The sequence below is a fragment of the Mus musculus genome, chromosome 9 (genome assembly GCF_000001635.26).
Source record: "Mus musculus strain C57BL/6J chromosome 9, GRCm38.p6 C57BL/6J".
In the NCBI taxonomy this organism is placed as follows: Eukaryota; Metazoa; Chordata; class Mammalia; order Rodentia; family Muridae; genus Mus; species Mus musculus.
The window spans coordinates 114,039,884-114,328,241 of NC_000075.6; the positions used below are offsets into that span (position 1 = coordinate 114,039,884).

A 288,358-nucleotide genomic window follows, 5' to 3' on the forward strand; every position below is an offset into this window, starting at 1 on the left:
CAGGCGATTTCCTCTGCAGGGCTTGATTAGGCTTTGGTCAAGCGCCTGGCGGGGTCCTCAGAGCCTGCATGCTTGTGGCACTAACCGGTGTTCTGCAGCCCTTTCTAGATTCCAACTACGACTCAGCCCTAAAGTTGGGCTGCCAAATCAGATTGTACTGTGTTTTGGGGTGGGTCAGGGTCTGACAGCAGGTACTTCCCATTGGCTTGGTCATGAGAGCTTGGGGATACCTTATTTGCACGCAGGAGGGCTTGGGGTGCTGCTCCTATGTAATTGATGGCCACAGACCTCTCTACAGGGTTTGGGGAGGGGCTGTAGCTTCATGGGGGCCCAAGAGCATGGCAAACCTCCTATCATCCCTTGCTGACTACCCACTGCAGGGTCACCTGCGGGGTCACCAGGGTTTTAAGTCTGAGCTCAACCAGGGACCAGACTGCCTATCACAGCCCACCGCCCCATTCTCCATCTGTCATGGTTCCCTTTCTGGGGTGCATAGAGGTGTATTCTGTGTCTCCCAGGGAAAATCTGCCGAGAAAACAACAACCACCGAGAAAACGTGCATAGTTCTTTTTGATTCAAAATGTATTGTTGTTGTTGTTGTTGTTGTTGTGTGTGTGTGTGTGTGTGTGTGTGTGTGTGCTGAGATGTCCTCAGGGGTCAGAAGGAAGTGTTGGATCCCCTAAATTGGATTTACAGGCAGTTGGGAGCAACCTGAATGTAGGACTGGGAACTGAACATGGGTCCTGTTCAAGAGCAGTGCATGCTCTTAAGCATGGAGCTACCTCTCCAGACACACTTTTATACTTAGACAGGTATGCTTATCCTGTTATTCTTAGATGATTAAGCTAATTGTTATTGATCTGTTATCTTGGTAGTAAGTGGATTTAGACTCTGCATGAGAGAAAGGCCTGCTTTGGCTCTTTGCTCTGGAGATTTCCGTCTACCTAGGCAGGGAGGGTAGGCTAGCCCACTGCATAGCAGAATGGGGTGTGTGTGTGTGTGTGTGTGTGGCAAAGGCATTCACACCATAGCAAACCAGGAAACAGAGCACAGGGAGAAACCAGGGGCAGGTGTGACTTATAGGAACCTGTCCATCAACAGATCCTCCCAGCTACCTCCCTCCCAAAGGCCCAGAGCATCCCCAAAATAGACCCTGAGGACAAGCATTCGAACTATGAGTCAGTGTGGAGAAAGGAGGGGATATTTCAGATTCAAGCTGTAACATGTGGAATTCCAGTCTGTCCAATAGGAGGCACTCTAAATTCAGGAAAGAGCTGTGCGTGAGGGAAGAGACCTGTGGCCCCAACAGGAGAAGGAGCATGTCCTTAGAAGTCACCTCTGCCTTCACTGGCTTTGTGCAAGAGAGCCAGAAACAGCTTACAAAGGGATGATTAGCCCTTGATAAACTGGTGACGTGCACTCAAGCCTGGCCAATCTCGGACCCCTTGACAGTGTCTTCTCAAAGAAATGGGCAGGACCGTGTGCCAGAGCACACGGATTTGTTCACCTAACACGTGTCCTGGGTTCAAGTTCAGTACTTGGCCAGCAACAGGGGTGGGAGTGGGGGCCTGGAAGGGAGGGATGGAGGACCGAAGGAAGGAAAATGATAAAGGCAGGGTTTTATAAAGCCCGAGTCAGCATAGATCCTGGACGAGCGGTTTTAACGCTGCAGGGCTTTAGAGGACAGTTTACTGTGTTCCATATAACGACAACCATTCCCAAAAACAAAGATTTGGGCACGAAGACTGACAAACAGACGTATACCAATGGGCACAATAAGACCACTAATCCGTGGACTATCTGGGATCAGTCTTGAGTAAATAGCCCCTAAAAGGACTGTCCCCGTTACTGACCCTTACAGAGGGGTCAATGGAGAAGGTCGGCTTAGTTGTTTCTCAAAGCAAGGATATGTTTCACTGGTTAATTTGTGATCTCTAAAGTCCTTTAGCATTGTTGTTGTTGTTGTTGTTGTTGTTGTTGTGTGTATGTGAAGGATGGGGATTCCTGTGAGTGTCGGTCCCCACTGGAGCCAGAAGCATCAGATTCTCTGGATTTGGACCTGGAGTTAAAAGGTGGGAACTGAGCTCTGGTGCCCTGCAAAAGCTATACATACTTTTAACTGCGGAGCCATCTCTCCCGCCTGCAGGATCCTGTTTTTAAACAAACAAAGCTTCCACCTAGGCAACACTATGATGTGTGTTAGAGGAACACAACCAAGGTCCAGAAATGTTAAAGGAGGCGCCAAGGAACCCGAGTATAAATCACAAAAGCCAGAATTAACCACAGGCTTTAAATATGACATTTTACCAGAGCTGTCCCTCTCAGGACAATCTGCATTTCAACCAGAAAGGAAGAAGACCATCTGGAGCCTGCAGGGGCTTCCTGGGAGACTGGGAACTTCCCAGGGTCCCTGAAATGCCATCACAGCAGCCGCCGGGGACAAAACCCACCCAGAAGTAAGACTCCTGAGCGCGCCAGGCCTTCTCCTTGGCAGCCCTGAACTGCCTTCCTTCCAAGTCCAGACTGGTTTTGGGGTCCAGTGTTCAGCACCCCTCTCGGAGGACTCATCCCCGCTCTGCAGATTAGGCGCTAACCCTGTGCGGAAACAAAAGTCTCTCGCCATTGGCAGCCTGCAGGCTAACAGCTTCTCCCTGGATGGTTTCTTTTAGTTAATTTTTAAAAGAAGCAGGGGAGGTAAATTGAGGGTTGGGAGGCAGGGAGCTGTCTTGGCAATGACTTGGGTCCAGCTGCAAATCGGCTTCAGACCCCAGAGCAACTTGAAAGAAGCCCAGTGTCCACAATGGCTCTTCAGTGCAGCCTGTGTTTACCCGGGACCCAGCCCACAGCCTCCGGGGCCTCCAAGGCAGCCCACAAGTAAATGCCACATTGTGCTCTGGGTTTTTTCAGTGCCTTCGGTAGCTGCAGGCTGGTAGCAAGATGATTTGTAAGGCAGCAGCACATCAAACAGGTTTGAAATTCTATATTGGCTGCTATAGCATCGCTCAGGAGGCACAAGGAACCATCCTGCCACTTAGCAAAACCTAACCCAGTGTGCAAGATGTGCCCAGTCCTGCAGTAGCCACAATAGGGCCTGCCCTATAAAGCAGACACCGAGGGACGGGGGAGACGGTTCAGTGGGCAAAGTGCTAGGCAGTCAGAAGGACCCGAGTTCAAATCCCCATCACCCGTGTGAAAAGCCAGCCACTGGGACAACATGCAAGCAATTCCAGTTCTGGAGAGGTAGAAACAGGAGGATTCCTGGAGCTGGCTGGCCAGCCAGTCTAGCTAATTGATGGGCTATGGTTCAGTGAGAGACCCTGTCTCAAAATATAAGGTGGAGAGTGATTAAGAAAGACACTGGATTCACAGATATGTGTATGTGCACACACACAAAGTAAGAAAATACACATAGATAGACAAACATTTACAAATTCTGAAGCCAGAGCTATCCAGCTATACCACTCCAGAGTGTACACGTGATGGTGTCTTAGAGACCTTACTGCAGAGACCCCAGAATATCCACACTTACCATAGCACTGAGCCTAAGTTATATGATCAGCCTAGGAGCTGAACAGCAGATGAAGGGTTCACGAATGAGGAAGGCAGGGCACACACTGTGTGTTCATCACTTTTCTCATTGTTATGACCAAGTACTAGATAAAAGCAACTTAGGAGAGAAAGGTTGATTTTGGTTCATTCTGGAGGAAGAGGGCACAGTGGGCAAAGGAGAGGCAGGCAGTGGGCTGATTCGGATGCCAGTTAGGAAGTTATGAGAACTGAAAGCTGGCTTCAGTTGGCTTCCTACTGTGTGTGTGTGTGTGTGTGTGTGTGGTGTATGTGTGGTGTGTGTGCGTGCACCTATGTATGTGTGATGTGCGTGGTGTGTGTGTGTGTATGTAGTGTATGTGTGTGGTGTGTGAGTGGTGTATATGTGTGTGTGTGTTGTGTGTAGGGGTTTGGGGGTGCTGTGGGTGTGGGTGTGTGTGCCTGTGTTCGTGCTGTGTGTGAGTTGGGTGTGTATGTGTGGTATGTGTGTGTGTGTGTGTGTGCATCTTGTGTGTGTGTTGTGTGTGAGAGGGGTGTCTCTGTGTATGTGTGTAGTGTGTGTGGTGTGTGGTGTGTGGTGTGTGAGTGGGGTGTGTATGTGTGTGTGGTGTATGTGGTGTATGTATGCACACGTGTGCGTGTGCGTGTGTGTGTGTGTGTGTGAGGGGGTGGGGGGCTGTGTGTTGTTTGCGTGTGTATGTTGTCCTGTGTGCACACATGGATGCATATGAATGCTGGAAGTGGATGCTGGGTGTGTCCCTCCAGGGTCTCTCACTGAACCTCAGGTGCACCCGTTCAGTCCAACAGTGAACTCCAGAAATCTTCCTGTCTCTGTACCCAGGGATGGGATTAAAGATGGGCACCTCCACCCCTGGCTTTGTACATGGTGCTCAGCTCCTCATGGTTGCCCACCTTTTGGTCCAAGACCTCAGCCACGGAATTGTACTACCCACAGTAAGGATGGGTCTTCTCAATTAACCTAACCTAGTGATTCTCTCATGGACACATCTAGAGATTTATTTTCTAGGTCGATCTAGATTGTGTCAAGTGAACAATGGATTCACCAATTTTCACACCGGAATTTTATTCATCTACAAAGAATGATGAGGCTGGAGAGAGAACAAGAGCCACTTGATGCTCTTTTAGAGTTTAATTCCCAATGCTCAATTACAGCAGCTCAGAACCACCTGTGACTCCAGCTCTGGGGAACCTGACGCCCTCTTGTGGCCTTCTTGGGCAACTGCATGCATGTGGTACACACAAATAAAAATAAATGTATTTACATATAAAAAAAATCAAATGGTGCTGTATACTGAAAACTGGATAGAACAGGAGACCATCATAGTAAACACAGCAATCCAGGTTTAGACAAATACCATATTTCCCTCATTCATGAGTTGTAGAATTCTTTTTAGCTTTGTAAAACCATGTCTATACATCTATGTATAACTATATAGACATACACGTGCATATATGATATGAAAGTGGGAAGGGGAGGGGAAGGGAGGAGACTAACAGGGGAGGCAGAAGGGAGAAGAGAAGAAAAGGAGGGGACTGGAGGGAGGAGGTGGTCAAAGTACCTGACAGGTCAGAGAGAACGCTGCGGCGTGACCCCTTGTGATGAGAATATGCCAGTGAAAGGAAAGCCATCGCCTTGTCATGCAACTTAAACAAAGTCAAGCAACCCAGAAGGGATGTGTTCTCCGTCCTCAAGAACATTCAGAGTAGCAAGCCAGGTGAGACAGATGGATCTGTGGCCTAGATGTCCTATTCGGGAGCCAAGTTACTGAGCCCTGTGCTCCCTCATTCAGCAGACCTGCACCAGCCAGTACACACCAGGTATCAGGATAGGAGCAATGTAAACCCTCCAGACAATATGGAGATTGTAAGACCCCATCCCCACGGTATGGAATAATCGCAGTCGTCCAGCTGTGCAGGCGCAAGGGGTCCCACGTGGCTTCTTTCCATATACACTGATATGAACAGGCTGTCTGTCCTTCCTGCGGTTTAATTACCTTTTCTCTCCTTCCTCTTGTCCTTTCTCTTTCCCTTCCTCCTTGTTTAAAAATTTTTTAAATTTATTTTTGTTTGTATTTCTGCATATATGTGAGTAAATAACCACGTGTGTTTGGGTGATCATGGAGGCCAGGAAAGAATATCCGATTCCCCGGAGCTGGAGTTACAGGACGCTGTGAGCTGCCCAACCTGGGTGCTGGGAAGTGAATTCCAGTCCCTCTGGAAGAGCAACAAGTAACGCTAAGCTGCTGGGCGTCTCTCCAGCCCCCTCTCCCCTTCTGTAGCACTGGGGATTGAAAGCAGGGTCTCCTGAAACGGAAGCAGGCACTCCGCCACTGAATTACTCAGTTGGCCTGCGTCTCCTGCATGTTTGACTTACCAAGTCCCATAAGCTGGCCTCAAATTTGTAATTCTCCTGATTTACCAGTGCCTGCGTCGTTGGGTTACATGCATGCACCGCTATACCCAGTTCAAAGCACAATCTTTTGAATGTAAACAATGGGACTCGGGAACGAGCTGCTGCTGAAGTCCCTTCCCACCGCAAGCTCTAGACATCCCTGTGGTCCCAAAGTGTGGTTCCACCGAAGTCCACTCTTGGGAAACAACCAGTGAATCAGGCCTACTTACAGAGCTAGGGGTGAGGGTCACAGGCGGGAGCATAGGTGGCCTTAACAGGGCCGCAATGGAGGGTTGCACTCAGCAGATGGCTCTTCTATGGCTGTGTAGTGGAGCTCCTTCCGGCATCCTTCCCCACAGACCTCCTCTAGCCCCGCCCAGAAATCCAAGGTTGTGCGCAGAGCAGAACAGGACACAGCTGGTTGGGCAGAGTGCCTGGACACTTAAGTGAGGGTCCCATGACACTCCGTGTCCTCTCCTTCCAGGAGGGAGGGGCAACAGCTGGGATCTTGGGGGATCCGGCCCAGGGGATCCTGAAGATGGTAGCGGTTTCGCTCTGAGGATAGTCCAGTATGGCAGGGTCTGATTACTCTTTAGTTCTCATCTGTAAGTGTAACAACTTGGGATGTTTATACCTGCTGGGTGCATGCAGAGTTGTGGCGGGAAGCCAATGGGGAATAGAGCCCCAAAACGGAGGAAGAATTTGATGATGAATCTAAAGATAGGACACGGGCAAGGGGAAAATGCAGAGAGATGGTAAGCAATACAAAACAAAACACAAAACCAACCAACCAACCAACCAACAAAGGTGAATTTGGAGCCAGGAGGATGGCTTGGCAGGAAAGAAAGGCTGCTGCTTCAGTTTGGTCTCACTTTACACAAACCTGATGTCATCTCGGAAGAGGGACTCTCGACTCCTCGAGGAACTGCGTCCACCACACTGGCTGGTAGCAATGTCTTTGGGGCACTTTTTTCATTGCTGATTGATAAAGGAGGGCCCAGTCCATTGTGGGTGGTGCCATCCCTAGGCAGGGGGCGTGGCTATATAAAAAGTAAGCAGATGGAACTTCCGGGATGTAGAAGTCTTTAAGACTGCTCTAGAGGAGTTAGGTTCTGTTCTCCACACCCACAAGGAAGCTCACTCCCATCTATGACTCCATTCCCAATCTGTCGCTCTCTTCTGGCATTTTTGGGCACTGCATACATGCCAGCAAAACACTCACATACATAAAATGAAATAAAGCAAATATTAAAAGAAAAAGAAGAAAGGTAGCTGGATGTGAGCCTGGGAGCAAGCCAGCAAGCAGCATTCCCCCGATGATGTGCCCTGCAGGCTCCTGCCTTGAGCTCTTGTCCTGTCCTCCCCACGTGAGTGCGGACTTCAACCAGTCCACCCCGAGTTGCTCAAGGTCGTGGTGTTTAGCACAAAATGACAAAGCAAACTCGGACAGCAGAGGACCTGAGTTCAGCACCAAGATTCCATGAACCAAACTCAAAAGTCGTCTCTCACTTTCACTGTGAGCCCCCCTCCCTCCATGAAATACCAATAGTAGCAATGAAAAGAAGAATAAAATAAATTAAAACAGAAATAGAGCCGGGCTGTGGTGGCGCACACTTTTAATCCCAGCACTCGGGAGGCAGAGGCAGGAGGATCTCTGTGAGTTGGAGGCCAGCCTGTTTGCAAATCCAGTCTCGTGTTCCGTGCAGGTAGGCAGTGGTCACCTCGTACTGTGCGCTCCCGGTGGCTCCCGGTGGCTCCCGGTGGCTCCCGGTGGTGGGCTAGAGGCCAGGGTCAAGGCCCTGGTCCATCCTCCTGGTTTGTCTCCAGCTTCCTGCCTGTGTCTTTCTGACCTGCCTCTCAGGAATGGTGGCTTTTGGTGCTGCGGGGAGGGGCGTGAGGTTCTAAGGACTTCGGAGCCTGAGCTGACAAAGGAAACCGAGGTAGCTCAACAGGTCAAGACCTCACACTGTCCTGACCACCTGCAGGCTACTCTCAGCTACTGAGTATGGTGAATGAGGCCAGGCCTTTAGAGGCCGGCTTTGTGGTAACCGGAGGGTGGGGTGATGCCTGGTAGCACTTGACCAGGAGTGGTTGGCTTGTTTGAATAATATCCCAGGCTGGCAGAAAACTGAAGCCTGCTTTCCTGGATAAACAGGAGCCCTGCTGCTCTTCCCGGTGAGGGCGGGTATTTTGGCTGGGAAACCTCATCCTTAGAAGTACAGTGGAACAGAGCATCTGAGGAGAGGCCGCTCGGGCAGGCACGTCTGTTTCACCAGACGTCTTGATTCTGAGGAAACTATTTAAGCATTGCATCTCACATCGAGTGCGTTAAGTAGGGAGATGATGATGATGGTGGTGGTGGTGGTGGTGGTGATGGAGATGGGGATGATGATACAAAATCCACAGAGCTCTTGCTGTGACCAAGAATTCATGGAAAGTAGGTATCTGCAAAGACTCACTGGTTGGTTAAAACTGCAGTGATGGCCGGGCTCGGTGTCTCACACCTTTTATCCCAGCTGTCAGGAGGCAGAGGCAGGTGGATCTCTGTGAGTTGGAGGCCAGCCTGGTCTACAGAGGGAGTTCTAGGATAGCCAGGGCTACACAGAGGAAACCCTGCCATAAACAAACAAATCCCAAATCAACCAACCAAACAAGAAGCCTGCAGTGGTGTGGAGAGGTTGGAATATTACCAGATGGCATCCGAGGCCCAGAGCAAAGCTTCTATACCCTGACCAAGGGAACCTGTAAAAGAAACATTTCATCTGAGGCACCCAGACTCCGAGGACAGTAGAGTTCACAACCAACATGGTGGTAAGTGATCCTCCCTTCTCCAGGGTCAATGAAGGGAGCAGAGTGGGGGACTGGTGAGCCCAGTGGGGAAGACAGACTTCTCTAGGATCGGCTTCAGAGAGGCAGCTCGGCTTTATTCAGGATGAGCAATGCTTATATAACACTTTGGGGAGGGGGGAGGGATATCCAGGGTGGGCAAAGGTCATTGGGTTAAGGAGCTGAGATACGTCATCAGCATGAGGAGGGATTGCAGGAATCTCGGGGACTTGCTGAATGGGTTTCTGCAGGCAGGCAAGCAGCCAGGCAGCAGAGAAAGGGGGTGGACTTGTAATTTTTCTAAGGGCTACATGATGTTCCTCAGATCCTGGGGGTCCAGGACCCCAAAATAGAGAAGAGGAAGCTCAGGGCTTTCTGCCAGTGGAAACATGGCTGCAGGCAGGCAGGCAGGCAGGCAGGCAGGCAGGCAGGCAGGCAGGCAGGCAGGCAAATAGCAGGCATGCAGGCAGGCAGGCAGACATGGCACTGCAGCAGTAGCCAAGAGCTTACATATGATCTATAAACAGGAGGCAGAGAACTAACTGGGAATAGTAGTGTGGGCTTTTAGTACCTCAAAGCCACCCCCAGTGACACACCTCCTCAACAAGGCCACACCTCCTAATCCTTCCCAAACAATTCCACCAACTGAGGACCAAGCACTCAAACACATGAGCCTATGGGAGCCATTCTCATTCAAACGGTCACACCGATGAACTCTAATGCATTTTAAACTTGCCTTGATTTACGAGGTTCTTGGTTCTGTAAAACTATAGAACTGGTTCTACATTGAAACATGGAATTTGGGATAGACTAAGTCTGAGTTCCTGGGTCGTGTTCATTCAAATGGCTCCAGAACAGATTGTCTCTTGTTCCCTTTAAGGTGAGAGCTGTAGTTTGCTCCGACTTTGTGGCTGTTAAATGGGAAGCCTCAGGGTACTGCAAATAGGACACAGAGATCTGTTAAGCTCCAGAACTGTAACTCCTTCTCTGCATCACTTCTGGGACACACTTGTGAAAGACAGTGATTCACCAAGCCATCGTGGTAAACGCATTGATGGCCATAGTGAAGAAGTAATTCTGGGAACTCTCATGGCAAAAAGATGATGATGACAGACCTGCTGGTGGTGAGAGAGGGCTTAGCCTCTGTCTTAGTGAGGGTTTTACTGCTCTGAACAGACACCATGACCAAAGCAACTCTCATAAGGACAACACTTAATTGAGGCTGGCTTACAGGACCAGAGGTTCAGTCCATTATCATCAAGGCGAGAACAAGGCATCATCCAGGCAGGCATGGTGCAGGAGGACCTGAGAGTTCTACATCTTCATCTGGAGACTGCTAGTGGAAGACTGCCTTCCAGGCAGCTAAGACTAGGATAGCAAAGCCCACACTCCTTCATGTAAGTTTTAAAAACATTTGTGCTTAAAATGGAGAGCTTTCAGGGTTTGAGTGGCAGTTTGTACCATTGCCCCCCAAACACATCCCTCAGCGGCCTCATGAGCACTGGCCTGGTGGCACATGCTTTTAATCCCAGGACTCAAGAAGCAGAGGCAGGAGGATGAGGCCAGCCTGGTCTACCTACTGAGTTCCGAGCCAGCCACTGCCACATAGTGAGACCCCATCTTAAAAAAAAAAAAAAAAATCCCCGCCCCGCCCCCAGGGGGCTGGACAGATGGCTCAGCGGTTAAGAGCGCTGACTGCTCTTCTAGAGGTCCTGAATTCAATTCCCAGCAGCCACATGGTGGCTCGCAACCATCTGTAATGGAATCCAATGCCCTCTTCTGGTGTGTCTGAAGACAGTAACAGTGTACTCACATAAAATAAATAAATCTTTAAAAGAACTAATAATCCCCCCAAACTAAGCATACTAGTCTCGTAGAGCTAGGGCATTGTATTCAGGAACATGAAACAAAACAGGAAGCAGGGACCTATGGACCTGGCTTATTGGAGACACAGACAGGAGGATCCCTTGAACCCGAGAGTTTCAGAGAAGCCAGCTTCATCTTTAATAAAGAACAACAGCAAGGCTCAAAGAAATAGATCAGGAAGGGGTACTGTGTCAGAACAAAAGAAAACGGGGCTCGGGGAAGCTGATGGTGACGTAAGACGGTGACGTACACTTCGAATGCTAGCACTCAGGAGGCTGAGGCTCTGGGAACAGCAAGTGTGTGGCTCTCCTGGGTTACATGGCAAGAACTTGTCTCTTAAAACAAAGCACACAGGAAGGAGGAAACAGTACAGAAAAGGCTTCCGTGGAAACCAAGACATCCTGGAGCAAGGACTCAGCAGATGGTGGACTGCGGCTGTAGTTTCCTGAAGAGACGGACAGAAGATAGAAACCGAAGGCGGCGGCGACGGCGGGTGTTCCGGGAGACACAGCATGGTGAAGAATAGAAGCCGGGAGTTAGTCTGGATTGTGTTAATTATACCGTCCGTATTTATTTTTAAACTTTTCTATATTTTAGGGGTTTTGAAACTGTTGTTAGTTTTCGTTAAAGTCTTGCCATGACACTCTGGCTGCACTGGAATCTCTATGTAGACCAGGCTAGTCTTTAATTCACAGAGCTCCACTTGCCTCTACCTTCAGAGTGATAGAGTTACAGCTCTATACCACACCAGACGTTTTAAAATTTTAAAATTAGGTGTGTGTGTGTGTGTGCGCGCACATGGGCATTACCTGAGAATTGAACTCAGGTCATCGGGATTGGGGCAAGCACCCCTAGCTGATGAGCCATCTCACCAGCCATAGGAAGTTCCTCGGAGCAAAGAAAACATTGGCTCAATAGTAAACTGGACAGGATACTGAGAGCCTGTGCATAACTAAGAAATATGAGCCAGGACATCTGCTCCTTCTCCGCATTCCTTCCTGTTTCCCAGAGCAAAAGCCAGAAGAATTTGGGCAAGTATTAGTTACTTATATTCAGACTTGTCCAGTGTCCTATTCTGAGTGACGCTACTGTCCTGGTGTCATGGCTGAGAGAAGTCAACACACTCTCTGGTGCTCCCGGTATGGCTGTTAACCCGGTAAACAGCTCATTCCCACTTCCTCAGAAGCAGCTTGCCTCCAGCTAACATACTCACTGTCTCGTGAGTCCGCGCCTGTAGCTAGAGGCAGGTGTCAATCACACCCCGGCTGATGTCAGGGTCAATGAAAGGGGCACCCACTGCTCCAGAAATGTTTCAGAAAGGAGTTAGCAGTGAGGAACCCAGGCCGTGTGCAAGCAGCCATCTCACGATGGCTTCAGACTGTGATCCTGACACAACCTAGAATCACTTAGGAAGCGAGTCTCAGTGAGAGATTGCCTACATCAGGGAGGCTTGTCTTAAGTTAGCTGTTGTGTGGCAAGACAGTAAGCACCATTCCTCCATGCCTACACCAGCGCCTGCCTCCAGGTTCCTGACTTGTGCTCTTGCCCTGATTTCCCTGCATCGTGGACTGTATACTCTAAGATAAATAAACCCTTTCCCCCCTGTGGTGGTTTCAATGAAAATGGCCCCCACAGGCTCTTAGGGAGGCGCATTACTAGGCAGTGTGGTGTAGTCTTGTTGGAGTGGGTGTGACCTTGTTGTGTGGGTGTGGTCTTGTTGGAGTGGGAGTGGCCTTGCTGGAGGAGGTGTGTTACTGAGGGTGGACTTTGGGGTTTCAAAGCCCAAGTTAGGCCCAGTGTCATGCTATCTTCCTGCTGCCTGGGATCCAATTGTAGAACTCTCAGCTTCTCCTGCACCACGTCTGCCTGCTCACCATCATGCTTCCCACCATGATGATGGTGGACTAAACATCTGAACCTGTAAGCCAGCCCCAATTAAATGTTTTCCTTTATAAGCATTGCCATGGTCATGGTGTCAGTTCACAGCAATAAAACCCTAAGACACTCCCCAAGTCGCCTTTAGCCACGGTATTTATTACAGCAATAGGAAGCTAACTTAGACAATAGTTTAAAGCAGAGAGAAATGAGTGCATACATATTTGCTCGCTTGCTCTCCTGGCTTTCTCCTCTCGTACCTGTCAGGACCCCTGTCCATGGGTGGCACTGCCCATAGTCAGCTGGGCCCTCCCACGTCACTCATTGATCATGAAATACTCCACTGGCAGCCTGGCCATGGTGGCTTACGTCTTTAATCCCAGCACTTGGGAGGCAGAGGCAGGCGGATTTCTGAGTTTGAGGCCAGCCTGGTCTACAGAGTGAGTTCCAAGACAGCCAGGGCTACACAGAGAAGCCCTATCTCGAAAAAACAAAAAAAATACCCCACTGGCATGCCTGCAGGCCAGTGTTATGGAGGCATCTCCTCAACTGAGGTTCCTCTTACCAGATAACTGGATATTGCATCAAGTTGGTAAAGAAACAGGCAAAACCCCCAACCGGCAAAAAAAAAAAAAAAAAAAAAAAAAAAGCCACAACCAGCCCCACCCCCACCAGGGCAGTTGTAGGTGTGATGTGACCTTCTGGGTCATGTCCCTGCCACTGTGACTTGCCTCCAGGTTTCTTTCGATCAGTGTTTTATCTCACCAAAAAAGAAAAGCAAACTAGAATAGAGTCTTTCGTGAAACCTGAGAGTCCAGCGCAACTGGTGCCCAGTGCGCATGCCCAGGATCTGCCTCTCTGCCCCAACAGCGCTCGACTACAAGTGCTGAGCTCAGATGTTTTGTGGGTGCTGGGGAACTGAACCTGGGTTCTCCTGTTCACACATGCTCTTTCCCCATCAAGTAATTTCCCAGACTATGACTCTGTTTCTCGCCTGACTTGGTAACATCCCAACCTCCCGTCCCAGTCCCAGTCACTCCACCCCGAACTTCAGCATTTCTTAACCCCACCCACATCTCCGTATGTGGTCTTTTCATTAAATGTTTTTGCCCCTCAGAAAAGTAACTTCAATTTTTTATTATTGTTATGTTTATTATTTTTATTATCTTTATTGTTGCAGGGTTTCTCTGTGTAGCCCTGGCTGTCCAGAAGTTACTCTGTAGAACAAGCTGGCCTGGAACTCTAGACCAGGCTAGCCTCAACCTTAGAGATTCCTTCAAGGCATGCACCACCACCATCCAGTGTGAATTCATTATTTTTAAAGTATTTAATCAATTGCTTGTGGAATAAAACTATTCAATGAACATTGCATGCTTCAAACATATAGTACTGTGTGGGCTTTGAAAAATGTCCACACTCACCTGATCATTATGGTTCTCTGGAGAGGGGACATACTTCAGACTTGTGTTCCTGAACCTTTGGGCAACTCTGTGTGGCTGATAGTGTTGAGGCTTTCCTGGGGAGACAGGAACAGACGTCTAGTCACCCCAGATCGGACACTATCGACAGATTAAAGAAAAGGTCTGACCCAAGTCTAGCTGGGTGAGCCAGCTGAGTTTATTTGGGTTATTCTCTGGGGCATGTGTCACCCAAGCTTAGCTGTACCCTGAAAGGCCCGCCTCAGCTTGAGTGACAACCCTGAGGCTCCGGCTTAACCTGCAGGCAGCTCCACCAGGGAGTCTTCCCCCCCTTAGCAACTGCTTGCTGCTTATAGAACCTCGGAGCAAGACCCTGGAACTTTTGCAAGTTTCCCCAGTTTGTTTAAGTTTCTGAAGATTGGGGCTTCCTAAGTCCTTGAATCTTAGGATCCTTCCTCCCTCTGTAGGTGATGGAGCCATCGCAGGAAGTAGCTACTCAGTACAACAGGCCTTCATCTCTGACTTCTTTTTCCTTTAAAAAAAATGTATGTATGTATGTATGTGTGTGTGTGTGTATGCATGTATGTATGCATGCATGTATATACATATGTATGTATGTATTTTTAAAACAGCCTCCCACTATGTAGCCATGGCTATCCTAGAGCTCACTATGTAGACCAGGCTGGCTTTGAACCCCTAAGAGTTCTTCCTGTCTCTGCCTCCCAAACACCCATATTAAAGGTGAGCTACCCCATACCTGGCTGGGTTTTTTTTTTTTTTTCACTTTTTGAATCAAATTTCATTAAAATGGAATCATATGGACGAACCTTTTTGCATTTGGCTTCTTTTTCTCCATATTTGGTTTTATTTATTTATTTTGGTGTGTGTGTGTGTGTGTGTGTGTGTTTTTAAACATTGGTTTATTTGTGGATGTGTGGTGTGTTTGCCCCAATTTGAATGTGGAGGTCAGAGCACCACCAAAAGGAGTTGGCTTTCTCCTTCCCCTGTGCAGGCTGCAGAGATTGAATCAGGTCAAAGACTACTGGGCAAGTGCCTTCTACGCTTGGGACTTTTATCTATCTATCTATCTATCTATCTATCTATCTATCTATCTATCTACCTACCTACCTACCTACCTACCTACCTATCTACACCTATCTATCTATCTATCTGTCTGTCTGTCTGTCTGCCTGTCTATCTATCTATCTATCTATCTATCTATCTATCTATCTATCTATCTATCTATCTATCTATCTGTATATGGGTACACTGTAGCTGTACGGATGGTTGTGAGCCATCATGTGGTTGCTGGGAATTGAACTCAGGACCTTCGGAACAGCAGTCAGTGCTCTTAACCGCTGAGCCATCTCACCAGCCCTGTTTGAGACTTCTTGCTGGCCTGTTTTTATGATACATTTTGTAGGCTCAGGTTGCACTTGATATAGCTAAGAGTGACCTTGAACTTCTGACCCTTGAACCTCCTGCCTCAGCATCTGAAGATGCTGGGATTGAAGGCTCACACCCACACCCCACAGATGCCCACATTGAGGTTGAACCTGAGGTTTCACGTATGCTGAGTAAGTGTCCAGTCCTTTGCAACCTACCTTGATCTTCTCCTTGCCAGCTGGTATTCTATTCCACTAGAACATGTCACCATGTGTCACGCTGTTCATCCACTGATGATGCCCAAGCTGCCCCTGATTGGCACAAATGAGGGAAGTATGAGTAGTTCTGAACAAATCTTTCTGTGGATGTCCGTTTTTGTTTCTTCTGTATAGACGCCACAGTGTTTTTCCAGGACAGGAGGCAAGCATACACTCATGGGAGACAGCTGGACAGTTTTCCCCTGTGCTTGCACAAATTATACCTCTAGAACATACCATTTCCTCGGAGGAGGACAGGCCAAGACAGACCTGAGCAAAGATAATGTTTAAAATGCCATCAGGGTTAGGTAGTGAGTTGCAAAATGACTTCTATGATGTTTAGCAGGCACTGCCGTCAGATGGGTCTCCTGGTGTTCTTGCAGGCAACTTTCAGTGTCTCCTCCAGCCCAGACATGTGAGATCTCACCCCTAGGTTGTCTTGACAACTGCTAAACTGAAAGTATCTAGGTAAATTCACTTATACTTACATGGGAATGAGTCTCAGCCCTCACCCCATCAACACCCTCAAATACCTACATTTGAAATGGGAAACTTAACCACCTAAAGGGATTAATTCACGCTGGTTGCTTTGGAGGAGAGCTGCTGTCCTTTTAGTGTAATCTGAAAGTTATGTGAGGGCTAGCAAGATGGTTTGGGTTGTTAAAGGCACACACACACACACACACAATTGAAAGTTGTGTGAAGCCTTGGGCTACGTACGGTAGCACTCACTATCTGTGGGGGTGTTGGTGGGAGGGATGTGAGTGTGAGGTTAACCTGGGCTAAATAGTGAGCTCCAGATTAGCTTTGGCTCATGTAAATAATGTGAGCTGGAAAATGATGTCTGTCTTGTGCCTGATGTGGTTCAAATCCCAGACCATACTGTGAGAAGCCAGTTTCTCCCATAGCTCACTAACTGCAGACAGCTACTCATGGTTTAGCACCAAACTCCTGCTTGCCCTTCAGCATTTGGCTCACCTAAACAGGACTTTTCAAAAGGACAAACTATGGGACTGTTACATCAAACACAGGGGCAGCCATGTTAAGGGCACATGACACCCATTTACTGGCTGCGTACATTAATATGAAGGGGATTTACAAACTGCACAGAACCATTACTGTATTAATCTTAACAATGCTATTATTCTCTATTGATTGAGTAATTGAGTCGAGTCTTGCTGGCCTGGAACTGGTAGCAATTCCCCTGCCTTAGACTCCAGAATGCCAGGATTACAGGGACATTAACCACCAGGCCAGGCAAGAGAGCTGGGGTTATGTGCTCTCCAGTGAGCCGCTGCTGGAGAGGCAGGACCCTGTGAACTGGAAGGGACCTTCTGTCCCAGGTGGGACCAACCTTGGGGCTGATAAGCGTCTTAAGACACTTAAGAGTGCAGCTTCTCAGACCAACCACTCTCCAAACCTGAGAATTCTAAGCGCTCTGGAGGTCACCAAGATCTGAGTGATAATGATGTTTAGGAACTCTGAGGTGATGTAGGAAATGCCTTTGAAGGAAATATTTAAATTAGATGCACTCCCTCTAACCTCTGCCATCCTCCTAGTGTGTTGAGATTATCAGCTATTACCACCACGCCTGGTTCTCTGCGGTGCTGGAGAATAGAACTCAGGCTCCGTGCCTGCCAGGCAAGCCCTCTGCCAACTGAGTCACATCTCAGCCCCAAGATGGCCTTTCCCTAATAGGATGGAGGAGCTCGCTGTCCTGAGGACCGAGGCTAGCAAATCAGCAGCTTCCCTTCTTCATTTAAAAAACCGTTCGTTTAAAGAAGCTTCTGTCTATAAGCCTGCGCCCAGCCAACCCTGCGTGACGACGGTCCTCCCCTCGGGGGTACCCACTGCCCGCCCTCCAGGCCCCGGGTGCAGCCCCTTTTGGCACCACAGCTCCCAGGTGCCCGGCGCGAAGGCGGAGCCGGACGGCAGCCGCCTGGGTGGCGCCACCGAGACCCCCGGGAGTTCGCAGGTCCCAGCGCTCCGGCTGCGACTCCCGTAGCATCCCCGGCCGCGGTACCAGCATCCCCCGGACCTCTCTGGCCGCGCTCAGTCCGCGGACGCCTCCACCATGAGCGCGGGGCCACTATGGCCGGCGCCCGGCAGCCTGCCTGCGCTCTGCGCCGCGCTGCTCCTGCTGGCTCTGCAGCCGCCCCCCGTGCGCGCCGAGGGTGAGTGTCCGCAGCCCGGAGGCCAATCGGGCCGGAGATGTTGCCTGGGACTGGCCACCCTGAGCCCCAGCATCACCGGCCCCGGCCCTTCCCCGCGCTCCCCACCACCTCCTGCCCCCCTTCCCCGGAGAGAGCTCCAGAGTCACGTCTAGGCTGCCCTCGAACTTCCCCTACTGGGACTGATTTATCATCTTCCTCCTTTTCTCATAAGTGGGTGCCCCTCCCCGAGGCTGATGTTAGAAAATCTGCGAGTTGTCCAGGAAGATCTTGTGGGGATCAATGCCCTGGGCCAACAGGGAAGCAGGGTGTCTCGGGTAGAGGACACAGCTCCAGCTGAGGCGCTAGGGGTTTGGGGGGACACAAAACAAACAGCACGGCGGGAGCCGAGCTGCCAGGTAGGGGTGGATGCCTTGGACAGGAGATGGAAAACCAGGCAGCCAGATGATGCTGACCCACTTTGTCTTATTGAACCCGAGCTTAGCTTTAACATTTTAAAACATTTAGTATTTATTCTGTGTTTGTGCTTTACTTTGTTTTTAAAATCCGAATTCAGTTTTAATTTTACAAATTCGGGGAAGGGGTGTTTACATGCATGCTTGCCATCGTATGAGTGTGAAAGTCAGAAGACAACTTGGATTCACTCTTTCCCGGTGCACTACGCGGGTCCCTGGGATGGAATTCTGGTCATCAGGCTTGGCAGCAAGCACCCTTACCACTGAGCCATCTCGCTGGCCCTTGAATTCGGCTTTTGATACTTGCCTGAAACTGGTGGGATTAGAGCCCTGTGTCAATACAATTTCCGTTTGAAAAGCGAATTCAGCTGTGTTTAGACGTCGGAACAAAACCCCTCTGAACGGGAGGATGTGAAGGGAGCCTGCTGTCCTCAGCCTCAGAGCGTTTCTAGAAAGTCCACCCTTAGGACAACCTCGACCAATAGGGGAGAAAAGCCCTACACTGATTTAGGAAGCTTTGCGTAGATTGAAATATCGTTATTTTAATTTGGTAAAGCATAAAAGATGAAGCTGAAGGTCAGGGAAAGTAACCCCTGGTGCATGAGAAAACGGTGAGGGGACACTGTCACTCCACAGACACGACGGGGCCAGGTTTGTATGTGTCGTGCTGGCCCTGGCCATGGCTTTAAGCATTAAGAGAGAACATTTTTTAACTCTAAAGGTTGTTATGACTCCTAATTAGTTACCAATTAATTTAAGTGGCAGTGCTGTAGAAACATCCCACCACTGGGCCATAGCCTTGGCCCCAATTGTTAAAAATCTAAGTAAATAAATAAATAAAGATCGTTTTTAGAAATCTAGATATGCTTCATAAAAATTACCATTTCAAAATGTAGAACTGCGGTTTTTATTTAGTTGAACAATGTTTGCACATCTAATTCTAGAACATTCCATTACTGCCCCATGGAACCCCTTTGCAGTATGTCCATTGGTAATGCTTTGGGATTTCTGGCCTGATGTTGAGTTATGAACATTCAAATGATTTTAAAGAATGCACGTAGAAGGGTTGGGGTTAGTACTTTTGAACAATGTCTACTTTTGTTCCAATTTTAATTTCTTCAACCAGAATCTCTTTCCACGATGTTTTATCGAGTTTCACCACATTATGAACGCTTAAGCGGAATGCCACATGGATGAAGACCAAAGTTTTGTGCCTATCTGGCTTGGGGTGGGGCAGAGAAAAGAGAAGGCAGGATTGTCATCGAGCAAGGAGAGACTGAGGAGCCCAGCACGTGTTTATTCTTACTGGAAACACTTCCTTGTTCCCATCACCCCCACCCCGCCCGCCACGCCTTTCTTGTTTCCATCACCCCCCCACCCCGCCCACCATGCCTTCCTTTTTCCTCTCTCCGATCGACCTATGGAGAATTATGATCACACTTCATTTTAAGGAAACGCCACATACTAAGCCCTCCATTGTATAGCGGAGCCATGGAAGAGTCGTAAAGCATACTGTGAACAGATTCCTCCCTGGGTCCGTGCTTACTGGCCTTCCACACACCCACTTATCTGAGTCTATGCAGGGTGGACAGGGATTGACTGTTTAGCTGAGAATCGTTATTATAGATATTTGAAGAGATTTGGACAAAAAAAACCCCCTCAGTCTCTTAAAAAATTAAAATTTAGGGGCTGGAGAGATGGCTCAGTGGTTAAAGCACTGACTGCTCTTCCAGAGGTCCTGAGTTCAAATCCTGATAACTACACAGTGGCTCACAGCCATCTGTAATGGGGTCCGATGCCCTCCTCTGGTGTGTTTGAAGATAGCTACAGTGTACTCACATACATAAAATAAATTTAAAAAAATTAAAATTTAAACAAAAACATTTAGTAAATGTGTGACTATTCCAACATGTCTCACATACACAAAGTAAGGGACCACTGTATTTCTGCATTTTACTTTGTTTTCCATGTGTGTGTACAGGTTGTGCATGTACACTTCTTGTGGGGTCCAGCAGTTGGCACCAAGTGTCTTCCTTAATCCCTTCCTGTTTGGTGGTGGTGGTGGTGTGTGTGTGGGGGGGGTGTTAAATTTTAAAACATTTTTTATTTGTAATCAGTGTGTGTGTGTGTGTGTGTGTGTGTGTGTGTGTGTGTATGAGTGTAGGTGCCTTTTGAGACTGGTGATGTGGGATTCCCCAGGGTGGAGTTCCAAGGGTTGTAAGCCACCCTGTGTGGGTGCTGTGACCCAAACTCTGGTCCTCTGCAAAGGCAGTTTGTGCTCTTCGCCACTGAGCAGTTCTGGCCTCCCCACCTTGGTTTTTGAGACAGGGTCTCTCAATGAACCTGGAACCAACTTGTCATCAAGTCCTAGGCATTCATTCCCCTGTCTCCACCTCCCCAGTGCTGGGATTCCAGGCATGGGTAGCCATACTCAGAGTTTATGTTATTGGGGAGTGGGCACCTGCCACATTCACAAGTGGAAGTCAAAGACAACTTTTGGGAGTCTTTTCTTTCTACATTTACTGGGGTTCAAGGATGAAGCTCAGGTTGTCAGGTTCAGGAGGCAAGCTCCCTTACCTCCTGAGCCATTTTGCCTGCCCCTGTGGGAGCTGGGGATTGACCTTGAACCCTCAGGTTAGAGCAGCAAGTGCTTTACCCAACTGAGTTATCTCCTAAAACTTACTTTTTGAGTCTTGAAATTGGGGGAAGAAAAACCTTTGTATTAACTAAATTCAAATGAACTGTGGGTAATGAATTCAGAAGACTCATATATACAGTTCAAGTCTGCAGAGTAACTACTGCATACCAGGTAATGTCCTTGCTGACAAAGGCAGAACGATGAAGAGAAATGAGGTCTTCTATCAGGGAACCTTAAAAATGCCCAGAGGTACCCAGGCATGGTGGTGCACACCTTTAATCCCGGCACTGGGGAGGCAGAGGCAGGTGGATCTTTGAGTTTGAGGCCAGCCTGGTCTACAGAGTGAGTTCCAGGACAGCCAGGGCTACACAGAGAAACCCTGTTTGGAAAAAAAAATCAAACCAAACTAAACCAACCAACCAAATAAAGAAACAAAACACCACAGGCGAGCTGTGATCAGCTTGGTGAATGCAACGGCAGCTTCAGCCACTGAGGAGATTTAAAATAAAGATGCTGCGGAGTGGAGACACTGGGATTTGGTGGCAGGCATTGGGATCAGGGTCTGCTTCGTCCCTCATGAGTGGGAAGATGGCTTCCTTCTCTCTTGTCTAAAAGGATTTGGGGCTCTGTAAAATATGCTTTTATTTTCTTGTTTGTTTTGGTAGTGAAGTCTTTGGGTTTGAGTTTTTCTTGGGAGATTGAAAATAATTTTTTTAGAAATGTTACTACATTCTTAAGTCTTATTTTGTATGGAGGGAACGGGCAGGGGACAAAGGTGGGAGTTGGTTCTCTCTGGCGGTGACCAAGATGGGTTTAGGGGATTAGAAGTCAGGTCACTGGGGTTAGCAGCCCAGAATTGTGATCAGCCCCAACATGATTTAATGTCTTAAGGAAATAAAAGAATATTCAGAATTGGGTCAATTTTGCAAAGATTTTGGTTGTTCTTTTGGCTTTTCTTCTTTTTATTTTTTAGTTTTTATTTTGTTTGTTTATTTTTCAAGGCAGTATTTCACTATGTAGCTCTGGCTGTCCTGGAATTTGCTCTGTAGACCAGGCTGGTCTTGAACTCAGAGATCCACCTGCCTCTGCCTCCCAAGTGCTGGTATTGAAGGCCTGTGCCAACACTGCCCCCACCTTTCTTTTCAGGGATCAGGGATTTCTGTGGAAGGCAAGGCAGACAAGACTGAAGGAGTAAGCAGGGTGGGGCAGACTTCAAGGCCACAGTGTTTCCCAAACACAACAGATCAGATACTCATGAACTCACAGCAGTTCTGACCCTACGCACAGGGTCAATATAAACTCATACCAGACAAAATCTCGGATTGGAGAGAGGAGGTAGGCACAAAAGTTTCAGCCCCCTGCTGAGGGAATACTGACATTTGACTGTTGCTAGGAGAGGGAAAGCCAGTTTCTTCACGGAAGTGACACCTGGCACAGCAGCCAGGTCAGGCCCTTTGCCAGTCAGCCAATACAAACGGTACTCAGAGTGCCGAGAGACAGGAAGCTGAATGGGCAGGAGGTGGGGGAGGGTCTGGGAGGAGCTGAGAGAGGGTGGGGAAGGGGGATGGCTACTATCAATATATGTTGTATGAAAATCAAAGCATTAGTGAAAACATCATGGGGGAAAAAAAAACCCATTGCATCTAAATGAGTGTTTCTCAACCTGTCCGATGCTGCGCCCCGTTAATACAGTTCGTCCATGCTTTGGTGACCCCAACCATAAAATTATTTTCATTGCTACTTCCTAACTGTAATATTGCTACTGTTATGAATCATAATGTAAATCTCTGCGTTTTCCAATGGTCTTAGTCGACCCCTGTGAAAGAGTCATTCTGCCCCAAGGTGGTCAAGACCCGCAGTTTGAGAACCACTGATCTCAACTGTGGGGGGTGGGGTGGGGCACAACAATCTAGAACTGAATCGGGCTTCCAGGCATGCCTTTGTCCCTGGTTGGGGGGGGGGGGGGCTGCTGGCGATCATGTTTTGTTTTTTCCCCTTGAAGCTCTGCTTCCTTGCTTTCAGGCTGAGTTCCCACCTCTCCCTCCACTCATGCTCTCTCTCTCTCTCTCTCTCTCTCTCTCTCTCTCTCTCTCTCTCACACACACACACAATGTACCCCAAGCTCTTTAGTGGACACACACCCATAGACAGACAGGCTTCAGAGAGTCAGGGTGTGACAGGTGATGTCCTTGTCTTTTGCAGCAGGGCAGAAGCTAGCAGACATAAGTGATTTGGTTGTGGGGAGTCCCTGTAGTGTCCTAAAACAAGGGACCAGGAGGAGTAAAATACTCACTATGTCAGGGACAACCCAGGGCAAAGGAGGCAGAAGGGAACAGTGAGGGCACCTTAGAATTCTGGGCACCAAGACACCAGCACAAGGGACCTAGGATGCTGAGTCTTGGCACATCTGTTTTGGAGGAAGGATTAAATGAAGCATAGCCACACCCATACCCCCTCCCCCCCAGACACACCACACACATCATATACACACACATATATACAGACCACACACACAGATACAGACACATACACAACACACACAGCACAACACACACAGCACAACACACATATACATACATACACACACACACACCACACACACATACACACACTACATACACACCAGCAAGGTCTCACTGTAGACCAGGCTGACTTGTAGAACTCAGAGATCAGCCTGCCTTGGCTTCCCCAGTGCTAGGATTAAAGACATGTGTCACCACATCTGGCTAATCCAAATTCATGCCAGACCATCTGGTTCGTGTGTGTGTGTGTGTGTGTGTGTGTGTGTGTGTGTGTGTGTGTGTGTGAGAGAGAGAGAGAGAGAGAGAGAGAGAGAGAGAGAGAGAGAGAGCCTTCAAGGCTGGAATTACAAACCAACACCACACCTGGCTTAATTTTTCTGGGGTTTCTACAGATCAAATTTGGGACCCTTAATCCTTCAAGACAAACACCTAACCAACCAGTCTATCTCTGCACCCCAGTTATATTTTTGATGGTTGATTTGTTTATAGTAGACTAAAACTGGTGAGACTCGGTATCCTGCTCTTCTTCAAGACAGACGGGAAGACAAGGCAGGAGGATGATTGGAGCTCACGGGTTTGAAGCCCTCTTGGGCAACAGGTCCCAGGGCTGGTGTGCACCAGTGTCTGCCGACAACCATCACGCTTCCTTCACAGTGCCTCAGACCTCACCCACCTATCGCTCTCTCTCATCCTGCACAGGGAAGCTCTTCATGCTGGGCTCTCAGAATGGCTCTCAGGGCCTGGACCTGGAGGCAGCGAGGCTCTCCTGCAGGAGCAGGGGTGCCCACCTGGTGTCTGCTGCAGAGCTGAAGAGAGTGGTCCGGGACTGTGCCTCCGCAGTGTGCACAACAGGCTGGCTGGCGGATGGCACCCTCGGGTGAGTCTCCAACCACCTCAGCTGCCCTACCTAGGTGTATACGGGGTTCAGCAATCGGCCTGCAGGGACAGTAGGACAGGCTATGTGGAGTGGACTGTGGCTTCTAGCATGTTCAATTTATTTATTATTTATTTGTGTGTATGTGTGCATGTGCATATCAGCTTTTGATGACACACACACACATATGGAAATCAGAGGACAGCTTTTCTTTTCTTTCTTTTTTATCTTTCTTTTTTTGTTATTGTTTTGTTTTTGTTTTTCGAGACAGGGTTTCTCTCTGTATAGCCTTGGCTGTCCTGTAACTCTCTCTGTAGACCAGGGTAGCCTAAAACTCTACGTGTCTCTGCCTCGCAAGTGTTTGTACTACAGGTGTGCACCACTGCTGTCCAGCTCAGAGATCAGCTTTTCAAAGTCAGTTCTCTCCTTCCTTCAGCCTTGTCACACCAGGGTCTCTCTTGTTTCTGCTTCTCTGTGTCCTCCAGACTAGTTGATCATTCAGTTCCTGGTCAGTTCTCCGGCCTCTGCTCCCATCTTGCCTGACCCTTCCAGCATGTTCTGGCTTCTGGAGTCGTTTACCTTTGTAGCTTTATAATTACTTAGAGGTAACTATAGTTTGAATCTAAAACACCCCCATGAGCTCTTGCTTTGAATGCTTGTCTCAGACTGGAGGCACTATTTGTAGGGAGGGCTGTGTGGGGTCAAGGTGAGCAAGTGGAACACGGGGGGATGGGAGGGGCTGGCCTTTGAGGTTACTCGAACAGCCTGATTCCTGTCACCTTTTGTAGCCTGGTCTTCAGTCATGTGATCAGCCTCTGGCACCAAGACTAGGTGGTTACCACCCCACCCCCCACCTCTCCAGCTGTGTGGACTGAACTCTCTGAAACCATGGGACCAAACAAACTCCCTTGAGTTGTCTCTCTCTTAAGTGGTTTGCCTACAGCTGTGTAAAGGTACAGATACAGATGAGATGCCTACACACTGAGGAAGGCTAGGGCTTCACACAGGGCCCTTGCCAAACAGTCTAACCAGTTCTAGACAACATACAATGTTAACTGTTAGTGAAAGGACCCAGCTGCTTCTGGCCCCCAGATGTTGAGTTATCTTCAACCTATGAATCATGCCAGCTCAGGGTCTAGATCAGTGGGGTGGGCACCGGATGTGGGGAAATAAAGGGAGTGGAAGAGACCCTTGTCCTGCCAGAGCTCAGAGAGACTGGGTGGGCAGACGCAGGAGAACGCCACGCACTCTCCATGCCGCCTGAGTGGGAGCCTGGTTGTGGGAGGCCACAGAACCCAGTCCTGGGGAGGGTGGGGGTGGAGAGGGAGCAATCCGGGATCCCTGGGCCTCACGGAGTCCAGGGACAACAGGTTCTAGCTCTTGGGCATCACAGGACATCACTGGATAACTCAGAAGAGCTGAGAACGGGTGGGGGCCCTAGGGTGGCAGTGGCCCCAGGCTGAAGGAACAAAAGGGGGTTGGAGGAAGGCGCTGGGAGGTTCCCGAGAGGTCGCGAGTCCTTGGTCAAGTCTGGTGGCTGGAAACACTGGGAGGCCTTCCAGTGGGAGATTAGACGCTGCTCTTTAAGGGAAGGCCTATTCCATCACTCTAGCACAGCGGGTTTCGATGAGCAGAGATGGTCCATGGTTTTAGAGCTTTATTGTATAAAACACAGAGACAGAGAGAGAGAGAGAGAGAGAGAGAGAGAGAGAGAGAGAGAGAGAGAGAGTAGAGAAGTAGAGGGCAACCCTTTTATAGTGGGCTGGGCTGCCTTGCTGTTGCAGGGTAACTGTGGGCAGGAGCATGCCTGACTATAGCCTATGTGACTGATGGCCACAGAATGATGGAGCTGGGTCCTCATGTCAGGAGCCTATGTCTGGGAGCATGGCAAACAGGCCTTCCGTCCCTTGCGAATTACTCTGCTGGATCTCTAGGGTTTGAACCTAACTCGCCCAGAAAACAGGTTGCCTTTCATGGTCCCACATAGTGATTCTCAACTTCTGGGTCTCAACCCCTATGAAAAGGCCGTTAGACCAGAGTAAGATTATCACAACAGAAATCACAGATATTTACGTTACAATTCATAACTAGCAAAATGACAGTTACCAAGTAGCAACGAAATAATTTTATGGCTTCCTGTCACCACATCATGAAGAACTAAATTAAAGGGTTGCAGCATTAGAAAGGTTGAAAAACACTGCTCTGGACACTACAGAGCAGACGACAGGCAGCCCCACTGTGTGCTGAGTTCCTAATCCACGGAATGCTTTAGAGAAGTAAGTCTTACGATTAGCTGGGGGAAATGCCCCAATAGTGTTGGCATCTGTTCTTTAGATTTCAAAGATGATAACAGCATCTCAGGCTTCCAGGTATCTGGAAGAATCCATAAATTTTTACTTTTAAGGAAGACAGTTCCACTCTAGGCCTTGACTTATTTCAACAAACAATTTTTGTTAGCGTAGTATTTCTCACACAATATGAAAGAACCAGTCACACTAGGAGACTAAGGGTAAGTAAAATTCAGGAGACACAAAGCTAAAAGAAATTCTATGTCTCAGCATCAGTTGATAGTGACTTTCAGATGATAACCCTTGGGGCTGTAGAAATGGCACAGCCATTAAGAGCACTGGCTGCTTCTGTCGAGGACCTGGGTTTAATTCCCAGCATGAAAAAGCAGGTCACAGCCATCTGTAACTTCAGATTCCAGGTGATTCTATATGCTCTTCTGACCTCCTTTGACACCAGGCACACACAGCCTGCACAGACACATATACATACAGGCAAAACACCCATATACATAAAATGAAAAGAAATCTTTTTTTTTTTTTTAAGATGACAATCCTTAAAATTTTTCACAGATATAAAAGGCAAGGGGAAATTTAACAGCATGAGAAACTATAAAAGGAGTCAAATGGAAATATTTTATAAATTTTTTAAGAACCCTAAAGTTAATGGATCGATCTAACAGCTGATTGAAAAGAGCCAAAGAGAGAAGTAGGAAAGTGGGATCCCTCTCAGAAGGAGATATGCAGAGTAAACGAAAGAGGGAGAGAGAATAAAAACAACGTAGAGAAATTGGTGATGGAGATGAAACTATATGTCGCAATTAGAATTTTAAAAGAAAAGAAAGCAGGATTGGAGAGATGGTTTGGCACTTGAGAGGTCTCGTGTAGTGATTACCACTTCTTTAGCACCCACTCAGAGGATCTGTGGTGGAGACCACCTCCATGCAGCGTCCAGCCTGAGGGACGCTGGTTTTGTGTCTCTATACAGATGCCTGGGTGATACAGAGGGCAGACCCACTGTGAACCCTCTGTGTTCTCAGATGCTCCCATCCCACCCAGATTATGCAACCTGCCTGATCCAGATTGGTGAACTCAGTGGCCCCTCCCTAGCCACCATTTTGTTCTGGTGCCTCATACACACCAAGCACAGATTTATCAATGAGCTATACCCTTAGCTGTAGCACCTCCATCTTACAAGTTAGCTTGACATCTGGAGGGATCTGAGTAACTTGCCTAAGGATCCCAGACTACTCCCTTCTATGCTAGCTTGTCTTCTGGTGGTTCAACAATTAGCTCCATTCCCTCTCTGTGGGAGGCAGCTCAGATGCCCTTTCTCCTTGAAGTCCCACCTCAGTCTCTGTCTTACTCCAGTTTCCTCCTAGGCTCATGATTGGAGGCACCAGGGTCCCAGGTTTTGCTGTGGCTTTCTATAGACCTCTGAGACATGTCGGACAAGGTGATTTAGCAAAATGATTGCACCCTCCTCCTTCCAACCATAAGCCACTCCTCCCAGCTCTCCTCCCAGCCAGTCTTTAAGTCTTCTACACTCCTGAGTCTGAACCTAAAGCCCATAAAAGGCGTTAGAAGGAGATTACAAGCTTCAAAACTTTATCAAGGAGTAATGGCTCTTGGAGGGGCTTCCTGAATAAAAAAGAACTGTGTCCTAGTGATGTGTTTCACTCCGATGATTGCACTCTGAGCTTCCAAAGGAAGGGAAGAACCTAAGAGCAGGCATCACTTAGAAGACCCCCACACACACACTTCTCCGGAAGTCAGCTGTCCCTCCAGCAGGTGCTCAGAGAAGCAAGAGGCTGAGCAGGAGGACAGGACTGACCCTGGCTATTCAGAGAGAATCGATGCTGTCGAAGCTAAGCTTTGTGTGCCGGGGGAGTTCTGGGTGTCTTTCCAAAGATTAAGAGCTCACTGCCAAGCCTGAGGACCAGGAACCTGTGTGGTAGAGGGCGAGACCTGATCCATGCTGTCCTCTGATCTTCAGATGCACAAGCCCATGCAGTAACTACACAGAATGTAAAGAGAAACTTGAGTGATTCCTTTGAGGAATTGTTCCATAGTCCAGGAAAAAAAAAAAAAAAAAAAAAAAGAACGCGGACGGGATCAAAAGGCATTGCCTCTGAGAGCTGAACTGATGCCTTTGAGTTAACTCCAGCATCACGTCTCCCCAAAACGTGACCTTTGTCTGTGGAGAATGTTTCTTTTTGGATGCTTTTGCCCAAAGGTCGTGATTCACCCAAATATCTGCTGACTCAGCTGAAGGAAGAAAATAATTCTTTTCAACCCAAAGACGTTCTCCTAACCCAGGCTCCTCCTCTGTCTGTTTCAGGACGACCGTGTGTAGCAAAGGGAGTGGTGAACAGCCAGTCTCCAGAGCTGTGGACGTGAGAATTGACAGCCACCCAGTTCCTGGTGCTAAGTACAATGCTCTTTGTATTAAGGACGAAGGTCAGTGCCTGTAAGGGTCCTGGAGGCTGTGAGTGGCAGCTGCTATCATGGGTAGGCCATCTAGACAAACACTCTGAGGTGACACTTCTCTGAACTTGCTTTCTTGAGTCTTCCCAGGGCGGGTAGAGGGCTGTCTCAGCAGCTAAGATCACTCACTGCCCTTCCAGAGGACCTTTGGTGCCCAGCACCCATGTTGGGCAGCTGACAACCTCCTATAACATCCAATAAACTCTTCTGGATTTTGTGGGCACTAGCATTCACAGGTGCACATACACACACATAATTTTTAAAAATAAAATAAATAAGTCGGATGATGGTGGCACACATCTTTAATCCCAGCACTCAGGAAGCAGAAGCAGGCAGATATCTGTGACTTTGAGGCCAGCCTGGTCTACAGAGTGAGTTCCAGGATAGCCAGAGCTACACAGAGAAACCTGTCTTGGAATAAATAAATAAATAAATAAATAAATAAATAAATAAATAAATAAAAAAATTTAAATGAATAAATAATAAGAGTTAATAAATAAAATATAAACGTTTAGAAGGGCTCTAATTAGGAACACAGATAGGGCAGTGAGAACCTGAACAGGAGGGTGAAGGTGGCCAGGCATTGGTACATATTAAGCAGAGTTCACAGAGGTGTGGCAGAGAAGAGAACTTTGAGCCGGTGTTTCAGAGAGCCTCTGGAGATGGTGTGCATGTCCCGGTTAATGACTCATTGTTGTGACAAAAGGTGACAGAGAGAAGCAGGTGTTTACTCAGGCTCCCGGTTTGAGGGGAGAGTCCATTACGCTGCTGGCAGCAGGAGTTTAAGACTGCTGTGGGCATTGGGTCTGTACCTGGGAATCCAGGGGACGAAGGCCATTGTCCTTCAGACCCTTCTTCCCCCAGAGGTCGTGGGGTGGCACCAGCCACTCTGAGGACATGTTAAACAGCCCTTGTAAACACAGTCACACCTGGAGCTGCATCTCCTACATGATAAATCCAGCTGAGCTGATAATGAAAACTAATCGTCACAGTGCAGAATCGAGATTTTTCTGAGGGGGCAAAGGGGCCATGATAGCTGTCGATCATTGGTCAAGGGATGTGTCAGGAAACGTGACTTCTGGGATGTTGTTTGTATGAGTACAATGCCACCCTCCTACAAAGAGGTGAAGGCGCCCATCAGGAACCCCGTGCTAGAAAGGTCCAGGTTTCTAAGGAATGAGAGCAGAGCCCTGGTGTGTCTGCTACAGCTCCTCAAGGATCGATGCTTAGGCTTCTGTCTCTCTTCCTACCGAGGGCATACATAAAACAATCCCATATCCGAGCTGGAGAATTGGCTCAGAGGGCACTGGTCGCTCTCACAGAGGATTCAGCACCCACAGGAAGGCTCAAGACAAGGTGCCCATATATACATACATGCATACATACACTCAAAACACTCATACACATAGAATAATTAAATACACCTTTTAAATTTTTTCTTTCTTCTTTCTTATTTTTATATGCATTTTATTTGTGGTGTTTGACAGAATGTATGTCTCTATGTCAGATCCCCAGGAACAGGAGTTACAGACAGTTGTGAGCTGTCATGCGGGTGCTGGGAATTGAACCCAGCCCCTCCAAGCCCATAAATAAATCTTCAAAAATCCCTCTTCTGAAAAAAAGAGATGCATGGGATGTAGGATTTCTGCCTGTGGGGGAGAAAAAGTCAACTTCCTGTTGGAAAAATTGGCCAGGTGGTGCAGAGAAAATTGGTGGGAGGCTTCTCAGCAGCTGTGGGTGCTGTGGGTGCTGTGGGTACTGTGGGTGCTGTGGGTGCTGTGGGTGCTGTGGGTGCTGTGGGTGCTGTGGTGTGCTGTGGGGTACTGTGGGGTACTGTGGGGTGCTGTGGGTGCTGTGGAGTGCTGTGGGTACTGTGGGGTGCTGTGGGTGCTGTGGGTGCTGTGGAGTGCTGTGGGTACTGTGGGGTGCTGTGGGTGCTGTGGGTGCTGTGGGTGCTGTGGGTGCTGTGGGTACTGTGGGGTGCTGTGGAGTGCTGTGGGTGCTGTGGGGTACTGTGGGGTACTATGGGGTGCTGTGGGTACTGTGGGGTACTGTGGGGGTACTGTGGGGTACTGTGGGGTGCTGTGGAGTGCTGTGGGGTACTGTGGGGTACTATGGGGTGCTGTGGAGTGCTGTGGGGTGCTGTGGTGTGCTGTGGTGTGCTGTGGAGTGCTGTGGGGTGCTGTGGGGTACTGTGGGGTGCTGTGGGGTACTGTGGGGTGCTGTGGTGGGTGCTGTGGGGTACTGTGGGGTACTGTGGGGTACTGTGGGTACTGTGGGGTGCTGTGGTGGGTAGGTCTTCATTATCAGAGACACGTGCTGCTGAATGGGACTGTTCATGTGATGGAGAAAATGCCAGGCTTACTAGTCGGTCTCAGAAACAAGTTTTGCCTGGCTCCTCACTGAGAAGTGTTAAAAATACTGGCACGTGGGTGCTGGTCCTGCAGGATTTCATCTGCATACTCTGGGCACTGAGGATGTTTGTTCTGAGACAGGGTCGAGTGTAGTGCAGGCTAGACTAGAAATGACCGTGTAGCCAAGAGTGACATCTGATCCTCCTGCCTCCACCTCCCAAGTGTGGGATACAAGGGTGAGCTCCCAGGCCCCAGCACTGAGCTTTGGAAAACCTCCCTGGTGAGTTTTATATGCAGTCTAGGTTGGGAGGTACTTATGGCTTCCCAGACTTCTCTTAAAATGTTTTTTATGTGCTTGTATGTGTACACATCTGGGGACACATGTGTCACTCTGTGTGTGTGTGTGCATGTCAGAGCTCTTCTGCCATGTGGATCCTGGGTATCAAACTCAGGTCTCTGGGCTTACCAGCAAGTGTTCTTACCCACTGAGCCATCTGCCCAGCCCCAGATTTCTCCCAACATTAGAAGCACCAGACCACATTGTTAAAAGCACAAATCCTTGGGCTGCTTCTGGAAGCAGCAAATAACCTCGTCCAGGGAAGACGGCAGAAAATCAGTAAACACGAACACTGCCATGAGTGCTAGTAGATGCCTGCCGCACATTCACCAGTGGCCAGCCTGTCTTCCAGTGTGAGCTTTCTTTCTATGAAAGGGTCTCCATTGGCTGCGTTCTATGGAAAGCCATCAGAACCATCTCTCCATCGGTCCAACCAAAGAACCAAGAGATGCGGCCTTGTTTTTACAAATATCTAGAGAGAGCAAGATCTGTCTGGGTCTGCCCCTCTGTCTACCTGCCTATCTAATCTATCTATCTATCTATCTATCTATCTATCTATCTATCTATCTATCTAATTCACTCTATAAATGAATTCAAATGGCTGTTTGGATCCCAGACATTGGCAGTGTTGACCCCTGAGGGAAACAGAACAGAACCTGGCTCCTCTAGTGATCTCAAGGAATCAGGTCCTCTGTAGCTTTTATGACGTTAAGTGCCACTCCAGAGTAGAGTGACTTAGAATGACAACTTGGTAGCCCTACAATTTTTGTGGCTCCTATACCAATCCTAGCTAGACTCATTTATAAATCTACAGCCTGCTTGTGGTTTGGAGGCAGCCTTGCTCCTAGGGAGCTGCAATGGTGAGATTCAGGTTCAAAGGAAAATGAAACCTGGAGGGGGTAAGGCAAGTGGTGATGGAGTGGGGCACCTGGCATCCTCCTTAGGCCTCCACACAAGTGTGTGCGGGCATGCACACCTGCACACACAGATACCCAGAGACACACAGAGATATCCATACACACAACACTACACATACAGTACAAATAGACACTACATACACATATACATCACACATACAGACATCCTGTCACACACAGACACTACACACACCTACACACACAACACTATACACACAACACCACACACACATACACACACACACTCACTCACTAAAATAAATTACAAAGCAGAGAGTTGAAAAAACAGAGGCAGCCTAAGCAACTGTCCTAGTTTAAAATAGAAAAAGAGACTTGGTAATGAAAGGCAATCTGGGATTGTATCCTGGACTAGATAGAAATAAAACAACTCTATTTGATGGTATTTGAATGTGGCTTGTGAACTGAGCAGCATGGCACCAATGTCGGAATGCCCTGCTTTTGATCATTACTGCTGCTGTGGTAGAAGAACACCACTGCTCGTAGGAAATGCAGGGCAAAGTCTCCTAGGGTTAAAGGGTACCGTTTCTACAGCCTCCTCTCAAATGCAGGTGAGGAGAATTCACAAACGGTTGTGTGTGTCCCTCCCATGCAGTGAGTTTCTCCTAGTGAGATGTGAAGAGACATCTCACCTCAGAGAGGACCCCAATGACAGGACAAGAAACGACTCCACTCAAGTCAAGCCTAGTGGTCAGTTTATAGGCGTTACTCTCAGGTGCTTGACTGACAGGGTAGAAAGCTCACCCAACCTCAGAGTGTCTGCTGAGGAATGCTGCTATCTCCCATCGTAACCTGTCCTGCGGTCCTGCGGTCCTGCGGTCCTGCGGTCCTGCGGTCCTGCCGTCCTGCCTTAGATGGACTGTGTAAGCCTTTCCTCAGTCCTCCAAGCTTGGCGATGGAGAGGCTATTCTTCCCTTGTGGGGATTACAGCGTTGACATAGGTTACAGAGGGAAGGAACACCTCCTTGGCCAAAGCAAGCATGGGCTGGCCAGGGGGATTCCTCCATACTGTCAAGTGCTGCTCCGTGAGCTCTCCTGATGTTTCTTAGCACATGCAGTTAATAAGGCTCAGCGGAGAGGACCCAAGGGGGTGGAGGCTCAGCTCGGAGGATTTGCGGTTCCTACTCAGCATAGGTGAGGCTCAACTGGATGCCCCACAGCATACCCTCTCTCTGGGTGAGCATCACGGCCGAGTCACTGGTGCTGCGCCCTTCTGGCAAGGCCAGGAAAATGAAGGGTGCTTACTTCAAAACTGGCAGACAGGCATCTGCTAAAATGCCCAGAGAGAAGATGGGGCCTGGCTCGCATGCGCGCAGCCCCTCCCACGCTTCTTTAAAGCCGAGCTCATCCCCCGATGTGTAGATGCGGCTTTTTCCTTCGGGTGTTCTTGTTTCAGACAGTGAATTTCCAGTCCTGTGGTGATCTCACTTCGACTAATAAGTGCAGTTATTTTTAACTGACGGGATGCTGATGAAATACGCCTCTTCCACTTGGGTCGTCCCGTTCCCATCCTCCCTCTCCCATCGTTGTACCCGTGTCCCGCCTCTGCTTTGGGAGCTTCTCCATTGGGTGGGCAGCCTGGGGCTTGGAGGCTTCAGGCTTCCCTTCCACTCTGTCTGCCACACTCCAAGCCAACACTTTGCTGCTGTCTCTGCTCCTGAGACCGAGCCGGCCTCAATGTCCCTTTCTTGCAGGCATTGTCACCCCATACATGACAGTCACCTTTGCTTCCCATAAAGACAGGCAGGGACGGGCAGTTTTGTTATGCCTTCAAGAAGAGCTGGATCCTCGCTGTCCCCAAGACAAGACAGATGGGAATTTTTGAAAGGAACCAGTTTTCAGGTCTGCCTTGGAGGAGTCCCCCTGCCTCAGAAATGGCTTTGGGAAATTTCCCCAACTGAGGCATCTCTCTAGCCCCGGCTCAGCCTATCTTTTAACCTCTAACTACGTGGGTGTTTTAGAGGCTGTGGCCAGGACTGTGCTCCTTCAAGATTTTGAGTGTTCTGTGTTCAAATTTAGGCTCAAATATAGTCTAGTGACTCCATGTCCTAGAAGCAAAGGAAATAGAGGTGAGTCTTCCCCACTCTTCCTCTTTACCACGTCAAGGGCTCCCTCTTTCTCTGTGTGTGCACTGTTCCTTGTCTGCTGTGGATTTTCTAGTTTTCTGGCCTTTGTGGGTGGTGCAGTGGCCATCAACCTTCCTAACGCTGTGACCCTTTAATACCTCGTGCTGTGGTGACCCCAACCATAAAATGATTTTCGTTTGCTCTAGTTTTTATAACTGTAGTTTTGCTACTTTTATAAATTGTAGTGTAAACATCTCCACTTTCTGATGGCCTTAGGCGACCCCAGTGAAAGGGTCGTTCGTCTCTAAAGGGGTCCTGACCCATAGCTTGAGGACCACTGGTCTAGAAGACTCCGAGCTGGGTAGCCATGTTGAACAGTAGCAAGGAAGATCTTGGTGCATTTGAGAACTGTCCCCAGCAGGAGGGACAATCTGAGATAAGACTGGAGACATTGAGAAGAGTTATCTGTGGGGGAGGAAAACTGTATTGGATTTTTTAAGAGGAGATGGGACGCCATTGCCCGGCTCTTGTCTAGAATGGTTTTGAGCATCTCGTGATTGTTCTAGTCGCTGGAGGTAGAATTTAGGTGAGCACAAGCCCCCGAGCTTGCTCCCCATATGGAGACCAGTGTTAAGCTAAGAGAGAGCTGGGTGCTTAACTCGATGGTAGGCTGCTTGCCTCACCAGTGTGAGGCCCTGGTTCAGTTCCCTATAACTCAGACAAACAAACAAACAGAATAGAAAAGAAAGCAAGTTGAGAAGCCAAGAGTAACATAGGTTCTGGACTTTTCTATTGAGATAAAGTGCTCTGTCTACGGTCGTACCACCCTGAACACAACCGATCTCATCTGATTTCAGAAGCTAAGCAGGGTCGACCTGGTTAGTACTTGGATGGGAAATAAAGCACCCAGACCAAAAGCAACTCGAGGAGGAAAGGGGTTATTTTGCTTCCACTTCCGGGTCACAGGTCATCATTGAGGGAAGTCAGAGCAGGAGCTCAAGCAAGAACTGAAGCAGAAATCACGGAGGAAGGCTGCTTACTGGCTCACTCACTGGCTCTGGCTTAGCGAGCTTTCTTATATAGTCCAACCCACCTGCATAGAGATGGTACCGCCCAGAGTGGGCATCCACAGCCGTGACTGATCACAGTAATTGAGGTTCCCTCTTCCCAGATCACTCTAGGTTGAGTCAATTTGACAGTAAAATCTAATCAGGCCTGTGAGGCCAATGCCCTTATCCACATGGACAAATGCATGCACACACACACACACACACACACACACACACACACACACACAGTGAAAAGCACTTAATACTCTTATAGAGGACAGGATTCGGAGTCCCGGTGTCCACATTACATTGGGTGGTTCATGACTCTCTTAACTCCAGATCCAGGGGTGCTGACATTCTTTGTTGGGCTCCGTGGGCACTCACACCTACACACACGTGCACACACACACACATTCATACACAAATAATAAAACAAATATTTTTTTGAAAGAAATGAAAAACCACCTGGGTGTGGAGGCACTTGTCTTTAATGCCAGCACTCAGGAGACATAGTCAGGGAGGTCTCTATGAGTTCAAGCCTTGCATACTGTCTTAGTCAGGGTTTCTATTCCTGCACAAATATCATGACCAAGAAGCAAGTTGGGGAGGAAAGGGTTTACCCAGCTTACACTTCCACATTGCTGTTCATCACCAAGGAAGTCAGGACTGGAATTCCAGCAGGTCAGGAAGCAGGAGCTGATGCAGAGGCCATGGAGGGATGTTCTTTACTGGCTTGCCTCCCCTGACTTGCTCAGCCTGCTCTCTTATAGAACCAAGACTACCAGCCCAGAGATGGTCCCACCCACAAGGGGCCTTTCCCCCTTGATCACTAATTGAGAAAATGCCTTACGGTTGGATCTCATGGAGGCATTTCCTCAACTGAAGCTCCTTTCTCTGTGATAACTCCAGCTGTGTCAAGTTGACACAAAACTAGCCAGTACACATACATAATAAGTTTCAAGTCAGCCAGAGCTGCACAGTGAGACTTCCCCTGCTCCTGGGGGGTGGGGGCGGGGAAGGAGAGCCACTACAGATCTCATGGATATTAAAAGAATTGTAAACATAATATGAGTATATAACTAGGGCTGGAGCAATGGCTCAGCAGGTGAGTCAGCTGCTGCTTTGGCAGAGGACGTAGTTTCAGACCCCAGCACCTGTATCAGGTGGCCCACAAGTCTAGCAGACAGTTTGGTTCCCCAGCGCACAGGCTGGGTGGGTCCAACCAGCCGTAACTCCAGCCCTAGGGCTTCTGGTGCCCTTTCCTGTTCTCTGCACTCATGTGCACAAACCCAAACCCAGACACATAAATACATGTGATTAAATATATATATTTTAAAAGATCTAAGTAGCTGCACCCTCAGCTTTGAAACCTAGATGAAATAAATCAGTCCATTGAAAGAACAGTCTAGCATCCCTGTTAAGACAGGAGCGATCTCAATTAGCCTCTCTCTGTTAAAGAACAAAATAAATAATAACTCTAGAACAGAGAGCATCAGGCACAGATGGGCCTGGGCATTTAAGGAAGAAATTATGCTGATTCTCTATGAAATTTTCCAGAACTTAAAAGCAGAAGGAATACTTCCTAATTCATTCCATGCGGCCATTATTACCTCCAAACCAAAACCAGACAAGACATTCCAAGAAAAGAGGACTACAGACCAATTTATCTCATGAACACAGACAAGAAAACATTAGCAAATCCAATCTAACAAGCTATAAAAGAATTACACAAGCCACGTGTGGTGGCATGCCTGGAACCTCCCACTCCAGAGAGGCAGAGGCAGGGGAATCACAAATTTGAGGTCAGACTGGGCTATGTAGTGCTCCACCCCACTCCAAATTTACAGGAATTGGGAAGATGGCTTAGTGGATAGGAACACTTACTCCGAAAGTAGGAAGACCTGGGTTCAGATGCCCATCATACAAGGCAAACGCTGTACACGCCTACGGCCCCAGAACCAGGGATGGAGACAAGGTTGGGGTTGAGGGAACTTTATGACCAAGCAGTCTACTAAACTTCAGGTTAGTAAGAAACCATATCTTAAAGCTGCCGGGTGGAGAGTCACAGAGGAGGACACTTGATGTCCTGCTCTGAACTGTGCATGTGCAGACATGAGCACATGGACCCACACATTCCCATATAGACAGCATGCTTGTACACACACACACACACACACACACACACACACACTAAGTGTGCTTATCTGGTTTCACATTACATCAATGGACTACAGAAGGAATATCACATGGCTATTGAGTCAGGAGAAAGTTGGCCAGATCCAGCACCCGTGGATAATAAAATAACCCTTTCATCAATATCGAAATAGAGAGGAAGTTCCTCAAGACGCCTGAGAACATCTATTTAAAAAACCCTGCTGCCCCTGTTTCCCTGAATGGCGTGAGATCAAATCCTTCTCAGTAAGATCAGAAACAATGCACCTCTTACCCCTGATTTCCAACCTCAAGTAGAAGCTACAGCTAGAGCTGTAAGGGAAGAAACGGTGGATAGAGGGGGATGGAGAGTGCTCAGCGGCTAAAAGCCTGTACTACTCTTCCAGAGAGCCTGAGTCTGGTTTCCCACATCAGGTGGTTTATGATCACCTGTGTGTAACTCCAGCTGTAGGGAAACCAACATATACTTACACACACACACACACACACACACACACACACACACACACACACACAAGTAAACACAGTTAAAAATGATAAAAGTCAATCTCTTTAAATAAAATAAAAGGTGGACAGAGCAGTAAAGAAAAGCTAAAGTTGTCTGTCTACAGATAAAATAACTGTATAGGCGGGAAACTCCCAACAATATTATAACATTTCTTTATTCATTTGCTTAGTGGGTAATCGGGCATGCACATGCTCTGGTACATAGGAGCTCAGAGGATAACTTGTGAGACTTGGTTCTTTCCTTGGTTCTTCTACTGTGTGAGTTCTGGGGCTAGATCCCAGGTCATCAGACTTTTGGGCAAGTGCTCCTACGCACTGAGCCAACTCTCCAACCCCAAAACCTAAAACAATTGACAAAAGTGTCTTGAAATTGATCATAGCAAAGTTGCAGAATACAAATTATGACGTGTATAGAGTTGACTTTATCAATTTGACAGAACCTAGAATTGCTTGCGAAGGGAGTCAATGAGGGATTCTTAACATTGGGCTGGCTGTAGTCATGGCTGTAGAAGTTGTCTTAAATTAATTGATGTGGGAAGACACTGCCCACGGTGGGTGGCACCATTCCTAGGCAAGAGAGACCTGAATGTATAAGCGTGGAGACATTGAGCACAAGAAAGGTGAGCTAGTGAGTACCAACAAACGAGAAACGGACAGGTCTGCGGGAGACAAGGATTGCCATGGGAATCAGACAAAGAACTCTCAAAGCTCAGCAGTGACTAAAGAGTAATCTGCCTTAAAAATGGACAAAAGACCTGAGCAAATACCTCACCAAAGAAATAGACAGGCAGCAAGCAAGTGTAGGAAGAGATGTTCAATGCTGTGTGTCCTTAGGGAATTGCACATGAGAACACAGACCATCACTGGTCTGTCTTAAGTTCCGCTGCTGTGATGTATACCGTGATGAAAAGGCAAATTGGGGAGAAAGGGGGTTGTTTTAGCTCACAGTATCAGATTACAGTCTATGAACACAGGGACTTCAAATCGATACTCAGGAGCAGAGAGAGAGTGAATGCATACAGCCCACCCGCTCACTTGCTCTTCTGTGTGCATCTCACTTTCTTATACAGTTCAGAAGCCGCTGCCTAGGGAACGATACCACCCACAGTGGGCTGGGTCTTCCCACACCAATTAACTTAAGACAGTCACCACAGACATGTCCACAGGTCAACCCAATGGAGGCAGTTCCTCAACGAGGCTCTCTTTCCAGGAAAGTCTAGCTTGTGTCAAGCTGACAAAAAAATGACCATCACAACTTCATTTCTATCAAAATAGCCAAAATCCAAAACTCTGGCACCTTCAAACCCATGCAAGAGCATTAACTACAACATTCCTGTTAGCAATGAAAAATGGCTCTGCTACATTGAAAGATAGTTCGACAATCTTACTAAATTGATGTTGTTTGTGTATGGTGGTGTTGGGGGGAGTTATATGTGCAGCTTTGTGTGTGCTGGAAGACCAGGAGATAACCTCATGTGTTACTGAGATTGTTTTTGGCTCAGGGACTCTCCTTTTTTTCTGGAACTCACCAAGTGAGCTAAACTGGCTTGCTGGCCAGGGAGCCCCATCCCCCATCCTGGGTGTCTATCTGTCTCTGCCTCCCCAGAGCTGGGATTGCAAGAATGAACCACCCCACCCAGCTTTTGTAAGTGAGTTTGTAAGACTTGCACTAGGGTTCTTATTTATCTACTGAGTCATCTCCGAGACCCCATGTTGTCACTCTAGTCACATGATCCAGCGCCTGCCCATGTTGGGGAGAAAGGAAGTGGATCAAAGAGGCTTTTTTAGACCAGAAAGTTCTCTTTAGGAGACTGTGATAGAGCACACATGCATTGTAGCAATTGTCCAAACCCATAGGATGTACAGTTCCAAGAGCTAACTGTGAGGGACATAGTATAGACTTTGCGGGGGGGTGGGGTGGGGGAGGGGGCAGGTGATGTTTCTGTGTTAGGAATGTAACTATATGGTGGAATTACTGAGGAAGGACACAGCCTGAGGTGGGAGGGAAGTAGGTATATAGGAATTCAGTGTATCTTCATTTCAATTTTGTGCAAATCTAAAATACTTTTTCACAAATATAGAGTTAGCTAAAACCAAACCAAACCAAACCAAACCAAACCAAACCAAACCAAACCAAACCAGAGTTTTCAGTAATAGGCACAATTGAATCCCATTTGGGTTAAATTATACAGATGTTGGGCCAGTGAGAGGACTCAGCAGGTAAAGGAATTTGTCACCAAGCTTGACAACCTGAGTTTGATCCCTGGGACCCACAGGGCAGAAGGAGAAATATTCTGCCCCAAACTCCTCTGGTTTGCGCTCATGCTCTGTGATAAGTGCCCACTCGCATGCACATGTGTAGACACATGAAACAAATATATATAATTTCAATCTTTGAAGAAATAAGCAGATGTTTTATATGCATTTTATGTCATTTTGAATCTCGGCTCCACATATGACACAAAAACAAGTGGGATTTGTCTTTTGGGGTCTGGTTTCTTTTGCTTAGCATGATGACTTCCAGTTGTGCCTGCCATCATGAAAATGTCATGGGCTCTCTTTCCTCTATGGCTACATAAAATTTCTTTTGTGGGAAATGCCTTGGCTGCTTGCTGTATAAGCATGAGGGCCAGCATTCAAATCCCCAGGATCCACATAAATGCTGGGTGGACATGGTGGCCTGCCAAGTGGACATGGTGGCCTCCTGGGTGGACGTGGTGGCATGCCTTCAGTCCCAGCCTCAGAAGGCAGAGACGGGGAGTCGCCAGAGTGAGCTAGGTAGTGAGATAGCCAGAAGGGAGAGCAATCGATCTGCCTGAGAACCTCTGCCTCAGTGAGTAAGATGGGAGAGAGGGGCAAATGTCCTAAAAGCACACATGTGCATGCAAGCATGCATGCACACCACACGCACACGTGAAAAAATAAACAAATTAAAATTCCATCCTGCATATGTTCCACTTTTTGTCCTTCCAACTCTTGCATATATGGAACTTTGCGTATGTGCATTTATATATGTATAGAGTGAATATTTCCATCTGTATGTATTTTACATGTGTTTACATGGCTGCACTTGTGGCCATGTTACCATTAGCTATCAGACAGATGCTATACATGTATTTATGTGAGCATACATCTAACGAGCACTTCTGCGTGTAGGTAGGTCTCTTGACCACACACTGATTCCTTCATCCAAACAAGGCCAAAGGACCTGTGTGAGGCTTGTACGTGTGAGTCACCAAGGAGACCGCAGAGGGGTCTCGGTGTCTGGCAATTTTAAAATACAAACTATAACTTGGTACCACGATGAGTCACTCAATAGGTTTGTTTTTTTTTTTTGGGGGGGGGGGGAGGGCTCCTCCGTGTCAGGCATTCTACCAGGCAATGAACAAGAGAACTTGTTCCTGGGATCCTGGTGTGGGTATAGGTGACACTCGGGACAAGGTGTCGGGGTAGGTGGGTTCACTCTGCAGGGTTCTTTTCTCATAGGCTGGGAATGTTCTGTATCACTTGTGTATTCGAACTCGGCCTGATGCTGGGGTGGAATACTGGTGACAGCTTGGGAAAGGGTGGCTTTCTTTTGGCTCACCGTCTGCAGGTGCAGTCCATACATGGTGAAGATGGCTGGAGGCTCCTGCATCCCCAGTCAGCTCTCCCTCTGCTGTGTCTCTCGGTCTCTCTCTGTCTCTGTGTCTGTGTGTCTCTCTGTATCTCTCCGAGTCTCTGTGTCTCTGTCTGTCTTTCTCTAGCTCTGTCTCTGTCCTTTTCTCTCTCCTATACTCCTGACTATCTTGGAACTTGCTATGCAGACCAGACTTGCCTCAAACTCACAGAGATTCTCCTGCCTCTGCCTCCCTAGTGCTGGGATTAAAGGTGTGCACCACCATGCCCCACTAAACTCTCCTTTGTATGTAGTCCTGGACCAGAGCTCATGAAATGTGACCCTACATTAAGGTCCTTCAACCTCAGTTAACCCAGACTAGGAAACCCCACAGATATCCCGTATAGACGGGCGCAGAGATGCATTTCCATTGTGGATCCTAGTTCTGTTAGGCTGGCAAGGGAGATTAACAGACTCTGACTGTTGCTGCTTCTCCTCAGAGAGACCGTGTGGAGACCCACCGTCATTCCCACACACCATCCTCCAGGGTCGCACTGGCTTGGAGATGGGGGATGAGCTGCTGTACCTGTGTGCACCAGGGTCCGTCCCAGGCCATCGGGAAACGGCCTTTACCTTGTTGTGCAACAGCTGTGGGGAGTGGTACGGACTGGTGCAAGCCTGCGGGAAAGGTAAGTGTCACTTGTCTACCTGCAGCCCACACAGGGCATGTAGACAGCGGCCATTCCACCTCTTTCCACCTGCAGGCATCGAAAGCCTCTATACCTGGGAGTACGCGTGCTTGGGGCATTGCAAATGTGGTATGAGAACCACCGCCCTCTGCATCTGCCTGCTGGAGGTGGAAGGTTAACAAGCCCACTCTCTCGTCTCTGAGGAGAGACTTGATCTTAAGCTAAAGTGCTTTTTTTTCTTTTTTCTTTTCTTTCTTTTTTGTTTTTTATTATTGTTGTTGTTGTTATTTGTTTGTTTGTTTTGTTGTTTTTCAAGACAAGGTTTCTCTGTTTAGCCCAGGCTGTCTTGGAACTCATTCTGTAGACCAGGCTGGCCTCAAACTCAGAGATCCACCTGCCTCTGCCTCCCAAGTGCTGGGACTAAAGGTGTGCACCACCAGTGCCTGGGTCTGAGTTACTTTTGAAATAATTTGTATTATATTATTTTATGTGTTATGGGTGCTTTGACTGCACGCATATCTGTCAACCCAGAGCTTGCCAATATAAGCAGAGATAGTCTTGCTAGCCAGCTTGCTCTGTCTCCACCTTCTGGATCATAAATTAAATTAGAGACATACTGTCATACCATGTCAGCATTCACGGGCATTTCTGGGGAGCCAAACTCTGGTCCTCACCCAGTACAGGAAGCACTGTAGCCATTGAGACATCTCCTCAGCCCCGCTACAGTATTGTATTTAGGACAGTTTGTCCTCAGATGTCCTGTAGAGCATGAGGGGAGAATGACGGTGACTAGAACACTTTTTGGACCCTGCAATCCATCCACACCGTCTAAAGTTTTGTTTGTTGTATGTCTCTGCTGTTAATGACAATCCATAGTGTGATACAGCCCTGTATGCCAGGCTGCCAGAGGGGACATTTGGCTTGTTTTCATTTTGTGGCTGTCAGGAACTGTACCCATGAGCTAGCTGTCTGTCATCTGTGCCACTGGGTTCTCAGGCTGTGTCTGGTCACTGGCTCCTATGAGTGTGAACTCTGCCATGCAATGTGCCTGCGCAGTGTTAGGGGTTGTTCCCCGGGTGTTTTGTAGACCAGGCTGATCAGTTGACCCTCTGGTGTTTAGTTTTCTCATTACTGTGACCAAATCTCTGACAAGGAGCACCCTAAGGGAGTAGGTGGTGACCATGGTTCTATGGGGACTATGGGCTTTAAAGGGACACAGTCCATCTCTGTGCCGAAGGTGCAGTGTCAGAAGCAGAAGCATCAGTGACAGGCACAGCCAGGAAGCAGCAGAGTGCTCAGCTCACCTTCCCCAGCCTGCAGAGTGGCACCTCCCACATTCAGTGTGGGTCTCCCCATCCCAGTTTACCTAAGCTGGAGACTCTCTCACAGACAAGGCTGGAGGGTTGTCTCTTCTATAATTATGGACCCCGTGAAGCCGGATCGACCTCAACCCTCACACCCTCCTGCCAGAAGTGTCCGGTAGCTCATGTCCCACAGCCCCAGCAGCCTTCAGGACCGCCATCTGTGCATTCAGCCCAAATGCTCATTTCGTGAATGGTAGTGCAGTCACGACGTGTCAGTCAAGCATTAAACTTTCTGCATGTTGATTGTCTGTTGGCAGAAATGATTGGCCAGGGTTTCTAACTGCTTAGAAATGGTCATTTACAGTCAAGCAGGGTGGCGCACGCTTTTAGTCTCAGCATTTGAGAAGCCGAGCCAGGCAGATCTCTGAGTTTGAGGCCAGCCTGGTCTATATACAGAGAGGGTTCCAGGACAGCCTGGGCTACTCAAGGAAATCCTGTCTCAAACAAAAACAAGCTAACAGAAAGGAAGGAGTAAAGGAAGGAGGAAGGAAGGAAGGAAGGAAGGAAGGAAGGAAGGAAGGGAGGAAGGAAGGAAGGAAAGAAGGAAGGAAGGAAAGAAGGAGGGAGGGAGGGAAGGAAGGAGGAAGGAGGGAAGGAAGGAGGAAGGAAGGAGGAAGAAGGAAGGAGGAAGGAGGAAGGAGGAAGGAGGAAGGAGGAAGGAGGAAGGAAGGAAGACATTTACTTACATACCATTGCTTTTCTTATGGGACATTCATGGTTATTAATATGTTCTATTCTTCCCAGCTTGGGAGGTAACGCTCATTTATAAAGTGCTTGTCTGTCATGTGTGAAGCTCCGTGTTTGGTCTCTAGCAACACAAATACACACACATTAAAGCCATACTTTTGTTTTGTTTACTTTTTCATTATTATTAATGTGTATATGGAGTGCATACACACCGTGGCATGTAAGTGGAAGTCACGGGACAGCATGCAGCGCTCTTTCCCTCCACCTTGTGGGTGCTGGGCTCCGACTCTGACCTCAATGCTGTGAGCACTTTCCCCACTGAGCCATTTCCTGGCCTGGTCCCTTTTCTTTTCTTTTCTTTTCTTTTCTTTTCTTTTCTTTTCTTTTCTTTTCTTTTCTTTTCTTTTCTTTTCTTTTCCTTTCCTTTCCTTTCCTTTCCTTTCCTTTCTGCTCTGCTCTGCTCTGCTCTGCTCTGCTCTGCTCTGCTCTCTCTCTCTCTCTCTCTCTCTCTCTCTCTTTTTGAGTGGGGAAGAGCGGGCAGAGTTTCTCTGTGTAGCCCTGACTGTCCTGGAACTTATTACGTAAACCAGGCTGGCCTCAACCTCACAGGGATCCATCTGCCTTCAGAGTGCTGGGTTTAAAAGTGTGTACCTCCATGCTCAGCCCTTAATTTCTTTTTTCCTGAGACATAGTTTTGGTTCAGTCAACGGGCTTGATCAGGTTCTTTCTCCGACAGCTAAAGAATTAAAAGACAGGAGTTTATCCAGGCATAGGGATAGGACCCAGGGCCTCATGAATGCTAAGCAAGAACCCTACCAAGTGAGCTACACCCCCAGCCCTTAAACAGAACTGTTAAAAATAAGGATTCTGTCCCAGCGTGTGGCTAAATCTCGTCTCAATGCAGAGCACGCTTTGACGAGTGTGCTTTTGTTATTCTTTACATTTATTTTATAACTTTTCAGAGGGTGGTTTAGCCATAGACCACCTGCAAATTCTATGAGCTATTACAAACTTTTGGTATTAGATAGGTAGATAGATAGATATTAGATAGATAAGTAAATAAAATTAAATGAAGTGAAATAAAATGGATTTCCATTATAAATGCAATGTTTGTTAGCATAGATTTGAAAGTTGCCTGTGAAATGATTACAGACGTGCCTAGGGCCGCTCTCTCTCCTTGTTAGTTCCCAGTAACTAACGTTACAGAAGCAGACAGGTGCTGCTGTATCAACCGTCTGGCGCCCATTCTCACCCAGACTCTTAATATTTTCCAGAGGCGCTGAAGTCGCACCTTCCAGTGAGCCACACCCATCTACCAAATGGGTGGTTTACTGGCCCAGGGAGGAGGAGGAGAACTAAATGCAGGTTTTGTGTGTTTTGGAAGGTGTTTATTTTCTCACTGCAGCGAGGAGTCAGAGAGGATTCTGGTCTTCACACTTGGCTGGGTGGACAGAAGGCTACTGTTTCTCTTAAGCTAAAGACTTAGCATGTACGGTATCTGTGTCCCAGTAAGAAGCGTGTGTGTGTGTGTGTGTGTGTGTGTGTGTGTGTGTGTGTGTGGTGTCTCAGAAAACCTTCACCAAGGTCATGGTGACACATGCCTGTAACCCCAGCCCTTGGGAGCTGGGGACAAGAGGAGCAGGAGGTGAAGGCATCCTGAACGGAATAGCAAGTTCAAGGCCAGCCTAGGTCACATGAAAAGATACAGAGTAAGACTGGGGTGTCACTCAACTGGCAGTGCTGTGCTTTCCAAGCACATGTGAGGCCATGGGTTAGCTCCTCAGGGCCACACCAACTATGTGTGGTGACACACACCCATGGTCTCTGCAGGTGGGAGTCCAAGGCTGTTCTTAGGCTGCTTGGTAAATTCTGGGCTAGCCTGGGGAACATGAGATAGAAACTGTGCATGGTAGCATACATCCCCCACCCCAGCACTTGGGAGACGGAAACGAGGCTTCATCTTCAAGGTCACCTCTGCTACCCAGCAAGCTAGAGGCCAGTCTGGGCTACAAGAGAAAGTCTTTTTTTTTTTTTTTTTTTTTTTTTTTTTGAGATGGTTTCTCTGTGTAGCCCTGGCTGTCCTGGAACTCACTCTGTAGACCGGGATGGCCTCAGTCTTAAACCAAGAACTCAACACACATATGGAACTTGGGGCAGAAGTTTCCAGTGGCCTTTTGGAGTCTTAGCGCTTGCCATGGAGGTGAGGGCTAAAGGCTTTAGTTCCCAGGTTTTTTGCTTCAGCCTTTCTTGCCATCACCATCCTTTCCCCCTCTGGCCACACAGGATGTATGTATGACCTCTTCTGGAGCCAGGGGTGGGGGCCACAGGACCCCTCCATCCTAAGGACAGGTGACAACAGAGGACACAAAACAAGAATGGAGAGAGGAGGGGCTGTGAGCCATGAGAACCACAGAAACACTTTAGGAGTCATCCGGAGGTTTGTGTGACCAGGGTGGGGACCAGTCTCACTGTGCCAGTGGCAAGAAAAATGACCCAAAAGAAGGACATGGGTTTGGCATCGTCAGAACCAGACACAGCAAGGAGATCTGTGGTACCCGTGCTTACAGAGCAGAGCATCGAGGGTTTTCTGTAATTAGAGCAACGACCAGTTATAACTAGATACTGAGCACAGCAGAGAGGCACGCCAGACAAAGCTGCCAACCCAGGAACGGAAACCAACATGTGTGGATTTGGACAGGAGAATGGAAGACTGCAGAGCTAGATCCAGACCGGGCCTCTAAAGCCAATGCTACAAAACCCCAGCAACTGAGGGAGAACACAGCAGACCAGTTAGCTTGGTGGTCAGGGCTTGCAGGACCCCCACCCCCACCCCCCAGGAACACCTAAGCTAAGTCTAGGCGATAAACAGTGCTCTTTCTTTCAGGACAGCAAATGAAGACTCTGGAAGGCTGAGAGGAGTGTTCTGTCCTCAGCTCTCCTCAAGTCCTTTTGTCATTTAAATATCTTAAACAATCAATTTGTTTTTTAAATGACAAGACAGCAGAGCCCACAGTGAGTGGGGCCAGAGCAAGAGGAAGAAGAGAAGGTGGTGGGGGGCGGCAAAGAAGAAAGAAGACTTAGGGCTGGCCAGGCAGTGGTGGCTCACACCTTTAATCCCAGCACTCGGGAGGCAGAGACAGGCGGATTTCTGAGTTTGAGGCTAGCCTGGTCTACAAAGTGAGTTCCAGGACAGCCAGGGCTACACAGAAAAACCATGTCTCGAAAAAAACAACCCCCCCCCCCCAAAAAAAAAGACTTAGGGCTGATGAGATGGCTCTTGGCGTAAAACCACCAAGCCTGAGGACTGGAGTTCAATCCCCATAATCCACATGGTAGAAGGCCAGAACTGACACCCACATGTCCTCTGACCTCTACTCAAGTGCTGTCACCATCCCCTCATACACAGAAAATTAATGAATTAATTTTTTTTAATTGAGTAAGCAAAACCAGCCCTTGCCACTCCTTGGACAGCCTTCTCTGCTTGCCAGGGCCACCGTTCTGTCTTCTCTGGTTTTCATGGAGATTAAAATGTATCAATGGGGGGCACACATCTTTAATGTCAGAACTCAGGAGGCAGAGGCAGGAGGATGTCTGTGAGTGTGGGAGTCTGGGAGCGGGAAGGATGTGCCCTCGGGTCCCATCCTTACCCCCTTTGTTACCCCTTGCCTGGTACATCCCCACTCACCAAACCCACGGAATACAAGGGTCACAGCGACATCTCCTGTGAGCGTGTTTCTCAGCTTTCACTTCCTTGATTTCTACAGTCATTAAATCCACTGAGCACTTCTGTGCACATCTTCCACAAATGCCAGTTTTCTGGCTTCCCTCCTACCCCCTCATCCTCTGCTTCCCGGGCTCCATGAGGCACCCAGTGACTAGTAAATGGTTTGATTCAGTGTGTGTGTATGTGTGTGTGTGTGTACAGGTGTGTGTGTACAGATGTGTGTGTATCCGTGTGTGTACCCATGTAGGTGTGTGTACAGGTGTGTGTATCTATGTGCATTTATTTATTTATTTATTTATTTATTTATTTATTTATTTATTTATTTAGTGTGTTTATTTCCTTTGTTTAAGCTTGTTTTTTGCACTTACTGCATATTACTTGTTGATTTTGTGTGAGTGTGGGTACCATGGTACACTGTGGAGGTCAGAAGACGGCTTGCAGGAGTGGCTTGTGTCCTGCCCCCAAGTAGGACTCTCCAGGCCTGGCAGCAGAAACTGTTACCCATGAACAAGCTTGACTTTTCTCTGTCATGTTTCCCAAGGGCTTTTGTTTGTTTGGGGGATAATCTCTCCTGCTGCGCAAACTGGCCTCGAACTCATTAGGCAGCTGAGGAAGTCCTTGAACTGCAGACACCCCAGCCTGCACCTCTCACGTTCCGGGGTTCCACCATGTCTGGCTCTCTCTAGCCTTTCTTTTTAATTCCTCTGGTCTGATCAGCCATAGCCACAAGACACTCCCTCTGACTGAGTGAATAGCTGTTACCAAGCAAATATCTGTTCCAGGCCATCTCTGTACTGGGATTTATGATGATTTCTTTCTAAACCTTTGTTTAAAGCTTCGCTTACTACAACAAGACACCCATTTAAAATATAAAATTATCTGCGTTACCCAGGTGGACATATGTGTGAACACACTATCACACTCACATCACAAACCAGAACACTAAGTTTGGAGGGGCGGCTCAATGGTTAATAACATGGATCCTTCCAGAGGATCCTGGTTCAATTCCCAGCACCGACATGGAGGCTCACAACTGTCTAACTCCATCCACACAGACAAAACACTCACAAACATAAAATAAAAATATTCAAAATCAGAACAACTCCATCACCCCAACTTGGCCCTGCACCTTTCCACAAAGGGCATTTTACATATTTCACCTCATTGTGAGTGTGAATACACTAATGGCTAGCTCCAGTGTGCAGAGGGGAAAATTTGGGCCCACAAAGCTTTCTTGACTTGCTTGTGTCACATAGATAGGAGGAAAACTCACAGAGCTTGGGTTTAAAGGAGGCCTGTGACATTTCTGTGTCACCATTGAATAGGGGTACCTCTGCCAGGAACCTCAAAACTCCTAGCAGGCAGGGTCAGAAGCTAACTCCCAAACTGTCTTCTCCTTGAGTCACCCCCCCATCCCACCCCCGCTCTTACTTCGGACAGCGTTCTTTTGGTTTCTTAAATCAACCTCAGTCTCTGTTTTTCTCTTCCATTTGGGCTTCATTCTCCTCCTTGACTCAAACATGAGCCCAAAGCTGAATTTAGAATTCCCTCGTCAATATGACCATATTTGTTCAGAGGTTCATTGAGCCACTGGTTATTTCTGGCATGTCTGCATGTCTTTTTTTGTTTTTAAATGACTATTTTTAAAGGCTGTGTAAGGAGGGCAAAGAGAACCTAGGCGTAGGTTTCCCAAAAACGTGACAAGGATGGAGGGTGGTGGCAGCAGGAGAACCCTGGAGCGCTGGGTGCTTCTGGAACCCCTGACCACCTCTCCAGCAGTACTGCAGACGTGTACACAAGGTGGCTCCTGGAGCTGAGGGTGGGGTTCTGGGGAGGGAGAGAAGGAGGGTCAGAGATGCCAGCAGCATATCCTCCAGGCTAAGTAAGCCAGGGTGTTAGTTACCTGGTCTTCTGTGCTTCTCTGTGTATGCATGTATATTTGTGCGTGGATGGAGACGTGTATGCATGGGGACCAGAGGACAAGTTAGGGCGACATTCCTCATGTGCTATCTACCTTTTGAAAAAAAAAATTGTGTAGGAGTGTCTTAGTTAGGGTTTTACTGCTGTGAACAGACACCATGACCAAGGCAACTCTTGTAAGAACAACATTTAATTGGGCCTGACTTACAGGTTCGGAGGTTCAGTCCACTATCACCAAGGTGGGAACATGGTAGCATCCAGGCAGGCATGGTGCAGGAGGAGCCGAGAGTTCTCCGTCTTCATCTGAAGGCTGCTAGCAGAAGACTGGCTTCCAGGCAGCTAGAATGAGGACCAGTGTCTCCTACTCTGGTTAGTGTCAGTTCAATCATGGTTAATCTCCTGTCCCTCATGACGATGCGACTTCACTTTACAACATACTTAAGAATAAAGGATAAGGGCTGGAGAGATGGCTCAGCGGTTAAGAGCACTGACTGCTCTTCCAGAGGTCATGAGTTCCCAGCAACCAAATGGTGGCACACCATGTTATGAGATCCAGTGCCCTCTTCTGGTGTGTCTGAAAACAGTGATGGTGTACTCAAATACATAATATGAATAAATAAATCTAAAAAAATTATATAGGATAAGCCAGATATGGTGGTGCACACCTTTAATCCCAGCACTGGGGAGGCAGAGGCAGGCAGATACATCAATTTGAGGCCAGCCTGGTCTACAGGGTGATTTCTAGAAAATCCAGGGCTACACAGAGAAACCCTGTCTTGAAAAAAACATGAAAAAAACCAAAAGAATGTAGGATAAGTCACATAGAAGAAGGAGTTGAACAGTAGTTTTTCCAAGCACTGGCCCATAGACTTCAGACCAAATAAAGCTTTATAAAAACTGGCTTCTGCCTGGGTGTAATGGCTCATGACTTTGATCCCAGAGCTATGGAGGCAGAGGCAGGTGGATCTCTGAGTTTAAGGCCAGCCTGAGCTACATAATGAGGTCCAGGCCAGCCAGGGCTACATAGTAAAATCCTGCCTCAAAACACAAAATCAACAGAAAAACCCTCGGGGCCATGAGAGTGAACTTTTATTGTTTAATTAAATTACTCTGGTGCTGAGATGCCTTCTCAATATTTACATTTATATTCATCCTGACTGATGCTGCTCACAGCCTTTAGAGACACCATCTTTGTACCTGTGTGTGTACCACGTGTGTATGTGCACCACAGCATATGGGTGAAAGTCAGGGGACCACCTGTGGCAGCCACTTCCACCATGTGGACCCAAGGGGTAGAACTCAAGACATCAGGTTTAACAGCAAGAATCTGACCTGCTGAGCCATCTCCTCACCTTATTATTATTATTATTTAATTAATTAAAAGCAAATTGGACACTAAATGAAAAAAGAAAAAGAACATGACTGCTCCCTCGGTATGGTGGAGGAGGTTTATTGTAGATTATGTGGGAAAGAATAGCTAGAAGCAGGGATATCTGGGAGAGTCCAGAGTGGATATGAACAGAGCCATGTGAGGAGAGGAGTGAGGGGAAGGAAGAGCAGCGAGAGGAGAACCAGGTGCAGCATCCAGGAAGCCCAAAGATGCAGAGGGCAGTTAACCAAAATGGTTGGACTACATAGGGAAGAGCAGCCCGGCTCCCTGTCCTGGAGAGTTCAAGGTAGAGGGTGGGTCTGCCAGCCAGGAGGACCCTGTAACAGGTGCAGGGAGAAGCCAGGCAGCCAGGTCTGCTTTGATATGTTAAACAGGCATCTCAGCCATTTGTCCCAGGTTTGAAACTTAACAGACATAGAATAAAGTAACCTGTGGCGTTGTGAATCTTCTTTGCAATAAGATTTGATCTTGCTTTTTTCTGAAGAATCTGCCAGCAGTGGTCTCCTGGGAACTCTATGAAACTGACACAATGGGTGTGTGTGTGTGTGTGTGTGTGTGTGTGTGTGTGCATGCGCACCTGTATGAGTGTGCCTGTGACTCTGTATGTGTGTGTGCCTGTGTGCATTGTGAGTGTGTCTGTGACTGTGTGTGTGTGTGTGTGTGTGTGTGTGTGTGAGCGCGCACGCTCAACAATGGTGTCTTTTCAGAGGACTTGGGACAAGCCGTTCGTTCCTCATCGATTGGCAGAGGGCCAGCGCCCCCTTGTGTTTGGGGGCTGTGCTTCGGGAAATAGGTCTTCTGTTCTGAGTGGTCATGAAGCTGCTTTGGAGAGCAGTTTGGGTGTGAGCTACTTCAGACTTTTCCTCCTTCCCCATGCCAGAACAATTTACTCTTTCATTCCTTCAAAGATGCCTCTGTGAGCCAGACATGAGGATGAATATCTGTAATCCCAGCAATTTAGGAGATTATGAATTATAGACTAGCCTGGGCAACATAGCAAGACCCTGTCTCTTTAAAACAAACAAACAAACAAAAAACCAACAAAACAAAACAAAAAAATCAAGTATTTTTCAGATACTTGTGGTAGGTCTTCTTATCCTACCTTAGAGATTCAATGTCTGGATTCCTTCTTCGAGCAACCCATGGCCAGTGTTGTAGCTTTTTCTGCATAGTAAACCATCCTCTCACCCAATCCCTACTGCTTAATGCATAATCAGGGAACTCAGAGGTTAAGAGCACTGACTGCTCTTCCAGAGGACCCAGGTTCAATTCCCAGGACCTACATGGACGCTCACGACCACCTCTAACTCCAGTTCCAAAGGATCTGATGCCCTCTTTTGGCTTCTGTGAGCAGTATGCACATGATACACACACATGCATAAACAATGTAGAGCTGGCCCAGGTGTCTAATGACATAACCTCAGCACACAAGGAAGGGGTGGAGGTTAAGAGGCCCTGGAGAGAAGTTTAAGGTCAGCCTCAGCTACTTGCTAAGTTTAAGACCACCTTGGGGTATGTAGGACTGTAGGGAGTCAGAAACAGGTGGATCTCAGAGTTTAAGGCCAGCCTGGACTACAGAGTTCCAACCAGAGCTATCCTGCCTTAAAAAAAAAAAAGACAAAAGGAAGAGCAGAGAACATGTCCATCAGCAATCTTTCCATTGTGATCCATCTGTAAATGCCAATACTGGCAAACCTAACCTCTTCATTCCTGCCCAAGACTTCACCCAACATCTTTGAATATCTCTACCTGGATCCAGGACAACTGATCTGTTTCACATAACATTTACAGAAAGGTTTTGTCATCTGATCTTGTGTGTTGTGTTTTAAAGTACAGTTTAGAAATAAAACCCAGCCATTTATTCAGCAGGGTAAGACCAACTTGTAGATTTCAGGACAACTGGTTGACCTCAGTGAAGTTTACTGAGTGAAGGAGTTGGACCACAGCAGGACCCAGAATGACATGACATCCTTGGGTCATGGTCCCTTCCTTTCATGTCTCATTATTTTCATGTCCATTATTTACAACAATACATGAGACTTGCTGGTCTTTGAGCTTCTGGGGAGTCTCCTAACTGTCTCTCCCTTTGTAGAAGCACTGGAACATCACAGGCTTATGATACCCACCTGAATTTTATGTAGGCTCGGGGGATTTGAACTCATATCCTCATGCTTAAGGTGAGCGAGCACATTTGCCCACTGAACCACCCCTACCTCCTTCCACCTTTTTGTTTTGTTTTGTTTTGTTTTGTTTTGAGGCAGAGTCTCTCCCTGAATCTGGAGTCCTCTATTTTTTTAGTCTAGATGGCCAGCAAGTCTTGAGAAATCTCCCTGTCTCCAGCTCCCATTGATGAGGTTAGACATATATGGCTCTGACCCATTTTTATTTTATTTATTCAATATTTTTACATTTTATTTATAGTATGTGTGTGGGGTGAGACAGAGTTCCATATACCCCAGACTGGCCTTGAACTCCTTATATAGCTCAGGATGACCTTGAGTTTCTGATCCTCCTGCCTCCACCTCTTGAGTGTTGGGATAACGGGTGTGCATGTCTGCTTGACATGGCGCTGGGATCAAACCCAGAGCCTTGTACACTGTACCGGTTGCTGTTTGTACTTGGCTGGAATTACCTGGGAAGATGGAATTGCCTTGCAGGTTGGCCTGTGGGTCGCTGTCTTGATTGATAGCTGTCTGGGAGAGCCCAGTACACCATGGCTTTGCACTGTGTAAGAAAGTTAGCTGATCTCAGAAGACAGGGGCAGGTAAATATGAGTTTGAGGCAAGCCTGGTCTACATAGTGAGTTCCAGGTCAGCCGAGGCTGCACAGTGATACCCTGTCTCAGGAGCTGGAGTCAGGGAGATGGAGACGGAGGAGCTGGCTGAGCATGGCCTGAGAGCTCGTTGCAAGGCAGCGTTCCTTCATGGTCTCTGCTTCAGCCACTGCCTCCAGGTTCCTGCCATGATTTCCCAAAATGATGGATTGTGACCTGGAAGTGTGAGCTGACCAAGGTCACAGTATTTGTCACAGTGAACTAGGCTATGCATGCTAGCAAGCACTCTCCCAGCTGAGCTACATCCTCTGCTCCCTGACCCTCCACTTTTGAGACAGGGTCTCACTACATGGCTTAGATTCAAACTCACAGCCCTTCTGCCTCATTATCAATTGTTGGAATTACTGGCATGCACTATCATACCACATTTTTTTGTATGCTATTCTAAGTGGTAGCCTTAAAACTGTTAGTTTTCTAAAAATCTTTTTTAAAAAGTTGTTTGCTTTTCTTTTTTTAATTGGCGTTTATTGGAGTCATTTATAGGAACATGAGTGATGTAAGAGCAGCTGCACCACCATAAATCCCACCCCAGTGTGGGTGATGACTCATGAGAGGAAGTTTTTGATTTCCTGTGTCTTATAATCTCCCTTTATTCTTTTTACAATTATTATTACCTTACTTTTTTTTTTTTTTTACAGTCCAGTTGTTACCCTCCTCCTGGTCTGCTCTCCCACAGTTCCTCATCCCATTCCTCCTTCCCCCAACATCTCCAAGAGGATGCCCCCGCCACCGCCCCATCCCACGCCCCAGGCCTCCCCACTCCCTAGGGCCTCAAGTCTCTTAAGGGTTCGGCACATCTTTTCCCACTAAAGCTAGACCGCGAAGTCCTCTGCGGTATATGTGTTGGGGCCTCAGACCAGCTCATGTATGTTGCTTGGTTGGTGGAAAAAGTTGTTTTCTAGTATATAGACATATGCTTGGTTTTTCAAATATTTCAAGCTCTCATTTTAGTTATAAAGTCTGAGTGTACATTCTTCAGGGGTGACTATGATTCCCAAGTGACAGCAGTTGTTAATTCTCTTCCAGTCTCCATGGTCTGTTCCCCTTTGGGTTTTTCACACTGACTCCATGTCTTTAGGTCTAATGAAGTTTCTCCTCTTTCCCCCCAGATGAGGCCGAGGCCCACATTGACTATGAAGAAAATTTCCCTGATGACAGATCCGTGTCATTCAGGGAACTCATGGAAGACTCCCGGGCAGAGGGAGAAAAGGAAAAGGCTCAGGAAGACGCCTCTGACGAGACACCAAAACAAGATCGTCTGGTCTTCACTTCTGTCTCTAAAGAAAACATAGCCCAGGTAAAAGCCTTTGTGCCTACCACAGGCTCGCCAGGCGCTGGGGGCAGTGTGCGCACTGACTGGCCACGATCCCGCCTACACCGGAAGTACTCCCTCTGGTTTCCGGCCGAGACTTTCCACAAGCCAGAGCTGGGAAAGGATGAGGGAGATGAGACCAAAGAGCCACTTCCTGCCAGAGACAATCACAGTGAAGAGAAACCGGCCCCAGAGGAGTCTGAAACAAGGCTGGTCTATGCCACCACCTACAGCCCCTCAGAGCCATTTGTGGATAGGAATGACAGCAAGGCAGAGGACCCAGGGGTGAGCAGCAGCGACGATTCCTGGTTAGATGGCTACCCTGTGACAGATGGGGCTTGGAGGAAGGTAGAGGCTGGGCAGGAGGATGATGAGGACAAGGGGGATGGGTCAGTGGGACCGGATGAAAGTGGCCTCACGACTCCTGATAAGGAGCCGGAGAATGTCACCGTCACACCTAGTGAATCCGTGATACACAGCTCGATCAGTCCATCTCAAATGCTCGACGTAGAAGCTCTGGTTCCAGGACCCATCAATGTGTCTGAGACTGAGAGTTCCCATACCAGGGATGTTGATTCGACCAGTTCTCAATCAACCATACCCCGGAGAGTCACCACACAGCCGTCACCCAAGGTCACCTCACCCCATGAACTGGCCAGCTCCACCCAAGAGACAGTAACAACAACCCTCCAGCCGACACATAAACGTACGCCCTCGACTGATGTGGAGGCCACCCAGCCTCCAGCAGGGGTGACAGCCCCTGAGGTTCAGGATAACTTCCCTTATCTGTTGTCTGAGGACTTCTTGGGACAGGAGGGCCCTGGGCCTGGTGCAAGTGAGAAGTTTCTTCCAACCTCGGCACCGTGTGTAGGGGATGAGTGTCCCAGCTTCAGGAAAGGCCCGGTGATCGCCACTGTGGTCACCGTCCTGTGTCTACTGCTACTCCTGGTAGTCGCGGGAGCCGTGTGGGGCTACCGCCGGTGCCAGCACAAGAGCTCTGTATACAAGCTGAACGTTGGGCAGCGGCAGGCTAGACACTACCAGCAGCAGATTGAGATGGAGAAGGTGTAGCCTCTATCAGCACGGGCTCTCACAGAGCAGCTCCGAGGAAGATTAGCTGTGACTGATCACACCGATAATTCCCGGGATCTGAGTCGGATAAGGCTTCACCCTCTAGAGTTCAAATCTTTCTTCTATATGCTGAGAAGTGTCTCTGGGGGTGCCTAAAGGGTTGGTGACGTCATCACACATGTCAAGGTCTCCTCAACCAGCTGCCCTGGAATTCATTGCCCGAATCCCAGATCTCTGCTTTGACCCCATTCCAATAGAAGGCTGGGGTGTAGCTCTTTTAAAAATCACCTTTCGTTTTGTCTTTAGAGAGAGAATCACAAACTCCACACTCCAGGGCTGGCAGTGAAACCCAGTTCTTGGTTTCTCCTCTCAGGATTAACTGTTTCTCTGAACTCCAGGAAGAAGGAATGATATAGAAGCGGGGAAATGTTTGAAGAAACCCAAAGACTGCTTTATCAAAAATGGATCCTACTTGGTAGAGAGCGAATAAACATGAATATGATGTCCCTGGGCTGATCCATCCCAGCCATTGCTTATAACAGTGACCACTGAGTGGCGTCTCAACGGTGTTTCTAGACAGTCATCCAACCAGGGGCACATCACCTGGGGAGTTGTGGAAGATGTGGCTGAGCCAGCCCTGAGCTCAGTCTTCAGGTAGTTCTGATGGGTATTGATGTTAGTTGGCCTCTGTCATCTGTGGTGATCTTGGAACCCAGGAAGGCCTGGAGTCAGGGAGGAGAGAACTGTCCACGCCCTGTCTCACTTGAGATCGGCATCCCACAGCATCATGTAAAGTGTCACCTCTGGCTGACTCCAGGGTGTTAGCTCAGAAGTAAGCACACCATGGGTTTCTATCTGAATTACATTCTTGAAGGTGTGAAAGTGACAGGGCCAGCACATTTTTTTCTGAGGCACCACGGGAGTGTCTGTTTTTATATGGCACCAGAAATCCTGACCCACATTTTTGTTGGTGGTAGCTTTACAGTTGAAACACAGGTGGACGGTCTAGCAGGTATCAGGTCCTGGGGTTCAATCTCTGGGTGTGGTATGACCCTAACCCTAAAACAAAAAAGTTGGTGATGGTCTTTTACCAAAGGAAGAAAAAAGGTCTCACAATATATTTTCTGTGCTGTCACCTGCCTGATTCACGTGTTAGAAAGCAACAGGTTATTGTCAATAGCTACGGAACAGTATAATACAATACAAAATCCCATGGACCATAACTGGGTTACACGAAGGCCCAAGGGGACCAGAGAGGACACGTCTGCTCCAGAGGGAAGAGAGAGGGAAGAAAGAAGATGTTTTCTGTATGTAGCCAAAGAAGAACTCGACGGAGTAAACACAGAGACTGTACAATTTTAAATCGGATTTGAATCTCTTGTGAGATGGCATTTCTATTTTTATGACTAGTTATGTAAATAACCTTTGTCTCCATGCAGGGATGGTGTAAGTAACTAATTAAACCCAGGACACTGAATTTATACCAACACGTAAGTAGATGGTATTAATACAAATGTCTTAATAAGTTTATTATAAATTATTAACATGTGTCAATGAATCCTTCTATAGACTCGGACTGTAAAGTCAGCGCAGCGCACTAGCTCATACATTTTACCAATTTGCTGTCATCTTAATTAATATGGAAGAGCATGAGGACTGCTCGTCGGAAGGGCATACATGGGTCACTGGCTCACCAGGAACCTAAGCTGTCATTGCAAAAGCTTTCAGAATGGTAATGCTTATGAAAATGGAGAGGAGGGGGTTTCATTAATACAGAGCTTCTGATATATCTAAAATAAAGTTATTTCCCCCAACACTTGATAAATGTATTGAATTTCTACATTACTGGACCTCTTCTTAAACTTGTGAGTGCACACATGTGCTGTGTGTGCATCTGTGACTGCGTGTGGGGGTCAGAGGGCAACCTCAGGCGCTGATCCTCACCTTCCATGTCGTCTGCCACAGGGTGTCCTGTTGTCACGCCTGCATACACCAGGCTAGCTCTCCTGCCTCTGACACATATCTCTCTGTCGGAGCACTCGGGTTACAGATGTCCACTCCTGTGCCTGGCCTGATACGAGTTCTGGGGGTCAACCCCAGGTCTCACACTAAGCATCTTACACCACCTCCTGCCCCCAGCCACCTCCCCTGCACCACTAGGACTTTTAAAAAAAGTATTCACTAGTAATCCTGAAGACAATATCTTAGTGCATGTTGCGTATACACTGTGGTTCTCTCTAACCCTGACCTCAGCTTCCTTATCTCCTGCTGCAGGTTTTGTGTGTGTGGGGGGAGGGGTACAGAGCTCTCTTCCCGACCCCCTTCTCTCCTCCTTCCATCCTCATGCCAATCATAAAGGAATCTGGAGAACATGCTAGAAGTATAGAATTTGGGCCTTCTCCAGCTCTGCTGAGCCAGAACCTGCAGGGAGCATGGTGCCCTAGTAATGAGTGTGCATGATCAGGTCTGAGAGATCGCACCCAGTGATCCCTCCTCTCAGCAGTTAGACTCTCAAAGGAATAATTAAGGAGGGCTAGACAGAGCTCTGCAGATGTGCAAGCTGACAGAAGGACCAAAGGTTGGTAGGGAGCTGGCAGGGTACTTGGTGACAGCCCCAGCAATTGGGGAGCTCTGGCCTGGGGTAAGATGCAACCATGGTCCAGCCAAGACCTGGAGCAGTTGGGGATAAAGACCTGATCACCTCTCTCTGTAGTCTTTAGCACATGTGTCCTGTTGGCAACAAGAAGAGCCCAGATAGTCTATAGCATAGGTACCATAGGGATGGAGAGAGGGAGAAAGGGAGACAGGGAGACAGGGAGACAGGGAGACAGGGAGAGGGAGAGAGAGAGAAAGAAGGAGGAGGAAGAGGAAGAGAAGGAGGAGGAGGAGAAGGAGGAGGAGAAGAAGAAGAAGGAGGAGGAGGAGGAGGAAGAAGAGGAGGAGGAGGAAGAAGAAGAAGAAGAAGGAGAAGGAGAAGGAGAAGAAGAAAGAAGAAAGAAGAAAGAAAGAAGCTGTTGTCTAGCTGGGAGGGATAATGTACTCAAACAGAAACCATTAGCATCAATGTCATCTCCTTTAGTAACATCCCAACATCCCCTGATACCTCCAGGCACCAAGAGACTGTGACTCTCAAGTCTCCTGTGTTGCAGAGACACCGGGCAAGTGAAGATCTCTCAGATGCTGAAACACTAGTAAAGTACCTGGTGTACCCTCACTGATAGTGAGACCCGCCTACTCCCCCACTGGGCCGGTGCCATGGAGATCAAACAGGGCCGCCTCCCTCGCTGAAATGGGAACCATCTTGTGTAACTCATGCTCCAGGTCCCATGAGATCCAGCCACCCCTTGTCAAGCTGAGAACACATCCTTGCTCAGTCCCTCCTCACACAGGCCTGCCCACGTGCTTCAGGAATCCAGATGTAGGACTTTACCTGACACTCAAACACTCCCAGGCCACCAAGTAAGTCCAAACACAGGAACTGTAATGATACTAACCATTCTTATAGCTTATCCAACCATAGGGGAACAAAACAAAACAAACAAAAGTAGCAAAAGGGATTATTCAAGCATAGGGGTTGAACAGCACACTTGAATGACTAATAGGTCACTGAGGAAACGGAGACATAAACTGAATGCATATTATAGTAAAAGCTCTATTTTTGGTTACGGCAAAGAAAAAAATGTTTACAACTACAAATGATTCTATTTAAAAAAAAAAATCAGGGCTGGGGGCTAGAGAGACAGCCCAAAGCGGCTAAGAAGACTTGTTTGTAGAGACACAGGTTGTATTCCCTGCACCATGAGGCAGCTCACAGCTGGCTGTAACCCAGTTCAAAGGGTTCCTACACCCTCTTCTGACCTCTGTAACAGGCACTCATGTGGCTCACAGGCTGCAAGCAAAACAGTCACATATAAATAAACCTATAGAAAAATGCCTTTTAATCACAGCCGCAGAGCTATCTGAGCGGTTAAGAACAGTAGCTGCCTTTTCGGAGGGCACAGGTTCTGTTCCCAGCATGCCCAGCAGCTGACAACCTTCTGAAACTCCAATTCTAGGGGGTCTGACACCATGCTATGACCTGTACAGATATACAGGCAGAACTCATAGACATATAAAAATAATATAATTCTTTTTAAATAATTTTTTTAATTAAAGAGGAACTAAAGAAACGCTTAGCTATTGAAAGCACTCACTCTTCCTGCGGAGGACAGGAATTTGCTTGCCAGCACCCATACTGGCCCCTCACGACTCAAGACCCCCTGTGGCCTCCTCATGGATCCCCACACATAAATAAGAGTAAAAAATATTTTTTTCAAAATAAAATAAGTCCCAAATAATTTAACAATGTACCTCAATGTTTTAAAATTTTACTTATTTTTGTTGTATGTGCTTTGGTGTTTTGTCTGCAGGTATGTCTGTATGAGATGCCCTAGAACTGGAATTACATACAGGGGTGAGCTGCTATGTGGGTGTTGGGAATTGAACTCAGGTTCTCTGGAAGAGCAGGCAGTACTCTAGACCTCCCAGCCATCTTTCCAGGCCCCTGCACCTCAGTACTTTGTTAATGACTAAGCCAAACTCCAAATCAGTAGATAGACATAGTAAAGCCCAGGGCAGAAACCTATGAGACAGAGCCAGAAGAGGGATGGTGTTATTAGACGCGTTCTCACGACCGGCCAGGAAGAACACCACAGACCAGAATCTTCTGCGGCAAAGCTTTATTGCTTACATCTTCAGGAGCCAGAGTGCAAGAAGCAAGAGAGTAAGAAGCAAGAGAGAGAGAAAACGAAACCCCGTCCCTATTAAAGAGAATTCTCCTTCGCCTAGGACGTGTCACTCCCTGATTGGCTGCAGCCCATCGGCCGAGTTGACGTCACGGGGAAGGCAGAGCACATGGAGTGAAGAACCACCCTCGGCACATGCGCAGATTATTTGTTTACCACTTAGAACACAGCTGTCAGCGCCATCTTGTAACGGCGAATGTGGGCGCGGCTCCCAACATCTCCCCCTTTCCTTTTAATAAGAGCAAATAGGCCACCCATATTAATGAGAGTGGAGATAGAGGTCAAATCCCCAGTGTGTAGGTAAAGGAGCCATGTACAGGATTAGCTCTTAGGCTCACAGGCTTTTACCCAGAGCAACCCTGACCTGCTCCCGTGTCGTTTTGCCTGGGGGAAGGGAACTAGGACACTGAACCTTCATGAAAGATGACATGTCTCCCTAGAATAGGCTCATATATGCCGCAGAGCCTTTCCATTGCAGTGCTTAGCCGTGCAACTCTCTCGGGCTGCTGAAGCACACTCACTCTATCCCGTGCAATGAGACTAGCCTCGTGGGATATAAGAGCTGAGTGGCCAGCGACCTATTGCCTAAGCATAGATAACCATATATCAGGGGGAGCACTATGTTCTAGAGCTGCAAGCGCCTGGGCAATAACCACCTTGTCTCTCCTAGTTTAGGCCTTAAGCTTACAGACCAATCAAAGAAGCAACACTAATCCACAGCAAAGTGTATCTCCAAATAATATTAATCCCACCCATTTTTTAAAGAAAGAAAATGCTGAGGAGATCCAATTGGGTAATCCTTTGGTCAGGGACAGGTCCAAGCGCGTGGAGTTGACCTGAAGTCTCAATTCCCGAAGGATCTGTTCAAATTCAGCCATCCAATTCTGTAACATATACTGAAAAAGACTTTTTGACAAATTAGCTGCCCTAGTAAATTTAACATACTGAATGGAAATAACACACAATCCCGGAAACTTTTGTTCACATCCCAGCTGAGTTATTTGTCATAATACATCTAATTGTATCTGGACAAGATCTATGAGTTGATTAACCAGCATGAGACCTCTCTGTATCTTGACATTAGCTGAGGCCTGTTTATCTATGACTGTAGTCACTGAGGCTGACAAAGTGTTAATGGTGTCAGTCGTCTGGACCTGTCCAGACAGAGCCAAGGCTGTCTGAATTAAGGCTAAACCCAGTTCCTAGTTAGTGGTAAAAAAGCAGGAGAATACTTGAGCATTATACATCACCATCATTGGGAGTGGAAATGTCGACATTATCCCCCAACGCTGCTCTCTCTTTATTATTGACGCCCTGGACATCACCAAGACGAGGGACATTAGTATTCCCTTGGTCAGTCTGGATTTTTCGGGTGAGTCTTTCTGGTAACCAAAATGGGTTGTCTTCATTCTGTGGGAAAACACAGATAGCTCCCCTGGATCTTATCAAAATAGGATCCGGGCCATACCATTTATTATCAAGGACATTTTTCCATTTAACCATCTCATTGGGCCTATCTGGCTCTGTGCAATGACGTTCAGCCGCAGTATGGCCATGAGCATCAATATTTAAAAAATTGAGTGTAAAGAGTGCCATAGACACCGACACTCTTGGTGCTCGGGGTACAGTCTCCTCAAAAGTTCCCCTCTTCTGTTTTATAAGATAGGTTTTGAGGGTGCGATGCGCACGCTCAACAATACCCTGTCCTTGAGGGTTGTATGGAAGTCCAGTCAGGTGGGTCACGTCCATCTGACGGCAGAACTGTTGGAATTTTTGAGACGTATAAGCTGGTCCATTATCAGTCTTAAGGAGTCTGGGTTTCCCCCAAGCACTCCATGCCTCAAGGCAATGTTGAATCACATGTGAGGCTTTTTCTCCGGTTAATGGAGAAGCAAACATGATGCCAGAACATGTGTCAATGGACACATGGAGATATTGAAGTTTTCCAAAGGAAGAAACATGTGTAACATCCATTTGCCAGACCTGTAGAGGTCGAATACCGCGTGGGTTAATTCCCACATGAGGAACTGGCAAGAACTCACAGCAGCTTTGACATTGAGTAACAATGTCACGGGCTTCTTTTCTTGTCAAGGAGAAACGACTGCGTAATGTTTCAGCCGTCACATGAAAATTGTTATGAAAATTTTTTGCAGCCTCTACCGGGGATGATAGGGCAGCAGCCACCACTTTAGTGGCCTTATCTGCCAAATCATTTCCCAGAGCCATGGGGCCAGGTAGGCCTGAATGGGCTCTAACATGAGTAATATAAACAGGAGATCTTCTAGATAACAAAACTAATTGTATCTGCTGAAAAATATTGGCAACTCTACTGGAAGGCTTAATCACTCCAGCCACTTCTAAAAGATTTACTGCATTAACCACATAACAGGAATCTGACACAATATTAAGGGGTTCTAAAAAGGTTTTTAAAACTTCTAAGACCACTAAACATTCTACCACTTGAGGTGAATTTTCATTATATTGTTTGGATACCACTTTACCATTAGCCACATAGGCACCTATGCCAGTTTTTGATCCATCAGTATATACCACAATCCCATTTTTAAGTGGGTTTCTTACTGTTATTTGTGGAAACACAACAGATTGATTTTGGGCAAACTGTAAGATTGGATGTTTTGGATAATGGTTATCTATTTTTCCTGAAAAGGAGGTAACTAAAACTGCCCAATCATTAGATGTGGCTGCCAAGGTTTGAACCTGTGCAGCGGTATAAGGTACAATTAAAAGATATGGACTTTGCCCAAAGTGGGTGATTGCTGCTTTTAGACCTTTAAGGGCAAGCTGTGCAATTGCATCAGGATACCAATCTATTATTTTAGCTGGGGATACGTTTGGATGGATCCACAACAATGGCCCATTCTGCCACAAAACTGCAGTTGGCAATTGTGCTGTCTTAAAGACACACAAACTGAAAGGTTGCGAATCCTCAATACGTTGTAATTGTGCATTCTGTAAGGCATTTTCCACTTTTTGTAAGGCCTGGTTAGCAGCTAGAGTAAGAGTCCTAGGGGAGGAGATATGAGGATCTCCTTCTAAAATACTAAACAAAGGCCTTAACTCAGCGGAAGGAATCTTTAAAAAAGGTCTGAGCCAATTAATATCTCCCAACAGCTTTTGAAAATCATTTAAGGTATGGAGGTGATCTCTTCTTATCTCTACCTTTTGGGGCACAATCTTATCTGGGGACACCACAGAGCCCAAGAATTGTCCTGTATCAGAAATTTGGACCTTTTCTGTGGCTATCTGTAAACCCCACTGACTTAAAGTTTTAAGTAGAAAAGGATATGCCTTTTGTAGCATGGTAAGGTCTTTATGGCACAGGAGGATGTCATCCATGTAAAGGAGCAAAATTAAAGAGGGGAATTGTTCCCTCACTGGCAAAAGAGCTTCTTGCACATAAAGTTGGCACATTGTAGGACTATTGGACATTCCCTGTGGTAAGACCTTCCATTGATACCTCTTATCAGGTTCCATGTGATTAATAGAGGGGATGGTAAAGGCAAATCTGGGCCTATCTCTTGGACACAAAGGTATAGAAAAGAAACAATCTTTAATATCTATAATAATTAAATTCCAGCCACGTGGTAAGGCGGAAAGTACAGGGAGACCCCTCTGTACTGGGCCAAATAAGTTCATTTGCTCATTAATGGCTCTGAGGTCATGGAGCAGTCTCCACTTTCCTGACTTTTTCTTAATTACAAAAATTGGAGTATTCCAAGGTGAGGTAGAGGGTTCAATATGGCCTAGTTTTAATTGTTCCTCTACCAGTTGAATCACAGCTTCTAGTTTTTCAGAGGATAGGTGCCATTGAGGAACCCACACTGGGTCCCCTGTTTTCCATGGTATGGGTCGTGCTGCCCCAATGGCCGCTAAGGAAAACCCAGACCCTGTCTGTCTTGGTTTCCATTAGGTGAGATGGGCTCTATCCTTCCCTGTTCTTGATGTCCTAACCCTTTTCCTTCTTTATAACCCATCTTTGCCATGATATTTTTTGCTTTAGCTGAATACCCTCCCGATGGGGCGTTTTCATTGGACAAAATAAGGCCCAAATGCTGCATAATATCCCTTCCCCAGAGGTTAACCGGGAGTGGGAGCACATAAGGTATGAATTTCCCTTGCTGTCCTTCAGAGGATTCCCACGTCAAGGCAATGGAGCTTATAGTGGGACATGATTGATAACCTAGGCCCTGTAATGAATGAGATGACTCTGTGGTGGGCCATGCTTTGGGCCACCAATGTGTAGAGATTATACTTTTATCTGCTCCGGTATCAAGGATGCCTTCAAACTCTTTTCCATTAATCTTAAGGCGGAGCTTAGGTCTATTATTCAAAGATACAACCAAATAGGCAGAATCATTTCCTGAGGAGCCCATTTTCTTTATCTCAGGTCCTGCAGATTTTTCCCTGGTATTATCAGGGAGGAGCAGCAGCTGAGCTATCCTATCTCCTTTACTAATAGAAAAAACGCCTTTAGGGCTTGAGCACAGGACCTGTATTTCAGGGGAATGTTGACAATCCATAACTCCAGGGTGGACTACTAAGCCCTGCAAGGTGAGTGAACCCCGGCCGAGAATAAGGCCCATGGTTCCCGGGGGCAAGGATGGTATAGGCTCCACCGGCACCGGCTGAATACTCATTTGAGGCATTAGTAGGAAGTCGGAGGCGGCACGCAGGTCCACCCTTGTGGGTCTTCCTGGGTCGCCTCTCTGACTGCTTCCTGGGTCCTGACAAACCGGTTCCCATATCTTTGAGGGCCCTGGGACCGAGGGCCCGATGACCCGTTTTTTGGCACATAAGCTGATTGACTATCAGGTGGGGGAAGGACTCTGCCCTTTATATCCCTCACAGAGCGACACTGGTCAGCTCTATGATAACCCTTGCCACACTTAGAGCAAAGAGTGAGAGTCCCTCCCTGTTTATCTGGAGCTCTGCAATCTTTCTTAAAATGCCCAGGCTTTCCGCAGTTAAAACATGTCCTCTGATCATTTCTGCTCATGGAGCGGTTTTGGGATTGAAGGATGGCAGCCGCTAAACCTGCATTGCTGAGAGGTCCCCCAAGCTCTCGACAGACCCTGAGCCAGTCTTGTAAGCCTTTGTTCTTTCTTGGGGCTATGGCCGCTCGGCACTCCTTTGTGGCTTGCTCATAGATTAGCTGTTCTATCAGAGGCGCAGCTTGCTCTGACTCTCCAAAAATACGCTCTGCTGCCTCTGTCATTCTGGCCACAAAATCTGAGAAGGATTCCTGAGGTCCCTGGATTATCTTTGTTAACTGACCAGTGGTTTCACCTGCTCGAGAGAGCGCCTTCCAGGCCCTAATAGCCGTGGAAGAAATCTGGGCATAAGCTCCCCAATGGTAGTTTGTCTGATCAGCAGAATAAGCTCCCTGACCCGTTAACAAGTCAAAAGTCCAATCTCTCTGCTCTGGAGTCAAAGCAGCTGCGTTTGCTCGGGCCTGCGCTTGTGCAGCTTCGTGCCAAAGCGCTCTCCATTCCATATATTTGCCCATACTAGGGAGAGCGGCTTTTACAACCGTTTGCCAGTCAGCAGGAGTTAGTGCCATGCCGGCGAGCCTGTCTAACTGCACCAAGGTAAAATTAGCATTGGTTCCATATTTACGGACCGACTCGGCAATTTCTTTAATTTGTAAGTATTCTACCGGAGCGTGGACACGCCCACCCTCGGCTCCTTCAAAGACCGGAAATGCCTGTTGTATTTTCCTTTGTTCCTCTCTGGGAATGAATGAGTCTGCGCACTGCCTCTCTGCGCACTGCCTCTCTGCGCATTGCTGACGCACTACGCAGGGCGGGGACTCCGCATAGGGCGGACCTTGAAGCCGACTGCCCTGAGGCCAATCAGCAAACTGGCCTTCGCCAGCCGCTTTTGGCTTTTTTCTTGACCAATTAGCTGGCTGGTAATGGGCTGCTTCTTCCTCCCAGTCTGTTTCCTCAGAGGAGAATTCTTCATCTGCTTCAGAACTACTAAGAGCTGGCTTCCTGAGCTCATCTAGTGACGAGTATCTCCTAGAGACCTCCGCTAATCGATCTTTTTTCTTTTCCCTTTTTCCTCTTTTTCTTCTAATCTCTCTCCAGGTATTCCTACCTAACCTTAACTTTTCCTCGGGTTCAAGACCCTTGGAAAGGCCTGTATACTTATTTTGTGTACCATATTTCCTCTTTGTTCCTACTCTCTCTCCCCGCTTTACTTCTGATAGCTTGTCCTGAATTTCATCTAGAATCCGCCCTATCTTAACCACTTGATAACATGTGAAAAGGAACAAAAGGGCTCCTAACACCAGAAAAAATTCAAGGCCAAACATATTCCACTTTACTTCTGATAGACTGTCTTGAATTTCCTTAGAAAGTTCAAGATCAGACTTACCTCGTAAAGCTGTACTCACTGGTACTCTCGTTCCCCAGCTGAAAAGTTCTGAATTCATACAGTTGAATCCTTCTTAACAGTCTGCTTTACGGGAACCTTTATTACCGCGACCCGCAGTTCTGGTTCTGGAATGAGGGATCTTCCTTGCGCCAGTCCCGAGTTTTTTCTCGTCCCGGAATTCGGCACCAATTGTTATTAGACGCGTTCTCACGACCGGCCAGGAAGAACACCACAGACCAGAATCTTCTGCAGCAAAGCTTTATTGCTTACATCTTCAGGAGCCAGAGTGCAAGAAGCAAGAGAGTAAGAAGCAAGAGAGAGAGAAAACGAAACCCCGTCCCTATTAAAGAGAATTCTCCTTCGCCTAGGACGTGTCACTCCCTGATTGGCTGCAGCCCATCGGCCGAGTTGACGTCACGGGGAAGGCAGAGCACATGGAGTGAAGAACCACCCTCGGCACATGCGCAGATTATTTGTTTACCACTTAGAACACAGCTGTCAGCGCCATCTTGTAACGGCGAATGTGGGCGCGGCTCCCAACAGGATGGATATAAAGAACCCAAGAGTTGGCTATTTTTTGTTGTTGTTGGTTTGGGTTTTTTCTTGTTTGTTTATTTGTGGGTTTTTGTTTATTTGTGGGGTTTTGTTTTTGTTTTTGTTGAGGCCACTACCACCTGGCTGGTTATTGCAGAACATAAATGAGTTCCACAAATCCTAAGCAAAAGTTGTCAAAATAAAGAGGAACCCTGTGATGGTTTGTGTATGCTTGGTCCAGGGAGTGGCACTATTAGGAGGTGTGGCCCTGTTAGAGTAGGTGTGGCCTTGTTGGAGTAGGTGTGTCACTGTGAGTGTGGGCTTTAATAGCCTTGTCCTAGCTCCCTGGAGGACAGTATTTTGCTAGCAGCCTTCAGATGAAGATGTAGAACTCTCAGCTCCTCCTGTACCATGCCTGCCTGGATGCTGCCATGCTCCCACCTTGATGATAATGGACTGAACCTTTGAACATGTAAGTCAGTCTCAGTTAAATGTCCTTTATAAGAGTTGCCTTGGTCATGTCTGTTCACAGCAGTAAAACCCTAACTAAGATGAACCCCCAAACCAATAAACTTAAGAGATGGAACCAGGAGACTATGACAGCTCCCAGCCAAATCCAGGGGATTATTTGGGATTCTCTGGAAATCTATATTCCAAAGTGCTGAGAGATCAAGAGGAAGTGAATAAGTTCCTGGACATATGTGACCAACCAAAGTTAAATAAAATGATTCAGACAAGATTGATCTATATTGAGCAAGGAGAAAAGAGTGGTAGTAAAATGTCTCCCAGGAAAGAAAACCCAGGGCCAGACAGACTCACCTCTGAAGCCTACCAAACCTTGAAGAAGAAACTAACATGATTGTTGGTGATCACACACCTTTGATCCAGCACTTGGGAGGCAGAGGCAGATGGATCCCTGTGAATTCAAACCCAGCCTGGTCTACAAAGAGAGTCCCAGGATAGCCAGAGCTACACAGAGAAACCCTGTCTCAACAAACAAACAAACAAACAAACAAACAAACAAACAGGCTACGCAAAGAAACCCCTGTCTTGATAAAATAAATAAATAAATAAATAAATAGGTGATAGATAGATAGGTAGATAGGTAGATAGATAGGTAGGTAGGTAGATAGATAGATAGATAGATAGATAGATAGGTAGATAGATAGATAGATAGATAGATAGATAGATAGATAGATCGATCGATCGATCGATCGATAGACAGACAGACAGACAGACAGACAGACAGGTAGGTAGATAGATAGATAGATAGATAGATAGATAGGTAGGTAGGTAGATAGATAGATAGATAGATAGGTAGATAGATGATAGATAGATAGGTAGATGGATGGATGGATAGATAGATAGATAGATAGATAGATAGATAGATAGATAGATAGATAGGTAGATACATAGATAGATACATAGACTGAATGAATGCCTCCTCAAACTGTTGCATGAGATAGAAATGGAAGGAATATCGCCAAACTCACTCTAGAAACCAGTATTACAATAATACCAAAACAGGCAAGGACATAACAAGAGAAGAGAGACCAAGAGTTCGTGAATGCAGACCCCCAAATTTACCAGTAAAACAATTGCAAACTGGATTCAACAACCCATCTTTTAAAGTACATACCATTTTCAATTTGGCTTCCTTCTACGGCTGCCAGGATGGTTCCAGTGGTACAGAACATGCCAACACTGTGCACAGAACCTCAGTCGCCCTAGCAGATGTAGGGAAGGGTTTAGAATTCCTTGTAGACTTCCTTATAATTGCTTTTGTCTTGTTTTAGTTGGGTTTCACTCCCTTCAGTTGGTTTGGCTTGCCAAATAGCCCAAGGCTAGCTCAGACTCCAGCCCTCCTGGATGGCCTCCCAGTGTGCTGGCCATATGGCCATGTACCACCTTGCCAAGTGTCCCTTGTTTCAGACTGGCTAGCTCCTTATTCTTTCTGCTGGCTCCTTTTCATTCCTGTCCCCTCCCCTGCCTTTTAGTGACATGCATCCAGCAGCTGCCATCAGAACTCACACCCAAAAATGCTCTGGGTCCTTCTTTGAAATCTACTGGAAATGTTTTTCCTTCTGGGACCCTGGATCTCCTTTAGAAGTCTCCTAGGCTTCCCCCAATCCCAGCCAGCCCAGAAGTCTAGAAGCCAACTCAGCTTTGGGAGGGACCCAGGGGTCTTGCTGTGAGGATTCTGCCTTAGAAAGTGAATGTCAGAAGTCTCAGGACTTGAGAGAACAGAGTCCATTGCAGTAGCATCCTGGAATGACTGGGTGTGGCTCCGACCCCTGAGCTCCGTGAATGGAGGAGAAACAGTGGGAAATAACCAAAATAAAACACTTAAACTACCTTCAAAAAAAAAGGTTCCTTTCCCAACTATTTTCCAAGTTCTAATTTAATCCAAGACAGAGACTGAACATACCACCCTAACTCAAGGGGTAGGCAGGGCCAGAAATAACATTTCCGGCTGCTGCTCACCGTTACTGTGGGAAACAAAACTCTATTTTGCATTTACCAGCCATATTTACTAATCCCTTTCCTTTGTGTGTACATACTTGTGCTGGTAGAGGTCAGCCTTAAGTGCCATCCCTCAGGAGCCGTGGTACTTGAGACAGCGTCTTTCTCTGGGATCTAGGGAGGCCAGCTGGCCAGCCAATGAATCCCACAAACACGCCTGTTCCCACCTCCCCGGTGCCGGGAGTATAACCACACACCACTACATCTGTTGGCCTCTCACACGCTGCTGGCATCAAACTCAGGTCCAGGAGTTTACACGCCAAGCATCGTGCCAGCTGAACTGCTTCCCAGTCCTCCCTCTGTTCCTTTTGCTTCTAAGATACAATCCTGCTATTTAGCCCAGGCTGGCCTAGAACCCCCTGTGTTGGCCTTGAACTCATGTTCTTCCTTGCTCAGGCTCCTGCTTGCAGGCATGAACCACCACAACTTATGGCTACCTTCACCTTGTAAACGGAGGCACTGATATCTTGCATACTAGCTCCAAGAAGGCACTGAACCAAAGCCACCAGTGACCCAAGCCAGGAGTCTGTGGCAGATGCTCTGAGGTACTAGGAGAGAGCTGTTGACCTTACCGAGAGATTTTTCAAAAGCACTCGCACAAAAAACAAAAAGCACCCGCACAGCATTGCTGCCTGGCTGGATTTGAGTGGGTCAGCCCTCGCTGCCCTGAGTGAGTGGGTATGAGTGGGTCAGCCCACACTGCCCTGAGTGAGTGGGTATGAGTGGGTCAGCCCACGCTGCCCTGAGTGAGTGGGTATGAGTGGGTCAGCCCACGCTGCCCTGAGTGAGTGGGTATGGGTGGGTCAGCCCACGCTGCCCTGAGTGAGTGGGTATGAGTGGGTCAGCCCACGCTGCCCTGAGTGAGTGGGTATGAGTGGGTCAGCCCACGCTGCCCTGAGTGAGTGGGTATGAGTGGGTCAGCCCACGCTGCCCTGAGTGAGTGGGTATGAGTGGGTCAGCCCACGCTGCCCTGAGTGAGTGGGTATGAGTAGGTCAGCCCACACTGCCCTGAGTGAGTGGGTATGAGTGGGTCAGCCCCCACTGCCCTGAGTGGGTATGAGTTGGTCAGCTCAGGCAAGCCTGAGCTACCCTGGTGTCTGTTCTTGCAGGAACATGCTACCAAGGCAGCCGGGGACTGGTCCTGCCCCTGGCTGCAGACAGGAAGGGCAATATATAAACCTTCTGACTGGGGCTCACTTAAGTTTCTCCCCACCCCACCCCGTGTACATAGCTTCTACTCCCCCACACTAGGTCATTCAAGTCTGGAGTCACCAGAAAAAAGAAGTCGCTGTTTGGGGGATGGCAGATGATCAAGAGTTCAGACAGCTGCGATGAACGATTAGTTGTGGTTTCTTCTCACAGCCTCGCTACCAACTGTGCTGCCATCCATGTTCAAACACTATTAAGTGAGAATGTTTTCTCTGGCACCAATCCATCTTCTCCCCACAGTTTAAGTATTGATTTAAAAAAAAAAAACTGAAGTAGCTTTGGTTTGCAGCTCACATTTAAAACTTAAAAAAAAAAGTTATTTCCATAAAAGTTGGCAGAAACTGGCCACTGTTCATTCCCCCAGTGGCTATAATAAGCCCTTGCCCACTGACAATCTAACAGATCTTTTTCTGTTTGCCACTGGGTTGCGTTCAATAAAATTTTTGTGCTTAACATTCCCTTAATAAGGGCTCCTAAGAGCACCATTTCCTTCCTAGGGCAGGCTTTGTGGGTAATGTTCCCAGCAGCTCTCCTGGATTCTAGAGGTGACTGGAGCCCCAGTTAGTGGCCATTAGAATGTCTTGAACTCAGACAGATACTCAGGTACTGAACTCAGTGCTCAGTGTTTGCTTAGCATGCCCAAACCCTTGGTTCACTCCCCAATACTGCGTGTGTGCAAAACACACACACACACACACACACACACACACACACACACACCCCTTGCCTGCTGTGCATCCCAAGGTTCCCTTTATTTCAAGGGTGATGGCTCACACCTGTAACCCCAGCACTGGAGAGGTCAAAGGCAGGAGGATCAGGGGTTCAAGGTCATCTTCAGCTTGAACAAAAAGAAGAAGAAAAGAATCTGTGTGTTGGCTCACCCCTTTAATCCCTGCACTCAGCAGACAGGGCACGGGGATCTGTGTGTCTTTGAGGCCAGCCTGGTCTAAGTAGCAAGTTCTAAACTAGGCATGGCTGCACAGTGAGACCCCGTGTCAAAACAACAAGAAGTAATCTTGAACCTGATAGGCTGTTGGTCAACCTCACATGCACGTGCATACACTAACTTTTCCTTGGTATCTCTCCTCTCTGGAAGTCAAGTCTAAAGGCTGGTATGGGGTTCACACCCATCATCCCAGCACTTGGGGGACTGAAACAGGAGGACTATCTTGAGTTCAAGACCAGACCGGGCTATAAATCGAGGCTCCAGATCTCAAAATACAAAACCAGATTATAGGTTGAGTCTGAGTGGCTACAAGTGATAGATAGCCCTTAGGGTGTGACATTCAGACTTCTGGAATTTCCTAGAGTTGATCAGATGGGTCATTGTGATGGGGTCACTCACAGATAGCCCTTGCTCCATCCTGGGGGGGGGCACAAAGGATAAATAGACCATCTCAGCGCAGACTTGGAAATCCCCATAAACTTACACTGCTTGCTTTAAAGAAATCTTGTGTTTGTTTTGTTTTGTTTTGTTTTTAAAGGACAGGCCAAGCTGTTGCTGATTAAACAAACTGTAGCATTTCAAACCACAGCATTGTCAGCCTCGAACATACTGGAACACACTGCTGAGTTGGGTACCCAACTTTTAAAGGCCCCAACTCAAACAGTATCCATATTATTTACCCTAACTCTAAAGACAAGGGCCTTAAGGCAAATTCAGGAGCCAGGACGTTCTCTGGAATTCTGGGGAAGCAGCTAGCCTCAGCCCGACCACGCTCCAGTCCAGCCTCCTTCCTGCCCTGGCCACGCCCCAGCCCAGCCTCCTTCCTGCCCCGGCCACGCTCCAGGCCAGCCAGTAGGTGAAGAAGAAAATACTTGGGTCCCCGCCTCAGGCTCTGCCCTCTGATGATTCCAAATTTTATCTGCATCCTGAGCCTCTCAGACCAACCTCAGGCCACCAGCTCTGTGCCAGATCCCTTCCCCGCCCACTGGTGCCATTAGTCACTTTCCTGTGGCTGTGACCAAATACTGACAAGAAGCAGTTTAGGGGAAGAAGGGTTTATTTCAGGGTACGGTTCAGGAAGACATTCCGCTGTGGGAAGAAGCGGGGCGAGGTACCAGCTGGTCACATTCAGTCGCCTCGGGAGCAGAGAGATGAACACCCGTGCCAGCTCACTTTCTCATTTTTCAGTCCTGGGCCCCAGCCCAGGAGAGGGGCCAAGCACAGTTAGGGTAGGTCTTTCTACCTCCGTTTACCAATCGAAACTCCTTCCCTCACGGGCATGCTTAGAGGATTGTCTCCTGGGCCATTCTAAACCCTGTTTCGCTGACAGTATTAGCCTCTCACCGATGTTGGTAAATGAGATGTCATTCTTCCTATCTTTCAGGCCCACATTCTGCTGCCGTCTTTGAGACTTCTTACATTCAACACGCACGCCCCATTATCAACTCCCAGGATGGCGCTTTCAAAATCCACATAGAATCTAACCACTTAGAATGGATGCAGCCATTGCTCTGGGAGACCCTGCAGCAGCCCATCCCCAACACCCTCTGCTCAGGTTTCCTGTGGCAGGGCAGTGAGTGACTGACTGTGGGGCCTGCAGACACGCCACCGTGCAACCCGAATGCTGGCACCCTTCAGCACAACCCAAAGGCTTAACTACAGACTGTCGGGCATCTGTCTCAGGCCCACATGCCTGCCCAGCCTTCCCTCCTAGGTCCTGGGTCCATGCCTCTCCTACAGGTCTCCCTGCAGCGTCCTAGATCGACAATCGCTACACCCTGAGACTTGATGCCCCAAGGCCAATCTCACCTTATCAGTCAACCCGATCGGTTGTCAACCTCATTCCAACCCCTGCTCCTCCCTGCTTCCTCCCTGCTTGTTCTCCAGTCAGCATCCTACAACTAGGAAACCGAGGTTCCTACAAACACATGAGCATTCCTCTTCCTGCAGACTCCAAGCTGTGAGGACAGGGCGGGTGGTTAACATCAAAGGTCAACATCCAGAATCACCCAAGACTTGAGACTCCAGGCCTGAGACGGGGTTTCTAGGTTTCCTTACCTGAGGTGGGAAAGCCCACGGTAAATGCAGCTAGGCCTGTCTAGGGGCTGGACCCCAGATGGAATAGAGAGAAGTGAGCCTATCGCCAGCGTTCTACTTCCTGCCTACAGATAGATGCTCCAGCAGCCATGACCTCCCTCCATCATGAACTTAAGCTGCTGTGACTCCTGCCGCCATGACGTCCCCTCCCAAATCCACCCTGCACCACTTCTCACCATGGTGACCTCCCATCTCCGTGACCTCCCACCCCCACTGTGACATCCCACCAGTGTGAACTCCCACCATGGTGAACTCCACCCCACCTGTGACCCCCCCTCCCCCGAAACCTCCACCACCGTGACCTCTCTCCCACCCACTGTGACCTCCCACCACCGTGACATGATAGCACGATAGAGTCCACCCTCTTACTGAGAGTCAGACAAACCCTTCCGAAGTCGCTTGTGTCATGTATTCTGTTGCAGCTCCCAGACCAGGAACTAACAGAAGCAGCTTTTCCTTTGGTGACTCCGCATGGGACCTCTGCTGTCAGTCAAATGCCTAATGTGGAACAGGAACCCCACAGGCCTTAGGAGAATAAAGAAAGCTAAATCCACCCCTGGCCTGTATCATTTCTAACCCTGAGACTTATAACCGGGTACTGTTCACATTAAATGACATTGTAACCCCTGGTGTATTCTGAGGACTCCAAGAAACTGAGCAGAGGCCACCTTCGGTTGTTGTGAGCAAGGAGGAGCTCAGGTTAGGCCGAGTGAACCAAGTGAAGGTGACCCTGAGGCCCCAACCTCAGCCTTTATCTTCTGCCACCTTTTGTCCTTAACAAGTGGCATAAAGGAGAGGAACGTCTGGAAGGACGGAGAGACCAAAGAAATTCTCCAAATATATTTATCATCTTTTAGTGTTTTTCTTACTTAAAAAATAATACTGATTTTTCTTCAGGGATGAGAAAGCAGACCACAGAAGACTGTCTTTCTGAACATGGGGGAGACACATGGGATCAGAGGGGAGACGAACGTGACTTTGAGGAGGACAGACTAGATGAAGGGAACACATGTGTGAAGGGAAAGACAGGCATGAAGACGTGTAACCATGAAGACAAGCGTGAATACTGAGTGTGAACAAGGGGAAGTCAGGCTTGTCCTTGGTAGGGAGAGATGGTGGCTTCCTTCTTACTTTAAGAAGAGAAGGCTGTGAGATATCAACAACCCAGGCACTTGAAGAAAGAGGAACGCGGAAGAGAGGTTCCTTAGCCCCTGTGGACTAGACAGACTCGTCCATCTCTAAAAAGTCGTCCACATACTCCACAACCTCTCCCTGTAAGAGATGGCAGACACCTCAGTTAGGCAGGCCACAGGGCACAAGAGGCGTCAGAGACAGGAAGAGAGTTTCCCAGAGGACTTCGTTTAAAACTAAACCTCATAGGATTCTGAGGATGGTCTTGGTGGAGGAGTCAATAGACCTTTGTTCCTCTTCCCAATGTACCACCACATCCAACATCAACAGGCTTTCATATGGTGCCATCTTGTGGTGCTCCGTGGGAATGCAGAAGAGAAGCCCGGGCAACCTTCATGGAAACCTGTCCAGTGGGGTTGAAGCTGGAAAAATAAAAAAAAATAAAAAAAAATTTAAAAAGAGTTTATTACTCTTTCTCTTCTGCTTTTCAGTATTCATTGTGTGTTGGCGTTTGGTCTGTTGCTATGCACTGTAGTGATCAATGCTGGTCCCCAAGATCTGGCTGCTGCAATGAGGAGATCCTTGGTCAAGAGGAAATCATCGCATATACCAAGTGATGCTATGGAAACTTGCTCCTTAGTTTAAAGCTATTGGTTAAATAAACAGGTTGACAACTCGTAACTGGGCAGAAGAGAGGTAGGCAAGGCTTCAGGTGCGGGGCTTGGGGTCTGAGGCAGAGAATACCAGGAGAGAAAAGAGAAGAAGAAGGAAGATGCAGGGGTAGGTGGAAAGTGAGAACATGGCAATGAGGGCCAGACATTTGGAAAGGAGTGGGCCATGAGAAACATGGCAAGTTGTCCCTGAGGATCATTGACTGGAAAGTAGACTGACTAGCATAAAGGGTGGATATCTGCCCAGCTCTAGTGCTTTTAAGGCTTATTATAAATTTAAAAGTTTTGTGTCTTTATTTGGGAGGTAAATGATCAAAAGTGGGGTAGAAACCTCCAATTAATCTTTCTACATTAATTATGTCTTTAATTGAACTATTAAGGACAGATAGACACATGGTTGGGGCTGTCTTAGTTACTTTTCTATTTTTTTTTTTTTTTTGTGATAAAACACCATGACCAAGTCAGCTTGTTAAAGAAAATATTTAACTTAGAGTTTAAAGTTTCAGGGAGTTAGAATCCATAGCCATCATAGCAGGGAGCAAGGCAGCAGACAGGCAAAAATGGCCCTGGAGCAGTAGCTGACAGCTCACATTTTGATGTGTGAGAAAGAGATTGAAAAAGACCTTTGTGAAGTAGGCATCTAAACAGGGTTCTTTAGAACCATGTAAGCAGATGAGAGAAAACTAACTTTGTAGTTGATCGTTCTTAGATCAAGAACATTGGTATTTATAATAACCCACACTGTAGTCCTGAACTTGTATGCGCAGACTCGCCTAAGTAGCAGATGTTGGCTGTCATGGTATGATTATGAGTTCACTATGCAAGCTCTGTGACTTATGGCTGACCCGTACCTAGTTATGTTCAGGCCTGAGAGCTGAGTGCCAGTATACTTTGAGATTTCCTCAGAGTACACGTCTATAACTACAGAGCGATAGTAGTGTTGGAATCTGAGTATAATGGGTAACTGTTGTGATACCCGAGGTATGATATTACTAGCCATTTAGTGCTTTTGCTTCAACTAGACTGGTTAATATTTCTCAAAATATTTTGTGTAAATACTTATAACTGCTGTATTATTAGAATTATGTTTTATTTTATTTTATTTTATTTTTGAGACAGAGTTTCTCTGTGTAGCGCTGCCTATCCTGGAACTCACTCTGTAGACCAGGCTGGCATCAAACTCAGAAATATGCCTGCCTCTGCCTCCCAAGTGCTGGGATTAAAGGCATGCACCAGCACGCCTGGCTCTAGAATTATGTTTTATTATATATTATATTTTAGTCTACAAAATATTTTGACATTAGAATTTAATGTGTTTGTATGTATGTATGCGTCTATATATATTTGTATTTCCTCCCTCAAGATTGTGCTTCATAGACATAACACTATATCATAAACATACCAAGAAATAACTAAGGTTCTCTGTTTTGAAATTATTAACCTCAGAAAAAAGGAGTGGCTTCACAGTGGTGGGGATAAATTATGATATAAATCTCCCACTATAATGTGTGCCTATTTTCATTTTTAACAAACATTCCGTGTCATTTTCTTATTAGGTATATTTATTCACTAAAATGTAGGTATGTCTTTTCCACATATGTGAAGGTTTAGAGTGTGTACCTACTCCATATTGAATAATTTAAATCCATAATTTATGATTTATCCTGAATTGTAGACATCACAAATAGGTAACATTGTGACCCACATCTCTTTGGAGTGAGGTATCACCCAATAAGTTGATTATTTTGTTCTGGATGACTGATCACTATTTCAACAAATGAAGTAGAGAATAGATGAATTAGACTGGTGAACTAACTAGAGAGTCAGGAATTATTTACAGTAATCCGTGAGCATAGTGTTCGTATATGGTGAACAAAAAGAATAGTGTGCAGAGGTAATCGTTCTGTGCGTGTAGAAACATGGTGCTGAAAAGATGTATTAACCCTTCCTGCTGTTTTCACGTGTGATGTGGTTTATTTATCCTGACACTGCTTCAGAGAGCTATAGCTTTCTTGATGAATTGGGCAAAACCTAAATATAAAGAGGTTCATATTTGTGAAAAGCTAATTAACCAAGATGGTAGGTTTCCAGTGTACACGTCAGGATGTCTCAAGTCTGTAGAAGTCCTAGGCATTATCTACTTTATGACATCAAATCCATGGTCACTTTATCACAGGACACCACTGTCACATTTCAACCTAGTCATTGCAAGGAAGTACCAGCCCTTCTCGTCAGCTCACAGATGCGTAGGACTGGGATCCTTATCCTCACACCTGGCCTAAAGCCAACTACAAATAGAGAGATCTTTAATTGATATCTGGTGGAAATACAAATGTTACCCTCAAAAGTGCAGAGACCTTGTGAGCCACAACCTGGGAGAGTGACACAAGTACTCAGAATATCTACCCAGTTTTTAGAGCCCCCATTACCCTTGGAGCAACTCTCACATAGAGCTGAGTTAGAGGACTTGAATGGCCAGCAGGATCCAGATACTCCTCTTCCTTATCACTGTTCTTTTTAATCTGGATGCTACAAAGCACATGAGAATAAAAGGAGAAACAAGGCACAGGGTACTTATTATTGTTTTCCAGAAGTCAATAAATTATTGCATGTCAAAGGATGAATGGATCAATATAGTTACACCATGTCCCTTATACTAAATTCACTTCCCCAGGAAAATGTATGTGTTAAAAAGCTAAAATTCTGTGTTTATGATGAATGCAGAATCAGAATGTGTCAACTGATGGAGGTTGAAATATGCTTGTGAGATGTGATGAAGAGATTCTTCAGTCCTTTTGGGTTTCAAAATGCTTAAAGGGAAGGATGATCATATGTGGTTTCATCGTGACATTTATTTTAATGAGGAGAATGAGATGTCTTGATAGTAGAGGTGCTTGTCATTGCACCTGATATTCTGTCTCTAACCCCAGAACCCCAAATAATAGAAGGCATAACTAGATACCAACAGTTGCCCTTGGATGTGCTCCCTCCCAAACTGAATCCATGCACTAGGTAGTTACATATTAAACCATAGACCCTTATGTTGCTTTATATTCCCGTCCTCTAGAAAGCAAAAGGAAAAAAAAGGGAAAAAAAGCTTTTTAGTTTTCTAGTCTTTGCCTATACTCACCATCAGGAAAGACAGCCCAGTAGTAGCCTAACTGAATCTAATCACATGTACTGCCTCAGTACACTTTTATCGATGTCAAAATGCTTGTGTAAATAAGTGGTGCCATGAGCTGACAGTGACTTTCTGTCCCTCTAGTCCTACCTCAAGAATGTACTGACACACCCTTCTCAACTGATGACCGTCCTCGGACAAAATCCTCACTGACCGTAAGAAGCCCTCTTCCTTTATATAAGAGAAAATTACTTTAATGATTCCCGCATGTGTTTATGACTATAGCACACTTGAAAAAGTAAAGTTGATTAAGTGTTTCATGTATTAAATATTTTATTTAGGAGGAAAAGGAAATGTAATTATATCAGATCGGGATTTATTAGAACTGTATCAGGTAGTGACTTTGAGTCAGGGCAGACTGTCTTCTGGACAATAATATTCTGCCTTCAATACCAGTATGTAAATTTCACTCAGAAGGTGGCAGGCATATCATTCATGTAGACTTGAATGTTTACATAAGCGTTTACTCCTTTTATGGCTTCTAGAGCCTGTGGTTTAGGTTGAATCTGATTATGTTCCCCAAAGATGGATGTAGAGGAAGCATCATATGTCCTAGCATGGCATGTTCAGGTGCCAAGAACTTAAGACATAAGGATGCATGCAAATGATTGGCGTGCATCCCAAAAGGGGATAGTATCACTAAATAGGTGTTAGCTTCACCATATTGTCATGTAACTCAGCTAACCTTCAGTAGAAGCCAATGCATAAGGTTGCCTGATGTGGCACTTAGTCAGTAAATATGGGAAACACTCTAGTTTTTGTCACAAAGTAGGCATCTTGAGGTATTCTGTGTCAGTATCACATAATATACTAATACGGAACATTTCCCCTGAGTCTCTAATAGTCAGTAAGAGTCAGTAGATTAGTAAGAGATTTGATTAGCTCGACAAACTTGGTACAATTATGTCCTGTCAAGAGGTGAACCAAAGAGTTGTACAAACAGGATTGAGCATCATCTAAGTCTCTTAAGTGTTTTCTTTCCTGTATGTTACAGGTGGGCTCCAGAAAACGCCGGAACAGTATGTATCCTGCAGTCGCTGAAGACATGTGTTAGATATGAATTGTGTTAATACTGCTTGTCTTTTGTCTGGTTGCACCACAGTGAGCAAATCAGCTTGTATTGATTGAAAAATCAGATGTTTGTTCTTAAAAAAAGTGATGCCTGAAGTGAGAAATTGTAGCCCTGTGTGTACAGCTGTGACCTCTTTAGTTTGTTGTTTTGTTCACGAGGCTGCCTCTAAACCTATCTTATCTACACAGATATCCAAGTTACTCAACTCAATCTACAGAGAAAAAGTTTTGAAAAAAAGTCAGAATAGACAATTTACTCATGTGTTTAAAGTTTGCCACAGCCACATGTGGTAGGTTGATTTGCATTTTTCTAGGCAGATGAATAAACCAAGATTCAGAGTAAGTGACAGAGATCTTTAGATATGCAGTGCAGCATTAGATTTAACCCAACAGAGGGCGTAAAAAATAAAAACAGGGAAGACTTTCCAGTTTTCTAGCATCAGCCTGTAATAACTCAAAGCTACAGGAATCCCAAAGACTGCTGGGACTACCACAGTGCTCAGAAGACCTGGGCAGTGTAATTCACCTGCCTACAGACATGAACAAGGATGAAAGAAAAGCCCATGTTTTTGTGCAGATTACTGACTCTGTGCTCCATTGAAACTGGCTACATGTATATGAACGGAGGTCATGCTAGGCTTGGTTGGTTCCTTCTAGTAAAACCTGGCGAAAAGCTTTAAAGGATTGACACTATTTAGCATGAACACAAAGAACAAAACAGCTAAGGCAAAGCATTCACTAAGAACTCTGGTCACCACCTAGATACTGATCTTTGCTATCCAATTTTAAAAAAAATATATATGATATTTTTGCTTTGGTTTTATTTGTTTGTTTGTTTGTTTGTTTTTCTTTTGAGACAGGGTTACTCTGCCTCTGACTACAGGAGTAAACTACCACTTCCATGGAATACACATACAAAAGGGAGGTACATTCTATGCTCCAAGAGACTTTCCTCTCAGTAGTGGTCAGTCTCCACATTTTAAGTGTGAATACTGAGAAGATATATTCAGCAGCGAACCACATGACTCAATATCATTATTTCAAGTGTTTTCTGCATAGTTCATCTATAGTGTTAGCACTTTGCTACACTGTGGTTTGATTAAGGGAAACTAGTGTGAGAATATGAAGTAGCTCAGTTGTGTCATTGTCAGACCATGCTTAGGATGTCCATGACCCAAAGTCTGTATCTTAGTTCTACATAAAATGTTCTCAGGATAGCTTCATCCTATTAATACTTATCCTAGAGAAGTGAAGGAAGGAGAAACACAAGTTCAAGTTCATTCTTTTCTGTAGAGTGAATTACTTGCTAGACTAGAATAGACACTTTTCCCGAAAAAAAAATTTTATAAACAGAGAAGGTCAGACTGGTGAGAGAGGCATGACCAGGTATGGTGCACTCTCACTGCCCTGCAGTCAGTACCAATATCTAAGCAGAAACTAAGAAAGGCCATACAGGTGGGCAGTGAGTATGTCACCTACAAAGTAATGTGAACACACACTGCCTATTATATCACCAATGCACCAGGCTGCTGTTCTTGTCAGTTCATGTTGAGGACATGTCCAGGCTTGGCTAATTGAAAGGAAGTTTCTATTCAGCCCAACCATCATGTGACAAATTAGTCTTGAGTAACTTTGAAACTGAGCAGTTTTTATAAAATATCTCAATGTGGTCATCTGATCAACAAATTACTCCCTGAGAGGCACCAGTCAGGTTGAAGTTCTTAGAGAAAGACCACACATAGTTTCTTAGATAAATAGGGACAATAAATACATTCTCTGCTGCCCATGTGAAACCAACTGAAACCTCATGCTTCCTAGATGCATTCATATGTAGATAAGTCTTCTGTCATTTAATAGACACCACAAAGCAATTCTATGTGCTTTTCCTTGAGGGCTAGCTTTGTGTGTGTGTGAGTGTGTGTGTGTGTAATTGTATACCCATATACAATTTTGTTTTGAACTAAGATTAATAGGGTATCAAATATATAGCGCTGTAGTGAACATACCAGAGACCTGGTGCTCTTCTCTGTACATTGTCACACTGACATGAAGTTATGACTTACCCACACCATCAGTGTAATGCATGCTTGTGTGCACAGTGACTGAGTGATCTTTCAAAAGCTCCACTGTAACTCTGATGATGGTGCCTGAGGAATGGTCATGAGATGGAACGTACAAACATAAACCCATTAATGTTTTTTGCTGGGTTTTTGGTTTGGTTATTGATTGCTTTTGTTGTTTTTGTTTTTTTTTTTGTTTTGTTTTGTTTTGAAGCTAACATAACCTGTCTCTGTTGTTAATGCATTCCAAGTATTTACAATCGTAAGAAATATCCACCACAAGAATCCTGTTGTTCCCATGGAAGCTGAAGAACATCAAGCCCCAACTTCCTCATCTATACAAAAACCACAAAATGAAACAAAAGGTACTGAGGAAATAGAATAATTTTATTAAATTATATCCAGTTGTTGTAGATCATAAGGTATGATACAAGGAAAACAAACATGACCAGCTTAGAAACCTTTTCTTCTGTAGATGAGGTTAATTTGCATACTTCACTAGGTTAAATTCAAACACAGAATTTAAAAACAGATTTCAAATTTGCCACTTGTTCTCATTGAGTAATGAGAGAGGAAAAATGAGCTCAGTCCTGTCTGCGTCACGGTCACTTCACCTGCTGCAGACAGGAACAGTTGAGCCACCCTCTCTATGACCTGTTCACAGACACCTGAAATGTGGATGGATTGAATGTCACCCATCTCAAGGGTGACCCTGTGACTATCAAAAGTGTCAAGAATGAAGATAGACTAGGAATTAGATCACAGCATTTCTGGTCTGACCCCTTGGCAGTGGGTCCCTGGAGTGGTGTGCTACACCCTGTGCTTGGGAGGCTTAAGGGAATGGGAAAGAAGAGTAGAAACAGGGAAATGGCAGGAGGGGTAGGAGGTTTCTGTGGGTTTCTTTTTCTTTCAACAGGATCAAGGTGACCACTGTCAGGTTGTGTATTCTTGGCTTCTGGCTCTGTGATTTGAAGGCAGTCTTTCAAACTTAGCACTTTTCAGTTATGTCAGTTTGTGCCAAATGGCCAAGCCTGGCTACCACTGTGGTTAACAGATCTCCATGGAAGCTGTGCCAAAGGCACTGTCCCAGTTTGTAGTGAAAAGGAATGTCTGCTTCAGCACAGTAGATTGAGTATGGAGCGCAGACTTGCTGAGAACCATAGTTGTAGGAGTTTCAGGCAGAGATTCCGTGCAACACGAGGAAAGAAACAGAGTGCTTATGTCCAGCTCACCTTCTTGGACAGTCAAGGATGTCAGCCCGAAGAACGGTGGCACTAACAGTGGCCCAGTTTGCTACCTCAGTTTATCACCACAAGATAAAGTTCCACAGGCATAACCAGGCGATCTCGATTTTATCCAATTGAGATAAGATTCAGATAAGATCCAAGTGAGATAAAATGTCACCACATACACGCTGTTATGGTACCTGTGGGTTTTTATCTTAGGGTAAACCAGTATTGATGGTGAGATACAATCCTCTCCTGTGCACTCAAATGACCTATATATTCACTGTGATCTCGATGATGTGGGATGGAGATCCTGCTCCTGTGGTCTTCTGGGTATTTTTCTTTCTTTCTTTCTTTCTTTCTTTTTTTTTTTTTTTTGTAGTAGTAATGCGTTCTTGGTCCCCATGTGACCATTTAGTCCCACTTTAAAGGACAACCACAGATTAGACTGCCAAATAGCTAATAGGATTCTCTACCATGACCTCCCTGAAACACTAGCAGTGCCCTGACAAAGACCTAATGTATGTCTTTAGCTTGTAGCAGCCTATACTCCTCAATTTGAGTAGCATATTAAGTGACTGAGTCAAGGGAGGTTAGAGGCCAACATTCATCTAGGACCCTTTGACTTAATGCAGGAGAAAAGGTATACAACTGGCCTGTTCTTGGGGTTTTAAGTGGCATCCTTAGTTTAGCCTCCAAGATGCAGAGGCTGGGTTTAAGTGTTCTCCTAACACACTGCCAATGTTTCTTAGGATAAAAGATGCCAACTCTTGCAGATCAGGTCTTCAGGAACCCATCTTGCCATAGGATATTTCTTTCCTCTCTGCTGTCACTACTCGAGTCTTTTATTCTTAACGTGGTCTGACCTCTCCCATCTTTTCTGGGGAGATGAGATTAAAATCTAAGGAATGTCTGTCCTCTTAGTAGTTTCACTAAACTTTTTTTATAGGTTCACATCCTAGGCTCCTCAGAAGTATGTTTGCTTTTTTTTTGTATTCTCCCATTTCGCACTTGGTTTTGGCCTTTTATAGACTGTATCTGCATATTGTCTATCTGCTTCTGAACTCTGAGTCAGAGATACAGGATTCAACTTCTAGTCCCACCTTTTCAGGCTTCCCTCTTATTACCTCTTACCCCATCCTTCTCCAGCCACTTCTCATTTTTCCTGGTTGCCATATTGACACTGGACTATATGTCTGCCAACCATGGAAGCATCTGTGATCCCTTTCCACTGTTGCATTATTGTTCATGCTGCAAACTTTGTCCACACAGTGTGGCCTAACTCCAAGCCATGTCTCCAGCCTTGGCTTGGGGTATATATTAGGTCTTTCTCTATTCACTAAATCTTTCTTCTTCACAAAGCTCATGAGACTGACAAGATCACTGGAAGAGAACAGAAAAGAAGCTTTCTCAAGGAAAGCATGCCAGGAAAGGCAGTGTCATTAGGCCATCTGGGTTAGACCTTTACTCTATGAACAAAGGTAAAAGACTGCTGGTGGCAGCAAAGGCTGAAGAGGGACTAGTGATTGTCCTGTGCTCAAAAGTCACCTCAGGAACTGTTATCTCCGATTTTTATCATAAGATTTGTGTTGTGGCACCAGTAAGGTACTTGCTGTAAAGACTGAAGACAGGAATTTGAGCCCAGAACCTATACGGTTTACTGAAAGAACTGGGTACAAAAGGTTCACCTCTGCTGGATGGACAGACAGTTACTGAGCCTCCCAAATATAAGAAATATTAAAAAAAGCTTTTGAAAGATTTATTTTATTGTTACATTATGAAACAGATTCCTTCAAATTGCTTTAGATTATCATTTCCTAGAGAGCAAATTCTGTTCCTTGTTTTACCATAGTGTCTGCTTAGATCCATCACAACTCAAAAACCAGGTCAAAGCTGATGACAAATCCTTTTGTAATCAAGCTGCTACTCAGTGATCAGGGACACAGAACAGACTTGGGAGTTGAACTGTGACCCCCACAGCCAGAATGTCAGAGTATTTGAGGTTGCAAATGAAGAGCATCTGTGCTAAGTTATGGTTACATTTTCTACCATAACGATTTAGGGATAAAGGCTTTCCTTATGTAAACTGATACAGAATATAGGTTTTACAGTATTACCAATCCAATCCACTTGTTACTCTGTAGTTAGAAACAGCCATTGTGTTTTGGAGAACAAAGGATGAAAAATGGGTGTTGTGGTATAGAAAAATCATTATGTTCTGGAAAAAAAAATGACAGTACTTGGGGCAAGTTTCTTTTGCTTGTTCCCAACAATTTCTCTCCAAATCCTTTCTTTGCCTCTACTTCCCTTCCGAGAAGACAGCCCAGCTTTATCCCAACCTCCTCGTTTCCTATATTTAGTTACATATACCAAATCCATTCACTTTTACCCACATCAAGTAAATAAGCCGTGCCCTGAGCTGACAGTTACTCTGTGTTCCCCTACTGCTAGCTAAACATGGTGACGGTACAACTTCAGAAGAGGACGAGGAAAAGTCACCACTGCGTAGGGTTAAGGTAAGACGGGCTTTCCTTCCTCTGAGGTATAAAGCTTATCTCATTGGTTCCCTTATATATCAGTGGGTATCACATTGGAGTCATGACACTAGCCAGAAGCATCATGGGGATTAGAGCATTTACTTAGGAAGAGGATGGAATGGAGGAACTGTGCCAACTTGGTCTTATCTCAATACATCACAATGTGGTGCAACGTTATGTCCTGAATTATGAGGCTAATCGCTTTCAAGTGGGTTTCTCCAGTTTATCCTAGTCCTCATGTTTGAAAGAATATACAAACTGAGCACTCTCTACCCACATGCTAGATACCGTAGGTTTCTTATGCACCAAACGTTGGGTCATGTACTCAAGTTAGCTCTAAACCCTGGGCAGTAGAAATAGAATATGGATTACTGAAAATACAAGTTTTCATACGTGATGTAGGTTTGGGGGCCCTCTAGAGGCCAAACATGTTTGTTTGATCTACCTATGAATCAGAAAAAGTATGAAAGATACTGGTTTTGTCACATTTACAACACTCTATATATTTGTGGCAACCACTAATAATGTATCCATTAATATAGTCATCACTTGACTGTGATTTTTCATCCTTACTGCAATTACAACACATGTATCAAAACCATTTGCATATATTACCCTGCATGATTATGGAATATAATGTATTTTTCCTTCTCAATTGCAGGTAGCTTCTAAAAGAAGCCAACATAGTACGTATTGTGGAATTACTAAGATAAGAATTGTTGTAAACAGTAGTTGTGTTTTGTCTGATGCAACTCTGTGATCTAAGATGGTAACTGATAATTAAAATTTTGGTTCGTGTGTGTGTGTGTGTGTGTGTGTGTGTGTGTGTGTGTGTGTGAGAGAGAGAGAGAGAGAGAGAGAGAGAGAGAGAGAGAGAGAGAGAGAGAATGTTTTGACAAAAAGGAGAAGAAAAAACTTATGGATATATCTGTGGTCATTGAGTTCATCAAGGTACAATAATCCCTATGAAAGAGTTACTGCTTTTAGGATTTTCCTGCAAGATATCAAATTTATAAGGATCTCAAGTATTATCCTGACTGCTATAGTGGGGAGAAGTCTTAGACTGTGTCATTTACCAGGCAGCAGACAGTCAGTTTTGAAAGGTATAGAAGCACACATACTTATTTTCAGGTGACAGGGCCTAAAAATGAAACACAGTGCATGGGAACAGAAATGTAGAGTGGATGTATCCCAACTGGGTTTCCCATGGTTCATTGTAATAAAGTCAAGAGAAAGGCTTAAGGGATAGACCTTATTAGCATGGACAAATGGCAAACCATTTTAGGCACATGGTCAAGTAAAAACTCTAGTCACCACCTAGAGATTGATCAGTGCTATCTCATTCTTTAGGGAATTTAGGAAATTTTAGTTCATGAGACAGGTGTGTGTGTGTGTGTGTGTGTGTGTGTGTGTGTGTGTTTGTGTGTGTGTGTGTGTAACTTTCTGGCCCACATCTCACACAGCTCCACCTGCCTTTGCCTATTGAGTGCTGTTACTTATTAAGGGATTACACTACCACACCCAAGAGAATATACCTTTAACAGTCAGGTCCACTCTATGCTCCAAGAGTTTTATCTCTGAGTGATAGTCAGTCTCCACATTCTGAGTGTTAATACTGAGTAGACACATATTTTTAGCAGTGAAGCATGAAACTCAATATTATTTCAAGTGTTTTCTGCATAGTGCAACTACAGTTTCGGTACTTTGCTATGCTGTGGTTTGATTAAAGGGAGCTATTGGAATATGGCCTGGAGTTTCAGCCCAGTTGTCTCAGTACCTATTTAGCATGTCAGGACCCAAAGCTTGTATCCTAGTTCTGCATAAAATGTGCCCAAGATGGCTCAATTCTATTAATACTTATCCTAGTAAAGTGAAGCAAGGAGAAACACAAGTTCAAGGACATTCTTTTCTGTAGACTGAATTACATGCTAGACTAGAATAGACACCTTCCCCCCCCCACAAAAAAATTTAGAAAACAGAGAAGGTCAGACTGGTGAGGGAGGCATGACCAGGTATGGTGCACTCTCACTGCCCTGCAGTCAGTACTAATATCTAAGCAGAAACTAAGAAAGGCCACATAGATGGGCAATGAAGATGTCACCTACCAAGTGATATGAGCACACACTGCCTATTATATTACCAATGCACCAGGCTGCTGTTCTTGTCAGTCTATGTTGAGGACATGTCCAGGCTTGGCTAGTTGAAAGGAAGTTTCTATTCAGCCCAACCATCATGTGACAACTTGGTCTTGAGTAACTTTGAAACTGAGCAGTTTTTAGAAAATATCTCAATGTGGTCATCTGAATCACTCACTGAGAGGCACCTGTCAGGTTGAAGTTCTTAGAGGAAGACCACATATTTCTCCTAAGCTAGGGCCCTCCTATAGCTTCTTAGGTAAACAGGGAAAATAAATACATTAAAAAGAAAGAATTGGAATCACAAGACTTGAGTCACCAAAGCTTAGTCCTTCCTTGCTTCAAAACATACAAAATGAGTATCACATTCTCTTAACAACTTTCTGTACTGTCCTACGTGGAATATGTATAAAGTATACAAATGTATGGAAAGCTAGATAGAAATAAATATATTTACCTTACATGAAAAAATATAAATACATTCTCTATTTCCATTTGTAAGTAACTGAAACCCCACTAGATTCATTCATATGTAGATGACTCTTCTCTCATTTAAAAGACACCACAAGACAATTTTATAATATAAGTGCTTCTTTGAGGGATAGCTTATTCGAGTGTGTGTCTGTGGATATACACTTGTAAATGAGTAACCAATTAAAACCTCACCCTACCTAGATGTACTCATATGCCACTCATTCTTCTGTCATATAGCAGTGTTTTTCCTTGAGGGCTAGCTTGTATAATTGTGTGTGTGTGTGTGTGTGTGTGTGTGTGTGTGTGTGTGTGTGTGTGTATACACTTGTGTATGAGTAACCAGCTGGAACCTCATTCTACCTAGATTTATTCATATGTAGCTGGCTCTTCTATCATTTAACAGACACCACAAATCAATATATACTTGCATATCCATATCCTTTTTACTGAGAATTGTCATAGGATGTATAACTATGTATAACATCATAGTGAACACAACTCAGAAATGAGAGAGAGCATAAATTACACTAAAGATAAATAAAATATACTATATAAATTTCCATATATATATGAACAAAATATACTATATAAATTACATCCTATATATATGTATATATATACATATATATTATAGTGCATATGTACTTTGCACTCATATTTTGCAATGAAGCCTCATAGGGAGTCAAATATTAAGCATCCTAGTGAAACCACACAGGAGTGAATGAGTATATAAATTTCACTTTTTTTGCATCACCTAAGAGTGATATGGATTCTGTTTACCAGGTACAGCACTAACATAAGAGAGCACTGGTTCTCTTCTCTGTACATGGTCACACTGACATGAAGTATTGACTTACCTTCACCATCAGTGTAATGCATGCTGGTGTGTAGAATGCACTCTGTGATCTTCCCAAAATACCACTGTAGCTCTGATGATGGTGCCTGAAGAATGGTCATGAGGTGGAAGGTACCAACACAAAACCATTGCTGATTTCCTCTGTTTTTCTGCAATGACGCTGACGTCATTGTCTCTGTGAATGCATCCCCAGGGATTCCGTTCTTGAGAAACAAGTGTCGGAGGGGCAGTCTCCTCCCAATGGATGCTCAAGAATGTGACTTTATAGATACAAGTTGTGAAGGAAAACCACAAAACAACCTAGAAGGTACAGTGGAAATGAAAGCCTGAATCATGTTTCATAGTTACAGAGCCTACTGTTATGATACATGTAAAACTGTGAATATATTAGTACTTTTCTATGTAGATACTGTTAATTTGCATATTTCATTAGTTGAGATTCAACCACAGAATTTAAAAATGGATATAAGACTCACTGTTTGTTCTCATTGAGTAATGAGAAAGAGAGGAAAAATGAGCTCAGTCCTGTCTGCGTCACTGTCACTTCACCTGCTGCAGACAGGAATAGTTGAGCCACCCTCTCTATAACCTGTTCACAGACACTTGAAATGTGGATGGATTTAATCTCAACTGTCTCAAGAGTGACCCTGTGATTATCAAAAGTGTGGAGAATGAAGACAGACTTGGAATTAGATCACAGCATTTCTGGTCTGACCCCTTGGCTGTGGGTCCCTGGAGTGGTGTGCTACACCCTGTGCTTGGGAGGCTTAAGGGAATGGGAAAGAAGAGTAGAAACAGGGAAATGGCAGGAGGGGTAGAAGGGTTTCTTTTTCTTTCAAAGGCAACAAGGTGATCCCTGTCAGGTTGTGTATATTTGGCTTCTGGCTCTGTGATTTGAAGGCAGTCTTTCACACTTAGCACTTTTCAGTCTAGCTGTGCCAAAGGCACTGTCCCAGTTTGTAGTGAAAAGGAATGTCTGCTTCAGCACAGTAGATTGAGTATGGAGTGCAGACTTGCTGAGAACCATAGTTGTAGGAGTTTCAGGCAGAGATTCCGTGCAACACGAGGAAAGAAACAGAGTGCTTATGTCCAGCTCACCTTCTTGGACAGTCAAGGATGTCAGCCTGAAGAACGGTGGCACTAACAGTGGCCCAGTTTGCTACCTCAGTTTATCACCTCAAGGTAACATCCTGCCGATGTGTTTGGGGATCTGGATCTTGTCAGCTTGACTAGTGACATTAATGGTCACAGTACCCACAAACTATGATGGTCATTTTGTGGTTTTATTCTATGGTAGAGCCAATCTCTATGCTGGTGGATAGCGTTCTGTGCACACAAATGACCACTTCTACTATGGTCCTTATGATGCAAAATAAGCAAATTCTGTCCCCGTAGCTCCTTGGTTTTATTAGAGTAGGGTCTTTTTGGTATGTATGTCTTTAGCTTGGAACAGCCTATGCTTCTTAATTTGACTAGCATAGTAAGTGATTGAGTCAACGGTGGTTATAGGTAGTCATCTGCCTTGGACTTAACGGGAGAGAAAATGTCTGTATTCTGGCCCATCTTTGGTTTTTTTCTGCACAGGGTGGTTTCAAGATTTCCCTTATATTACTGCCTATGTTCCTCAAGATAAAGGATATTGACTCCTGGGATTCAGCCCCAGGCACCTATCTGACCACAGGATGTGCCTGTCTGTGCGCTGTCACTACTTGAGTGTCTCACTCTTGGCATGGTCTGACCCATGTGTACATGTAGTTATAATCTAAGTCTTTTTCCTCAAAATGGCTTCACTATAGTTTTTCAGTAGGCTTATAGCCTAAACCCCTCAGGATATCTGCTTCTCCTGGATTCTCTCAGTATGCAGAGTGGTTTGGTACCAAATTTCAGTAATGCTTATAGGCTTAATGAACATTGTCTATCAACAGATTGTGAACCACGTGTGTCTGAGACGCAGGATTCTGCTTTTACCTCCCTCCCTTTTCAGTCTTTCCTCTTATTACTTCTTGCCCTATTCTTCTCTATCCACTTCCTCCTCTTTGGTAATTGCCATGTTGTCCTGTGATCCCGTTTCTTGTTACCTTATTTTTGACATTGTGTACTAGAACACACTGTCTACACAGTGTGGCCTAACCCCAGCCATGTCCCCATCCTCAGCCCTGGGATAACTAGGTCTTTTTGTATTCACTAAATGTCTCTCCCTCACAAAGCTCTTGAGACTGACAAGATCACTGGGAGAGAACTGAACAGACCCTTCTCAGATACAATATGACAGGAAAAGCTGTTAAATCTTAGTATGGCATCTGAATCAGACCTTTACCACATGGACAGGTACATCCTTGGTTGTCTTTAGGTCTTCCCTCTGTTTAACTTGCCTTATGAGCAAACAGTCCAGCAGCAGCAGAACCATATTGTTCATCAGGTTTAGTAACATGAATTAAACTCCTACACTTTTACCCACATCAAGTAAAGCCCAGTGTAAACAATAAGCAGCACTGTTCACTTCTTGTCCCCCTAGTGGTAGCTGAATGCTCTGATGGTGCAGCTTTGCCAGTGGACAAGGGGAAAGGACCAGTGAAAATGGCAGAGGTAAGAAGGCCTTTTCTTTCTCTCATCTAGAAAACTTACTTTAATGGTCCCCTTATGGTTCAGTGGGTATCACAAATCAATCCTGACACTGATCAGGTATATGACTTTTTAAAGTTTCTCATGTTTTAAAGATCTCACTGGCTGAGCATTTAATATGCACATCCTCGGCACATGGAGCTTCATTCAACACATCAAACCCTGGAGCATACACTTAAATTATTTCTAACATAGGTCACAGAAACAGAAAACTTCTTAATGAAAAATACAAGTTTTCACAGATGGTATGCGATATAGTTTAGGGAATTTTCCATAGAGGCCAGACTCTGCCTTTGAAGCATGAAAAAACATGTGAAAGGTCTTTTTCACGAAGTACAGAGTTCCAGCTCTTCTGTTACATCACTAAATAATGGATCCATTAACATAATCTCCACTTGACTGCTCCTTTCTATCTTGACTGCAACTAGAAAATGTCAATGGAAAGACCAAAGACTTTAGTAGGCACTACTCAACAGGATCTAAGCTTTCAAATATTTCATTTTCAATTACAGGCAACATCGAAAAAACGAAGATGTGGTATGTATTATGGAATTTCTCTCTAAGACACATTTTAGATGGTAATTGTGTAATACTTTGTCTTTTGTGTGATGGAGAACTGTGATCTAAGCTGCTTATTGATGATGTTGTTGTTGTTGTTGTGTTTTTTAAAGGAAGCAGCATTCTAGGTCATAAATAATGGCCATGTGTCTGTGGTTTCTGTGTTCAACTGTGATTCCTTTATTTCAAAAGGGGTCTTTGTTCACCAAGGCATGTCTAAATCTTTTTTCCCAAGAAAAAGACCTCAATTATCCAGACTACTTTCTAGTCAAAAATTTATAAATTAAGAAATCATAATACAGTTTAGCTACAAGATGGTGCTCAAACTTCATCAGGGCCATGCAAGGCCAGGCTGTGTGCTTGTATTCCTTCACAAGTCCTGAAAAGGACTAGAAGTAGGTAAGGAGTGGAGAGACAGAAATGGAACCAGGAGGAGTTGGGATGTAGGGTGGGAATAAATAGGATCAAAATGCATTTTAAGAAATTCTCAATTAAGAAAATATTTTATTAAAATTTTTGATGAGGAAACAATAAGCAGACCCAATGGACACTCATTCCTTGGGTAGCCACATACACATCTCACATCAACTCATGTTGAGGATTTACACAAGTTTGACCACATTCTTTGTCCAACCTTCACGTGGCAACTTGGTTTAGAATGACTTGGAGTCTGAGGCATCACAGAAGACATGCAAACATAAATTGCCTCTTGGTGTGGGTATTTGATGGTTACTGGCTGAGAGGAACCTGACAGGCAGAAGACACTGGAGAAAGGACCTATTCTATTTGCTGGTTCAGAGCCCTTCTACAACTTGGAAATTCATCTATTGAGTCAGAAATCAAAGGCAGACTATCTATTTCTTTGTTTATTTCTGTTAGGGAGTATGGCCAGAGCAGCATGGCTAAAACTAATACAGTGCCCAGGGATTAAAAAACCAGAGGAGGTGTATTCTCCTTACCTTCCAAACTACAGTGATATAATATATTCTGCATAAGCTGTCAAATAATCTGGATAGGCAAAAAAATGTAAAGCAAACAGCCACTGGCACTGTCATACGTCAGTCACTTCCTGCTCAGGATTCATCCTTGCTGTCTAGTGGGACTATCCTCACATTCCACAACACCACAGAGCACGTGTGCAGTCGTGTGCTTTTCACTGTGATTTAGCACTGTATGCTTATCTTGTACACCAGAAAGGTTTCTGTGGGTCTTTATGAAACTTCAAGTTTACTGGCACAATGATGTGATCACAGAGGGAATGCAGGAATGTACGTCTCTGTGTTGTGATGCTCTAAATGGGATTTGAATGCTGCCTATCCGGCACTATACCAACAACATGTAATCAGGTTGTGCCTCTTTCTCTGTTGATGCACCTGAATTAATTTAGACTTTACCTACAACATCATGTGGTACATAGTATTTTTTATCTACATAGTCATGTGATGTTCAGTAAATTGTACAATAATTCAGTGATCTTCCTGCAGTGCCATTCTAATTACAGTGACTTACCTAAAAAGAAATACAGTCAAATGTACACTCAACCCTTCTCAGTGTCCTCTGTGTGTTTGCCATGAAGCTGGCATAACTCTTCCTATGAATGTATTCCCAGTTTCTGCAATCTTAAAGAAATTTTCTCGAAGGCGAGTGGTGGCCCCCATTAAACTGAGAAGACCTGTAGTCCTCCCTGGCACCTCCAAAGAAACAGCACCTGTCACAACAGAAGGTACAGTGGGAATTCACGAATTCTGTTCAATTACATAAATCTATGTAAAAGTTTTGCTGTGGTTTTTAATATGTGAATATTGTTATTTTATCTAGTTCATCAGTAGAAATACACAGAATTTAAAGATGCAGTTAACTGTCATCTTTGCTTTTCATTAACTAATGGCAAACCAGAGGAAACCTGAGATTTACCTTGTACGACTACTCCTGGCTTCTCCCGCAGTAGGCACAAACGACTGGGCTGCATGTCAGCCAGTTTATTCCAGATATGGATGACACAGATGTGGAAAGTCTCAAGAATGAGGATGAAATTTGAATTAGATAAAGGCATTCCTAGTCAGGTCCATTGAGGGACAGCCCTAGGAGTAGTCACCTTACAACTTGTGCTTGGGAGACAAAGGGGGTGGAAAAGGTCATTAAGGACAGAGAAATATTGAAGTTTCTGTGCATTTTCTCTTTCAAGTGTACACTAGTTCACAGTGGTGAGTTTGAGTGTGATGTGCTTCTGGCTCAGTTCTTTAGAGGCTGTATTTCCCGGAACACTCAGACCTTTCCTCCACTGCCACTCCTAACACCCAAGTGTGGGACTCTTGGGTTTTTTTTTAATTAATTAATTATTTTTACACTCCATATATTATTCCCTGTCCACCCTCTGACTGTTCCACATCCCATACTTCCTCCCCACCCCACCCCTGTGCCTCCATGTGGATGTCCCTACCCCCCACTCCACCTGATCTCTAAACTCCCTGGGGTCTCCAGCCTCTTGAGGGTTAGGTGAATCACCTCTGAATGAACACAGACCCGGAAGCCCTCTACTGTATGTATGTGTGTCGGTGGCCTCATATCAGCTGGTGTATGCTGTCTGTTTGGTGGTCCAGTGTTTGAGAGATCTCGGGAGTCCAGATTAATTAAGACTGCTCATCCTCCTACAGGATCACCCTTCTCCTCAGCTTCTTTCAGCCTTGCCTAATTTAACAACAGGGGTCATCTTGCAATTTATCAATTTTTAATCTTAGAGCATGAGCCATTGGAGTTCTGTTTAGGAAATTTCCCCCTGTTCCAAGAGTTCAAGGGTCTTTCCCACTTTCTGTTCTATTAGATACACTATATCTGGTTTTATGTTGAGGTCCTTTGATGCACCTGGACTTGAGCTTTGTGTATGGGTCTATTTTCATTTTTCTACAGTCAGACAGACAGACAGATAGACAGACAGACAGTTAAACCAGCACCATTTATTGAAGATGCTTTCTTTTTTCCATTGTATGTTTTTGGCTTCTTTGTCAAAGATCAAGTGTCTGTAAGTGTGTGGTTTTATTTCTGGGTCTTCAATTCTATTCCATTGATCAACATGTTTGTCTCTGTACCAATACCATGCAGTTTTTATCACTTTTGCTCTGTAGTAAAGCTTGAGGTCAAGGATGGTGATTCTACCAGCTGTTCTTCTATTGTTAAGAATTGTTTTCAATATTCTGGTTTTTTTTTTTTTTTTGCCTATCCAGATGAATTTGAGAATTGTTCTTTCCATGTCTTTGAAGGATTGTGTTGGGATTTTGATGGGGATTGCATTGAACTTATAGATTGCCTTTGGTGGGGTGGCCATTTTTACTATGTTAAGCCTGCCAATCCATGAGCTTGGGAGATCTCTCCATTTTCTGAGATCTTTTTCAATTTCTTTCTTGAGAGACTTGAAGTTACTGCCATAATTTGTCTTTCATTTGTTTGGTTAGAGTTACCCCAAGATATTTTATATTATTTGTGGCTATTGTGAAGGACTTGTTTCCCTAATTTCTTTCTCAGCCTGTTTATCATTTGTATAAAGGAAGGCTACTGATTTATTTGAGTTAATTTTATATCTGGCCACTTTGCTGAAGCTGTTTATTAGCTGGAGAATTTCTCTGGTAGAGTATTTGGGTTGCTTATGTATAATATCATATCATCTGCAAATAGTGATACCTTTATTTCTTCTTTGCCAATTTGTATCCCCTTGATCTCTTTTTGTTGTCTCATTGTTCTAGCTAACACTTTGAGTACTATATTGAATAGATATAGGGAGAGTGGCCATCCTTGACTTGTCCCTGATTTCAATGGGATTGCTTTAAGTATGTCTCCATTTAATTTGATATTGGCTGTTGGTTTGCAGTAAATTGCTTTTATTATGCTTAGGTATGGGCCTTGAATTGCTGATCTCTCCAATACTTTGTTATAACTCTCCTTGGAAATTTTGTTGGGCTGACTTTCCCAGAAGTAGTGATAAAGTACTCTTACAAAAACAAAACAAAACAAAAACAAACAAACAAAAACAAGCAAGCAAACAAAAAACACTGTGTAAGCCAGCCGCAATGACATGTTTTGCTTTATAAGAGTTGCCATGGTTGTGGTGGTCCCTTCATAGCAATAGAACCCCTAGTTAAGACACATCTTTAGCAAGGAAAGGTTGACTTTGCCATGAAAATTGAGTTTGGAGCCCATAATTGGGAAGGGGCAGATGGATGCAGAAAATAAGGGAGAGTGATATTGCAGCCAAACCTTAGAGGCAAAGGAAAATGAGTGAATGTCCTCTGTTGACTTTTCTTCCTCTTATATGGCCCAGGATTCCATCCAAGAGAATGATTGTACCTATAGGAAACAGGTCTTCCCAACATGAGTTAATCTAATCAAAATAAACCCCAAGGCCATGCCTGGAGGACTCAGATCCCATTAGTTGACAGCTGAGATTAAGCATCATGGAACCAGCCAAGTGTTGTTTTCACTTTGTGTATTAGCCTGTATAGGAGTGAGCTTCTCTGATAGGAAACGTCTTTCTTTCCTCACAAGCACCTGCAGGTAAATATCTTACAGTGTGAACCCAATGCTGCAGGAGAAGCTGGTCCTCTCCCTTGTTCTTCAGGTCTTGTAGCAGCATTTCCTTTCTTCCTTGTGCTTTACCTGTGCTCGACAGGGTGGGGTGGCTTCTCATTCTGTCAAAACTTTGGAGGAAGGGCTCAATATATGACTTGTGATGGTTTTGTATATGCTTGGCCCAGGGAATGGCACTATTAGAAGGTGTGGCCCCGTTGAAGTAGGTGTGGCCTTGTTTGACTAGGCATGTCGCTGTGGGTGTGGTCTTAAAGATCGTCATCATAGCTGCCTGGTACTTGCTGCCTTCAGATGAAGATATAGAACTCCCAGTTCCTCTTGTTCCATGCCTGCCTGGATGTTGCCATGCTCTCACCTTGATGATAATGGGCTGAACCTCTGAACCTTTAAGTAAGTCCCAATTAAACATTGTCCTTTATAAGACTTGAATTGATGATGGTGACTGTTCACAGCAGGAAAACCCTAACTAAGATATGACTTTATGTAGTTGACCTAGTTAGTGTTTGAAGTGGGATCTGAGCTCTAGCACACCCTTGGCTGGCTTTCAGGAATTTCTTGGTTCGGCCTCCAACATTCAGAACATGGGCTTTGGAGTTCTAGTAAATTACACCTATTCCCAAGACTAATGAATCATAGCATAGGTGTTTGGACATCAGTTCTCTTAGCACCTCTCTGGGAATAGGGCTGTGTCTGTCCTCCATGCTGTCACTATTTGTGTCTTTCCCTTGTTGCAGCCTTACCCATCTTGCCATTTTTAGGGGAATAAGTTCATAATCTCAGAAATGTGTTTTCTGCAAGTATCTTCCCTGAAGCTTCTTCATTATGCTCAAGGCCTTTGCTCATCACAAGTGTGTCAGCTTCTCCTGCATCCTCTCATCATTTAGGTGTGTTTGGCTGCACTGTGATAGGCAGTATTAGTAGGGTTAATGCGCTGTGTTAGTCACTGCAAACACAGGGCCTCCTGCCTGTATGTAGTAGGTCCTACAGAGCCCCACGCCCCCTCCCCTCTAACCTCCTACAACTCAATTGTCCTCCTTACAGTTCCTTGCCTTTATCCTTCTACATATGCTTCTCCATTTTCCAAGTGCCCTAGTGGTTCTACAATCTGTACTGGACTATCCATAGAGTCTTGGAGGTTTCTTCCCACAAATTACCTTGTTCTTGATACTGCATAAGAGAATACACTGCCCATAGAATGTAGCTTAACCCTCTGGCATGTCCCCACCCTCATCCCAGAGAGATCTTTTCTTTCTGTATTACCTCTTTCTCACCGAAGTCACTGGGCAGATAAGACCACGAAGAAAATAGAGGATAGAAACCTTCTTAGGGACAGTTTACCCAGAAATAAAGGCTTTCAAATCTTACCAGTTTATCCCTTATCTGGTGGACAAAGCTACGGGGATCCAGGTGATCAGTTATGGTGTGGCTATTGTGAGCAGCAAAGACAGAGTTGAGCTCAATGCCATCCAGAAGACTCATAAACAGAGCACGACTATACACATTAGAAGAAAAACAAACCCAGAAAAAGTTGTTCCAAACTATATGGATAGTAAGGGAGAGGGGCAGGGAGTGACTGACAGGTGGCAGTCACATTCATCCTTATTGAAATCACCAGTGGTTTGAACCAAATTTGAGTAGTATCTGGTCCCAAACTTGACTCAGTGCTTCACTCTGTCTCCACCAGTAACTGTGGTCAAGGAAGCATCTCATGTACAAAACCCCTGTTTTCCATGTTCTGTTAAAATTTGTGTCAATTCTACAAAGCTTATATGTGTACTGCATGGCCTAGGAACAATATAAACTGAAGATAAATGTGCATATATAAATTGTAATTTATATCTTACATTTTTTTCCACAAAATTTATACACAGTATCATCAAAATATTAAACTATCATTTACATATTTACAAGCCATATATAGTGATTCCATTTAAAAATTTGCAAACAAAATCAGCACACCCTTTCTAATAGCTTTATAAGATTAGCTTAAGCGAAGAGCAATTGCTGAGAAAGCAGGAGAGCCGAATTGGAATCTCCTCACACACATAGAAAAGCTGGTCAGAGCTATTCATATTTGTAATCCTACACTGCTGGGGGACTAGGCAGAGGCATTTCTGATGTTTGCTGGCTGTCAGCCTAGCTCCAGATGCTGTGAGAGAGCCTGTTTTAAAGAAAGGGGACTGATAGGTCACATTATTCCATGTACTCTTTTAACCTGCATGTCTTCATGTTCCACTTGACAGGCACACACACACACACACACACACACACACACACACACACACACACACCAAATTTATGTTAAGTACATTATATACAGTTATAACAATTTCATAACCAATTTTCATTTCTGTTGTAATAAGGTCAAGAATTTCAAACATATTGTAACATCCTTGCGATACTAATCCCAAAAGTTGTTATAAATTGTGGCTTCTCATCTAGTTCCCTGCTTATAATATATGCTTCGTTTCATTTAGTAGATTTAACCCTCACTTGACAAATCAAGCTGCCAGACAACAAAAAGCTCGGTATTTGCAGAAGTATTCATAGAAAAGGTTTTTAAGAGATCAAATATTCTATGTAAAATGTTTATTTCATTAAAGGTTGCATTCCCAGCTTCTTGATTTTTCAGGTTACTGGTATTTTGCTTAATTTATTTTATTTATTTTATTTTTTTCCATTTTTTATTAGGTATTTAGCTCATTTACATTTCCAATGCTATACCAAAAGTCCCCCATACCCACCCACCCCCAATCCCCTACCCACCCACTCCCCCTTTTTGGCCCTGGCGTTCCCCTGTACTGGGGCATATGAAGTTTGCGTGTCCAATGGGCCTCTCTTTCCAGTGATGGCCGACTAGGCCATCTTTTGATACATATGCAGCTAGAGTCAAGAGCTCCGGGGTACTGGTTAGTTCATAATGTTGTTCTGCCTATAGGGTTGCAGATCCCTTTAGCTCCTTGGCTACTTTCTCTGGCTCCTCCATTAGGAGCCCTGTGATCCATCCATTAGCTGACTGTGAGCATCCACTTCTGTGTTTGATAGGCCCCGGCATAGTCTCACAAGAGACAGCTACATCTGGGTCCTTTGATAAAATCTTACTAGTGTATGCAATGGTGTCAGCGTTTGGATGCTGATTATGGGGTGGATCCCTGGATATGGACCATCCTTTCATCTCAGCTCCAAACTTTGTCTCTGTAACTCCTTCCAACGGTGTTTTGTTCCCACTTCTAAGGAGGGGCATAGTGTCCACACTTCAGTCTTCATTTTTCTTGAGTTTCATGTGTTTAGGAAATTGTATCTTATATCTTGGGTATCCTAGGTTTTGGGCTAATATCCACTTATCAGTGAGTACATATTGTATGAGTTCCTTTGTGAATGTGTTACCTCACTCAGGATGATGCCCTCCAGGTCCATCCATTTGGCTAGGAATTTCATAAATTCATTCTTTTTAATAGCTGCGTAGTACTCCATTGTGTAGATGTACCACATTTTCTGTATCCATTCCTCTGTTGAGGGGCATCTGGGTTCTTTCCAGCTTCTGGCTATTATAAATAAGGCTGCTATGAACATAGTGGAGCATGTGTCCTTCTTACCAGTTGGGGCATCTTCTGGATATATGCCCAGGAGAGGTATTGCTGGATCCTCCGGTAGTACTATGTCCAATTTCCTGAGGAACCGCCAGACTGATTTCCAGAGTGGTTGTACAAGCCTGCAATCCCACCAACAATGGAGGAGTGTTCCTCTTTCTACACATCCACACCAGCATCTGCTGTCACCTGAATTTTTGATCTTAGCCATTCTGACTGGTGTGAGGTGGAATCTCAGGGTTGTTTTGATTTGCATTTCCCTGATGATTAAGGATGTTGAACATTTTTTCAAGTGCTTCTCTGCCATTCGGTATTCCTCAGGTGAGAATTCTTTGTTCAGTTCTGAGCCCCATTTTTTAATGGGGTTATTTGATTTTCTGAAGTCCACCTTCTTGAGTTCTTTATATATGTTGGATATTAGTCCCCTATCTGATTTAGGATAGGTAAAGATCCTTTCCCAATCTGTTGGTGGTCTTTTTGTCTTATTGACGGTGTCTTTTGCCTTGCAGAAACTTTGGAGTTTCATTAGGTCCCATTTGTCAATTCTCGATCTTACAGCACAAGCCATTGCTGTACTGTTCAGGAATTTTTCCCCTGTGCCCATATCTTCAAGGCTTTTCCCCACTTTCTCCTCTATAAGTTTCAGTGTCTCTGGTTTTATGTGAAGTTCCTTGATCCACTTAGATTTGACCTTAGTACAAGGAGATAAGTATGGATCGATGCGCATTCTTCTACATGATAACAACCAGTTGTGCCAGCACCAATTGTTGAAAATGCTGTCTTTCTTCCACTGGATGGTTTTAGCTCCCTTGTCAAAGATCAAGTGACCATAGGTGTGTGGGTTCATTTCTGGGTCTTCAATTCTATTCCATTGGTCTACTGGTCTGTCTCTATACCAGTACCATGCAGTTTTTATCACAATTGCTCTGTAGTAAAGCTTTAGGTCAGGCATGGTGATTCCACCAGAGGTTCTTTTATCCTTGAGAAGACTTTTTGCTATCCTAGGTTTTTTGTTATTCCAGATGAATTTGCAAATTGCTCCTTCTAATTCGTTGAAGAATTGAGTTGGAATTTTGATGGGGATTGCATTGAATCTGTAGATTGCTTTTGGCAAGATAGCCATTTTTACAATGTTGATCCTGCCAATCCATGAGCATGGGAGATCTTTCCATCTTCTGAGGTCTTCTTTAATTTCTTTCTTCAGAGATTTGAAGTTTTTATCATATAGATCTTTCACTTCCTTAGTTAGAGTCACGCCAAGATATTTTATATTATTTGTGACTATTGAGAAGGGTGTTGTTTCCCTAATTTCTTTCTCAGCCTGTTTATTCTTTGTATAGAGAAAGGCCATTGACTTGTTTGAGTTTATTTTATATCCAGCTACTTCACCGAAGCTGTTTATCAGGTTTAGGAGTTCTCTGGTAGAATTTTTAGGGTCACTTATATATACTATCATATCATCTGCAAAAAGTGATATTTTGACTTCCTCTTTTCCAATTTGTATCCCCTTGATCTCCTTTTGTTGTCGAATTGCTCTGGCTAATACTTCAAGTACTATGTTGAAAAGGTAGGGAGAAAGTGGGCAGCCTTGTCTAGTCCCTGATTTTAGTGGTATTGCTTCCAGCTTCTCTCCATTTACTTTGATGTTGGCTACTGGTTTGCGGTAGATTGCTTTTATCATGTTTAGGTATGGGCCTTGAATTCCTGATCTTTCCAACACTTTTATCATGAATGGGTGTTGGATCTTGTCAAATGCTTTTTCTGCATCTAACGAGATGATCATGTGGTTTTTGTCTTTGAGTTTGTTTATATAATGGATTACATTGATGGATTTTCGTATATTAAACCATCCCTGCATCCCTGGAATAAAACCTACTTGGTCAGGATGGATGATTGCTTTAATGTGTTCTTGGATTCGGTTAGCGAGAATTTTATTGAGGATTTTTGCATCGATATTCATAAGAGAAATTGGTCTGAAGTTCTCTATCTTTGTTGGGTCTTTCTGTGGTTTAGGTATCAGAGTAATAGTGGCTTCATAAAATGAGTTGGGTAGAGTACCTTCTACTTCTATCTTGTGAAATAGTTTGTGCAGAACTGGAATTAGATCTTTTTTGAAGGTCTGATAGAACTCTGCACTAAACCCGTCTGGTCCTGGGCTTTTTTTGGCTGGGAGACTATTGATAACTGCTTCTATTTCTTCAGGTGATATGGGACTGTTTAGATGGTCAACTTGATCCTGATTCAACTTTGGTACCTGGTATCCGTCCAGAAATTTGTCCATTTCGTCCAGGTTTTCCAGTTTTGTTGAGTATAGCCTTTTGTAGAAGGATCTAATGGTGTTTTGGATTTCTTCAGGATCTGTTGTTATGTCTCCCTTTTCATTTCTGATTTTGTTAATTAGGATTTTGTCCCTGTGCCCTTTAGTGAGTCTAGCTAAGGGTTTATCTATCTTGTTGATTTTTTCAAAGAACCAACTCCTCGTTTGGTTAATTCTTTGAATAGTTCTTCTTGTTTCCACTTGGTTGATTTCACCCCTGAGTTTGATTATTTCCTGCCGTCTACTCCTCTTGGGTGAATTTGCTTCCTTTTTTTCTAGAGCTTTTAGATGTGTTGTCAAGCTGCTAGTATGTGCTCTCTCCCGTTTCTTCTTGGAGGCACTCAGAGCTATGAGTTTCCCTCTTAGAAATGCTTTCATTGTGTCCCATAGGTTTGGGTACTTTGTGGCTTCATTTTCATTAAACTCTAAAAAGTCTTTAATTTCTTTCTTTATTCCTTCCTTGACCAAGGTATCATTGAGAAGAGTGTTGTTCAGTTTCCATGTGAATGTTGGCTTTCCATTATTTATGTTGTTATTGAAGATCAGTCTTAGGCCATGGCCGTCTGATAGGATACATGGGACAATTTCAATATTTTTGTATCTGTTGAGGCCTGTTTTGTGACCAATTATATGGTCAATTTTGGAGAAGGTACCTCGAGGTGCTGAGAAGAAGGTATATCCTTTTGTTTTAGGATAAAATATTCTGTAGATATCTGTCAGGTCCATTTGTTTCATAACTTCTGTTATTTTCACTGTGTCCCTGTTTAGTTTATGTTTCCATGATCTGTCCATTGATGAAAGTGGTGTGTTGAAGTCTCCCACTATTATTGTGTGAGGTGCAACGTGTGCTTTGAGCTTTACTAAAGTGTCTTTAATGAATGTGGCTGCCCTTGCATTTGGAGCGTAGATATTCAGAATTGAGAGTTCCTCTTGGAGGATTTTACCTTTGATGAGTATGAAGTGTCCCTCCTTGTCTTTTTTAATAACTTTGGGTTGGAAGTCAATTTTATCCAATATTAAAATAGCTACTCCAGCTTGTTACTTCAGACCATTTGCTTGGAAAATTGTTTTCCAGTCTTTCACTCTGAGGTAGTGTCTGTCTTTTTCACTGAGATGAGTTTCCTGTAAGCAGCAGAATGTTGGGTCCTGTTTGTGTAGCCAGTCTGTTAGTCTATGTGTTTTTATTGGGGAGTTGAGAGCATTGATATTAAGAGATATTAAGGAAAAGTAATTGTTGCTTCCTGTTGTTTTTGTTGTTAAAGTTGGCATTCTGTTCTTGTGGCTGTCTTCTTTTAGTTTTGTTGAGGGATTATCTTCTTGTTTTTTTCTAGGGCGTGGTTCCCGTCCTTGTATTGGTTTTTTTCAGTTATTATCCTTTGAAGGGCTGGATTCGTGGAGAGATAATGGGTGAATTTAGTTTTGTCGTGGAATACTTTGGTTTCTCCATCTATGGTAATTGAGAGTTTGGCTGGGTATAGTAGCCTGGGCTGGAATTTGTGTTCTCTTAGTGTCTGTATAACATCTGTCCAGGCTCTTCTGGCTTTCATAGTCTCTGGTGAAAAATCTGGTGTAATTCTGATAGACTTGCCTTTATATGTTACTTGACCTTTTTCCCTTACTGCTTTTAGTATTCTATCTTTATTTAGTGCATTTGTTGTTCTGATTATTATGTGTCGGGAGGAATTTCTTTTCTGGTCCAGTCTATTTGGAGTTCTGTAGGCTTCTTGTATGTTCATGGGTATCTCTTTCTTTAGATTTGGGAAGTTTTCTTCAATAATCTTGTTGAAGATGTTTGCTGGTCCTTTGAGTTGAAAATCTTCATTCTCATCCACTCCTATTATCCGTAGGTTCGGTCTTCTCATTGTGTCCTGGATTTCCTGGATGTTTTGAGTTAGGATCTTTTTGCATTTTCCATTTTCTTTGATTGTTGTGCCGATGTTCTCTATGGAATCTTCTGCACCTGAGATTCTCTCTTCCATTTCTTGTATTCTGTTGCTGATGCTCGCATCTATGGTTCCAGATTTCTTTCCTAGTGTTTCTATCTCCACTGTTGCCTCACTTTGGGTTTTCTTTATTGTGTCTACTTCCCTTTTTAGGTCTTGGATGGTTTTATTCAATTCCATCACCTGTTTGGTTGTGTTTTCCTGCAATTCTTTAAGGGATTTTTGTGTTTCCTCTTTAATGTCTTCTACCTGTTTGGTTATGTTTTCCTGTAATTCTTTACGGGATTTTTGTGTTTCCTCTTTAATGTCTTCTACTTGTTTAGCAGTGTTCTCCTGTATTTCTTTAAGTGAGTTATTTAAGTCCTTCTTGATGTCCTCTACCATCATCATGAGATATGCTTTTAAATCCAGGTCTAGCTTTTCAAGTGTGTTGGGGTGCCCTGGACTGGGCGAAGTGGGAGTGCTGGGTTCTGATGATGGTGAGTAGTCCTGGTTTCTGTTAGTAAGATTCTTACGTTTACCTTTCGCCATCTGGTAATCTCTGGAGTTAGTTGTTATAGTTGTCTCTGTTTAGAGATTGTTCCTCTGGTGATTTTGTTACACTATATCAGCAGACCAGGGAGACTAGCTCTCTTCCCTGAGTTTCAGTGGTCAGAGCAGTCTCTGCAGGCAAGCTCTCCTCTTTCAGGGAGGTGCACAGTTATCTGGTGTTTGGACCTCCTCCTGGCCGAAGATGAAGGCCCAAAACAGGATTTTTCCCAGAAGCTGTGTTGCTTTGGCCTGCAGACTGCCCGCTGCGGAGTCCCAGAATCAAGGTGGCCCCCGCGGAACGTGAGGCAGAAGCCTCTCGGGCCGGGTGGACCCCTGTGCTCTCACCAGGAAGGTGGCCGGTTGTCTGGAACCGGAAATGGCGCCGCCTCAGAGGCTCTGTGGCTCTAGCCCGGTCCAGAAGCTGCTGGCCTCTGTGTTCCACACTCTCACCCGCAGACCGCCGGCCGCGGGGTCTCGGAACCAAGGTGACCCCCGCGGAACGTGAGGCAGAAGCCTCCCGGGCTGTGCGGACACCTGTGCTCTGACCAGGAAGGTGGCCGGTTGTCTGGAGCCGGAAATGGCGTCGCCTCAGAGCAATTTAAATATCTGTTCCCAAAAGAGAAGAGGAAAATGTTGTAACTAAATTATAATTTCAAAAGTTACAATGGGTGTGGGGAAATCCCCTTCCTTCTAGAGCTAAGTGTTCTGGAATTTTTTTTTTTTAATTTGTCACCACCAGAGTGATCTGGGAAGAGGGAACGTTCATTCAGAAAACAATTCCACCAGATTAACTTGTAGGCAAGCCCCTGGTGCATTTACTTCATTGATGATTGATGTGTAAGAACCCAGCTCACTGTGGGCAGTGCCAAGCCTAAGTTGGTGGTTCTGGGTGCTAAAAGAAGCAGGCTGAGTGAGCTATGGTGAACAAACCAGTAAACAGCACACCTTCATGATCTTTGCATCTGCTCCTGATTCCAGGGTCTTGCTCTGTTTACTTCCGATCCTGACTTACCTCAGGAACTGAGTGTAAAGAGAGAGTTGTATCCTGAGATAACCTCTTCCCTCCACAAGTTGTTTCTGATCATAGTGTTTGGTCACAGGAATAGACACCTTAAATTCAGACACCATGTAAACCATTGAGGAATATGGGATTATGTCATTTTCAGGAAATAGATGTAAGTGCACATAATTGTCATATTAAATGTCTTACATTGATAAAGACAAGGACAAGGTCCCTTTTGTTTCATTTGAAGGTCTAAGTTTTTATGTAAAAATAAAATTACATGTGTATATGAACAAAGTAAAGGTTTCTTGGTCAATAAGGAGGACAAATGAGAAGTGGGATGTGAGAAGGAAGCGGGAGGTGCAGGAACAGTACACATATACTGTATTCTTGTATTCACGCGTCTCTGTGAAGCAGCACACTGTAGGATGAGGTGACTGCACTATGCATATTGAAAAGATTATGTTCTCAAGCTGAGCAGTGAGGGTGCACACCTTGAATCTCAGCACTCAGGAGGCAGGACTGGATCTCTGAGTCTGAGGCAAGCTGGCTCTATAGAGTGAGTTGCAACACAGAGTGCCAAGGCTATACAGAGAAACCCTGCCTCTTAACGCCCCTCCCCCAAAGATAAGGACATTTTTTTCTCATTCTGAACCCTGTCCAGTGCTACCTCTGAATTTGAGACATGAAGTTCATTTTGCTCTTTTATGTGTGGTAATTCCATACATGTTGGTACTTAATACTTGATTATATCATTGCTGTCAGCTATACTCAAATCTATTCTCTCCCAGCTTGTTCTGCTAACTCAATATTGGACTTAAGGTTTTGCAATTTATGATTTGTTCTTTATCATTATACTTTGGATAAATTCTGACAATGTGAATTTAAGAAAGTGATGCTATGCCTCCTTCCTTTCCTTCTTTAGATAGAGCTTACAGAATTGTATTATTATGCGCTGTTGCTTGAGTATTTGTTCAGAATTTTTTTCCAGACCCTCCTGTGCACCAATATCTGAAACTAAGCATGACCTTATATTACACTGTGTCCTATAGGGCTGTAACCCATACATCTTCTCCATGTGCCTTAAAATCCCTATAAAAGACTGACAATACTCAGCACAGTATAAAAATTACATGAAATGATCATCTTTAGGGGGTAATGCACACATAATATAGGCAAAAATAATTTCAGAGATGCTCATTTTAATAAAATTTCCAAAGCAAAATGACTACATTAGCATAGAGGAAAGGATGCATATTCAATTATAAATTCCAAATCAACATATGTAGATTGTAAACATGCCACAAGAACAAGTGTCAGTTGTTCCCTGCTTCAAAACAGGAAGTGAGAATATTGTGAGGCTTAGTCATAAAGCTTATTATATTAGAAAAAGATGGGTTGGATTAGTGTGGAATGGCATCTTCAGCAAAGCCTGACAACCTACCTGCAGTTAGTCCTCAGAACTCACATGGTGGAAAGAGACACCAACCCTGAAGATCTCCTCTAAATGCCATGTGCACAGAGGCACAACCATGGTTCCTTTAACCAGAAAAATGCAGTGCACATTTTGAAAGATTTCTTTATTCTTTACACAATGAGATTCTTCTTCCTCATTGAATCAGATTTTGTTGTCAAGAATTCCAAATGCTCTGCTCCTCATTGGTCCTCCGTCCTTGTTTTTGCAACACTTTGTTTTCTGACAATATAAACCACAGTTCTGAAATGAACAGCAAGCAACCACTGCTTAATAATTAGACTGAGTCACACATACCAGCCTCATAGGCATCTATACACATCAAGCAAAGTCTCTTAGGGTAATTAAAAACAGAGCCACAAATTGACAGTTACTTCCTCTCCTTTCAGTGGTCCCTGAAAATGCTGACAGTGCACCTTCAGCAAGGGGACAGAAAGAGCCACCAGTAGGGATGGTGAAGGTAAGGTGGCCTCCCTCCCCCCCCTAAAATAGAAGGCTTTCACTATCCCCTTATGTTGTAGTTATGTTGATTAACAAAAGAAATATGTATCATGGGTATTAAAGGGTTTGCTTAGGAAGAACAGGAAATGGAATTGTACCAGCTTATTCCTAATACAACTGAACATCGAAGCTTGCAGTGTCTTTTAGCACAGTTTGTATGAGGGAGCCATTTCTCCTGGAGATAAAAGTTCCTCTTTACATAAATGTACAATTTTAACTCAGAAGCTGACAACCACTTCTGGTTCCTATAATTTTAATGAAGTCTGTGTGTGTTCCTCAGAGATCACTGTGAGGGAAGTTTCCAGTGTATGGGTGTTGAGTGCTAAGACATGAGTATTGGTGTAAACCACTGAGGCAGGCCCTGGTGTAGAAAGGATTAATCTCACAATCAGGTAATAAAGGTGCTTATGCATGCTGCAATGTGGCCTAGGAAATACTCAGAAGAGACCAAACAGGTTGTATAATCTGGCCTTCAAACCAACAAAAGTGGTGGGAAGTGCCACAAAATATAGAGCCCCAGTTGTTCTGTGACACCATCATAAAATATACTAATATACTAATATATGGGACTTTTGCCCATTTTCATTGACATCGTACCATATTGACATGCATTCCAAAGACCCATGCAAATAGAATTCAGCATGGCCTTTGACTCATACTGTTTCCTTTAAATTTCAGGAGGAGACTAAAAAACGTAGACACAGTATGTATTATAGAATCTCTTAAGATACATTTTAGAAAGGAATTGCATAAACACTGGATATCCTTTTGTGAAGTGTATAATGGTGCTCTAGCTCACCTACTAGGAAGAACTTGTATTCAATTGTTTGTATGACTTCTTTGTTTGTTTTGTTTGTTTGTTAGTGTTCATTTTTTTTCTTAAGTATTACCTTAACTTAAAAGAAAAACTGGAGGTGTTTGTCTACCATAACTGGATTCAAGTATGATCTCTCTAAGTTGTTTAAGATGTGGTATACTAGGCAGTGTCTAAATCTGTTTTCCCTCAAGATAGGTACCCTAATTACCCAGTTCAATCTCCATTGACAAAGTATTGAAGTAACAAATTAGAGTACAGAGTTTACCTACAAAATATGAGTTGAAAGTTCATCACATGTGGTGCATTCATTTCTTTATGGTGGTAGTCTAGTGAAGAATAAGCCAGGGCACAAAGGTGAGTGATGAGGCTCTCCATGCAGATCAACAGACACTTTGTGGACCAAGGACTTAGTGATGCCTATATTCCCAGCATCTTCCTTCAGTAGGTCAAAATCACAGAGATCCCAGACTCTGCCTTGACTACCTCAGTGGGCAGAGCCAGGACATTGCTCTCCATCTGCCTGCACACATGCATCCACAAGCATGAGAGGTAGAAATCCCACACACTTTTAGGCAGACCACAGATTCTGACACTGGGAGCCCAACACTGTATGAAGGGACATTTTGTCACCTACAATGACACCAAGCTGCCTTTCCAGTCTCCTCCATTTGAGGGTCTATCTAGGTGTGACCAGATAAAGAAGCTGCCATTTGCACACCTTCATGTGAGAACGGGGTTGCACTGACGTGGAGTCTGAGTCATCAGTGGGGCTCTGCAGGCTTTGATGCCCTCCCGATTCTGTTCCTCAGTGACCAGACTCAGTCACTGAGAGCCAGGTCACAGTGTGAGGATGATGGAGGAAGGCCCTGTTCACTGACCCAGGAATCCCACAACTTCTTTTGGGTTGAAAGGTAGATTATACCTTCAGTTGTATCTGTCAGGGAAGATGGCCACTGATGCATGAATGCAGCTATCATTGTAAGCTTGGGTGAAAAGTCAGAGGGCCTCACAGCTTGTTACCTCTACATCCCACTAAGGCAATGCCATACATTTCCCATGAGATGTAGTCGATAAGAATGAAGAATAAACAAGTGTTGTACAATGTTCTGGAATACATGCATTCCTGAGTCCAGGTGCAGTTACTCCTATGCAGCTGAGGTCTTCTGGCTTGTCACAGACATCACAGGGCACTCCAGCAATGCCTGTGGTTTCTCCTACAGTGTACACTAAAGAGATTGATCTGTTCTAGCCTAGTGAGTCTCATGGGAAGTCCTTCTCCACCAACTAAGAAGGAAGTCTTTGTGTTGTAGTGAACAGTTGGTGGCTGAAGGCATTGCATGGGTGTGGCTGTGTGCTTGTGGCTCTAAGAAGGGTTAGAGTGATGCCCATTGGGCAGCACACTCACACAGCATGCTCAGTCGTGTGGCTCTTCCTTCTGGGTTTCCATATTCATCTATATGTAGGCTTTATCTAGGATTCCTGTGATGTCCATTCAATGCCTAACTCCTTGTACATGACATGCAGTGATCCTCCCGAAGCACCAGTCTCACTCTAATGACTGTACCTGGAACAAGCTATCAGATCAATGGCACAAATACTCAGTAGTTGTTAGTTTGCTTGAGTTTTCTTCCAAGAAGCTGACATGATTCCCTATTATAACTGCATTCTCAGTTTTTTCTATCTTAAGAGGAATTTGTCATAAGACAACTGTAGTCCCTCAGGACACGCAGAGACCTCCAGTCTCTAAGGCTACATCTACAAAAGCAACTGAAATAAAAGCAAAAGGTACTGTGGGAATTTTATAATTTTGTCCAAATATATATAGTAGCCAAAAATTATTTTGTTTAACATGTAAATCTATAGATAAGTTAATACTATATTTACACATGAATATATACACAAATGAATAATGTTCATTTATATATGTATCATATATATGTGTGTATATAAATATATATAAAATCTTAAGTATAAATATAACCCCAGAATTTTAAATGCATTTAACATCACCTCACACTCTAATTCAATGGCATGAACCAGTCTGAAGCTGAGGCTCATCTTATGTGAGTCATTGGGGTGTCCCCTGGTATAGACAGGAATGCGTGAACCACCCTCTCATACTTTCTCTCAGTTACGTGATGTAGTAATTCTTGAATATCTCATGATTGAGGGTAGAATTCAAGTGAAGTACCAGAATTTTTGGTCTGATCTGAGTGGCTAGGATCCTAGGAATGGTCATGTTACACATTGGACTTGAAGAGAGTAAGAATGTGGGAAAGATATCAGTAAAGGGAAGTGAAATGGCTGCTTTGAAGTTCAGGAAGTGCACTTTGTGATTTGAATATGGTCTTTCCCAAGACACTTGCTCTTTTCAGCCAGTGTCACTGCCTAACGTCCAAGCTTTTGCTTACAGTAGCTACACTTTAATGTCTGACTCACCTATTTTTCCCAGTTGTAGCAAAATACTGTAAATAAAACATCCTAAAGAAGGAATGTCTTTGTCTTTCAATGAAATTTAATCTTATAGGCCATAAACAGGGTAAAGCTATACCCAGAGACTGATATTTATGACAGAGTCACACTACAACCCAGTCCAAGAGAAACAAAAAACCAAAATAATGAATGCCTCTTTTCAGCTCACTTTCTTCTTTTTATATAGTCTTGATTCTTACTTAAGTAATAATGTCACACAGTTTATTTGTCTTCCCACCTCAGCTAGACTAAATGCTATAATGTAATACTTTCATGTCCAGTATCTGAATATCATCTATTTGACAGCTGAGACTAACCACGACAACGTCTGTGAAATATTGTCTTCTGTTTGTATATAACCTGGATAGAGGCAGTCTATCTGATGAGGGACAATGCTTTTTTTCCCTGCACTCACAGAATCCTGTAGGTAATAATCTAGCAGTGTAGACCCAGGGCCCCTTCCTGTCATCCTTCAGGACTTATAGCAGCCCATATATGATCTTCTGTTCACTGCTAACTCTTGCTTCCTGTGGTACCAACATAGTAGAGTTGTTAGATTGACAAGTGGCTGTTTACTCTGACAGAAGTACTATATCTGCAATGTCCTGTTAAGTAAAGGCCTAGTGTTAATGTGTGCTCATTTCCAGTCTATGCTCCTCAACTTGGACTGCCATGTGGGATGATTGAGGTATTCAACATATCTGAGCCTCTAATCTATCAAGTGAGGAGAGACCTGCTCTCTGGCCCCAGCATTGGCTCTTTTTAAATGAATATCTGGTTCAGGCTCCAATCTGCAGAGGGTAGCTTAAGGAATTCCCATAAAGAACTGTCCATATTCCATGAGCAATGGGGTTCACATCCTCTGGAACCCATCTTGCCATAGGCTGCATCTGTCCTCTCTGTTGGCCATATTTGGGGTCTTCTCCTGTGATCATCTGAACTACTTCCCTTTGAAGGGACTTGAATTTATAACCTGAGGAGAGTGTAGTTTTTTCCAGTGTCTTCCCTCTTCACTAGGTTCAAGGCCTTTGTCTTTACAAGTTTGCCTGATTTTTCTGCATTACATCATTGTACAACTAGGCGTAGCTCCCCTTTATACGCAGTCTCTCTGGTGTTAATGCATTGTGTCTCCTCACAATAAACTTGAGAGCTCTTGCTTCTGAGCAAAGTGTCCCTAGCATCATCCATTTCCTTTCTCTAGTCCCTTCCTCTGGGTGCCACGTTGCTCTAGACCCCGTCCTTAGAATCGTGTCAAAGAATGGATATTCTTTCTACCTGGTAACAATGAAACATTGCTCAAAGGAGTCACCATGTTGAGTTTCCATGTGCCTGTTCTTTTTTTCCACATTTTTCTCTTCCTTAATAATCTCATCAGAGTCAGGAGACTACCAAAAGAGAAGAGGACAGAACAGAAAACACCTTGGAGAGTACATGCCCAGAAAGATGGTTGAATCTTAATAGGTCACTTTACTCATTCCATTTCCTGGTAGACAAAAGTGAAAGGCTGCTGTGGAACATCTGAGGCACTTGAATATGAGGAACAAGAGGGAGGAATTGAGAATAATATCAGTTAGATGTTTTATAAACAGTGTGATAGAAGCACAATAAGAGAACAACTAAATAAACAAAAATGTCAAAGAAGCCTGAAAAAACGATTTCCCAAACTATGGAAAGTAACAAAGATAAGTCATGGATCTGTGATCATCTATTTGGACCCTTTGAAACACCTGAGCCTTTGACATCAATTAGTGCAATGTCCAATGTGGAGCCTTCCATGTACACACTTTTTGTATGTGACTTCATCTTGCACAGAAAGGCAGAACCCTCTAAGATTTGTCTACCTTTGAGCCTTATCTAGGAAAAGCCACATGTCCTTGCAAAAAAGGCCTCTGTTCATATTTTGAATTGTAACATTTAAAAGGTTTTCAAATATACTTTACAAATCAGCAATGCCATAAATATCGGAATACTGTATGTTCATAAGCACTCAAAACACAGGTAGATCACCCATTTTGCAATGTATTTCCATAATGTAAAATGCGTGATGAAATATTGTGCTTTACTGGAGCAAGATATAGCTGTCTCCTGAGAGCCTCTGCCAGAGCCTGACCAATACAGATATTGATGCATGCAGCCAACCAACAGACTGAGCACAGAGACCCCAGTGGAGGAGTTAGGGGACAGACTGAAGGAGCTAAAGTGGTTTGCAACTCCATAGGCAGAACAACAATATTGGCCCCTCAAATCTCTCAGGGACTAAACCACCAACCAAAGAGTACACATGGAGGGACCCATGTCTCCAGCTGCACATGTAGCAAAGGATTGCCTTATCTGGCATCACTGTGAGAGGAGGCCCTTGGTCCTGTGGAGGCTTGATGCCCCAGCATAGGGGAATGCTAGGCTGCTGAGGCAGGAGTGTGCGGGTGGATGGGGGAACAACTTCATAGAAGCTGGGGTAGAGGTAAATTAATAAAATAACCAATAAAATAAATAAATAAAATTTTATTTATTTTTCTTTTTTTTTTACTATGTATTTTCCTCAATTACATTTCCAATGCTATCCCAAAAGTCTCCCACACCCCGCCCCCACCACTCCCCTACCCACCCATTCCCATTTTTTGGCCCTGGTGTTCCCCTGTACTGGGGCATATAAAGTTTACCTGTCCAGTGGGCCTCTCTTTCCAGTGATGGCCAGCTAGGCCATCTTTTGATACATATGCAGCTAGAGTCAAGAGCTCCGGGGTACTGGTTAGTTCATAATGTTGCACCTACAGGGTTGCAGATCTCTTTAGCTCCTTGGATACTTTCTCTAGCTCCTCCATTGGGGGCCCTGTGATCCATCCAATAGTTGACTGTGAGCATCCACTTCTGTGTTTGTTAGGCCCCGGCCTAGTCTCACAAGAGACGGCTATATCACGGCCAAACAAAATTGACAAAATTGAGTTTTGTTTTCTTTTGTTTTTTCCGAGACAGGGTTTCTCTGTGTAGCCCCTGGCTGTCCTGGCACTACTCACTTTGTAGACCAGGCTGGTCTCGACCTCAGAAATCAGCCTGCCTCTCCCTTCCCAAGTGCTGGAATTAAAGGCGTGTGCCACCAACGCCCATTTGGTTGTTTTTTTGGTTTTGTTTAAATTGATGCTATTCCTTTGTATTCACAATTATGAATCGAGGATGATGAGTCTCCATGTTCTAACTTTAAGCAATAATCTAGAGGAACATGAATGTTCGCCTTAAATAGTTGTGTAAAGTAAGCTACAAGGTGCACGGAGGCTCAGCATGTTGAAACACTTGCTTTACACACATTAGTAATTTGTTTTGGAAACCTAGGGCACAACTAAATACCAGGCATTGCCATGTGCATCCATATCTCAGCATAAGCAGTTGCAGAGAAAGGAGAATTTGGGAGCTTGTTGCCTCCAAACCTTCATCCAGCTTCAGTGACGAGACCTTGGTTGAAAACTAAGAGCAAGAGTTGTTTTAATTTACTTCTTTAATTCTTTGAGGATTGAATATGATTACATTTTTCCCATTAATTAATTTATTCAATTCACATCCTGACCACAACAACCCTGCTACCAGTCATCCCTTCATACAGCTCCTCTCTGCAAACCCCCCTTCCACTCTGAGAAAAGGGAGCCCCCCCTTTCCAGTGCCAACACACTGTGGCACATCAAGTCACTGCAGGACTAGACAGGCATATTGTCTCCCACTGTGGCCAAACAACATAGGCCAGTTAGGGGAACAGGATCAATATCAGGCAACAGTCATGGACAACACTCAATCCAATTCTTGGGGTGCTCACACAAAGACTAAGCTGCACATATGCTATATATATGCAGGGTCCTAAGTCCAGCCTGAGCTTGCTCTTTGGTTCATGGTTCAGTCTTGGGGAGCCCCCAAGGGCCTAGGTTAGTTGACTCTCTTGGCTTTCTTGTTGAGTCTGTATCCCCTCTGGGTCTCTCAATTCTTTCTCCAACTTTCCAAGATCGTTCCCACAAGACTTCCTGAGTTCTGTCTAATATTTGGCTATGGGTCTCTGCTTCAGTCAGCTGCTGGATGGAGCCTCTCAGAGAACAGTTTGCTAGAGTCCTGTCTACAAATATTACAAAGTATCATTAATAGTGTCAGGGATTGGTGTTTGCCTATGGGGAGGGTCTCAAGTTGGTCCAGTTATTGGTTGGATATTCCTTCAGTCTCTGCTCCATCTTTGTCCCTGTATTTCTTGTTGGTAGGACAAACCTTAGGTTGAATATTTTGGGGATAGATTGGTGTCTTTATCCCTTCACTGGGAGTCCAACCTGGCTACAGGAGGTAGCCACTTTATTCTCCCTATGCTCCACTGCTAGGAGTCTCAGCTAGGGTCACCTTCATAGACTTCCTGGAGCCTCCCCCAAACCACATCTCAGGTCTCTGACACCACCTAGAGTTGCACTGTTGCACCTAATTTTAAAAATGCAAGCTTGATCCAGCTAGGCTCTGGGACTAGTAGATGCTCTTCTGACACCTAGTCAGCTCCCACAGTAACTAATGCTTCTAGAGATCCCGGCTATCCTCTGAGAACAGACACCTTTATTGCTGAAAGTGCTGCCCATTCCTCCTTGACTGGTGCCAGAAACGGCCAGCTCACCCAGCTCCCAAGGCTAGCTTCACCAACCAATTTAGTCTGTTTGTTCCCTGCCTGTTGCCTGCAATGGCCATCTCACCCAGCCCCGTGGAAGGAAAACACAACAGACTTTTATTTTAAACCCTACCAGATAACTCAAGGGCTGGGCAAAGAATATCCTGCCCCATCCTTCTGAGTCTGTGGAGGCTAAAATCCAACAGTGCCCCGAGAGACCTACTGTCCAAAGCTTCCTATCCATCCCACCACCTAGTGCGACTCCCAATCCTCTCACCGCCCCCCTCCTCTTCCTGTCTGGCTTGGAAATCGCCTTATCCTTCTTCACCCAGCAATTAGCTTCTGCCATCTTTATTGACCCAATAAACAATTAGGCAACCTTCCCCTACAATGTACCACTTCCCTGTCTACTACCTATTACTGCTCACTCTCTCAGCCTTTGCTCTGCCTACACCTAATCCTACACCTTGCTCCCCTCCCTATCTCCCTCCTACACAGTTTCCTCCCTTCATCCACCTCCAATGATTATTTTATCTACCTTCTGAATGAAATTCAAAGATCCTCACTTATGCCCTCTTTGTTATTTAGCTTCTTAGGGTCTGTGTATTTATTAGTACATGGCTATCCTGTAGTTTATGGCTAATATCCACTTATAACTGAGTACATACCATGCATGTCCTTTTGAGTCTGCGTTACCTCACTGAACATGATAGTAGTTCTATCTATTTGCATGAGAAGTTCACGATGTCTTTGTTTTTAATGGCTGAGTAATATTCCATTGTGTAGATATACCTCAGTTTCTGTGTCCATTTTCAGTTGAGAAACATCTAGGTTGTTTCCAGTTTCTGGTTATTTCAAATAAAGCTGCTATGAACATAGTTCAGCAAATGCCCTTGTGGGATAGGGGAGCTCCTTTGAATATATGCCCAGGAGTTACAGTATAGCTGGGTCTTGAGGTAGAACTAATCCCAGTCTTGTGAGAAACTGCCAAATTGATTTCCAGAATGGTTGCATAAGTTTGCACTCTCACTAGCAATTGAAGAACGTTTCCCTTGTTCCACATGCTCACCAGCATCTGCTACCAGTTGGAAATTTGATCTTAACCCTTCTTATGGGTATAAAGTGTAATCTCAGAGCTATTTTAATTTTCATTTCCCTCATGAATAGGGACATTGAACACATTCTTTATGTGTTTCATGGCGACTAGAGGTTAAGGGTTCTCTGTTTACCTTTGTACCTAATTTATAATTGGGTTATTTGGTTTATTCATATATAACTTCTTGAGTTCTTTACATATTTTGCATATTAGCCCACTGTCAGATATAGAGTTAGTGAAAATCTTTTCCCATTCTGTATGCTGCTGTTTTGTCCTACTGATGGTATTCTTTGACTTACAGAAGCTTTTCAGTTTCATGAAGTCCCATTTATTAAATGTTGGTATTAGTGGTTGAACTGTCAGTGTTCTGTTGAGGAAATTCTCTCCTGTGCTAATGCATTCAAGACTATTTCCCTCTTTCTCTTCTATTAGATTTGGTGTATATTATTTTATGTTGAGGTCTTTGATCCACTTGAACTTGAGTTTTGTGCAGGGAGATAAATATGGATCTACTTGCATTTTTCTACATGCATATATCCAGGTAGTCCAGCACCATTTTTTGAAGATGTTCACTCTTTTCCACTGTATGGTCTTGGTTTCTTTGTCAAAAATTGTCAGTAGGTATTATAAGTTTATTTCAGGGTTTTCCATTCCATTCCATTGATGAATTTGTCTGTTTCTATACCAATACCATGAAGTTTTCAATTTTTTAAAAATATTTTTTCATTAGGTATTTTATTCATTTACATTTCAAATGCTATCCCCAAAGTCCCCTATACCCTCACCGCTACTCCCCTACCCCCCCCCACTTCCCCGTCTTGGAACTGGTGTTCCCCTGTACTGAGGCATATAAAGTTTGCAAGACCAAGGGCCCTCTTTTTCCACTGATGGCTGTCTAGGCCATTGTCTGCTACATATGCAGCTAGAGACATGAGCTCTGAGGGTACTGGTTAGTTCATATTGTTGTTCAACCTATAGGGTTGCAGACCCCTTTAGTTCCTTGGGTACTTTCTCTAGCTACTCCATTGGGGGCCCTGTGTTCCATCCAATAGCTGACTGTGAGCATCCTCTTCTGTGTTTGCCAGGCACTGGCATAGCTTCACAAGAGACAGCTATATCAGAGTCCTTTCAGCAAAATATAAAGGCAGGCCTATTAGAAGTTTTCATTTTTACTGATCTCTAGTACAACTTAAAATCAGGAATTGTGATACCTTCATAAGTCTTTTATTGTACATTAGGGTTTTAGCTATCCTGGAGTTCTGTTGTTCCATATGAAGATGAGAGGTGTTCTTTCAAGGTCTGTAAAGAGTTGTGTTGGAATTTTAATGGGAATTGCATTGAATCTGTAGATTGCTTTTGGTGAGATGGCTATTTCCACTATGTTTACCCTAGTGATCCATGAGCATGGGAGATCTTTCTGTCTTTTGATATCTTCCTCAACTTCTTTCTTCAGAGACGTGAAGTTCTTGTCATAAAGGTCTTTTACTTGGTTGGTTAGAGCTACACCAAAATATTTTATATTATTTGTGGCTATTAGGAAGTGTTGTTTCTTTGATTTCTTTCTTAACTTGTTTTCTTTTAATTTGTACAAAGGAGAGATACTGAATTTTTTAGTTGCACCCTGCCACTTTGCTCAAGGAGTTTATCAGCTATAGGAGTTCTCTGGTAGAATTTTTGGAGTCATTTATGTATACTATCATATCATCTACAATTAGCAATTCTTTGACTTCTTTTCCAATTTGTATTCTCCTGATCTGTTTTAGTTGTCTTATTGCTCTAGCTGGGGCTTCAAGGACTATATTGAAGACATTGGGAGAGTGAACAGCCTTGTCTTGTGCCTAATTTTAGTGTAATTGCTTTAAATTTCTTCCCATTTATTTTGATGTTAGTTGTGGCTTGTTGTATATTGCCCTCTATGTGTCTAGGTATGCCCCTTGTACCTCTGATCTCTCCAAGTCTTTTAACATGAAGGGGCATTTTTGCATCAATATTCATCTAAAATAAACTTTTAGTTAAAGATTATTTTATTAGATATAAGAAAGGCTACTCGTTTCTTGTGTCTGTTTGCTTGGAAAACTTTCTTCTAGCCCTTTATGCAGAGGTAATATCTATATTTGTTGCTGAGGTGTGTTTCTTGTATAAAGCAGAATGGTGAATAATATTTAGGCATCCACTCTGTTAGCCTGTTTCTTTTTAATGAGGAATTGAGCACATTCATGTTGTGAAATATTAATGAATGCTGACTGTTAATTCCTATCATTTTAATGTTGCTGGTGGCTATGTGTGTGTGTCTGTGTATGTGTTTCTTTTTTTGATTTTGCTGGTGTGATGATTTATTTCTGTGGTATAGTTACCCTCCTTGTATTAGACTTTTACTTCTAGTGTCTTCTGAAGGTTTAGATTAGTGGAACGAAACTGATTAAATTTGGTTTTGTTATACTATATTCTGTTTTATCCATTTATGGTGATTGAAAGTTTAGCTGGGTATAGTGTTCTGGGATGAGATTTTTGGTCTTAGTGTCTGCCAGTCATTTTCCCAGGCCCTCTGGCTTTTAGATTCTCTGTTGAGAAGTTAGGTGTGATTTTGATAAGTCTGCCTTTTTATATGGCCCTTTTCTTTTGCAGTTTTCAATATTCTTTCTTTGTTCTGTACTTTTAGTGTTTTGATTATTGTGTGGCAGGAGGATTTTCTTTTCTGGTCCAATCTATTTGGCATTCTGCAAGTTCTTGGTACACTCATAATCGTCTCTTTCTTTAGGTTTGGGAAGTATGTATGATTTTGTTGACAATATTTTCTGGGATTTTGAGCTGTGAATCTTCTCCTTTTTCTATTCCTATTATTCATAGAGTCCCAAATTCTTTGGATGTTTCAATTCACAATCTTTTTAGATTAAGCATTTTCTTTGACCAATGTATTAATTCCTTCTATCATATCTTCTAAGCCTGAGACTCTCTTTTCCAACTCTTGTAGTCTGTTGGTGATACTTGCATCTATAGTTCTTGTTTCAGGATTGCCTAAGTTGTGTTTTCTTTATTGTTTCTATTTCCATTTTCAGTTCTAGACCAGTTTTATTAATTTCATCTTTGATTACATTTTCCTGTATTTCTTTATATTTATTCCTTTCCTCCTTAAAAGACTCTGTGTTTGGTTGTATTTTCCTGTATTTCTTCAAGGGATTTGTTTCCTCTTTAAATGCCTCTACCATCTTCATTAGACTAGATTTTTCTTGTGTTACAAGTGTGTTAGGATATTCATAGCTTACTTAGTAGCATTGCTGGGTTTTAGTGGTGCCATATTGCCCTTTTTTGTTTTTTTTTTTTTGTTTGTTTGTTTTGTTTAAAGATTTATTTATTTATTATTTGTAAGTACACTGTAACTGTCTTCAGACACTGCAGAAGACGGTGTCAGATCTTATTGTGCATGGTTGTGAGCCACCATGTGGTTGCTGGTATTTGAACTCAGGACCTTCAGAAGAGCAGCCAGTACTCTAAACCTCTGAGCCATCTATCCAGAATGTTTTTTGTTGTTGTTGGTTTGTGTTTGTTTTTTGTTTATTTTTTGTTGTTCTTGTCTTAAGCTGACCTTTAGTTTTGTTATCCATTGTTTTGTTAGGCCTAATAGACCCTGATGACAGTAGGCTTCTGGGGTAGCAGATAGAGCTGGTTGGCCAAGATGGCACTAGGTCTCCTAGGACGCTGACAGAGCTGGTCATCTCTGATGGCGTCAAGCCTCTGATTGTCTGAGTGACAGCAGGCCTACAGGGATACAGTCAGAACTTATGGTTCCTGATGGCTACAAGCCTCTGGGATTGCAGGTAGGAATTGGAAAGGTAGATGGAGCACAGAGGGGATGGGGCAGACCTTATGGCTGCTGAGCTTGCTGGAGAGCCCTGTGGTCAGGGAATTCAGGCATGAGGATTTCACCTGGTTGCCCCAGGTGCCTGCAGGTCTCCAGGGATACAGTCAGAGCTATAATCCAGGTAAGAAAGTACAAAAGGGACAAAGTAGAACATACTGGTGCTGAGTATTCTGGGTCCACTTTACATCATTCTATTCCTCCTCTCCAGTCCAACTCATCCCATATTCTCCCTTCAAATATATTACCTCTTCTATTATAACTGTTGTTACATAAGGATAAATCCATTTAATGTTACTCTTATATATGTGCATGTGTGTGTTTAGTGCTGTTAGTTTGGGATTAGATAATCTGTGAGGGGTCCACTCCTGGAGATAACTGATTCTCTCTAATCATTGATTACCTGTAGCTCTTGTTATACAGTGGCATATCAATAGAGGTTGTCTTGATGCTGGTCCTATTTAAGCAACTATACGGTTGAGATTTCATGGCCTTATCATCTTTGTCATATCTGTTGATTAGATCATTTTTATACTCAGCACTTTCTTTTTATAGTCTTTTTTTTATATTCTAGATATGAATGCTGTATTAGAGATGCAGCTGGCAAAGACTCTTTCTATCCTATTTTCATCTTCAGGGCTGATTTTTGTTGTTGTTATACAGACCTTTTTGTTGTTTTATGAGTTTTATTTGTCCATTTCGGCCTTAATTACTGAGTAAATGAAGCCCTATTCAGAAAGCCTTTGGGTGCTGCCTCTGTGTTTATTCGACTGTTTCAGCTTTTAAGATTTCACTTTTAGGCCTTTGATCCATTTAGAGTTGATTTGCGGCAGAGTAATAGACAAAGGTCTGATTTCATGACTAAACATGTGTTTTCCCCACTTTCTTTGCTTTCCCCTCACCATTAGTTGAAGATGCTGGATATGCTTATTTAGAATAATGACCAAGAATAAAAAGTTTTAATTGTGTGCATGAGTCTTCTGTGTTGTTGATATACATATCTATGTTGTGCCATGACTATGCTATCTTTGTTACTAAAACTGCAATAGAACATCATATCTGGGATGTTAATCGCTCCAACATGGTCACTTGCACAGGATGGCTTTGGCTACTCTGGATCCGTTTGTGCTTCCACATGAGATTTTAGGACTTTTGTAATTTTGTGAAGAAGGTCACATGGATTTTGAATTTCATTGCATTGACTATTGGAATTTCTTTGTTAAGATGATCATTGTTAATTCTACCAATCCAAGAGCATAATGGGGATTCCACTTTCTAGTGTCTCCTTCAGGGATATAATGTTTTCGCTGTAGAGATCTTTCACTTCCCTTTTTAAATTTACTTCTAAATATTTAATTTTGGAGGCTACCATGAATATGAATGTTTCCTTGATCTCTTTTTAGCTTGCTTTGTATTGGTATATAGAAAGTTTTCTGATTTTTAAAGTTGAATTTGTATTCTAGCACTTTATTGATAATGTTGCTTATTTTTGTTGGGGTTTTGGAAATCTATACTTACATAAAACATCACCTTACAATAGGGATACTTTTACTTTTTCTATTTTATACACTTGGTTGAAGGCTGTAGGTTAGCTTCAGTAATTCAGAATGCATATATCACTGCTATCCCTGGCCTGGGTCTGGGGGAAGGCAGCAGGGACAGAGGGAATAGAGTCAGATTTACCAAGAGAAATAGCAGAAAGAGCAGATCCAACCTGGCTCTTGAGGAATTTGTGGATACAGAGACATGTGGTAACAATCCTGTCTCAGACGAGTCCAAAAAGCAAATGGATCTGGCTACTACCTGGATCTGAAACTGAGAAGAGAGATGGGGTAAGGGTTCTAGATGAGAGCTAAAAAGACAGCCCAAGTCTGTAGACTCTCTCTGTCTCTAAATCTACCTGGTCTGAATGGATGGTCAGAGATGCCTAGGGTAATGTGAGTATCCTAGGTTACACTTAGGAAGAAGAGTCATCCTTTCCAAGAAAATGGATGCCTCTCCCATGCCCAATGACCTGAAATTGAAATCTCCGGAACATATATGACAAATGAGGAGAAAGGGATCTACAAGTTGTTCTCTGAAATGCAAAAGTGTCCCACCAAACAAAATATGTGTGAAAACTTAATTTAATAATACACAATCAAAGATGGAATATTATGTTACTTTGGGTTCCCCCTGTCTTGAAATGTAGCATTTCTGTTACTCATATCTCTCTAGGTCTTTCTTTAATGTGCCTTCAAGGGAAGACAAGCTAGCAGAAACCCAAGCAACTTGCTCATTAGGTCTAGTTACCTTCATTTGCTCACACTTTTACCCATACCAAGCAAGGATGCTGCATAAGTTTTAAGCAGTTCCATGAGCTGACTGTCACTTTCTGTCCTCTTAGACATACCGGAGAATAATGAGACTATGGAGTCGGTAAGACGGCCTTTCTTTAAGAGAGAAATGTTACTTTAGTGATCTTATTCTTCAGTCAAAATCCCATTTTAACAACAACATTGAGCAGGCTTATCTTGGGTCTTGAGAGACTTAGCTTAAGCAAGGGAAAAGTGGGATTGTAGTAGCCTGGTCCTGACTGAGCAGAGCACCAAAGCACCCAGTGTCAAGTGTCACAGGCTGTGTGATGGGATCTTTCACTTTGGAGAAAAATGTTCCTCTTTTGGGAAATGTATAAATTTCATTTAGAAGTTGACAAGCATGTCAGGTTCCCTTTTTTACATGCAGTATGTCCCACAAAAGTCAGTGTGGAGGAAGCTTCATATGTCCAGGTGGGAATGCTAAATGGTAAGACTTAACACATAAGCATTACTATAAATAATAGAGACCATATTGCAGAAGGGATTAATTCCGCGGCTGACTTCTAAAGCTGCTCAAGCATGTTGCAGTTTGACTTACAGAACACTGGGCAGAGGACAAACAGTTAGTGGTAGATAATGTGGCCTTTGAAATAGGAAAAGTGGGATTGGCACAACTAGAAAATTCCAGTCTTCTGTGATACCATCACAGAATATACTAATACATAATCTGTCACTTAAAGATACTTACCTATGCTGATTGTTATTAAGAACATGTTGATATGCTTTTCAAAGACCCATGCAAACAGAAACTGGCATGACCTGCACTGCATACTCTTTTTCTCTCCTTTAAATTTCAGGTGGAAGAAAGAAAACAGAGACGCAGTATGTATTGCCAAGTCTCTTAAGACACATTTTAGAAACAAATGTGTCAATTTTGGGTAAACTGATACATGAATGTAACACTATAAGTTACCTCTTGAGAAGAACTTTGACTTTGGTTTTAAAAATGGTAGTTTCCTAAGTCAAAAAAAAAAGGCTAAAGTCATTTGTGTAGACTCACTGGATCCATCTATGATCCCTGTAGTTAGTTTGGAATGGTGTATACCAGGTTGCATCTAAATCTGTTTTTGTCCAAGATAGTCATCCAGATTATCCACTCCAATCTCTAGTGAGAAGCTATTGAATTACCATAATAAGATACACATTTTACCTACAAAATATGAGTTGAAAGTTCATGACATGTGGTGCATTCATTTCTTTATGGTGTTCTCTATGAGGTGAATGATGAGGCTCTCCATGCAATCAACAGACACTTTCTGGAGCAAGGACTTAGTGATGCCTATATTCCAAGCATCTTCCTTCAGTAGGTCAAAATCACAGAGATCCCAGACTCTGCCTTGACTACCTCAGTGGGCAGAGCCGGGACATTGCTCTCCATCTGCCTGCACACATGCATCCACAAGCATGAGAGGTAGAAATCCCATACACTTCTAGGCAGACCACAGATTCTGACAATGGGAGCCCCACACTGTATGAAGGGACATTTGTCACCTACAATGACACCAAGCTGCCTTTCCAGTCTCCTCCAGTTGAGGGTTTATCTAGGTGTGACCAGATAAAGAAGCTCCCATTTGCACACCTTCATGTGAGAACGGGGTTGCACTGACTCGGAGTCTGAGTCATCAGTGGGGCTCTGCAGGCTTTGGTGCCCTCCCGATTCTGTTCCTCAGTGACCAGACTCAGTCACTGAGAGGCAGGTCACAGTGTGAGGATGGTAGAGGAAGACCCTGTTCACTGATCAAGGAATCCCACAACTTCTTTTGGGTTGAAAGGTAGATTATACCTTCAGTTGTATCTGTCAGGGAAGATGGCCACTGATGCATGAATGCAGCTATCATTGTAACCTTGGGTGAAAAGTCAGAGGGCCTCACAGCTTCTTACGTCCCCTACATCCCACTAAGGCAATGCCATACATTGCCTGTGAGATACAGTTGATAAGAATGAAGAGTAAACAAGTGTTGTACAATGTTCTGGAATGAATGCATTCCTGAGTCCAGGCGCAGTTACTCCTATGCAGCTGAGGTCTTCTGGCCTGTCACAGACATCACAGGGCACTCCAGCAATGCCTGTGGTTTCTCCTATAGTGTACACTAAAGAGATTGATCTGTTCTAGCCTAGTGAGTCTCATGGGAAGTCCTTCTCCACCAACTAAGAAGGAAGTCTTTGTGTTGTAGTGAACAGTTGGTGGCTGAAGGCATTGCATGGGTGTGGCTGTGTGCTTGTGGCTCTAAGAAGGGTTAGAGTGATGCCCATTGGGCAGCACACTCACACAGCATGCTCAGTCGTGTGGCTCTTCCTTCTGTGTTTCCATATCCATCTATATTTAGGCTTTATCTAGGATTCCTGTGATGTCCATTCAATGCCTAACTCCTTGTACATGACATGCAGTGATCCTCCTGAAGCACCAGTCTCACTCTGATGACTGTACCTGGAACAAGCAGTCAGATCAAAGGCACAAATACTCAGTAGTTGTTAGTTTGCTTGAGTTTTCTACCAAAAGGTGACAAAACTTCATCTTTTTAATGTATTCCTAGTTTCTGCACTATTAAAAAGAGTTGAAGAGAAGCAAGCTATGGCCCCTCCAGAGGTTTGTGGACCACAAGTCTGTAACATTCCTTCGCCTAAAACAAATGTCAGGCATGATAAAGGTACTGTGTGAATTCTAATTATCTATACTGGTTGATAATTTTTTTGTCTCATATGTCAATGTATAGAAAAGTTTAAGGCTTTTTTTCCTATGGAAACAATGCTGATATATCTATGTCTTTAATTGAAATACAACCACAGAGTTTAAAAATGCATTCAGTTTTTGGTCTCTCATTCAATAGCATGAACCAGTTCAAAGCTGAAGCACATCTTGCCTGAGTCGGGAGCTTTTTCCCTGTAGAGACAGGATTTGGTGACTTGCCCTCTAGTGCTTTCTCTCCTATGAGAGTGATGTAAATTGATTGTAGCAGATCTTTCTAAAGAGTGACCTGGTATAGGTCCAGTGACCCATGATTGAGGGTTGAAATCAAACCAGGTACCAGAATGCCTCATCTTAATCAAGTGGCAAAGATCCCAGAAATGGTCAGGTTACACCTGTGTTTGGAGATGAGAGTGTGGGGACAATATCTGTAAGGATGGGGAAAGGAGAGGTTTGTGTACTTTTCTACTTACCGGTGCACACTGCTCATGGTGCCTGGGGTGCTCTGCTTTACTTGCCATCGTGTTGCTTGTACACAGTTTTCCCCAGACTACCGTGATACTACCAAACACCCAGGATTTCAAGTTCAGTGACTAGCAGTACATTTCAATTGTGTTGTGCCCTATCTAAATAATTTTTGCAGTTGTTATAAAATACCATGGAGGAAACAACGTAAAGAAGTAATATTTTATTTTTCAGTGTAATATAAGCTTACAGATCATTTACACAGGGAAGTTATGTAAATGGAAGTTTGTGGCAGAGTCACATTACAACTTGTCCAAAAAGGGGGTGGGGTGGGTGCAGATATAAACATCACAACGAAGAAATGTTATAAAGGCCAGAAAACTGTATGTTTATAAACACATAAAAGACATAGATTATCAATTTTGCTATGTACTTCTATAAAATGTGCACCATATATGACAAATTATTACAATTTACCTCTTTTTAGTCACACTTTCCAAGACCGTATCATTCTTTACCTTTGAGGGATAATTTCATATAATACAAGTCTCCACTTTAAAATAGTTGTGTACAGAAAACAACAGACTGTGCAGATGGCGCCATGGGTAAGAACACTTGCTGTGAACACTAGCTGTGAACTACTAGTTTGAATCCCCAGCACACACACACACACACACACACACACCCCAAGAGTGGGGCATTTCTGTATACACCTGTAACCCCATCAGAGTCAGGGCCAAAAAATGGAAAATTCTGGGTTTTGCAGACTTCTAGTCTAGGTCCAGCATCTACACCTTGATTGAAGGAAGGAAGTGGGGAGACATGGAAAAGCAAGATTGTTTCAATTTACACTTAGAGAATTTAATGTGACTACTTTATTTATATAATTCTACCCCCCTTCTCCCCAGTCCAACATATCCCATGTTCTCCCTTCAAATATATGACCTCTTCAATGATAAATATCATTGCTACATAAACACTTGTGTTTATTTAATGTTGCTCTTACGTATACATGTTTAGTGCTGCTATTTGAAATCAAGCTATGAGGGAGGTTCATCCCTAGAGAAAACTGATTCATATTCCATATTCTCTCTCTCTCTCTCTCTCACTCTCTCTCTCTCTCTCTCTCTCTCTCTCTGTCTCATCACTGATTAGGCATAGCTCTTGATCCAAGGTGGTCAGTCAATAGATGCTGGCATGATGCAGGCCCTGTTTGAGCAACTGTATTAATATTTCATGTGTTTATCATCCCTTTCATGTCTAGAAGACACTATCTAGCAGCATCTATCCTGTCCTGCCATCTCTTAGAATCTTTCCACTCATCTTCCAAAATGTTACCTGAGCATTTTGACATGTAGAGGTTATCTTTTCCATGTACAGATTTAGGAACCCACAGTTTGTCCTCTGACCTCCACAGGCAAACTGAGGCACAGTGGTCCCTCCAAATGGAATACATGTGAAGACTTGTGTTTCATCTTACATGTCAAAGACCAGTTATTTTATGCTGATTTGGGTTCCTCCTATCAGGAAATGGGACAATTCTGTTACTCATACCTCTCCCTGTCTTTCTTTACTTTAATTTACGTTCAAGGGAAAGCAGTTCAGCAGCAGCCCAGCCATCCTGTTCATTAGGTCTAGTCACATGTGCTAAGTCCTTGTACTTTTATCCTCACCAAGCAAAGATGCTGCCTAAGTAGTAAGCAGTACCATGAGCTGACTGTCAATGTCTGTCCCCCTCGTCTTAGCAGAGAATGCCACTGCAGCTTCACCACTGAGCAAAGACCATACATCACAGTCTGTGACAATGGTAAGAAGGCCGTTCTTTCTATAAGATAGAAAAGTTACTTTGCTGATCTTTAGCTTAGGGAAGAAGAAGAAATAGAGTTTTATGAGCTTGTTCCTGTCTGATTAGAGCATAAAACTTTCAGTGTCGGGCAACATAGTTTGTGCACAGAAACCTTTTTATCTGAATAAAAAGTTCCTCATTAGACAAATGGTGTATAATAGTTATTTAAAAGTTATCAGGCATACCATCTATAAGAATGTGTGCTTTTCCTTAGGGGTCCGCTCCTACTTGTTTCTTGAGTCTGTCATCCAGAATGAGTTTGAGTCATTCCCCAAAACTATGTAGTGGGAAGCTTCCTGCAATGGATATTTGAATGCTGAGGGTGTAATACATTTCAAACATGAGCATTCAGGCAAATAATTGGAGCCCCCATAGAGGAATTAATCTCACAAAACAGATTATTAAGGTGGTCTGCCAACCAAAGGTGCTCTGATCATACGTTGAGTCAACATAAGCCTGCAACATATTAGTTTTTGCCACAAAGTGCATAGCCTGGGTTTTCTGTGACATCATCACATAAAGTATTATACAAGCCCTTTTTATGTTTTTTTCCTATTGTACTTTACACTGTGCTGGGTCACAAGTATAAACCAAAGAACTATGCAGACAAAGCTCAGCATGTTTTCTCATGAGCCTCAAAGTGTTTTCTTTCCTTTTAATTACAGGTGGAACCCAAAGGATTTAAATGTATGTATTATGCAATTTCTTTCTCAGGACACATTTTAGATAAGAATTGTAGAAATACTAGCTGTCTTTTGTCTGGTACACTACAGTGATATAAGATTTCTATTGGGATGAAAATTGGGAGTTAAAAGGGGGATACCTGGAGTACCCAGTCATGGCCCTGTGTCTACAGTAACTGCTTTCAACTGGAATGCCTTTAGTTTGGGAGGGGGTGGGTTCTATGCACCAGGCAGTGACGACATAGGTTTTTCCCCCGGACAGTTATCCCCGTTATACAATCCACCTCCCAGTGACAAATTTGTCAATTAAAAAAGGAAGATACACATTTTACCTACAAAAATGTGCTTTAACCTCGCCATACCAATGGGCACCAGATTTATTTCTTTGTGCAGCTTTCAGTAGAATCATAACCCAAAGTGTAGAGGTAACTCATCAGCCTCTGTAGCCATAGAGCTTAAGGAATACTCCATTAAGGGTTCAGCAATCCCTGTGCGAGTGTTCCAGCTTCCTAGCATCTGTCTCCAGTAAGCACACCTAGTGAGATACATGCACTGACAAGCACCAGCAGTCAGCAGAAGCCTGGGCAGTGCTCTTTATCTCCCTGAAGACATTCACAAGTATAGTAGATGAGAAAGTCCACATGCTCGATCAGATCAGAGAGTTTGAGTGCAGGAAGACACTACATTAAAATAAATAGGTTGAGTGTGTTTGATAACTGGACTTACAATAGAAATGGCTCATTACAGTTAGAACTGGTGAAAAGGCTCACCAGACTAGACAACATTAACAGGATCTCAAAGAGCAATGTCATGGACAATTTATGGGCAATGTCTACTAAGAACTCCAGTCAGCCCTTGGTTATTGAGCAGTGATGGATCAGTCCTTTTGTTATATATACTTCTTTAAATCTAAGCTCAAATTTGAGTTCCAATATTACTTGTATCACCGGTGGTCAGTCTTCATGCTGCCTGTTGAGTCTGAGCACTCAGTGCAACGTTATAGGCAACTCTGAGTAATATAGGCAACTCTGAGTTATACAGGCAACTCTGAGTTATACAGGCAACTCTGAGTTATACAGGCAGGTCTGAGTTATACAGGCAACTCTGAGTTATACAGGCAACTCTGAGTTATACAGGCAAGTCTGAGTTATATAGGCAAGTCTGAATTATATAGGCAACTCTGAGTTATATAGGCAAGTCTGAGTTATATAGGCAACTCTGAGTTATATAGGCAACTCTGAGTTATATAAGCAACTCTGAGTTATATAGGCAAGTCTGAGTTATATAGGCAACTCTGAGTTATATAGGCAACTCTGAGTTATATAGGCAAGTCTGAGTTATATAGGCAAGTCTGAGTTATATAGGCAAGTCTGAGTTATATAGGCAAGTCTGAGTTATATAGGCAACTCTGAGTTATATAGGCAAGTCTGAGTTATATAGGCAACTCTGAGTTATATAGAAAGTCTGAGTTATATAGGCAACTCTGAGTTATACAGGCAACTCTGAGTTATACAGGCAACTCTGAGTTATACAGGCAAGTCTGAGTTATATAGGCAAGTCTGAGTTATATAGGCAACTCTGAGTTATATAGGCAAGTCTGAGTTATATAAGCAAGTCTGAGTTATATAGGCAACTCTGAGTTATATAGGCAACTCTGAGTTATACAGGCAACTCTGAGTTATACAGGCAAGTCTGAGTTATACAGGCAAGTCTGAGTTATACAGGCAAGTCTGAGTTATACAGGCAACTCTGAGTTATACAGGCAAGTCTGAGTTATACAGGCAACTCTGAGTTATATAGGCAAGTCTGAGTTATACAGGCAACTCTGAGTTATACAGGCAAGTCTGAGTTATACAGGCAAGTCTGAGTTATACAGGCAAGTCTGAGTTATATAGGCAACTCTGAGTTCTATAGGAAAGTCTGAGTTCTATAGGCAAGTCTGAGTTATATAGGCAAGTCTGAGTTATATAGGCAACTCTGAGTTATATAGGCAACTCTGAGTTCTATAGGCAAGTATGAGTTATATAGGCAAGTCTGAGTTATATAGGCAACTCTGAGTTATATAGGCAACTCTGAGTTCTATAGGCAAGTATGAGTTATATAGGCAAGTCTGAGTTATATAGGCAAGTCTGAGTTATATAGGCAACTCTGAGTTATATAGGCAAGTCTGAGTTATATAGGCAAGTCTGAGTTATATAGGCAACTCTGAGTTATATAGGCAAGTCTGAGTTATATAGGCAAGTCTGAGTTATATAGGCAACTCTGAGTTATATAGGCAACTCTGAGTTATATAGGCAAGTCTGAGTTATATTGGCAACTCTGAGTTATTTAGGCAACTCTGAGTTATACAGGCAACTCTGAGTTATACAGGCAAGTCTGAGTTATACAGGCAAGTCTGAGTTATACAGGCAACTCTGAGTTATACAGGCAACTCTGAGTTATACAGGCAAGTCTGAGTTATACAGGCAACTCTGAGTTATACAGGCAAGTCTGAGTTATACAGGCAACTCTGAGTTATACAGGCAAGTCTGAGTTATACAGGCAACTCTGAGTTATACAGGCAAGTCTGAGTTATACAGGCAACTCTGAGTTATACAGGCAAGTCTGAGTTATACAGGCAACTCTGAGTTATACAGGCAAGTCTGAGTTATACAGGCAAGTCTGAGTTATACAGGCAAGTCTGAGTTATATAGGCAACTCTGAGTTCTATAGGCAAGTATGAGTTATATAGGCAACTCTGAGTTATATAGGCAAGTCTGAGTTATATAGGCAACTCTAAGTTATATAGGCAACTCTGAGTTCTATAGGCAAGTATGAGTTATATAGGCAACTCTGAGTTATATAGGCAACTCTGAGTTATATAGGCAAGTCTGAGTTATATAGGCAAGTCTGAGTTATATAGGCAACTCTGAGTTATATAGGCAACTCTGAGTTATATAGGCAAGTCTGAGTTATATAGGCAACTCTAAGTTATATAGGCAACTCTGAGTTCTATAGGCAAGTCTGAGTTATATAGGCAACTCTGAGTTATATAGGCAACTCTGAGTTATATAGGCAAGTCTGAGTTATATAGGCAACTCTGAGTTATATAGGCAACTCTGAGTTATATAGGCAAGTCTGAGTTATATAGGCAACTCTGAGTTATATAGGCAAGTCTGAGTTATATAGGCAACTCTGAGTTATATAGGCAACTCTGAGTTATATAGGCAAGTCTGAGTTATATAGGCAACTCTGAGTTATATAGGCAACTCTGAGTTATATAGGCAACTCTGAGTTATATAGGCAACTCTGAGTTATATAGGCAAGTCTGAGTTATATAGGCAACTCTGAGTTATATAGGCAACTCTGAGTTATATAGGCAAGTCTGAGTTATATAGGCAACTCTGAGTTATATAGGCAACTCTGAGTTATATAGGCAAGTCTGAGTTATATAGGCAACTCTGAGTTATATAGGCAACTCTGAGTTATATAGGCAAGTCTGAGTTATATAGGCAACTCTGAGTTATATAGGCAACTCTGAGTTATATAGGCAAGTCTGAGTTATATAGGCAACTCTGAGTTATATAGGCAAGTCTGAGTTATATAGGCAACTCTGAGTTATATAGGCAACTCTGAGTTATATAGGCAAGTCTGAGTTATATAGGCAACTCTGAGTTATATAGGCAACTCTGAGTTATATAGGCAACTCTGAGTTATATAGGCAACTCTGAGTTATATAGGCAAGTCTGAGTTATATAGGCAACTCTGAGTTATATAGGCAACTCTGAGTTCTATAGGCAAGTATGAGTTATATAGGCAACTCTGAGTTATATAGGCAACTCTGAGTTATATAGGCAAGTCTGAGTTATATAGGCAACTCTGAGTTATATAGGCAACTCTGAGTTATATAGGCAAGTCTGAGTTATATAGGCAACTCTGAGTTATATAGGCAAGTCTGAGTTATATAGGCAACTCTGAGTTATATAGGCAAGTCTGAGTTATATAGGCAACTCTGAGTTAAATAGGCAAGTCTGAGTTATATAGGCAAGTCTGAGTTATATAGGCAACTCTGAGTTATATAGGCAAGTCTGAGTTATATAGGCAAGTCTGAGTTATATAGGCCACTCTGAGTTATATAGGCAAGTCTGAGTTATATAGGCCACTCTGAGTTATATAGGCCACTCTGAGTTATATAGGCCACTCTGAGTTATATAGGCAACTCTGAGTTATATAGGCAAGTCTGAGGTATATAGGCAACTCTGAGTTATATAGGCAAGTCTGAGTTATATAGGCAACTCTGCGTTATATAGGCAAGTCTGAGTTATATAGGCAACTCTGAGTTATATAGGCAAGTCTGAGTTATATAGGCAACTCTGAGTTATATAGGCAACTCTGAGTTATACAGGCAAGTCTGAGTTATACAGGCAAGTCTGAGTTATACAGGCAAGTCTGAGTTATACAGGCAAGTCTGAGTTATACAGGCAAGTCTGAGTTATATAGGCAACTCTGAGTTATATAGGCAAGTCTGAGGTATATAGGCAAGTCTGAGTTATATAGGCAAGTCTGAGTTATATAGGCAACTCTGAGTTATATAGGCCACTCTGAGTTATATAGGCCACTCTGAGTTATATAGGCCACTCTGAGTTATATAGGCAACTCTGAGTTATATAGGCAAGTCTGAGTTATACAGGCAAGTCTGAGTTATACAGGCAAGTCTGAGTTATACAGGCAAGTCTGAGTTATATAGGCAACTCTGAGTTATATAGGCAAGTCTGAGTTATATAGGCAACTCTGAGTTATATAGGCAAGTCTGAGTTATATAGGCAACTCTGAGTTATATAGGCCACTCTGAGTTATATAGGCCACTCTGAGTTATATAGGCCACTCTGAGTTATATAGGCAACTCTGAGTTATATAGGCAAGTCTGAGGTATATAGGCAACTCTGAGTTATATAGGCAAGTCTGAGTTATATAGGCAACTCTGCGTTATATAGGCAAGTCTGAGTTATATAGGCAACTCTGAGTTATATAGGCAACTCTGAGTTATATAGGCAACTCTGAGTTATATAGGCAACTCTGAGTTATACAGGCAAGTCTGAGTTATACAGGCAAGTCTGAGTTATACAGGCAAGTCTGAGTTATATTGGCAAGTCTGAGTTATACAGGCAAGTCTGAGTTATATAGGCAACTCTGAGTTATATAGGCAAGTCTGAGGTATATAGGCAACTCTGAGTTATATAGGCAAGTCTGAGTTATATAGGCAACTCTGAGTTATATAGGCAAGTCTGAGTTATATAGGCAACTCTGAGTTATATAGGCAACTCTGAGTTATATAGGCAACTCTGAGTTATATAGGCAAGTCTGAGTTATATAGGCAACTCTGAGTTATATAGGCAAGTCTGAGGTATATAGGCAACTCTGAGTTATATAGGCAAGTCTGAGTTATATAGGCAACTCTGCGTTATATAGGCAAGTCTGAGTTATATAGGCAACTCTGAGTTATATAGGCAACTCTGAGTTATATAGGCAACTCTGATTTATATAGGCAACTCTGAGTTATATAGGCAACTCTGAGTTATACAGGCAAGTCTGAGTTATACAGGCAAGTCTGAGTTATACAGGCAAGTCTGAGTTATACAGGCAACTCTGAGTTATACAGGCAACTCTGAGTTATACAGGCAAGTCTGAGTTATACAGGCAACTCTGAGTTATACAGGCAACTCTGAGTTATACAGGCAAGTCTGAGTTATACAGGTAACTCTGAGTTATATAGGCAAGTCTGAGTTATATAGGCAACTCTGAGTTATACAGGCAAGTCTGAGTTATACAGGCAAGTCTGAGTTATACAGGCAAGTCTGAGTTATACAGGCAACTCTGAGTTATACAGGCAACTCTGAGTTATACAGGCAAGTCTGAGTTATACAGGCAACTCTGAGTTATACAGGCAACTCTGAGTTATACAGGAACTCTGAGTTATATAGGCAACTCTGAGTTATACAGGCAACTCTGAGTTATACAGGCAACTCTGAGTTATACAGGCAAGTCTGAGTTATACAGGCAACTCTGAGTTATACAGGCAAGTCTGAGTTATACAGGCAAGTCTGAGTTATACAGGCAAGTCTGAGTTATATAGGCAACTCTGAGTTATATAGGCAAGTCTGAGTTATATAGGCAACTCTGAGTTATATAGGCAAGTCTGAGTTATATAGGCAAGTCTGAGTTATATAGGCAAGTCTGAGTTATATAGGCAACTCTGAGTTATATAGGCAACTCTGAGTTATATAGGCAACTCTGAGTTATATAGGCAAGTCTGAGTTATATAGGCAAGTCTGAGTCATATAGGCAACTCTGAGTTATATAGGCAACTCTGAGTTATATAGGCAACTCTGAGTTATATAGGCAACTCTGAGTTATATAGGCAAGTCTGAGTTATATAGGCAACTCTGAGTTATATAGGCAAGTCTGAGTTATATAGGCAAGTCTGAGTTATATAGGCAAGTCCGAGTTATATAGGCAACTCTGAGTTATATAGGCAAGTCTGAGTTATATAGGCAAGTCTGAGTTATATAGGCAACTCTGAGTTATATAGGCAACTCTGAGTTATATAGGCAACTCTGAGTTATACAGGCAAGTCTGAGTTATACAGGCAACTCTGAGTTATATAGGCAAGTCTGAGTTATACAGGCAACTCTGAGTTATACAGGCAACTCTGAGTTATACAGGCAACTCTGAGCTATACAGGCAAGTCTGAGTTATACAGGCAACTCTGAGTTATACAGGCAAGTCTGAGTTATACAGGCAACTCTGAGTTATACAGGCAAGTCTGAGTTATACAGGCAACTCTGAGTTATACAGGCAAGTCTGAGTTATACAGGCAACTCTGAGTTATACAGGCAAGTCTGAGTTATACAGGCAACTCTGAGTTATACAGGCAAGTCTGAGTTATACAGGCAAGTCTGAGTTATACAGGCAAGTCTGAGTTATACAGGCAAGTCTGAGTTATACAGGCAAGTCTGAGTTATATAGGCAACTCTGAGTTCTATAGGCAAGTCTGAGTTATATAGGCAACTCTAAGTTATATAGGCAAGTCTGAGTTCTATAGGCAACTCTGAGTTCTATAGGCAAGTATGAGTTATATAGGCAAGTCTGAGTTATATAGGCAAGTCTGAGTTATATAGGCAACTCTGAGTTATATAGGCAACTCTGAGTTCTATAGGCAAGTATGAGTTATATAGGCAACTCTGAGTTATATAGGCAAGTCTGAGTTATATAGGCAACTCTAAGTTATATAGGCAACTCTGAGTTCTATAGGCAAGTATGAGTTATATAGGCAACTCTGAGTTATATAGGCAACTCTGAGTTATATAGGCAAGTCTGAGTTATATAGGCAACTCTGAGTTATATAGGCAACTCTGAGTTATATAGGCAACTCTGAGTTATATAGGCAACTCTGAGTTATATAGGCAACTCTGAGTTATATAGGCAACTCTGAGTTATATAGGCAAGTCTGAGTTATATAGGCAACTCTGAGTTAAATAGGCAAGTCTGAGTTATATAGGCAACTCTGAGTTATATAGGCAACTCTGAGTTATATAGGCAAGTCTGAGTTATATAGGCAAGTCTGAGTTATATAGGCCACTCTGAGTTATATAGGCAAGTCTGAGTTATATAGGCCACTCTGAGTTTTATAGGCCACTCTGAGTTATATAGGCCACTCTGAGTTATATAGGCAACTCTGAGTTATATAGGCAAGTCTGAGGTATATAGGCAACTCTGAGTTATATAGGCAAGTCTGAGTTATATAGGCAACTCTGCGTTATATAGGCAAGTCTGAGTTATATAGGCAACTCTGAGTTATATAGGCAACTCTGAGTTATATAGGCAACTCTGAGTTATATAGGCAACTCTGAGTTATACAGGCAAGTCTGAGTTATACAGGCAAGTCTGAGTTATACAGGCAAGTCTGAGTTATACAGGCAAGTCTGAGTTATACAGGCAAGTCTGAGTTATATAGGCAACTCTGAGTTATATAGGCAAGTCTGAGGTATATAGGCAACTCTGAGTTATATAGGCAAGTCTGAGTTATATAGGCAACTCTGAGTTATATAGGCAACTCTGAGTTATATAGGCAACTCTGAGTTATATAGGCAAGTCTGAGTTATATAGGCAACTCTGAGTTATATAGGCAAGTCTGAGGTATATAGGCAACTTTGAGTTATATAGGCAAGTCTGAGTTATATAGGCAACTCTGAGTTATATAGGCAACTCTGAGTTATATAGGCAACTCTGAGTTATATAGGCAACTCTGAGTTATATAGGCAACTCTGAGTTATATAGGCAACTCTGAGTTATACAGGCAAGTCTGAGTTATACAGGCAAGTCTGAGTTATACAGGCAAGTCTGAGTTATACAGGCAACTCTGAGTTATACAGGCAACTCTGAGTTATACAGGCAAGTCTGAGTTATACAGGCAACTCTGAGTTATACAGGCAACTCTGAGTTATACAGGCAAGTCTGAGTTATATAGGCAACTCTGAGTTATACAGGCAAGTCTGAGTTATATAGGCAAGTCTGAGTTATACAGGCAAGTCTGAGTTATACAGGCAACTCTGAGTTATACAGGCAACTCTGAGTTATACAGGCAAGTCTGAGTTATACAGGCAACTCTGAGTTATACAGGCAACTCTGAGTTATACAGGCAACTCTGAGTTATACAGGCAACTCTGAGTTATACAGGCAACTCTGAGTTATACAGGCAACTCTGAGTTATACAGGCAAGTCTGAGTTATACAGGCAACTCTGAGTTATACAGGCAAGTCTGAGTTATACAGGCAAGTCTGAGTTATACAGGCAAGTCTGAGTTATATAGGCAACTCTGAGTTATACAGGCAAGTCTGAGTTATATAGGCAACTCTGAGTTATATAGGCAAGTCTGAGTTATATAGGCAAGTCTGAGTTATATAGGCAAGTCTGAGTTATATAGGCAACTCTGAGTTATATAGGCAACTCTGAGTTATATAGGCAAGTCTGAGTTATATAGGCAAGTCTGAGTTATATAGGCAAGTCTGAGTTATATAGGCAACTCTGAGTTATATAGGCAACTCTGAGTTATATAGGCAACTCTGAGTTATATAGGCAACTCTGAGTTATATAGGCAAGTCTGAGTTAGATAGGCAAGTCTGAGTTATATAGGCAAGTCTGAGTTATATAGGCAAGTCTGAGTTATATAGGCAAGTCTGAGTTATATAGGCAAGTCTGAGTTATATAGGCAAGTCCGAGTTATATAGGCAACTCTGAGTTATATAGGCAAGTCTGAGTTATATAGGCAAGTCTGAGTTATATAGGCAACTCTGAGTTATATAGGCAACTCTGAGTTATATAGGCAACTCTGAGTTATACAGGCAGGGTTTGGCTGGGATGCTGCATGTGTTAAAGTACCTTCACAGTCAGGCCTTTGACTTGAAAAGTATTTGTCACAGAGAGCTAATGTGGGCAGGATGTATAGTCCAGTTGGTTTAGTGTATTCCTAGCATGTGAAAGGTCCTATTTTTGATCCCACGGACTATAATATGTGTCCATGGTGGCACACTGTGTGAGCCCAGATCTCCTGAACTGGAGTAAAGAGTAAATTCAATCTCATCCTTTTATACATTGGTATTTTAAGCCTAATCTTGGTGCAAAGGCATTCTGGAAATTAAAAAACCGCATATAATGAGTGGGCTTGAGGCAAATGCTCCCGGGAAAAGGAGGTTTTAGAAACTGGACTTTGAAGAGTCAGAATAGAGAAGGTATGGCATAAACGTAATGTACCACTTAATGTCCCACACTGTCCTTCTAGCTTCACTTTATCTGGGTTGTCCACGTAGTGGCTGAGGATGTTTGTCATCTAGAAAGCAACATGCATGCATATCATGCAAATGCCAGACCACCTTTCATGCCTTGTCATGTTGAAGACATCAAGGTTTAGTTAATATAAGAGAAATTTTGTTTTTGCCAAACCATCTCATGTGACAACTTGATTTAAAATAATTTGGAGTCTAAGTATTTCTGAGAAATATAAAAGAATCTATAATTCCTGTTGATCCAAATCATTCACTGGGAGGCATGTGATAGGTTGCAGATGTAGAAGGAAGGCCACATATTTGTACTAAGCCAGGGTTCTCCACTCCTTTTGGATAAAACTCCGATTTTGAGTCAGGCATTGAAAGATAGAGACCATCTCTCTCTCTCAAGCTGCTTCTATCAGAATTTGATCACAATGAAAAGAATATAATATAGTAGGCAAAGATGAAAAATAAGATGTTGTACAATATTCTATATTTTCCAGCTCACTTAATGCAATACCATATGTTCTCCATGACTTGTAAATGCCATGATTAAGTAAAAAATGAAAACTCAACAACAGTCATGTTTCCCGACCTGGATCCAGTGGAATACTCACTCTGAATTCAGTCACCAGAGTCTAGCTTAATTCCTCTGGTATTTAACAAACCTCATTTCTGACAAACATCTGATATTTAACAAACAAAGAGCATTTCTGCTCTACGTGAACATTTCCTTATGTTTTACCATGTAGGGTTATCTTTGAAACCTGAAATCCTCATGGGAAATCCTTCTGAAACTTACATTGTTTGAGAGAAAGCATGGAGAAAAGAATAATTATATGAGCAACGTTGCATAGTTGTGTTTCTCAGATGGATATGGCTCCCATCTTGTTCCATGCACATAACGCACTCAAGGCCTGCTGCTCTTGCTGTGTTGTCATAGCCACACAAGTGTAGCTGTTGCCTAAGGTGTCTGTGTAGTGCTTAATCACAAAACGCAGGGACTTTCCTGAAGCACCATCCTGATGCTGATGATTAACTGGAAACAGGGAATGAGGTCATTTTGACAAACACACAAGCATGATTAATTTTCTGTTTTGCTGCCATAAAGCTAACCTAACTCTCCCTGTTGTGAATGTATTCCCAGTTTCTTCAGTCTTTAGAAAATTTTATAGGACGGACTCAAGTCCCCCCCAGGCTCCGGAGAAACCTTCAGCCCTTAAAGGTGCATCCAAAGAAACCCAACCAACTATTAAAACAGGTACTGTAAATACTGAGGATTTGCTTCAGTTATCTGTAGTAGTTGATTATCCTAGGTACCTTATGTAAAACTGAACAGATTTAGCATGTTTTAATAAGTGAAAAATGCTAATGTATCTATCTCTCAGTAGAAATGCAACCCTAAAATCTACAAATGTACCTAATCTCACTTCAGCTCTCATTGAATAACATGAACTAGAGGAAAGCCGAGGCACATGTTGGATAGGCCAGTGTGCTTCACCTGATGTAGGCAGGACCAGGTGAGCCACTCTCGGTACTGCTTGCCCCCACATGTGAGTGATCCATGTGGATTAGATCTGAAGAGTAGAGGTGAATTATATAAAAATCCTTCGTGGTCAGATTGAGTGGAAGAGGGTCCCAGCAGTGGTCATGTTACACTCTGTGTTTGGGAGAATGACAGAGTGGGAAAGAAATCGTAAGGACAAGGAAAACGGAAAGTTTCTCTGATTTTCCTCTTTCAGAGGCATAAGGATAAGCAGTAGATGTCTATGGAAATGATACCTAAATTATTTTCCACCCCCTTTAAAAAATACTTTGAGAAAAACAACCTAGAGATGAAAGGTTTATTTTGCCCCTTAACTTGAGAATGCGGAGCATCTATAAAGAGAGAGGAGCCCAAAGTGGTGTCACGTTATAACCACAGGTCAATGTTTAGACCTGTTTCAAGGGCACCCAGAGAATGGCATAGCTAAAGTGGCAGAAAGACTTTTGAGCTTGGCCTGGGAAATAAAGGTCAACTGTGTGATTTTTAGTTCCTTTGTAGTCTCATCACCTCACCCTGCACTAACTGGCATGTAACATGACTAAGGCAATGGAGATTAGAGAGCTGGCCCTGTCTTACAACCACTGATCTAGTGGGTGGGGAAGAACCTTGACTTGGTCCAGCTTTGGGCATTTTTTTTCATGCATTCTGAGATCAATATATCAGATGCAGAGGGTGGACTTGATAGTTCCCATGAACTAGTAGCATCCATGTACCAGGGCTTAGGGACATGATTTCAGCCCTCCTAGGATCTATCTGGACATTGCCTGTCTATCTTCTATGCTTTAATGTACTTGTATATTTCACTCTAAGAATAAGAAGTCCGTTTCCTCCAAACATCTTCAGTAGGTTTAAGGAGGTACATCTGGTTCTCGTGCATTCTCATTGTGTACTGCTAGCTTTGGTCATCTGTGTAATTTGAATAGATTCTGTCTTCACTGTAATCTTGGGGGCTCCTGCTTCTAAGCAGTTTGCTCCATGACGACCCAGTCCTCTCCTCCAGCCCACGCTCTTCACTCTGCTAACACCTTATAAGCTCTTTCTCTGTCCTTCTCTAACATCTTCCTCCTGATCAGTACCACCTTGACTCTGAGCTCTGTGCCTGGCAATACATGGGATCTTGGGCTTCCTTAGCATCTGGAGAGAGACAGAGACAGAGACAGAAATAGAGACAGAGATAGAGACAGAGGGGAGAGAGATAGAGACAGAGAGAGAGAGAGAGAAGAGAGGAGAGGAGGGGAGGGGAGGGAGAGGGAGAGGGGAGGGAGAGGGGAGGGAGAGGGGAGGAAGAGAAGAGAAGAGAAGAGAAGAGAAGAGAAGAGAAGAGAAGAGAATGGCCTGGTGTAGTGGCACACACTTTTCATCCTAGCACTTGGGAGGCAGAGGCAGGTGTATCTCTGAGTCCAAGGCTAGCCTGGTCTACAGACCGAGTTCCAGGACAGCTACACAGAAAAATCCTGCCTTGAAAGGACAGTAAGAAAAGAAAAACAAAAACTAATCCAAAGAACTCTAAAGTATACTAGATGTCCTACAAATACTATAGCATCCAGAAACATGTTTATTATAAATAAATAAAATGGATGATTCATTTTTTAATTCCACAAAATGTATGTAGAATGTTAAAAATCAAAATATTTTTCTATTTACAAACACCCTGGATATGTGGTGTTTGACATTAGAAATACATGACACCATCATTCTATGCAGATAATGTTCTGAAAGAAGAGCATTTGACATGAAAGCAATGGGACCTGAGTCTGAATCAATAAGACACACATAGAAAGAGCAGACAGATATGTCTGTGCTTATAACCATAGCACTGTCTGTGGTAGGGACAAGAGCACATCTCTGCCAGTCTAACTTGAGCTTCAGTGAGAGACCCTGCTGAAGGGAAGAAATCAGAGAAGTGAACAACACAGCAGACTAGTGGATACTTTCTTGTGGCCTCCAGGAAAATGGGCACAGGCAGGTACTCACTCAAAGGCATGGATATACCACAAGCTGAGGATACTTACATGCCCACGTACACATGGACTCAAGGACACTGAACTTTAAACATATTTTAGTTTGATGTTTCTTTGGTATATAAATCCTTTGCCTACCTATGTTTATGTGTATGCACCTTGTGAGTGCCTCGTGCAGCCAGAGGTCAGAGGACAGGTCAGATCCTCTAGAACTAAAGTTGCAGATGAACATGAGCCACCATCTAGATTCTGGGAATCAAAACCAGCTAACTTGCAAAAGCAACAATTGTTTTTAACCTCTCAGCCATCTCTCCAGCTCCTAGCACTTGGTTGCTTATATGGCAACACATGGCTTCTGAGATACTCTAATCCCTGTATAGAGTAACTCAAAAGTATACTCTTTTCTATGAACATTTGTGTGTACATTTAAACTTATAATTTTTGATTTAGCCTTTTCACACATCTTTGGTGCTATCCCACCTCTGTCCTACCTGGCCATCCTTCTCCCGCTCAGATCACACTCTCCATTTTACCTCCATATCACCTGCCCCCTTGAATATCTGTCTACCAATTAATTCTGCCTTTCCATGCTCCTAGACTTTACAAGTTCTCCAAAGTAAACACACAAATGCTAAATTTCACACTAAAATAGGATGGGTGTTATGATAATGTCCTTTTAAAGCTACCATTTTAAAAATTGGAGTCTTATTAGCACATTTCTGCATATGGCCATATTTCCTGTTCTCAAATATATCTTAATGGTTTTTGTAAACAAGACATTGCTATAAAATGAATGGTTTTGTCTACTTTGAAATTAGTGTTTGAAATCTTACATTTTTAGTGACTTTCTGAATGAATTTAGAATAATTATTCTCTTTCACGAAGTGTGTCCACGGCTTTCGAATAAGTTTTAACTGTATAGAAACAATGAGTATCCTAGACTTTATTCTGGAACTGTGTTGCTCAGTTGGGGGGTATCTTCAATACACCAGAGAGTATAGAATTCTAAGCACTACCTTCCTATCTGAAGATAGCTTCAATATCAATGGGAAAGACATAAAGCTTCATGTCTTGGCTGTACTTAGAAGAGTCTCTCTCTGTCTCTCTCTGTCTCTCTGTCTCTCTGTCTCTCTCTCTCGTGAGTGTGTGTGAGTGTGTGGGTGTGTGTGCATGTGTGCATGTGTGCATGTGTGTCTGTGTGTCTGTGTATGTGTGTGTGTATGTACATTGTCCTCCACGATTGTGGGTTTTAGATTGTCAGAAGAATGTGGGAAGCATGTAGGTCATCCCCACACTATTCATTTCATTGTGATTTCATTCTATGGAATGTTTGCCTCTGAGGAAACCCCCAGAAAAACATGGTCAGTCCATGCTTTCAGCAGCAGATTCCTTGGGAAAATTCTTTTCTCGTCCAAGGACAGAAATTATGTAGCTCTATTGCTCCACTCTGAAACTAATGTCTGCTCCAGAGAAAAGCTTTGCAGTAACCCCACCTCGGTCCTGCTCCAACACAATTTCTAAGGTCGTCCTTTCCCTGGTTATATGACTGTCCCTTTGTAGTCCATGCACTGAGCTGAGGAGTGGAGCATGACACCACTGAAGGTTAAATGCCATGTAGTTCATTGTACTTGAGTACCCACCTTCTGGGTTGCTGTGAGCCTCAATGGTTGCCAGGATTCTGGGTTACCCAGATGTACTGCAGAGTGGAGACATTTTCATAGTCTTTACTTTCTTATGTTCACCGCTGCCACTCTATAAGCCATATTCCATTGGGTACCCTGGATTATCTGATCATCAAGAGATTATCCTTGAGAGTTCGTACGAGATGCAACCTAGCATAAGTTTAAACTCATATTTTTGGTCTTAGAAGACCAACTCTCTGGTCTAAAAGTGATTTATATGAGTAAGAGACTTGAAACATTGGAAGACTTTCTTGCTCTCATCCTTTGCTATCATCATAGTTCAAGTGTTCCATTTTCCTCTCTTCCTTGCTCCTCATTGACTCAGTGCATTCACTGAGGTTGCTCCAGTAGCCACTCAATCTAGCCTTTACAGCACAGACATCCTGTTGTATAAGTTAAGCCGTGTTCTCTAAGGAAGCCATGGCCCAAAGCCACCAGCGGTTAACCGTTACTCTGTCTTCCTAGGAAGTCAGTGTACACCTGAAATTAAAGAAATATTTTGTAAAAAAGAAGAGTTTGAATATCATGATGAGGTAAGGTGACTTTTCTTTGGCTAAAATAGAAATGTTTCTGTCTGAATTTCCTATTTCATTTGAGTTTGGCTCTCAAAATATGGTAGCATTGTTATGCATACTATGCTCTGTTTTCTGGAATGATAGAATAGTCCCTTATCAATAAAAGCCTTATGGGGAAAGAGCTTTTGTGAATGGCACAGTCAGGTCCAGGATGGATGCTATCACTCATCCCTCTTGGAAATGATGTTCTTCCTTGAATTAACTACTTTGCAGTTGATGACTGAACGGGAGTGAAAGATGCATCATTCACGAAAAGATGTGGGTTTGTCACAGATATATCTTATCTCTTCTGCCATCTATTAATGTTGGCAGTACCATGCTTTTTCAGTACTAAGGAAGAGAAATAAAGACATGTGCCTACAAGTCACATGGAGTTGCCCACATAATGTCTTTTTTTCTGTAATTTCAGGGGTCCTGGGAAGAATACCAAAGCTGTAAGTATTATTTAACCCCTTGCTGAGAAAGAAAATGTAATTGCTAACATAGGTCTGGCATCTCTTACTGGCTTCTCTTTGATGGGCCAACCAACTTGTTATTTCTGGAAGCAAGTCAACATGTTGTTTTTTGGGCTTTTGTTTTGTTTTATTTTATTTTATTTTTTAAGGTTCTTCTAGATATTCTTTTATAGTCAAGTTTCTGCTTAGGTTTCCGTGAGACTGTGTACACAGAGAATGCTGGGGGTTGTGTGCTTCAGTGGCCTGTGATTTTGAGTGTATGAGATTCTGTGTGGTGTCATGGTTTATGGGAGACATAGTTCACACTTTAATTGAAATTTATAGTTTATTATCTCATTGGTCTGCTTGGCATTTGTGCCTGGATATTGTTATCATCCTTGCTTCAGAAAACAGCCTAAGAATTCCTGACTCTCAAAACTGTATACAGAGGGAAAGTGAAAACATGAGTCCGTTCATGCTGTGGAATGCCCTTTCTCCCTTGGTTGAGCCTTAAATTCATTTAAGAAGTACTGAAGACAATAGCATCATGGCTGACAGTGCAGCATGTGGTTCAGAGGTGCTGCCCATCCATGAAGAGTTGTGTCTGCTGTCCAGTTGACTGCATATGTAAACTAAGATTTTGCCACAGATGCTTGACAGCATTCATGTGAACAGTCCGAAGACTCCCTGCTGTGTCTGGTCCTTTTTACACAGTCCTTTGAAGTTAAAAGCATGAAGGACCCTAAGGTGGCTATATCAGTAGGTTTTGGACTTGTTGTAGAAGTTGACCTGAAACATAAAAATAAAATTAATCAAGTACTATAGTACACTTGATAATAGCACTGTGAGAAATAAGATTTTCCAAACTAGCTTGCCAATCACCAAGGAAAGATTTAGTTGAAAAGTCCTGGGAAATTCTGAAAACCACCTGCTAGTGACACAGATCTAGTGTTAACAATTACACATACTGAGCTTTAAAACTTTTTTTAAATTAAATCATGTCATTTTTCTTTTTTCTCTTTCTGACCATCATCATACTGCCTACCTTGTTCTCTCTCAAATTCATGTCTTCTGAACACCATTCGTGTGGTGTGTGTGTGTGTGTGTGTGTGTGTGTGTGTGTGTGTGTGTGTAATGTATGTATGTATGGGTCTCCTGTTTGGTTTAAAAACATCAACTAATCAGCTCTGAAAACTTATATGCAAATAAGCAAAGTGTGGATCAGCTGGATTTCTTTTGTATTGTTTACAGGGGTTTTAGTTAAGGAGCAAGGATCATAGGTATCATTTTGTTCTGGTTTTGCCCCTCTTTTGAACATCCTTCTACAGTGGAGAATGGACTCAAAGCAGTCCAAGTTATCTCCATATACTCATATGCAAATTGAGAATGTTCCCTGGGGCTTTTATAATCGCTAGTTATTAACAACCTGACAGATACTCTGTTTTATCCTAGATTTCCCACATGGTATCCATGTTCCAGATTCAAGACAAACCGTAAGAATGCCTTTGTTCATCTTCTATAGAAATGCAGGTCTAATGGTATTCCAATTGTGTTGCTTTTTGAAAATTGGTTTTCTCTGTGGAATTCAGAGAATTGTTTGTTTATTTGTCTGTTTTACCAGTGGATCTCCAGCTTTCTGGTGTGATGGCCATCACTATATTCATTAAAATTGAACCACAGAGGCAGTTCCCTCAAATATGACTGTTCCTGATCTATTAAGGATTGTGTGCCTGCAATATAAATGGGCTGGAAGGTTCACTGTTGGAAAGACTCTTTCCATCTTTACCTGTGTCATTTGCAGCACCATACGATATATGTCTATTGTTCTCTAAATCATCCAGAGAAACCCAGGCCATTGTGACATATATAATATGAGCCAATCCTGACAATACTTTTCTTTTTATTGTTGCAGATTGCTTCCACCCTGATAGGGAGTTGTAAGTATCTGAAATCCCTCCCTTGTTCAGGAAATATCTTAGTGTTTCATTTCTGAGAAACCTCACTCCAGGTCCCTGTTGGGAAGAAGGGTTGAAGGTTAAATGAGAGATATTGATTCTGCCATTGACTCTCCATGGAAAATCCCAAGCAGAACTGGGATTAATTTCAAGCCAGTGTGACTTCATGTGGCACACTCTGTTCTGATTTTCTTGCAGGTATAGCCGAGGTGGGAGATACAGATATGGAAAAAGAACAAAATACTCTGGATAGTACAGAGAATTTTCCTGGTAAGTAACAGAATGCCCTGAGGAGATCAACAGGAAAGGGGCTCATGAAGCAGTTGGGTTGTACATTCTGCTTGCCAGGCTGAGGCAGTGGGAAAGGCATCAGTGAGATGTAGGTTGGTTTGATTCTCCTTCTAGCTGTAATGGTAACATATAGAAGCAAAGCACAGCAAGCCCCACTGGCAATTAAAGATGAGGCAGGGGAGTTGGGGGAATAGCTTTTTAAGCAAGAGCACTGACTGCTCTACCAGAGGACTGAGATTCTAATCTCAGCACCCCACGTTGCTTCTTACATCCATCCATAAAGCCAGTTCCAGCGTATCTGAAGACCTCCTCTGGTCTTGATTTGCACTGCATGCATATGGTACACAGGCACTCATATGCAGGCAATACAGCTGAAATAAATTTAAAAATAAAAGCATTCTCCCTGCCTCTGATGATACCAAAGCTCCAAGCCTTTCATTGTAATTAGGAGATCTCCTTGTGCAATGCTTGTTTGACATCTGGCATTCACTTCTGATTGTTGATTTATGATAGAACTATCAGTGGAGTACAACTCTATAGTCACTGATATGAACCTGAATACAAAGGTCATGAAGTGGGGGCCCAATAATGCCGAAGAAGGAAATCCTCTTCCAGCTGGTCCTGCAGGATTTATCACAGCACCTCTATGGTCCTCTCTTGCCTGTTAAGTCTCTCTATAAAGGGCACTCTATGAAGGGTGAATGGAAGAGTGAGTGGTCTGGCCTCACTGTAGCACCCTCTGTAACATGAGGAGTCCAGGAGCCAGTGGAAAGTTGAAGCTAATCTGGTGTGAACCAATGTGGCTATATCTTCTGCAGGCAGAGGTGAGTGAGCCACTCTGTTTATTTTCTTGCAGAAGCCATAGAAGTCCAGCAGTGGGAATTGAGAAAAACATCGAACACTGTTGCTCCTGGTAGGTAACTGCATTCTCAGTCTATACTGTCATATGGGGAAGGTGTCAGAAGGGGAAAAGCATAGAGGGAAGGATAGATATATGTGAGCTCATTACCAGCCTGTGCTCTTCACACTAAACTGACCTGTAGGGTGAATGGGTCAAAGAACATGTTGACACCTGCATTGGAAACTCTGGCCTAGTACTTGAACTCTGGTCCAGCTATGACCTCCTTTTCAGACATCCCTAGTTCAGAGTGTGCACATATATTCCCAGGATTTAAAAGGCATGGCCACTTGTATTTTCTTTCCAGTGTCCTTTCTGGCTTTATCCTCCTACCTGTGTCTGGACCTCATTTTCCTGCCTTGTCTCATCAGATCTCCTTAGTTTGTCTTCCTGTGTGTCACATCTTTCCTCTGAGCTCTCTGGGACTTTTGTGTACTTCATGTTTAGTACATTTCTCACCTGTCTTCTCTTGTCTAGAGTATGAATCAATGGAGAGTATATTCACCAACGTCTTCTGTGAAACCCTGCAGTGGGGTCAGGTTTTTCTTTATTGAGAAATATGTATGTATGTATGTATGTATGTATGTATGTATGTATGTATGAATGTTTGTCTGGCTGTCTGACTGTCCTGTATTCTACTTTGGATGCATTGACTCTGCCTGTGTAAACTCAAGGAGGACTCCTCCTTCTGATTAATATGTCCACAGAGATGCAGGAGCCCACCTCATAGGCCACATTGTCTGAACACCCTAATTCTGTCTTTTATCCACAGTCTTGTCCACCCTCTTGGTGCCTAGCAATCCATAAAACCCTTCTACCTTGTTATGGATTCTGCTAACTGGCCAGCAGCTATGACGTATCCATCTAATATGTGGTTCCCTGCATTCCTTCCCATTTTGTGCCTATGTTTATTCAGTTGTACTCTTCCCTTGAAATTTGGCCTCACTTGAATCCCATAAAAATTTCACAGGACAGCCAAAAACAAGTGGGAAGTGTATACAATGGGACATTGCTTAGGGACATGCCCAGTAAGATATAGTTGAATCTTACCAGATCATCTGCTTCATGCCTTCCCTGTGGAACAGTGGGGAAAGGTTGTATTTGCCTCACTGGGGAAAGCCGGGGAGCTGAACAGAGTGGGGACAGGGTTGCTGGTCACAGCACAATCAGCAAGAAAAGCATTGTTTCTGATGTAAGAGGAGACCCAAAGGGAACATCCAAAAGTTGCAATCAACAAAATAACAACCAATAGAATTTTTTCCCAGACACTGTTGATATAAGAAAGGTAGGGTATGTGTTTGAAGTCACTCACCTAGTAAGGTCAACTTGATCCTTGCAAGAAATACCCAACAGGGTCCCAGAGCTTTGTGCCACAACTCATTTACTAATTTGAACCTATTTCTACTCTATTTCCAGCTGTCAATGTATTATTTTTAGCACCACCAACATCTTCGGATGACGAAGAGTATTATACACCCATAAAAAGAAAGAAGAGGAGGAAAAAGAGGAGGCGCTATTACTAAGCGAAAGCCTCCATTATTGCTCCAGTAAGTACAGCACACCCAGAGGCTTCAGGAACTTGAAAAGCATTGAAAGGGGTTAGGGGGAGTGCACAGAGAAACAGAAACAGAGACAGACGTTCTGAGCCTCCAGTTTACCAGGATAAAGAATTGCTGTATCAAAACCTTGTAGAGTTGTCAGGAGATATTGAGAAAAGAAGGATGGTTGCAGGGTGGGGGGCTGATGGTGAGGGTTTGGGGTTTGGAAGGACAATGTTAACAAGATAGAACAGCAGTCTGAGGTACAAATCCCAAGGTGGGAAGGAATCCGGCCTCCAAGGAAACCAACAGAACATGGGAAGTCCCCATGGAGGGTTTCTTACTTAGGGTCACCATTGCTGTGATGAAACACCATACAAAACTTGGGAAGGACAGGGTTTATTTGGCTTACATAGCCTTAATCACAGACCGTTGAGAGAAGCCAATTCAGGAACTCAAACAGTGATGGAACCTGGGGGCAACATTGATGCAGAGGCCATAGAGGACTCCTGCTTACTGCTCCTTAATGGCTTACACAGCCCACTTTCTTATATAATACAGGATCATGAGCCTATGGATGGCCCCAAACACAATATGCTGAGCTCTCTCACATCAATCACTAAGAAAATGACCTGTAAGTTTGCCTCCAGCCTGGTCTTGTAGAGGTAATTTCTCCACTGAGGCGCCCTCCTCTCAGATGCCTTTAGCTTGTGTCAAGTTGACATTAAAATAGCCAAGACTAAGGTCATGAGAGTGGAAGGCAAATACATAAGTCATGAAGTACCATGAGGTTGGTGGTACTAATCATGTCAAAGAATATATAAATGGCATCAAGAGTCAGAGTGGGGAAGTAGGGCTGAAAGGTTGAGAGTGGAGAAACCTTGCCATGCAAGACTCAATAACACTCAGTATAGTGTATCCTTCTTCATCCTAGGCAGGCTGGTTCAGACCATTCACCACTGGGGCAGGACCACCTGCTGTGCTGCTTCTCATCTCTCTCCTTTGATGTGACACTGCCTGCCCCCTGCCTGAGGCCACACCCGGTTCTCCAAGATTTTCTGGAATTATCAGCAAACTGTGAACTTAGGAGTTTCTGCTAAAAGGCCATTCTGACCCCTTAACAAGAAACTTGGAGTGACTGGGGGTGGGCTTCCCTCTTTATAAAGTACAGGCATTATTAAACATTTGAGCCTTGATCAGAATCCTGTCTTGGTTCCATCTCTCTCTCTTCTGCCTAGTTTCCCTTTCTTTCAGTTCCAGGTTGTGTCCCAGGCTCGAACCCAAACATGAGAGCCGCAAGCTGGCCCCAACAATTTGCTGTCCCACCCAGGGCCAGGGAAAGGCAGAGGACACTGGAAGAAACACTGCTGGTTTGGAGCTCCATGGACGAAGAAAAGAATTAAAGAAAATTCGTACTGGGGAAGCCACAGGCAAAAGGTTGCTAAGGCGTGGTTCGGGCTAAGCTGGAACAGCGCTAAACCCGAAATCCTTTTGAGGTCATTTCTTTGTTTCATGTCAGGTAACTTCTAGGTACTTTGCCTGCTGTGAATTCCTAACCCCTTTATTTTCTGTATTTTTTGGCCAGCAGGCTGCTGACTGCTGTGGGGCAGGGCCTTTGACCACACAGCTTTCCCTGATCATGGTGACAAGGGAGACCACGAGAAAGCAGGCCGTTTTGTAGTGAACTCAGGGGAAGGCCTTGCTCATCATTGCCCCCATGAGCCTCCGCCTGTCCCTGCCAGGGTAGCCATCCTATTCCCACTAAGTTTCGGGGTGCTCCGCAGCCCTCCCTTAGGTTTCCTAAACTACAACAGATTGGGCCACCTTCAGCCTCTTCCACCTGAGAAGAAGGCCGAGGTGGTGGCGGCGGTGGCAGCAGGAGCTGAAGGTGGCACCAATAAAGGCATGCACGCGCTGCTGCTTCAGAGATGCTGGGCTCAGCATCAGGTCGAAATCTAGAGTCCTTTCAGAGTGGTTCTGCACACCATGGTGGAGGTCGGCCTAGAGTCAGCTCAGGCAGGGTCGAGAAGGACGGGGGCAAATACCCCCCCCAGGTGCCTGGTGGGTGTGGGTCCAGGGAAAACGGAGCCACGACAAGGCAGGTGGGCGGGGCCGAGGTGGCACTCACCTCAAAGCACAGTTTCAGCATCCTATTAAAACTACTGTGGTGGGACACCCGCCAGCTACCCACAACACCCATCACGGGATCTTAAGACTTCTGGTGAGTGGAACACAGCATCTGCCCCAATCCAATCACGTGGGACCTGAGACTGCATTAAGTTTGGGAAGCAGAAAACCCGGCCTGAGTAGGGGCACAAGCCCCTTCAAGTCCGAGCAGCACCGGGGAAGCTAGGGCACAGAGTCTGCTGATACCCGCCAGCTACTCACAACACCAGCCAGGGGATCTTAAGACTTCAGGTGATCTGGTCACCCTCCTGGCCAGTGGACAGGTCTCCGCCCAGCCCAGGCTACTATACCCAGCCAAACTCTCAATTACCATAGATGGAGAAACCAAAGTATTCCACAATAAGACCAAATTCACACATTATCTTTCCACAAATCCAGCCCTTCAAAGGATAATAACAGAAAAAAACCAATACAATGACGGAAACCATGTCCTAGAAAAAGCAAGAAGGTAATCCCTCAACAAACCTAAAAGAAGACAGCCACAAGAACAGAATGCCAACTCTAACAACAAAAATAAAAGGAAGCAACAATTACTTTTCCTTAATATCTCTTAATATCAATGGACTCAACTCCCCAATAAAAAGACATAGACTAACAGACTGGCTACACAAACAGGACCCAACATTTTGCTGCTTACAGGAAACTCATCTCAGAGAAAAAGATAGACACTACCTCAGAATGAAAGGCTGGAAAACAATTTTCCAAGCAAATGGTAGGAAGAAACAAGCTGGAGTAGCCATCCTAATATCTAATAAAATCGACTTCCAACCCAAAGTCATCAAAAAAGACAAGGAAGGGCACTTCATACTCATCAAAGGTAAAATCCTCCAAGAGGAACTATCAATTCTGAATATCTATGCTCCAAATACAAGGGCAGCCACATTCATTAAAGATACTTTAGTAAAGCTCAAAGCATACATTGCACCTCACACAATAATAGTGGGAGACTTCAACACACCACTTTCACCAATGGACAGATCATGGAAACAGAAACTAAACAGGGACACAATGAAACTAACAGAGGTCATGAAACAAATGGATCTGACAGATATCTACAGAATATTTTATCCTAAAACAAAAGGATATACCTTTTTCTCAGCACCTCGAGGTACCTTCTCCAAAATTGACCACATAATTGGTCACAAAACAAGCCTCAACATATACAAAAATATTGAAATTGTCCCATGCATGCTATCATATCACCATGGACTAAGGCTGATCTTCAATAACAAAATAAATATTAGAAAGCCAACACACACGTGGAAATTAAACAACACTCTTCTCAATGATACCTTGGTCAAGGAAGGAATAAAGAAAGAAATTAAGGACTTTTTGGAGTTTAATGAAAATGAAGCCACAACATACCCAAACACACAATGAAAGCATTTCTAAGAGGAAAACTCATAGCTCTGAGTGCCTCCAAAAAGAAATTAGAGAGAGCACATATTAGCAGCTTGCCAACACATCTAAAAGCTCTAGAACAAAAGGAAGCAAATTCACCCAAGAGGAATAGACAGCAGGAAATAATCAAACTCAGGGTGAAATCAACCAAGTGGAAACAAGAACTATTCAAAGGATCAACCAATCGAGGAGCTGGTTCTTTGAGAAAATCAACAAGATAGATAAACCCTTAGCCAGACACACTAGAGGACACAGGGAAAGTATTCTATTTAACAAAATCAGAAATGAAAAGGGAGACATAACAACAGATCCTGAAGAAATCCAAAACACCATCAGATCCTTCTACAAAAGGCTATACTCAACAAAACTGGAAAACCTGGATGAAATGGACAAGTTTATAGACAGATACAAGGCACCAAAGTTAAATCAAGATCAGGTTAATGATCTAAACAGTCCCATATCCCCTAAAGAAATAGAAGCAGTCATTAATAGTCTCCCAACCAAAAAAAGCCCAGGACCAGATGGGTTTAGTGCAGAGTTCTATCAGACCTTCAAAGAAGATCTAATCCCAGTTCTTCACAAACTATTCCACAAAGTAGAAACAGAAGGTACTCTACCCAACTCATTTTATGAAGCCACAATTACTCTGATACCTAGACCACAAAAGGACCCAACAAAGATAGAGAACTTCAGACCAATTTCCCTTATGAATATCGATGCAAAAATCCTCAATAAAGTTCTCGCTAACAGAATCCAGGAACACATCAAAACAATCATCCATCCTGACCAAGTAGGTTTCATCCCAGGGATGCAAGGATGGTTCAATATACGGAAATCCATCAACATAATCCAGTATATAAACAAACTCAAAGACAAAAACCACATGATCATCTCGTTAGATGCTGAGAAAGCATTTGACAAAATCCAACACCCATTTATGATAAAAGTCTTGGAAAGATCAGAAATTCAAGGCCCATACCTAACCATGATAAAAGCAATCTACAGCAAACCAGTAGCCAACATCAAAGTAAATGGTGTTGTACTGGCTAGTTTTGTGTCAACTTGACACAGCTGGAGTTATCACAGAGAAAGGAGCTTCAGTTGAGGAAATGCCTCCATGAGATCCAACTGTAAGGCATTTTCTCAATTAGTGATCAAGGGGGAAAGGCCCCTTGTGGGTGGGACCATCTCAGGGCTGGTAGTCTTGGTTCTATAAGAAAGCAGGCTGAGCAAGCCAGGTGAAGCAAGCCAGTAAAGAACATCCCTCCATGGCCTCTGCATCAGCTCCTGCTCCCTGACCTGCTTGAGTTCCAGTCCTGACTTCCTTTGGTGATGAACAGCAGCATGGAAGTGTAAGCCGAATAAACCCTTTCCTCCCCAACTTGCTTCTTGGTCATGATGTTTGTGCAGGAATAGAAACCCTGACTAAGACAAATTGGTACCAGTGGAGTGGGGTATTCCTGTGACAACCTGACCATGTTTTGGGGAGGACTGTGGAAGGACTTTGGAACTTTGGGCTTGAAGATCCATCCATTGTTAAGACCTCTGTCGGATGTTGTGTAGGAGCTTGGAAGATAATGTTGAGAACACTGCAGAAGTTGGAGCTCTGGTGTGTGAAATTTCAGAGGGAAAATTAAAGACTCTTTTCAGGGCCATTCCTGTTTTGATTGTGAAGATTCTGTAGTTCTGGTTAGCTGGGGCTGAAGAATCAGCTGTGATTAACAAGATACCAGAACTACTAAAGCAAAAACTTTGCATTACTGGGACTATTGATGCTGGTTAGCTGGAGCTAAGAAATTAGCGGTGATTAAGAAGAGACCAGCATCATTGAGGTGACATCTTCTGGGAAGTATTTTCTGAAAGCACAGTGGCTGTGTTCCAGATATAGCCAAAGTTGTACCTTGTGCTGTGGCTGGACTTGGTAATGTGTAAGGGTCACCCAGGTGGTACTGGTTTTGAAGGCATGAAGGAGTTGAGCAGAGCAGCTGAGGCTTGGCACTGTGAGAGGCCATGGAAGGCCATTGGTGAAAGTGCAGCCTCAGTTGCAATTGATGGCCCAGGACTGAAGGGGTCATGCAGTGTTTTGGAGATGCCAGTACCATGAGATGACCACCAAGAGCAGCAGCAGCAGTGGAGTACAGGCATCTGGAGCCTAGAGGATGACTCGTGTGCTACAAAGGGCCTGGCTGGAGAAGTGACCCAAGCCCTTGGAGGAGCCCAGAAGATCGTGAGTTGGATCCCAGACATTGGACAGTTGGAGATTGACTTTTGCTTTTGATTGTGACTGTGCCCTGATATTTTCCCTCTTGAAGGAAGAAACTGTTTTAGTGGAGCCCACAGTTAAGAGACTTTTAATTGTAAAAAGACTTTGGATTTTAAAAGAGATGGATATTTTAAAAAGATTGAAATTTTAAGCATATGTAAAGACTGTGGGACTTTTAAAGTTATTTAGAATGGGGATGAATAAGATTGTAAGGGTTGAGGCTTACTAGTGATGTTTTTGTGTGTCAAGTTGACAAGGGGTCAATTGTACTGGCTAGTTTTGTGTCAACTTGACACAGCTGGAGTTATCACAGAGAAAGGAGCTTCAGTTGAGGAAATGCCTCCATGAGATCCAACTGTAAGGCATTTTCTCAATTAGTGATCAAGGGGGAAAGGCCCCTTGTGGGTGGGACCATCTCAGGGCTGGTAGTCTTGGTTCTATAAGAAAGCAGGCTGAGCAAGCCAGGTGAAGCAAGCCAGTAAAGAACATCCCTCCATGGCCTCTGCATCAGCTCCTGCTCCCTGACCTGCTTGAGTTCCAGTCCTGACTTCCTTTGGTGATGAACAGCAGCATGGAAGTGTAAGCCGAATAAACCCTTTCCTCCCCAACTTGCTTCTTGGTCATGATGTTTGTGCAGGAATAGAAACCCTGACTAAGACAGGTGTGAAGCTGGAATCAATCCCACTAAAATCAGGGACTAGACAAGGCTGTCCACTCTCTCCCTACCTATTCAACATTGTACTTGAAGTCCTAGCCAGAGCAATTAGACAACAAAAGGAGATCAAGGGGATATAAATTGGAAAAGAAGTCAAAATATCACTCCTTGCAGATGATATGATAGTATATATAAGTGACCCTAAAAATTCCACCAGAGAACTCCTAAGCCTGATAAACACCTTCAGTGAAGTAGCTGGATATAAAATTAACTCAAGGAAGTCAATGGCCTCAATGGCCTTTCTGTACACAAAGGATAAACAGGCTGAGAAAGAAATTAGGGAAAAGCCTCAAAGATATGGGTACAGGAAAAAAATTACTGAATAGAACAGCAATGGCTTGTGCTGTAAGATCGAGAATTGATAAATGGGACCTCATAAAGTTTCAAAGCTTCTGCAAGGCAAAAGACACCAACTAAATGTTGTCCTTATAAGAGGTGCCTTGCAAAAGATACTGTCAATAAGACAAAAAGGCCACCAACAGATTGGGAAAGGATCTTTACCTATCCTAAATCAGATAGGGGACTAATATCCAATATATATAAAGAACTCAAGAAGGTGGACCCCAGAAAATCAAATAACCCCATTAAAAATGGGGCTCAGAATTAAACAAAGAATTCTCACCTGAGGAATACCGAATGGCAGAGAAGCACCTGAAAAAATGTTCAACATCCTTAATCATCAGGGAAATGCAAATCAAAACAACCTTGAGATTCCACCTCACACCAGTCAGAATGACTAAGATCAAAAGTTCAGGTGACAGCAGATGCTGGCGAGGATGTGGAGAAAGAGGAACACTCCTTCATTGTTGGTGGGATTACAGGCTTGTACAACCACTCTGGAAATCAGTTTGGCGGTTCCTCAGAAAAGTGGACATAATACTACCAGAGGATCCAGCAATACCTCTCCTGGGTTTGTATCCAGAAGATTTCCCAACCGGTAAGAAGGACACATGCTCCCCTTTGTTCATAGCAGCCTTATTTATAATAGCCAGAAGCTGGAAAGAACCCAGATGTCCCTCAACAGAGGAATGGATACAGAAAATGTGGTACATTTACACAATGGAGTACTACTCAGCTATCAAAAGGAGTGAATTTATGAAATTCCTAGGCAAATGGATGGACCTGGAGGGCTTCATCCTGAGTGAGGTAACACAATCACAAAGGAACTCACAGAATATGTACTCACTGATAAGTGGTATTAGCCCAAAAACTTAGGATACCCAAGATATAAGATACAATTTGTTAAACGCATGAAACTCAAGACGAACGAGGACCAAAGTGTGTACACTGTGCCCCTTAGAATTGGGAACAAAACACCCATGGAAAGAGTTACAGAGATAAAGTTTGGAGCTGTGACGAAAGGATGGACCATTTAAAGACTGCCATATCCGGGGATCCATCCCATAATCAGCTTCCAAATGCTGACACCATTGCATACACTAGTAAGATTTTGCTGAAAGGACCCAGATATAGCTGTCTCTTGTCAGACAATGCCGGGGCCTAGCAAATACAGAAGTGGATGCTCACAGTCAGCTATTGGATGGATCACAGGGCCCCCAATGGAGGAGCTAGAGAAAGTACCCAAGGAGCTAAAGGGATCTGCAATCCTATAGGTGGAACAACATTAGGAACTAACCAGTACCCCAGAGCTCCTGACTCTAGCTGCATATGTATCAAAAGATGGCCTAGTCGGCCATCGCTGGAAAGAGAGGCCCATTGGACTTGCAAACTTTATATGCCCCAGTACAGGGGAACGCCAGGGCCAAAAAGGGGGAGTGGGTGGGTAGGGGATTGAGGGGGTGGGTATGGGGGACCTATGGGATAGCATTGAAAATGTAAACGAGGAAAATACCTAATTAAAATAAATAAATAAATAAATAAATAAGAATTGTAGGATATATTCGTGTATTTTGGAAAACCTATATCAAAAATTGTGTCTTACGAAACTGACAAAGTGTATGTTCCTTCTTACAAAAAGCAATTAATTTGGTTATTACAGAATGTTAATAGTTGATCTATTGTATACAATCATTTTAAATAAAATTGACAATCAATATCCCAAAGATAAGCTAAAAAAATTTTATGCATGCTTTTATATCTTCTATAAGTTCATGCATGCATGCAGGCATCCCAATTATTGTGTTTAAAAACATCCCCTCTATGGGAAATAAGTAGAAGTGAATTAGATCACACGCATTCTTTGGAGTTTCCTCCTGTTTCAGCACAGATAATTAAGTTGTGTGCTGTGGACGGTGTTTAAAAATGCTGAACAATCAAACCTTAATTTGTATATTAATAGTCAATATTATATCTCAGAGCTCACAATTGCTTAAGATTGTTTGTCCCTCAGATGCTATTAATTCTCAAATTTGCAATTGTTTATGCTTATACAACTCATAAGAAAAAATGCTGTCCTTTTAAGAAGGCTGTTTTTTGGACATTTAATGAATTGTTCTAGAATGCTTGGACATCTTAAAGCAATGCCATGCTGGATTTATATCACATGCAGTCTATAGATCCTACGTATAAGATAGATTGGATATATAATCTCGTTCTTTATATATTCAAAACAGTTATGGTTTAAGATAATATTTCAGTATTCTTGGAAATTGTGCATGTCAAATTCTTTGCTCTAGTGTCCTCAGTTACTACTTGTTTCCACATAATAGTGTTAATTCTTGAGGACTTATACTTAATAAATTGCTGCAAATAAATGCTCCTATTTCTGACTTAATAAATAAATAAATTATACACATGTGACTATTAATAACTTTTTAGTTTTCTAGTTACAACCGCTCCTTAAGAGAAACAATTGAAAGTGCAATTAGTCACTGCCCATGTTACATTAATACTGACTATAACAGTCAAGTGTTTGAGATGTTTTGTCAACATATTATTAATTCTCAAGGACAAGGTACTGTGGAACTTTAAAACTCTAGATTCTTAAAAGACATAGAAGGGGGAAATATATCCCCATGCATATTACTTATTGCATTCCCATGCACATTATTTAAATCATACTTTTATTTTCGAATTTTGAAATTTGGATGTCAAAGAATTTTAATAAATGCCTTATAGTATCTTAAAAGGATCTACTTATTGGCATATGGCTTGATCCTGAACAGCTACGTTATTAGGAAAGGAAAAAACATAGGTTCTCTCCTCAGAACGCTGCAGAAGCATGATGGCTAATTCGTGTGATAAGCTGCCAGGTGAGTTGGCTCAGTGCCCTGACTGTAGTGACAAGGAAGCTGAATTGGGTACATGTTTTGGACCCATCCTTGCTTGCCATTTTTACAGTTTGGACAATGAAGCTGCCTTGCTTCAAGCTTTTTAACTTTATGGTTAAAAGAACATCAGAGACTGTGTATTCTGACTTAAAAAGATTAGTCATATAATAGAGTTATAATGATTCTTCTCTTTTCTTCAATGTGACCAGTTATTCTAACTCAATCTTAGACTGGTCTAGTAATAATTCCGATATTAGAAATTCCTATTGAAGATACCTAAAAATCTTAAATACCTAGCAAAGTTAATTTGGAGCACAGCCTCCACTTCCAGAGAATCTCTGGCCTCTCTGCTAATTTTCAAAGCCAGCTCCCCCAAACAGGGGGGCCAGAGCCTGAGCTTGATTGTTGGTAAATTGCAACTGAATGGAGTACCTGGACTTCTCCAAAGAAGCTTTAATACTGTTGGTTTTCACTGGCCCACCTTTGTTTATCAAGCAGGTTAGTCAACACCCTTCAGCCTGACTGCGACAGGTGTACAGCTTTGCCTTCAACAGCGCAGGTGGCAGTTATTAATCTCCATCAAGAAGCATTCTAAGTACATATTGTGGCTTTGGTCTGAATTGGGAGTATGGTGTGCTATGAGGGCCGGTTAGTCAATGACGGGCAACCAGATCACAGAATCATACCAATCTAAAACAGGGGTAGTTGGCAACAAGCCTTGGCTGTTAATAATACACCACAGAGCCATGTTTTGTGTAAAATAAACACAAACAAGCTGCACGTACACTCCTATGATGGATAAGGATGATTAGAGAAGATCTGGGGTCCCAAGGCAGGCACATCCACCAGCCACCATAACTGCCAGGCAGGACTATAGAGCATAAATAAATTTTATGCCTCAGTCCAGTTTTGTTTAATATTATTTAAAGGGGGGGGGGGAATGTACCTTTCTTCAGCCTAGGCAGGCTGGTTCACACAGTTCACCACTGAGGCAGGGCCACCTGCTGTGCTGCTTCTCATCACTCTCCTTTGATGTGACACTGCCTGCCACCTGCCTGAGGCCAAACCAGTTCTCCAAGATTTTCCGGAGTAATCAGAAAACTATGAATTTGGTGAGTTTCTGCTAAAAAGCTGTTCTGACAACTTCACAAGAAACTTGGCGTGACAGGGGATGAGCTTCCCTCTTTATAAAATGCAGACTATTATTAACCTTTTGAGCCTTGATCAGAATCTTGTCTTGGTTTTATCTCACTCTCACATCTGCCTACTTTCCCTTTCTTTCAGCTCCAGGTTGCCTCCCAGTCTCGAATCCAGACATGAGAGCCGCAGGCCAGCCCCAACAAGTACAGGGGTGAAGAGTCTTGATGGAAGCAGAAAAGTGATTGTCCAGGACCTCTTTCCACTTCAAGGTAGCAAAGACTCAAAGATCTGTGATGCCATTCAGCTAGAAACCACAACTCTACCTTGCCAGGGTTTTCTCTAGGTATGAGTTACTGGAGGCATGGAGAGTTGGAAAAGACTTAGGAAGGAGACCTTGAACATAGGAAAGTGGATATTCTCAACTATGACAGATGGGCAGTGTAGGGAAGGGCTGTCCAGCCACTGCAGAGTTTCATGTCTTTGGAATCAGAGAGGGGCTAGCAATGGCCAGAACAACCTTAGTACAAAACGTCTTCCAGGTCTCTGAATCCAGGGACAATGGCTTTGTCACCTACGAAGCCTCTGGTAAGATCTAGATCCTTGCTTTACTCTTGAATCTGCATTATCAGCCTCCTTAGACCCCTAATCCTACTGATATTGTGATTCCCAGGTTTTTCTGTCATTTCAAACTTAATTTAAACATGCCGAGGTGTGTTGGCTCATTTTGTCAACTTGTAACACAATCTAGAGTTATCTGAAAGGTGGAAATCTCAATTGAGAAAATGATTTCATAAGATCCACCCATAGAGCATTTTCTTTCCTTTATTTTTTCACTAATTTATTTATTCACTTTACATCCCAATCTCAGCCACAGCTCCTCCTAGTTCTCCCTCCCTGGCTCACATGGCCCCTTATACCACTCCCCACTCCCCTTGTCCTCTCAGAAGGGGGAGTTCCCTCAACAGAAACCAAACCATCCTGGCACCTCAAGTCACTGCAGGACTAAGTATATATTCTTCCACTGAGGTCAGACAGGACAGTCCAGTTAGGAGAGCAGGATCCACAGGTAGGGAGCAGAGTCATGGTAAGCCACCACTCCTGTTGTTGGTGCATCTGTATGAAGACCAAGATGTACATCTGTGCAGGGAGGCTAGACCCAGTACTTGTATGCTCTTTGGTTGGTGGTTCAGTCTCTGGAAGCCCCCAAGGGTCCAGGTTAGTTGATTTTGATGGTCTTTATTTAGAGTCCATATCCCCTCCAGGTACCTCAATCCTTCCCCCAACTCTTCCACAAGATCCTTAGTGGGTCTTTAATCTCCATTATCAGCCTCCTTAGGCTGTGAGTCTTTGGGTGGAGTTTCTCAGAGGACAGTTATGTTAGGTTCCTGCCTGCAAGTATAGCAGAGTATCATTAAGAGTGTTAGGGATTAGTTCTTGCCTATGGGATGGTTCTTAAGTTGGGCCAGTCATTGGTTGGCCATTCCCTCAGACTCTGTGACATCTTAATCCCTGAACTTTTTGTAGACAGGACAAATTTTAGGTGAAAGGACTTATGGGTAGGTTGGTGTTCTTATCCCTCCACTAGGAGTCCTGCCTAGCTATGAAATGGCCACGTCAGGCTCTATATGCCCCAATGTTAGGAGTCTCAGCTAGAGTCACCCTCATAAACTTCCTGGAACCTCCTCCACCCCAGGTCTCTGGCACCTCCTAGAGATGCCTGTCCCACATCATGCTATCCCATCCTCCTCTGTTTTCCGTTCACTCTCCCAGCCCTCGTTCCCACCCTGATCCCTCCAGCCATCCACCTCCAATCACAGTTTTGTTTCCCCTTCTGAGTGAGATTGAAGCATCCTCTCTTGGGCCCACCCTGTTAGTTGGCTTCTTAGAGTCTGTGGATTATAGTATGGGTATCCTGTATTTTATGGCTAGTATCCACTGATAAGTGAGTATATGTCATGCATGTCCTTTTCAGTCTGGGTGACATTATAGAGCATGATATCTTCTAGTTCCATCCATCTGCCTTCAAATTTTAAGATGTCCTTGTTTTTAATAACTGAGTAGTATTCCGCTATGTTAATAAACCACATTTTCTTTTTCATTCTTTGTTTGAACGGCATCTGGGTTGTTTCTAGTTTCTAACTGTAACAAGTAAAAAGCAGCTATGGATACAGTTCAGCAAGTGTCCTTGCAGGATGGTGGAGCATCTTTTCAGTATTTGCCCAGGAGTGATACAGCTGGATATTTAGGTAGAACTATTCTGAGAAACTGCCAAATTGATTTCCAGAGTAGCTGTTTGCACTCCCACTAGCAGTGGAAGAGTGTTCCCCTTGCTCCACATCATTGCTAGCATGTGATTTCTCTTGAGTTTTGGATTTTAGCCTTTCTGATGGGTATAAGATGGAATCTCAGAGTTGTTTTGATTTGCATTTCCCTGATGTGGAAGGTCGTCAGTCATTTCTTTAAGTGTTTTTTGGCCATCCAAGATGGCCAAAAATTCAAACCTCTGTTAAGAATTCTGTTTAGATCTGTACTCCAATTTTTTATTTGGGTTATTAGGTTGGTGTCTAACTTCCTAGGTTCCATACATATTTTAGATATTTTAACACTCTCAAATGTAGAGTTGTTGATATTTTTTTTCCTATTGTGAAACTTTTCAATTTCATGAAGTCCCATTTATGAAATGTTGATTGTAGTGCCTGAGCCATTGGTATTCTGTTCAGGAAATTGTCTCCTCTACAAATGTACCCAAAGCTATTCTCTACTTTCCTCTATTTATCTTATCTGATTTGATGTTGAGGTCTTTGAGCCACCTGGACTTGAGTTTTGTTCAGAGCAATAAACATGGATCTATTTGCATTCTTCTACATACACACATCCAGGTAGACCAGCAATACTTGTTGAATATGCTTTCCTTTTCTCCATTGTATGGTCTTGGCTTCTTTGTCAAAAATTAAATGTTAATCGTTGTTATTCCGAGCTTTTGTTCCCACCGGAAAGAACATGCTCAGGACAACCGGAATCTTCTGTGGCAAAAGCTTTATTGCTTACTTCTTCAGGAGCAAGAGAGAAAATGGCAAAACCCCGTCCCCTTTAAGGAGAATTATCCTCCGCCTAGGACGTGTCGCTCCCTGATTGGCTGCAGCCCATCGGCCGAGTTGTCGTCACGGGAATGCAGGGCACATGGAGTGGAGAACTACCCGGGCACATGCGCAGATTATTTGTTTACTACTTAGAACACAGGATGTCAGCGCCATCTTGTAATGGCGAATGTGAGGGCGGCTCCCCACATCTCCCCCTTTTCTTTTATTTAGGAGCAATAGGCCACCCATTCTAATGAGAGTGGAGATAGAGGTCAAATCCCCAGTGTGCAGGTAAAGGAGCCGTACACAAAACCTCCTCCCAGGCTCATCACCCAGAGGGGTCCTGGTCTGGTCCTGTGTCGTTTTTCCTGGGGGAAGGACACTTGGACACTCAACCTTCTTGAAAGATGACATGTCTCCCTAGAATAGGCTCATACATGCTGCAGAGCCCTTCTACTGCAGTGCTTAGCCGTGCAACTCTCTCGGGCTGCGGAAGCACACTCACTCTATCCCGTGCAGTGAGACTAGCCTCGTGGGGTGCAAGAGCTGAATGGCCAGTGACCTATTACTTAAGCATAGATAACCATATATCAGGGGAAGCACCATGTTCTAGTGCTGCAAGCACCTGGGCAATAACCACCTTGTCTCTCCTAGTTTGGGCCTTAAGCTTACAGACCAACCAAAGAAGCAACACTAATCCACAGCAAAGTATATCTCCAAATAATCCCACCCCCACCCATTCTTTAAAGAAGGAAAATGCTGAGGAGATCCAATTGGGTAATCCTTTGGTCAGGGACAGGTCCAAGAGCGTGGAGTTGACCTGAATGATGGCAAGTCTCAATTCCCGAAGGGTCTGTTCAAATTCAGCTGTCCAATTCTGTAACATATACTGAGAAAGACTTTTTGACAAATTAGCTGCCCTAGTAAATTTCTCATACTGAATGGAAGTAACGGACAATCCCGGAAACTTTTGTTCACATCCCAGCTGAGCTATTTGCCATAATACATCTAGTTGTTCCTGGACAAGATCTATGCGTTGATTAACCAGCATGAGACCTCCCTGTATCTTGACATTAGCTGAGGCCTGTTTATCCATGGCTGTGGTCACTGAGGCTGACAATGTGTTAATGGTGTCAGTCGTCTGGACCTGTCCAGACAGAGCCAAGGCCAAGGCCTTAAGGGAGGCGGAAACGGCCACTGTAGCGACAATGCTAACAATAATGGCCAATATCCCAAAATCCTTTTTTTTTTTTTTTTTTTTTTTTTGTCTGAACAAGGCCAAACCCAGTTCCTTGTTAGTGGTAAAAAAGCAGGGGAATACTTGAGCATTATACATCACCGGCATTGGGAGTGGAAATGTCGACATTATCCCCCAACGCTGCTCTCTCTTTGTTATTGTCACCCTGGACATCACCAAGACGAGGGACATCAGTATTCCCTTGGTCAGTCTGGATTTTTTGGGTGAGTCTTTCTGGTATCCAAAATGGGTTGTCTTCATTCTGTGGAAAAACACGGACAGCTCCCCTGGATCTTATCAAAATAGGATCCGGTTCTTTCCATTTGTTACATAAAACATCTTTCCATTTAACCATCTCATTGGGCCTATCTGGCTCTGAACAATGACGTTCAGCCGCAGTATGGCCATGAGCATCAAGATTTTAAAAATTGAGTGTAAAGAGTGCCTTAGACACAGACACTCTTGGTACTCGGGGTAGAGCCTCCTTGACTCCCCCTTTCTGTTTTATTATATAGGATTTGAGGGTGCGATGCGCACGCTCAACAATACCCTGTCCTTGAGGGTTGTATGGAAGTCCAGTCAGGTGGGTCACGTCCATCTGACGGCAGAACTGCTGGAATTTTTGAGATGTATAAGCTGGTCCATTATCACTCTTAAGGAGTTTGGGTTTCTCCCAAGCACTCCATGCCTCAAGGCAATGTTGAATCACATGTGAGGCTTTTTCTCCAGTTAAAGGAGAGGCAAACATGATGCCAGAACAGGTGTCAATAGAGACATGTAAATATTGATTTCTCCCAAAGGAGGAAATATGCGTGACATCCATTTGCCAGACCTGTAATGGCCTGACGCCACGGGGGTTTACCCCTACATGAGGAGTAGATAAAATTTGACAACAATCTAAAGGCATTATTAAGTAATCAGAATCATTTCCAGTAGAACCAATCCCTCTGGCAGCTTGAGGAATGCCAGAGGAAGGAAAACAGCCATGTAGGCTTGGCAAAATTATTAGTTGAGCTATTCTGTCCCCTTGTGATATAGAAAAGACAACTTGATGACAAGAACAGAGAACCTGAAGTTCCCCTTTATAATCCTGATCTACAACTCCAGGGTGGACAATAAGACCTTGTAGGCTGCAAGAGCCTGCCTCTGTCTCCCAAGTGCTGGGATTAACGGCATGTGCCACCACTGCTCGGCTCCTTCAAAGACCGGAAATGCCTGTTGCATTTTTCTTTGTTCCTCTCTGGGAATGAACGAGTCTGTGTATTGCCTCTCTGTCCATTGCCTCTCTGCGCAGGGCTGACGCATTACGCAGGGCGGGGGCTCCGCATAGGGCAGAGGTGCACTATGACCTTGAAGCCGACTGCCCGGAGGCCGAGCAGCACGCTGGCTTTCGCCAGCTGCTTTTGGCTTTTTCCTTGACTGATTAGCTAGCATTTTATCTGGCTGGTACTTTTCTCTCTCATAACAAGCTGCTTCCTCCTCCAAGTCTGTTTCTTCAGAGGAGCTAAATTTTTCATCTGATTCAGAGCTACTAAGAGCTGGCTCCTTAAACTTATCTAGTGACGGGTATAGGCTCCTTCTCCTAGAAACCTCCACTGATTGATCTTTTTTCTTTTGTTTTTTCTCCTCTTTCCTTCCAATCGCTCCCCAGGTATTCTTCCCTGACCTTAACTTTTCCTCGGGTTCAAGACGTGTGGAAAGGCCTGTATGCTTAATTGGTGCACCATGTTTCCTCTTTGCTCCTACTCTCTCTCCCCGCTTTATTTCTGACAGACTGTCTTGAATTTCGTCCAGAATTCTCCGCCCTGCCTTAACCACTTGATAACATGTGAAAAGGAACAAAAAGGCTCCTAACACTGGAGAAAGTTCAAGGCCAGACATACCTCGTAAAGCTGTAACGTGACCCGCAGTTCTGATTCCGCCTCGAGAATGGGGGAATCTTCCTTGCGCTGGTGTGATGGTATAAAGTTCCCGGGTTTCTCGGCGCCACTTATCCCGAGCTTTTGTTCCCACTGGAAAGAACACACTCAGGACAACCGGAATCTTCTGCGGCAAAAGCTTTATTGCTTACTTCTTCAGGAGCAAGAGAGAAAATGGCAAAACCCCGTCCCTTTTAAGGAGAATTATCCTCTGCCTAGGACGTGTCGCTCCCTGATTGGCTGCAGCCCATCGGCCGAGTTGTCATCATGGGGAAGGCAGGGCACATGGAGTGGAGAACTACGCCGGCACATGCGCAGATTATTTGTTTACTACTTAGAACACAGGATGTCAGCGCCATCTTGTAATGGCGAATGTGAGGGCGGCTCCCCACAAGTTGTGAGGGTTTATTTCAGGGACTTTGGTTCTTTTGATCAACCTGTCAGTTTCTATACAAAATATCATGGCGTTTTTATCTCTATTGCTCTGTAGTACACGTTGAAATCAGGGATGATGATACCCCTGGAAGATATTTTATTATACAGGATTGTTTTAGGTATCCTGGGTTTTTTGTTTTTCCATATGAAGTTGCTAATTGTTTTTTCAAGGTCTGTAAGGAATTTTGTTAGTATAGTTATGGGAATTCCATTGAATTTGTAGACTGCTTTTGGTAAGATCACCATTTTATTATGTTAATTCTATGGATCTATGATCTTTCCAACTTCTGATGTCTTCAATTTCTTTCTTCAGAGACTTGAAGTTCTTGTGATACATGTCTTTCAATTGCTTAGTTAGAGTTACATCAATGTATTTTATATTATTTGTGGCTATTGTTCAGTGTGTTTCTATGACATCTTGCTCAGCCAATTTATTGTTTGTATAAAGGAGGGATACTCTTTTTTAGTTAACTTTGTATCTTGCCACTTTGCTGAAGACATCTGTAGGCATTCTCTGGTAGAATTATTTTGAGTCACTTACATATACTGTCATATCCTCTGTGACTAACGATACTTTGACTTCTCTTCCAATTTGAATTCGTTTGATGTCCTTCAGTTGTCTTACTGCTTTAGCTAGAACTTCAAGTGGTATATTGAAGAGATATGGAGAGAATGGACCACCTTGCTTTGTCCCTTATTTTAGTGTAAATGCTTTAAGTTTCTCTCCATTTAATCTGATGTTGACTATTAGCTTGCTGTATTACTGTCTTTATTGTGTTTAGCTCTATGTCTTGTATTCCGGATCTCTTCAAGGCTTTTAACATGAATTGGTGTTGGATTTTGTCAAGGGCTTTTTCAGCATCTAATCAGATAATCATGTAGGGTTTTTTTCTTTCAGTTTGTTTATATGGTGAATTATGTGATTGGATTTTTATATATTAAATTATGCCTGAAACCCTGTGATGAAGCCTATTTGATTAGGGTAGATGGTGTTCTTGATGTATTCTTGGATTTAGTTTGAGAGTATTTTATGAATTATTGTTACATCAATGTACATAAAACTAATTGGTCTGAAATTCTCTTTCTTTGTTGGCTTTCTGTTTTAGCTTTCAGTGTGACCCTGGCCTCATAGAATGAGTTTGGCAATGTTCCTTCTGTTAATTGTGTTCCTTCTGGGTAATTGTGACCCACCCATCGTGACTACTTAGAACTGAACTCCAGTTCTCTGCAAGAGCAGCAAACGTACTTAGCTACTGAGCCACTGTTTCAGCACCTACATCTCCACCTTGGAGGCACATTTGATATTTTGATAGGATCTGGGCACAGATTCAGACAGGTTTAAATGTACTTTCACAGACTATCTCCAACACCATAGAGAAGAGGAAAACTGTCTACAAGAGGAGGACATCAGCCCTGAGAATCCTATGTAGTGCATCCCATGTAGTATACCTGAATTCTGGAAGCTGACCTTTGGTCAGATTCCTCTGCAGACTCTTAATAAGTCCACTGGGTACCTGAGTTGTCTAAGACAGCCAAATTCAGGGGTGCTTCTTCAAAGGCTGGCTTGGTCCCTGGAGTGCACTCCAGATGCCCAGTCCTCACACAAAGGTGGTAAAGGCCATGGCCCTGCCACAGCATTGTGGAAACATGGTTCTGGGCCTTGCACATGCAAGGCAAGCATTCTAAGGCAATCGTTCTTTCCAAGAACCACACCTCAGTCACAAATCCTCTTTGAAACGTAGTTTTCATTGAAGAACATGGCTATTTACCTGAAAGATTCAAATTGCATATCTTTATATTTTGAAAATATTTGCTTAGGTAGCAATTGACCAGTTACCATTATAGTCCATATAGTCCCCCTCCCCCTCCCCCCCCTCTCTCTGTTTGTGTGTGTGTGTTGATCATAAGGGTATACTTGCATGTGTGTGTACATGTATATAGGCATCAGAGGTCAACTTCACATATCTGTACCTCCTCAGGAAACATTCATGTTTTTTATTCAGACATGGTCTCTCTCTGGCCAGAAGGTCACAGAAGGCTAGGCTGTTAACCTCAAGCACCAGGCATCTGCCTGTCTCTACCTCCCCAGATCCTCCATTGCAAGAGGGCTGCTCTTGTGCAGCTTGCACTTTACAGACAGAGCTGTCCCCCAGCTCTGCCTTACCTCAGCCAGCTCTTCCAGAGGTCCTGAGTTCAATTCCCAGCAACCACATGGTGGCTCACAACCATCTGTAATGGGGATCTGATGCCCTCTTCTGGTGTGTCTGAAGACAGTGACAGTGTACTCACACACATAAAATAAATATATCTTAAAAAAGAGAGAACCGTAAGAGCTCATTTTACTACAATAGAGTAGAAATATAACAAAATAAAAAGATCAAAGATGTAGCAAAATATTCCAGAAACTAGATAGTGACTTTATTAGTATGGGAATCAGGTTAAAATGTGATTGCTGGTCTAGTTGTTGTCTCAAGGTGTAATCTGAAAGTCTGCACTTTGCACATTTAGTTTGCAGTTGACTAGCTTGATTCCAACATATAATCACCAGTATGGTTGCTCCTATCCTAAATGGTAGTTTAAATTTAAACAAAAGTCATTTCATAAATTTTATATTTAAAACCAACTTCCTTGACCCCATTAGGCACACAATAGTTGTGACTATGGCCCACACTTGAATAGTCCAGGGACAGGACACTTATTAATGGAAGAAAGTTCTGCCCAGCAGCATGATTTCCAAAATCATGTTTTTCAAGCAGCTCTCTGTAGACTGCACATTAAGTTAGAATGCAGAGGGATAAGATACTGGAAATATGCATTTTGACAACTCTCCCCTGACATTTTTTTAAAAAGATTTATGTAAGTACACTGTAGCTGTTTTCAGATACCCCAGGAGAGAGCATTCCATCTTATTACATATGGTTGTGAGCTACCATGTGGTTGCTGCAAATTGAACTCAGGACCTTCGGAAGAGCAGTCATTGCTCTTAACCGCTGAGCCATCTCTCCAGCCCTCCCCTGCCATTCTTATTTGAGTTAAAGTTAGAGGCACATTCTACAAACATCCAAGATCTGATCTCTAGATGTCAAACTAATACAGAGCTAGGTGAGTGTCAGACAAGGATAGGAAGTGATCCAGCTTATCTGCCATCAGGATATAAAGTGACTATAAATAAAATAAATAAATAAAATTGACTCTGAAAAAGGGGGGAAAAAAAGAAAAAAGAAAAAGAAAGAAATCAAATAAACCCCAGTTCCCAATTCTTCCAGCCATGAAAATCAAAGCAAGTTGATTACAGGTGAAAATGTTTTTGTTGGTGGAGCTGTTGGTGGAGCCTATGACAAGAGAGCTATGTAGGATGGAGGAGGGCTAAGCCACCAGCCATCAGCATTCAGCAGATGTGCAGTTGGTCCCAGGTCTAATCTTTGATCCCATCTACCTCTGGTTTTCCAGGTGCCAGTGTGAGGATCAGAGTTTACATCCAGTTTAAGAAGTCCATTCCTCTACAAACTGTGAACACCTCTTTTCTTTCTTTCTTTCTTTCTTTCTTTCTTTCTTTCTTTCTTTCTTTCTTTCTTCTTTCTTTCTTTCTTCCTTTCTTCCTTCCTTCCTTTTTTCTTTCTTTCTTTCTTTCTTTCTTTCTTTCTTTCTTTCTTTCTTTTTTTTTTTTTTGTTTTTTTGAGACAGGGTTTCTCTATATAGCCCTGGATGTCCTGGAACTCACTTTGTAGACCAGGCTGACCTCGAACTTAGAAATCCGCCTGCCTCTACCTCCCGAGTGCTAGGATTAAAGGTGTGCGCCACCATGCCCGGCTCACCTCTTTTCTTTCACAGAGACATATTTTGGGATGAACCTGAATGAAAATGCCCCCATAGTCCTATAGGGAGTAGAAGTATTAGAAGATATGGCCTTGTTGGAGTAGCTGTATCCTTTTGGGAGGAAGTGTGTCACTGGGGTTGGGCTTTGAAGTGTCAGCTGCTCAAACCAGGCCCATATCTCTCTGTCTTCCTGCTGCCTGGTGATCCAGAGGTAGAAATCTCAGCTCCTCTCCAGCACCATATCATGTGCATACCACCATGCTTCACACCATGATGATATTGGAGTAAACCTCTGAACTGTAAGTCATCCCCCAGTTAAATCTTTTCCCTTTATGAGAGTTGCTGTGCTCATGGTGCCTTCTGACAGCCACATAGTGGATGCTCACAGTCAGCTATTGGATGGATCACAGGGCCCCCAATGGAGGAGCTAGAGAAAGTATCCAAGGAGCTAAAGGGATCTGCAACCCTATAGGTGGAACAACATTATGAACTCACCAGTACCCCGGAGCTCTTGACTCTAGCTGCATATTTATCAAAAGATGGCCTAGTCGGCCATCACTGGAAAGAGAGGCCCATTGGACACGCAAACTTTATATGTCCCAGTACAGGGGAACACCAGGGCCAAGAAGTGGGAATGGGTGGGTAGGGGAGGGGGGAGGTTATGGGGGACTTTTGGGATAGCATTGGAAATGTAATTGAGGAAAATATGTAATAAAAAATATTTTTAAAAAAAAAGAAGAGGAAACAGGCAAAAAAGAAAGAAACCACTTCTTTGATTATTTATTCCCTTTCAGATCACACACACACACACACACACACACACACACACACAATCAAAGAGTTTCACTTTCTTTAAAAAGAACATTTAAAAGTTCAGCTTTGTTACTTTATTTTATTTTATCAATTTCATCCCCATCTCTCTAGATTTTTATGTGTTTATTTCTGTACCACTCTCACAGCATCTCAGTGTTGGGCCTAGTTTTCAGTGTAGTATTTGATTTTCCCCTCTTGGATCTTTTCTCCTGGTTTTCAGGTTTCTAGTAGAAAATGGCTTAAATCATTGCTGCTGACACCTGGCCATTGGGGCCTTCTACATAGCACACAGGCAGCTGATTTTCATAAAGCTACTGTGTGAGTCTTAGGGTAAGCTCTGCAGAGACTGATGCTCTACCACTCTTAGCTGAGCTCATATAGCCTTGATTACTGTTCACCCTGTAGACAGCTCCCTCGCAAGTCCCTCATTCAGTCTGGCAGTTCTCTTGGTCAAGCTCCCTTGATGCTGGCTTTTGAGTATGGTCTCCACATGAGGTGACCATTTAGCTAAATGCATTCCTAGATGCATGTTTGTCTCACCAAGCTGCAAGTGTCCCTGGTTCCTAGATTACCTGTGTTTAGTCTTCATGGCTTTTCCAGACAGGGTACAACTTTCAGAAATCTGCCATCTTCACAAATGCTTGCAATCAGGTATTTCACCAGATCTCTCACATCCAGGCCACGTGATTCTGCCTGGAGACAAGTGCCTCTCTTGTTCAACACTTCCAGTTGAAAGGAACCTCTCCTTGGTTTGGAATATTGACAAGGTGTCATGGTGAGAGAAAGGACAATGACATAGCAGTTGCTACACCTGCAAATTCCCTTCCTTCAAAGAATATGATTATGGCTTACTTTACAAATTGATCTTGAGGTTTAACTATTGGTAGGAACTGGTCTGGAAAATGCTGGCTTCTATTGGCAAATCTATATGAATGTGTCTCTTGGCCCCCTTTCCCCATTTGTTGGCTCCATTCTTGACACAGGATTGGAGTTTTCAACAGGAAGCAGGAGCAGGGTTGTCTGGAAGGCGCATAAGAAATAGACACAGACTACTTTTGGGTACAAGCTGACAGGCGATTTTCAAGGCTTAAAGTTTAGTTTTTCTTTCCCTCTCTGCTCTCTTTCTCTCTCCCTCGTTTGCTCATAGCTTGAGGCTGCACACACTCTGCCATCTCCTGCACACTCTGCTTTCCTTCTGTGAGCTTTTCTTTTCTTGAACTCTCACGCTCATACACACCTCTGTGCGTTCCCCTTTCACTCTCTCACACATCCTTCACATACATCTCTCACATACTCCACATGTACTCCCCTTTTAATCTTATACACACTCTCCATACATAACTTACATTCCCTCCTCACTCACTCTCCACATTCCCTCCTCAGTCACTCTCCACATTATCTCCTTACTCACTCTCCACATTCCCTCCTCAGTCACTCTCCACATTATCTCCTTACTCACTCTCCACATTTTCTCCTCAGTCACTCTCCACATTCTCTCCTCACCCACTCTCCACATTCTCTCCTCACTCACTCTCCACATTATCTCCTTACTCACTCTCCACATTCCCTCCTCAGTCACTCTCCACATTCTCTCCTCACCCACTCTCCACATTCTCTCCTTACCCACTCTCCACATTCTCTCCTCACTCATTTTCCACATTATCTCCTTACTCACTCTCCACATTTCCTCCTCAGTCACTCTCCACATTCTCTCCTCACCCACTCTCCACATTCTCTCCTCACTCACTCTCCACATTCTCTCCTCACTCACTCTCCACATTTTCTCCTCACATGCTCTTCTCATGCTCTTCTCATGCTCTTCTCATGCTCTTCTCATGCTCTCTCTCTCTCCCTCTCCCTCTCCCTCTCCCTCTCCCTCTCCCTCTCCCTCTCCCTCTCCCTCTCCCTCTTCACTTGCTCTCAACATTCACCTCAGGTGCTCCTCACTTGCTGTGTACATGCTCTCCTGCCTTTTTCTTGCCCCAGTCTTTTATTGATACTCCAAAATCAGGTAGAAAAAAAAAGACACTGTATAATCATTGCCAAATCAAATTCAAAAGAATAACCACGTCCCACGAAGAATCAAGAATTCAAGAATTACCATTGTTCCCAAAGTTTCAAGCTTCCCTATTCCCAGACCTATAACCACAATAATAGTAATTGCAAACTTATCATTATTTAAACTTTAACTTTGACTTATTATACTTCAGAGCTCAGAGCTCTGAGGCCAGCTACTTGGATTTTCTTGTGAAGCTCTAATGATAAATGACATGGGCAAAGCTACCAGGCAGTGGCCAGAAAGAATCAAGTTAATCCTTAATAGTTGCACTAGTTTTCTTTGGCACATTGCACACAATGACTCTCCTAAGAGTCCCAGTGTTTTGACTTAGTTTTACTAATATACAATTGTATGCATTCTATACTTGTTTATCCAGGAACCACTCTCAAATGTGCAAAACTTATTTCACAACTTCAATTTTTTTTTTCCTTTCTTGGGGTCCCAATGTTGGCTCTATTTTGTTTTCTTTCTTTAGTTTTTTTTCTTTTCTTTCCTTTCCTCTTCTCTTCTCTTCTCTTCTCTTCTCTTCTCTTCTTTTCTTTTTGTTTTTTGGTTTGGTTTGGTTTGGTTTTTTGTTTGTTTTTTCAAGACAGGGTTTCTCTTTGTAGTCCTGGCTGTCCTAGAACTCACTCTGTAGACAAGGCTGGCCTTGAACTCAGAAATCTGCCTGCCTCTGCCTCCCAAGTGCTGGGATTAAAGGCGTGTGCCACCACTGCCCGGCTACCTATTTTGTTTTCTAATAATTTCTTCAAACTTTCTTTACAAGTCAAGCATTAATCTGGAACTACCATTGTGCAGTTACTGCATTGTTTCCAAGATGAGAGAGCACAGCATGCACCTGGGCCATTAGGACTGTGCTGTGCTGTGCTCTATGCCTCAATTTTTAATTGTTTAAGAATCATTACATCAGGGAACACCTAGTTTCACAGAATTAGTCAGAGCAGAAGGAGAAAGAAGAAAGAAAGTCAGATATAATAGCATAATTATGTTTACCAAGGCCAACTAGAAAGCAGCCACACACAAATGAAATCTATACAGTTGTTGTCCCTGGCTAAGGTTAGGAGAAATGGAAACAACTGTTGTTACAAAAAGCTGCCATAGGCTACTGAGATGTCTCCATTCTGGCCTACTGCAGGTAGTCCCTGTCATTGTATGCTGTCCCCAGCATTTATCTTGTGATAGGTATACTATTTCTCATCTGCATTGCCCTCTATTCTGGCATGTCACATTGTAGTAAGACCCCTGCAAGAGCCTTCTTCATAACTCATACACACCATGCATGTAGACCTTAAACGGGAGGGAGTCAAGTCCTTAAGGAGCTCTGCTTGATCAAGGTAGGCAGGGATATGCTTTCCTCCGTGTATTAGTCAGGGTTTTACTGCTGTGAACAGACACCATGACCAAGGCACCTCTTATTTATTTTTTTTTATTTATTACGTATTTTCCTCAATGACATTTCCAATGCTATCCCAAAAGTCCCCCATACCCTCCCCCCCCATTTCCCTACCCACCCATTCTCATTTTTTTTGACCCTGGTGTTCCCCTGTACTGGGGCATATAAAGTTAGTGTGTCCGATGGGCCTCTCTTTCCAGTGATGGCCGACTAGGCCATCTTTTGATACATATGTAGCTAGAGTCAAGAGCTCCGGGGTACTGGTTAGTTCATAATGTTGTTGCACCTACAGGGTTGCAGATCTCTTTAGCTCCTTGGATACTTTCTCTAGCTCCTCCATTGGGGGCCCTGTGATCCATCCAATAGCTGACTGTGAGCATCCACTTATGTGTTTGCTAAGCCCCTGCCTAGTCTCACAAGAGACAGCTATATCTGGGTCCTTTCAGCAAAATCTTGCTAGTGTATGCAGTGGTGTCAGCGTTTGGAAGCTGATTATGGGGTGGATCCCTAGATAAGGCAGTCTCTAGATGGTCCATCCTTTTGTCGCAGCTCCAAACTTTGTTTCTATAACTCCTTCCATGGGTGTTTTGTTCCTAATTCTAAGAAGAGGCACAGTGTCCACACTTTGGTCTTCATTCTTCTACAGTTTCATGCATTTGGCAAATTGTATCTTATATCTTGGGTATACTAAGTTTTGGGCTAGTATCCACTTATCAGTGAGTACATATTGTGTGAGTTTCTTTGTGACTGTGTTACCTCACTCAGGATGATGCCCTCCAGGTCCATCCATTTGCCTAGGAATTTCATAAATTCATTTTTTAATAGCTGAGTAGTACTCCATTGTGTAAATGTACCACATTTTATGTATCCATTCCTCTGTTGAGGGGCATCTGGGTTTTTTCCAGCTTCTGGCTATTATAAATAAGGCTGCTATGAACATAGTGGAGCATGTGTCCTTCATACCAGTTCGGACATCTTCTGGATATATGCCCAGAAGAGGTATTGCTGGATCCTCCGGTAGTACTATGTCCAATGTTCTAAGGAACCGCCAGACTGATTTCCAGAGTGGTTGTACAAGCTTGCAATCCCACCAACAGTGGAGGAGTGTTCCTCTTTCTCAACATCCTTGCCAGCATCTGCTGTCACCTGAATTTTTGATCTTAGCCATTCTGACTGGTGTGAGGTGGAATCTCAGGGTTGTTTTGATTTGCATTTCCCTGATAATTAAGGATGTTGAACATTTTTTCAGGTGCTTCTGTGCCATTTGGTATTCCTCGGGTGAGAATTCTTTGTTCAATTCTGAGCCCCATTTTTAATGGGGTTATTTGATTTTCTGGAGTCCACTCTCTTGAGTTCTTTATATATATTGGATATTAGTCCCCTATCTGATTAAGGATAGGTAAAGATCCTTTCCCAATCTGTTGGTGGCCTTTTTGTCTTATTGACAGTATCTTTTGCAAGGCACCTCTTATAAGGACAACATTTAGTTGGGGCTGGCTTACAGGTTCAGAGGTCCAGTCCATTATAGTCAAGGTGGGAACATGGCAGCAACCAGGCAGGCATGGTGCAGGAGAAGCTGAGAGTTCTACATCTTCATCTGAAGGTTGCTAGAAGACTCACTTTCAGGCAGGATAAGGGTCTTAAAGCCCATGCCCACAGTGACATACTTACTCTAAAAATGCCATAATTCCTAACAGTGCCACTCCCTATGCCAAGCACATACAAACCATCACACTCAGTGACCAGGATGTTAGCTGCTGACAACTCAGAGTTGAGGTCTTAACAACAAGTGGCCTGTGGATAGAGAGGCATCTTGTCCAAGGTTCTTAATGGCAGCCTGCTCCTGATGCCCAAACAATGTAGAGGTATAAGGGCCTTGACCTGGGGTTTCAAGAAAGGCTTCCTCTGAAGGGTACCTGTAGTGGCTATTCCTGGTTGTCAACTTGACAATATTTGGAATGAACTACAATCCGGAATTGGAAGGCTCACCAGTGACCCTTATCTGGAGGCTTGGAGATCCTTATCTGGATCTTGGTTTGAAGATCTTGAGCCATAGTGGCTATGGATTCCAGAAGATTGAATCTCCGAGTTTAAGGAACACACCTTTAATCTGGGCTACTCCTTTCATCTGGGATTAAAGGTGTGGTGGAACACACCTTTAATCTGGGCTACACCTTCTGCTGGAGACAATATAAGGACATTGGAAGAAGGGAGTCTAGCTCTTGCTCTTGCTCCTTCGCCTGCTTGCTGCGTGAGACTGAGTAACTGCTAGATCCTTGGACTTCCATTCACAGCTGCGACTGAACAATTGTTGGGAATTGGGCTGCCGACTGTAAGTCATCAATAAATTCCTTTACTATCTAGACACTATCCATAAGTTCTGTGACTCTAGAGAACCCTGACTAATACAGAAGTTGGTACCAGGAGTGGTTCTAGAGTAACAGAAGTACAAGGATGAATCTTTTAAAATACTGGAATTGGCTTGTTGATCCACCAGCACTTTCAACTATTGAAACCTCTCCAGATTCTCTCCCTCCTGGGAGCTCAGAGAATTTTGAAGACCCATGGTTGAAACTATATTCCGAACTTAAAGAAGCTAATGCCCTTGATTTTCTTAATGAATTAGGTGATTCAGTGCACAAAGCTTTCTACAAGATGGGGAAAAAATCGGAAAATGATTTTACTGGCTGGCTGCTCTTAGTATCTGTGGAAAGAATGATGAATGAAAGGAAGGAGTTGTGTGATAAAATCGAAAGGCTCCAGACACAAGTAAACGATCTAAAAGTTGCTAAGTGTGTCCTTGAGGAGAATCTTCTCTCTTGTAGCAATAGAGCTCAAGTTGCAGAAAATCAAACAGAAACTCTCATTGTAAGGTTGGCTGAACTACAGCGAAAATTCAAGTCTCAGCCTCAGAGTGTGTCGACAGTTAAAGTAAGGGCTCTAATTGGCAAAGAATGGGATCCTACAACATGGGACGGGGATGTGTGGGAAGACCATGTTGAAACTGAGAATTTTGAATCTTCAGATTCTCAAGGGTTTGCCCCACCTGAGGAAGTAGTACCCTCAGCCCCACCCCTTGAAATAATGCCTTCCCCACATGAGGAAATTAATTTTGCAGAGTCTGATAGACCAGCAATGACTTTCACTACTGATGTTTCTCAAGGCCCACCAATAGTTTCTTTTAGACCTGTAACCAGACTCAAAGCAAAACAGGCTCCTAGAGGGGAGGTAGAAAGTGTAGTCCACGAGGAAATTCGCTACACTACTAAGGAGCTTAATGAGTTTGCTAATTCATTCAAGCAGAAACCTGGTGAATATGTGTGGGAATGGATTTTAAGGGTGTGGGATAAGGGTGGAAGGAACATAAGACTAGAGCAGGCTGAGTTTATTGACATGGGTCCTCTGAGTAGAGATTCTAGGTTTAATACGGAAGCTCGCATAGTTAAAAAAGGTGTCAAAAGTTTGTTTGAATGGTTGGCTGAGGTGTTTATCAAAAGATGGCCTACTGGAAATGACTTGGAGATGCCTGATATTCCGTGGCTTAGTGTTGATGAAGGGATTTTAAGACTTAGGGAAATTGCAATGCTAGAGTGGATATATTGTGTAAAGCATAATTGTCCACAATGGGAAGGTCCAGAAGATATGCCTTTCACCAGCTCTATAAGACGCAAATTGGTGAGAGGGGCACCAGCACATTTGAAGGGTTTTGTTCTTTCCCTTTTCCTTGTGCCAGATCTTAGCATTGGAGATGCTTCTGCTCAATTAGATGAATTAAATTCACTGGGTTTAGTTGGATTCCGAGGTAACAAGGGCCAGGTGGCAGCATTGAATCGCCGGAGACAAGGTAATTCTAGTTATTATAATGGACAGCGTAGACAAAAGAATGTTTATAATAACATACCCAGTAATGGTCAGCACAGGAGAGGTGAAATTTATAATGGCATGACTCGTTTGGACCTTTGGTATTGGCTAACCAGTCATGGTGTTTCCAGGAATGAAATACATAGGAAGCCTACTGCATATTTGTTTGATCTGTATAAGCAGAAAAATTCTCAAACAAATGAAAGAAAGGCTACATTAGATCGTGGTAAACAGCCAAATGAAAGAAAGGCTACATTAGATCGTGGTAAACAGCAATCTCGGGCAGTGAATCAATTTCCAGACTTGAGACAGTTTGCAGATCTGGAACCCCTTGAATGAAGGGGTGGCCAGGTTCCGCTGAGGAAGGATCTTGATAAGACACTCAAAGGTTTTGCTGTAACCCTTTCTCCAGTTCTTCCCCAGAGGGACCTACGGCCTTTTACAAGGGTAACTGTACACTGGGGAAAAGGAAATAATCAGACTTTTCGGGGTCTGCTGGATACTGGTTCTGAGTTGACACTGATACCAGGGGATCCCAAGAAACATTGTGGCCCTCCAGTTAAAGTAGGGGCTTATGGAGGGCAAGTGATTAATGGAGTTTTGACTGATGTCCGACTCACAGTAGGTCCAGTAGGTCCCCGGACACATCCTGTGGTGATTTCCCCAGTTCCAGAATGTATAATTGGGATAGATATACTCAGAAATTGGCAGAATTCTCATATTGGTTCCCTGAACTGTAAAGTGAGGGCTATTATGGTTGGAAAGGCCAAATGGAAGCCTTTAGAGTTGCCTCTGCCAAAGAAAATAGTGAATCAAAAACAGTATCGTATTCCTGGAGGCATTGCAGAAATTACTGCCACTATCAAGGACTTGAAAGATGCAGGGGTGGTGGTTCCCACCACATCTCCGTTTAACTCTCCTATCTGGCCAGTGCAGAAAACAGATGGATCATGGAGAATGACAGTTGATTATCGAAAACTAAATCAGGTGGTAACTCCAATTGCAGCTGCTGTACCAGATGTAGTTTCGTTACTTGAGCAAATTAACACATCTCCTGGCACCTGGTATGCAGCTATTGATCTGGCAAATGCCTTCTTCTCAGTACCTGTCCATACGGACCACCAGAAGCAATTTGCTTTCAGTTGGCAAGGCCAACAGTATACCTTCACAGTTTTGCCTCAAGGATATATTAACTCTCCTGCCCTGTGTCATAATTTAGTTAGAAGGGATCTTGATCGTTTGGATCTTCCACAAAATATCACATTGGTGCACTATATTGATGACATTATGCTGATTGGACCAAGTGAGCAGGAAGTAGCAACCACTTTGGACTCATTGGTAACACATATGCGTATCAGAGGATGGGAAATAAATCCAACCAAAATTCAAGGACCATCTACCTCAGTGAAATTCTTAGGAGTCCAGTGGTGTGGGGCATGCAGAGATATTCCTTCTAAGGTGAAAGATAAGTTATTGCACCTGGCCCCTCCTACAACCAAGAAAGAAGCACAACGTTTAGTGGGTCTATTTGGATTCTGGAGACAACACATCCCTCACTTGGGTGTGTTACTTAGGCCTATTTACCAAGTGACTCGGAAAGCTGCTAGCTTTGTGTGGGGCCTGGAACAGGAGAAGGCCCTTCAACAGGTCCAGGCTGCTGTGCAGGCTGCTCTACCACTTGGACCATATGACCCAGCAGACCCGATGGTACTTGAGGTGTCTGTGGCTGATAGAGATGCTGTTTGGAGCCTCTGGCAGGCCCCTGTAGGTGAATCACAGAAAAGACCTTTGGGATTTTGGAGCAAAGCTCTACCATCATCTGCAGACAACTATTCTCCCTTTGAAAAACAGCTCTTGGCCTGCTATTGGGCCTTAGTGGAAACCGAACGTTTGACAATAGGACACCAAGTTACTATGTGACCTGAACTACCCATCATGAGCTGGGTACTATCAGACCCTGCAAGTCATAAAGTGGGACGTGCACAGCAGCAGTCTATTATCAAATGGAAGTGGTATATACGTGATCGGGCCAGAGCAGGTCCTGAAGGCACAAGCAAGTTACATGAAGAAGTTGCTCAAATGCCTATGGTTTCTACTCCTGTTACAATGCCATCTGCTGCCAAGCATGTGCCTATAGCCTCATGGGGTGTTCCCTATGATCGACTGACCGAAGAGGAGAAGACTAGAGCCTGGTTTACTGATGGCTCTGCACGTTATGCAGGCACCACCCAGAAGTGGACAGCTGCAGCATTACAACCCTTTTCTGGGACAACCTTGAAAGACACAGGTGAAGGGAAATCTTCACAGTGGGCAGAACTTCGGGCAGTACACATGGTATTACAGTTTGTTTGCAAGAAGAAATTGCCAGATGTACGATTATTCACTGACTCATGGGCTGTAGCCAATGGATTGGCTGGATGGTCAGGGACTTGGAAAGATCACAATTGGAAAATTGGTGAGAAAGACATCTGGGGAAGAAGTATGTGGATAGATCTCTCCAAATGGGCAAAGGATGTGAAGATATTTGTGTCCCATGTAAATGCTCACCAAAAGGTGACTTCAGCCGAGGAGGAGTTCAATAATCAAGTGGATAAGATGACCCGTTCTGTGGACAATCAGCCTCTCTCCCCAGCCATCCCTGTCATTGCTCAATGGGCACATGAACAAAGTGGCCATGGTGGTCGAGATGGAGGTTATGCTTGGGCTCAGCAACACGGGCTTCCACTCACCAAGGCTGACCTGGCTACAGCTGCTGCTGATTGCCAGATCTGCCAACAGCAGAAACCAACACTGAGCCCCAGATATGGCACCATTCCTCGAGGTGACCAGCCAGCAACCTGGTGGCAGGTTGACTACATTGGACCACTTCCTTCGTGGAAAGGACAGCGTTTTGTTCTTACTGGAGTAGATACTTATTCTGGTTATGGATTTGCCTTTCCTGCACGTAATGCCTCTGCTAAAACCACCATTCACGGACTGACAGAATGCCTTATCTATCGTCATGGTATTCCACACAGTATTGCTTCTGACCAAGGAACTCATTTCACAGCCAGAGAAGTACGACAGTGGGCCCACGATCATGGAATACACTGGTCTTACCACATTCCCCATCATCCTGAAGCAGCTGGGCTGATAGAAAGATGGAATGGCCTTTTGAAGACGCAGTTACAACGCCAATTAGGTGGTAACAGCTTGGAAGGCTGGGGTAGAGTTCTTCAGAAGGCAGTATATGCTTTGAATCAGCGCTCGATATATGGTACAGTTTCACCCATAGCCAGGATTCATGGGTCCAGGAATCAAGGGGTGGAAAAGGGAATAGTTCCACTTACTATCACTCCTAGTGACCCTCTAGGAAAATTTTTGCTTCCTGTCCCCATAACTCTAGGTTCTGCTGGCTTAGAAGTTTTGGCTCCAGAGAGGGGAGTGCTCCTACCAGGAGCTACAACAAACATTCCATTGAACTGGAAGCTCAGACTTCCCCCTGGTCATTTTGGGCTTCTAATGCCCTTAAACCAACAGGCTAAAAAAGGAATAACAGTGTTAGGAAGGGTGATAGATCCAGATTACCATGGGGAAATTGGATTACCTCTTCACAATGGTGGTAAGCAAGATTATGTCTGGAGTGTAGGAGATCCCTTAGGGCGTCTCTTAGTACTACCATGTCCTGTGATTAAAGTCAATGGGAAACTACAACAGCCTAATCCAAGCAGGATGACAAAGGACACAGATCCATCAGGAATGAAGGTATGGGTCAATCCTCCAGGAAAAGAGCCAAGACCTGCTGAGGTGTTGGCTGAAGGAGAAGGAAATACAGAATGGGTAGTAGAGGAAGGTAGTTATAAATACCAATTAAGGCCACGTAACCAGTTGCAGAAACGAGGATTATAAAGTAATATGAATGCCCATTGTAAATTTACTAATGCGTTTGCGATTGTACGAGGGATAGTTATATCATGTTAGGCGTATTTACAACCTTGTTATTGTTTTATGTGAACATGAGATATTATTTGTGTCAAGTTGACAAGGGGTGGATTGTAGTGGCTATTCCTGGTTGTCAACTTGACAATATTTGGAATGAACTACAATCCGGAATTGGAAGGCTCACCAGTGACCCTTATCTGGAGGCTTGGAGATCCTTATCTGGATCTTGGTTTGAAGATCTTGAGCCATAGTGGCTATGGATTCCAGAAGATTGAATCTCCGAGTTTAAGGAACACACCTTTAATCTGGGCTACTCCTTTCATCTGGGATTAAAGGTGTGGTGGAACACACCTTTAATCTGGGCTACACCTTCTGCTGGAGACAATATAAGGACATTGGAAGAAGGGAGTCTAGCTCTTGCTCTTGCTCCTTCGCCTGCTTGCTGCGTGAGACTGAGTAACTGCTAGATCCTTGGACTTCCATTCACAGCTGCGACTGAACAATTGTTGGGAATTGGGCTGCCGACTGTAAGTCATCAATAAATTCCTTTACTATCTAGACACTATCCATAAGTTCTGTGACTCTAGAGAACCCTGACTAATACAGTACCCCAGTTCCAGGTCAGTCCTGTTTCCTTCACTCACTGCAGGAGTTATTCCTGAGAGTTCTCTCTCACCAGCCTCTGCACACAAGGGTCCAGCTTGCTGCACTTAACAAAACAGAATCTCCAGGAAGAGCAAAAAGCAGGGCAGCCCCAGAGGCCTGAAAACTGGAAAACATTTTTGGATGCTACCAGGAAATTCCATAGTCCAGCATCCAAATTTCTGGAAGGGAGCAAATGACTGTCTGCATTTGAAATCTCTTGAAGTCAGTCTTTGTGAAGAGAGTATCTCAAGGAGTGATAAGAAAGAGGAGTGACAGTGTGCTCCCCCATGCCCCATTGCAGTTTGAGCCTACATGGTTTCAGGTATCTGTGTCCCACTATAGTCTGAGTATATGGAAAGTTCTCGAAGCAAAGATTTCATTCATTTTAAGCTTTGAGACTCTCCTAAAAGGAAAGGTGACAAATGAGAAGGTAGGGTCTAATGGAAAATTTTACTCTCTTGACAGGTTTGCCCAGACTTGGTATTCCCTATATTACTGGTCACTTAGAGAAGCACTTTCTCCTAATTAATTCAGCAAGCTTTCATTAAAGCTTAGAGAAAAGTTAAAAACATCCCAACCATCAGAAGGAATATTTCAGATGATGTTCAGATCATGAGATTACCATATTTCCTAGTTGATTAAAAAAAAACCATGGATTCGTGTTGCATTGTTCCTGACACCTTATAGAAAAAGCACAGCTAGACGGGCTTTTTAATACTGTGGGGCTTGTTGGTCATGCTCACTGAAATGAACACTGGCCATTTGATGACCACTTGATGGCCAGTGGCAGAGTCACCTTGTAGACTGGACCACAAAGGTTCTTAGAAGCTATCTGTGAGTTCTACAAGGCAAACAGTGTACTGGAGGCCATTGTTCTTAGGTCTTCACAAGCACAGCAGGATTCGAACATTCCACCATGGCAGACATATTCAGGAGCTCAACATGTGGGATAATGTGAGTTTGTCAAAGGCATTTATTTCCCATTCACTCTGAAGATGGGCATCAGTGTCCCCATTTTCCAAATGGAGAAATGGTTGGCCAGAGAAGGTTGTAGTTGTTCCTGACAGGAAATGATAGGCCCCACTGCTCTACAGGCAGCCACACCCTCTCCCAGGCAGATGTTGCAGAAGGCATCAGCTGGTTTATGGGGTGACTATACTAGTGAGGGGGTTGGAATTGGGTGGTAGGTGCAATTCAACTAAGAAGCTATGTGTATGTTCTAAGGTTGGGATATATAGTTTCTACATATAGAAATATACTGTCTGCTATTTATGGTCTCTATGGCTGTATGAATAATTTACATTGTCTTTGCCTTTATAAAGTGAGAAATAATCATAACATCTGCCTCTTAGGTTTGTGGTAAAGGATAAAAAAAGGAAATAGATAAAGAACAAAATATAATGGCTGACCATTATAAACTGGATAAAGTGGATAAACTACATAGACTTAGGCCCAGTGTCTTATCAAATGAAGTCAGTCAAAGTGTCAGTTAAATGGGGTTTTCCTCTGAATTGCAACATTTACTTAAAATGCAACATTCCCAAGAGGGAGGAAAGGGAGGTTCATGGGCTTCAGAAGTAAACCAAAGCTCATATGTCTCTGAACACAAAAGCTGGAAGCTTCTTGATGGCCCCAACTCAGCCATATAAAAAAATAAACAACAGTGATGTTGGAGACTCTGACCAGTCAAATTGCAATTTGCAAGCTGCATAGAGAGCCTATCAGCTTTGCCATTTTTTTTCAAAGTCCCATGGTGTTACATTTTGGGAGTCATCTATGCTAAGGTGAGTTTTTGGGTGATGAAGCTGCTTTAAAGTTATCTGGTAACTTTTTAGGTAACCCCTATTTCTGACGCCTGTCAGTGATTCCAAGAAAATCGTCATTGGTTTGCCAAGTGTTAAGGTGTTGCTCGGTGAAATGGAAACTTCTAGTATCTTTGGAAAGTTAGTTATGTCAAATGGTGTTTTGCTGAGGCATGTAGGTGAAAATATATCTTGCTAAAGCAAACTTTTGAAAGGTTGTTTTCCTGAAGCAGACACAGGTGAAAGTATGTTTTGGTATATCAAACCCATGAAAGGATGCTTGATGAAGGTGTACAAGTATGATCCCACAGACAATGGGGGATAAGCACTGAGCCTTGGTTTGGTTTGCTCTGCATCCCTATTTTTCCCTAAAGACATGCATGTATTGGTTTGCCTTGCGTAGCATTGTTGAGCTCAACTTGTGTAAAGCTGTCCTTGAGAGAAACTCACTCAAGAACTGCTCGAGAGGTTCCTGTGGCAGCTTGCTGCCTCTGTGGCCTCACCTTAGGACTGTTGGTAAGCCTGGAAGGTTCTCCAGGACTGAACTGCAGCTGCCTGGTGTCTGCTTGCCCAGAGGACTGGTATGCAGCTGATGAATCATATTTGGTGTTTGCTACAGGAACAAACTGCTGCAAAGAAGATCAAGCTCACCCCCAAAGAACTATTGCTGACCTGGTCTGCTTCTCCTGTATCCTAATAACTTTTTTCTTTTACTATGTCTCCTGGGTGGAGGGCTAGAGGAGAGGCAGGACCTTATTAAAAGTAGGTTGCAAAAAAATGCATGCTCATAGAATTGCTCTGTCACCAAAAGCTTTGTGAGAGAGTAGACCTGTGCTGTGTTCTCAGGAAAAGTCTGTCACACAACAGTGTCTCACAGTGTCTGTCCTACCTAGCAGTTGTGATAGAAGACCCACATTCTATTGTGTAGTAGGCTAAAGGAAGTGGCACTTTTTGTGGCAAGTGTTGAAAACCTTGTTGAAGTTTTCTCTGGAGTAGAACTGTTGAACTTTAGAACAAACAAATTGACAGGTTAAAACTTCAGGAACCAAATACAAGGAGTCAGATGGATGTGTGTACTTCTAGAAATGGAAACAAGCAGGATGGTCACAACCAGACATTGGTATTAAAGTCCCACCAACCCTTCTTGTTATTCTTTGCTGGCCCACATCATTGGCATCTTTGTTTTTGATTTACTCATCTGGATTTGTTGAAGTTAAAGCAACAGGTTCCTTCTTGGGTACAAGTCAGCAGATGTAGGGCTTTATGGTGTTAAAATACAACTGCTCCAGGTACATTTCACTGTTTATGTATTATTGAACCTCTTGGCCTCCTAGAGTTACTAGGGATAGTCTTTTAGCAGTAAACATGGATTTCTTGTATCTATAGTGAGGGTGAGGGCAAGAACCTCACAATAAAACCCAGTGCTGTTCTTTTAGTTTGGGTCAGAGAGGAAATTGTGGTAAGATTACAGAGTTCTGATGAAATGTGGTTTGGAAGGGATAGATACTAATGTACCCATTCCTGTCCAGATCTCAGCAAGGCAGAGATAGACTCAGAGTAATATGATTCTCAGGATTAAGAAACTGAACTGTGAGCCTGGCAGTGGTAGCACATGCCTTTAATCCCAGCACTTGGGAGGCAGAGGTAGGCAGATTTCTGAGTTCGAGGCCAGCCTGGTCTACAGAGTGAGTTCCAGGCCAGCCAGGGCTACACAGAAAAACCCTGTCTTGAAAAACAAAACAAAACAAAACAAAACAAAACAAAACAAAACAAAGAAATCAAGAAACTTAACTGTGGAAGGTTTCCAGTAGTGACCAGAAAGCTGGAGTCCATAGGTACTCAGGGAAGTATAATGGCATTAAGCTGCCCTGTAGACAGGGAGTTACCTTAGGGCTTCTCTTCCTGTCATAGAACACCATGAGCAAAATGAACTCGGGGAGGAAAGGATTGATTCATGCTACACGCTGTAGCACATCATCCAGAGAAGTCAGGGAAGGAATTCAAGGCAAGGACCTGGAGGCAGGAACTGGTGCACAGGCCAAGGAAAAATTCTGTCTACCTGCTTGCTTCTTATGACTTGATGAGCCTGCTTTTTTTGCCATACCTAGGACCAGTAGCCCAGCACCACTGCCCAAAGGGAGCTGGGCCCTCCTTCATGAATCACTAACTGAGAAAATGAACCACAGACTTGCCCACTGGCTTACCCACAGGCCACTCTGGCGGTGGAGGTCATTTTCCCAGTTGAGGTTCCCTCTTCCCAAATGACTCTAGCTTGTGTCAACTTGAAGAAATAAGACTCACAGAAGTGTAGAAGGGATTTGAGATCAGGTAAGCAGGTTTTGAGTGAGGGCCCTGCCTAGTTTTCCACTTAATAATACACTATAGAGTTTTAGCCCAAAAGAATATTAGAGACCATGAACTTCAGTGGACTTTGGACAAATTGAGCTCTCTGTGAGCCTTTGAGGAGTGATGGGCCTGTGTAGTTTCCAGATTCAAGGAGCCTAGTTTGGACAACTCTGATGCCTGCAATGGAGACTGGTTTAGAATAGGTTTAGGTGTAAGAGAGACGTGGAATGAAGAAGAAGATGTTATTTTAATTATATTTGGAGAGACCGTCTCTCTTCCTACAAGTTGTATACAGAAGGAAACTGTGCCTGAGAGTAGATTCCTTTAAAAACCACTCCCAGGATGCAACAGAGGCAGTTGGGGAGATTTAAGGGTATTCATCTTTTCACCTGTTGGCATGACTGAGTGTTCCTCAGACCTAGGGTGCCATTGTGAGAAGAAAGCAGGGGAGGCTGGAAGCACCAAGGAGCCTCAATTAGTGTCACATTGGCACAGATTCAGCAGTTGGTTTGTAATGTACTGGACAACATAATGTCTTTCAGGGTCTAATAATTTATCTGTTTGGAGCCTGGAGGGAGAAGTTAATTCCATTTTGCTTTGTTGGAGTTCGTCAAAAGACCCTCACTCACAAAGACCACAGAGACTGCCATTGCTGCAAACTGCAAGAGGATTTTTTTTTATTGATTCATCATTTTGGGGACCCCCCTCTCAGCACACAGGCCAGAGGAGAGACCCAGAACGATGAAAGAACACACTTTTTATACCTTGTATAGGGAAGATTTGGACAACAGTGTCGCTGGCTTATTCTCATTGAGTAGCAAGTAACCCTTTCAGGCATTGGTTGGTTTGCATAGTGACTACCTTTGGCCTAGTAACTCACTTTGTTTGCCCCCATGGTTGGTTATTATGATTTGGTCAGCAAAGCAATAGTGCATTTTGAATTTATGGGTCAGCTATTAACGTCATAGCTATTAACATCACAGCTATCATCAAGGTCAGGGCGTTTGTGATCTTTCTCAGAATTCAGTGTGGGGTCAGGTAGGGGAATTTCTCTGGGAACTGTTATCTTGTTAAGTTTATTTCTCTGTGAAAAGCTCATTTTGTTTCGGCAGCAGTAGATTTAGTCATTTTGACCACTATGTTTCTGAAAGTCCCTTCAGAGGGGAAGGGGCTAGGTGGCCTTGAACTTATTTTGGATATTACAGCTTCCCTTTTTTGGGGGGGGGGGGATATCAGAATGTCAGGAGCTATTGGAACCTCAAAGAGTTGATAGTGGGAGGTGGGGACTGGGTGAAAGATGATCTTTAATGGTTAAGGTAGCCTTATTGAGGAGGAGCCATGAGAGCTGGGCATGGTGGCTCATGCCTTTAATCCTAGCACTTGGGAGGCAGAGGCAGGCAGATTTCTAAGTTCAAAGCCAGCCTGGTCTAAAAAGTGAGTTCCAAGACAGCTAGGGCTGTACAGAGAAACCCTGTCTTGAAAAACAAACAGGTCCCTTCTGGTCCCCACCAGCACCGGGGTAGTTTGGGAATGGAGTCTGCAGACACCCACAAGGTACCCACAGGACCCTCCACGGGATCTTAAGACCTCTGGTGAGTGGAACACAGCTGCTGCTCCAATCCAATCGTGCAGGACCTGAGACTGCATTAATTAGAGAAGCAGAAAACCCGGCCTGATCAGGGGCACAAGTCCCCTCTGGTCCCCGCCAGCACCAGGGTAGCTTGGGCGCAGAGCCTGCAGATACCCTCAAGGTACCCACAGGACCCTCCACGGGATATTAAGACCTCTGGTGAGTGGAACACAGCTGCTGCTCCAATCCAATCGTGGAGGACCTGGGTCTGCATTAATTAGGGAAGCAGAAAACCCAGCCTGATCGGGGCAAAAGTCCCTTCCAGTCCACGCGAGCACCGGAGTACCTTGGGCGCGGAGTCTGCGGGACACCTGCAAGGTACCCACAGGAGCCTCAACGGGATCTTAAGACCTCTATGAGTGGATCACAACTTCTGCCAGGAGGCAGGTTCGAACACCAGATATCTAGGCACCTTCCCTGCAAGAGGAGAGCTTGCCTGCAGAGAGTACTATGAACACTGAAACTCAGGAGAGAGCTAGTCTCCCAGGTCTGCTAATAGAGGCTAACGTAAACACCTGAAGAACAAGCTCTAACCAGAGACAACTACAACTAACTCCAGAGATTACCAGATGGTGAAAGGCAAACGTAAGAATCTTACTAACAGAAACCAAGACTACTCACCATCATCAGAACGCAGCACTCCCACTTCGCCCAGTCCAGAGCACTCCAACACACCGGAAAAGCTAGACCCGAATCTAAAAGCATATCTCATGATGATGGTAGAGAACATCAAGAAGGGCTTTAATAACTCACTTAAAGAAATACAGGAGAACACTGCTAAACATGTAGAAGACCTTAAAGAGGAAGCACAAAAATCTCTTTAAAAATTGCAGGAAAACACAACCAAACAGATGATGGAATTGAATAAAACCATCCAAGACCTAAAAAGGGAAGTAGACACAATAAAGAAAACCCAAAGTGAGGCAACGCTAGAGATAGAAAACCTAGGAAAGAAATCTGGAACCATAGATGCAAGCATCAGCAACAGAATACAAGAGATGGAAGAGAGAATCTCAGGTGCAGAAGATTCCATAGAGAATATCAGCACAACAATCAAAGAAAATAGAAAATGCAAAAAGATCCTAACTCAAAACATCCAGGAAATCCAGGACACAATGAGAAGAAGGGAAAAAGGTCAAGTAACATATTGGGGTGTTGAGTCCATTGATATTAAGAGATATTAAGGAAAAGTAATTGTTGCTTCCTATTATTTTTGTTGTTAGAGTTGGCATTCTGTTCTTGTGCCTGTCTTCTTTTAGGTTTGTTGAGGGATTACCTTTTTGCTTTTTCTAGGACGTGGTTTCCGTCCTTGTATTGTTTTTTTTTTTTTCTGTTATTATCCTTTGAAGGGCTGGATTCGTGGAAAGATAATGTGTGAATTTGGTTCTGTCATGGAATACTTTTGTTTCTCCATCTAAGGTTATTGAAAGTTTGGCTGGGTATAGTATCTTGGGTTGGCATTTGTGTTCTCTTAGTGTCTCTATAACATCTGTCCAAGCTCTTCTTGCTTTCATAGTCTCTGGTGAAAAATCTAGTGTAATTCTGATGGGCTTGCCTTTATATGTTACTTGACCCTTTTCCCTTACTGCTTTTAATATTCTATCTTTATTTAGTGCATTTGTTATTCTGATTATTATGTGTCGGGAGGAATTTCTTTTCTGGTCCAGTCTATTTGGGGTTCTATAGGCTTCTTGTATGTTCATGGGCATCTCTTTCTTTAGGTTTGGGAAGTTTTCTTCTATAATTTTGTTGAAGATATTTGCTGGTCCTTTGAGTTGAAAATCTTCATTCTCATCTACTCCTATTATCCGTAGGTTTGGTCTTCTCATTGTGTCCTGGATTTCCTGGATGTTTTGAGTTAGGATCTTTTTGCATTTTCTATTTTCTTTGATTTTTGTGCCGATGTTCTCTATGGAATCTTCTGCACCTAAGATTCTCTCTTCCATCTCTTGTATTCTGTTGCTGATGCTCGCATCTATGGTTCCAGATTTCTTTCCTAGGTTTTCTATCTCCAGAATTGCCTCATTTTGGGTTTTCTTTATTGTGTCTACTTCCCTTTTTAGGTCTTGGATGGTTTTATTCAATTCTATCACCTGTTTGGTCGTGTTTTCCTGTAATTTTTTAAGGGATTTTTGTGCTTCCTCTTTAAGACCTTCTACCAGTTTAGCAGTGTTCTCCTGTATTTCTTTGAGTGAGTTATTAAGGTCCTTCTTGATGTCCTCTACCATCATCATGAGATATGCTTTTAGATCCGGGTCTAGCTTTTCCAGTGTGTTGGGGTGCCCTGGACTAGGCAAGGTGGGAGTGCTGCGTTCTGGTGATGGTGAGTGGTCTTGGTTTCTGTTAGTAATATTCTTACATTTACCTTTCGCCATCTGATAATCTCTGAAGTTAGTTGATTTAGTTGTCTCTGATTAGAGCTTGTTCCTCAGGTGATTCTATAAGCCTCTATCATCAGACCTGGGAGACAGATTCTCTCCTCTGAGTTTCAATGGTTAGAGCACTCTCTGCAGGCAAGCTCTCCTCTTACAGGGAAGGTGCACAGATATCTGGTGTTTGGACCTCCTCCTGGCCGAAGATGAAGGCCCAAAACAGAACATTTCCCAGAAGCTGTGTTGCTTTGGCGGGTCACAGAAGCTGTCAGCTTGTGTGGTGCACACTCTCACCTGTGCAGACTATGTTCGATGGAGTCCCAGAGCCAAGATGGCTACTGCCAATCTAGAGGCAAAAAAGCCTCCTGGGCCGGGTGGACACCTGTCCTCTGGCCAGGAATGTGGCCGGATGTCTGGGACCCGAAAAGGGTGCTGCCTCAGTAGCTCTGTGGCTCCTGCCTGTCCCAGAAGCTGTCAGCTTCTGTGGTGCACACTCTCACCTGTGCAGACTAAGTTCACCGGAGTCCCGGAACCAATATGGCTCCTGCCGATCCTGAGGCAAAGGGCTCCCGGGCCGGGTGGACACCTGTCCTCTGGCCTGGGGGGTGGCCGGATGTCTTGAGCCCGAAAAGGGCGCTGCCTCAGAGGCTCTGTGACTCCCGCCTGTCCCAGAAGCTGTCAGCTTCTGTGGTGCACACTCTCACCTGTGCAGACTAAGTTCAATGGAGTCCTGGAACCAAGATGGCTCCCACTGATCCTGAGGCAAAGGGCTCTCGGGCCAAGCGGAGACCTGTCCTCTGGCTGAGAGGGTGGCCAGATCACCTGAAGTCTTAAGATCCCATGGCTGGTGTTGTGAGTAGCTGGCGGGTGTCAGCCGACTCTGCGCCCTAGCTACCCCGGTGCTGCTCGGACCGAAAGGGGCTTGTGCCCCTACTCAGGCCAGGTTTTCTGCTTCCCTAACTTAATGCAGTCTCAGGTCCCGTGCGATTGGATTGGGGAGATGCTGTGTTCCACTCACCAGAAGTCTTAAGATTCCGTGACGGGTGTTGTGGGTAGCTGGCGGGTGTCCCACCACAGTAGTTTTAATAGGATGCTAAAACTGTGCTTTGAGGTGAGTGCCACCTCGGCCCCGCCCACCTGCCTTGTCTTGACTCCGTTTTCCCAGGACCCACACCCACCAAGCACCTGGAGGGGGGGGCGTTTGCCCCCGTCCTTCTCGGCCCTGCCTGAGCTGACTCTTGGCCAACAGCCACCATGGTGTGCAGAACCACTCTGAAAGGACTCTGGATTTCCACCCACTGCTGAGCCCCGCATCTCTGAAGCAGAGCCGGTACGTGCCTTTATTGGTGCCACCTTCAGCTGCCGCCACCACCTCAGCCTTCTTCTCAGGTAGAAGAGGCTGAAGGTGGCCCAATCTGTTGTAGTTTAGGAAACCTAAGGGAGGGCTGCGGAGCACCCCGAATCTTAGCGAGAAAAGGCAGGGACAGGCGGAGGAAAAGGCAGGAACAGGCGGAGGCTCATGTGGGCAATGATGAGCAAGGCCTTCCCCTGAGTTCACTACAAAACTGCCTGCTTTCTCGTGGTCTCCCTCGTCACCACGCTCAGGGAAAGCTGCGTGGTCAAAGGCCCCACCCCGCAGCAGTCAGCAGCCTGCTGGCCAAAAAATACAGAAAATAAAGGGGGTAGGAAGTCACAGCAGGCAAAGTACCTAGAAGTTACCTGACATGAAATAAAGAAATGACTTCAAAAGGATTAACAGGAACCAGATAAATGTTTACAGTAAGGATAAAGCGGCTCTGCTTAGGGTCAGCTTAATGACAGCTAAGGTTTTCACACCCTTAGTCATAATGAAGCCTGCTGAAGAATTGCTGTGGCCACATTTAATAGCCATTAAGTAAACCGAGCAGAAAATATTTAATTACCATTGATTATAATTGATAACAATTATAAAAGCTTTCTTTATTTTCTGCAAAGCCTTCTGTAGTAAACTAAAACCCTCAGTAATAAAAACATATTGCCTCTTAATGTTTTCTGGAGCAATAGCCACTCCCCAGAACTTAAACGCTTCTTGTGTGAGAGCAAAGAATTAAAGTAAACTTCCCTTGAGAGGCATTAGCTAATAAAATAGTTTCCACTTAGAGAACAATATACACTGAAAGATTCAAATTCTTAGCTTCTTGTAGAGAAGCAGAAATGATAAAAATTTCTTACATAATGTAGACCTATGTTTACCTTTACATAGAGGCACAATTTTCCAGTGATTACAAACTCACTAGAAGCAAACCCTTTACAATTAATAAGATGCAAAGGAAAAAACAAACTTTTAGATCTATAATAACTATATAAAATGTAGGCAAGCCAGATTGTAATGCCTTTATAAATTCTACAGTCTGATTGACCCTTTATAAACTTTGAATTTGAACTTTATTAAAACAGCATCTGGCTAGATCTGCAAAGGTGCTCTTTTAGCTAAAAGAAAATTCCCCTGGAGGCAAGGAGAGGCAAGGAAAGCTTCTTTAGGCACCATTTGTAAGACAAAAGAAAGTCACACAAACCCTGCAGAGGCTGCTCTGAGCTTAGTTCCCCCTGCCATGGGGACAGATTTTAGAATTACTAAGTTTCTTTTGCAATATTAGACCATAACTACAACTTTGGGAAAGCAAAACCCAATTTCAAAGCAATTTATCATCTTTAGAATCAATATTAGAAGCATTACTATCATATTACAAAGTTTGGCTGCCAATTTATACCTATGAATACATGACAGTGCAAGCTTTAATGCGTCATTAAAGAGACATTGCTTTAAATCTATCTAATTCTACTTTCTGGGATAAGAATCACATTAAATATTATCTCAGCTAGAAGTATCTTAGGAGGCCCAGTTTTTTTGGCCTGCTTATGCCACGTGTTTGAAAGACTCCTGAGTTGACAATTTAAGCCTAACCTTCTGTTACCAATGTAACAATAATTTAATCCTAACCAATAATTTATGAGCTGATACTCTTGTGATGAAGACACTTAGAGCACATTACTAGTAAAAAACCAAATGAAGCAGCTACACTTAGACCAATCAGTGAATATTAATTTTTCTAGCTATAATTACAAAATAAAAAGCACTTTGTCAGTAGCTAAACGCAATAATCACGAATGCAGAGAATTTTCTTAGGAAAAAAAAAATCTATCAGCTTTTTCGCCCCAAAACCATGATGCTGCAGACTCCCTTTTTTAAAAAACAGTTTTTCCAGCAGGTGCCCTCCTGCTGTGCCTGATCCTGGCTAAAGCATGTGGCCACTCTTGGCTTTGCTATACCAGCAGAGAAAGATTTAGCCATCTTTTATTTTCCAACACAAAACTTAGAACATTCAGTCATTCAGACGACTAGACAAAAACACACACGAACTGAACACGTGAACAGACCGGTGCACCAGACATTAGACAAGACCTTAGACAAAAAAAAAAAAAAAAAAAAAAAAAAAAAAAAGAGGGCAGAGAACTTCTGCTGTAGGGCACAGAGGGAATAATCTCTGTCTCTGGGAGAGTTTTCCTCCCACCTGATGCAGTTCTTAGGCTGCGGCCAATCTGCCTGATTATTAAATCCAAACCCTTTTATTTCTCTCACCTAAAAAGCAGCTTCTGGAAGCTTCGGCCGACTGCCTGTTAAGTTCCTAGATCCTGATATCACTGCTGCACCTAAGCGAATCCAGCACTCGGGGTTAGCGCTGTTCCAGCTTAGCCTGAACCACGCCTTAGCAACCTTTTGCCTGTTGCTTCTCCAGTACGAATTTTCTTTAATTCTTTTCTTCGTCCATGGAGCTCCAAACCAGCAGTGTTTCTTCCAGTGTCCTCTGCCTTTCCCAGGCCCTGGGTGGGACACCAAATTGTTGGGGCCGGCCTGCGGCTCTCATGTCTGGGTTTGAGCCTGGGATACAACCTGGAGCTGAAAGAAAGGGAAACTAGGCAGAAGAGAGAGAGATGGAACCAAGACAGGATTCTGATCAAGGCTCAAATGTTTAATAATGCCTGTGCTTTATAAAGAGGGAAGCCCACCCCCAGTCACTCCAAGTTTCTAGTTAAGTGGTCAGAATGGCCTTTTAACAGAAACTCCTAAATTCACAGTTTGCTGATAATTCCAGAAAATCTTGGAGAACCTGGTGTGGCCTCAGGCAGGGGGCAGGCAGTGTCACATCAAAGGAGAGAGATGAGAAGCAGCACAGCAGGTGGTCCTGCCCCAGTGGTGAATGGTCTGAACCAGCCTGCCTAGGATGAAGAAGGGTACACTGTACTGAGTGTTATTGAGTCTTGCATGGCAAGGTTTCTCCACTCTCAACCTTTCAGCCCTACTTCCCCACTCTGACTCTTGATGCCATTTATATATTCATTGACATGATTAGTACCACCAACCTCACGGTACTTCATGACTTATGTATTTGCCTTCCACTCTCATGACCTTAGTCTTGGCTATTTTAATGTCAACTTGACACAAGCTAAAGGCATCTGAGAGGAGGGCGCCTCAGTGGAGAAATTGCCTCTACAAGACCAGGCTGGAGGCAAACTTACAGGTCATTTTCTTAGTGATTGATGTGAGAGAGCTCAGCATATTGTGTTTGGGGCCATCCATAGGCTCATGATCCTGTATTCTATAAGAAAGTGGGCTGTGTAAGCCATTAAGGAGCAGTAAGCAGGAGTCCTCTATGGCCTCTGCATCAATGTTGCCCCCAGGTTCCATCACTGTTTGAGTTCCTGAATTGGCTTCTCTCAACGGTCTGTGATTAAGGCTATGTAAGCCAAATAAACCCTGTCCTTCCCAAGTTTTGTATGGTGTTTCATCACAGCAATGGTGACCCTAAGTAAGAAACCCTCCATGGGGACTTCCCATGTTCTGTTGGTTTCCTTGGAGGCCGGATTCCTTCCCACCTTGGGATTTGTACCCCAGACTGCTGTTCTATCTTGTTAACATTGTCCTTCCAAACCCCAACCCGCTCACCATCAGCCCCCCACCCTGCAACCATCCTTCTTTTCTCAATATCTCCTGACAACTCTACAAGGTTTTGATACAGCAATTCTTTATCCTGGTAAACTGGAGGCTCAGAACGTCTGTCTCTGTTTCTGTTTCTCTGTGCACTCCCCCTAACCCCTTTCAATGCTTTTCAAGTTCCTGAAGCCTCTGGGTGTGCTGTACTTACTGGAGCAATAATGGAGGCTTTCGCTTAGTAATAGCGCCTCCTCTTTTTCCTCCTCTTCTTTCTTTTTATGGGTGTATAATACTCTTCGTCATCCGAAGATGTTGGTGGTGCTAAAAATAATACATTGACAGCTGGAAATAGAGTAGAAATAGGTTCAAATTAGTAAATGAGTTGTGGCACAAAGCTCTGGGACCCTGTTGGGTATTTCTTGCAAGGATCAAGTTGACCTTACTAGGTGAGTGACTTCAAACACATACCCTACCTTTCTTATATCAACAGTGTCTGGGAAAAAATTCTATTGGTTGTTATTTTGTTGATTGCAACTTTTGGATGTTCCCTTTGGGTCTCCTCTTACATCAGAAACAATGCTTTTCTTGCTGATTGTGCTGTGACCAGCAACCCTGTCCCCACTCTGTTCAGCTCCCCGGCTTTCCCCAGTGAGGCAAATACAACCTTTCCCCACTGTTCCACAGGGAAGGCATGAAGCAGATGATCTGGTAAGATTCAACTATATCTTACTGGGCATGTCCCTAAGCAATGTCCCATTGTATACACTTCCCACTTGTTTTTGGCTGTCCTGTGAAATTTTTATGGGATTCAAGTGAGGCCAAATTTCAAGGGAAGAGTACAACTGAATAAACATAGGCACAAAATGGGAAGGAATGCAGGGAACCACATATTAGATGGATACGTCATAGCTGCTGGCCAGTTAGCAGAATCCATAACAAGGTAGAAGGGTTTTATGGATTGCTAGGCACCAAGAGGGTGGACAAGACTGTGGATAAGAGACAGAATTAGGGTGTTCAGACAATGTGGCCTATGAGGTGGGCTCCTGCATCTCTGTGGACACATTAATCAGAAGGAGGAGTCCTCCTTGAGTTTACACAGGCAGAGTCAATGCATCCAAAGTAGAATACAGGACAGTCAGACAGCCAGACAAACATTCATACATACATACATACATACATACATACATACATATTTCTCAATAAAGAAAAACCTGACCCCACTGCAGGGTTTCACAGAAGACGTTGGTGAATATACTCTCCATTGATTCATACTCTAGACAAGAGAAGACAGGTGAGAAATGTACTAAACATGAAGTACACAAAAGTCCCAGAGAGCTCAGAGGAAAGATGTGACACACAGGAAGACAAACTAAGGAGATCTGATGAGACAAGGCAGGAAAATGAGGTCCAGACACAGGTAGGAGGATAAAGCCAGAAAGGACACTGGAAAGAAAATACAAGTGGCCATGCCTTTTAAATCCTGGGAATATATGTGCACACTCTGAACTAGGGATGTCTGAAAAGGAGGTCATAGCTGGACCAGAGTTCAAGTACTAGGCCAGAGTTTCCAATGCAGGTGTCAACATGTTCTTTGACCCATTCACCCTACAGGTCAGTTTAGTGTGAAGAGCACAGGCTGGTAATGAGCTCACATATATCTATCCTTCCCTCTATGCTTTTCCCCTTCTGACACCTTCCCCATATGACAGTATAGACTGAGAATGCAGTTACCTACCAGGAGCAACAGTGTTCGATGTTTTTCTCAATTCCCACTGCTGGACTTCTATGGCTTCTGCAAGAAAATAAACAGAGTGGCTCACTCACCTCTGCCTGCAGAAGATATAGCCACATTGGTTCACACCAGATTAGCTTCAACTTTCCACTGGCTCCTGGACTCCTCATGTTACAGAGGGTGCTACAGTGAGGCCAGACCACTCACTCTTCCATTCACCCTTCATAGAGTGCCCTTTATAGAGAGACTTAACAGGCAAGAGAGGACCATAGAGGTGCTGTGATAAAGGATTTCCTTCTTCGGCATTATTGGGCCCCCACTTCATGACCTTTGTATTCAGGTTCATATCAGTGACTATAGAGTTGTACTCCACTGATAGTTCTATCATAAATCAATGATCAGAAGGGAATGCCAGATGTCAAACAAGCATTGCACAAGGAGATCTCCTAATTACAATGAAAGGCTTGGAGCTTTGGTATCATCAGAGGCAGGGAGAATGCTTTTATTTTTAAATTTATTTCAGCTGTATTGCCTGCATATGAGTGCCTGTGTACCATATGCATGCAGTGCAAATCAAGACCAGAGGAGGTCTTCAGATACGCTGGAACTGGCTTTATGGATGGATGTAAGAAGCAACGTGGGGTGCTGAGATTAGAATCTCAGTCCTCTGGTAGAGCAGTCAGTGCTCTTGCTTAAAAAGCTATTCCCCCAACTCCCCTGCCTCATCTTTAATTGCCAGTGGGGCTTGCTGTGCTTTGCTTCTATATGTTACCATTACAGCTGGAAGGAGAATCAAACCAACCTACATCTCACTGATGCCTTTCCCACTGCCTCAGCCTGGCAAGCAGAATGTACAACCCAACTGCTTCATGAGCCCCTTTCCTGTTGATCTCCTCAGGGCATTCTGTTACTTACCAGGAAAATTCTCTGTACTATCCAGAGTATTTTGTTCTTTTTCCATATCTGTATCTCCCACCTCGGCTATACCTGCAAGAAAATCAGAACAGAGTGTGCCACATGAAGTCACACTGGCTTGAAATTAATCCCAGTTCTGCTTGGGATTTTCCATGGAGAGTCAATGGCAGAATCAATATCTCTCATTTAACCTTCAACCCTTCTTCCCAACAGGGACCTGGAGTGAGGTTTCTCAGAAATGAAACACTAAGATATTTCCTGAACAAGGGAGGGATTTCAGATACTTACAACTCCCTATCAGGGTGGAAGCAATCTGCAACAATAAAAAGAAAAGTATTGTCAGGATTGGCTCATATTATATATGTCACAATGGCCTGGGTTTCTCTGGATGATTTAGAGAACAATAGACATATATCGTATGGTGCTGCAAATGACACAGGTAAAGATGGAAAGAGTCTTTCCAACAGTGAACCTTCCAGCCCATTTATATTGCAGGCACACAATCCTTAATAGATCAGGAACAGTCATTTTTGAGGGAACTGCCTCTGTGGTTCAATTTTAATGAATATAGTGATGGCCATCACACCAGAAAGCTGGAGATCCACTGGTAAAACAGACAAATAAACAAACAATTCTCTGAATTCCACAGAGAAAACCAATTTTCAAAAAGCAACACAATTGGAATACCATTAGACCTGCATTTCTATAGAAGATGAACAAAGGCATTCTTACGGTTTGTCTTGAATCTGGAACATGGATACCATGTGGGAAATCTAGGATAAAACAGAGTATCTGTCAGGTTGTTAATAACTAGCGATTATAAAAGCCCCAGGGAACATTCTCAATTTGCATATGAGTATATGGAGATAACTTGGACTGCTTTGAGTCCATTCTCCACTGTAGAAGGATGTTCAAAAGAGGGGCAAAACCAGAACAAAATGATACCTATGATCCTTGCTCCTTAGCTAAAACCCCTGTAAACAATACAAAAGAAATCCAGCTGATCCACACTTTGCTTATTTGCATATAAGTTTTCAGAGCTGATTAGTTGATATTTTTAAACCAAACAGGAGACCCATACATACATACATTACACACACACACACACACACACACACCACACGAATGGTGTTCAGAAGACATGAATTTGAGAGAGAACAAGGTAGGCAGTATGAGGATGGTCAGAAAGAGAAAAAAGAAAAATGACATGATTTAATTTAAAAAAAGTTTTAAAGCTCAGTATGTGTAATTGTTAACACTAGATCTGTGTCACTAGCAGGTGGTTTTCAGAATTGCCCAGGACTTTTCAACTAAATCTTTCCTTGGTGATTGGCAAGCTAGTTTGGAAAATCTTATTTCTCACAGTGCTATTATCAAGTGTACTATAGTACTTGATTAATTTTATTTTTATGTTTCAGGTCAACTTCTACAACAAGTCCAAAACCTACTGATATAGCCACCTTAGGGTCCTTCATGCTTTTAACTTCAAAGGACTGTGTAAAAAGGACCAGACACAGCAGGGAGTCTTCGGACTGTTCACATGAATGCTGTCAAGCATCTGTGGCAAAATCTTAGTTTACATATGCAGTCAACTGGACAGCAGACACAACTCTTCATGGATGGGCAGCACCTCTGAACCACATGCTGCACTGTCAGCCATGATGCTATTGTCTTCAGTACTTCTTAAATGAATTTAAGGCTCAACCAAGGGAGAAAAGGCATTCCACAGCATGAACGGACTCATGTTTTCACTTTCCCTCTGTACACAGTTTTGAGAGTCAGGAATCCTTAGGCTGTTTTCTGAAGCAAGGATGATAACAATATCCAGGCACAAATGCCAAGCAGACCAATGAGATAATAAACTATAAATTTCAATTAAAGTGTGAACTATGTCTCCCATAAACCATGACACCACACAGAATCTCATACACTCAAAATCACAGGCCACTGAAGCACACAACCCCCAGCATTCTCTGTACACAGTCTCACGGAAACCTAAGCAGAAACTTGACTATAAAAGAATATCTAGAAGAACCTTAAAAAATAAAATAAAATAAAACAAAACAAAAGCCCAAAAAACAACATGTTGACTTGCTTCCAGAAATAACAAGTTGGTTGGCCCATCAAAGAGAAGCCAGTAAGAGATGCCAGACCTATGTTAGCAATTACATTTTCTTTCTCAGCAAGGGGTTAAATAATACTTACAGCTTTGGTATTCTTCCCAGGACCCCTGAAATTACAGAAAAAAAGACATTATGTGGGCAACTCCATGTGACTTGTAGGCACATGTCTTTATTTCTCTTCCTTAGTACTGAAAAAGCATGGTACTGCCAACATTAATAGATGGCAGAAGAGATAAGATATATCTGTGACAAACCCACATCTTTTCGTGAATGATGCATCTTTCACTCCCGTTCAGTCATCAACTGCAAAGTAGTTAATTCAAGGAAGAACATCATTTCCAAGAGGGATGAGTGATAGCATCCATCCTGGACCTGACTGTGCCATTCACAAAAGCTCTTTCCCCATAAGGCTTTTATTGATAAGGGACTATTCTATCATTCCAGAAAACAGAGCATAGTATGCATAACAATGCTACCATATTTTGAGAGCCAAACTCAAATGAAATAGGAAATTCAGACAGAAACATTTCTATTTTAGCCAAAGAAAAGTCACCTTACCTCATCATGATATTCAAACTCTTCTTTTTTACAAAATATTTCTTTAATTTCAGGTGTACACTGACTTCCTAGGAAGACAGAGTAACGGTTAACCGCTGGTGGCTTTGGGCCATGGCTTCCTTAGAGAACACGGCTTAACTTATACAACAGGATGTCTGTGCTGTAAAGGCTAGATTGAGTGGCTACTGGAGCAACCTCAGTGAATGCACTGAGTCAATGAGGAGCAAGGAAGAGAGGAAAATGGAACACTTGAACTATGATGATAGCAAAGGATGAGAGCAAGAAAGTCTTCCAATGTTTCAAGTCTCTTACTCATATAAATCACTTTTAGACCAGAGAGTTGGTCTTCTAAGACCAAAAATATGAGTTTAAACTTATGCTAGGTTGCATCTCGTACGAACTCTCAAGGATAATCTCTTGATGATCAGATAATCCAGGGTACCCAATGGAATATGGCTTATAGAGTGGCAGCGGTGAACATAAGAAAGTAAAGACTATGAAAATGTCTCCACTCTGCAGTACATCTGGGTAACCCAGAATCCTGGCAACCATTGAGGCTCACAGCAACCCAGAAGGTGGGTACTCAAGTACAATGAACTACATGGCATTTAACCTTCAGTGGTGTCATGCTCCACTCCTCAGCTCAGTGCATGGACTACAAAGGGACAGTCATATAACCAGGGAAAGGACGACCTTAGAAATTGTGTTGGAGCAGGACCGAGGTGGGGTTACTGCAAAGCTTTTCTCTGGAGCAGACATTAGTTTCAGAGTGGAGCAATAGAGCTACATAATTTCTGTCCTTGGACGAGAAAAGAATTTTCCCAAGGAATCTGCTGCTGAAAGCATGGACTGACCATGTTTTTCTGGGGGTTTCCTCAGAGGCAAACATTCCATAGAATGAAATCACAATGAAATGAATAGTGTGGGGATGACCTACATGCTTCCCACATTCTTCTGACAATCTAAAACCCACAATCGTGGAGGACAATGTACATACACACACACATACACAGACACACAGACACACATGCACACATGCACACATGCACACACACCCACACACTCACACACACTCACGAGAGAGAGAGACAGAGAGACAGAGAGACAGAGAGAGACAGAGAGAGACTCTTCTAAGTACAGCCAAGACATGAAGCTTTATGTCTTTCCCATTGATATTGAAGCTATCTTCAGATAGGAAGGTAGTGCTTAGAATTCTATACTCTCTGGTGTATTGAAGATACCCCCCAACTGAGCAACACAGTTCCAGAATAAAGTCTAGGATACTCATTGTTTCTATACAGTTAAAACTTATTCGAAAGCCGTGGACACACTTCGTGAAAGAGAATAATTATTCTAAATTCATTCAGAAAGTCACTAAAAATGTAAGATTTCAAACACTAATTTCAAAGTAGACAAAACCATTCATTTTATAGCAATGTCTTGTTTACAAAAACCATTAAGATATATTTGAGAACAGGAAATATGGCCATATGCAGAAATGTGCTAATAAGACTCCAATTTTTAAAATGGTAGCTTTAAAAGGACATTATCATAACACCCATCCTATTTTAGTGTGAAACTTAGCATTTGTGTGTTTACTTTGGAGAACCTGTAAAGTCTAGGAGCATGGAAAGGCAGAATTAATTGGTAGACAGATATTCAAGGGGGCAGGTGATATGGAGGTAAAATGGAGAGTGTGATCTGAGCGGGAGAAGGATGGCCGGGTAGGACAGAGGTGGGATAGCACCAAAGATGTGTGAAAAGGCTAAATCAAAAATTATAAGTTTAAATGTACACACAAATGTTCATAGAAAAGAGTATACTTTTGAGTTACTCTATACAGGGATTAGAGTATCTCAGAAGCCATGTGTTGCCATATAAGCAACCAAGTGCTAGGAGCTGGAGAGATGGCTGAGAGGTTAAAAACAATTGTTGCTTTTGCAAGTTAGCTGGTTTTGATTCCCAGAATCTAGATGGTGGCTCATGTTCATCTGCAACTTTAGTTCTAGAGGATCTGACCTGTCCTCTGACCTCTGGCTGCACGAGGCACTCACAAGGTGCATACACATAAACATAGGTAGGCAAAGGATTTATATACCAAAGAAACATCAAACTAAAATATGTTTAAAGTTCAGTGTCCTTGAGTCCATGTGTACGTGGGCATGTAAGTATCCTCAGCTTGTGGTATATCCATGCCTTTGAGTGAGTACCTGCCTGTGCCCATTTTCCTGGAGGCCACAAGAAAGTATCCACTAGTCTGCTGTGTTGTTCACTTCTCTGATTTCTTCCCTTCAGCAGGGTCTCTCACTGAAGCTCAAGTTAGACTGGCAGAGATGTGCTCTTGTCCCTACCACAGACAGTGCTATGGTTATAAGCACAGACATATCTGTCTGCTCTTTCTATGTGTGTCTTATTGATTCAGACTCAGGTCCCATTGCTTTCATGTCAAATGCTCTTCTTTCAGAACATTATCTGCATAGAATGATGGTGTCATGTATTTCTAATGTCAAACACCACATATCCAGGGTGTTTGTAAATAGAAAAATATTTTGATTTTTAACATTCTACATACATTTTGTGGAATTAAAAAATGAATCATCCATTTTATTTATTTATAATAAACATGTTTCTGGATGCTATAGTATTTATAGGACATCTAGTATACTTTAGAGTTCTTTGGATTAGTTTTTGTTTTTCTTTTCTTACTGTCCTTTCAAGGCAGGATTTTTCTGTGTAGCTGTCCTGGAACTCGGTCTGTAGACCAGGCTAGCCTTGGACTCAGAGATACACCTGCCTCTGCCTCCCAAGTGCTAGGATGAAAAGTGTGTGCCACTACACCAGGCCATTCTCTTCTCACCTCTTCTCCTCTCTTCTCTTCTCTTCTCTTCTCTTCTCCTCTCTTCTCTTCTCCTCTCCTCTCTTCTCTTCTCTTCTCTTCTCTTCTCTTCTCCTCTCCTCTCCTCTCCCTCTCCTCTCCCTCTCCTCTCCCTCCCCTCTCCCTCCCCTCTCCCTCTCCCTCCCCTCCCCTCCTCTCCTCTCTTCTCTCTCTCTCTCTCTGTCTCTATCTCTCTCCCCTCTGTCTCTATCTCTGTCTCTATTTCTGTCTCTGTCTCTGTCTCTCTCCAAATGCTAAGGAAGCCCAAGATCCCATGTATTGCCAGGCACAGAGCTCAGAGTCAAGGTGGTACTGATCAGGAGGAAGATGTTAGAGAAGGACAGAGAAAGAGCTTATAAGTTGTTAGCAGAGTGAAGAGCGTGGGCTGGAGGAGAGGACTGGGTCGTCATGGAGCAAACTCCTTAGAAGCAGGAGCCCCCAAGATTACAGTGAAGATGACCAAAGCTAGCAGTACACAATGAGAATGCACGAGAACCAGATATACCTCCTTAAACCTACTGAAGATGTTTGGAGGAAACGGACTTCTTATTCTTAGAGTGAAATATACAAGTACATTAAAGCATAGAAGATAGACAGGCAATGTCCAGATAGATCCTAGGAGGGCTGAAATCATGTCCCTAAGCCCTGGTACATGGATGCTACTAGTTCATGGGAACTATCAAATCCACCCTCTGCATCTGATATATTGATCTCAGAATGCATGAAAAAAAAAATGCCCAAAGCTGGAAAAGTCAAGGTTCTTCCCCACCCACTAGATCAGTGGTTGTAAGACAGGGCCAGCTCTCTAATCTCCATTGCCTTAGTCATGTTACATGCCACTTAGTGCAGGGTGAGGAGATGAGACTACAAAGGAACTAAAAATCACACAGTTGACCTTTATTTCCCAGGCCAAGCTCAAAAGTCTTTCTGCCACTTTAGCTATGCCATTCTCTGGGTGCCCTTGAAACAGGTCTAAACATTGACCTGTGGTTATAACGTGACACCACTTTGGGCTCCTCTCTCTTTATAGATGCTCTGCATTCTCAAGTTAAGGGGCAAAATAAACCTTTCATCTCTAGGTTGTTTTTCTCAAAGTATTTTTTAAAGGGGGTGGAAAATAATTTAGGTATCATTTCCATAGACATCTACTGCTTATCCTTATGCCTCTGAAAGAGGAAAATCAGAGAAACTTTCCGTTTTCCTTGTCCTTACGATTTCTTTCCCACTCTGTCATTCTCCCAAACGCAGAGTGTAACATGACCACTGCTGGGACCCTCTTCCACTCAATCTGACCACGAAGGATTTTTATATAATTCACCTCTACTCTTCAGATCTAATCCACATGGATCACTCACATGTGGGGGCAAGCAGTACCGAGAGTGGCTCACCTGGTCCTGCCTACATCAGGTGAAGCACACTGGCCTATCCAACATGTGCCTCGGCTTTCCTCTAGTTCATGTTATTCAATGAGAGCTGAAGTGAGATTAGGTACATTTGTAGATTTTAGGGTTGCATTTCTACTGAGAGATAGATACATTAGCATTTTTCACTTATTAAAACATGCTAAATCTGTTCAGTTTTACATAAGGTACCTAGGATAATCAACTACTACAGATAACTGAAGCAAATCCTCAGTATTTACAGTACCTGTTTTAATAGTTGGTTGGGTTTCTTTGGATGCACCTTTAAGGGCTGAAGGTTTCTCCGGAGCCTGGGGGGGACTTGAGTCCGTCCTATAAAATTTTCTAAAGACTGAAGAAACTGGGAATACATTCACAACAGGGAGAGTTAGGTTAGCTTTATGGCAGCAAAACAGAAAATTAATCATGCTTGTGTGTTTGTCAAAATGACCTCATTCCCTGTTTCCAGTTAATCATCAGCATCAGGATGGTGCTTCAGGGAAGTCCCTGCGTTTTGTGATTAAGCACTACACAGACACCTTAGGCAACAGCTACACTTGTGTGGCTATGACAACACAGCAAGAGCAGCAGGCCTTGAGTGCGTTATGTGCATGGAACAAGATGGGAGCCATATCCATCTGAGAAACACAACTATGCAACGTTGCTCATATAATTATTCTTTTCTCCATGCTTTCTCTCAAACAATGTAAGTTTCAGAAGGATTTCCCATGAGGATTTCAGGTTTCAAAGATAACCCTACATGGTAAAACATAAGGAAATGTTCACGTAGAGCAGAAATGCTCTTTGTTTGTTAAATATCAGATGTTTGTCAGAAATGAGGTTTGTTAAATACCAGAGGAATTAAGCTAGACTCTGGTGACTGAATTCAGAGTGAGTATTCCACTGGATCCAGGTCGGGAAACATGACTGTTGTTGAGTTTTCATTTTTTACTTAATCATGGCATTTACAAGTCATGGAGAACATATGGTATTGCATTAAGTGAGCTGGAAAATATAGAATATTGTACAACATCTTATTTTTCATCTTTGCCTACTATATTATATTCTTTTCATTGTGATCAAATTCTGATAGAAGCAGCTTGAGAGAGAGAGATGGTCTCTATCTTTCAATGCCTGACTCAAAATCGGAGTTTTATCCAAAAGGAGTGGAGAACCCTGGCTTAGTACAAATATGTGGCCTTCCTTCTACATCTGCAACCTATCACATGCCTCCCAGTGAATGATTTGGATCAACAGGAATTATAGATTCTTTTATATTTCTCAGAAATACTTAGACTCCAAATTATTTTAAATCAAGTTGTCACATGAGATGGTTTGGCAAAAACAAAATTTCTCTTATATTAACTAAACCTTGATGTCTTCAACATGACAAGGCATGAAAGGTGGTCTGGCATTTGCATGATATGCATGCATGTTGCTTTCTAGATGACAAACATCCTCAGCCACTACGTGGACAACCCAGATAAAGTGAAGCTAGAAGGACAGTGTGGGACATTAAGTGGTACATTACGTTTATGCCGTACCTTCTCTATTCTGACTCTTCAAAGTCCAGTTTCTAAAACCTCCTTTTCCCGGGAGCATTTGCCTCAAGCCCACTCTTTATATGCGCTTTTTTAATTTCCAGAATGCCTTTGCTCCAAGATTAGGCTTAAAATACCAATGTATAAAAGGATGAGATTGAATTTACTCTTTACTCCTCCAGTTCAGGAGATCTGGGTTCACACAGTGTGCCACCATGGGCACATATTATAGTCCATGGGATCAAAAATAGGACCTTTCACATGCTAGGAATACACTAAACCAACTGGACTATACATCCTGCCCACATTAGCTCTCTGTGACAAATTCTTTTCAAGTCAAAGGCCTGACTGTGAAGGTACTTTAACACATGCAGCATCCCAGCCAGTCCATGTCTATATAACTCAGACTTGCCTATATAACTCAGACTTGCCTATCTAACTCAGACTTGCCTATATAACTCAGACTTGCCTATCTAACTCAGACTTGCCTATATAACTCAGACTTGCCTATATAACTCAGACTTGCCTATATAACTCAGAGTTGCCTATATAACTCAGACTTGCCTATATAACTCAGACTTGCCTATCTAACACAGAGTTGCCTATCTAACTCAGACTTGCCTATCTAACTCAGATTTGCCTATCTAACTCAGACTTGCCTATCTAACTCAGACTTGCCTATATAACTCAGAGTTGCCTATATAACTCAGACTTGCCTATATAACTCAGACTTGCCTATATAACTCAGAGTTGCCTATATAACTCAGAGTTGCCTATATAACTCAGACTTGCCTATATAACTCAGACTTGCCTATATAACTCAGAGTTGCCTATATAACTCAGAGTTGCCTATATAACTCAGACTTGCCTATATAACTCAGACTTGCCTATATAACTCAGACTTGCCTATATAACTCAGACTTGCCTATATAACTCAGACTTGCCTATATAACTCAGACTTGCCTATATAACTCAGAGTTGCCTATGTAAATCAGAGTTGCCTATGTAACTCAGACTTGCCTATGTAACTCAGAGTTGCCTGTGTAACTCAGAGTTGCCTGTGTAACTCAGAGTTGCCTATGTAACTCAGAGTTGCCTATGTAACTCAGAGTTGCCTATATAACTCAGAGTTGCCTATGTAACTCAGAGTTGCCTATGTAACTCAGAGTTGCCTATGTAACTCAGAGTTGCCTATGTAACTCAGAGTTGCCTATGTAACTCAGAGTTGCCTATATAACTCAGAGTTGCCTGTATAACTCAGAGTTGCCTGTATAACTCAGAGTTGCCTGTATAACTCAGAGTTGCCTGTATAACTCAGACTTGCCTGTATAACTCAGAGTTGCCTATATAACTCAGAGTTGCCTGTATAACTCAGACTTGCCTGTATAACTCAGACTTGCCTGTATAACTCAGACTTGCCTGTATAACTCAGACTTGCCTGTATAACTCAGAGTTGCCTGTATAACTCAGACTTGCCTGTATAACTCAGACTTGCCTGTATAACTCTGAGTTGCCTGTATAACTCTGAGTTGCCTATATAACTCAGACTTGCCTATATAACTCAGAGTTGCCTATATCTCAGACTTGCCTATATAACTCAGAGTTGCCTATATAACTCAGACTTGCCTATATAACTCAGAGTTGCCTATATAACTCAGAGTTGCCTATATAACTCAGAGTTGCCTATATAACTCAGACTTGCCTATATAACTCAGAGTTGCCTATATAACTCAGAGTTGCCTATATAACTCAGAGTTGCCTATATAACTCAGAGTTGCCTATATAACTCAGAGTTGCCTATATAACTCAGAGCTGCCTATATAACTCAGAGTTGCCTATATAACTCAGAGCTGCCTATATAACTCAGACTTGCCTATATAACTCAGACTTGCCTATATAACTCAGACTTGCCTATATAACTCAGACTTGCCTATATAACTCAGACTTGCCTATATAACTCAGACTTGCCTATATAACTCAGACTTGCCTATATAACTCAGAGTTGCCTATATAACTCAGAGTTGCCTATATAACTCAGAGTTGCCTATATAACTCAGAGTTGCCTGTATAACTCAGAGTTGCCTGTATAACTCAGAGTTGCCTGTATAACTCAGAGTTGCCTGTATAACTCAGAGTTGCCTATAGAACTCAGAGTTGCCTATAGAACTCAGAGTTGCCTATATAACTCAGAGTTGCCTATAGAACTCAGAGTTGCCTATATAACTCAGACTTGCCTATATAACTCAGAGTTGCCTATATAACTCAGAGTTGCCTATATAACTCAGACTTGCCTATATAACTCAGACTTGCCTATATAACTCAGAGTTACCTATATAACTCAGACTTGCCTATATAACTCAGAGTTGCCTATATAACTCAGAGTTGCCTATATAACTCAGAGTTGCCTATATAACTCAGAGTTGCCTATATAACTCAGAGTTGCCTATATAACTCAGAGTTGCCTGTATAACTCAGAGTTGCCTGTATAACTCAGACTTGGCTGTATAACTCAGAGTTGCCTGTATAACTCAGACTTGCCTATATAACTCAGACTTGCCTATATAACTCAGACTTGCCTATATAACTCAGAGTTGCCTATATAACTCAGACTTGCCTATATAACTCAGACTTGCCTATATAACTCAGACTTGCCTGTATAACTCAGAGTTGCCTGTATAACTCAGAGTTGCCTATATAACTCAGAGTTGCCTATATAACTCAGAGTTGCCTATATAACTCAGACTTGCCTATATAACTCAGACTTGCCTGTATAACTCAGAGTTGCCTATATAACTCAGAGTTGCCTATATAACTCAGAGTTGCCTATATAACTCAGAGTTGCCTATATTACACAGAGTTGCCTATATAACTCAGAGTTGCCTATATTACTCAGAGTTGCCTATAACGTTGCACTGAGTCCTCAGACTCAACAGGCAGCATGAAGACTGACCACCGGTGATACAAGTAATATTGGAACTCAAAATTGAGCTTAGATTTAAAGAAGTATATATAACAAAAGGACTGATCCATCACTGCTCAATAACCAAGGGCTGACTGGAGTTCTTAGTAGACATTGCCCATAAATTGTCCATGACATTGCTCTTTGAGATCCTGTTAATGTTGTCTAGTCTGGTGAGCCTTTTCACCAGTTCTAACTGTAATGAGCCATTTCTATTGTAAGTCCAGTTATCAAACACACTCAACCTATTTATTTTAATGTAGTGTCTTCCTGCACTCAAACTCTCTGATCTGATCGAGCATGTGGACTTTCTCATCTACTATACTTGTGAATGTCTTCAGGGAGATAAAGAGCACTGCCCAGGCTTCTGCTGACTGCTGGTGCTTGTCAGTGCATGTATCTCACTAGGTGTGCTTACTGGAGACAGATGCTAGGAAGCTGGAACACTCGCACAGGGATTGCTGAACCCTTAATGGAGTATTCCTTAAGCTCTATGGCTACAGAGGCTGATGAGTTACCTCTACACTTTGGGTTATGATTCTACTGAAAGCTGCACAAAGAAATAAATCTGGTGCCCATTGGTATGGCGAGGTTAAAGCACATTTTTGTAGGTAAAATGTGTATCTTCCTTTTTTAATTGACAAATTTGTCACTGGGAGGTGGATTGTATAACGGGGATAACTGTCCTGGGGAAAAACCTATGTAGTCACTGCCTGGTGCATAGAACCCACCCCCTCCCAAACTAAAGGCATTCCAGTTGAAAGCAGTTACTGTAGACACAGGGCCATGACTGGGTACTTCAGGTATCCCCCTTTTAACTCCCAATTTTCATCCCAATAGAAATCTTATATCACTGTAGTGTACCAGACAAAAGACAGCTAGAATTTCTACAATTCTTATCTAAAATGTGTCCTGAGAAAGAAATTCCATAATACATACATTTACATCCTTTGGGTTCCACCTGTAATTAAAAGGAAAGAAAACACTTTGAGGCTCATGAGAAAACATGCTGAGCTTTGTCTGCATAGTTCTTTGGTTTATACTTGTGACCCAGCACAGTGTAAAGTACAATAGGAAAAAGACATAAAAAGGGCTTGTATAATACTTTATGTGATGATGTCACAGAAAACCCAGGCTATGCACTTTGTGGCAAAAACTAATATGTTGCAGGCTTATGTTGACTCAACGTAAGATCAGAGCACCTTTGGTTGGCAGACCACCTTAATAATCTGTTTTGTGAGATTAATTCCTCTATGGGGGCTCCAATTATTTGCCTGAATGCTCATGTTTGAAATGTATTACACCCTCAGCATTCAAATATCCATTGCAGGAAGCTTCCCACTACATAGTTTTGGGGAATGACTCAAACTCATTCTGGATGACAGACTCAAGAAACAAGTAGGAGCGGACCCCTAAGGAAAAGCACACATTCTTATAGATGGTATGCCTGATAACTTTTAAATAACTATTATACACCATTTGTCTAATGAGGAACTTTTTATTCAGATAAAAAGGTTTCTGTGCACAAACTATGTTGCCCGACACTGAAAGTTTTATGCTCTAATCAGACAGGAACAAGCTCATAAAACTCTATTTCTTCTTCTTCCCTAAGCTAAAGATCAGCAAAGTAACTTTTCTATCTTATAGAAAGAATGGCCTTCTTACCATTGTCACAGACTGTGATGTATGGTCTTTGCTCAGTGGTGAAGCTGCAGTGGCATTCTCTGCTAAGACGAGGGGGACAGACATTGACAGTCAGCTCATGGTACTGCTTACTACTTAGGCAGCATCTTTGCTTGGTGAGGATAAAAGTACAAGGACTTAGCACATGTGACTAGACCTAATGAACAGGATGGCTGGGCTGCTGCTGAACTGCTTTCCCTTGAACGTAAATTAAAGTGAAGAAAGACATGGAGAGGTATGAGTAACAGAATTGTCCCATTTCCAGATAGGAGGAACCCAAATCAGCATAAAATAACTGGTCTTTGACATGTAAGATGAAACACAAGTCTTCACATGTATTCCATTTGGAGGGACCACTGTGCCTCAGTTTGCCTGTGGAGGTCAGAGGACAAACTGTGGGTTCCTAAATCTGTACATGGAAAAGATAACCTCTACATGTCAAAATGCTCAGGGAACATTTTGGAAGATGAGTGGAAAGATTCTAAGAGATGGCAGGACAGGATAGATGCTGCTAGATAGTGTCTTCTAGACATGAAAGGGATGATAAACACATGAAATATTAATACAGTTGCTCAAACAGGGCCTGCATCATGCCAGCATCTATTGACTGACCACCTTGGATCAAGAGCTATGCCTAATCAGTGATGAGAGAGAGAGAGAGAGAGAGAGAGAGAGAGAGAGAGAGAGAGAGAGAGAGAGAGAGAGAGAGAGAATGGAATATGAATCAGTTTTCTCTAGGGATGAACCTCCCTCATAGCTTGGTTTCAAATAGCAGCACTAAACATGTATACGTAAGAGCAACATTAAATAAACACAAGTGTTTATGTAGCAATGATATTTATCATTGAAGAGGTCATATATTTGAAGGGAGAACATGGGATATGTTGGACTGGGGAGAAGGGGGGTAGAATTATATAAATAAAGTAGTCACATTAAATTCTCTAAGTGTAAATTGAAACAATCTTGCTTTTCCATGTCTCCCCACTTCCTTCCTTCAATCAAGGTGTAGATGCTGGACCTAGACTAGAAGTCTGCAAAACCCAGAATTTTCCATTTTTTGGCCCTGACTCTGCTGGGGTTACAGGTGTGTACAGAAATGCCCCACTCTTGGGGTGTGTGTGTGTGTGTGTGTGTGTGTGTGTGCTGGGCATTCAAACTAGTAGTTCACAGCTAGTGTTCACAGCAAGTGTTCTTACCCATGGCGCCATCTGCACAGTCTGTTGTTTTCTGTACACAACTATTTTAAAGTGGAGACTTGTATTATATGAAATTATCCCTCAAAGGTAAAGAATGATACGGTCTTGGAAAGTGTGACTAAAAAGAGGTAAATTGTAATAATTTGTCATATATGGTGCACATTTTATAGAAGTACATAGCAAAATTGATAATCTATGTCTTTTATGTGTTTATAAACATACAGTTTTCTGGCCTTTATAACATTTCTTCGTTGTGATGTTTATATCTGCACCCACCCCACCCCCTTTTTGGACAAGTTGTAATGTGACTCTGCCACAAACTTCCATTTACATAACTTCCCTGTGTAAATGATCTGTAAGCTTATATTACACTGAAAAATAAAATATTACTTCTTTTTTTTTTTTAATTAGGTATTTAGCTCATTTACATTTCCAATGCTATACCAAAAGTCCCCCTTACCCACCCACCCCCACTCCCCTACCCACCCACTCCCCCCCTTTGGCCCTGGCGTTCCCCTGTACCGGGGCACACAAAGTCTGCGTGTCCAATGGGCCTCTCTTTCCAGTGATGGCCGACTAGGCCATCTTTTGATACATATGCAGCTAGAGTCAAGAGCTCAGGGGTACTGGTTAGTTCATAATGTTGTTCCACCTATAGGGTTGAAGATCCCTTTAGCTCCTTGGCTACTTTCTCTAGCTCCTCCATTGGGAGCCCTGTGATCCATCCATTAGCTGACTGTGAGCATCCACTTCTGTGTTTGCTAGGCCCCGGCATAGTCTCACAAGAGACAGCTACATCTGGGTCCTTTCAGTAAAATCTTGCTAGTGTATGCAATGGTGTCAGCATTTGGAAGCTGATTATGGGGTGGATCCCTGGATATGGCAGTCTCTACATGGTCCATCCTTTCATCTCAGCTCCATACTTTGTTTCTGTAACTCCTTCCATGGGTGTTTTGTTCCCACTTCTAAGGAGGGGCATAGTGTCCACACTTCAGTCTTCATTTTTCTTGAGTTTCATGTGTTTAGGAAATTGTATCTTATATCGTGGGTATCCTAGGTTTTGGGCTAGTATCCACTTATCAGTGAGTACATATTGTGTGAGTTCCTTTGTGATTGTGTTACCTCACTCAGGATGATGCTCTCCAGGTCCATCCATTTAGCTAGGAATTTCATAAATTCATTCTTTTTAATAGCTGAGTAGTACTCCATTGTGTAGATGTACCACATTTTCTGTATCCATTCCTCTGTTGAGGGGCATCTGGGTTCTTTCCAGTTTCTGGCTATTATAAATAAGGCTGCTATGAACATAGTGGAGCATGTGTCCTTCTTACCAGTTGGGGCTTCTTCTGGATATATGCCCAGGAGAGGTATTGCTGGATCCTCCGGTAGTACTAGGTCCAATTTTCTGAGGAACCGCCAGACTGATTTCCAGAGTGGTTGTACAAGCCTGCAATCCCACCAACAATGGAGGAGTGTTCCTCTTTCTCCACATCCTCGCCAGCATCTGCTGTCACCTGAATTTTTGATCTTAGCCATTCTGACTGGTGTGAGGTGGAATCTCAGGGTTGTTTTGATTTGCATTTCCCTGATGATTAAGGATGTTGAACATTTTTTCAGGTGCTTCTCTGCCATTCGGTATTCCTCAGGTGAGAATTCTTTGTTCAGTTCTGAGCCCCATTTTTTAAGGGGGTTATTTGATTTTCTGAGGTCCACCTTCTTGAGTTCTTTATATATGTTGGATATTAGTCCCCTATCTGATTTAGGATAGGTAAAGATCCTTTCCCAGTCTGTTGGTGGTCTTTTTGTCTTATAGACAGTGTCTTTTGCCTTGCAGAAACTTTGGAGTTTCATTAGGTCCCATTTGTCAATTCTCGATCTTACAGCACAAGCCATTGCTGTTCTGTTCAGGAATTTTTCCCCTGTGCCCATATCTTCAAGGCTTTTCCCCACTTTCTCCTCTATAAGTTTCAGTGTCTCTGGTTTTATGTGAAGTTCCTTGATCCACTTAGATTTGACCTTAGTACAAGGAGATAAGTATGGATCGATTCGCATTCTTCTACATGATAACAACCAGTTGTGCCAGCACCAATTGTTGAAAATGCTGTCTTTTTTCCACTGGATGGTTTTGGCTCCCTTGTCGAAGATCAAGTGACCATAGGTGTGTGGGTTCATTTCTGGGTCTTCAATTCTATTCCATTGGTCCACTTGTCTGTCTCTATACCAGTACCATGCAGTTTTTATCACAATTGCTCTGTAGTAAAGCTTTAGGTCAGGCATGGTGATTCCACCAGAGGTTCTTTTATCCTTGAGAAGAGTTTTTGCTATCCTCGGTTTTTTGTTATTCCAGATGAATTTGCAAATTGCTCCTTCTAATTCGTTGAAGAATTGAGTTGGAATTTTAATGGGGATTGCATTGAATCTGTAGATTGCTTTTGGCAAGATAGCCATTTTTACAATGTTGGTCCTGCCAATCCATGAGCATGGGAGATCTTTCCATCTTCTGAGATCTTCTTTAATTTCTTTCTTCAGGGACTTGAAGTTTTTATCATACAGATCTTTCACTTCCTTCGTTAGAGTCACGCCAAGATATTTTATATTATTTGTGGCTATTGAGAAGGGTGTTGTTTCCCTAATTTCTTTCTCAGCCTGTTTATTCTTTGTGTAGAGAAAGGCCATTGACTTGTTTGAGTTAATTTTATATCCAGCTACTTCACCGAAGCTGTTTATCAGGTTTAGGAGTTCTCTGTTGGAATTTTTAGGGTCACTTATATATACTATCATATCATCTGCAAAAAGTGATATTTTGACTTCCTCTTTTCCAATTTGTATCCCCTTGATCTCCTTTTGTTGTCGAATTGCTCTGGCTAATACTTCAAGTACTATGTTGAAAAGGTAGGGAGAAAGTGGGCAGCCTTGTCTAGTCCCTGATTTTAGTGGGATTGCTTCCAGCTTCTCTCCATTTACTTTGATGTTGGCTACTGGTTTGCTGTAGATTGCTTTTATCATGTTTAGGTATTGGCCTTGAATTCCTGATCTTTCCAGTACTTTTATCATGAATGGGTGTTGGATCTTGTCAAATGCTTTTTCTGCATCTAACGAGATGATCATGTGGTTTTTGTCTTTGAGTTTGTTTATATAATGGATTACATTGATGGATTTTCGTATATTAAACCATCCCTGCATCCCTGGAATAAAACCTACTTGGTCAGGATGGATGATTGCTTTAATGTGTTCTTGGATTCGGTTAGCGAGAATTTTATTAAGAATTTTTGCATCGATGTTCATAAGAGAAATTGGTCTGAAGTTCTCTATCTTTGTTGGATCTTTCTGTGGTTTAGGTATCAGAGTAATAGTGGCTTCATAAAATGAGTTGGGTAGAATACCTTCTACTTCTATCTTGTGAAAAAGTTTGTGCAGAACTGGAGTTAGATCTTCTTTGAAGGTCTGATAGAACTCTGCACTAAACCCGTCTGGTCCTGGGCTTTTTTTGGCTGGGAGACTATTAATAACTGCTTCTATTTCTTTAGGGCACCCACCCCACCCCCTTTTTGGACAAGTTGTAATGTGACTCTGCCACAAACTTCCATTTACATAACTTCCCTGTGTAAATGATCTGTAAGCTTATATTACACTGAAAAATAAAATATTACTTCTTTACGTTGTTTCCTCCATGGTATTTTATAACAACTGCAAAAATTATTTAGATAGGGCACAACACAATTGAAATGTACTGCTAGTCACTGAACTTGAAATCCTGGGTGTTTGGTAGTATCACGGTAGTCTGGGGAAAACTGTGTACAAGCAACACGATGGCAAGTAAAGCAGAGCACCCCAGGCACCATGAGCAGTGTGCACCGGTAAGTAGAAAAGTACACAAATCTCTCCTTTCCCCATCCTTACAGATATTGTCCCCACACTCTCATCTCTAAACACAGGTGTAACCTGACCATTTCTGGGATCTTTGCCACTTGATTAAGATAAGGCATTCTGGTACCTGGTTTGACTTCAACCCTCAATCATGGGTCACTGGACATATACCAGGTCACTCTTTAGAAAGATCTGCTCACACCAGTCAGAATGGCTAAGATCAAAAATTCGGGTGACAGCAGATGCTGGCGTGGATGTGGAGAAAGAGGAACACTCCTCCATTGTTGGTGGGAGTGCAGGCTTGTACAACCACTCTGGAAATCAGTCTGGCGGTTCCTCAGAAAACTGGACATAGTACTACCGGAGGATCCAGCAATACCTCTCCTGGGCATATATCCAGAAGATGCCCCAACTGGTAAGAAGGACACATGCTCCACTATGTTCATAGCAGCCTTATTTATAATAGCCAGAAGCTGGAAAGAACCCAGATGCCCCTCAACAGAGGAATGGATACAGAAAATGTGGTACATCTACACAATGGAGTACTACTCAGCTATTAAAAAGAATGAATTTATGAAATTCCTAGCCAAATGGATGGACCTGGAGGGCATCATCCTGAGTGAGGTAACACATTCACAAAGAAACTCACACAATATGTATTCACTGATAAGTGGATATTAGCCCCAAACCTAGGATAACCAAGATATAAGATATAATTTGCTAAACACATGAAACTCAAGAAGAATGAAGACTGAAGTGTGGACACTATGCCCCTCCTTAGATTTGGGAACAAAACACCCATGGAAGGAGTTACAGAGACAAAGTTTGGAGCTGAGATAAAAGGATGGACCATGTAGAGACTGCCATATCCAGGGATCCACCCCATAATCAGCATCCAAACGCTGACACCATTGCATACACTAGAAAGATTTTATTGAAAGGACCCAGATGTAGCTGTCTCTTGTGAGACTATGCCGGGGCCTAGCAAACACAGAAGTGGATGCTCACAGTCAGCTAATGGATGGATCATAGGGCTCCCAATGGAGGAGCTAGAGAAAGTAGCCAAGGAGCTAAAGGGATCTGCAACCCTATAGGTGGAACAACATTATGAACTAACCAGTACCCCGGAGCTCTTGACTCTAGCTGCATATGTATCAAAAGATGGCCTAGTCGGACATCACTGGAAAGAGAGGCTCATTGGACTTGCAAACTTTATATGCCCCAGTACAGGGGAATACCAGGGCCAAAAAGGGGGAGTGGGTGGGCAGGGGAGTGGGGGTGGGTGGATATGGGGGACTTTTGGTATAGCATTGGAAATGTAAATGAGTTAAATACCTAATAAAAAATGGAAAAAAAAAAAAGAAAGATCTGCTACAATCAATTTACATCACTCTCATAGGAGAGAAAGCACTAGAGGGCAAGTCACCAAATCCTGTCTCTACAGGGGAAAACCTCCTGACTCGGGCAAGATGTGCTTCAGCTTTGAACTGGTTCATGCTATTGAATGAGAGACCAAAAACTGAATGCATTTTTAAACTCTGTGGTTGTATTTCAATTAAAGACATAGATATATCAGCATTGTTTCCATAGGAAAAAAAGCCTTAAACTTTTCTATACATTGACATATGAGACAAAAAAATTATCACCCAGTATAGATAATTAGAATTCACACAGTACCTTTATCATGCCTGACATTTGTTTTAGGCGAAGGAATGTTACAGACTTGTGGTCCACAAACCTCTGGAGGGGCCATAGCTTGCTTCTCTTCAACTCTTTTTAATAGTGCAGTAACTAGGAATACATTAAAAAGATGAAGTTTTGTCACCTTTTGGTAGAAAACTCAAGCAAACTAACAACTACTGAGTATTTGTGCCTTTGATCTGACTGCTTGTTCCAGGTACAGTCATCAGAGTGAGACTGGTGCTTCAGGAGGATCCTTGTACATGCATGTCATGTACAAGGAGTTAGGCATTGAATGGACATCACAGGAATCCTAGATAAAGCCTAAATATACATGGATATGGAAACACAGAAGGAAGAGCCACACGATTGAGCATGCTGTGTGAGTGTGCTGCCCAATGGGCATCACTCTAACCCTTCTTAGAGCCACAAGCACACAGCCACACCCATGCAATGCCTTCAGCCACCAACTGTTCACTACAACACAAAGACTTCCTTCTTAGTTGGTTGAGAAGGACTTCCCATGAGACTCACTAGGCTAGAACAGATCAATCTCTTTAGTGTACACTGTAGGAGAAACCACAGGCATTGCTGGAGTGCCCTGTGATGTCTGTGACAGGCCAGAAGACCTCAGCTGCATAGGAGTAACTGCGCCTGGACTCAGGAATGCATTCATTCCAGAACATTGTACAACACTTGTTTACTCTTCATTCTTATCAACTATATCTCACAGGCAATGTATGGCATTGCCTTAGTGTGATGTAGGGGAGGTAAGAAGCTGTGAGGCCCTCTGACTTTTCACCCAAGGTTACAATGATAGCTGCATTCATGCATCAGTGGCCATCTTCCCTGACAGATACAACTGAAGGTATAATCTACCTTTCAACCCAAAAGAAGTTGTGGGATTCCTTGATCAGTGAACAGGGTCTTCCTCTACCATCCTCACACTGTGACCTGCCTCTCAGTGACTGAGTCTGGTCACTGAGGAACAGAATCGGGAGGGCACCAAAGCCTGCAGAGCCCCACTGATGACTCAGACTCCAAGTCAGTGCAACCCCGTTCTCACATGAAGGTGTGCAAATGGGAGCTTCTTTATCTGGTCACACCTAGATAAACCCTCAACTGGAGGAGACTGGAAAGGCAGCTTGGTGTCATTGTAGGTGACAAATGTCCCTTCATACAGTGTGGGGCTCCCATTGTCAGAATCTGTGGTCTGCCTAGAAGTGTATGGGATTTCTACCTCTCATGCTTGTGGATGCATGTGTACAGGCAGATGGAGAGCAATGTCCCGGCTCTGCCCACTGAGGTAGTCAAGGCAGAGTCTGGGATCTCTGTGATTTTGACCTACTGAAGGAAGATGCTTGGAATATAGGCATCACTAAGTCCTTGCTCCACAAAGTGTCTGTTGATTGCATGGAGAGCCTCATCATTCACCTCATAGAGAACACCATAAAGAAATGAATGCACCACATTTCATGAACTTTCAACTCATATTTTGTAGGTAAAATGTGTATCTTATTATGGTAATTCAATAGCTTCTCACTAGAGATTGGAGTGGGTAATCTGGATGACTATCTTGGACAAAAACAGATTTAGATGCAACCTGGTATACACCATTCCAAACTAACTACAGGGATCATAGATGGATCCAGTGAGTCTACACAAATGACTTTAGCCTTTTTTTTTTAACTTAGGAAACTACCATTTTTAAAACCAAAGTCAAAGTTCTTCTCAAGAGGTAACTTATAGTGTTACATTCACGTATCAGTTTACCCAAAATTGACACATTTGTTTCTAAAATGTGTCTTAAGAGACTTGGCAATACATACTGCGTCTCTGTTTTCTTTCTTCCACCTGAAATTTAAAGGAGAGAAAAAGAGTATGCAGTGCAGGTCATGCCAGTTTCTGTTTGCATGGGTCTTTGAAAAGCATATCAACATGTTCTTAATGCCAATCAGCATAGGTAAGTATCTTTAAGTGACAGATTATGTATTAGTATATTCTGTGATGGTATCACAGAAGACTGGAATTTTCTAGTTGTGCCACTTCCCACTTTTCCTATTTCAAAGGCCACATTATCTACCACTAACTGTTTGTCCTCTGCCCAGTGTTCTGTAAGTCAAACTGCAACATGCTTGAGCAGCTTTAGAAGTCAGCTGTGGAATTAATCCCTTCTGCAATATGGTCTCTATTATTTATGGTAATGCTTATGTGTTAAGTCTTACCATTTAGCATTCCCACCTGGACATATGAAGCTTCCTCCACACTGACTTTTGTGGGACATACTGCATGCAAAAAAGGGAACCTGACATGCTTGTCAACTTCTAAATGAAATTTATACATTTCCCAAAAGAGGAACATTTTTCTCCAAAGTGAAAGGTCCCATCACACAGCATGTGACACTTGACACTGGGTGCTTTGGTGCTCTGCTCAGTCAGGACCAGGCTACTACAATCCCACTTTTCCCTTGCTTAAGCTAAGTCTCTCAAGACCCAAGATAACCCTGCTCAATGTTGTTGTTAAAATGGGATTTTGACTGAAGAATAAGATCACTAAAGTAGCATTTCTCTCTTAAAGAAAAGCCTTCTTACCGACTCCATAGTCTCAGTATTCTCCGGTATGTCTAAGAGAACAGAAAGTGACAGTCAGCTCATGGAACTGCTTAAAACTTATGCAGCATCCTTGCTTGTTATGGGTAAAACTGTGAGAAAATTAAGGTAACTAGACCTAATGAGCAAGTTGCTTGGGTTTCTGCTAGCTTGTCTTCCCTTGAAGGCACATTAAAGAAAGACCTAGAGAGATATGAGTAACAGAAATGCTACATTTCAAGACAGGGGGAACCCAAAGTAACATAATAATCCATCTTTGATTGTGTATTATTAAATTAAGTTTTCACACATATTTTGTTTGGTGGGACACTTTTGCATTTCAGAGAACAACTTGTAGATCCCTTTCTCCTCATTTGTCATATATGTTCCGGAGATTTCAATTTCAGGTCATTGGGCATGGGAGAGGCATCCATTTTCTTGGAAAGGATGACTCTTCTTCCTAAGTGTAACCTAGGATACTCACATTACCCTGGGCATCTCTGACCATCCATTCAGACCAGGTAGATTCAGAGACAGACGGAGTCTACAGACTTGGGCTGTCTTTTTAGCTCTCATCTAGAACCCTTACCCCATCTCACTTCTCAGTTTCAGATCCAGGTAGTAGCCTGATCCATTTGCTTTTTGGACTTGTCTGAGACAAAATTGTTACCACATGTCTCTGTATCCACAAATTCCTCAAGAGCCAGGTAGAAGTTGGATCTGCTATTTCTCTTGGTAAATCTGACTCTATTCCCACTGTCCCTGCTGCCTTCCCCCAGACCCAGGCCAGGGATAGCAGTGATATATGCATTCTGACTTACTGAAGCTAACCCACAGCCTTCAACCAAGTGTATAAAATAGAAAAAGTAAAAGTATCCCTATTGTAAGGTGATGTTTTATGTAAGTATAGATTTCCAAAACCCCAACAAAAATAAGCAACATTATCAATAAAGTGCTAGAATACAAATTCAACTTTAAAAATCAGAAAACTTTCTATATACCAATACAAAGCAAGCTGAAAAAGAGATCAAGGAAACATTCATATTCATAGTAGCCTCCAAAATTAAATATTTAGAAGTAAATTTAAAAAGGGAAGTGAAAGATCTCTACAGCGAAAACATTATATCCCTGAAGGAGACACTAGAAAGTGGAATCCCCATTATGCTCTTGGATTGGTAGAATTAACAATGATCATCTTAACAAAGAAATTCCAATAGTCAATGCAATGAAATTCAAAATCCATGTGACCTTCTTCACAAAATTACAAAAGTCCTAAAATCTCATGTGGAAGCACAAACGGATCCAGAGTAGCCAAAGCAATCCTGTGCAAGTGACCATGTTGGAGCGATTAACATCCCAGATATGATGCTCTATTGCAGTTTTAGTAACAAAGATAGCATAGTCATGGCACAACATAGATATGTATATCAACAACACAGAAGACTCATGCACACAATTAAAACTTTTTATTCTCGGTCATTATTCTAAATAAGCATATCCAGCATCTTCAACTAATGGTGAGGGGAAAGCAAAGAAAGTGGGGAAAACACATGTTTAGTCATGAAATTAGAGCTTTGTCTATTACTCTGCCGCAAATCAACTCTAAATGGATCAAAGGCCTAAAAGTGAAATCTTAAAAGCTGAAACAGTCGAATAAACACAGAGGCAGCAACCAAAGGTTTTCTGAATAGGTCTTCATTTACTCAGTAATTAACGCCGAAATGGACAAATATAACTCATAAAACAACAAAAAGGTCTGTATAACAACAACAAAAATCAGCCCTGAAGATGAAAATAGAAGAGAAAGAGTTTTTGCCAGCTGCATCTCTGATACAGCATTCATATCCAGAATATTAAAAAAAAAACTATAAAAAGAAAGTGCTTAGTATAAAAATGATCTAATCAACAGATATGACAAAGATGATAAGGCCATGAAATCTCAACCGTATAGTTGCTTAAACAGGACCAGCATCAAGACAACCTCTATTGATATGCCACTGTATAACAAGAGCTACAGGTAATCAATGTTTAGAGAGAATCAGTTTTCTCCAGGAGTGGACCCCTCACAGATGATCTAATTCCAAACTAACAGCACTAAACACACACATGCACATATATAAGAGTAACATTAAATGGATTTATCCTTATGTAATAACAGTTATAATAGAAGAGGTAATATATTTGAAGGGAGAATATGGGATGCATTGGACTGGAGAGAAGGAGGAATAGAATGATGTAAAGTGGACCCAGCATACTCAGCACCAGTATGTTCTACTTTGTCCCTTTTGTACTTTCTTCCCTGGATTATAGCTCTGACTGTATCCCTGGAGACCTGTAGGCACCTGGGGCAACCAGGTGAAATCCTCATGCCTGAATTCCCTGAAGCAAGCTCATCAGCCATAAGGTCTGCCCCATCCCCTCTGTGCTCCATATACCTATCCATATCCCTACCTGCAATCCCAGAGGCTTGTAGCCATCAGGAACCATAAGTTCTGACTGTATCCCTGTAGGCCTGCTGTCACTCAGACAATCAGAGGCTTGATGCCATCAGAGATGACCATCTCTGTCAGCGTCCTAGGAGGCCTAGTGCCATCTTGGCCAACCAACTCTATCTGCTACCCCAGAAGCCTACTGCCATCAGGGTCTATTAGGCCTAACAGAACAATGGATAACATAACTAAAGGTCAGCTTAAGAACAACAACAACAAAAACAAACAAACACAAACCAACAAAACAAAACAAAAAACAAAAAAAAACCAACAACAACAACAACAAAAAAAAAAAACCATGCTGGAGAGATGGCTCAGCAGTTAAGAGTACTGACTGCTCTTCTGAAGGTCCTGAGTTCAAATACCAGCAACCACATGGTGGCTCACAATCATGCACAATAAGATCTGACACCCTCTTCTGCAGTGTCTGAAGACAGTTACAGTGTACTTACAAATAATAAATAAATAAATCTTTAAAAAAACAAAACAAAACAAAAAAGGGCAATATGGCACCACTAAAATCCAGCAATGCTGCTAAGTAAGCTATGAATATCCTAAGACACTTGTAACACAAGAAAAATCTAATCTAATGAAGATGGTAGAGGCATTTAAAAGAGGAAACAAATCCCTTGAAGAAATACAGGAAAATACAATCAAACACAGAGTCTTTTAAGGAGGAAAGGAATAAATATAAAGAAATACAGGAAAATGTAATCAAACAGGAAATTAATAAAACTGGTCAAGAACTGAAAATGGAAATAGAAGCAATAAAGAAAATACAACTTAGGCAATCCTGAAACAAGAACTATAGATGCAAGTATCACCAACAGAATACAAGAGTTGGAAGAGAGAGTCTCAGGCTTAGAAGATATGAGAGAAGGAATTCATACATTGGTCAAAGAAAATGCTTAATCTAAAAAGATTGTGACTTGAAACATCCAAAGAATTTGGGACACTATGAAAAAAGCAAATCTATGAATAATAGGAATAGAAAAAGGAGAAGATTCACAACTCAAAATCCCAGAAAAATATTGTCAACAAAATCATACAAACTTCCTAAACCTATAGAAAGAGATGATTATAAATGTACAAAGAACTTGCAGAATGCCAAATAGATTGAACCAGAAAAGAAAATCCTCCTGCCACACAATAATCAAAGCACTAAAAGTACAGAACAAAGAAAGAATATTGAAAACTGAAAAAAAAAGGCCATATAAAAAGGCAGGCTTATCAAAATCACACCTAACTTCTCAACAGAGAATCTAAAAGTCAGAGGGCCTGGGAAAATGACTGGCAGACACTAAGACCAAAAATCTCATCCCAGAACACTATAGCCAGCTAAACCTTCAATCACCATACATGGATAAAACAGAATATAGTATAACAAAACCAAATTTCAACAGTTTCATTCCACTAATATAAGCCTTCAGAAGTCACTAGAAGTAAAAGTCTAATACAAGGAGGGTAACTATACCCAATAAACCACAGAAATAAATCATCACACCAGCAAAACCAAAAAAAGAAACACACATACACACACACACACACACACACACACACACACAGCCACCAGCAACATTAAAATGATAGGAATTAACAATAAACACTCATTAATATTTCACAACATCAACGGGATTAATTCCTCATTAAAAAGACACAGGCTAACAGAGTGGATGCCTAAATATTATTCACCATTCTAATTTATACAAGAAACACACCTCAGACAGCCATCAGTGGAAAGAGAGGGCCCTTGGTCTTGCAAACTTTATATGCCTCAGTACAGGGGAATACCAGTTCCAAGACGGGGAAGTGGGGGGGGGGGTTAGTGGAGTTGGGGGGAAGGTATGGGGGACTTTGGGGATAGCATTTGAAATGTAAATGAAGAAAATACCTAATGAAAAAATATTTTTAAAAAATTGAAAACTTCATGGTATTGGTATAGAAACAGAAAAATTCATCAATGGAATGGAATGGAATGGAATGGAAGACCCTGAAATAAACTTATAACACCTACTGACAATTTTTGACAAAGAAACCAAGACCATACAGTGGAAAAGAGCGAGCATCTTCAAGAAAAGGTGCTGGACTAACTGGATATATGCATGTAGAAAAATGCAAGTAGATCCATATTTATCTCCCTGCACAAAACCCAAGTTCAAGTGGATCAAAGACCTCAACATAAAATAATATACAACAAATCTAATCTTGAATGCATTGGCACAGGAGAGAATTTCCTCAACAGAACACTGACAGCTCACACATTAAGATCAACAATTAATAAATGGGAAATTATGAAACTGAAAAGCTTCTGTAAGTCAAAGAATACCATCAGTAGGACAAAACAGCAGCACATAGAATGAAAAAAGATTTTCACTAACTCTATATCTGACAGTTGGCTAATATCCAAAATATGTAAAGAACTCAAGAGGTTATATATGAATAAACCAAATAACCCAATTATAAATTAGGTACAAAGGTAAACAGAGAACCCTTAACCTCTAGTGGCCATGAAACACATGAACAGAAATGTTCAATGCCCCTATTCATGAGGGAAATGAAAATTAAAATAGCTCTGAGATTACACGTTATACCCATAAGAATGGTTAAGATCAAATGTCCAACTGAGAGCAAATGCTGGTGAGCATGTGGAACAAGGGAAACATTCTTCCATTGCTAGTGAGAGCGCAAACTTATGCAACCATTCTAGAAATCAATTTGGCAGTTTCTCACAAGACTGGGATTAGTTCTACCTCAAGACCCAGCTATACTGTAACTCCTGGGCATATATTCAAAGGAGCTCCCCTATCACACAAGGGCATTTGCTGAACTATGTTCATAGCAGCTATATATGAAATAACCAGAAACTGCAAACAACTTAGATGTTTTTCAACTGAAAATGAACACAGAAAATGAGGTATATCGACACAATGGAATACTACTCAGCCATTAAAAACAAAGACATCGTGAACTTCTCATGCAAATAGATAGAACTACTATCATGTTCAGTGAGGTAACCCAGACTCAAAAGGACATGCATGGTATGTACTCAGTTATAAGTGGACATTAGCCATAAACTACAGGATAGCCATGTACTAATAAATACACAGACCCCAAGAAGCTAAATATTAAGGAGGGAATAAGTGAGGATCTTTGAATTTCATTCAGAAGGTAGATAAAATAATCATTGGAGGTGGATGAAAGGAGGGAACTGTGTGGGAGGGACATAGGGATGGGAACAAGGTGTAGGATTAGGTGTAGGCAGAGCAAAGGCTGAGAGAGTGAGCAGAAATAGGTAGTGGACAGTGAGGTGGTACATTGTAGGGGAAGGTTGCCTAATTGTTTATTGGGTCAATAAAGATGGCAGAAGCTAATTGCTGGGTGATGAAGGATAAGGCGATTTCCAAGCCGGACAGGAAGGGGGGGAGTGAGAGGATTGGGAGTCGCACAGCTTGTGGGATGGATAGGAAGCTTCGGACAGTAGGTCTCTCAGGGCACTGATGGATTGTAGCCTCCACAGACTCAGTAGGATGGGACAGGATATTCTTTGAGTTATCTGGTAGGGTTTAAAATAAAAGTCTGTTGTGTTCTCCTTCCACGGGGCTGGGTGAGATGGCCATTGCAGGCAATTGGCAGGGAACAAACAGACTGGATTGGGTTGGTGAAGCTAGCCTTGGGAGCTGGGTGAGCTGGCCGTTTCTGGCACCAGTCAAGGAGGAATGGGCGGCACTTTCAGCAATACAGGTGTCTGTTCTCAGAGGATAGCCGGGATCTCTAGAAGCATTAGTTACTGTGGGAGCTGACTAGGTGTCAGAAGAGCATCTACTAGTCCCAGAGCCTAGCTGGATCAAGCTTGCATTTTTAAAATTAGGTGCAACAGTGCATCTCTAGGTGGTGTCAGAGACCTGAGATGTGGTTTGGGGGAGGCTCCAGGAAGTCTATGAAGGTGACCCTAGATGAGACTCCTAGCAGTGGAGCATAGGGAGACTAAGTGGCCACCTCCTGTAGCCAGGTTGAACTCCCAGTGAAGGGATAAAGACACCAATCTATCCACAAAATATTCAACCTAAGGTTTGTCCTACCAACAAGAAATACAGGGACAAAGATGGAGCAGAGACTGAAGGAATATTCAACCAATAACTGGATCAACTTGAGACCCTCCTCATAGGCAAAACCAATCCCTGACACTATTAATGATACTTTGTAATATTTGTAGACAGGACTCTAGCAAACTGTTCTCTGAGAGGCTCTATCCAGCAGCTGACTGAAGCAGAGACCCATAGCCAAATATTAGACAGAGCTCAGGAAGTCTTGTGGGAATGATCTTGGAAAGTTGGGGGAAGAATTGAGAGACCCAGAGGGGATACAGACTCAAGAAATCCAAGAGAGTCAACTAACCTAGGCCCTTGGGGACTCCCCAAGACTGAACCACCAACCAAAGAGCAAGCTCAGGCTGGACTTAGGATCCTGCATATATATAGCATATGTGCAGCTTAGTCTTCATGTGAGCACCCCAAGAATTGGATTGAGGGTTGTACCTGATGGTTGCCTGATATTGATCCTGTTCCCCTTAACTGGCCTACATTGTTTGGCCACAGTGGGAAACAATATGCCTGTCTAGTCCTGCAGTGACTTGATGTGTGTTGGCACTGGAAAGAGGGGGCTCCCCTTTCTCAGAGTGGAAGGGGGGTTTGCAGAGAGGATCTGTATGAAGGGATGACTGGTAGCAGGGTTGTTGTGGTCAGGATGTGAATTGAATAAATAAATTAATGGGAAAAAGGTAATCATATTCAATCCTCAAAGAATTAAAGAAGTAAATTAAAACAACTCTTGCTCTTAGTTTTCAACAAGGTCTCGTCACTGGAGCTGGATGAAGGTTTGGAGGCAACAAGCTCCCAAATTCTCCTTTCTCTGCAACTGCCTATGCTGAGATATGGATGCACATGGCAATGCCTGGTATTTAGTTGTGCCCTAGGTTTCCAAAACAAATTACTAATGTGTGTAAAGCAAGTGTTTCAACATGCTGAGCCTCCGTGCACCTTGTAGCTTACTTTACACAACTATTTAAGGCAAACATTCATGTTTCTCTAGATTATTGCTTAAAGTTAGAACATGGAGACTCATCATCCTCGATTCATAATTGTGAATACAAAGGAATAGCATCAATTTAAACAAAACCAAAAAAAAAAAAAAAAAAAAAAAAAAAAAAAAAAACAACCAAATGGGCGGTGGTGGCTCACGCCTTTAATTCCAGCATTTGGGAAGGGAGAGGCAGGCTGATTTCTGAGGTCGAGACCAGCCTGGTCTACAAAGTGAGTTCCAGGACAGCCAGGGCTACACAGAGAAACCCTCTCCTGAAAAAAAAAAAGAAAAAAAATCCAAAACTCAATTTTGTCAATTTCGTTTGGCCGTGATATAGCCGTCTCTTGTGAGACTAGGCCAGAGCCTAACAAACACAGAAGTGGATGCTCACAGTCAACTATTGGATGGATCACAGGGCTCCCAATGGAGGAGCTAGAGAAAGTAGCCAAGGAGCTAAAGGGATCTGCAACCCTATAGGTGGAACAACAATATGAACTAACCAGTACCCCCGGAGCTCTTGACTCTAGCTGCATATGTATCAAAAGATGGCCTAGCTGGCTATCACTGGAAAGAGAGGCCCACTGGACAAGCAAACTTTATATGCCCCAGTACAGGGGAACACCAGGGCCAAAAAATGGGAATGGGTAGGTAGGGAAGTGGGGGGCGGGGTGGGAGACTTTTGGGATAGCATTGGAAATGTAATTGAGGAAAATACATAGTAAAAAAAAAAGAAAAATAAATAAAATTTTATTTATTTATTTTATTGGTTATTTTATTAATTTACCTCTACCCCAGCTTCTATGAAGTTGCTCCCCTATCCACCCGCACACTCCTGCCTCAGCAGCCTAGCATTCCCCTATGCTGGGGCATCAAGCCTCCACAGGACCAAGGGCCTCCTCTCACAGTGATGCCAGATAAGGCAATCCTTTGCTACATGTGCAGCTGGAGACATGGGTCCCTCCATGTGTACTCTTTGGTTGGTGGTTTAGTCCCTGGGAGGTTTGGGGGTCTGGTTGGCTAATATTGTTGTTCTGCCTATGGAGTTGCAAACTCCTTCAGCTCCTTCAGTCTGTCCCCTAACTCCTCCACTGGGGTCTCTGTGCTCAGTCTGTTGGTTGGCTGCATGCATCAATATCTGTATTGGTCAGGCTCTGGCAGAGCCTCTCAGGAGACAGCTATATCTTGCTCCAGTAAAGCACAATATTTCATCACACATTTTACATTATGGAAATACATTGCAAAATGGGTGATCTACCTGTGTTTTGAGTGCTTATGAACATACAGTATTCCGATATTTATGGCATTTTGATTTGTAAAGTATATTTGAAAACCTTTTAAATGTTACAATTCAAAATATGAACAGAGGCCTTTTTTGCAAGGACATGTGGCTTTTCCTAGATAAGGCTCAAAGGTAGACAAATCTTAGAGGGTTCTGCCTTTCTGTGCAAGATGAAGTCACATACAAAAAGTGTGTACATGGAAGGCTCCACATTGGACATTGCACTAATTGATGTCAAAGGCTCAGGTGTTTCAAAGGGTCCAAATAGATGATCACAGATCCATGACTTATCTTTGTTACTTTCCATAGTTTGGGAAATCGTTTTTTCAGGCTTCTTTGACATTTTTGTTTATTTAGTTGTTCTCTTATTGTGCTTCTATCACACTGTTTATAAAACATCTAACTGATATTATTCTCAATTCCTCCCTCTTGTTCCTCATATTCAAGTGCCTCAGATGTTCCACAGCAGCCTTTCACTTTTGTCTACCAGGAAATGGAATGAGTCAAGTGACCTATAAAGATTCAACCATTTTTTTGGGCATGTACACTCCAAGATGTTTTCTGTTCTGTCCTCTTCTCTTTTGGTAGTCTCCTGACTCTGATGAGATTATTAAGGAAGAGAAAAATGTGGAAAAAAAGACCAGGCACATGGAAACTCAACATGGTGACTCCTTTGAGCAATGTTTCATTGTTACCAGGTAGAAAGAATATCCATTCTTTGACACGTTTCTAAGGACGGGGTCTAGAGACAACGTGGCATCCAGAGGAAGGGACTAGAGAAAGGAAATGGATGATGCTAGGGACACTTTGCTCAGAAATAAGAGCTCTCAAGTTTATTGTGAGGAGACACAATGCATTAACACCAGAGAGACTGCCTATAAAGGGGAGCTACGCCTAGTTGTACAATGATGGAATGCAGAAAAATCAGACACACTTGTGAAGACAAAGGCCTTGAACCTAGTGAAGAGGGAAGACACTGGAAAAACCTACACTCTCCTCAGGTTATAAATTCAAGTCCCTTCAAAGGGAAGTAGTCCAGATGATCACAGGAAAAGACCACAAATATGGCCAACACAGAGGACAGATGCAGCCTATGGCAAGATGGATTCCAGAGGAGGTGAACCCCATTGCTCATGGAATATGGACAGTTCTTTATGGGAATTCCTTAAGCTACCCTCTGCAGTTTGGAGCCTGAACCAAATACTCATTTAAAAAGAGCCAATGCTGGGGCCAGAGAGCAGGGCTCTCCTCACTTGATATATTAGAGGCTCAGATATGTTGAATACCTCAGTCATCCCACATGGCAGTCCAGGTTGAGGAGCATAGGCTGGATATGAACACACATTAACACTAGGCCTTTGCTTAACAGGCATTGCAGATATAGTACTTCTGTCAGAGTAAACAGCCACTTGTCAATCTAACAACTCTACTATGTTGGTACCACAGGAAGCAAGAGTTAGCAGTGAACTGAAGATCATATATGGGCTGCTATAAGTCCTGAAGGATGACAGGAAGGGGCCCTGGGTCTACACTGCTAGATTATTACCTACAGGATTCTGTGAGTGCAGGGAAAAAAAAACATTGTCCCTCATCAGATAGACTGCCTCTATCCAGGTTATATACAAACGGAAGACAATATTTCACAGACATTGTCGTGGTTAGTCTCAGCTGTCAAATAGATGATATTCAGATATTGGACATGAAAGTATTAGATTATAGCATTTAGTCTAGCTGAGGTGGGAAGACAAATAAACTGTGTGACATTATTACTTAAGTAAGAATCAAGACTATATAAAAAGAAGAAAGTGAGCTGAAAAGAGGCATTCATTATTTTGGTTTTTTGTTTCTCTTGGACTGGGTTGTAGTGTGACTCTGTCATAAATATCAGTCTCTGGGTATAGCTTTACCCTGTTTATGGTCTATAAGATTAAATTTCATTGAAAGACAAAGACATTCCTTCTTTAGGATGTTTTATTTACAGTATTTTGCTACAACTGGGAAAAATAGGTGAGTCAGACATTAAAGTGTAGCTACTCTAAGCAAAAGCTTGGACGTTACGCAGTGACACTGACTGAAAAGAGCAAGTGTCTTGGGAAAGAATATATTCAAATCACAAAGTGCACTTCCTGACCTTCAAAGCAGCCATTTCACTTCCCTTTACTGATATCTTTCAAATGGTTTTACTCTCTTCAAGTCCAATGTGTAACATGACCATTCCTAGGATCCTAGCCACTCAGATCAGACCAAAAATTCTGGTACTTCATTGAATTCTACCCTCAATCATGAGATATTCAAAAATTACTACATCAAGTAACCGAGAGAAAGTATGAGAGGGTGGTTCACGCATTCCTGTCTATACCAGGGGACGCCCCAATGACTCACATAGGATAAGCCTCAGCTTCAGACTGGTTCATGCCATTGAATTAGAGTGTGAGGTGATGTTAAATGCATTTAAAATTCTGGGGTTATATTTATACTTAAGATCAGATAGGGGACTAATATCCAACATATATAAAGAACTCAAGAAGGTGGACTTCAGAAAATCAAATATCCCCATTAAAAAAATGGGGCTCAGAACTGAACAAAGAATTCTCACCTGAGGAATACCGAATGGCAGAGAAGCACCTGAAAAAATGTTCAACATCCTTAATCATCAGGGAAATGCAAATCAAAACAACCCTGAGATTCCACCTCACACCAGTCAGAATGGCTAAGATCAAAAATTCAGGTGACAGCAGATGCTGGCGAGGATGTGGAGAAAGAGGAACACTCCTCCATTGTTGGTGGGATTGCAGGCTTGTACAACCACTCTGGAAATCAGTCTGGCGGTTCCTCAGAAAATTGGACATAGTACTACCGGAGGATCCAACAATACCTCTCCTGGGCATATATCCAGAAGATGCCCCAACTGGTAAGAAGGACACATGCTCCACTATGTTCATAGCAGCCTTATTTATAATAGCCAGAAGCTGGAAAGAACCCAGATGCCCCTCAACAGAGGAATGGATACAGAAAATGTGGTACATTTACACAATGGAATACTACTCAGCTATTAAAAAATGAATTTATGAAATTCCTAGGCAAATGGATGGACCTGGAGGGTATCATCCTGAGTGAAGTAACCCAATCACAAAGGAACTCGCACAATATGTACTCACTGATAAGTGGATATTAGCCCAGAAACTTAGGATACCCAAGATATAAGATACAAATTGCCAAACGCATGAAATTCTAGAAGAACGAAGACCAAAGTGTGGACACTCTACCCTTTCTTAGAAATGGGAACAAAACACCCATAGAAGGAGTTACAGAGACAAAATTTGGAGCTGTGACGAAAGGATGGATCATCTAGTGATTGCCATATGCAGGGATCCATCCCATAATCAGCTTCCAAATGCTGACACCATTGCATACACTAGCAAGATTTTGCTGAAAGGACCCAGGTATAGCTCTCTCTTGTGAGACTATGCCGAGGCCTAGCAAATACAGAAGTGGATGATCACAGTCAGCTATTGGATGGGTCACACGGCCCCTTATGGAGGAGCTAGAGAAATTACCCAAGGAGCTAAAGGGAACTGCAACCCTATAGGTGGAACAACAATATGAACTAACCAGTACCCGGGAGCTCTTGTCTTTAGCTGCATATGTATCAAAAGATGGCCTAGTCGGTCATCACTGCAAAGAGAGGCCCATTGGACTTGCAAACTTTATATGCCCCAGTACAGGGGAACACCAGTGCCAAAAAGGGGCAGTGGGTGGGTAGGGGATTGGGGGGGTGGGTATGGGGGACCTTTGGGATAGCATTGAAAATGTAAACGAGGAAAATACCTAATTAAAAAAAAGATTTTATATATATTTATATACACACATATATATGATACATATATAAATGAACATTATTCATTTGTGTATATATTCATGTGTAAATATAGTATTAACTTATCTATAGATTTACATGTTAAACAAAATAATTTTTAGCTATTATATATATTTGGACAAAATTATAAAATTCCCACAGTACCTTTTGCTTTTATTTCAGTTGCTTTTGTAGATGTAGCCTTAGAGACTGGAAGTCTCTGCGTGTCCTGAGGGACTACAGTTGTCTTATGACAAATTCCTCTTAAGATAGAAAAAACTGAGAATGCAGTTATAATAGGGAATCATGTCAGCTTCTTGGAAGAAAACTCAAGCAAACTAACGACTACTGAGTATTTGTGCCTTTAATCTGACTGCTTGTTCCAGGTACAGTCATCAGAGTGAGACTGGTGCTTCAGGAGGATCACTGCATGTCATGTACAAGGAGTTAGGCATTGAATGGACATCACAGGAATCCTAGATAAAGCCTACATATAGATGAATATGGAAACACAGAAGGAAGAGCCACACAACTGAGCATGCTGTGTGAGTATCCTGCCCAATGGGCATCACTCTAACCCTTCTTAGAGCCACAAGCACACAGCCACACCCATGCAATGCCTTCAGTCACCAACTCTTCACTACAACACAAAGACTTCCTTCTTAGTTGGTTGAGAAGGACTTCCCATGAGACTCACTAGGCTAGAACAGATCAATCTCTTTAGTGTACACTGTAGGAGAAACCACAGGCATTGCTGGAGTGCCCTGTGATGTCTGTGACAGGCCAGAAGACCTCAGCTGCATAGGAGTAACTGCACCTGGACTCAGGAATGCATGTATTCCAGAACATTGTACAACACTTGTTTACTCTTCATTCTTATCGGCTACATCTCATGGTCAATGTATGGCATTGCCTTAGTGGGATGTAGAGGTTAACAAGCTGTGAGACCCTCTGACTTTTCACCCAAGGTTACAATGATAGCTGCATTCATGCATCAGTGGCCATCTTCCCTGACAGATACAACTGAAGGTATAATCTACCTTTCAACCCAAAAGAAGTTGTGGGATTCCTGGATCAGTGAACAGGGCCTTCCTCCATCATCCTTACACTGTGACCTGGCTCTCAGTGACTGAGTCTGGTCACTGAGGAACAGAATCGGGAGGGCACCAAAGCCTGCAGAGCCCCACTGATGACTCAGACTCCAAGTCAGGGCAACCCCATTCTCACATGAAGGTGTGCAAATGGCAGCTTCTTTATCTGGTCAGACCTAGATAAACCCTCAACTGGAGGAGACTGGAAAGGCAGCTTGGTGTCATTGTAGGTGACAAAATGTCCCTTCATACAGTGTTGAGCTCCCATTGTCAGAATCTGTGGTCTGCCTAAAAGTGTGTGGGATTTCTACCTCTCATGCTTGTGGATGTATGAGTGCAGGCAGATGGAGAGCAATGTCCTGGCTCTGCCCACTGAGGTAGTCAAGGCAGAGTCTGGGATCTCTGTGATTTTGACCTACTGAAGGAAGATGCTGGGAATATAGGCATCACTAAGTCCTTGCTCCACAAAGTGTCTGTTGATCTGCATGGAGAGCCTCATCACTCACCTTTGTGCCCTGGCTTATTCTTCACTAGACTACCACCATAAAAAAATGAATGCACCACATGTGATGAACTTTCAACTCATATTTTGTAGGTAAACTCTGTACTCTAATTTGTTACTTCAATACTTTGTCAATGGAGATTGAACTGGGTAATTAGGGTACCTATCTTGAGGGAAAACAGATTTAGACACTGCCTGGTATACCACATCTTAAACAACTTAGAGAGATCATACTTGAATCCAGTTATGGTAGACAAACACCTCCAGTTTTTCTTTTAAGTTAAGGTAATACTTAAGAAAAAAAATGAACACTAACAAACAAACAAAACAAACAAAGAAGTCATTCAAAAAATTGAATACAAGTTCTTCCTAGTAGGTGAGCTAGAGCACCATTATACACTTCACAAAAGGATATCCAGTGTTTATGCAATTCCTTTCTAAAATGTATCTTAAGAGATTCTATAATACATACTGTGTCTACGTTTTTTAGTCTCCTCCTGAAATTTAAAGGAAACAGTATGAGGCAAAGGCCATGCTGAATTCTATTTGCATGGGTCTTTGGAATGCATGTCAACATGGTACGATGTCAATGAAAATGGGCAAAAGTCCCATATATTAGTATATTAGTATATTTTATGATGGTGTCACAGAACAACTGGGGCTCTATAGTTTGTGGCACTTCCCACCACTTTTGTTGGTTTGAAGGCCAGATTATACAACCTGTTTGGTCTCTTCTGAGTATTTCCTAGGCCACATTGCAGCATGCATAAGCACCTTTATTACCTGATTGTGAGATTAATCCTTTCTACACCAGGGCCTGCCTCAGTGGTTTACACCAATACTCATGTCTTAGCACTCAACACCCATACACTGGAAACTTCCCTCACAGTGATCTCTGAGGAACACACACAGACTTCATTAAAATTATAGGAACCAGAAGTGGTTGTCAACTTCTGAGTTAAAATTGTACATTTATGTAAAGAGGAACTTTTATCTCCAGGAGAAATGGCTCCCTCATACAAACTGTGCTAAAAGACACTGCAAGCTTCGATGTTCAGTTGTATTAGGAATAAGCTGGTAAATTTCCATTTCCTGTTCTTCCTAAGCAAACCCTTTAATACCCATGATACATATTTCTTTTGTTAATCAACATAACTACAACATAAGGGGATAGTGAAAGCCTTCTATTTTAGGGGGGGGCACCTTACCTTCATCATCTCTACTGGTGGCTCTTTCTGTCCCCTTGCTGAAGGTGCACTGTCAGCATTTTCAGGGACCACTGAAAGGAGAGGAAGTAACTGTCAATTTGTGGCTCTGTTTTTTATTACCCTAAGAGACTTTGCTTGATGTGTATAGATGCCTATGAGGCTGGTATGTGTGACTCAGTCTAATTATTAAGCAGTGGTTGCTTGCTGTTCATTTCAGAACTGTGGTTTATATTGTCAGAAAACAAAGTGTTGCAAAAACAAGGACAGAGGACCAATGAGGAGCAGAGCATTTGGAATTCTTGACAACAAAATCTGATTCAATGAGGAAGAAGAATCTCATTGTGTAAAGAATAAAGAAATCTTTCAAAATGTGCACTGCATTTTTCTGGTTAAAGGAACCATGGTTGTGCCTCTGTGCACATGGCATTTAGAGGAGATCTTCAGGGTTGGTGTCTCTTTCCACCATGTGAGTTCTGAGGACTAACTGCAGGTAGGTTGTCAGGCTTTGCTGAAGATGCCATTCCACACTAATCCAACCCATCTTTTTCTAATATAATAAGCTTTATGACTAAGCCTCACAATATTCTCACTTCCTGTTTTGAAGCAGGGAACAACTGACACTTGTTCTTGTGGCATGTTTACAATCTACATATGTTGATTTGGAATTTATAATTGAATATGCATCCTTTCCTCTATGCTAATGTAGTCATTTTGCTTTGGAAATTTTATTAAAATGAGCATCTCTGAAATTATTTTTGCCTATATTATGTGTGCATTACCCCCTAAAGATGATCATTTCATGTAATTTTTATACTGTGCTGAGTATTGTCAGTCTTTTATAGGGATTTTAAGGCACATGGAGAAGATGTATGGGTTACAGCCCTATAGGACACAGTGTAATATAAGGTCATGCTTAGTTTCAGATATTGGTGCACAGGAGGGTCTGGAAAAAAATTCTGAACAAATACTCAAGCAACAGCGCATAATAATACAATTCTGTAAGCTCTATCTAAAGAAGGAAAGGAAGGAGGCATAGCATCACTTTCTTAAATTCACATTGTCAGAATTTATCCAAAGTATAATGATAAAGAACAAATCATAAATTGCAAAACCTTAAGTCCAATATTGAGTTAGCAGAACAAGCTGGGAGAGAATAGATTTGAGTATAGCTGACAGCAATGATATAATCAAGTATTAAGTACCAACATGTATGGAATTACCACACATAAAAGAGCAAAATGAACTTCATGTCTCAAATTCAGAGGTAGCACTGGACAGGGTTCAGAATGAGAAAAAAATGTCCTTATCTTTGGGGGAGGGGCGTTAAGAGGCAGGGTTTCTCTGTATAGCCTTGGCACTCTGTGTTGCAACTCACTCTACAGAGCCAGCTTGCCTCAGATTCAGAGATCCAGTCCTGCCTCCTGAGTGCTGAGATTCAAGGTGTGCACCCTCACTGCTCAGCTTGAGAACATAATCTTTTCAATATGCATAGTGCAGTCACCTCATCCTACAGTGTGCTGCTTCACAGAGACGCGTGAATACAAGAATACAGTATATGTGTACTGTTCCTGCACCTCCCGCTTCCTTCTCACATCCCACTTCTCATTTGTCCTCCTTATTGACCAAGAAACCTTTACTTTGTTCATATACACATGTAATTTTATTTTTACATAAAAACTTAGACCTTCAAATGAAACAAAAGGGACCTTGTCCTTGTCTTTATCAATGTAAGGCATTTAATATGACAATTATGTGCACTTACATCTATTTCCTGAAAATGACATAATCCCATATTCCTCAATGGTTTACATGGTGTCTGAATTTAAGGTGTCTATTCCTGTGACCAAACACTATGATCAGAAACAACTTGTGGAGGGAAGAGGTTATCTCAGGATACAACTCTCTCTTTACACTCAGTTCCTGAGGTAAGTCAGGATCGGAAGTAAACAGAGCAAGACCCTGGAATCAGGAGCAGATGCAAAGATCATGAAGGTGTGCTGTTTACTGGTTTGTTCACCATAGCTCACTCAGCCTGCTTCTTTTAGCACCCAGAACCACCAACTTAGGCTTGGCACTGCCCACAGTGAGCTGGGTTCTTACACATCAATCATCAATGAAGTAAATGCACCAGGGGCTTGCCTACAAGTTAATCTGGTGGAATTGTTTTCTGAATGAACGTTCCCTCTTCCCAGATCACTCTGGTGGTGACAAATTAAAAAAAAAAAATTCCAGAACACTTAGCTCTAGAAGGAAGGGGATTTCCCCACACCCATTGTAACTTTTGAAATTATAATTTAGTTACAACATTTTCCTCTTCTCTTTTGGGAACAGATATTTAAATTGCTCTGAGGCGACGCCATTTCCGGCTCCAGACAACCGGCCACCTTCCTGGTCAGAGCACAGGTGTCCGCACAGCCCGGGAGGCTTCTGCCTCACGTTCCGCGGGGGTCACCTTGGTTCCGAGACCCCGCGGCCGGCGGTCTGCGGGTGAGAGTGTGGAACACAGAGGCCAGCAGCTTCTGGAACGGGCGAGAGCCACAGAGCCTCTGAGGCGGCGCCATTTCCGGTTCCAGACAACCGGCCACCTTCCTGGTGAGAGCACAGGGGTCCACCCGGCCCGAGAGGCTTCTGCCTCACGTTCCGCAGGGGCCACCTTGATTCTGGGACTCCGCAGCGGGCAGTCTGCAGGCCAAAGCAACACAGCTTCTGGGAAAAATCCTGTTTTGGGCCTTCATCTTCGGCCAGGAGGAGGTCCAAACACCAGATAACTGTGCACCTCCCTGAAAGAGGAGAGCTTGCCTGCAGAGACTGCTCTGACCACTGAAACTCAGGGAAGAGAGCTAGTCTCCCTGGTCTGCTGATATAGTGTAACAAAATCACCAGAGGAACAATCTCTAAACAGAGACAACTATAACAACTAACTCCAGAGATTACCAGATGGCGAAAGGTAAACGTAAGAATCTTACTAACAGAAACCAGGACTACTCACCATCATCAGAACCCAGCACTCCCACTTCGCCCAGTCCAGGGCACCCCAACACACTTGAAAAGCTAGACCTGGATTTAAAAGCATATCTCATGATGATGGTAGAGGACATCAAGAAGGACTTAAATAACTCACTTAAAGAAATACAGGAGAACACTGCTAAACAAGTAGAAGACATTAAAGAGGAAACACAAAAATCCCGTAAAGAATTACAGGAAAACATAACCAAACAGGTAGAAGACATTAAAGAGGAAACACAAAAATCCCTTAAAGAATTGCAGGAAAACACAACCAAACAGGTGATGGAATTGAATAAAACCATCCAAGACCTAAAAAGGGAAGTAGACACAATAAAGAAAACCCAAAGTGAGGCAACAGTGGAGATAGAAACACTAGGAAAGAAATCTGGAACCATAGATGCGAGCATCAGCAACAGAATACAAGAAATGGAAGAGAGAATCTCAGGTGCAGAAGATTCCATAGAGAACATCGGCACAACAATCAAAGAAAATGGAAAATGCAAAAAGATCCTAACTCAAAACATCCAGGAAATCCAGGACACAATGAGAAGACCGAACCTACGGATAATAGGAGTGGATGAGAATGAAGATTTTCAACTCAAAGGACCAGCAAACATCTTCAACAAGATTATTGAAGAAAACTTCCCAAATCTAAAGAAAGAGATACCCATGAACATACAAGAAGCCTACAGAACTCCAAATAGACTGGACCAGAAAAGAAATTCCTCCCGACACATAATAATCAGAACAACAAATGCACTAAATAAAGATAGAATACTAAAAGCAGTAAGGGGAAAAAGGTCAAGTAACATATAAAGGCAAGTCTATCAGAATTACACCAGATTTTTCACCAGAGACTATGAAAGCCAGAAGAGCCTGGACAGATGTTATACAGACACTAAGAGAACACAAATTCCAGCCCAGGCTACTATACCCAGCCAAACTCTCAATTACCATAGATGGAGAAACCAAAGTATTCCACGACAAAACTAAATTCACCCATTATCTCTCCACGAATCCAGCCCTTCAAAGGATAATAACTGAAAAAAACCAATACAAGGACGGGAACCACGCCCTAGAAAAAAACAAGAAGATAATCCCTCAACAAAACTAAAAGAAGACAGCCACAAGAACAGAATGCCGCGGCTGGGGAGGCGACCTAAGCCACAGCAGCAGCGGTCGCCATCTTGGTCCGGGACCCGCCGAACTTAGGAAATTAGTCTGAACAGGTGAGAGGGTGCGCCAGAGAACCTGACAGCTTCTGGAACAGGCGGAAGCACAGAGGCGCTGAGGCAGCACCCTTTGTGGGCCGGGGACAGCCGGCCACCTTCCGAACCGGAGGACAGGTGCCCGCCCGGCTGGGGAGGCGGCCTAAGCCACAGCAGCAGCGGTCGCCATCTTGGTCCGAGACCCGCCGAACTTAGGAAATTAGTCTGAACAGGTGAGAGGGTGCGCCAGAGAACCTGACAGCTTCTGGAACAGGCGGAAGCACAGAGGCGCTGAGGCAGCACCCTTTGTGGGCCGGGGACAGCCAGCCACCTTCCGGACCGGAGGACAGGTGCCCGCCCGGCTGGGGAGGCGGCCTAAGCCACAGCAGCAGAGGTCGCCATCTTGGTCCCGGGACTCCAAGGAACTTAGGAATTTAGTCTGCTTAGGTGAGAGTCTGTACCACCTGGGAACTGCCAAAGCAACACAGTGTCTGAGAAAGGTCCTGTTTTGGGCCTTCTTCTTCGGCCAGGAGGAGGTCCAAATACAAGATATCTGCGCACCTTCCCTGTAAGAGAGCTTGCCAGCAGAGAGTGCTCTGAGCACTGAAACTCAGAGGAGAGAATCTGTCTCCCAGGTCTGCTGATAGACGGTAACAGAATCACCAGAAGAACAATCTCTAAACAGAGTCAACTATAACTACTAACTCCAGAGATTACCAGATGGCGAAAGGTAAACGGAGGAATCTTACTAACAGGAACCAAGACCACTCACCATCACCAGAACCCAGCACACCCACTTCGCCCAGTCCAGGGAACCCCAACACACCTGAGAACCTAGACCTAGATTTAAAAGCATATCTCATGATGATGGTAGAGGACATCAAGAAGGACTTTAATAAATCACTTAAAGAAATACAGGAGAACACTGCTAAAGAGTTACAAGTCCTTAAAGAAAAACAGGAAAACACAATCAAACAGGTAGAAGTCCTTACAGAAAAAGAGGAAAAAACATACAAACAGGTGATGGAAATGAACAAAACCATACTAGACCTAAAAAGGGAAGTAGACACAATAAAGAAAACTCAAAGCGAGGCAACACTAGAGATAGAAACCCTAGGAAAGAAATCTGGAACCATAGATTTGAGCATCAGCAACAGAATACAAGAGATGGAAGAGAGAATCTCAGGTGCAGAAGATTCCATAGAGAACATCGGCACAACAATCAAAGAAAATGGAAAATGCAAAAAGATCCTAACTCAAAATATCCAGGAAATCCAGGACACAATAAGAAGACCAAACGTACGGATAATAGGAGTGGATGAGAATGAAGATTTTCAACTCAAAGGTCCAGCAAACATCTTCAACAAAATTATTGAAGAAAACTTCCCAAATCTAAAGAATGAGATGCATATGAACATACAAGAAGCCTACAGAACTCCAAATAGACTGGACCAGAAAAGAAATTCCTCCCGACACATAATAATCAGAACATCAAATGCACTAAATAAAGATAGAATACTAAAAGCAGTAAGGGAAAAAGGTCAAGTAACATATAAAGGCAAGCCTATCAGAATTACACCAGATTTTTCACCAGAGACTATGAAAGCCAGAAGAGCCTGGACAGATGTTATACAGACACTAAGAGAACACAAACTGCAGCCCAGGCTACTATACCCAGCCAAACTCTCAATTATCATAGAGGGAGAAACCAAAGTATTCCACGACAAAACCAAATTCACGCATTATCTCTCCACGAATCCAGCCCTTCAAAGGATAATAACAGAAAAAAACCAATACAAGAACGGGAACAACGCCCTAGAAAAAACAAGAAGGTAATCCCTCAACAAACCTAAAAGAAGACAGCCACAAGAACAGAATGCCACCTTTAACAACTAAAATAACAGGAAGCAACAATTACTTTTCCTTAATATCTCTTAACATCAATGGTCTCAACTCGCCAATAAAAAGACATAGACTAACAAACTGGCTACACAAACAAGACCCAACATTTTGCTGCTTACAGGAAACTCATCTCAGAGAAAAAGATAGACACTACCTCAGAATGAAAGGCTGGAAAACAATTTTCCAAGCAAATGGTATGAAGAAACAAGCAGGAGTAGCCATCCTAATATCTGATAAGATTGACTTCCAACCCAAAGTCATCAAAAAAGACAAGGAGGGACACTTCATTCTCATCAAAGGTAAAATCCTCCAAGAGGAACTCTCAATTCTGAATATCTATGCTCCAAATACAAGAGCAGCCACATTCACTAAAGAAACTTTAGTAAAGCTCAAAGCACACATTGCGCCTCACACAATAATAGTGGGAGACTTCAACACACCACTTTCACCAATGGACAGATCATGGAAACAGAAACTAAACAGGGACACACTGAAACTAACAGAAGTGATGAAACAAATGGATCTGACAGATATCTACAGAACATTTTATCCTAAAACAAAAGGATATACCTTCTTCTCAGCACCTCATGGTACCTTCTCCAAAATTGACCACATAATAGGTCACAAATCAGGCCTCAACAGATTCAAAAATATTGAAATTGTCCCATGTATCCTATCAGATCACCATGCACTAAGGCTGATCTTCAATAACAAAATAAATAACAGAAAGCCAACATTCACATGGAAACTGAACAACACTCTTCTCAATGATACCTTGGTCAAGGAAGGAATAAAGAAAGAAATTAAAGACTTTTTAGAGTTTAATGAAAATGAAGCCACAACGTACCCAAACCTTTGGGACACAATGAAAGCATTTCTAAGAGGGAAACTCATAGCTATGAGTGCCTTCAAGAAAAAACGGGAGAGAGCACATACTAGCAGCTTGACAACACATCTAAAAGCTCTAGAAAAAAAGGAAGCAAATTCACCCAAGAGGAGTAGACGGCAGGAAATAATCAAACTCAGGGGTGAAATCAACCAAGTGGAAACAAGAAGAACTATTCAAAGAATTAACCAAACGAGGAGTTGGTTCTTTGAAAAAATCAACAAGATAGATAAACCCTTAGCTAGACTCACTAAAGGGCACAGGGACAAAATCCTAATTAACAAAATCAGAAATGAAAAGGGAGACATAACAACAGATCCTGAAGAAATCCAAAACACTATCAGATCCTTCTACAAAAGGCTATACTCAACAAAACTGGAAAACCTGGACGAAATGGACAAATTTCTGGACAGATACCAGGTACCAAAGTTGAATCAGGATCAAGTTGACCTTCTAAACAGTCCCATATCCCCTAAAGAAATAGAAGCAGTTATTAATAGTCTCCCAGCCAAAAAAAGCCCAGGACCAGACGGGTTTAGTGCAGAGTTCTATCAGACCTTCAAAGAAGATCTAACTCCAGTTCTGCACAAACTTTTTCACAAGATAGAAGTAGAAGGTATTCTACCCAACTCATTTTATGAAGCCACTATTACTCTGATACCTAAACCACAGAAAGATCCAACAAAGATAGAGAACTTCAGACCAATTTCTCTTATGAACATCGATGCAAAAATTCTTAATAAAATTCTCGCTAACCGAATCCAAGAACACATTAAAGCAATCATCCATCCTGACCAAGTAGGTTTTATTCCAGGGATGCAGGGATGGTTTAATATACGAAAATCCATCAATGTAATCCATTATATAAACAAACTCAAAGACAAAAACCACATGATCATCTCGTTAGATGCAGAAAAAGCATTTGACAAGATCCAACACCCATTCATGATAAAAGTTCTGGAAAGATCAGGAATTCAAGGCCAATACCTAAACATGATAAAAGCAATCTACAGCAAACCAGTAGCCAACATCAAAGTAAATGGAGAGAAGCTGGAAGCAATCCCACTAAAATCAGGGACTAGACAAGGCTGCCCACTTTCTCCCTACCTTTTCAACATAGTACTTGAAGTATTAGCCAGAGCAATTCGACAACAAAAGGAGATCAAGGGGATACAAATTGGAAAAGAGGAAGTCAAAATATCACTTTTTGCAGATGATATGATAGTATATATAAGTGACCCTAAAAATTCCAACAGAGAACTCCTAAACCTGATAAACAGCTTCGGTGAAGTAGCTGGATATAAAATTAACTCAAACAAGTCAATGGCCTTTCTCTACACAAAGAATAAACAGGCTGAGAAAGAAATTAGGGAAACAACACCCTTCTCAATAGCCACAAATAATATAAAATATCTCGGCGTGACTCTAACGAAGGAAGTGAAAGATCTGTATGATAAAAACTTCAAGTCCCTGAAGAAAGAAATTAAAGAAGATCTCAGAAGATGGAAAGATCTCCCATGCTCATGGATTGGCAGGACCAACATTGTAAAAATGGCTATCTTGCCAAAAGCAATCTACAGATTCAATGCAATCCCCATTAAAATTCCAACTCAATTCTTCAACGAACTAGAAGGAGCAATTTGCAAATTCATCTGGAATAACAAAAAACCGAGGATAGCAAAAACTCTTCTCAAGGATAAAAGAACCTCTGGTGGAATCACCATGCCTGACCTAAAGCTTTACTACAGAGCAATTGTGATAAAAACTGCATGGTACTGGTATAGAGACAGACAAGTGGACCAATGGAATAGAATTGAAGACCCAGAAATGAACCCACACACCTATGGTCACTTGATCTTCGACAAGGGAGCCAAAACCATCCAGTGGAAGAAAGACAGCATTTTCAACAATTGGTGCTGGCACAACTGGTTGTTATCATGTAGAAGAATGCGAATCGATCCATACTTATCTCCTTGTACTAAGGTCAAATCTAAGTGGATCAAGGAACTTCACATAAAACCAGAGACACTGAAACTTATAGAGGAGAAAGTGGGGAAAAGCCTTGAAGATATGGGCACAGGGGAAAAATTCCTGAACAGAACAGCAATGGCTTGTGCTGTAAGATCGAGAATTGACAAATGGGACCTAATGAAACTCCAAAGTTTCTGCAAGGCAAAAGACACTGTCTATAAGACAAAAAGACCACCAACAGACTGGGAAAGGATCTTTACCTATCCTAAATCAGATAGGGGACTAATATCCAACATATATAAAGAACTCAAGAAGGTGGACCTCAGAAAATCAAATAACCCCCTTAAAAAATGGGGCTCAGAACTGAACAAAGAATTCTCACCTGAGGAATACCGAATGGCAGAGAAGCACCTGAAAAAATGTTCAACATCCTTAATCATCAGGGAAATGCAAATCAAAACAACCCTGAGATTCCACCTCACACCAGTGAGAATGGCTAAGATCAAAAATTCAGATGACAGCAGATGCTGGCGAGGATGTGGAGAAAGAGGAACACTCCTCCATTGTTGGTGGGATTGCAGGCTTGTACAACCACTCTGGAAATCAGTCTGGCGGTTCCTCAGAAAATTGGACCTAGTACTACCGGAGGATCCAGCAATACCTCTCCTGGGCATATATCCAGAAGAAGCCCCAACTGGTAAGAAGGACACATGCTCCACTATGTTCATAGCAGCCTTATTTATAATAGCCAGAAACTGGAAAGAACCCAGATGCCCCTCAACAGAGGAATGGATACAGAAAATGTGGTACATCTACACAATGGAGTACTACTCAGCTATTAAAAAGAATGAATTTATGAAATTCCTAGCCAAATGGATGGACCTGGAGAGCATCATCCTGAGTGAGGTAACACAATCACAAAGGAACTCACACAATATGTACTCACTGATAAGTGGATACTAGCCCAAAACCTAGGATACCCACGATATAAGATACAATTTCCTAAACACATGAAACTCAAGAAAAATGAAGACTGAAGTGTGGACACTATGCCCCTCCTTAGAAGTGGGAACAAAACACCCATGGAAGGAGTTACAGAAACAAAGTATGGAGCTGAGATGAAAGGATGGACCATGTAGAGACTGCCATATCCAGGGATCCACCCCATAATCAGCTTCCAAATGCTGACACCATTGCATACACTAGCAAGATTTTACTGAAAGGACCCAGATGTAGCTGTCTCTTGTGAGACTATGCCGGGGCCTAGCAAACACAGAAGTGGATGCTCACAGTCAGCTAATGGATGGATCACAGGGCTCCCAATGGAGGAGCTAGAGAAAGTACCCAAGGAGCTAAAGGGATCTTCAACCCTATAGGTGGAACAACATTATGAACTAACCAGTACCCCTGAGCTCTTGACTCTAGCTGCATATGTATCAAAAGATGGCCTAGTCGGCCATCACTGGAAAGAGAGGCCCATTGGACACGCAGACTTTGTGTGCCCCGGTACAGGGGAACGCCAGGGCCAAAGGGGGGGAGTGGGTGGGTAGGGGAGTGGGGGTGGGTGGGTAAGGGGGTCTTTTGGTATAGCATTGGAAATGTAAATGAGCTAAATACCTAATAAAAAATGAAAAAAAAAAAAAAAAAAAAAAAAAAAAGAACAGAATGCCAACTTTAACAACAAAAACAACAGGAAGCAACAATTACTTTTCCTTAATATCTCTTAATATCAATGCTCTCAACTCCCCAATAAAAACACATAGACTAACAGACTGGCTACACAAACAGGACCCAACATTCTGCTGCTTACAGGAAACTCATCTCAGGGAAAAAGACAGACACTACCTCAGAGTGAAAGACTGGAAAAAAATTTTCCAAGCAAATGGTCTGAAGTAACAAGCTGGAGTAGCTATTTTAATATTGGATAAAATTGACTTCCAACCCAAAGTTATTAAAAAAGACAAGGAGGGACACTTCATACTCATCAAAGGTAAAATCCTCCAAGAGGAACTCTCAATTCTGAATATCTACGCTCCAAATGCAAGGGCAGCCACATTCATTAAAGACACTTTAGTAAAGCTCAAAGCACACGTTGCACCTCACACAATAATAGTGGGAGACTTCAACACACCACTTTCATCAATGGACAGATCATGGAAACATAAACTAAACAGGGACACAGTGAAAATAACAGAAGTTATGAAACAAATGGACCTGACAGATATCTACAGAATATTTTATCCTAAAACAAAAGGATATACCTTCTTCTCAGCACCTCGAGGTACCTTCTCCAAAATTGACCATATAATTGGTCACAAAACAGGCCTCAACAGATACAAAAATATTGAAATTGTCCCATGTATCCTATCAGACGGCCATGGCCTAAGACTGATCTTCAATAACAACATAAATAATGGAAAGCCAACATTCACATGGAAACTGAACAACACTCTTCTCAATGATACCTTGGTCAAGGAAGGAATAAAGAAAGAAATTAAAGACTTTTTAGAGTTTAATGAAAATGAAGCCACAAAGTACCCAAACCTATGGGACACAATGAAAGCATTTCTAAGAGGGAAACTCATAGCTCTGAGTGCCTCCAAGAAGAAACGGGAGAGAGCACATACTAGCAGCTTGACAACACATCTAAAAGCTCTAGAAAAAAAGGTAGCAAATTCACCCAAGAGGAGTAGACGGCAGGAAATAATCAAACTCAGGGGTGAAATCAACCAAGTGGAAACAAGAAGAACTATTCAAAGAATTAACCAAACGAGGAGTTGGTTCTTTGAAAAAATCAACAAGATAGATAAACCCTTAGCTAGACTCACTAAAGGGCACAGGGACAAAATCCTAATTAACAAAATCAGAAATGAAAAGGGAGACATAACAACAGATCCTGAAGAAATCCAAAACACCATCAGATCCTTCTACAAAAGGCTATACTCAACAAAACTGGAAAACCTGGACGAAATGGACAAATTTCTGGACGGATACCAGGTACCAAAGTTGAATCAGGATCAAGTTGACCATCTAAACAGTCCCATATCACCTAAAGAAATAGAAGCAGTTATCAATAGTCTCCCAGCCAAAAAAAGCCCAGGACCAGACGGGTTTAGTGCAGAGTTCTATCAGACCTTCAAAAAAGATCTAATTCCAGTTCTGCACAAACTATTTCACAAGATAGAAGTAGAAGGTACTCTACCCAACTCATTTTATGAAGCCACTATTACTCTGATACCTAAACCACAGAAAGACCCAACAAAGATAGAGAACTTCAGACCAATTTCTCTTATGAATATCGATGCAAAAATCCTCAATAAAATTCTCGCTAACCGAATCCAAGAACACATTAAAGCAATCATCCATCCTGACCAAGTAGGTTTTATTCCAGGGATGCAGGGATGGTTTAATATACGAAAATCCATCAATGTAATCCATTATATAAACAAACTCAAAGACAAAAACCACATGATCATCTCGTTAGATGCAGAAAAAGCATTTGACAAGATCCAACACCCATTCATGATAAAAGTGTTGGAAAGATCAGGAATTCAAGGCCCATACCTAAACATGATAAAAGCAATCTACCGCAAACCAGTAGCCAACATCAAAGTAAATGGAGAGAAGCTGGAAGCAATCCCACTAAAATCAGGGACTAGACAAGGCTGCCCACTTTCTCCCTACCTTTTCAACATAGTACTTGAAGTATTAGCCAGAGCAATTCGACAACAAAAGGAGATCAAGGGGATACAAATTGGAAAAGAGGAAGTCAAAATATCACTTTTTGCAGATGATATGATAGTATATATAAGTGACCCTAAAAATTCTACCAGAGAACTCCTAAACCTGATAAACAGCTTCGGTGAAGTAGCTGGATATAAAATAAACTCAAACAAGTCAATGGCCTTTCTCTATACAAAGAATAAACAGGCTGAGAAAGAAATTAGGGAAACAACACCCTTCTCAATAGTCACAAATAATATAAAATATCTTGGCGTGACTCTAACTAAGGAAGTGAAAGATCTATATGATAAAAACTTCAAATCTCTGAAGAAAGAAATTAAAGAAGACCTCAGAAGATGGAAAGATCTCCCATGCTCATGGATTGGCAGGATCAACATTGTAAAAATGGCTATCTTGCCAAAAGCAATCTACAGATTCAATGCAATCCCCATCAAAATTCCAACTCAATTCTTCAACGAATTAGAAGGAGCAATTTGCAAATTCATCTGGAATAACAAAAAACCTAGGATAGCAAAAAGTCTTCTCAAGGATAAAAGAACCTCTGGTGGAATCACCATGCCTGACCTAAAGCTTTACTACAGAGCAATTGTGATAAAAACTGCATGGTACTGGTATAGAGACAGACCAGTAGACCAATGGAATAGAATTGAAGACCCAGAAATGAACCCACACACCTATGGTCACTTGATCTTTGACAAGGGAGCTAAAACCATCCAGTGGAAGAAAGACAGCATTTTCAACAATTGGTGCTGGCACAACTGGTTGTTATCATGTAGAAGAATGCGCATCGATCCATACTTATCTCCTTGTACTAAGGTCAAATCTAAGTGGATCAAGGAACTTCACATAAAACCAGAGACACTGAAACTTATAGAGGAGAAAGTGGGGAAAAGCCTTGAAGATATGGGCACAGGGGAAAAATTCCTGAACAGAACAGCAATGGCTTGTGCTGTAAGATCGAGAATCGACAAATGGGACCTAATGAAACTCCAAAGTTTCTGCAAGGCAAAAGACACCGTCAATAAGACAAAAAGACCACCAACAGATTGGGAAAGGATCTTTACCTATCCTAAATCAGATAGGGGACTAATATCCAACATATATAAAGAACTCAAGAAGGTGGACTTCAGAAAATCAAATAACCCCATTAAAAAATGGGGCTCAGAACTGAACAAAGAATTCTCACCTGAGGAATACCGAATGGCAGAGAAGCACCTGAAAAAATGTTCAACATCCTTAATCATCAGGGAAATGCAAATCAAAACAACCCTGAGATTCCACCTCACACCAGTCAGAATGGCTAAGATCAAAAATTCAGGTGACAGCAGATGCTGGCAAGGATGTTGAGAAAGAGGAACACTCCTCCATTGTTGGTGGGATTGCAGGCTTGTACAACCACTCTGGAAATCAGTCTGGCGGTTCCTCAGGAAATTGGACATAGTACTACCGGAGGATCCAGCAATACCTCTCCTGGGCATATATCCAGAAGATGCCCCAACTGGTAAGAAGGACACATGCTCCACTATGTTCATAGCAGCCTTATTTATAATAGCCAGAAGCTGGAAAGAACCCAGATGCCCCTCAACAGAGGAATGGATACAGAAAATGTGGTACATCTACACAATGGAGTACTACTCAGCTATTAAAAAGAATGAATTTATGAAATTCCTAGCCAAATGGATGGACCTGGAGGGCATCATCCTGAGTGAGGTAACACATTCACAAAGGAACTCATACAATATGTACTCACTGATAAGTGGATATTAGCCCAAAACCTAGGATACCCAAGATATAAGATACAATTTCCTAAACACATGAAACTCAAGAAAAATGAAGACTGAAGTGTGGACACTATGCCCCTCCTTAGAAGTGGGAACAAAACACCCTTGGAAGGAGTTACAGAGACAAAGTTTGGAGCTGAGATGAAAGGATGGTCCATGTAGAGACTTCCATATCCAGGGATCCACCCCATAATCAGCATCCAAACGCTGACACCATTGCATACACTAGTAAGATTTTATCGAAAGGACCCAGATGTAGCTGTCTCTTGTGGGACTATGCCGGGGCCTAGCAAACACAGAAGTGGATGCTCACAGTCAGCTAATGGATGGATCACAGGGCTCCCAATGGAGGAGCTAGAGAAAGTAGCCAAGGAGCTAAAGGGATCTGCAACCCTATAGGCGGAACAACATTATGAACTAACCAGTACCCCGGAGCTCTTGACTCTAGCTGCATATGTATCAAAAGATGGCCTAGTCGGCCATCACTGGAAAGAGAGGCCCATTGGACACGCAAACTTCATATGCCCCAGTACAGGGGAACGCCAGGGCCAAAAAGGGGCAGTGGGTGGGTAGGGGATTGGGGGTGGGTGGGTATGGGGGACTTTTGGTATAGCATTGGAAATGTAAATGAGCTAAATACCTAATAAAAATGGAAAAAAATAAAAAAAAATAAAATAAGCAAAATACCAGTAACCTGAAAAATCAAGAAGCTGGGAATGCAACCTTTAATGAAATAAACCTTTTACATAGAATATTTGATGTCTTAAAAAACTTTTCTGTGAATACTTCTGCAAATACTGAGCTTTTTGTTGTCTGGCAGCTTGATTTGTCAAGTGAAGGGTTAAATCTACTAAATGAAACGAAGCATATATTATAAGCAGGGAACTAGATGAGAAGCCACAATTTATAACAACTTTTGGGATTAGTATCGCAAGGATGTTACAATATGTTTGAAATTCTTGACCTTATTACAACAGAAATGAAAATTGGTTATGAAATTGTTATAACTGTATATAATGTACTTAACATAAATTTGGTGTGTGTGTGTGTGTGTGTGTGTGTGTGTGTGTGTGTGTGTGCCTGTCAAGTGGAACATGAAAACATGCAGGTTAAAAGAGTGCATGGAATAACGTGACCTATCAGTCCCCTTTCTTTAAAACAGGCTCTCTCACAGCGTCTGGAGCTAGGCTGACAGCCAGCAAACATCAGAAATGCCTCTGCCTAGTCCCCCAGCAGTGTAGGATTACAAATATGAATAGCTCTGACCAGCTTTTCTATGTGTGTGAGGAGATTCCAACTCAGCTCTCCTGCTTTCTCAGCAATTGCTCTTCCCTTAAGCTAATCTTATAAAGCTATTAGAAAGGGTGTGCTGATTTTGTTTGCAAATTTTTAAATGGAATCACTATATATGGCTTGTAAATATGTAAATGATAGTTTAATATTTTGATGATACTGTGTATAAATTTTGTGGAAAAATGTAAGATATAAATTACAATTTATATATGCACATTTATCTTCAGTTTATATTGTTCCTAGGCCATGCAGTACACATATAAGCTTTGTAGAATTGACACAAATTTTAACAGAACATGGAAAACAGGGGTTTTGTACATGAGATGCTTCCTTGACCACAGTTACTGGTGGAGACAGAGTGAAGCACTGAGTCAAGTTTGGGACCAGATACTACTCAAATTTGGTTCAAACCACTGGTGATTTCAATAAGGATGAATGTGACTGCCACCTGTCAGTCACTCCCTGCCCCTCTCCCTTACTATCCATATAGTTTGGAACAACTTTTTCTGGGTTTGTTTTTCTTCTAATGTGTATAGTCGTGCTCTGTTTATGAGTCTTCTGGATGGCATTGAGCTCAACTCTGTCTTTGCTGCTCACAATAGCCACACCATAACTGATCACCTGGATCCCCGTAGCTTTGTCCACCAGATAAGGGATAAACTGGTAAGATTTGAAAGCCTTTATTTCTGGGTAAACTGTCCCTAAGAAGGTTTCTATCCTCTATTTTCTTCGTGGTCTTATCTGCCCAGTGACTTCGGTGAGAAAGAGGTAATACAGAAAGAAAAGATCTCTCTGGGATGAGGGTGGGGACATGCCAGAGGGTTAAGCTACATTCTATGGGCAGTGTATTCTCTTATGCAGTATCAAGAACAAGGTAATTTGTGGGAAGAAACCTCCAAGACTCTATGGATAGTCCAGTACAGATTGTAGAACCACTAGGGCACTTGGAAAATGGAGAAGCATATGTAGAAGGATAAAGGCAAGGAACTGTAAGGAGGACAATTGAGTTGTAGGAGGTTAGAGGGGAGGGGGCGTGGGGCTCTGTAGGACCTACTACATACAGGCAGGAGGCCCTGTGTTTGCAGTGACTAACACAGCGCATTAACCCTACTAATACTGCCTATCACAGTGCAGCCAAACACACCTAAATGATGAGAGGATGCAGGAGAAGCTGACACACTTGTGATGAGCAAAGGCCTTGAGCATAATGAAGAAGCTTCAGGGAAGATACTTGCAGAAAACACATTTCTGAGATTATGAACTTATTCCCCTAAAAATGGCAAGATGGGTAAGGCTGCAACAAGGGAAAGACACAAATAGTGACAGCATGGAGGACAGACACAGCCCTATTCCCAGAGAGGTGCTAAGAGAACTGATGTCCAAACACCTATGCTATGATTCATTAGTCTTGGGAATAGGTGTAATTTACTAGAACTCCAAAGCCCATGTTCTGAATGTTGGAGGCCGAACCAAGAAATTCCTGAAAGCCAGCCAAGGGTGTGCTAGAGCTCAGATCCCACTTCAAACACTAACTAGGTCAACTACATAAAGTCATATCTTAGTTAGGGTTTTCCTGCTGTGAACAGTCACCATCATCAATTCAAGTCTTATAAAGGACAATGTTTAATTGGGACTTACTTAAAGGTTCAGAGGTTCAGCCCATTATCATCAAGGTGAGAGCATGGCAACATCCAGGCAGGCATGGAACAAGAGGAACTGGGAGTTCTATATCTTCATCTGAAGGCAGCAAGTACCAGGCAGCTATGATGACGATCTTTAAGACCACACCCACAGCGACATGCCTAGTCAAACAAGGCCACACCTACTTCAACGGGGCCACACCTTCTAATAGTGCCATTCCCTGGGCCAAGCATATACAAAACCATCACAAGTCATATATTGAGCCCTTCCTCCAAAGTTTTGACAGAATGAGAAGCCACCCCACCCTGTCGAGCACAGGTAAAGCACAAGGAAGAAAGGAAATGCTGCTACAAGACCTGAAGAACAAGGGAGAGGACCAGCTTCTCCTGCAGCATTGGGTTCACACTGTAAGATATTTACCTGCAGGTGCTTGTGAGGAAAGAAAGACGTTTCCTATCAGAGAAGCTCACTCCTATACAGGCTAATACACAAAGTGAAAACAACACTTGGCTGGTTCCATGATGCTTAATCTCAGCTGTCAACTAATGGGATCTGAGTCCTCCAGGCATGGCCTTGGGGTTTATTTTGATTAGATTAACTCATGTTGGGAAGACCTGTTTCCTATAGGTACAATCATTCTCTTGGATGGAATCCTGGGCCATATAAGAGGAAGAAAAGTCAACAGAGGACATTCACTCATTTTCCTTTGCCTCTAAGGTTTGGCTGCAATATCACTCTCCCTTATTTTCTGCATCCATCTGCCCCTTCCCAATTATGGGCTCCAAACTCAATTTTCATGGCAAAGTCAACCTTTCCTTGCTAAAGATGTGTCTTAACTAGGGGTTCTATTGCTATGAAGGGACCACCACAACCATGGCAACTCTTATAAAGCAAAACATGTCATTGCGGCTGGCTTACACAGTGTTTTTTGTTTGCTTGCTTGTTTTTGTTTGTTTGTTTTTGTTTGTTTGTTTTTGTTTTGTTTTGTTTTTGTAAGAGTACTTTATCACTACTTCTGGGAAAGTCAGCCCAACAAAATTTCCAAGGAGAGTTATAACAAAGTATTGGAGAGATCAGCAATTCAAGGCCCATACCTAAGCATAATAAAAGCAATTTACTGCAAACCAACAGCCAATATCAAATTAAATGGAGACATACTTAAAGCAATCCCATTGAAATCAGGGACAAGTCAAGGATGGCCACTCTCCCTATATCTATTCAATATAGTACTCAAAGTGTTAGCTAGAACAATGAGACAACAAAAAGAGATCAAGGGGATACAAATTGGCAAAGAAGAAATAAAGGTATCACTATTTGCAGATGATATGATATTATACATAAGCAACCCAAATACTCTACCAGAGAAATTCTCCAGCTAATAAACAGCTTCAGCAAAGTGGCCAGATATAAAATTAACTCAAATAAATCAGTAGCCTTCCTTTATACAAATGATAAACAGGCTGAGAAAGAAATTAGGGAAACAAGTCCTTCACAATAGCCACAAATAATATAAAATATCTTGGGGTAACTCTAACCAAACAAATGAAAGACAAATTATGGCAGTAACTTCAAGTCTCTCAAGAAAGAAATTGAAAAAGATCTCAGAAAATGGAGAGATCTCCCAAGCTCATGGATTGGCAGGCTTAACATAGTAAAAATGGCCACCCCACCAAAGGCAATCTATAAGTTCAATGCAATCCCCATCAAAATCCCAACACAATCCTTCAAAGACATGGAAAGAACAATTCTCAAATTCATCTGGATAGGCAAAAAAAAAAAACCAGAATATTGAAAACAATTCTTAACAATAGAAGAACAGCTGGTAGAATCACCATCCTTGACCTCAAGCTTTACTACAGAGCAAAAGTGATAAAAACTGCATGGTATTGGTACAGAGACAAACATGTTGATCAATGGAATAGAATTGAAGATCCAGAAATAAAACCACACACTTACAGACACTTGATCTTTGACAAAGAAGCCAAAAACATACAATGGAAAAAAAAAAGCATCTTCAATAAATGGTGCTGGTTTAACTGTCTGTCTGTCTATCTGTCTGTCTGTCTGACTGTAGAAAAATGAAAATAGACCCATACACAAAGCTCAAGTCCAGGTGCATCAAAGGACCTCAACATAAAACCAGATATAGTGTATCTAATAGAACAGAAAGTGGGAAAGACCCTTGAACTCTTGGAACAGGGGGAAATTTCCTAAACAGAACTCCAATGGCTCATGCTCTAAGATTAAAAATTGATAAATTGCAAGATGACCCCTGTTGTTAAATTAGGCAAGGCTGAAAGAAGCTGAGGAGAAGGGTGATCCTGTAGGAGGATGAGCAGTCTTAATTAATCTGGACTCCTGAGATCTCTCAAACACTGGACCACCAAACAGACAGCATACACCAGCTGATATGAGGCCACCGACACACATACATACAGTAGAGGGCTTCCGGGTCTGTGTTCATTCAGAGGTGATTCACCTAACCCTCAAGAGGCTGGAGACCCCAGGGAGTTTAGAGGTCAGGTGGAGTGGGGGGTAGGGACATCCACATGGAGGCACAGGGGTGGGGTGGGGAGGAAGTATGGGATGTGGAACAGTCAGAGGGTGAACAGGGAATAAAATATGGAGTGTAAAAATAATTAATTAATAAAAAAAACCCAAGAGTCCCACACTTGGGTGTTAGGAGTGGCAGAGGAGGAAAGGTCTAAGTGTTCCGGGAAATACAGCCTCTAAAGAACGGAGCCAGAAGCACATCACACTCAAACTCACCACTGTGAACTAGTATACACTTGAAAGAGAAAAAGCACAGAAACTTCAATATTTCTCTGTCCTTAATGATCTTTTCCACCCCCTTTGTCTCCCAAGCACAAGTTGTAAGGTGACTACTCCTAGGGCTGTCAATGGACCTGACTAGGAATGCCTTTATCTAATGCAAATTTCATTCTCATTCTTGAGACTTTCCACATCTGTGTCATCCATATCTGGAACAAACTGGCTGACATGCAGCTCAGTCATTTGTGCCTACTGCGGGAGAAGCCAGGAGTAGTCGTAGAAGGTAAATCTCAGCTTTCCTCTGGTTTGCCATTAGTTAATGAAAAGCAAAGATGACAGTTAACTGCATCTTTAAATTCTGTGTATTTCTACTGATGAACTAGATAAAATAACAATATTCACATATTAAAAACCACAGCAAAACTTTTACATAGATTTATGTAATTGAACAGAATTCGTGAATTCCCACCGTACCTTCTGTTGTGACAGGTGCTGTTTCTTTGGAGGTGCCAGGGAGGACTACAGGTCTTCTCAGTTTAATGGGGGCCACCACTCGCCTTCGAGAAAATTTCTTTAAGATTGCAGAAACTGGGAATACATTCATAGGAAGAGTTATGCCAGCTTCATGGCAAACACACAGAGGACACTGAGAAGGGTTGAGTGTACATTTGACTGTATTTCTTTTTAGGTAAGTCACTGTAATTAGAATGGCGCTGCAGGAAGATCACTGAATTATTGTACAATTTACTGAACATCACATGACTATGTAGATAAAGAATACTATGTACCACATGATGTTGTAGGTAAAGACTAAATTAATTCAGGTGCATCAACAGAGAAAGAGGCACAACCTGATTACATGTTGTTGGTATAGTGCCGGATAGGCAGCATTCAAATCCCATTTAGAGCATCACAACACAGAGACGTACATTCCTGCATTCCCTCTGTGATCACATCATTGTGCCAGTAAACTTGAAGTTTCATAAAGACCCACAGAAACCTTTCTGGTGTACAAGATAAGCATACAGTGCTAAATCACAGTGAAAAGCACACGACTGCACATGTGCTCTGTGGTGTTGTGGAATGTGAGGATAGTCCCACTAGACAGCAAGGATGAATCCTGAGCAGGAAGTGACTGTGACATCAACAGTGCCAGTGGCTGTTTGCTTTACTTTTTTTTGCCTATCCAGATTATTTGACAGCTTATGCAGAATATATTATATCAATGTAGTTTGGAAGGTAAGGAGAATACACCTCCTCTGGTTTTTTAATCCCTGGGCACTGTATTAGTTCTAGCCATGCTGCTCTGGCCATACTCCCTGACAGAAATAAACAAAGAAATAGATACTCTGTCTGCCTTTGATTTCTGACTCAATATATGAATTTCCAAGTTGTAGAAGGGCTCTGAACCAGCAAATAGAATAGGTCCTTTCTCCAGTGTCTTCTGCCTGTTAGGTTCCTATCAGCTAGTAACCATCAAATACCCACACCAAGAGGCAATTTATGCTTGCATATCTTCTGTGATGCCTCAGACTCCAAGTCATTCTAAACCAAGTTGTCACGTGAAGTTTGGACAAAGAATGCTGGTCAAACGTGTGTAAACCCTTAACATGAGTTGACGTGAGATGTGTACGTGTACACAAGGAATGAGTGTCCATTGGGTCTGCTTATTGTTTCCTCATCAAAATTTTTAATAAAATATTTTCTTAATTGAGAACTCCATAAATGTATTTTGATCCTATTTATTCCCACCCTACATCCCAACTCCTCCTGGTTCCATTTCTGTCTCTCCACTCCTTACCTACTTCTAGTCCTTTTCAGGACTTGTGAAGGAATACAAGCACACAGCCTGGCCTTGCATGGCCCTGATGAAGTTTGAGCACAATCTTGTAGCTAAACTGTATTATGATTTCTTAATTTATAAATTTTTGACTAGAAAGTAGTCTGGATAATTGAGGTCTTTTTCTTGGAAAAAAGATTTAGACATGCCTTGGTGAACAAAGGCCCCTTTTGAAATAAAGGAATCACAGCTGAACACAGAAACCACAGACACATGGCCATTATTTATGACTTAGAATGCCGCTTCCTTTAAAAAACACAACAACATCAGTAAGCAGCTTAGATCACAGTTCTCCATCACACAAAAGACAAAGTATTACACAATTACCATCTAAAATGTGTCTTAGAGAAATTCCATAATACATACCACATCTTCGTTTTTTCGATGTTGCCTGTAATTGAAAATGAAATATTTTAAAGCTTAGATCCTGTTGAGTAGTGCCTGCTAAAGTCTCTGGTCTTTCCATTGACATTTTCTAGTTGCAGTCAAGATAGAAAGGAGCAGTCAAGTGGAGATTATGTTAATGGATCCATTATTTAGTGATGTAACAGAAGAGCTGGAGCTCTGTACTTCGAGAAAAAGACCTTTCACATGTTTTTTCATGCTTCGAAGGCAGAGTCTGGCCTCTATGGAAAATTCCCTAAACTATATCGCATACCATCTTGAAAACTTGTATTTTTCATTAAGAAGTTTTCTGTTTCTGTGACCTATGTTAGAAATAATTTAAGTGTATGCTCCAGGGTTTGATGTGTTGAATGAAGCTCCATGTGCCGAGGATGTGCATATTAAATGCTCAGCCAGTGAGATCTTTAAAACATGAGAAGCTTTAAAAAGTCATATACCTGAACAGTGTCAGGGTTCAATTGTGATACCCACTGAACCATAAGGGAACCATTAAACTAAGTTTTCTAGATGAGAGAAAGAAAAGGCCTTCTTACCTCTGCCATTTTCACTGGTCCTTTCCCCTTGTCCACTGACAAAGCTGCACCATCAGAGCATTCAGCTACCACTAGGGGGACAAGAAGTGAACAGTGCTGCTTATTGTTTACACTGGGCTTTACTTGATGTGGGTAAAAGTGTAGGAGTTTAATTCATGTTACTAAACCTGATGAACAATATGGTTCTGCTGCTGCTGGACTGTTTGCTCATAAGGCAAGTTAAACAGAGGGAAGACCTAAAGACAACCGAGGATGTACCTGTCCATGTGGTAAAAGTCTGATTCAGATGCCATACTAAGATTTAACAGCTTTTCCTGTCATATTGTATCTGAGAAGGGTCTGTTCAGTTCTCTCCCAGTGATCTTGTCAGTCTCAAGAGCTTTGTGAGGGAGAGACATTTAGTGAATACAAAAAGACCTAGTTATCCCAGGGCTGAGGATGGGGACATGGCTGGGGTTAGGCCACACTGTGTAGACAGTGTGTTCTAGTACACAATGTCAAAAATAAGGTAACAAGAAACGGGATCACAGGACAACATGGCAATTACCAAAGAGGAGGAAGTGGATAGAGAAGAATAGGGCAAGAAGTAATAAGAGGAAAGACTGAAAAGGGAGGGAGGTAAAAGCAGAATCCTGCGTCTCAGACACACGTGGTTCACAATCTGTTGATAGACAATGTTCATTAAGCCTATAAGCATTACTGACATTTGGTACCAAACCACTCTGCATACTGAGAGAATCCAGGAGAAGCAGATATCCTGAGGGGTTTAGGCTATAAGCCTACTGAAAAACTATAGTGAAGCCATTTTGAGGAAAAAGACTTAGATTATAACTACATGTACACATGGGTCAGACCATGCCAAGAGTGAGACACTCAAGTAATGACAGCGCACAGACAGGCACATCCTGTGGTCAGATAGGTGCCTGGGGGCTGAATCCCAGGAGTCAATGTCCTTTATCTTGAGGAACATAGGCAGTAATATAAGGGAACTCTTGAATCCACCCTGTGCATCTTGGAGGATGAACCTAGAATACCTCAGAAAAAAACCAAAGATGGGTCAGAATACAGACATTTTCTCTCCCATTAAGTCACAGGGTCCAAGACAGATGACTACCTCTAACCACCACTTAGTATGCTAGTCAAATTAAGGAGCATAGGCTGTTCAAGCTAAAGACATACATACCAAGAAGACCCTACTCTGATAAAACCAAGAAGCTACGGGAAAGAATTTGCTTATTTTGCATCATTAGGACCATAGTAGAAGTGGTCATTTGTGTGCACAGAACACTATCCACCAGCAGAGAGATTGGCTCTACCATAGAATAAAACCACAAAATGACCATCATAGTTTGTGGGCACTGTGACCATTAATGTCACTAGTCAAGCTGACAAGATCCAGATCCCCAAACACATCGGCAGGACGTTACCTTGAGGTGATAAATTGAGGTAGCAAACTGGGCCACTGTTAGTGCCACCGTTCTTCAGGCTGACATCCTTGACTGTCCAAGAAGGTGAGCTGGACATAAGCACTCTGTTTCTTTCCTCGTGTTGCACGGAATCTCTGCCTGAAACTCCTACAACTATGGTTCTCAGCAAGTCTGCACTCCATACTCAATCTACTGTGCTGAAGCAGACATTCCTTTTCACTACAAACTGGGACAGTGCCTTTGGCACAGCTAGACTGAAAAGTGTTAAGTGTGAAAGACCACCTTCAAATCACAGAGCCAGAAGCCAAGAATACACAACCTGACAGGGATCACCTTGATGCCATTGAAAGAAAAAGAAACCCTTCTACCCCTCCTGCCATTTCCCTGTTTCTACTCTTCTTTCCCCTTCCCTTAAGCCTCCCAAGCACAGGGTGTAGCACACCACTCCAGGGACCCACTGCCAAGGGGTCAGACCAGAAATGCTGTGAGCTAATTCCAAGTCTGTCTTCATTCTCCACACTTTTGATAATCACAGGGTCACTCTTGAGACAGTTGAGATTAAATCCATCCACATTTCAAGTGTCTGTGAACAGGTCATAGACAGGGTGGCTCAACTGTTCCTGTCTGCAGCAGGTAAAGTGACAGTGACGCAGACAGGACTGAGCTCATTTTTCCTCTCTTTATCATTACTCAATGAGAACAAACAGTGAGTCTTATATCCATTTTTAAATTCTGTGGTTGAATCTCAACTAATGAACTATGCAAATTAACAGTATCTACATAGAAAAGTACTAATATATTCACAGTTTTACATGTATCATAACAGTAGGCTCTGTAACTATGAAACATGATTCAGGCTTTCATTTCCACTGTACCTTCTAGGTTGTCTTGTGGTTTTCCTTCACAACTTGTATCTATAAAGTCACATTCTTGAGCATCCATTGGGAGGAGACTGCCCCTCCGACACTTGTTTCTCAAGAACGGAATCCCTGGGGATGCATTCACAGAGACAATGACGTCAGCGTCATTGCAGAAAAACAGAGGGAATCAGCAATGGTTCTGTGTTGGTACCTTCCACCTCATGACCATTCTTCAGGCACCATCATCAGAGCTACAGTGGTATTTTGGGAAGATCACAGAGTGCATTCTACACACCAGCATGCATTACACTGATGGTGTAGGTAAGTCAATACTTCATGTCAGTGTGACCATGTACAGAGAAGAGAACCAGTGCTCTCCTATGTTAGTGCTGTACCTGGTAAACAGAATCCATATCACTCTTAGGTGATGCAAACAAAGTGAAATTTATATACTCGTTCACTCCTGTGTGGTTTCACTAGGATGCTTAATATTTGACTCCCTATGAGGCTTCATTGCAAAATATGAGTGCAAAGTACATATGCACTATAATATATATGTATATATATACATATATATATAGGATGTAATTTATATAGTATATTTTGTTCATATATATACGGAAATTTATATAGTATATTTTATTTATCTTTAGTGTAATTTATGCTCTCTCTTATTTCTGAGATGTGTTCACTATGATGTTATACATAGTTATACATCCTATGACAATTCTCAGTAAAAAGGATATGGATATGCAAGTATATATTGATTTGTGGTGTCTGTTAAATGATAGAAGAGCCAGCTACATATGAATAAATCTAGGTAGAATGAGGTTCCAGCTGGTTACTCATACACAAGTATATAAACACACACACACACACACACACACACACAATTATACAAGCTAGCCTTCAAGGAAAAACACTGCTATATGACAGAAGAATGAGTGGCATATGAGTACATCTAGGTAGGGTGAGGTTTTAATTGGTTACTCATTTCAAGTGTATATCCACAGACACACACTCGAATAAGCTAGGCCTCAAAGAAGCACTTATATTATAAAATTGTCTTGTGGTGTCTATTAAATGAGAGAAGAGTCATCTACATATGAATGAATCTAGGTAGGGTGGGGTTTCAGTTACTTACAAATGGAAATAGAGAATGTATTTATATTTTTTCATGTAAGGTAAATATATTTATTTCTATCTAGCTTTCCATACATTTGTATACTTTATACATATTCCACATAGGACAGTACAGAAAATTGTTAAGAGAATGTGATACTCATTTTGCATGTTTTGAAGCAAGGAAGGACTAAGCTTTGGTGACTCAAGTCTTGTGATTCCAATTCTTTCTTTTTAATGTATTTACTTTCCCTGTTTACCTAAGAAGCTATAGGAGGGCCCTAGCTTAGTAGAAATATGTGGTCTTCCTCTAAGAACTTCAACCTGACAGGTGCCTCTCAGTGAGTGATTCAGATGACCACATTGAGATATTTTCTAAAAACTGCTCAGTTTCAAAGTTACTCAAGACCAAGTTGTCACATGATGGTTGGGCTGAATAGAAACTTCCTTTCAACTAGCCAAGCCTGGACATGTCCTCAACATAAACTGACAAGAACAGCAGCCTGGTGCATTGGTAATATAATAGGCAGTGTGTGCTCATATCACTTGGTAGGTGACATCTTCATTGCCCATCTATGTGGCCTTTCTTAGTTTCTGCTTAGATAGTGGTACTGACTGCAGGGCAGTGAGAGTGCACCATACCTGGTCATGCCTCCCTCACCAGTCTGACCTTCTCCGTTTTCTAAATTTTTTTGTGGGGGGGAAAGGTGTCTATTCTAGTCTAGCATGTAATTCAGTCTACAGAAAAGAATGTCCTTGAACTTGTGTTTCTCCTTCCTTCACTTTACTAGGATAAGTATTAATAGAATTGAGCCATCTTGGGCACATTTTATGCAGAACTAGGATACAAGCTTTGGGTCCTGACATGCTAAATAGGTACTGAGACAACTGGGCTGAAGCTCCAGGCCATATTCCAATAGCTCCCTTTAATCAAACCACAGCATAGCAAAGTACCAAAACTGTAGTTGCACTATGCAGAAAACACTTGAAATAATATTGAGTTTCATGCTTCACTGCTAAAAATATGTGTCTACTCAGTATTAACACTCAGAATGTGGAGACTGACTATCACTCAGAGATAAAACTCTTGGAGCATAGAGTGGACCTGACTGTTAAAGGTATATTCTCTTGGGTGTGGTAGTGTAATCCCTTAATAAGTAACAGCACTCAATAGGCAAAGGCAGGTGGAGCTGTGTGAGATGTGGGCCAGAAAGTTACACACACACACACACACACACACACACACACACACACACACACGAACCAAAATTTTAATTATCAGTTACCATCTTAGGTCACAGAGTTGCATCAGACAAAACACAACTACTGTTTACAACAATTCTTATCTTAGTAATTCCACAATACGTACTATGTCTGCTTCTTTTAGAAGCTACCTGCAAATGAGAAGGAAAAATACATTATATTCCATAATCATGCAGGGTAATATATGCAAATGGTTTTGATATATGTGTTGTAATTTCAGTAAGGATGAAAAATCACAGTCAAGTGATGACTATATTAATGGATACATTATTAGTGGTTGCCACAAATTATATAGAGCATTGTAAATGTGACAAAACCAGTATCTTTCATACTTTTTCTGATTCATAGGTAGATCAAACAAACATGTTTGGCCTCTAGAGGGTGCCCAAACCTACATCACATATGAAAACTTGTATTTTCAGTAATCCATACTCTATTTCTACTGCCCAGGGTTTAGAGCTAACTTGAGTACATGACCCGACGTTTGGTGCATAAGAAACCTACGGTATCTAGCATGTGGGTAGAGAGTGCTCAGTTTGTATATTCTTTCAAACATGAGGACTAGGATAAACTGGAGAAACCCACTTGAAAGCGATTATCCTCATAATTCAGGACATAACGTTGCACCACATTGTGATGTATTGAGATAAGACCAAGTTGGCACAGTTCCTCCATTCCATCCTCTTCCTAAGTAAATGCTCTAATCCCCATGATGCTTCTGGCTAGTGTCATGACTCCAATGTGATACCCACTGATATATAAGGGAACCAATGAGATAAGCTTTATACCTTAGAGGAAGGAAAGCCCGTCTTACCTTAACCCTACGCAGTGGTGACTTTTCCTCGTCCTCTTCTGAAGTTGTACCGTCACCATGTTTAGCTAGCAGTAGGGGAACACAGAGTAACTGTCAGCTCAGGGCACTGCTTATTTACTTGATGTGGGTAAAAGTGAATGGACTTAGTATATGTAACTAAATATAGGAAACAAGGTGGTTGGGATAAAGCTGGGCTGTCTTCTCAGAAGGGAAGTAGAGGCAAAGAAAGGATTTGGAGAGAAATTGTTGGGAACAAGCAAAAGAAACTTGCCCCAAGTACTGTCATTTTTTTTCCAGAACATAATGATTTTTCTATACCACAACACCCATTTTTCATCCTTTGTTCTCCAAAACACAATGGCTGTTTCTAACTACAGAGTAACAAGTGGACTGGATTGGTAATACTGTAAAACCTATATTCTGTATCAGTTTACATAAGGAAAGCCTTTATCCCTAAATCCTTATTGGTAGAAAATGTCACCATAACTTAGCACAGATGCTCTTCATTTGCAACCTCAAATACTCTGACATTCTGGCTGTGGGGGTCACAGTTCAACTCCCAAGTCTGTTCTGTGTCCCTGATCAATGAGTAGCAGCTTGATTACAAAAAGGATTTGTCATCAGCCTTGACCTGGTTTTTGAGTTGTGATGGATCTAAGCAGACACTATGGTAAAACAAGGAACAGAATTTGCTCTCTAGGAAATGATAATCTAAAGCAATTTGAAGGAATCTGTTTCATAATGTAACAATAAAATAAATCTGTCAGAAGCTTTTTTTTAATATTTCTTATATTTGGGAGGCTCAATAACTGTCTGTCCATCCAGCAGAGGTGAACCTTTTGTACCCAGTTCTTTCAGTAAACCGTATAGGTTCTGGGCTCAAATTCCTGTCTTCAGTCTTTACAGCAAGTACCTTACTGGTCCCACAACACAAATCTTATGATAAAAATCGGAGATAACAGTTCCTGAGGTGACTTTTGAGCACAGGACAATCACTAGTCCCTCTTCAGCTTCTGCTGCCACCAGCAGTCTTTTACATTTGTTCATAGAGTAAAGGTCTAACCCAGATGGCCTACTGACACTGCCTTTCCTGGCACGCTTTCCTTGAGAAAGCTTCTTATCTGTTCTCTTCCAGTGATCTTGTCAGTCTCATGAGCTTTGTGAAGAAGAAAGATTTAGTGAATAGAGAAAGACCTAATATATACCCCAAGCTGAGGCTGGAGACATGGCTTGGAGTTAGGTCACACTGTGTGGACAAAGTTTGCAGCATCAACAATAATGCAACAGTGGAAAGGGATCACAGATGCTTCCATGGTTGGTAGACATATAGTCCAGAGTCAATATGGCAACCAGGAAAAATGAGAAGCGGCTGGAGAAGGATGGGGTAAGAGGTAATAAGAGGGAAGCCTGAAAAGGTGGGACTAGAAGTTGAATCCTGTATCTCTGACTCAGGGTTCAGAAGCAGATAGACAATATGCAGATACAGTCTATAAAAGGCCAAAACCAACTGCAAAATGGGAGAATACAAAAAAAGCAAACACACTTCTGAGGAGCCTAGGATGTGAACCTATGAAAAAAGTTATAGTGAAACTACTAAGAGGACAGACATTCCTTAGATTTTAATCTCATCTCCCCAGAAAAGATGGGAGAAGTCAGACCACGTTAAGAATGAAAGACTGGAGTAGTGACAGCAGAGAGGAAAGAAATATCCTATGGCAAGATGGGTTCCTGAAGACCTGATCTGCAAGAGTTGGCATCTTTTATCCTAAGGAACATTGGCAGTGTGTTAGGAGAACACTTAAACCCAGCCTCTGCATCTTGGAGGCGAAACCAAGGATGCCACTTAAAACCCCAAGAACAGGCCAGTTGTATACCTTTTCTCCTGCATTAAGTCAAAGGGTCCTAGATGAATGTCGGCCTCTAACCTCCCTTGACTCAGTCACTTAATATGCTAGTCAAATTAAGGAGTATAGGCTGCTACAAGCTAAAGATATACATTAGGTCTTTGTCAGGGCACTGCTAGTGTTTCAGGGAGGTCATGGTAGAGAACCCTATTAGCTATTTGGCAGTCTAATCTGTGGTTGTTCTTTAAATTGGGAATAAATGGTCACATGGCGACCAAGAATGCATTACTACTACAAAAAAGAAAAATACCCAGAAGACCACAGGAGCAGGATCTCCATCCTACATCATCAGGATCAGAGTGAAGGCCTTTATCTATAGGTCATTTGAGTGCACAGGAGAGGATTGTATCTCACCATCAATACTGGTTTACCCTAAGATAAAAACCCACAGGGACCATAACAGTGTGTATGTGGTGACATTTTATCTCAGTTGGATCTTATCTGAATCTCATCTCAATTGGATAGGATCGAGATTGCCTTGTTATGCCTGTGGAACTTTATCTTGTGGTGATAAACTGAGGTAGCAAACTGGGCCACTGTTAGTGCCACCTTTCTTCGGGCTGACATCCTTGACTGTCCAAGAAGGTGAGCTCGACATAAGCACTCTGTTTCTTTCCTCGTGTTGCACGGAATCTCTGCCTGAAACTCCTACAACTATGGTTCTCAGCAAGTCTGCACTCCATACTCAACCTACTGTGCTGAAGCAGACATTCCTTTTCACTAAAAACTGGGACAGTGCCTGTGGCACAGCTTCCATGGAGATCTGTTAATGACAGTGGGAGCCAGGCTCGGCCATTTGGCAAGAATTGACATAGACTGAAAAGTGCTAAGTGTGAAAGACCACCTTCAAATCACAGAGCCAGAAGTCAAGAATACACAACCTTACAGTGGTCACCTTGATGCCATTGAAAGAAAAAGTATCCCACAGAAACCTCCTACCCCTCTTGCCATTTCCTTGTTTCTACTCTTCTTTCCCATTCCCTTAAGCGTCCCAAGCACAGGGTGTAACACACCACTCCAGGGACCCACTGCCAAGGGGTCAGACTAGAAATGCTGTGATCTAATTCCAAGTCTGTCTTCATTCTCCACACTTTTGATAATCACAGGGTCACTCTTGAGACAGTTGAGATTAAATCCATCCACATTACAGGTGTCTGTGAACAGGTAATAGAGAGGGTGGCTCAACTGTTCCTGTCTGCAGCAGGTGAAGTGACCGTGACGCAGACAGGACTGAGCTCATTTTTCCTCTCTCATTACTCAATGAGAACAAGTGACAAATTTGAAATCTGTTTTTAAATTCTGTGGTTGAATTTAACCTAGTGAAGTATGCAAATTAACATCATCTACAGAAGAAAAGGTTTCTAAGCTGATCGTCTTTGTTTTCCTTGTATCATACCTTATGATCTACAACAACTGGATATAATTTAATAAAATTATTCTATTTCCTCAGTACCTTTTGTTTCATTTTGTGGTTTTTGTATAGATGAGGAAGTTGGGGCTTGATGTTCTTCAGCTTCCATGGGAACAACAGGATTCTTGTGGTGGATATTTCTTATGATTCTAAATACTTGGAATGCATTAACAACAGAGACAGGTTATGTTAGCTTCATGGCAAAAAAAAACAAACAAACAAACAAACAACAACAAGCAATCAACAACCAAACCGAAAACCCACAAAAAACATTAATGGGTTTATGTTTGTACGTTCTGTCTCATGACCTTTCCTCAGGCACCATCATCAGAGTTACAGTGGAGCTTTTGAAAGATCGCTCAGTCACTGTGCACACCAGCATGCATTACACTGATGGAGTAGGTAAGTCATAGCTTCATGTCAGTGTGACAATGTACAGAGAAGAGCAGCAGGTCTCTGGTACGTTCACTACAGTGCTATATATTTGATACCCTAATAATCTTAGTTCAAAACAAAATTATATATGGATATACAATTACACACACACACACTCACACTCACACACACACACACACACACACACACACACACACACAGCTAACCCTCAAGGAAAAGCACATAGAATTGCTTTGTGGTGTCTATTAAATGACAGAAGACTTGTCTACATATGAATGCGTCTAGGAAGCATGAGGTTTCAGTTGGTTTCACATGGGCAGCAGAGAATGTATTTATTGTCCCTATTTACCTAAGAAGCTATATGTGGTCTTTCTCTAAGAACTTCAACCTGACTGGTGTCTCTCAGGGAGTGATTTGTTGATCAGATGACCACATTGAGATATTTTCTAAAAACTGCTCAGTTTCAAAGTTACTCAAGACCAAGTTGTCACATGATGGTTGGGCTGAATAGAAACGTCCTTTCAATTAGCCAAGCCTGGACATGTCCTCAACATGAACTGACAAGAACAGCAGCCTGGTGCATTGGTGATATAATAGGCAGTGTGTGTTCACATCACTTTGTAGGTGACATACTCACTGCCCACCTGTATGGCCTTTTTTAGTTTCTGCTTAGATATTGGTACTGACTGCAGGGCAGTGAGAGTGCACCATACCTGGTCATGCCTCCCTCACCAGTCTGACCTTCTCTGTTTTTTAAATTTTTTTTTGGGAAAAGTGTCTATTCTAGTCTAGCATGTAATTCAGTCTACAGAAAAGAATGAACTTGAACTTGTGTTTCTCCTTCCTTCACTTCTCTAGGATAAGTATTAATAGGATGAAGCTATCCTGAGAACATTTTATGTAGAACTAGGATACAGACTTTGGGTCCTGGACATCCTAGGCCTGATCTGACAATGACACAACTGGGCTACTTCATATTCTCACATTAGTTTCCCTTAATCAAACCACAGTGTAGCAAAGTGCTAACACTATAGATGAACTATGCAGAAAACACTTGAAATAATGATATTGAGTCATGTGGTTCGCTGCTGAATATATCTTCTCAGTATTCACACTTAAAATGTGGAGACTGACCACTACTGAGAGGAAAGTCTCTTGGAGCATAGAATGTACCTCCCTTTTGTATGTGTATTCCATGGAAGTGGTAGTTTACTCCTGTAGTCAGAGGCAGATGGAACTATGTGAGTTCCAGGCCATAAAGAGAGAGAGATGGAGAGAGAGAGAGGGAGAGACAGAGGAATAGCTAGTTTCAAGAGAGTCATGGATACACAGTAACCCTGTCTCAAAACGAAAAACAAACAAATAAAACCAAAACAAAATATCCTATATATTTTTTTAAAAATTGGATAGCAAAGATCAGTATCTAGGTGGTGACTAGAGTTCTTAGTGAATGCTTTGCCTTAGCTGTTTTGTTCTTTGTGTTCATGCTAAATATTGTCAATCCTTTAAAGCTTTTCGCCAGGTTTTACTAGAAGGAACCAACCAAGCCTAGCATGACCTCCGTTCATATACATGTAGCCAGTTTCAATGGAGCACAGAGTCAGTAATCTGCACAAAAACATGGGCTTTTCTTTCATCCTTGTTCATGTCTGTAGGCAGGTGAATTACACTGCCCAGGTCTTCTGAGCACTGTGGTAGTCCCAGCAGTCTTTGGGATTCCTGTAGCTTTGAGTTATTACAGGCTGATGCTAGAAAACTGGAAAGTCTTCCCTGTTTTTATTGTTTACGCCCTCTGTTGTGTTAAATCTAATGCTGCACTGCATATCTAAAGATCTCTGTCACTTACTCTGAATCTTGGTTTATTCCTCTGCCTAGAAAAATGCAAATCAACCTACCACATGTGGCTGTGGCAAACTTTAAACACATAAGTAAATTGTCTATTCTGACTTTTTTTCAAAACTTTTTCTCTGTAGATTGAGTTGAGTAACTTGGATATCTGTGTAGATAAGATAGGTTTAGAGGCAGCCTCGTGAACAAAACAACAAACTAAAGAGGTCACAGCTGTACACACAGGGCTACAATTTCTCACTTCAGGCATCACTTTTTTTAAGAACAAACATCTGATTTTTCAATCAATACAAGTTGATTTGCTCACTGTGGTGCAACCAGACAAAAGACAATCAGTATTAACACAATTCATATCTAACACATGTCTTCAGCGACTGCAGGATACATACTGTTCCGGCGTTTTCTGGAGCCCACCTGTAACACACAGGAAAGAAAACACTTACGAGACTTAGATGATGATGAATCCTGTTTGTACCACGCTTTGGTTCACCTCTTGACGGGACATAATTGTACCAAGTTTGTCGAGCTAATCTAATCTCTTACTAATCTACTGACTCTTACTGACTATTAGAGACTCAGGGGAAATGTTCCGTATTAGTATATTATGTGATACTGACACAGAATACCTCAAGATGCCTACTTTGTGACAAAAACTAGAGTGTTTCCCATATTTACTGACTAAGTGCCACATCAGGCAACCTTATGCGTTGGCTTCTACTGAAGGTTAGCTGAGTTACATGACAATATGGTGAAGCTAACACCTATTTAGTGATACCATCCCCTTTTGGGATGCACGCCAATCATTTGCATGCATCCTTATGTCTTAAGTTCTTGGCACCTGAACATGCCATGCTAGGACATATGATGCTTCCTCTACATCCATCTTTGGGGAACATAATCAGATTCAACCTAAACCACAGGCTCTAGAAGCCATAAAAGGAGTAAACGCTTATGTAAACATTCAAGTCTACATGAATGATATGCCTGCCACCTTCTGAGTGAAATTTACATACTGGTATTGAAGGCAGAATATTATTGTCCAGAAGACAGTCTGCCCTGACTCAAAGTCACTACCTGATACAGTTCTAATAAATCCCGATCTGATATAATTACATTTCCTTTTCCTCCTAAATAAAATATTTAATACATGAAACACTTAATCAACTTTACTTTTTCAAGTGTGCTATAGTCATAAACACATGCGGGAATCATTAAAGTAATTTTCTCTTATATAAAGGAAGAGGGCTTCTTACGGTCAGTGAGGATTTTGTCCGAGGACGGTCATCAGTTGAGAAGGGTGTGTTAGTACATTCTTGAGGTAGGACTAGAGGGACAGAAAGTCACTGTCAGCTCATGGCACCACTTATTTACACAAGCATTTTGACATCGATAAAAGTGTACTGAGGCAGTACATGTGATTAGATTCAGTTAGGCTACTACTGGGCTGTCTTTCCTGATGGTGAGTATAGGCAAAGACTAGAAAACTAAAAAGCTTTTTTTCCCTTTTTTTCCTTTTGCTTTCTAGAGGACAGGAATATAAAGCAACATAAGGGTCTATGGTTTAATATGTAACTACCTAGTGCGTGTATTCAGTTTGGGAGGGAGCACATCCAAGGGCAACTGTTGGTATCTAGTTATGCCTAATATTATTTGGGGTTCTGGGGTTAGAGACAGAATATCAGGTGCAATGACAAGCACCTATACTATCAAGACATCTCATTCTCCTCATTAAAATAAATGTCACGATGAAACCACATATGATCATCATTCCCTTTAAGCATTTTGAAACCCAAAAGGACTGAAGAATCTCTTCATCACATCTCACAAGCATATTTCAACCTCCATCAGTTGACACATTCTGATTCTACATTCATCATAAACACAGAATTTTAGCTTTTTAACACATACATTTTCCTGGGGAAGTGAATTTAGTATAAGGGACATGGTGTAACTATATTGATCCATTCATCCTTTGACATGCAATAATTTATTGACTTCTGGAAAACAATAATAAGTACCCTGTGCCTTGTTTCTCCTTTTATTCTCATGTGCTTTGTAGCATCCAGATTAAAAAGAACAGTGATAAGGAAGAGGAGTATCTGGATCCTGCTGGCCATTCAAGTCCTCTAACTCAGCTCTATGTGAGAGTTGCTCCAAGGGTAATGGGGGCTCTAAAAACTGGGTAGATATTCTGAGTACTTGTGTCACTCTCCCAGGTTGTGGCTCACAAGGTCTCTGCACTTTTGAGGGTAACATTTGTATTTCCACCAGATATCAATTAAAGATCTCTCTATTTGTAGTTGGCTTTAGGCCAGGTGTGAGGATAAGGATCCCAGTCCTACGCATCTGTGAGCTGACGAGAAGGGCTGGTACTTCCTTGCAATGCCTAGGTTGAAATGTGACAGTGGTGTCCTGTGATAAAGTGACCATGGATTTGATGTCATAAAGTAGATAATGCCTAGGACTTCTACAGACTTGAGACATCCTGACGTGTACACTGGAAACCTACCATCTTGGTTAATTAGCTTTTCACAAATATGAACCTCTTTATATTTAGGTTTTGCCCAATTCATCAAGAAAGCTATAGCTCTCTGAAGCAGTGTCAGGATAAATAAACCACATCACACGTGAAAACAGCAGGAAGGGTTAATACATCTTTTCAGCACCATGTTTCTACACGCACAGAAGAACGATTACCTCTGCATACTATTCTTTTTGTTCACCATATACGAACACTATGCTCACGGATTACTGTAAATAGTTCCTGACTCTCTAGTTAGTTCACCAGTCTAATTCATCTATTCTCTACTTCATTTGTTGAAATAGTGATCAGTCATTCAGAACAAAATAATCAACTTATTGGGTGATACCTCACTCCAAAGAGATGTGGGTCACAATGTTACCTATTTGTGATGTCTACAATTCAGGATAAATCATAAATTATGGATTTAAATTATTCAATATGGAGTAGGTACACACTCTAAACCTTCACATATGTGGAAAAGACATACCTACATTTTAGTGAATAAATATACCTAATAAGAAAATGACACGAAATGTTTGTTAAAAATGAAAATAGGCACACATTATAGTGGGAGATTTATATCATAATTTATCCCCACCACTGTGAAGCCACTCCTTTTTTCTGAGGTTAATAATTTCAAAACAGAGAACCTTAGTTATTTCTTGGTATGTCTATGATATAGTGTTATGTCTGTGAAGCACAATCTTGAGGGAGGAAATACAAACATATATAGACACATACGTACATACAAACACATTAAATTCTAAAGTCAAAATATTTTGTAGACTAAAATATAATATATAATAAAACATAATTCTAGAGCCAGGCGTGATGGTGCATGCCTTTAATCCCAGCACTTGGGAGGCAGAGGCAGGCAGATTTCTGAGTTTGATGCCAGCCTGGTCTACAGAGTGAGTTCCAGGATAGGCAGCGCTACACAGAGAAACTCTGTCTCAAAAATTAAATAAAATAAGACATAATTCTAATAATACAGCAGTTATAAGTATTTACACAAAATATTTTGAGAAATATTAACCAGTCTATTTGAAGCAAAAGCACTAAATGGCTAGCAATATCATACCTCTGGTATCACAACAGTTACCCATTATACTCAGATTCCAACACTACTATCGCTCTGTAGTTATAGACGTGTACTCTGAGGAAATCTCAAAGTATACTGGCACTCAGCACTCAGGCCTGAACATAACTAGGTACAGGTCAGCCATAAGTCACAGAGCTTGCATAGTGAACTCATAATCATACCATGACAGCCAACATCTGCTACTTAGGCAAGTCTGCTCATACAAGGTCAGGACGACAGTGTGGGTTATCATAAATGCCAATGTTCTTGATCTAAGAACAACCAACTACAAAGTTAGTTTTCTCTCATCTGCTTACATGGTTCTAAAGAACCATGTTAAAATGCCTACTTCACAAAGGTCTTTTTTGATCACTCTCTCACACATCAAAATGTGAGCTGTCAGCTACTGCTCCAGTGAATTTTTGCCTGTCTGCTGCCTTGCTCCCTGCTATGATGGTCATGGATTCTAACTCCCTGAAACTTAAAATTCTAAGTTAAATATTTTCTTTAACAAGTTGACTTGGTCATGGTGTTTTATCACAAAAAAAAAAAAAATAGAAAAGTAACTAAGACAGCCCCTAACCATGTGTCTATCTGTCCTTAATAGTTCAATTAAAGACATAATTAATGTAGAAAGATTAATTGGATGTTTCTATCCCACTTTTGATCATTTACCTCCCAAATAAAGACACAAAACTTTTAAATTTATAATAAGCCATAAAAGCACTAGAGCTGAGCAGATATCCACCCTTTATGCTAGTCAGTCTACTTTCCAGTCAATGATCCTCAGGGACAACTTGCCATGTTTCTCATGGCCCACTCCTTTCCAAATGTCTGGCCCTCATTGCCATGTTCTCACTTTCCACCTACCCCTGCATCTTCTTCCTTCCTCTTCTCTTTTCTCTCCTGGTATTCTCTGCCTCAGACCCCGAGCCCCGCACCTGAAGCCTTGCCTACCTCTCTTCTGCCCAGTTACGAGCTGTCAACCTGTTTATTTAACTAATCGCTTTAAACTAAGGAGCAAGTTTCCATAGCATCACTTGGTATATGCGATGATTTCCTCTTGACCAAGGATCTCCTCATTGCGGCAGCCAGATCTTGTGGACCAGCATTGATCACTACAGTGCATAGCAACAGACCAAACGTCAGCACACAGTGAATACTGAAAAGCAGAAGAGAAAGAGTAATAAATTCTTTTTAAATTTTTTTATTTTTCCAGCTTCAACCCCACTGGACAGGTTTCCATGAAGGTTGCCCGGGCTTCTCTTCTGCATTCCCACTGACCACCACAAGATGGCACCCTATGAAAGCCTGTTGATGTTGGATGTGGTGGTACATTGGGAAGAGAAACAAAGGTCTATTGACTCCTCCACCAAGACCATCCTCAGAATCCTATGAGGTTTAGTTTTTAACAAAGTCAAGAAGTATCTATAGCTGGGCAATGCTGGTCAAGTTATTTCCTCCTTCTGAGCTTCAGTCTCTCCTGATAAGTGATATGATAGATTGTACGTGCCAGAAAATTAGTCCTCCTTATGGTTTGCCCAAGGGTCTTAGCTTGTTCCTTCTCCCAGCATGAGATTCTTGGCATCCTCTGTCTAAGCTGTTCAGTGCCAAAGGGAGTAACACAAGCATCTCTTCATATTTCATACATGCCAGGATGGTTAGAGAAGTAGATGCTCTGAGCACTGGGAACCATTGCCTTGAGCCCTTACACTTCCTCCTTCCTCTATAGTTTCCAGGGGTGGCAGAATAGAATAGTCACAATGAAATGATAGAATTACCACTCGTTATTAATACTTCACATATAAACTAAGATCTGCAAGTGAAACTCAGTTCTAAGGATAGAAATGTCCCCTCAGTGGGAGGCTTGGCTAAGTGTTTATGACTTCTGCTTTATGTCCAACCCCTGCTCCTTAAAAATATGTGATACCCTAGCAAGATTATGCTGAAAGGACCCTGATATAGCTGTCTCTTGTCAGAGTATGCCTGGGCCTAGCAAACATAGAAGTGGATGCTCACAGTCGGCTATTGGATGGATCACATGGCCCCCAATGAAGGAGCTAGAGAAAGTACCAAAGAAGCTAAAGGGATCTGCAACCCTATAGGTGGAACAACATTATGAACTAACCAGTACCCCGGAGCTCTTGACTCTAGCTGCATATGCATCAAAAGATGGCCTAGTCGGCCATCACTGGAAAGAGAGGCCCATTGGACACGCAAACTTTATATGCCCCAGTACAGGGGAACGCCAGGGCCATAAAAGGGGAGTGGGTGGGTAGGGGAGAGGGGGTGGGTGGCTATGGGGGACTTTTGGTATAGCATTGCAAATGTAAATGAGCGAAATACCTAATAAAAAATGGAAAAAAAAATATGTGATACCTAAAGTGGCATGACAAATGAGAGGTGGGAAGAAAGGGTTCTGGAAACCCCCCAAGATTTTCTAATGGTAGAGACATATGGCTATTAAATCTACCTACAACTAGGGTTGGTGCCTGAGATGACAAAGGAGGGGGCTTTCCTTCGGAAGTTACCCTTGACTAGATAGATAAATGCCTCCCAAAGGTTTTATGGATAACTGTCCTGACAAGAGTAAAAGTATCCCGAGCTTTTGTACCCGCCAGCAAGAGCACACTCAAGACAACCGGAATCTTCTGCAGCAAAGCTTTATTGCTTACTTCTCAGGAAGACCCCGACCCCAGAAAATGGAGTCGCTTATATAGCCCTCAGCCATGGCATTTCAGCACCTGATATGGCGTGTCAGCTCCTGATTTGTTACTCGCCCATCACCCCAAGATTATGCCCCGAGAATGGGCAGTTATCAACTTTCCTTTTTCCTCTCACTCCTCTGTTGACCAACCACATCATCCTGAGAAGAATTTTAGTAATAGGTGGATATAAAACCTTCAGACTGAATTTAAAGAAAATGGGAGCATAAGGATTTAATAATATAGTAAATTCTTGGGACAAGTATTAGACTGTGGTGAAGCTACAGGAGGGTACGAATCAAGGGGGATTATTTCTTTTTTAAACATGAGATGAATTATAAACTATCTTGCTAATGAAGACGTCTCAGCAGTGAGGCTAAAAGAGAAAGGATTTGTTTTCTTATGTTGCGAGCATAGGAATAAGAAGGAATTCTAAGGGAAGTAATACCCAGGCCATACAGAATTGCAATTCAAGGTGCAGTCTGGTTTATCCACCAACAGAAGAGAGCAAGGGGATTGGATGGAGAAAACACTGTCAACTTAGCCAGCACATTGCACCTCTCATCACGATGTTCCACAAGGAGCAGTGGTTTCTTCACTGTTGTTCCGTCTTTCAAGACTTTTCTCAGTGGAGACAAAGCTTATTCCTCCAATAGCACTGAATTTGAATCTGTTAAATTTGGTTTGATCTGGTTATTCAGCAGTGACAAAAGAATTTACTGGAAGGACTCTGAGAATTAAAGGGGATACAAATAGGAAGGGGAAAAAAGGCAGATTACTAGATTCAAGGATTCCACCAGCAAAGTACAAACACTCTCAGCAGAGTAGCAGGATATAAAAATCACCATACAAAAAAAGCATCTTTTCTATATATCAGTTGCAAACTCAGTGGAAACGAAGTTGGGGGAAATCCCACTCATTATAGATTTTTTTTTTTTTTTTTTTTTTGGTTTTTTTTCGAGACAGGGTTACTCTGTATAGCCCTGGCTGTCCTGGAGCTCACTTTGTAGACCAGGCTGGCCTCGAACTCAGAAATCCGCCTGCCACAGGGGAAAAATTCCTGAACAGAACAGCAATGGCTTGTGCTGTAAGATCGAGAATCGACAAATGGGACCTAATGAAACTCCAAAGTTTCTGCAAGGCAAAAGACACCGTCAATAAGACAAAAAGACCACCAACAGATTGGGAAAGGATCTTTACCTATCCTAAATCAGATAGGGGACTAATATCCAACATATATAAAGAACTCAAGAAGGTGGACTTCAGAAAATCAAATAACCCCATTAAAAAATGGGGCTCAGAACTGAACAAAGAATTCTCACCTGAGGAATACCGAATGGCAGAGAAGCACTTGAAAAAATGTTCAACATCCTTAATCATCAGGGAAATGCAAATCAAAACAACCCTGAGATTCCACCTCACACCAGTCAGAATGGCTAAGATCAAAAATTCAGATGACAGCAGATGCTGGCGAGGATGTGGAGAAAGAGGAACACTCCTCCATTGTTGGTGGGATTGCAGGCTTGTACAACCACTATGGAAATCAGTCTGGCGGTTCCTCAGAAAACTGGACATAGTACTACCGGAGGATCCAGCAATACCTCTCCTGGGCATATATCCAGAAGATGCCCCAACAGGTAAGAAGGACACATGCTCCACTATGTTCATAGCAGCCTTATTTATAATAGCCAGAAGCTGGAAAGAACCTAGATGCCCCTCAACAGAGGAATGGATACAGAAAATGTGGTACATCTACACAATGGAGTACTACTCAGCTATTAAAAAGAATGAATTTATGAAATTCCTAGCCAAATGGATGGACCTGGAGGGCATCATCCTGAGTGAGGTAACACATTCACAAAGAAACTCACACAATATGTATTCACTGATAAGTGGATATTAGCCCCAAACCTAGGATACCCAAGATATAAGATATAAGTTGCTAAACACATGAAACTCAAGGAGAATGAAGACTGAAGTGTGGACACTATGCCCCTCCTTAGATTTGGGAACAAAACACCCATGGAAGGAGTTACAGAGACGGAGTTTGGAGCTGAGATGAAAGGATGGACCATGTAGAGACTGCCATAGCCAGGGATCCACCCCATAATCAGCATCCAAACGCTGACACCATTGCATACACTAGCAAGATTTTATTGAAAGGACCCAGATGTAGCTGTCTCTTGTGAGACTATGCCGGGGCCCAGCAAACACAGAAGTGGATGCTCACAGTCAGCTAATGGATGGATCATAGGGCTCCCAATGGAGGAGCTAGAGAAAGTAGCCAAGGAGCTAAAGGGATCTGCAACCCTATAGGTGGAACAACATTATGAGCTAACCAGTACCCCGGAGCTCTTGACTCTAGCTGCATATATATCAAAAGATGGCCTAGTCGGCCATCACTGGAAAGAGAGGCCCATTGGACTTGCAAACTTTATATGCCCCAGTACAGGGGAATACCAGGGCCAAAAAGGGGGAGTGGGTGGGCAGGGGAGTGGGGGTGGGTGGATATGGGGGACTTTTGGTATAGCATTGGAAATGTAAATGAGTTAAATACCTAATAAAAAATGGAAAAAAAAAAAAAAAAAGAAATCCTCCTGCCTCTGCCTCCCGAGTGCTGGGATTAAAGGTGTGCACCACCACGCCTGGCTCATTATAGATTTTTTTAATTGTTGTGAATAAAGTTTGGAGCTGAGACAGAAGGAAGGACTATCCAGAGACTGCCCCACCTGGAGATCCATACCATAATAATGTTAGCAGACACTAACACTATTGCATATGCAAGCAAGAATTTGCTCACAGGACCCTGCTATAGCTCTCTCTTGTGAGGCTATGCCAGTGCCTGGCAAATACGGAAGTGGATGCTCACAGTCATCTACTGGATGGTACACAGGGCCCCCAATGGAGGAGCTAGAGAAAGTACCCAAGGAGCTAAAGTTGGCAGCAGGACCGGGGAGCAGGAGTGGGGGGAATATATAGGGGACTTTTGGGATAGCATTTGAAATGTAAATGAAGAAAATATCTAATAAAAAATTGTTTAAAAAATTGTTGTGAATGAGCTTACCCATGGAGATAAAAGATCTCTACAATGAAAATGTAAGAAACTGAAAAAAGAAATTGAGGAAGACACGAGAAGACAGAAATACCTCTTATTCTTTAATAGGCAGAATATTGTGTATATTCCTATGTCACTGAAAGCAATCTACATATTTAAAGAAATCCTCATCAAAATGGCAATGGCATTCCTCACAGAACAGGAAAAGGAAATCTACATTGCTGAATGGCCTGAATAGAGGTTTTATAAATTTTGTTTTTGTATTTATTAGATAGTTCCTTTGTTTGCATTTCAAATGTTATCCCCTTTCCTGGTCCTGTTCACCAACCCACCCACTCCTGCTTCCTGGCCCTGGCATTCCCCTACTGGGGCATAGAGTCCTCACAGGACCAAGGGCCTCTCCTCCCATTGATGACCGACTAGGCCATCCTCTGCTACATATGTGACTGGAGCCATGGGTCCCTCCATGTGTACTGTTTGCTTTTGTGGTTTAGTTCCTGGGACCTCTGGGGACAACTGGTAGGTTCATATTGTTGTTCCTCCTATGGGGCTGCAAACCCCTTCAGCTCCTTGGGTCCTTTCTCTAGCTCCTCCATTGGGGGCACTGTGCTCAGTCCAGTGGTTGGCTGAGAGCATCAACCTCTGTATTTGTCAGTCACTGGCAGAGCCTCTCAGGACACAGCTCCTGTCAGCAAGCACTTATTGGCATCCACAATATTGTCTGGGTTTGGTGACTGGATGTGAGATGAATCCCCAGGTGGGGCAGGTGAAGCCTTTTCAGATTTTGTGCTCCTCTTCACTGATAATAGGAAGTTAGTTGACTGTGAGTAAAAAGTGGATATGAAAGACTGATATATATATAAACTCACAGAGACTGCAACAGCATGCACTGGACCTGTACAGGTTCAAATCAAAGACCCCACAAAGAGTAGGAGAGGGGGACTGTAAGTTTTCTTGGTTTGGTTTGGTTTTTGTTTTGTTTTGTTTTGTTTTTGGCTTATTATATTTTGCTTGTTTAGTTTTGTTATCATTTAGAGAGAAACAGAACATGAAGTTGGGTGGGGAGGATCTGGGAGTAGGTGGGAAAAAGAAAAGAATATTATCAACTATATTGTATGGAAAATTAAATAATTAAAAAGGGTATATGGACAAAAAATAAAGAAAAACCTTTCTCACCATATGTACATGCACAAGTGTATAGGAGGACTCAATAAAGAATTAATTAAAACATCATCATATGTTGAACTCAAATACTGTAGTGCTGGGAGCCTCTTGACCTGGAGCAAGTTAAATGAGATGCAGAGATGGACTCAGGTGTGGCTTTAAAGACTGATGGTCTCCAGACAGTCTAGCTCTCTAACTAAACTAAATGCTCTTGATAGCTTCTAAAAAGTCCTTAAAACTTTCTTGCTCTTTCTGAGGGTTAAAAGCAGCTGGTTTAGGCAATTAACACCTTTAGCCTAAAGGCAGGGGATTTAGTAAAGGCTCCTTTGTTCTATCTCTGTAGGAGCTGCTCAGCTCTAACTTCCAGTCTGCTAGGTGAAGTCTCAGGAAGATAAAGAAAGGGTCTTTGGAAAAGTGGTTTTAGCTTTTATTTCTGAATTCTAAATAGTTTCCTATGAAAGCTCTCTAAGAAAAGGGGAATAGGGATCTCTAAGGAAAAGGGGATAAGGGAATCTAAGAATAAACAGGATAAGGAGAGCTAAGAAAAAGAGATAAGAATAATGCTAAGAAAAGTGGGACAAGGAGAATGCTAAGAAGGGGGGGTAAAGAGAATGCTCCCCTCTCTTTGTCCTCAGCACTTATACATCTTTCAGAATACATGATCACAAGGTAAACATTTCATCACAACTCTACACGTAAATTCAAATCATAAATTGGGCACGAAGTTCACAACACAGAATGTTTACATGCATATCCATTAGGAAATATTATCTGGCTACATCATACATCACTTGTCACCAACTTTGCAAGTTCATGGAGAGCTAAAAACCACAACTTTTGTGACCAAGGTATTACTAAAGTTTTGTATAGATAAAGCCAGTCAATATTTTATCTTCTGCCCTAGCATCTATAGTAAATCATTAGTTCCCTTTTTATGACTTTCGATTAATGGTTTTACAACCTTTTGGAACATGCTCTGAGTAGTAGATGCCTGCTTGCTATCTCAGAAGCAATTAGTGACACTAAAGACTGGCAGAGTTCTCAATGCAGTTTTGATTATCAGAGAGAACCTAATAGCAGTCCCACTATTAAAGAGCTTAATAATTACTAATATAATTTTAGGAATTCTTATAAGATCATCATTAAGGATTATGAAATCATCTGTCTATATAGCATCACTATAAGACAGTACATCTTTGTTTTTCTGCAGAGATCTGCTCAAAAAGGTGGGATAATACCTAGTGATTGTTATATATATTTAATAATAACAGGAAAACCATACCAATAGCAAAAATCTTTCCTAAAATGGATTTCTCCTGGGCTTTACCTACCAGAGCAAATCTATCCTGAATTATAATCCAAGGTGGACACATCTCAGAAAGATCACCTGCTGGTTTTTAACTTCTTCCTGAATGAGTCCTGACACTGTAGCATTCATGGACTATCCTTAATGATAATCTCTCCCCTGGCTTTCTGTTCCTTGATTTCTGTTCCATCCTTTCTCCTTTCATCTCCTAGTGCCTCTCTATCCTTAGACTACCCATTAATCAGGTTGTTTGGCACTTCTCTGCTTTGTTGGGTATCTATTCATCCATCCATCTATCCATCCTCCATCCATCCATCCATCCATCCATCCATCCATCCATCCATCCACTGTGTTCACACCTAGTTGGGTCTCTCTGGAATCCTCTGGAGCCTTCTCCTGAATATAGGAAGGAAATTAGGGGAACTGCTTGTATTTGGGTCATAGGATAACTTAGAGCTTAGTCTCCTTCTTGAGAAATGTACCTTCTACTAGGAACCTTGTCACAGTGAGCCTCTACATTTTGTTGTTTTTTTAAAGCAAAACAAAAACAAACAAACAAACAGGATACTGGGAGAATTGGTTTGTCTCCAGTGAATGTTTCTGACCATGAAGCCTGACCCCCACAAGACTGAAAGAGGTCATAGATGCCCTTATTGCTTATTCGTCTCACTTTTTTGTGTTCCATCTATGTTAATATGTCAGATCCAAAAGAAACTGAGGACAAATGGCTAACCATTAGCATACCAAAAACCATTCTGGCCTCCAGCCTCTCTCAGCATTGCAAGTATTTGTTACAGAGTTCATGGCTCACCCCATGATTCTCAGCTCATTACCCTAAACTTCCCACCCCTTACCCTAAACTTCTCCAGCTCATGGGCTTCCCTCTCCCCAGCTTCTCACTACTATATAGCCCTGCCATTTCATCCACGCACTCTCTTTTTGCTCTCTTGGTTCTTGGTTCCCTCCCTTGGTCCTCTCTTGTCTTTGCTTTTTTTTTTTCTCAATTCCCCTCCCCCTATGGTCCAGTTCTGTCTACTGATCCTGTTTAGTCTATTACTTTTTTCTTCCTGCTTTGGACTCTTCCAGATACCTCTGGTTGTACTCTTCCCTTGAATCTACAGTTGAAAACTTCTCAACTACATTTTGGAGTGGTCATGTCCTCGTTTTATATAAGTAAAGGTTATTCTTCTCAACAGTCAATTTCCATTGTTTAGGGCTTCAGAATAGGGAAGTAGTTATGCTAAAATCAGAAGAGTGAAAGAGCCAAGCAGGGTGAGAGCCTCCTCACACAAACCCCCAATGCTATGCCACCTCCAAGGAAGCAACAGAAAGCCCAGAAAATTTTCAGACTAGTCCTTTGGGGAAAAGAGAAGTTGACCTCAGTAGTTTCTCTTGAAAGTTACTTATGTTGTGCTGCAGCTTGCATCACTCTGGATACGGGATGGAGTTCTTTCAGTCTTGGAGTTCTTTCTCTTCTCTTGTTTTCTACATCTATTGCTTCTTCTTGTTCAGAATAAAAAAGAGCTCAAACTGTTTTGAGTCATTTCAGTCAAATCCTAGACATTAAGGAACAAACAGCAGTTAGCACTATTGAATCCTGTCAAATGTCAGGGACACATGCACACACAATTACTATTTTAAACCTTGAGTATTGAGAGAGTGGATTATTATAAGGATACATAACTGAACATAGGAGTACTTTTGCAAGTGCAATGAAAATACACAAGAATTTACACACTAATAAAAAATTAATTCGTTATTAATTCGTTATTACACAACACAAATTATTCTTGTTCTCATGGCAGTCACAGCAGCTCCTTGAGTCTTGGCTAGGCTGCCATGCTTCTACACTAGAAACCTCTGGATAAAATAACCACAAAGAAAGGCTTGTCAGGCCACAGTCATTTTCATTCTGTATTTGTGCTGCTGAGATTGACCCCAGGCAAGCATGCTATGATAAATCCCAGACCCTAGACCAAAGGACTTTTAAAATATGGAAACATTGGCAATTCTTCTCCCATCATCTCTCTCTCCAATCAGGCTGCCCCACCTAATTTACAATGGACACAACTCAGAGCTTCAGAACAGTTACATGGCCTCAGTCTAGGACCATCATAGTTCGTCGTTCAGGAAGTATCTCTATATTTGAACCTTCTAGAGGGACCTCTTCTAATTATTTCATTCAGCAAATCCTTGGACTATAGTATAGTATGTATAATAACTATAGTTTTTTTCTGGACTGAGAAAAATTTGTAAGATTTTTTTTTTGTTGGTATTGGTGTTGGTGGTCTATCTATCTATCTAGTACACAACATAGTTCTGGTACATTGTTCTTTGGTGTGCAATTATAAAGTGATATAATAAACATGATTTTCAGTTCCCACATATTATGGTGGACCTGCTCAGAGTGTATTGATATAGGTTCTATTTTATACAAAATTCTACATATCAACTTATCCAGAAATGAAGATTCATGGCCACTGCTGCAGTCATAGTGGGGGATATTTTCCATGTCTTCAGCCATGCTTTCTGGTCAGCTTCTTGCTTCTTATCCACATTGCCCTCTGGGTACTATTCGGCCCCAGACCTTTTGCACTTTATTGATATATAATTTTTAATGGTGGTATGTATATGGTATATTTCTTTTTCTCTTTCATCTATCTTTAAAATATAATTATTCGTAAACTCTCCAAAATAAATGAAGTAAGGCCAAGATTTTTTTTAATTAGAGGTAGCTCCTTTTTGGACAAATATTTCGGAAATATAAAACCAAAATATAGTTGGACCTAGTTTTGACTTTAGTGTATTTCAACTATTCAACAAAGACCAGCTATTTGTTTTCCTGGGTCCAGACTTAAGGCAATAGGTAGAACGAGAAGAAGATATGGAAAAGGTACCCCTGACCACAGAAGACTGTTGAAATTCTTACTCCACATTCTTTGATTATTTTGTCAGTAATTCTGAGCATCACAGGACTGGATGGGGAAAAACCATCGTCCTATCATTGTGGTGGTTCCTAGGATGCTCAAATACCATTAGAGGCCAGAAAGGAGTTCTGGCCTTGTGATCTGTGAGCTAACA

At 42.9% G+C, this 288,358-nt stretch overlaps 3 protein-coding genes and 1 long non-coding RNA gene across 13 annotated transcripts; 2 read left to right on the plus strand and 2 right to left on the minus strand.

Annotated features, from left to right (window-relative positions):
• Positions 1-10,765: 10,765 nt before the first annotated feature.
• Positions 10,766-17,416, minus strand: Gm36883. The gene is made up of 3 exons (XR_379916.4): positions 15,549-17,416; positions 13,948-14,042; positions 10,766-11,096 (listed from the first exon to the last, which is right to left on the minus strand). It is a non-coding gene; the product is annotated as a predicted gene, 36883 (long non-coding RNA).
• A 54-nt stretch (positions 17,417-17,470) lies between these two features.
• Positions 17,471-58,850, plus strand: Susd5 (sushi domain containing 5). The gene is made up of 5 exons (NM_001101510.1): positions 17,471-17,761; positions 24,073-24,250; positions 28,874-28,992; positions 42,538-42,726; positions 55,754-58,850. The coding sequence occupies exons 1-5, from the start codon at positions 17,662-17,664 to the stop codon at positions 57,025-57,027; spliced, it is 1,860 nt and encodes a 619-aa protein (NP_001094980.1). The 5' UTR covers positions 17,471-17,661; the 3' UTR covers positions 57,028-58,850.
• Positions 58,851-77,982: 19,132 nt separating this feature from the next.
• On the plus strand, positions 77,983-152,759 carry Gm29825 (predicted gene, 29825). Of its 5 annotated transcripts, none has more exons than XM_006512408.3 (27): positions 78,171-78,302; positions 80,587-80,657; positions 81,497-81,521; positions 83,885-83,998; positions 87,311-87,375; positions 88,058-88,082; positions 91,055-91,168; positions 93,377-93,447; positions 93,996-94,020; positions 95,651-95,764; positions 109,867-109,937; positions 110,657-110,681; positions 112,467-112,580; positions 125,224-125,255; positions 125,992-126,016; positions 127,729-127,842; positions 130,091-130,152; positions 130,857-130,878; positions 141,825-141,938; positions 146,332-146,399; positions 146,851-146,875; positions 148,328-148,368; positions 148,788-148,812; positions 149,029-149,100; positions 149,978-150,034; positions 151,436-151,566; positions 152,119-152,190. In XM_006512408.3, the coding sequence occupies exons 1-26, from the start codon at positions 78,278-78,280 to the stop codon at positions 151,540-151,542; spliced, it is 1,623 nt and encodes a 540-aa protein (XP_006512471.1). In that variant the 5' UTR covers positions 78,171-78,277; the 3' UTR covers positions 151,543-151,566; positions 152,119-152,190. The 5 variants fall into 5 exon arrangements, with proteins under 5 accessions (XP_006512472.1, XP_030100629.1, XP_006512471.1 ...); NM_001378688.1 differs by lacking the exon at positions 152,119-152,190 and adding an exon at positions 152,492-152,759 and having other exon boundaries at positions 78,205-78,302; NM_001378689.1 differs by lacking the exon at positions 152,119-152,190 and adding an exon at positions 152,492-152,759 and having other exon boundaries at positions 78,205-78,302; positions 130,094-130,152.
• A 45,052-nt stretch (positions 152,760-197,811) lies between these two features.
• Positions 197,812-277,181, minus strand: 4921528I07Rik (RIKEN cDNA 4921528I07 gene). 6 transcript variants are annotated; one of them, NM_001384245.1, is made up of 27 exons: positions 277,048-277,145; positions 274,696-274,766; positions 273,832-273,856; positions 271,241-271,354; positions 267,884-267,948; positions 267,176-267,200; positions 264,700-264,813; positions 262,398-262,468; positions 261,826-261,850; positions 260,094-260,207; positions 239,416-239,486; positions 238,680-238,704; positions 236,780-236,893; positions 223,915-223,946; positions 223,153-223,177; positions 221,321-221,434; positions 214,563-214,624; positions 213,837-213,858; positions 208,645-208,758; positions 204,123-204,190; positions 203,647-203,671; positions 202,174-202,214; positions 201,730-201,754; positions 201,442-201,513; positions 200,530-200,586; positions 199,006-199,136; positions 197,812-198,079 (listed from the first exon to the last, which is right to left on the minus strand). In NM_001384245.1, the coding sequence occupies exons 1-26, from the start codon at positions 277,070-277,072 to the stop codon at positions 199,030-199,032; spliced, it is 1,623 nt and encodes a 540-aa protein (NP_001371174.1). In that variant the 5' UTR covers positions 277,073-277,145; the 3' UTR covers positions 197,812-198,079; positions 199,006-199,029. The 6 variants fall into 6 exon arrangements, with proteins under 6 accessions (NP_001371174.1, XP_034952815.1, XP_034952817.1 ...); XM_035096924.1 differs by lacking the exon at positions 264,700-264,813 and having other exon boundaries at positions 236,780-238,704; positions 277,048-277,177; XM_035096926.1 differs by lacking the exon at positions 264,700-264,813 and having other exon boundaries at positions 197,812-198,099; positions 236,780-238,704; positions 277,048-277,177.
• Between the last annotated feature and the right edge of the window lie 11,177 nt (positions 277,182-288,358).

What these genes read in the sequence shown, in the direction of transcription:
- Susd5 (NM_001101510.1), top strand. Translation starts at nt 17,662, where the DNA reads ATGAGCGCGGGGCCACTATGGCCGGCGCCCGGCAGCCTGCCTGCGCTC. An exon ending in GCCCCCCGTGCGCGCCGAGG is followed by an intron (nt 17,762 to 24,072) that starts GTGAGTGTCCGC and finishes CATCCTGCACAG; the next exon opens with GGAAGCTCTTCATGCTGGGC. An exon ending in GGTGCAAGCCTGCGGGAAAG is followed by an intron (nt 42,727 to 55,753) that starts GTAAGTGTCACT and finishes CTTTCCCCCCAG; the next exon opens with ATGAGGCCGAGGCCCACATT.
- Gm29825 (XM_006512408.3), top strand. Translation starts at nt 78,278, where the DNA reads ATGGGTAACTGTTGTGATACCCGAG. An exon ending in GACCAGTGAAAATGGCAGAG is followed by an intron (nt 93,448 to 93,995) that starts GTAAGAAGGCCT and finishes TTTCAATTACAG; the next exon opens with GCAACATCGAAAAAACGAAG. An exon ending in CCAACCAACTATTAAAACAG is followed by an intron (nt 141,939 to 146,331) that starts GTACTGTAAATA and finishes CTGTCTTCCTAG; the next exon opens with GAAGTCAGTGTACACCTGAA.
- 4921528I07Rik (NM_001384245.1), bottom strand. Translation starts at nt 277,072, where the DNA reads ATGGGTAACTGTTGTGATACCAGAG. An exon ending in ATACTGAGACTATGGAGTCG is followed by an intron (nt 223,178 to 223,914) that starts GTAAGAAGGCTT and finishes TTTAAATTTCAG; the next exon opens with GTGGAAGAAAGAAAACAGAG. An exon ending in TAGTACAGAGAATTTTCCTG is followed by an intron (nt 200,587 to 201,441) that starts GTAAGTAACAGA and finishes ATTTTCTTGCAG; the next exon opens with AAGCCATAGAAGTCCAGCAG.